The sequence below is a fragment of the Carassius auratus genome, unplaced genomic scaffold (assembly GCF_003368295.1).
Source record: "Carassius auratus strain Wakin unplaced genomic scaffold, ASM336829v1 scaf_tig00214573, whole genome shotgun sequence".
NCBI lineage: Eukaryota > Metazoa > Chordata > Actinopteri > Cypriniformes > Cyprinidae > Carassius > Carassius auratus.
In genome coordinates this window covers 6,301-238,688 of record NW_020527717.1, presented here as the reverse complement: position 1 = coordinate 238,688, position 232,388 = coordinate 6,301, and the positions used below count along the sequence as shown (strand labels likewise).

At 36.6% G+C, this 232,388-nt stretch overlaps 3 protein-coding genes and 1 long non-coding RNA gene across 5 annotated transcripts; 1 reads left to right on the top strand and 3 right to left on the bottom strand.

The window, feature by feature from the left end:
• Positions 1-16,402: 16,402 nt before the first annotated feature.
• cdh23 (cadherin-related 23) lies at positions 16,403-217,096 on the top strand. The gene is made up of 68 exons (XM_026257924.1): positions 16,403-16,546; positions 21,394-21,468; positions 53,571-53,713; positions 53,809-53,856; positions 54,615-54,707; positions 76,762-76,956; positions 77,053-77,181; positions 82,729-82,807; positions 117,691-117,803; positions 123,660-123,848; positions 135,625-135,774; positions 136,990-137,148; positions 150,483-150,547; positions 151,196-151,433; positions 152,626-152,731; positions 153,001-153,128; positions 154,641-154,713; positions 155,943-156,059; positions 156,801-156,913; positions 157,133-157,240; positions 163,562-163,751; positions 164,778-164,923; positions 165,412-165,631; positions 165,712-165,864; positions 167,011-167,124; positions 168,234-168,382; positions 175,569-175,629; positions 176,474-176,619; positions 176,997-177,132; positions 179,385-179,773; positions 180,630-180,731; positions 181,699-181,701; positions 181,804-181,953; positions 182,040-182,168; positions 182,908-183,036; positions 183,887-184,114; positions 196,219-196,440; positions 197,835-197,954; positions 198,036-198,216; positions 198,338-198,471; positions 199,954-200,163; positions 200,264-200,371; positions 200,449-200,551; positions 201,486-201,611; positions 202,279-202,482; positions 202,881-203,339; positions 203,513-203,629; positions 204,357-204,581; positions 204,724-204,893; positions 205,537-205,674; positions 205,749-205,868; positions 206,747-206,924; positions 207,278-207,489; positions 208,178-208,372; positions 208,473-208,586; positions 209,663-209,792; positions 210,226-210,489; positions 212,136-212,297; positions 212,399-212,655; positions 212,768-212,865; positions 213,056-213,176; positions 213,265-213,344; positions 213,471-213,511; positions 213,649-213,709; positions 213,930-214,059; positions 214,653-214,775; positions 215,129-215,239; positions 216,155-217,096. The coding sequence occupies exons 1-68, from the start codon at positions 16,405-16,407 to the stop codon at positions 216,491-216,493; spliced, it is 10,161 nt and encodes a 3,386-aa protein (XP_026113709.1). The 5' UTR covers positions 16,403-16,404; the 3' UTR covers positions 216,494-217,096.
• On the bottom strand, positions 170,808-174,697 carry LOC113092346 (uncharacterized). The gene is made up of 2 exons (XR_003287548.1): positions 174,412-174,697; positions 170,808-171,478 (listed from the first exon to the last, which is right to left on the bottom strand). It is a non-coding gene; the product is annotated as an uncharacterized LOC113092346 (long non-coding RNA).
• vsir (V-set immunoregulatory receptor) lies at positions 184,775-194,783 on the bottom strand. Of its 2 annotated transcripts, none has more exons than XM_026257927.1 (7): positions 194,510-194,775; positions 189,343-189,717; positions 189,194-189,256; positions 188,317-188,427; positions 188,081-188,108; positions 187,404-187,579; positions 184,775-186,220 (listed from the first exon to the last, which is right to left on the bottom strand). In XM_026257927.1, exons 1-7 carry the CDS (start codon positions 194,562-194,564, stop codon positions 186,186-186,188), a joined length of 843 nt encoding a protein of 280 aa, XP_026113712.1. In that variant the 5' UTR covers positions 194,565-194,775; the 3' UTR covers positions 184,775-186,185. The 2 variants fall into 2 exon arrangements, with proteins under 2 accessions (XP_026113712.1, XP_026113711.1); XM_026257926.1 differs by lacking the exon at positions 184,775-186,220 and adding an exon at positions 186,444-187,334 and having other exon boundaries at positions 187,369-187,579; positions 194,510-194,783.
• A 2,882-nt stretch (positions 217,097-219,978) lies between the features above and the next one.
• Positions 219,979-225,829, bottom strand: eif3s6ip (eukaryotic translation initiation factor 3, subunit 6 interacting protein). The gene is made up of 15 exons (XM_026257911.1): positions 225,670-225,829; positions 225,438-225,480; positions 225,056-225,269; positions 224,900-224,979; positions 224,759-224,820; positions 224,569-224,638; positions 223,644-223,717; positions 223,363-223,534; positions 223,123-223,277; positions 222,856-223,026; positions 222,228-222,361; positions 220,985-221,158; positions 220,667-220,856; positions 220,452-220,532; positions 219,979-220,291 (listed from the first exon to the last, which is right to left on the bottom strand). Exons 1-15 carry the CDS (start codon positions 225,682-225,684, stop codon positions 220,214-220,216), a joined length of 1,713 nt encoding a protein of 570 aa, XP_026113696.1. The 5' UTR covers positions 225,685-225,829; the 3' UTR covers positions 219,979-220,213.
• Between the last annotated feature and the right edge of the window lie 6,559 nt (positions 225,830-232,388).

The window sequence follows — 232,388 nt, the reverse complement described above, 5'->3', positions numbered from 1 at the left end:
CGTTAATGCGCGTGAGCGCTTTTGTGGACCTAACTTAACTTCCGGTAGACTCCAAATAGAATCAATAACAACAGCCAAGTCCCTCTAGAGTAGATATTTTTTGATAACAAACAAAATGTATTTTCTGTGTGGATCAGGCGGACTTAATGAAAATGCTAATTCATTATTTGCCAGCAGGAGATGTTTTAAAGCATAGACATAAAGCGCGAGAAATAGAGGTTTCCCCAGTAACAGCTGTAAACAAAGCAGAGCTGGTACGCTCATACGCTGCTTTATCAGGCATATAACATGCAAGTCTTCTTTCAGAAATACAGCAATATAAAAACACCCATGCCTCGTTTTGATAATTAAACATAAATGTAAGGAATTATTATTATTAAACGTGCAGTACGTTACGTTACTCATGTTTATTTAACGAAGCCTTTTTGAAAATCGATCAGTTTTAAAATTGTGGCGAGTCTCCAAAAATAAATAAATGTATGGGAAACACATCCCGCAGCACAGCCACCTGAGCCCAACTTCAGTCTACTCATCAGTTTGGCTTTAACTGCGTTAAACCGCAGCCAGACCGATATACACAACACAGACCGGAAGTTAACTTAGGTCCAGGCGCGTGCGCCCGATGAAACCGTCTATATATATCACAGAAGGGTGCAGAAGTGTGCCAGCTTGCATTACAATCATGGTGCGAATTATTCGAGAACTTCCAAGTCAAAAATATAAGTATTTACGTTTTTACAGTTTACTAACACCATTTCAGTCACCTTTAAAACTAGATTAACAAATTAATCAATGGTTATAATGTCAATATATTAACATGAATGAAATAAGGTGTAGCCTCCACAGACTTGGCAAAAATCTAACCAATAATGGCGATTAATCGAATGCAAATTAAAAGTTTTTTTTTACATAATATATGTAGGCTACTGTGTATTTATTATGTATGTATACAAAACAATTGCATGTATATATTTAAGAAAATAAGTTGTTTATATAGGCCTATTAAATATATATAGGCTACACATAATATGAAATATAAATATATTTATGTAAATACATGTAAGTATTTTCAAAATATATGATGAACGTGTGTGTTCTTTTTTATTACAAAGCACCATCGGAATGTTTTATATTATTGCTAATTAATCTAAAAAGAAAAAGAAAAATCTATAATGTGCTAAAAGATGAATGATCGTTTCATGTGCATACTGTTTAAATGAAGTGAGATGCAAAATAAAGCAAGCTTCATTTGCAGACAATATATGACACCCGACAATGCTGCTCAGTCATGCAGCATTCAACTTGTTTTAAACTTGAAACCGCAACACGATGATGATGATGAGGGAGGGAGAGAGAGAGAGAGAGAGAGAGAGAGAGGCTGAGCGCGGAGCACCAGTCCTCTCTCAGCATCTGATCAGCGGTCGCTCGGTAGGTCGCTGTCGGTCGGTTGTAAAGAACGCTCGTGCCGGACTCATCAAGAGGAGGCAGCAGCAGGTAAGATTTCTAACTTACTACGATAAACTGCTGGCAAGTCTACGCAACCTCTACTTTTATTGATAACGTTACTTCAGTATCACCTAGACATGCGAGAAAATTAAACAGTGATGCAACTAATCTAAATACATGCTTTTAGTTGCCAGTTCCGTTTCTGTGTCGTGTGTCTGAAATGTTTCAATGTTTTATTAGCTTTTGATGGGTAGTTTATTTTCTTAACCTTTGAATGTTTGTAGTTTTGCTCGAGTGTTGCGCGTATCGGATAGCGCTGTGAGCGCCTGCTGCGCGTGTCTTTTATTTATTCATGTGTCATGCGAGCTCATGAGCGTGAACCAGCGGGTTGCCATGAAGCGCGTGAGGGGTTTCACCCCCGGAAACTTATTGAAGAACCAAATAAAACAGCGTGTCAGCTGATAACCACATTTAATGCGTTATTATGACTGATGGCGACACTGATGTTAGAGGAATGGCTGGCATGTCATTAGTGACATTAATAGTTTATAATGTGATGGCAGGAGGTAATGGTGATGCATGCATGCTAGTGCACTTCCAGCTGGAAAGCAGATTTGATCACATGTGCATGCATAAGTGCGAGGGATCCACTCCAGTTTGCTTATTTGTTTGTCCTTCATCCTCTAAAGTGGGCATAGTTGTCATATTTTACCTTAATTGACATACAGAGTTAGAAGTTGCTTGGAGCTAAAGCTAAGATTGATTGAAAACTCTGCCTCTGTACATTTAAGCTTGTTCGTTTTTTGGTCTTTGGCCCCAAGTTCTGGTGAACTCACTGAACTTATTGATTACAAAGAAAGTTCTCCAGTTTTTGGAGTTGTCTCTCAACTGTTGATCGGGTTGGGAACATTGAAACAACTTTAAAATTGAAGGCTCGAGCTCTGTTCCCATACTTGTGAGCTGAATTTTTACAGCATAGCTCAAAATGCAAGGGATAAGATTCCTTTTTATGGGCTTTTTAGGGCAAAAAAATCTATCTATCTATCTATCTATCTATCTATCTATCTATCTATCTATCTATCTATCTATCTATCTATCTATCTATCTATCTATCTATCTATCTATATTAGAATTTACACACAAACTGTATACATGCACTTGAAGAAGTGTTATGAAGCTATTATGGCTGCTCTGAATGTGGTGTGAGGACTGAATGTCAGTTTATACATCAGAGTGACATCATCAGGACTTTGGTTACATTAGCTTTGTTGAAATAACAAAAAATGATGAATGCTTGGCGGAGGTGATGTGTTTGTGTGCATGCACAAGTGTTTCTGTTTGATATAGAATCTGCTGGCTCCTCTGCCACGCTTTCTCACTCGGCATGCCTGTCACTCCTTTCAAATCCACTCTGAAAACGAGCACAGGAAAAGAGAGAGAGAGAGAGAGAGAGAGAGAGAGAGGAATGATCATTTGAAATGAAGGCTGAGGATGGGACAGGTATTTTGAGTGGCAGGCTGAAATGAATGGCTGTATCAGAGAAGGAGAGAGGAATGAATTGCAGATACAGTGACACTAAAGCTGCAGGAGAGAGGACGGACAGATGATAAAAATAAAAGATGAATCTGAGGGATAAAATGGGAGAATTCTGATCTGTACGCAGCAATGAATCCCACTCCGCTTGTTTTAGTTTTTGGCTCCCATTCGCTCTCCCTCGCTCTTTCTCACCCATTCTATCTGAGTGTCCCGTCTGTGCGAGGTCATTAAATCAGGAGGGTCAGTCAGGCAGAACGCAGAGAGGTCAGAGGGACAGAATTAAAGAGATGAGGGGTGCAGAAGGAGAGGAGAGTGGATTTTGGACAGGACCCTCCCATCGATCCAAATGCATATAGTCTTTATTCAGAATGGGATAGTTGTGAAATGCTTTCTGCACAGTGGGGATAGACTGGTATTTGGGCTGATAAATGTGTGCGGTATATACTGCAGAGTCATATAGCAGTAATACACTATAGTCTTAGACTGCTTCCTTCTTGATATTTTTGACCTCACTGATCTCCGTATTCTGTTTTTGGAGCTGAACGCCTCTCACCATTACGAGTGATTGAGATTTTAATTGAGCACAGATGTGAATGTGACATGATGCTCTTAAGAACAAGCTGTTTATTCGGTCAAAGAGGGTAAACGAATGGCTGCATGTGTGCTTTATGACGGTAACAGACTTCAGATCGGGTTAGAGCTGAAAGCTAAAAGGTTTAGTTCAGCTAGCAATAAAAAAACCTGTCATTATTAATTGCACTGTTTCAAACCTGTTCTGTGCAACACAAAACAAGGGAAATTTATGAATGATATTTTGGGCACATTTTCAATACAACTGTGAATAAGGACAGGAGCTGTAAAGCTCCAAAATGCATGTTGTGTGTTTAAAAGAAAAAACCCATCTGAATGATTCATTCAGATCATACTAATCGTTCTTGAGTTTATCTCACTTTAAGTTTGATTCAGTGTTCATTGATCCATAAGCTCATTGGACAGAAGACCAGTGAACAACAACTTGTGGTCTGTTTGTACACAAGGACTAGTTTAAGGATATTTCTAGGTTTCTTTTGTGTTTTTGGAACCATCCAGTCCTCATTCACTAGTCATTCTTTAATATTTTCCCCATTGTGTTTCATGGATAAAAGAATGTTATGAGTATATGATGACAACAATTTCATTTTTGGATGAATGAAACCTGATGGGTCCCAGCCATGAAAACATACCTTTAAGTCTCGTTGAGCATAGTGATATTCAGGAATATATTCATTTCACTTAAACATATAGACTAAAGACTATATATATAAATGTATTCAGCAGACGCAATTTCATGCAAATGTCTGACACACTGTGAATGCAGTTTGAACTGATAAACATTTAACATCTCATACTGCTCCTGCTTAACGTGAGTCCCAGAAGTGCTTTAGAGTTTGTGTAGTTCATTACAGCAAAATGAAATGAGCGTCACTCCTTCACTTTGACAGAATTGTTGAATGCAAACTAGATTTTAAATTGCAACCTCAAGGCCATAAAGCGATTTGAGTTAATTCGATCAGTTGTGCGTGCTTAATGGATATCTCATGATGTCTCAGTAAGTTTGGTAGTTTCATAGGATTTTAATTGTTTCCTATAGCAATGCACACTATCGTTCAAATATTTGGGGGTTGGTAAGATTTTTAAAGAATGTATCTGAAAAAGTATTGTGTGCTCACCAAGGCAGGATTTATTAAAAAACAAAAAACAAAACCTTTTTTCTATTTTTATATATTTTATGAAAACAGTTGTGCTACATAATATTTTTTTTTGTGAAACCTGTTACACATTTTACTTCCGGATTTCTTGACGATTAAGTAAAAAAAAAAAAAAAAGTTAAGAAAAAAAAGAGTTAACTTCCAAAAAGGTTTATTTTTTTTACATTCATTGCACAAGTTATTCTAATTGAACAAAACTATAAAGATTTTCTAATGGGCTTTTGGAAGATGAATAAATCAGGGCTGGATATGGGCCAGGCCAGTGCCCTTCCATAAAGCATCATAGTCTGTCAGGGAGCCTCCAAAGCCTCAGGTCGTTCAGCTCAGCAATTGAGATGACCATCCACACCAAAACATGCATTACCGAATTTATCTTCAGTATTGTATAATGGCAATTGATCTTTTCTGTGAGATGTTACATTTCCCATTTTGGCTACAGATGTCACATCCGTAACTCTGGAATTCCCTGCTTATTTAGTTTGACTGTGTAAATAAGCTGGTGTGAATCTGTAAAGTTTGTAAAGTGAGAGAGATAGGAGCATATGGAGAACACTTGCAAACGCCCTCTCCTGTTCATCCATAACTCAAAGCTGTAGGATTTGCAGTGTTCAATTACAGTCCCACTCATAAATAATCTGACGGAGGCCGGTCATAATACCCCATTCAGTGTTAGCTTTACAGCGTGACAAATCCTTGTTGTTGGTATTTATGTACAGAATGCAGCCTTGGGAACGTTTGTCTGTGTGTGTGTGTTAAATAACAGCAAAATCCATTTTTAAGCCTTTTTAATCATATGTGTCACTGTTTATATTTCTCTAATGAAGAAAAAGGAAATACAGTAACAAGAATTTAATGATAATCACCAATGAGAATAATGAGAGCACAAAATGAAAAATAAAACATGCTTACAGGGAAATGTCATGAAAATAAAGTCATGAAAATCATCTTAATGTTCCATAAAATATTTCATCTTATTATGCAAAACATATATATTTTATTTAGTTGTCTCCTTAATGTTTTTTTTTTAATCAAAGGCAATACAAAATTATGTTTAAGTACTTTGTAGTTAGTTTATATATATTACATTTTTGTTGTCCAGTAACCAATATGCAACACTGTTTTTTTTAAATTATTGATTTATTTCTGCTGTTTGACCAACCCAGTCTCATTGGAAATATGTGACACTGCCTACATATTATTTGTGTGAATAAGAACTGCCTCTTGTGTATCTCCTGGACACTGCGGTGTAGGCTACTGTATAGGTACGTTTTTTTTTTTCTTGCAGAAATTAATTCAGATTTCCAATGAGCCTGGTTTGTTTTGGATACAATAAGAAGTATAAGAATCAAACCTGTAAACCTGTTTGAAAACAGTCATTTTGCTTTGCAATTTATTTGAATTTGAAATCATAAACTATATACTTCACTTACATATTTAGATTTTAATGAAAAGAGCATGGGTTGCTGAAAGTAAAGATGAGTTTTATTTAGGGCTGCACATTTAATCGCATGTGATTGTCATGCGTGTCTCATCAGTAAAGCCGGTTCTGTGATTAGCAGTAAATGTCCATCACCTGCTTTCAAATGGAGTGGCACTTAATATACAGAGTCGTAGTTCGCTGACAAGCTACACAATATCGCGTTCATAACCGCATGTGATTCGTCTGCGATTATGACGCGGTATTGCGTAGCTTGTCAGCACAAATGACAAGCGATTCATTCACAATCACATGCGATTAATCATGCAGCCCTAGTTTTATTCTACACCCTTGCTTTAGAAATAATTCTAATATAATAATACAATTGTCATTTGTATATTGTTATTCACTCTCTACTTATTTGTATTTTTTATTCTTTTATTATGTGTTTTATGTTCTGTCGCTGTCATTCTGTTGTACTGCGGAGCTTCTGTCATGAAAACAAATTCCTCGTATGTGTACATACCTGGCAATAAAGCTCATTCTGATTCTGATTCTGATTCTTCTGATTCTTTGTTTTACCTGTGTACTGTCAGATAGCTGCATGTTTCTCCATCTGATGTGTTAAATTGAAGAGGTGGACCTCTCCACAATACAACAGCTGCCCTCTCTTTCTCTATTTCTCTGACTCTCTGTTTCTTTCTAAGAATTCTGACAGTTTGTTTTGCAATGCAATAATAGAGGAAACCTATAACAAACTCTCTGGAGAGAGGGATGAGGCAGAAAGGAGAAGATAGAGGCGAGATAGAGAGAGTGAGAGAAAGAATATCAGTCCTTCTCCAGCTCTTCTCTCCTCTGACAGGTTATTGATTTAAGTATTTTGTCGGCGCAGTGAGCTTGTCTTGCCTGCCTCTAAGTTTTGCTGCACATAAAGTTAAAGTCGGCACATAGCAGTGAAACATGTTGAACATATTAGCTTGCACAAACCATTTAATACTCATAAAAGGTTGACCCCACAAGTTTCAGTTTTCTCTCTCTTCTGTGAGTGTTTGATCTGCTGCGGAAGAATTTCTCGTATCATTCACAAGTCAGTTTTTTTTTTACACATGAAACCATTATGTACAAAGTTCTAGCATGAAACACTAGATGGCGCAGTCTAATAGATCTAACTCAATATGAGATAATGACATCATCACATGGCACTGCTGATTGGTTCTCTCCTGTATCGGTAGCCAATGAGCTTGCTGCTTAAGATTCAAATATTTGGCAGTGTTTGCTGCAGCAGTAGCAGCGCATTTCAGAAACCCTCCACCTTCCCCAGCTCCACCTTTAAAGATCTGCTACAGGGTGACCATGTATGCTGTTGGGGTTATTCATGTTATATGTGCAGCAGCAATATTTCTTACATGCTCACAGCAGCATGTTGTGGATGTATTGGCAGAAACAAATCTCGATTAGCAGCTCTATTCTACTAAGACCAAATACATTAACTCTGTCATGTATATTACCATGCAAATCATCCGAGAGTTGTTATTACAGAAAAAACAGTTATAATGAGACATTTTTATTGCAGCGTTTGTAAGGCTGCATGTATTTGGCCATAAATACAGTAAAACCAATGACATTGTTAAATATTATATAAAATGTAAAATAATTTTTCATTTGACTATATTGTAAAATGTAATTTATTCCTGTGATGCAAATCTGAATTTTCAACATCATTACTCCAGTCTTCAGTGTCACATGATCCTTTAGAAATAATTCTAATATAATAATTCTATAAATAAAATGGCAGTGTCCCTTAGTTTGTAAAAAGAGCAGAAAAAATGTTTTACAAAAGGCTGGTGGGCAATCACATCTGAAAGATTTAAAATCAACATGAAAAAAAAATGGTCTTGGTAATTTTAATCAAAATCCAAAAAAATGACATCCAAGCCCTTACCTCCAACCACTTTTCAAGTCAAGTCAAGTAACACACTAGAAGTTCCTTTTCTCGTTAAATATCTCAGGATGTCTGTGAAAGTTACTGAAATACATTTGACATAAACAAACAAACAAAAGGAATGTTGATGAGTCAAACTTGTTAAAAAACGTTGAACTTCAAATTTAAAAGTGGCCATGAAGTTCCTGTCAGATTTTCCTGGTATTTTTCGAAGGTGGATTGCTGTGAAGTGATGCCATTCACACTTAGCGTATCAGCGTTGGATTTCAGCCTGCTAGCTCCACTCTCTCGCTCTACAGGAGACTGATTCATTTAGTTCTGCAGTTAGAGAAAGAAATAAAAAAAATAATAAAAAAAAATCAAAACATGTAAGAACAACAAGAAAAAAATGGAGAGTGCGTAGATGGCGGAGGAGAGACCTCACGCGGTTGTGGCTAGAGGAGAAGACGTGCTTGAGCGATAGTGACAGGATGAACTGCAGCACGCCGTCTCGCTGGGGCCCCGTACTGTCGCAGTAATTACCGTCTCTACAGGTCGCCAAACACACACAGACACACACACACAAACACATTATTCACCCTCATAAATGTGAAAAACACTAACACACACACGCAGCCGTGTCTCAGACTTTGTTTCAAGGCTGCAGCTGAGAAAGGTGTGTGTCTCCTGCTGCTTCTATTGCAAGCTGGCAGTTTGCCTGTTTAATCGAACACCTTCATGTAGCACACATGCATTCACACACTTACTGACTGCGTTTATATATAATGAGATTAAGTTGGAGCTCATGTACACTGAATACTGTGATTATGTTAATGTGATTATGCTCATAATTGCAGAAACCGTAATCACAGTCAAATATGTGGAGTTTAATCGCATGTGTATACTTTAATGGCATTTCTTCCAGGTGTGTGTGTGCTGCAGATGAGGGAGGTCTTGCGCAAATGATTAGGTTTAAAAGCATGCTGGAACAAAAGTGTTTCTGACCGCCACACGATGTCCGTAAACTTTTTCCGTTTCCTAAATACGATGGAAGGGTTGCTTGCTTCTACAAAATTCAAGAGGTTTGCCTTATAAAGTTTGTCATATAATTTCCAATGATGTAAAATTTTCAATCTCATTTGCATGTTACTTGATCTCATTATGATTATTCACTAAGAAATGTGATGGTTTTAATAACATTTGGTACCATAACATGCAATAGAAAATGTTTAGTTGCAAACGCAACAGGTCTTTTTGCTGTTACAGTGTTTGTTTGCCTGTTTAAAGTGTAAAATGCTTGCTGGTTTCAACAGCCTCTCTTATTTTTGTCATAAATTTGATATGTAATGCCATTTGAAAGTTTGGGGTTGGAAGAAGAAGTCTCTTCTTTTAGTCTCTCTAAGGCTGCATTTATTTAACCAAAATACAGTAATATTTTGAAATATTATTACAATTTAAAATGACTTTTCTATTTTTAAGGTGTTCTCAAATGTAATTTTTTTCTGTGATGCAAAGCTAAATTTTCAGCATCAGTACTCCAGTCTTCAGTGTCAAATGATCCTTCAAAAATTCAGAAGTTATTTAAGACATATTTTCAAATGAGTCTGATGTCATCCGTCTGCACACTAGCATATGCAAACTGAAAGTTAAAGAAGTGTGAGCCTACCTACATGACCATATTGTATGGTTAAACCCGCAGAACTCCACATAATTTTACTACTATTTTAATTATGAGCACAATCACATTAACATAATAACAGCATTTTGTATGACCTCTAACTTAATCACAGTTCTGGCTTAATGGCATTACAAAAGTGCATCTTAACATAGCCAATATGTTTAAAAGAGACTGATTTTCACCTAAGTGGACAGCATATTGTTTCTAAAATGTAAGTTACTCTATATTAACTTCTTGTTTATAGAACTGTTGTATAAAAGCAATATCACATTTGCAGTCAAACTCTACTGAATTACCTACAGCGCTCTGCCTGCGGCTGCAGCTGCTGAATTCAACCCCTCTGCTACTGATTATTAGAAGTGAAAGAGAAGAAATATCCCATTATATCGTGGGAAAAGGACGCACAAAATAATTAGCCTGTGCAGACAGCAGGATAATAAGATCATGAGAGGTTGGTCACTTACGTGGAACCAGCGACTCTGAAAAGCTCACAATGATCTTAGTGATGGGGCAGAGGAGAACAAACTGAAGTGGTGTACTCTGTGAGGTTAAATCCTGTCACACACAATCACACTGGAATCCATTGTAAAGAACAGATACGCAGGATATGATTGATCTCACCCACTCTTCCAGCTTTAAAAGAACATTTACCACAAATAGCCACCAAGCATTTCCATCAGAATTTGTACCCAGTGTTTACAGTGTTAATTGATGTAGTGGTTGTATTACAGTCAGCAGATGGCTTTGTTGGGTTATCAAGGTTTTTATTGTACTTTTAACTGTGAATGATGAGCGATTAAACTCCTAATTATGTGCCAATAATCCAAATGGTGTTGTGGAAAGTCAAATGTCCTGCATAGATACAGGTCGTGATAATTCATGCTCTCACTTTTTAAATTGTTATGGGTGTTGCGCGGCACGACGGGAATTTGTAATGAATGTCACTCTCAAGTCGGCATTGTTTGTGTTATAGTGCAATGCTGAAGCAAGTTAATAAATATGTTAGTGGCTGCTTTTGGAGTTCTGGCGTTTTTTAAAAGGTAAAATGTAAGCTTGTGTTGTTGTTAAAGCACTTACATTGATATTTCAGAACAATCCTGTTTATTATTCAAGCTATGAATTATGTCTAAAAATCCTTTTTGAGGTTCATTTAGGAATAAAAACACAGGAATTCACAGGATTAAATTGCATTGTATATATATATATATATATATATATATATATATATATATATATATATATATATATATATATATATATTAAAATGAGAAAACAGTCATTTTAAATTGAAATAATATTTTGCATTATTAATGCTTTTTTTTATTAAATTGAGACTTTTTAAAAACCAAAAAAATCTCACTACCCCAAACTTTTGACCAGTGTTGTATGTAATGCTTAAGCCTTTTAAAACCATGCAAAGTCAAGTATTGAGATTTCCACTGTAAGCGATATTCTAAAATGCAAAGGCGAATTTACTTAACAGCTACACCATACATAATTTATTATCATAAATGCCTCTAATTGATGCTCATTATAGAATGTGCTTTCTTCCCAAACACTTGGTTCTATTGTAAAGTAGGCATTAAAAAGGATGTTTGAGTGTATTTTTTTGCAATCATGCCAGCAGTAATTATAGCCGGATTGATTGTGTGTGTGGCTTGAGACAGGTAACAACAAAATACTGACACTGTGGGGGAAAAAAGTCAATTGACCTGTGCAAATTATGTTCAGACTGCACAAACAGCCCCAGATTTGTGGCAGTGTTTGCCCCATTATCTGATTTGCATAATTCATTTGGAACTGGCCACTAAAACAACTGCAAGCACATGCAAATAAATTACACTTTCAGAAGGAACAATTAATTCTTAGTGAACCTCCCCTGGCATGCATAACTCCAGTGGCATGCAACCCATTTTGAGTCCATAGAGATCAGCGTCAAAGGCACACCGATGACACTCACATGACATTACAGGGCTGATGCGGCAAACTCCCATAATTCCATCAGCACATTTGGGCTCATTTGCTCTGTTTGTTTACTGAAGTGTAAGTTGTGTTTCATGTCACAGTACCTGCAGCACAATGTGCACAGCATCACAACTACTTGGCAGAGTGACAACTAGATTGCCGAATCATATAGTTGTCTCTGCATATTAAGCTTAGATAGGAGAAAGTGTTTTAACATCAAAGAAATCACACAAGCTGCGCTCCTTTAGTGTTTATAAGGGTGTGTAGTGAGTAAATGAAGAAAAGCAGTGGGCGTTGTATATAATATATAAAATAAGTATCAAAGTGTCTGACTCTTCTCTGTGTTAGAGCAGTTTAGTTTAAGATGAGGGAGTTGCTCCGTCAAGAGTGCCACAGTCTGTGAACTATAGACCCCAGGGCCCAGTGGGTTTCTCATTAGTAAAATTAAGTTTGAATACTAATACAAACATTTTTGCTGAGCTGGATCATACGCGCCATCCCTGTGGGCAAGTAACCTTTTTATTGATTGGTAGTTCTTTTCAATTTTTGCTTGATACTTTAAAAACATGGCTCTCAAACTGTAATCAACCAATTTACTGCTTGAAAGCATCTTGAAAATGAATTGCATTCCTTTTTTCAATTTCCTTCGCCAGACATGAGTGCTTTTACACCAAAAAAGAAGAGAATCAGTGTACTATTTTTGGCCTAGAGGTTGTTGGTTTTGTAAGGTTTCTCTAATCTTTTTGTCTTATATTGGAACAGTGTGATTAGGGTCTTCTTAGTGTCTGCTCGAATACATCACTTTTTTTTTTATTCATAAAGTTCAGGGTTTGTGGGATAGATGGTATGTTTGTAAGAGATTAGAGAGAGTTTTTTTGGTCTCCTTGGTCTCCTTGTGTGACAAATGATTAATTTTGTTGAAAATATTTTTTTTTAATTCAATTCAATTCAATTCAAGTTTGTATATTTGTATAGCGCTTTTTACAATACAAATCGTTACAAAGCAACTTTACAGAAAATTACGTTTCTACAATATTTAGTAATAGCTTATAAGTGGTGACTGTCAGTTGCGTGTATGACAGGATTTTTCAGAAAATATTAATAGAAGACGTAGTGAGCCAGACGATGAACACTATTAACAGCAATTATTATATGATGCAGTCATACTTGTAGCAATATTTGTTAGTTCTGTTGTTGATTCAGGGTTAGCATCATCTGAGGTCCTCTGAGGGTCAGCATCATCTCTTCTCAGGTGTTTTAGCTCATTATTTGATTGAACTACCAGTCTTTACACACATTTGCATACAAATGCAAAGTATTTGTAAGATGATTACATGATGCCTTTAAAAAATGATAAAAATTACAAAGAGGAATATAGTAATTTAGTATGTTTTTATATTAAGCGTTCAGATCAGCTATAGTATTTCATATCAAACATATCTTTGTCTCAGTGCTCCCATATGCATCCTCCTCGCCTGTTTTTACTGAATATTACAGTATGTTTAAGATGTATTGCATTCATTAAACATTCATCAGTTACTTTACATTGTTGCAAAACTGAATGTCTATTCAAAAAGTAGCATAAGCCTAGCATTCTATGTTGAATGTGTGGATTTCCCTGCAGCTGAAGCAAGTGCCCATTGGGCCCATGTGACAGCACTTTTCTAGTGGCAGAATGTTCAGCTAACATGACGGACCGAGAGAAGGTTTGTGCTGCTATAGACGCCAGGGAACTCTTTTATTATATAACCCAGGAAACTGCAAGACACCAAATGAAAACAAATGTGACTATTTTTCCTTCCCTCGCTCTCTCGTTCTCTTCCTCTATTTTTGTGTCTCTTCTGTTTCTCTCGAAATGCAATTCACTGCCAAGGTTGTTGCTCAAATTCTACACCAGGGATTGCAATGCTAACCAAAACATTATAATATGCAGCTTGCTCATTTCATTTAGTTGTAATGTTCATGTATTTTTGTTGAGCGTGTGCCCTGCTACCGAGTCTACAGGGACGAACAGCAGACGTGGGCTTTTTCCAGTTTGACTGTAATTTGCTTAGCTGAGAACAAAAACTTTTTTTTATTTTTTTTTTATTTTGGACTCAAACCATTCATGTAAAGACTGAGGTTTTACAAACACTTTGGAAGATAGATAGAGAGACAGACAGACAGTGTTGATTTAGAATTGCAATTCAGATTTAAATGTATGACATTTGTTAATTTGTCCAACAGACAAATCAGACAAGAGAGTAGAGTAATGTAGGTGGACTTAGGCCCTGTTTACACTATTGTGCCGTTTTAAAAATGAAAATGTTTCACCTCTACACTGGCATTTTTACTGCATTTCAGAAACGATCACACAGAGTGAATGTGGGCAGCTTTTGGTCCGTTTACACTGAAACACAACCCCAGAGTTTTCTAAATAAATGGAGTCTGCAGCATTTTTAAAAGTCTCAGTTTTTGAGGGGCGAAAACGTCAGAGTAGTGTAAACAAAAGCAAAAGTTATGCTTTTTAAAACGAAAATGACCTAGTGTAAACGTAGCCTTAAACTTGAAAAGTGGTGTGTATTAACATCTTTCTGTGATTAAAATAAAATACCTTTTGATGTTCATTCATGTTTATTTTGTGCTTTAGTAAGTATGAAATGACGATCAGTTCACTTGTCGCTTGAGTAGAAGTGCCACAGCGATCTTTTAAAGAGCCACAAAATAGTATTTATTGTTTGAATGACAAATGACAACATTTTGAAGCTGAGATTTTGTTTCACACCAAAGTTAAGCACCTCTGTCTTGTCTGTTGGCGTGTTTTCAGTTTCCTCTTTGCTTCACAATTTTTCACTGCATGAGAACATGATGTGTGTCGTGAGAGCAGCATATCTTGTTGGACGTAGCAACAAAAACTAAGGGGGTGGGTCTTTACAAAAGGTCAATTAAAATAATTGAAAATCAAATAAAGCAATGTTTGCAAAGAGAAACTTGGCTTATGTAGTCTACATATATTTTATTTAAAGAAATATAAAATTAGATTATTAAAGTAACTAAAAATGTTCAAATCACTCCATCAGGAGAACCAGTGCTGTGTTTTTCCTCATTATAGAATGTAATCCTAAGATGCTGGGGTAAACTTCCATTTGATCGTTTTCTAGAATGGAAAGAGAATTAGATTGTATCTTATCTCCATCCCCGCGGACACCTTTAACGCCGCAGCTTTAAGAGTAAATACCAGCAAAACAAACAAGCTCAGCCAATCCCAGCTTGGTAATTAGCCTAATTAAACTGAGGTTGTACGCGGCGTGATTATACATCATTAATTTCGACCTTACAGTTGCTGTAATTAAGTCGCTCATCACAGCAGCTCCCTTGTAAATATAATTTTCACTCTTCTCACTCAGACACTTGTTTATTTCATTTATTTATTTTTACTCGGAGGTGGAAGGGAGGGCGAGCGAGCGAGTGAGATGCTAGCTGATCAGCAGCACACGTCTCTCCATTAACTCGAGTGTGTGTGAGTACTTCACTCTATGGGGATTCCTTGTTGAATAAACCCTCCTTCTCACTTGAGCAAGTGTAAAACTATTCTTCATTTTAATGCATAAATTATATGCCTATTAATCATTAATACTGTCAATATAACACCCCTCTCCTCAAGCAATATCATTTATTGGGTGACTTCACGTAAGTCGGAAAGTGCTTTTAGCATGCAAAATATTTGTGATAAAGTCTTCTTCTCCGAGGAAATGCAGCATATGGTGTTTCGATGTGTGGATTTTAATGTAGGTATGCACAGTTTGGCCCAAAAATCATGTTGGCATTATGCTGACAGATTGCAAATGCAGAACAAATACTTAAACATGTCATACAGCTCCTGCTTGTATATCAAGGCTAAAAGAACAAAAGGCATAAAATCATTTTGAAGCAGCTCTCATGTTCAACTGGGTGTGAAACACTACAAGCTGGCAAATGATGCCTTTTGTCTTCAAATTAAGTTATTTTTCTCACGCTCTACTGCTGGCAAAAGAGTTAGTCTTAAGGGTGTTCACCCGGGTACGAAATTAAATTTTAGCCCACTAGCTATAGTGAGCTTATATATATATATATATAATTTCATTTTATATGTGTATTATGTATGATGTATAACATTCATTGATGCAAAGAACATTCTTCACATGCGTTTGTTGCTGAAATGTGGAGTTCATATTTGCATAATGAAAACTGGTCTGAGATCAAGAACATGAGATAACCGTCTCACCCCCTAAATCTGATAGAAACTGAACAACCACTGGATTTTCATTTCATCATCACAGAAAGCATTTCGATTTTTATTTGGACACATAGTATTTGACTTGCGCTTAAAGCCATTTCTGGAGCCACCGATGTAAAACCTTTGAGATTTTTCTCACTGAGATTCATGCAGTGTGTTACAGTTTATCAGGAACTCAGCAATGATTGTATTTGCATATCACATGTTGACATCAGGAGCATTAAACTTGTGATGAGGCTCACCCGGAGACATCACAACTTACAACATGAACCGTACATGATTTATTTATAAGAGCTGGATATCTGGAGCTAATGTCATAGAATTTTTGATGATAAGTTACAATCACAAAGACTTGACCAGATGATGCCAGTACACAAATGTGCAGTGTGTAATATCTGCAATGCTGGAAGTACCAAGCAGTTGTGGTGGTGTTTCACGATGCCAATCTTAACACAGTGGTTGATTGTGTGTGTGTTTGTGTGTTGCAGGTTGGAGATGTCGTGGTGTGAAGGCTCTGGAGGCAAGATGACTGTAGTCAAGTTGCTTCTCTCCTTATTGCTGCTACAAACACTTTCTGAAGGTAACTGGTTTCCTTTTTTTGTGGGGATGTTCCATAGACGTAATGTTTTTTATACTGTTAAAACTATATTTTCTATCCCCTTACCCTAACCCTAAACCAAGCAACACCTAAACTTATTCCTCAAAGAAAACTTTCTGCTATTTTATATTTTCAAAACACTTAATTCTATATGATTTAGAAGTTTGTTTCCTCATTGGCACCAAAAATGTCCCCACGAGGTCAACATATACGGTTATTAATAAACCTGTGGTGACATTTGGTCCCGATAATGTAGGGAATATAGATGCACACACACACATACACACAGTTTCTCACTTTGTTTCTCCATGAGGTGCTACATTTTTGTGTTGTTATACCAAAACAAACTTTACATTTGAGGATGAGGATGTATAAATCAACTTCTCTAATAAATCGTCAAGCTTGATTTGACAATCAAATGGACAAGTTTGTGAAGTGACAGAATCTATAGATTAATGAGGAGAAACAGCTAACCAGTGCTTTATTAGAAAATTTAATTGTTTAATAGATTTTATACATTTTGAGTCTTTGAGATATTTATATCTAAACTGTTCTTTTAAATTACAATAACATTTAAAAATATTTTCTAATATTAAAGGACAAAAAAGTGGCTTTAGATGGCAATGCATCATGTTTTATTGAAGTCAGCTTATCATTGCAATTCAGTTCACAAAGGAAGTGTCCTAGCATTCTGTCTCTTTTTGAATTATTTGTCTACATGCACATCTTTACCTGGGTTTTTTTCAGCATCTCTCAACATAAGCACTGGATTTTAAAGACACAGTGGCAAGAAAACCGTATGTCTAGAACGCTGGGTTCTGTTCCATACTTTGCGCTCCATCTAGCTTTCTTTGAATGCTGGAAGATCCATGTCCTGGCTAAATTGCTAATTTAGCATTATTCTTTCAATAAGAATTAGAGTGAAATTGACCATCATTAAAAGTGAATGATATTATTTTTCGTTGTCAAATCAGTTTGAGACATCTAGAAGAACAGGACATGTTTTATATGAACCTGAGGTAACGGCTTGCCTCATGAATATTGATGATCTAACAACATCAGCATGAACTACTTAATATTCATGAGCCCAGTGACATCACCCCCCCCCCCCACTGACTTAGTGCTCACAGGTCAAATGTGTCTCTCAGACTTTGAGATTAAAAGTCTGATTGTGGTCTCTCTCTTGTGTCACTCTCTTCGTTTCTCTCATTTTCAGCGTACTCTCATTATGTTCCTGTTGTCTTTCTATCAGTGCGAGAGTCCTGTCTTTTCTCAGACATCTCACTCCATCACTGCTCTCCAGCGCCTGTCTATCATTCCTCACTGTTCGCATGTGTGTGTGTGTGTGTGTGTGTGTGGGACACCTGTGATCTGTGGTGGCACGTTTAACAACACAGTGTCTCTGACACTTAACATCAGACCACAGGAGTTTATAATTCGCTGCCCTCTCTTTCCTCTTCCTGTCTGTGTCCTTTTCTTTCGCCGAACCTCTCTCAATCATTTACACACTCCATCTTTCTTCATGAATCGGCCTCGCTCACTCTGTCTCTCATAGGTCCTGTGGGAGCTGTTCTCTCATGGTTATTAGCTCTCTGGGATTGGTTCAGGGTTTTGAGGGTTAAATGAAATGGAGGTAAATTAGGGAGGGAGTTTGAGCCCTGAACCCCTGAACAACTCGAGACTGAATGTTAAACACTTCTAGTCTCAAAAGAGAGAGAGAGAGAATTTAAAGGAGTAGTTCACAAAAAGAATAAAATCATTATCCAAACTTTTTCTTAGTGACCATGACTGTCAAACTTCCACAAGGACAAAAACACATCATGAAAGTATCATGAAAAGTAACTTCTGCACTATATTTCTAGTCTTTTGATGGCATGTGTTAGCTTTGTGTGATGAACAGGCTAAAATTTGATGTTATCATTTGCATCATTTGAGCTCTTCAAATACTCTCAAGGGATGTTTTTGCTCATTGGTTGCTATTAATTTGTATATTCATTTTAAAATCTGTTTATGCACCATGGAGTTAAAAAGATGGGACTTAACTCAAAAATGATGACTAAAAACTATTTAAACCAATCTTTACGTCCATAATGTGATGTACCTGTATATTCATGTTAAACGGATTATCAAAAAAGAAGAAAATACAGGGCAGGATTTTATTCTATCCATTGGTTGTTGATTGGATGGAGGCAGAGACAAGTGACTGGAAGTCAAAATTTGTTATTTTGTTTTCAGAATTGTAATTTGCTTTGCACTTCTCGGCCGCCATAGATTTTAATCAAAAAAGAAAACATATGCATGAATTAATTGTTCACAATAAGATCAATAGCATGCATTTAGAAATTAGATGGGGTGAATTTTTACACCGACTTCAAATCTCCTTTGTGCTTATATATATATATATATATATATATATATATATATAAATATAAATGTGAACATATCAATGCATGATTTCCAGTGAATAACAACTTATAATTCAGCAGTTGTATGGCTTCAGAAGACTTTCATTGTAGTTCACAATTATTGATTGCTGTATGGGTTCTTTTGTGGTCTTTTTTAGTTTTAGTCAAGACCAATCAAGTGCCAAAAAAAGACCACAACAATACCATATAGGTAGTCCATAGGACTTGTATGCCATATTTCAAGTCTTTTGAATAATTTGATAGATTTTAAGCTTTTTGTGAAAAACAGACCAACAGAAATTCAAGTGGTTATTCACTGAAAATCTTTCTTTTTGCCCTAAAACAATACAACAGTTGTTTTTTGCCCTATTGGTGCTTATATGCACAAAATAAACTGGAAGAACTGGAAGAATAAGATTTTCCTTTTTCCTTTTTTTGTGGTGAACTTTTTAAGGTAAATAGTGGAAGAGAGGTGAGGTGTCTTCATAAAAATGATGGTGTCTGCGAAGAGATCTGATATGATGGAGGTTCTGTCTGACCTGTTCACTCAAAAGACTCTCAGTCAATGTCACAATGGGAAAACATCAGCTATCCTGGCTCTGCAGCGGTGGAAGCAGCGTAACAGCAGCCGCAGGCATCTGTAGAGCTTTCATTACGACACAGTTTTTCTTTGATAATGGCTATAAATTATCAAATTGTCAAGAGCAGGCCATTGAGAACTATTACAAACCCCAAAGTGCTGCCTGCAAAAACAGCATCTTTTATTGTTTGCACACAGCTTTATGCGCTGAAATAAATTACACGTCAGTTATAGGTTGCCGACATTGGATGTGTGAAACAGGCCTTAGTCTTAAGTGTGAAAATTCAATTAAATCATATTAATTTCAGTATTCATTACAATTTAATTTCAATGCATGGGGCTCAAAGGAAATTTCATTAAGCAACAATAATGATATGATTATTAATTTTATAATGACAGTGTAAAGATCTGGAGCTGAAGCCGGGACAGATGCGACAGGCTTCGCTTTTGGCTGAAAGGAACTCTCATTAAATCTGTGATCCAGTTTGTCACACACCTAAAACTCGTTTTAATCTCCGCTGCCATTCTGTAATGGTTCAGTAATTAACACGGGCTGACGTGTTACTCTAGATTGATTCTAGTTACTGCGTATTGGCGGATACACAGTCAATAGCTTTCGTTTCTTGCTCTACATCTCCCTCTCTCTCTCTCTCTCTCTCCCTGGTTTGTTCTTGCCGCGTTCAAAGCGTAGTCAAAAAGTGATTCACCCTATCAGACACCAGCACTTCAAACACACACATGCACAAGCCCTTTTCTGGAGTGTGTGTTGTCTCTGTGGCCCACTACCCATGCACACGATCAAAGCTCCCCTGATCTTCCTGACAAATCTGCTTGTCTCCTGCTACCCCTGGAAAGAGAACACACACACGCATATATAGACTGGGGAAACATGTCTCGCACACAACAAGCACGGATGGGGAAGTTTACACATGTCAGAGCAAAGTGTGTAGTAGTGAAATATTGATTGCTAGTGTTGGGGAATTCAAGTAAGAAATGTTACGCTGTAAAAACTGTTGTACATTTAAAAGTATATTGTATATTTAAAAGGGCATTTATATATTTAAAATATGCTTACTTATTTTTTTTTATAAACACACACACACACACACACACACACACACATACACAAACACACACACACACACACACACACTAATGTGTGTGTATATATATTTTCAGCATCATTACTCCAGTCTTCAGTGTCACATGATCCTTCAGAAATCATTCTAATGCTGATTTTTTCCTCAAGAAACATTTAAGAATGCTGAATACAGTTTTTTGCTGCTTAATATTTTTGTGTAAACTGATTCTTTGTTGAATAGAAAGTTAAAAAGAACAGCATTTAATTATTAGAAAAAATAAACCTTTTGTAAGATTATACATATCCTTACTTTCACTTTTGATCAAGTTAATGCATTGTTTCTGAATAAAGCAATGCATTAACTTGATCAAAAGTGACAGTAAGGCTATTTATTGCTTAAAAATTGCTTGTTACTGGGAAAAATCTGAGCTATTGCAAAATTTAGTCTAGTTAATAACATTGTGTTTTTTTAGTACTGCAAAGAACCAGCAAACTCAAGAACCTTGTACACAATTGTATCTTTCCCTGAAGAAACAGCAGAACAAGGAACCTTTGCAGAACATTTTATTTTAATATTCTGTATACACATACTGTATATACCAAGCCCTCACACAACCCTCATCCTGACTGGAAACGGCTCAACATTGAGATTGTTCATTTGATTTGTTCATCAGTGTCATTTTCTGTTTGCAGTCTCATGTAACAGCTGTAACTGTGTGTTTTCTCTTATTAAGACCCATGTCTCGCTCTCTCTCCCCTCCAGCCTCTAATCAGCCGCCTCGTTTCCAGAATTACTTCTTCCAGTCGTTCCTGCTCATCTATGAGAACACACCAGTGGGTGAGTGACTCACACACACACACACACACACACACACACACACACACACACACACACACACACACACTCTGCTCTATCTGTGCACACACGGATGGATATTTCTACACATTCTCACAAATGAACTTATTTTTCAGTTTTTGTGATTGTACTACCATTTGCTGAATGGACCATGTTTGGCTTGACTTTTAGATTACTCAGTTGTTTAAACTAAGCAAAAGACACATATTAGAAAAATGGGCATTATGATGGCAAAGAGTATGCAGTATGAATAGTTATGTTTGCTACAAGTATCTGCAGAAATGGTTTATACATGAAATCATGTGGTAATTGCATTTTTTAAGATAATACAGTGAACTAAATAGTTGAGAGGTACATTTTTTTGTGTGTGTGTGTGTAACGTTTAAGGTTGCATGCTAAAACACTCATTTAAAATGTTAATATTCTGTAAAGCACTGGATCTACAGCCATGCATATTTTGACATATATGTTAATGGAAAGCATTTTCATTTTATAAAGGACGTTAATTCCTCCTTGCTGTCTACTGTATACTTCCAATTTCTCCTCTTTCTACACTTCTTCTTCCCTTATTCATTGTGTTCCTGTCTTTAGGTTGAAGAGCATGCATGTTTATTTAACCTTTTGATCTCTTGTTAGCATAAGCTGCTTTTGTGCTCTTATCTGACCCTCAGTCTGCAGTTTTTCTCACTGTTCCTTATTTTCGTCTGTTTTTTAACCTATTGCTTGTTATGGACAGCATGATAAACGCTTATTTAGAACAGAACTATATTTGGAATAAAGCACTTGTGCTGTTTTAGGCCTAAAAGTGCTTTGTCTTCATAAAAATCTCATAAGGAGTAACAAGAGCGAAAACACTTAAATACTTTGACTTTATACGTCTTCTCCTGCCATAGGTTTGAAAAACTTTTTTTGTGCATTTGGTGTATTATACAGAAATGCAGCATTGAATGTTAGCCATTTTTTTTATAGATTGAAGCATTAATTGCAACATTTTATCATAAAAAATTACATTAAACTGCAACTACTTTCCTGAGCGCCTTAAAAAGACAGTGTCTTTGTGATACTGCATCATTGACAGAGAAGAGAAGTACATGACTGCAGCAAAATTAGGAACACTCTTTTCTGGTGTGTTGAATAGTTGGTTTAGATTTAACTCTGTGTGTTTGGTCTCAAGCGGTGTTTTACTCTAACAGTCTCTGTCTTTACGTTTCTGTCTGTGCCTGAATGTATTTCAGCATTTTTTAGAGACCCTGATGATTGACAGGGCAATTTGAGAGTGTCAGGGTTTTCATCACCTTGCTGCGTGTTGTCGTGAGTTGGTTTTAAAATAGATCTATCGGGCCCCTTCGCTGATAGGAGGCTCTCTGAACCGCAAATACACTTATACCTCACTTATCCATAAAATCTCAGAATTCTGCCATCCAGCCCATTTTACCTGAACCATCTCAAACAAGCAGTTAGTGTTTAAATGTGTGTTTTAGAAGGGCTCACTACTGCGCCTCTAATACATTATAACTCGTTACAGGGCGTTACTTCACTTTACACCTTTTTTTTTTTTTTTGCAGTTGAAAAAAAGATACCTTCTGATGTTCATTTATGTTTATTTTGTGCTATTTCTAGTAAAGAGGAAGAGATGATCAGTTCACATGCTGCTACAGCGATCTGTCATGACACATTAAAGAGCCACTCACACTCTCCATCAACGCAGCGTTGAACAGCAAAGACGCTGATGCTGCATGTTGTTTGATGAGACATTTACATGAGGTTAACAATGAACTCACAACTAGTTGACTATTTTTTATGTGACCAGTAAAAAAATTGTAGTTGTTCAGACCCTACTATGTTAATTTCTGTATATTAAGATTGATTAGGATGTGACAAGCTGTTCCCAGACCAGCGTCGGTTCAGTCAGGGTTCATTTCCACCCACAGCAGTGTCAGCGTGCCCTGTGTGTCCTCTCTGCCCTGCCTGACTCTGATTGGTGGCTGGAGCCGTCAGCCATGTCTGATTGGATGACTCTGATGGCTTATTCATGGAGAGGGCGGATGATTGGACAGTGCCAATTTGTCAGAGTTATAGTTTATTAGTAGCGCAGATGTCCTCGTACTGGAGGACTTCCAAAAGACACACACGCACTGGCAAACCCCAACACAAACACACACACTTACACTAATAAATGCTTGCAAACCAACACGTTCGCACTCATGACTCGATGGAGACACAGACTTTTCACTGGAGTGTGTGTATATGCATAATTCAAAGTTTTCAATTTTTTTTTATCTTTGCTAATCTCTACATTCCCGCTTTGCCTAGGGCATATCCAAATGCACTTTATTTTATTTTATTTTAAGGCATATAATTATTATGACTATGATTGTTATTATTATTATTATTTTAGGTATCATGCAATGGTCTTATGTTTAATATGACCACTTTGCAGAGATTTGACAGTGCACCAGTCCTTTAGGGAGTTGCAAACACTGCTTACCTGTGTTCAATTTCTGGAACACACCTTTTGTGTCCTATTATTAATTTATGACTTTCTGAATGTACATATTGGTACTGTTGCTGTTGGCACATGGTCTGTGGTAAATGTTACCGTTGCCTTCAGTATCCATACTGCTTGTATGTGCTTAAAGCTGGTGTCTCACTGCAGTAGTTTATCAGCCAGCCAATTTACGACCCTCTCCTTTCTGCTATCTGGAAAATTCCGCTGAGACGCCTCTGTTTGCTCACTCCCAAATTGGCAAGTGGCTTAATTAGACTAATTAGTCAATTAGCTAACTGTAGCACATGCATTCATCTGTTTAAATGACAGAATACTTCAGGCCTGTTTGGCTTTGGATAAAGGGCATACTGCAGATAATTATAATGTTAGTTTAACAGCAGTCTGCTGCTACCACTGAGAGGAGTTGGAAGACTTCATTAAGAGCACACAAATGCACCACTTAGGTGAACCAGAGTTTGAAGACATATAAGGGGGCTTTCACACTGGGCTGTGGTCCGAGCCCGAGCGTGATTGTTCCCTGTGCCATCTGCAACATTGGTCCGCTTTCACACTCAATAGTTGTATAGTACCTAGGTGCGTTTGCAGCCACCTTACTTCATCGCAAACGCACACGGAAAAAGCATGGAAACACCACGCGATTGCATGATCTACACCTTCAGACCAGTACACCCATGGGTGAACAGATGTGCGCAAGTGCATTCACTATTTAAACAACATGGTACTGGACGTGAAAATCAAACCACGCCAGGCTGAAACTAGCTAATTTCTTGCCAGGCATCACATTGTGTTGGGTATATGATAGGGCCCTTAGTCTGGATATTCGTCTTGGTCTTTGGTTTCAGACAATCTGATTCATGATGGCAATTACTTGACTTGACATTGTATCTTCACCATTGCAGAAAATGTGCAAGACATCCAATGTTAGTTAGCAAAAATAAAGTAGCTCAGAGCATTAAGTTGATAGAAATGGACAACCTTGTTCTTATATTTTGGTTTGGATCTGGACTTTTAGGGGTCTAGTTTGTTCTGGGATATAGAGGGTCTTTTCTTGATTTCAGCTCTGGGGTTACATCAGGCTGTTATAGAATCAGATAAATGTGATGTCCTGACCTGACCTTTACAGTTACTGCTGTTTATACATGCTTAAAAAGAAATGATTTCCAGTGATTCTTTGTAGCATAGTTTGGTTAGTTGTACAATGTGTGGGATCATTGAGTTGGATTTTGATGTTAATTTATAGATTTTTCTATTGGTTTCTGGACTCTTTAAACCACACGTTGAAGGTTTTCTAAAGAACTATAAACTTTTTTGTTTTTTTTGTTAGAACAGAATAATTTTCTAGAATAATAATATAATATAATAAAACATATTTTGTTTCTGAATGTGTGAGGCTATGTGTGAGAGGTATGTGCCAAGTATTACAATGAGTCCAAAAAGGAGTTGGATACTCAATCCTCACTGGTCAGATTTCTGTGACCTTTGATTGGTGGGATTAGGTTCCTTGTCTGTCCAGCTGAGTCACTGTGATCTGATAGGTTACTCTGTGACTATAGAAGCACACTTAGATTGTGTTGCTGGTGTTAGACTGTTTTGGGTGTTTTTCTGTCCATAGAAGTATGCTGGAATACTGGGTAAAGCTTGGTCATGTTTATTTATTGTGGATGAGTAATGTGGAACTGCATGTAAATGTTTTTTGTGCACACTCCCACATATTTACTAGACCGCTATAACAGCCTTTCAATTATACACTCATTTAAAAATCACACTCAAAAATGAAAGAAAACAGATTTGGCTTGTTTTCAAGTCATATGCATAAAACATTCAGATTCAAAAGAAAGAGATTGAATTTTCACATAAAAAAAAAAAGAATGTTGTTTTCAGAGTCTCTGAACAGACGGCCTCTGTTGCTTCCCTTAACACACAAGTACAGACTTGAAACCTAGCACTTTTTGCAAGGATACCTGAGATCCCATATGGAGAAATTTCTCAAATCAGTTAGTGTACATGAAATGTTTCTCCCATAATGTCACATTAACCCTCTGGAGTCGATTAACGCATATACGCGTTATGAGTCATTTTCTCCTGATAACCCCGAAAAGAACTTAAATTACACTTTCAGTTTTAATCGTACAGATAAGAGCAACACATCAACCGAATCTGTAAAGGGTCTACTTTTTTGGGATACAACCATAATAACAACAAAACTTTGTGCACTTATAAAAAAAAGATAACAAACATGATGATAAACACCTGCTGAATAATGAACATTTAACAGATCACGTACCTTTCTTCTTGATTTGCGCTGTGTGTATGTGGTAATTTAACAGTGTGTGAATCCAGAGGAAGTTTAGGATGTATTTAACTTAAGATGTGCATGTGGCAAAACCCTTTAATCTGATAATCCACTTTATTTTGATCCACTTGTTCTGTCAGACTTAGTTTCAACATGGCAATTAAGCCTCACACATTCGGTCTCTCTCGCTCCCACGTGCACGTTCTCCCTTTTCTGAGATGAAAATAATCATATGCAATTGCATTAATGCATGTATGAGTGTGTCTGTGAGGGCCACATTTTGCATGTTAAAGTCTTCTCTGTAATGAGCTCCTTGGCTTTTCTAATTGAAAAATAAAGGGGCAGGAATTGACCTCAGGGTGAATACTATCAAAGTTATTAATCTCAAGCATAATGATAATGTCTAACAGTTCACTACCAGTGTTTGGATTGACAAAGTTATGTCTTTATACTTCAGCCACTCGTGTTGATTTTAAAAGATTTGGTTAGTTAGATTTAAAAAAAAACTTTTTTATTCAGTAATCAGTGAATATAAACACAGTTCGTATGTCTATTTGTATTTGAATTTGTATGTCAAATTAATGTTATCCTTTTCACAAGAAGATTAAGCAGCAAAACAGTTTTCAACATTTATAATAATCAGAAAAAAAAAAAAAAAAAAAAAGCAAATCGCCATATTAAAATGATTTCAGCATTGACTGCTAAAATTTAGTTTTGCTATCACAGGAGTCTTTTTTTTCTATTCAGTTGAAAATGTTATGTATTTTTTGCAATATTATGGTTTTTTAACTGTACCAAATTGTTTGACCAAATAAAGCAGCCTTGGTGACCATAAGATATTTTCTTTAAAAAAATAAAAATAAAACTTACTAACCAAAACATTTTGAGCCAATTTTGAACTAATTCTGAGTCCTTGGTCTGTCTGTGAGACATTGTGTGGCTTCAGAAGACTACAGAAGTAATAAAGTGCACTGGTCATATGGACTATTTTTATGGTGCCTTTTGTATTTTTTGGCAATATAATTTAACATCCATTCATGCATACCCTACTGGTGTCATTTGTAGTTCTAAAGCTTGAGAAGAAAAAATCACCAACCACTTTCCAAAGGTTTTGCCCTTTTGCACTTCATGGAAGAATGTAATGAAAATAATTTGGGTTGGAATGACATGATGTTAAGTTAAAGATGACTTTTTACTTTTGGGTGAACTGTAATATAGAATTAGCAGCTGCATTAGCTGTTTTTAATCTGTATTTGAATTCAATTCATCCACTCAATTATTTAATCACTTAGAAGGTCTCTATAGAAATAAATGGAGGTTCTGGCTACATATAATGGTTCTCAATGCTTCATGGAATATAGTTTTTCTCAAATATTAAATTTTAAAAGAGAAAATTCATACCTGTTGGAAAGACAATCACTCCAAAGCTTTGTTGAGTTGATTTGTATGAAGAAAATTTCCTCAGGAAAAAGCTTTCCTTTGAGCGGTCCTGCTTTCTCAAATGTAAATGACTCTCTGTGATTGACAGCTAAATGAGTGGCCTTGTTAAACAGTTTATTTCTTAGAGCTTGGAGCAATTATTTCAGTAGTTACGGCCTCAGGTTCTGTTTGGCAGTAAGTTCTCGTCTCATTTAGAAGCTAGTTTAAAACAGTGCCATGTGTTATGGAGACTCACCTTAGAGGAACTGATGATGAAGGAAGTGATTTATTTGGCTGCTGACTGATATGATAGTATGGGTCACACTGATTGCCTCAAGGGTTTTAATGACACCGTTTTACCTGAAAATGAAATTATTCTATATATTAATGTTGTTCCATGCAAATTGAGATTTATACAACATCCGAAATACATTCCATCGATGTATGGCTTATTAGGATCTGACCATATTTGGTCAAGAGACAACTATTTGAAAATTGGAATCTGAGGGTGCAAAAAAAAAAAAAATCTAAATACTGAGAAAATCACCTTTAAAGTTGTTCAAATTAAGTTCTTAGCAATGCGGTAGGAAATTTACAAAATATTTTCATGGAACGTGATCTTTCCTTAATATCCTAATGATTTTTGGCATAAAAGAAAAATCAATAATTTTGACCCATACAATGTTTTTTGGCTATTATATACCCCAGCGACTTAAGACATATATGCATGCATATTTTTTTATTCATTGTTTAATCTTTTATTCCGCACCAATTGTCTAATTGATCTATCTATACACACTGAAAAAAAATTCCCTCAGATATGTAGTAAATTGCTAGTCAGTCATATCTTTGGCTGGATGTTGATAGTTGGCCAAGTTCAGGTGGCTGCTTCAACTCTGGCTTTAAGGAGGCAGACTTTCAATAAATACAGATCCTGTTTAAAAATAAAGCAAGAAAAGGCAGTGCTGCCTGGTGGCTAAAGATCTGGACTGCTAAAAAAGGGTTGTACTTTAAGAATCGACCCATGCACTATCAGCATTGTGGCCTTGAACCTCAGGTCACTCTTGTTTCCAGTAACTTAAAATGATGACAACATATATGCTCCTTCGCTCTCACTCAAGGAGATAATGCTGTACGCTTGAATGCTGTCTGTAAACACACTCTCCATCAGGCCTTTGGTGTATAGTGTGTGTTCCTGTTCATGTGTGCAGAACACATGGGGGCTTTTCACACGAGATAGAGAACTCTGGGTCATTGTAAACCTGGGAAAATGGTTTGGGTGATCCTGTGTGATGTTTCACACTTAATTTACCTGGTGTTAACAATTAAAGAGGATAGTTCAACCAGAAATGTTATTCCAAATCTGCAAGACACAGATTGAGATCATTTTGATGAAATCCGTGGGCTTTCTGACCCTGCATAGACAGCAACCCAACTGATTATGTTCAAAGCCCAGAAAGGTAGGACATCGGTAAAATAGTCCATGTGACATCATTGGTTCAACCTTAATTTTATGAATTATTAGAATAGTATTACCAACTGGGTAACACTTTACAATTGATTTGTTAATATTAGTTCATTTGTGAACATTAGTTAACTACATGAGTAAACACAAACTAACAATTAAGTTATTTTCTCTTATTAAATGTTAATTAAATTTTTTTTTCATCAAAACAATATATTAAATTAAGAAGTTGTGTCTGTAAACATTATTTAAATGTTGCTTATTCTAAGAAATTGTTTATGCATTAACTAATTTTAACTAATAGGAATTTATTGGAAAGTGTAATAATTAACTGCAATTGTTGTAGTCTTGTTTATTCAACATGGTAATTTCACAGTGCCCCCAAAATTTTACAGTACAGAATATTGTTGTTCCAATGTATTTGTATTTTCTAGGAGAGAATTTGCTTGAATTGAGGATGGTCTACCTTTTCAAGTGTCTATAAATCCCTAATGCAAAGAGTACTCTTTATTTTCTTAGTCGTTACTCATTAATTAAACAGAAAGCAAGTGAGACTTGTGCTTAATTCTTTAAGTTAAATTTTTAATACTGAGGAAGAAGTGTCGAAACTCACACGTGTCTTCTCTAGAGGTTTAGAACAGATCTCAAGTTCTCAAATTTTTCTCAAGCCGAAATCTGCAGTCAAATACCAGATATGGTCTCGTCAGATTCTTACGTGAGTTGGTTATCTGTGCTGTGATATTAATCTTAGTTCTGTTGTCTTGCTACATATCAACAGCTGTCTCATTTGTGTCTTTGTTCTCTAGTTGAGTGGAACATCCAGGATTGAGCTGAAGCATCACTGAGAATTCCATTATGTTTCTTGAGTTCTATAACATAGCAACCTCTTAATAGATTAATGAATAAACCACAAAATCATCCAGCTATCAGCTTTATACAGTATATATTGACATAAGTTAATGACAATCTATTTAGATCATCAACTAGTGTACATTAGTTGTCTATCCCATAAAATTAAGTAAATATTACTGCTTTATTTGCATTAAATCTGAGATTAAAGACAGTGTGTCCTTCGGCACTTCTATCCCCCACCCCCCTCTCTCGGTGACCCCATCATTGTCTTATGATTTATAAGGGCTTGCATATTTCTGATGCTGACTCTAATGTGTAATTGATTGGGGTCATTTGGAAGTGTTCATAGACGCTCTTGCAGTAGTAAGCTCACTTTACCAAACACTTTCCCGGCTCTGACCTGATATGATTCTTAAAACAGATTACATCAGAAATATGCAGTTGCTTTATTAAACTGGCGCAGGAAAAAGGATTTTAAATATTCAAAAAATTCAGCTTTAATTTAAGCAGTAATATTCAGACAGGCCATTATGAAAAATGAAAGTGAGTGTGTGTCTCCAGACTCCAGATACTGTATTGTATCTGTCTGTCCAGGCTGATGATTATATGATCTCACTGACTGACCTTTACCCAGGCTGCAGGTGTGTAAGGTTACGTCTCTGGGGAAACAGAAGACCGAAGCCATTTGAGACTGTATCTTGATGCTCTGTTACATCACACACGAGTATCATAAGGCTTGATGGGAATAGTAAGGACTCGTAAGTGCGACTTTGTGTTTCAGACCAGAGAGAACAGCTAATATAATGTTTTTATATGCAGAGTATGTGATCAGATGTACAGTAAATGTTATAAAATGTTTTAACATTTTATATACTTATTGAAATGTTATATTCTCATTCTTTATATTTAGATTCTCATCAAGGCTGCCTTTATTTCAAAATATCAAATAATGATTAATGACCTATTAAAAATGATTTACAAATTATTTTTAGAACTAAGAGTACACTACCTAAGCCTTCTGTTCAGTATTTTTGAAAGTAATCTCTTCTGCTCACTAAGGTTGCAGTAAAAAAGTATTATTGTGAAATATTATGGTTTCTCAATTGTAATACATTTCAAATTGTCATTTATTCCTGTGATACAAAGCTGAGTTTTCAGCATCATTACTACAGTCTTCAGTGTCACATGATCTTTCAGAAATCATACTAAAAGAGTAATTTTAATATTCCACAGGAGAGAATGGGCACAACCAAAACACAAATCCAAATAGTAGCAGACAAAACACCACTGGAAAAGACACAGAACTTAAGTACTAGAAACTTAATTGGGAGAACTGAAACAGGTGTGGAGCTAATGAATCAAAAACCTTGGAAACAAACTAGGCAGGAGAAAAGAAACACAGAAAACTAAACTAAAACAGATCATACATGTGACAGTTTTCCCCCTCCCGGAACCCCCTCCAAACAAAAATAGTCGAACAGAGGAGGGATGCTGGGGGTTCAGGAGGCGGGTGTGGAGCAGGCAATGGGAAATGGGCATAGTTCATAGGGCCAGGGCAGAGTAGATGGAGGGAGAAGCCCGGAGCCAGATGGAGATCCAGAGGCCAGCCAGGATAGCGGCCCATGCTTGAGTCGACGGTGGGAGGAGCCGTGGTAGAGATTGGGCTGAAAAAACCAGGGGGCCGACTGACAGAGATGACACCGGTGGAGTAGGAGCCCAGGATAGAGCAGAGCAGCTTCAGAACTAGAGTGACTCAGAGGATCCGGAGTGCCAAGGTGGAGCAGAAGGCTCAGGCAACCAAGGCGGTGGTGGGGCTCCAGAAGATTGAGGATGGATGTGGAGCTGGAGGGCAAGGAGGAGCCTGACAAAGCCAGAGGGACGGAGTGATGAGGCGAAGCCAGAGGATTGGAGTCCCGAGGTGACAGATGGTCAACAACTGACCAAGGCGGAGCCGGAGGGACGAGGAAGCCAGTGGAGCTGGTGAAATGATGGGCCACGGTGGAGATAAGGGAGCTAGGAGCCAAGGTGGAGCCGATGGGTCGAAGGACTGAGGTGGAGTCCAGAACTCGAAGGCTGAAAGCGGAGACAGGGGATCCTCATGCCAAGGCAGAGCTGGAGACTGGTAGTCCCGAGGCAGATCAGAGCATGCAGGTGATGCTGACTGAGGGTGAGCTGAGGGACTGGCTTGTTTAAGAGGAGGTGGGAGAGGGAGGCTGAGAAGGAATACTGGAGGACTTGAGCTGGATGGAACCAGCGTAGACACAGGAGATTCAGGGCTGGACAGAGCCAGCGGAGACACAGGAGAACTAGGAATTACCTCCCCGAACCAGTCTGTTAAGTCCATTGGAAAAATTTCCATTAATTCCTCCATATGATACCAAAAAAACAGGTGCAGCTCACCCTCAGTCCCAGAAGTGTGGGTGGGGCTTTCCTCCAAGACCTCGATCTCCACCAGTAAACTAGGCAGGGGAAAGGAAACACAGAAAACTAAACTAAAACAGATCATGCATGTGACACCTATAGCAATTTTCAAACATGAGTTTATTATGTTTTAAAAATATAAAATAAAGTTACTTATGCTATCTGAAATGTAATTTGCTCAGAATTAACCTTATGCAACTGTTGTGAATTTGATAAAAAAAAAATATATATATATTATTATGAGAAAAAGCACTGCTTACTAATTCAGTACAGCTTGTAGTAGTACCAATTTTTTCTTGAAAGATCTTAGAGAAATTCTAATCCTTGGTTAGTGATTTTATTTACGGTCATTTATAGTTTTTACAATTTTATTTGATTAATTAGTATGCAAAATCAAGGAAAAGCGTATGTCTGAAAGAATAGCATGACTCATCCAATTTCTGTGTGCCATTTAGGTGTGCATGGATGTACTGGTCTGTGTGTGTGTGAATAATGCATGTTGTGCGCGCTTGTGTGTGTGTGGTTGAGATCATTTTGCGGCAGCTGCTTATCAGAGGCAGGTGTGTGTTGGCTGATACCTGCTGGAGCCGCTGAGAGCAGCCTACCTGGAAATTGATGTCTCACATCAGTGACCCGCTCTTTGCCCAGCCGACGACAACAAGCACCCGCGCGGGCTTTACTTGTGTGTGCTCCGCCACTTTGTGCCTCTCATGTCACTTTCTGTGAATATTTGCGTCCATCAGATAATGAGAGTGTTAAAGTGTGTGGGAATTTAGGAGAGGGGTTTGCATGTGTGCTGAAAGGTTATCATGTCTTTCACCGCTCCGATGACATTTGGAGCAGCGTTGTCTGATGGGGTTAATCCACTGGTCCCGTGTGTCCACAGAGAGTCACCTCCTCAAACACGCGGCTCAAATCTCCAGCTTCACTCTTGGATTTTTCTTTGTTTTCCAACTGTTTATCTCCGCTTCATTCTCTCAGTCCACTCCTCTCTCGCTTCTGCTCTATTGATTCTTATTGTCATTCAGGTTAAGCTCGCAAAGACCAAGCAATTATGTCTTCAATCTGACAGTATCTAGCAGTGCAGCGCTTCTCCACATTTAATTTCGACCTGGATAGGGTTGTGTTCGTGTGTTGCAGAGGTGCGGGAGCGTTTGCTGGTAGTTGGGAGGGATGTGTCTATAATTGAGGCTCTCCCTCTTATCTCTTGCAGGAGAGAGTGTTTGACATTTAACAGGTTTCTGTTTCTCGTTGTCTCTGTGGTACTCTGAGGTGACTGCAGGGGCATGTCTGGACTGGTGGTTGTAGAAAAACCTAAAGTTGGCAACCCCAAAATTTGGAATTACAGCTGGCCATCTCCCGAGCTGATTGACAGCTCAAGAGCTCTAAACCTTCTTTATCAGTGGTCTTGCTGAGCATGTGTTGTGACGTGAAAGGCAGGAGATAGGGAAAAATAGATGTCCATGCTTTTTGGAGCCCTGACAACTTGGTTCAGAGCACTAATTTCGCATTGGAAATTTTATTTCATTTTTATTTTTTTATTTATTTATTTTTGCTTTAGCTTGCTTTTATTTTAAATATATGCACTACCATTCAAAAGTTTGAAGTCAGTAAGATTTCTTTTAAAACTGTTATTTTTTGAACTGTTACTTTATTTCATTTATTACCAAGGATGCACTAAATTGATCAAAAGTGACAGTAAGGACTTTTACATTGTTTAAGAAGAAAGTTTAATTTAAAAGCTGCTCTTTTGAATTTTTTTTTAATCAAATTAATTAGATTAATTAGAAATAGGCTGTCACTTTAAGTTCGAAAATCGATTGCACAATTCGATTGGACCAACCCAAAAAAGTTTTGAAAATGAAAATAGGGAATCGATTTTAACCAAATATGTTACACTATTATTACTAAAATACAATATTAATTTTAAAATAATTAAACAATTAAAAAATATACATGTAACAAAATTAACAAACAAGCGGAAAAAAAATAAAGAATTCCGAAAGTGCAGTATGCCTTGCGAAAGCTAGACAGAAAATACGCGCCTATAAGACCTAGTGACGTCGAAAGCGACCTCTTATGCTGCATTCACACCAAAAGCGAATAGAGCGTCTGGCGCGAATGATTTTAATGTTAAGTCAATGTAAAGACACGTTTACGCGCGTCACGAGGTCTCGTGGCGCGGTAGACGCGAATTCGCCTCATTCGTGCATCTAGTTACAGGAGATTCTGAGTTATGAAAAGGACCATTGCAAGCTGACAGCGACCGGCTTTTGTGGTGGAAAATTGGCAGTAATACCCCCACCTTGCGCAGCTGTATGTCCCTGGGACATCAGTTGGAGCGTGTCTTCTCAACAGCTGGACATATAGATATTTTTATATGAATAAAAAACGCTCTGCTCTGGACCCCAAAAATTTTGATTTACTTGATTTTACTTGTTTTTCGCCTAGCCTAAGTGTCGGTTACATTCAATAAAAAAAAAAACACACATGGCCTGTTCTCAAGTCCATTTAAAGTTTCATTTTTTTGAACAGTTGTTTGAAATGGATTGATCATTATTTAAAATAATCTTGGAGATTTTTTAATTGCCTAAATCATAAATGTAGCCGGGTTGAAGCCTGCAGTGATGTTTTTCTTTTGTTATGGAAAAACATCCACTCTGCATATATATTTTTTCGAGAATGTTGCAATCCTGTTGCTGTTTGTTATTCTGCACGAAACTTTATGCCAATAAATAAGAAATATTGCTGACGCTCTCTTTACATTCGTCGGTTATTTCACGTTGAAAAAGGAAACGTCTTTTTTTAGACATGGAAAATCGATTTTACAATCGATTCAATGAACACTTATGTCTTAAAAATCGAAAATGATTTTTTCACAAAAGTGACAGCCCTAATTAGAAACTGCATAACTGTTTCCTCAAACATATTAAGCAGCACAACTGTAAATAGAAAAGTTATTTTAAACATTTTGCAATATTACATTTTTTTAACTGCGTTTTAATTAAATAAATGCAGTATTGGTAAGCATAAGAAACTTTCAAAATCATTACAAAGTCAGTTTGGCATAGGAACTGTGGTCAATGATCAGTTAGTGTCGCATAGCCAGACATTTAGACTGACAGCTGAATTCATGGAATTCGTGGAAATGTCCAGTGTTTGGTTGATCGCGATAAGCGCTCGTCATCACAGTTGTAAACACTACGGCTTTCTTCTTTCTTGAGGGGGTTTGGCATCATGTCATCTTTGTTTCTGGACAGAACGTTAAAGAACGCAACACACACGTCTCCCAGAAATCCTGTAAGATTCAACAAATCCGACGATGACTTTGACACTCTTGAAGTGTTTCCACTTTTGAGACCCATTATGGAATCATCTTCTCTGTGCATTTGCAAGAAGAAGGTATATGAGCGCTACCCTTTGCCTTGAAATGTCTAAAAATTGTGCCTTCAAAGGCATTTCGCTAGGTTTTGGAACAGAGCCAATGTATGCATTTTATTCAACTGTCATGCTGAAAGTTTGTGATTTTATACACACTTTCTTCATTCACCTATGGTCTCTCTCTCTTCTGTTTCTCTCCAGATTAACAGAGAAGGTCAATTGCCAATTTTCCTTCGCCATTGTCTTTATCAAAACCAATATTAATTTAGGCTAATTAGGACCTGGAGCTAATGAGCATTACAAATAATTAGTTCATTTATAATCCATAACATCGGTGGTTTGTTAGGAGCTCTGAAAGGAGCAGTTCAAACTTCAAAGCAGATGCGGTAGAATTTCTTGAGGTGTGTGGAAAGATGCCGAAACACACAAACTCACACGTCTGTCTGTTTGTCTGTGACCTGGAGACCGAAGCTGAAATCCTCCAACCTTCATCCTCCTTTTCCTGTGACCACCTCTATGACCTCACTGTCAGCAGTTCAGCCACGGGTAACGAGAGAGAGTTAGCGGGTCAACAGATAGATGAAGACCCCAATTCCCAGTGAGCTGCCCGCATAGGCAGTGTTTTAAATGCATGATATATGCACTTCAAGTGTAAAGTCTGAAAGGTAGCTGTGTCACATGCATCTTTCCTAGAGAAGGTAATCTCATAATGTATTGCAGTAAGCTCAGCAAAACAGAAAATAAGTCCAAGAAAACGGATGAAGCAATAATTTCAGTTTTGAAAAATATCAATACAAAATAGGAAAACGAATTATAAATTGTACCACAATTACTACTACATTTTTTCAACTTTTATTATTATTTTTTATTAAAAGCTGCCTATTTATTATTATTGTTACTATTATTATTGTAATATTTTACAAAGTAATATAATACAAAATAATATACGTTTATTTTTTGCATTTTTGTTTTTATTATTATGGGACAGCATGTTGATGGGAAGTGAAGTGGGACAGATTCAGGAATTTTATTTTATTTTATTTTTTTATTTTATTATATTGCTTATATATTTATATATTACTATATTATTAATTATTTTATGCTGCCTATTTGAAGACTAAATCATTCTGTTATGTGCTAATGGCAAATTCTGTTGAAATATATATGAAAAAAATATATATTTACAGCACGTTGACAGGAAGTGAAGTTGGACAGAGAGGGAAAGGATTGGAAATTTAATTTAAAGGATTGGATTTTTTTTTAAATCCACTTCATTGTCATTACTGCTGCATAAAAACAGGAAGAATAAATCATTTAATCTGTAAAATCATTGCACTGCCTTTAATTTATGCTGATTTTGGACATATATGTCACATTGGCACACATCAGAGCCAAATGCTCTCTGGGACAGACCTGCTTCTACAGCAGCCCTGAGTGACGGACAGCTCCGCGGTCGACAGCAGTGATGGCAAACACTCTCTCCAAGTGTTTGGCGTTTAAGTGAAAAGGTGTGAAAAGAAAGGATGGGGTAAGAGAAGCGAGGAAGGATTGCAGAGGTGATTGAGAGGCATGAAATGGCTGAACCTGTGAGTGAAAACACACACATTAGAGTTCCCTTAGTTTTGATTGAACTCCACTCCAGATGAAGCACAGGTTCAAGAGGTCAACAAAAGAGTTATCAAGTGAGAGAAATGTATATGTGTGTGTGTAAAGAAATATAGACACTGTGTATTGAAGCGCTCCTTCAGATTTGTAAACATTCTTACTTGTGAATTGAGAAGAAAGATTTGCTGATCATGGTACATGTGTTAAGAAAAAAAAAAATCAAAATTCAAAAGGTATGTTTCATCTTATTTTAAGAGTTCAGAAATTGCAAACTGAAACGGTCTTCTACAATAATAATTTTTATCAGGCTTGTATATTTATCTTAAGTTATTTAACTTTGCATTTGCACAGAAAATGACTTGTACATTGCCATTAGAGTAAAATAACTGAACCCAAACATAGGAGTGTAATAAAAATGCTCATTTTAGATGAAAATTTCAGATGGCACTTAGAGGACACTTTTGCGTCTGAATTCTTCATCTATTTATTTAGAATTTTATTTGATTAAATGTAGCCTGTTTGATGAAAATTAAGCATTTGACAATTTTTTATGAAAGTTATACTATACATATTATACTAATTTAACATATGCATTGTACTGTATGAATGTGAATAGCAATTGAGAAAAATGATTATCATATTAGGAGTCATGCTAAGTCATACATATAGTCATATTATAGTCTTCTCCATAGACTTCTATTCAAACAGAAAGGCTTTTCTTCTTCCTGTCGGGATCCTGCTGCTTTGCTCATTTTTTTAGGTATCCTTGAAGGCTCCCCCTGAGGCTCTGCCCAAACATTTCTAAAACGTCCCTAACCATCGCTCTCTGTCGCTTGCCAAACTAAAAGAGGAGGAAAGACAGATGGAGAAGGATGAGAGAAAAGTAATGTGAGTGGCGTTAGTGAGGTGTGTGATAGCTTTGGAGTTCTTTGATGGGTTTTTAAATTCTCCAGACTTCTGACAGCTAAATGGGACTTGAGTAAAGGGTGTGTGTGTGCGTGATTTTTCACGATGCACAGTTTGTGTCAGGTGGAACCTTTTGTGTGTGTGTCCTTGCCATGGTGTTTATTTTATTAATTATTTATCCATTATCTTCGGCACACACATTGTGTCACAAACTCATTCCTGGAATGGACAGATTAGACTCTAGAACACTATCCGGTCATGACCAGTCATTGTCTACCGTAGTCTTACCTCATCCTGATGGCAAGAGGCCACAACACCCTGCTGGATCATCCAGGGAAAGCATGAAGAGGCCTGATTTTATGGTTTCAAGTTCAGTCGTTGACGGGGTCAAGCACCTGATTGTGCATCTTGTGTTTTTCACTACAGCTATGTTTCCAGCTAGGTCTGGATCTAGGTCTAATTCCCACCATTTTGTAATTTATTTTATTTAAAATATTTATTTATTCATCTATTTAAGTATTTATGGATTTATTTAAAAGACATCCACCATACGGAGAAAATATGATTTTTCCTTCCTCTACATTCCTTATCTTTCAATAGTGCAACTGTGGAAATAAATTATACAAAACAAATTGTATGTATATATATATATATATATATATATAAATAAAATTCAATTGTAAAAAAAATAAAAAACATATATATATATATATATATAATTATAATTTATTCAAAAGATATCACAAAAAGGAAATAAAACACATTTATTTATTTGAAACAGCAAGTTACAGTATAGAGAGAAAAAGAAAGGAATATATAGGAAGCTAAAAAAATTTATCTTTATATTGTATATGTACTGTGTATGTAAATAAATAAATAAATAAAATTATACAGAAGTTATCACAAAAAGGAAAATAAACAGATATTTATTTATTTACTAAATGAATAAATAAATATATAAATGCATAAACAATATTTCATCTAAAATTAAATTGCGCAAATAGAAAAACATTTATTTATGAAAAATACAAACTAATTATACAGTTACAGAGATTATTATTATTATCTTAAAGAGAGAGTATTATTATTATTTTATATTGCATGTAATGCTCATAAGGGAAGCAAATTCATCATCATTGTGGTATGGCTTGGTTTTATCATGAAGCATTATCAATCATCAGGTGTGATCATGTTTGAAATGCACAGGATATTATTAATAATTAATGACATAGAACAATGAAGGAGGTTCAACCACAATATGCAAAGATATGTCTAGTTTTTGTGCAGTATGAATTACACAAGTTAGTTTTTACGATAGAATAATAACAAACATAATGCAGCATGAATGTACATTTATTTTAGCAATAGTAAGCCAAAGGTGTTGTCTAATATGGGAATAAATGCATCATGTATGTTACTGGATATATCATGTGATGCTTGAGCAGCGTGAGAGAGCATGTGCGGCATGAGTGTGCTTGTGCATGCTTGTGTATTGTTGAACCTTAAGGTGATGGAGGTAAAGGGTACACTCTCCTGAAGCGTGACAGATTTAACCATAAATCAGCTGGATTAATACACACTGGCCCAAGGTCTGTGTGTGTATGTGTGTGTGTTAAAACACACGAGTCACTTAGAGCTGGACTCAGACCTCCATCAGTCTGTTGTTGTGCCATCAACCCTGATATTAATGCTCAATACTCAAACCAGACAGAGAGAGAAAGTGTAGGAGAGAAACTTTTATGACGTGTATTAATTCAATAAAGCTAATATCTTGTGCATATTTGTGTAACATTAACTACATTTACATGCAATTATAATGGGATTTAGGCAGTATTGCAATTAAACTGTCCCTCATTTAAACACAACACTTCAAATTGATGCAATTAAACTCATAATAATGGCAACCATAACTGTAGTAAAATACAGTATGTTGCATATACAGATTTTAGTGCCAGTAATAATGTAGGATGTAGGCGTAGGGTGAGCGAAAAGCTTGACATAGTGGTTTATAAAGTTTTAAATATCCCCAGGAGATGTGTGGATTACTTTTCATTATGGATGGATGCACTTTTATGGGCTTAAAAATCTCGACTCCCATTAACTGCCATTATAAAGCTTGAAAGAGCCAGGACATTTTTTGATATGGCTGGAGATGATATTGATATTGGATGGCTGGAGAGTGAGTAAATCATGGGGTATGTTTCAATTTTGAGTGAACTGTCACTTTAAGTGAACTCTGGTTATTGTAAATAATCACATTATTGGTGCACGTCAACGGAGTCACTGACTGGTTTCATGCATTGTTTGATACCAAGTAAACATTTAATATGTTATTTTTAAAATTTGTTCTAGCTAATAACTTATAATTTAATATAAATATGTCAATATTTATATTAATATTTACTATGTGTGTAACAAAAAATATATTTTTGCAGAATTTATTAATTCATGTGTTTATTCATTTATTTTTACAGCAAGGTTTACTTTTAATTTTCTTGCCAGTTCTTTTGTTCAGGTTTGTGAACTTTTAAGAGACTGGTGGAAATGTGTGTTGCACTTGAATAATTTTGGGACAAATTTTCAGTAGCAGTTTGCTTTGTCATGTTGCTATTCGTGTGAATAGATTTCCAAATGAATATTTGCCAAAATCCCTTCACCACTTCATTTACTTCCTAAAATTAATTGGATCCGGAAGGCAAAATTTAGAGCTCAAGCAGAGTCCCCACTTCTGTTGCTGACAGCAAGCGAAAGCTGTTTTAAAATTTTTCATTGTGGAGCTTTTGTTTTAGCATTGTTTCTGGATGATTATAATTAGCACTTTACCCTGTGCTGTCATGAATACAGTGTTCTGGTTTTGTACTGGTGTGATTTGACACAGTCTTTATCAGTAGTGTTTGATAGCTCTCCTGAGGGACTGACCCAGTGTGCTCTCTGGAGCTTTATCCATGGAAATGAGCTGTCTGGATGTGCCCGAATGTGCCTTTTGGAACACACACACACACACACACACACACACACACACACACACACACACACACACACACACACACACACACACACACACACACACACACACACAGGCTCTCTGTATGTAAATGTGCTGACTAGGGCTGGAAGGTATGTCCGTATAGAAATGTTTCTGCCAATAATGATTCTGCTTTACCATTTATACCATGATGTACAGACAGCAGGGTCTGGCAAAGTTCTGAACTGAAGAATTAGCTTTTAATTCATTAATGTGTGGATTTGAATTGAATTGGCCATGCCTCACAGGAAGTGAAATTGGAATTTGAATAGAAATTCAAGGTAGAAGAATTACATACAATTCAGATCAATTTAGCAAGTGGTGGCATTCAGGAAAATTGAGTGTTCTTGTGAGCTGAGCTGAAATGAATTAAATATAGTAAGTTCTATATAATTTAAGTGCAGATTTCTAGCTGTATTTATCTGTAAGTCCGATAAACCCTTCAGTCTTTTTTCCATCATTCACTAAGTAAAAAAACTACCTAGTATTGTTTGAAATGACATGTATTGCCATTATGTGAATTTATAAAGTTCAATTCATTGATATTTAATTCATTTATATTTTATTTTATTTATATTCATTTATATTTATTTTTGATAGGTAAAAATTGATAGCCTGAAGTCGCTTTGGATAAAAGCGTCTGCTAAATGCATTAATTTAATTTAATTTAATTTAATTTAATTTAATTTAATTTAATTAAATATTTACCTTTTGATATATATTTAGACTATATTGTTGTTATGTTTAATCGTTAAAATTTTTGGGGTCACAAAAAAAAAAGATTTACTAAGAAAGAATGCATTGAATTGATTAATAAACTGAGAATGCTACACAAGATTTATATTTTAAAAAATTGTTCAATCAATGAAACAATATCACAGCTTCCACAAAATTATTAAGCACATATGAATTATTAATAAATGTTTATTGAGCACCAAATAAGCATATCAGAATAACTGGAGTAATGGCTGCTGAAAATTCAGCATCACTAATAATAATAATAATTTGTAATGATATTTCACAATATTATTTTGAGGATCAGAGACTTAAACTCTTGAAACCTTCCCCAAAATTTTTTAACTTTGTGTATATGTATACATACAGATTATTTTATTAAAATAATAGTTTTACCCAATTTTTGGGGTTGTTATATGACTAATAGTGTTAGTTTAGCAACACACTGATGTCAGATCAGTTTTAAATAGGATCTCCTGTACACTTTGTGTTAGTATTAGTGTTCCCTGTGCAGTTGCTGCCTTTGTAGAGGGTGTGGACAAAGGCAGCTCACTAAGTTGAGGAACAGAACAGTTGAGTGTGTGTGTGTGTGTGTGTGTGTGTGTGTGTGTGTGTGTGTGTGTGTGTGTGAAACTCCTGATGTGAATGGACCCTCACAGGGATCAGACTCACTCTGACATTTAAAGTCATTTATGGTTGGGGCACAGCGAGTCACTGAAGGGGGTTTGGTCCGATTAGATTATGTTGACTCCTCAGGGGTCTATCTAACGGGATAAACTCGGGATTGCAGGTCAAATTATGCATGGAAATACACTCACATAAAACATGAGCAGAAACAGATTTGCACGGATCACCCCGAGAGAGACCTAACATCGCCTGCATTCAACACTGAAACCAGCTCCATTCAAATTAATCATTTATGCTACTTACATCTTTTCTCCCCTGCAAATGTGGCTCATGGTATTTACCTCCTCCCTGAACACATTAGGGAGGGTACCATAACTCATGCTCTGGGGGGGGACTAACCTTTTTCAATAGCCCATAAACAAATTAGGGCTCCTGTGCTTCAGTGCCTATGCTCATTAGTGGAGAGGAAACTCAGGCGTTAAGACATTACGGGCACATGGATGAAGAACAGCTTTAGACGGAGATTATGACACAAAGCCAATTAACAGCCTCTTTGATTTACAGTTCAGCCCTATTAATGAAACACCCGCCATTAACACAATGGGTAATGAATTCGAGGCTGTGAATCATGTATCAGAGTTGCAGTCGTGGAACATGTGCGGTTTATCGCCAGCGTGCAAGACGATGCTTTCGACGGGGCAAAGACTGATGATATCTGCGTGATTGTACGTGGGACTAAGTGACAATGAGATAACGTAATAGAGCGCTTTCCGCTTTAACTGTGCTCTTCATGTCTCTGTCTTACTGGGCAATAATATAATAGATTAACAATGAGGGTTTCTTTCCTTGGTTGAGTTTTTTTTTTTTTTTTTTTTTTCAGTGCTCTGTCGACATTTTCACTGGCCCTGAGTTTTTTTTTTATCAGTTGTCAGAAGCAAAGCAATATTTATATTTCTTTATTATTATTATTATTCTTTATTTATATTATTTTTATTATCTATAGTTTTCTATTTAAATCTATTTTGCAATGTAGTTTATTCCTGTGATGCAAAGCTGAATTTTCAGCATCATTACTCCAGTCTTCAGTGTCACATGATCCTTCAGAAATCATTCTAATATATATTATAAAAAAAAAAAAGTGGATTCATTGATGAATATAAAGTTCAAAGATTCATTTTAATTTTGTTACTTTAAACATGTCTTTATTGTCACTAGAGTTGTTCCGGTATTCAGTAATGCGATATATCACGGTAATGAATATGGACGATATTTGTTATCGTGGGCACTTCTAAATACCGCAAATAATTATGCTAAAAATTATTCTGAATTTGTAATGCATTTTACACTATTAACATCAACTGGTCAAAATGCACAACACCGCTGCATGCTGTTTGAAAGACTCTGTGTACTCTGATGTAAACAAGCATGTAACAGAAGCACATGGAGGAGCACATGAGGGAGGAGCTGAATGAAAGCACATTCAGTCTCTGACAGCAGATGGCGCTAAACTGCAGAAAATGCAGTCCTTGCCCTTGAAACACCGCAAATAAACCAGCTGTACTACTTTCTGGAACATATTTAAATAATTTTAAATTTGTGTATTTGCTATGATGTTCATCACAGTGCCAAATACTTAAGTATTAATCTGGACTACAACGTGCCATAGATATAGTTTAAAAAAGGTTTAGATTTTTTTTTTTTTTTATCACACTTTACATCAGGGCTTCATTTTTAACATTAGTTAATTCATTGGTTAACATAAACTGCCAATGACAAATTCTTCTGAAATTTAAATTAACCTTAGGTATTCCAATATTTAATATCACGTTGTTAAAATGTAAAGTTTTAACTGTATTCTTTAATGAGCTAAGTGTTGGAAGATGTTAAAGGTTTAGTTCACCCAAAAATGAAAATTAGCCCATGTTTTATTCACCCTCAAAGCAAAGTATATGACTTTCTTCTTTCAGACCAATCCAATCAGAGTTAAATTAAAATGATCCTGGCTCTTGCTAGCATTAGAACATGAGTAGGTGGGTGTTTTTGTTCAACAGTCCAAAAGTAGTCAAATAAAGCACGCACATCTGTAATAAAATGTGCCTCACATGGCTGCTGGGGGTAAATAAAGGCCTACTGTAGTAAATCCATTCGTTTTTGTGAGACAAATATCCATATTTAAAACATTATATACACCATTTTCTCACTTCCGCTGACTGTTATATGAGCAAGCCGTTCTGGGCGGACCGTGTAGGATGTATGCGCAGTGCGCGCCTCTGAGATATGCTAGTCTCGCGAGTTTGTTTTCAGGAGCAAAGGAAGCAAAGTTTCCTTCCTGGCTTATGTCGAAATCCTCCAACATTTTCATTACAAATACTCATTTTGTTCTTTTAAATCATGACTGGCGTTTAGTTTCGTTGTCTCTCCTCCGCGCTTCCTGTGTTCGTCACAGATCAATGGTGCGTGCGCGACTTGTATTTCCTACATCATCCGTTGGAACGGCTTACATGTATGACAGTCAGAGGTAGTGAGAAAAAGGTGTTTATAATGTTTTAAATATTTGTTTTACAAAATCGCATGTTTTGCTACAGGAGGCCTTTATTCACCAACCGGAAGGCACGTTTTATTATGGACATGTTCGCTTTATTTTTGGATTGTTGAACAAAAACACCCACATACTCCCATTCGTACTCTTGCAAGTGCCGAGATAATTTTTATTATATAACTCTGATTGGATTCATCTGAAAGAAGAAAGTCATATACAATTAGGATGCTTTGTGGGTGAGTAAAATAAGGATACATTTAGATTTTTTGGGTGAACTAACCCTTTCAATATAAATGGGTCAAATGGATATCCTTGCATCATAAACTGTAGTTTTTCAATGTATCACACCAAGTGTTACATTTTAAGATTGGATGTCAAGCTAAAAATAGTTTTCGTTTTTAAAAATGTGTGTTTTTTTTTAAACAGTGACGTGTCCTGGTGGTGTTGAATGTAACACTGCTCAACTGGATGCGTAACACAATGTCAACTGACCTAAACCTTTCTCACATTGCCTCTGAATAATTAACCAATTGTTTATGTTAATTAATTATTGATGTTATTGCTTGTATACATTTTGTCTCAGATGTTTCTTCTAAAATTACTTCTTGGAATAATAAGTGTAAATAAGTTATTTATAAGTTGAAATAAATTAAAAATGTATTGAGATACTTTGTTATCTCCATTTGCTCTCCTATTATTGTCATCACCGTCTTGGAAAAATGACTGAGATTTTAGCGAGATCTCTTGTATAAGTCATTGCTGGTCTGGTTTAGGATGCTGCTTTTCATTGTTCTCAAATGTTTCTCTGAAGTGTGTGTTAGTGTTTGTTTGTTTGTGCGTATGTCTCTGTATTGCAGTACAACATTACAGTTGAGATGATAGTAATAAAGTTGGTGTTGTGCTGGTGGAGTGGTGACCCCAGGCCCCTGTGGGCCCCCAGAGGAGCTTTTGTGTAGTCACAGGGGCTGAAAGTATATTGATCTACTCAGGGATGGATGCCCTCTCTGAGCTGATTTACTGGCCCCAGCGGCCTCCTCTCCAACAGACCAGGAGCTACATAAAACACTTGACTGCCAGCATCTCTACACAATCACATCTCATACTCGCCCTCTCTCTATCTTTCATTCTCCTTCTGTTTATTTCTTTCTTTCGTGCTCACATGCTAGCCACCTATACGTCTTCCATTGGAATCTGGAAGTTTCCATTAATGTGTATTTCATTCATGTGCTGTATGCACTCACTATTAAATGTTTTAGAGAGGCATTATTGTACAGTAATACTGCAGTGGAGAACCAGATAAAACACCTTGATATACAGTATGAATCTGGTAATCATTCAGTGCATAGAATAGGCACTACCATTCAAAAATTTAGATTTTCTTTTGAAAAAGATTCTTTTTATATTTTTGTCTCATTGTAATATGCTGATTTTTTGCTTATTATTATCAGTGTGAAAACGTTTTTGCTACTTAACATTTTTGCGGAAACCATAATACATACATTATTTAAAAGTTTGAGGTTAGTGCGATAACCTCAAAAAACTAAATCATTTAAATGTGTTATTTATTAAGCAAAGATGCATCAAAAGTAAAAATGAAACATTTACAATGTTACAAAAGACTTATATTTCAAATAAATCTTGCTCTTGTAACTTTTCCATATGATTTTTTTTAGGATTCTAAAATATGTGTCATGTTTCAGCAAAATATTATGTTTTTATATTTAAAATTTTAGACTAGTAAGATCCATATTAATAATTGAGCAACGATAATTATTGAGCAGCAAATCAACATATTAGAATGATTTCTGGAGGACCATGTGACACTGAAGACTGGAGTAATGATGTTGAAAATTCAGCTTTGCATCACAGGAATAAATTATATTTTAAAATATATTAAAATAGAAAGCATTTTTATTTAATTTTTTAAAATTGTAATACTGTTTCACAAATTTAGTGCATTTACTGAAATCTTTATATATATATATATATATATATATATATATATATATATATATATATATATATATATATATATATATATATATAGGCTTTAGATTATAAATAGTTATTCAGTATCACAAGTAGCCCATATATGACTCATGCACTCTGTTCCAAGTCTTCTGAAAACCACAAAGATTATCACTCAATGACGTATCTCATGTCACTGCTATCGTGTGGCATCAGAAGTTTCAAAATATAGCTAATGAGTCATATTTGCTATTTTCATGGTTTTTTTTGTCCGTTTTGGAGCTTGCCAGGCATTGGCAGTATTTGTTTTGTGTTAAGGAGAAGTGCAGCTTGCACATTCTGCTTTAAATCTTGCATTTTGTGTTCAGAATACGGGGTTTGGATGTCTATGATAGAAATCCGGCGATCCATAGCTTTAGGCTGTTCACAAATGTTCATGTTTCTGTTTGTGTGTCATTCTAATCACCTGTGGCAGTCAGATTTAATATTTTTTTGTCCGGGATTTTCTGTTTGTGTTGTCTGGTCAGTGTTGTGCCATCGAGATGAGTTACATTCTCTGAAATAAAACATTTTACACACTTGCTGAGACGGGCCTGTGACTGCAACAGAGAGAGAGAGAGATAGATGATCCCGCAGGCACATTGCTCTTGTCAGTTCTTCCCGGCTGGGTGGTGTGTTAATGTGCAGTGTATCAGTCATGAGCATAATACTGAGCTCACTGTGGCCTAAATAGTGTCATCTATCAGCCCGAGCCAGAGAGAAACAGATAGAACGTGAGTGTCACTGCTTTACACATACTTGCATATAAACGTACACACATACTCGTTACATACAGTATCAACACACATCAGTGTTGTTCTGACGGGACAGCTGTTCCAAATGCTCTGACGTGGGATTATATTACCTTCTGAGGAATTTTATTCAACACATAATTTGCAGATAACGCAATATCATAATGCATTTTGACAACACAATTCCTTAATACATTGCAGTGAATAAATCCATTAAACATGGAAGACGAATTGAGAAATGTTAAAAAATAGATTTATTAATTTTCTTTTTTTACAAATATAAATAACAATACATTTATTGTAAATTGTTCAAAAATTCGAAAAATGTTTTTTATATATGTAACCATGTACAGTTTAATCATTTTATTGAATATAATTTAAAAAAAAAATGTTTTATTTACTATAATTCACATAAAACCAAAAAGTTATTAAAGCAGTTTAAAATAACTATTTATTTGTATTATATATTTTGTGCCTACAATGGGTTTGTTGCATATAACACAATCCCATCATGCACTGCGACAACTTGTTTTTGTGCACATTAGATTATCATGGTGTTAGCTTAGAAATATGCCAGTATTTGGCAAGGCAGCTCATTAGGTTTTGAAACAGAGCCACAGTTTGTATTGCAGATTGACATTTACACTGTTTTTAGTTTCTTCTGAACATATCCCACAATCCCTTGGTGCACAGACACACATCACTAACCCAGAAGAGCCATTTGTTACCCAGCATTCCCTCTCCTGTCCACACACGATGGATTCTTCCATCTCTTAAAACAGTAGAAAAGAGAGGGGGAAGTCTTTATTATTTATGAGTGCAATGTAAAACGCTTAATTTGCACCGTCTTCAACCAAATTATAACACACTGAAAGCAGCAGAATTTGCATAAATCTCATTATAAACCGAGAGCGCAGTTCATAAATCCTCCCATTAATTAGAGGTGTTTCACCTCCCTTTCACACAGCATTGTGTATTAATAAACGTGTATGCGCATGTGGTTTAACTTATTGACCTTTGTAGTTGCTGGATGTGTCTGGATATGAATGAGCTGTTTGTATAGTTTTATTTGATACATCATATGTGTGAATGGATTGCTATTGAATTTTCTTTATTTTATGCATCAATTTATGCACTTGGCAGACATTTTTATCCAAAGTGGCTTTTAAAGCATGCACCTGTGCATGCCCCTGTGAACTGAACCCAAGACCTTAGTGTTGCTAGCACCATATGTATGCGAGGGCTTTTGTATGCACAAGTCTGAATCTTGAGTCTGTGTGTGTGTGTTTATGGCTGTGGAAGGGATTGGGCCTGATCTGTTTGTTGGTCTTTCTCATTAATGTAGGATTTGCAGCATTAGGCGTCTGGCGTCCGTCAGCAGAACTAAAGCTGGAATGAGTCAGGGACCCCCTCGCCAGGTGTCTTCATAAACACACACCTGTTACTAGACACACACAGACTCCATGTGTGTGATCTATAATGAGCTCAGAGGATGTCTTTGTTACTTTGGCTGTATGGTAGCAGGTTTTTTGGGATATTGAGACTGTTTGAGAGGAGGAATGAGAGAACAAAGAGGTGAAACCCCTCATTTATAGAGGTATTTTGTTTCGATTTTGATTAATGAGACGAAGAAGGAATTAAATATTAAAATGAATACATCTCAAGGTAATAATTTTGCATCAGATTAAAATATCTAGAGGAAGTATTTCTTAAAGGAGCAGTTATTTTCTGTCATTATTTAATCATCCTCCATTGTTTCAATCTTTTAAGAATTTATTTTCTTTTGAGATATTTTGTCCAAGTTTATGTACAAGTTAATTTTACAATTTAAATCCTGAAGTGAAGTATATAGTATTTTTTTTTTACATGTTTATTATACTTGCCTATTGTTATGCCCTGATTTGCACAAAGTTTGCTGTTTAGTTTACTTTATATACATAAATATATCTCATAATTATTAAGGGGGTCATATGATGTTGCTAAAAAGAACATTATTTTGTGTATTTGGTGAAATGAAATGTGTTTATGTGGTTTAAAGGTGGGGGAGGGGGGTGAAATGCTATTTCATGCATACTGAGTTTTTTACACTGTTAAAGAGTTGGATTCCCATGCTAAACATGGACAAAGTTTCAAAAATTAAGTTGTACGTTTGAAGGAGTATTTTTGTTCCCAAAATACTCCTTCCGGTTTGTCACAAGTTTCGGAAAGTTTTTTTCGAGTCTGGCTCTGTGTGACGTTAGATGGAGCGGAATTTCCTTATATGGGTCCTGAGGCACTTCTGCTGGAAGAGCGCGCTCCCGTATAGCAGAGCACTGAGAGCACAACAGGCATTCACTGATCAGAGCGAGAGCATCGCAAAATGTCACAAAAGGAGTGTGTTTTTGGTTGCCAGGGCAAGACAGCCCTGCACAGATTACAAAAAAAAAAAAACAGCATTAAGGGACCAGTGGATGGAGTTTATTTTTACAGAGCATCAACAGAGTTGTGCAAGTGTTTGTGTTTGTTCCCTGCATTTCGAAGATGCTTGTTTTACAAACAAGGCCCAGTTTGACGCCGGATTTGCACATCGTTTATTTCTTAAGGATGATGCAATCCCAACGAAAAAGGGTCACGATCGTGTGTTGGAGCCGCAGGCGGTGAGCAAAACTGCTTAAAATATCTCTGCCTCCTTGTTAGTGCGTCCGCCTCCCATGCCGAGACCCGGGTTCGAGCCCCGCTCGGAGCAAGTCGTTGCTGCTGTTGCTCTCGTTCAGTTTCAGCCTCGGGATCTGATTCTGGATCATAAATAAATGGCTGAATCTGACTGTTAGCCATGGTTTGTTTTGGATGATGTTTTTTTTCCTCACGGTAATGTCACTTCCAAACACTCTCAACGCAAAAGCCTACTGGCGCTCGTGATTCTTTAGCTCCGCCCACACGTCACGCCTCCAGCCGGTCGTGTTTTTCCGGGAAAAATCGGTACACACTATCTTTCTCTTATGAATATAATAAAACTAAAGACTTTTTGGAGTTATGAAGGATGCAGTACTACTCTACAGGTACTCAAGATTAACAGGATATTGAGTGAAAACGAGCATTTCACCCCCCTTTAAGGTTAAAAAAAACACATTATTTTCCACATACTGTCCATTTATTGTTTCTTCTCTATACCCCGCCTTCTGAAACACGTAAGTTTTTACAAAGCTCCGTTCTGAAAAGGCGAGGTTTGCTCTGATTGGCCAGCTATTCAGTGCGTTGTAATTTGCCAAAGTGTGAGACAGCAATATTACGCCTCTTGCCATAATTTGATGCCATGTCCCGGTCAGAATACCAGCGTGATGAGATAAAAACAAGAAAACCCATTACAAACAAAGCAATTGTTGCATCTAGTGGGGACATAATTATAATGACTTATACTGTCTTTTTACCTGCTGAGTTGCATCGTGCCGTGTAAACATAAAACCACGTCTCCATTTGTGATTGGAGAAACAACAAACAACAAGCGCTACTCTACACTGCTCAGAGCTGGTATTTGAATCATCAGTAGCAAATCCTTTAAATATGAAATCATACTTACAGACTGTGAGTCAGAACAGCTGGCATTGTAGTCTTCTCTCCCAGGATCAGGGAACGGTTCTCCATAAAATGCGCTGCACACATCTTAATATTTGGGTTGAACTGTTTTGGAACAGTGCTGTAAATACAACTTATCCACTGATTTCTAGTGGTTTCCTCTTTTGGAAGACCAAACAAAGCAGTTTCATTTTCACAACGAAACAGTGTCTCCACGACATGCTGCTGGTAGCAACAGCGAGAATAAAAGTTACACCTTCTTTCTTGGTGTGAACATTTGGGTGGTGTTATGCAAATCTTCCCACACAGTGATGTCGACATGTGGGGGTGAGTTTAAATGAGCCGTTTTAGGAGGGTGTGGACAAGTATTAACTTTTATAAAGAATATCTATTTGGGTTTTAAACTTTAGTCTCTGCAACTTTAGGGATCTTATCTATTCACTAACAGCTTGTAACACTCCAACTTTCAATGAAAACTTGAAATGGCATCATATGACCCCTTTAATGCTGTTATCACGATTAATCGCACCCAAAATAAAATTGTACTGTGAATATTTTTTAAGTATATATAGAAACACACACATCTAGTATATATTTTAAAAACTATTTATATGTATATATTTATATTATTTTTATATATTATACGATTTTTCTCTGAAAAGTTTCTAAAGTTCGTAATGATCTTAGGAATTAATGCTAGTTACTGAAAGTCAGATTTTGTGCAGTCACCATTGACAGATTTCAAAGAAAACCGTAATGTATTACAGGCACAGATTATTATTATTATTATTTTTTAGCTACAGACTATAATTCCATTTAGCCTAAGGAAATCATGTTTAATTTTTTGAGCCAATTCTAGATTGCATATTGTTTTCATTTTTCATGCATCTGGTGTGGGTTTTTTTGTGTTTGGAATGACTTGGCTTCTACTTAACATACACTCACATATACACACATGTACACACTCTCATTAACACACAGTCTATGTTTTAGCTGCCTACATAGTGTGCTTCTAATGCTAATGACTCTTCCGAATGCTAAGTAGGGTGATTATTTTGCCTTCTGTTGCCTTCCAAACAAATTACTTGCAGATAATGCATGTTTATAAGTATACTATATGATAAATATAAGTGCAATAAAAATAAAGTAACATTTAAAATATATGTATTTATATATAATTTATTTAATATCAGAAAGTATGGTTAAAGTTTGTTTCTTGTGATCCAGAGATATTTAGTGAATGCCAAATCTAATCAGATTTTAAACGCTGTATAATCCAGCCCTAATTTTACTTCACTGGTGCCGGCAGAAATCAAAAAACAAAAAAAACAAAAACAAAACAACAAAAGTTCACACTCTTGCTAACCTGCGAATAGCTTATAGTTGTCTCTGCATTTTAAACTGGGACATTTTAAAAGTATCAGACAAATTACACACTTCACCTTTAAATGTGCCTCATCCTTTGTGGCTTCCTGTGCTGCTGGATATATTTACACCTAAGCTAGGCTGTTAATCTTACTTTATGTGTGTAAATCTGTTTCATATTTACCAGCATATTTACCCTTAATGATGTCATATCCACCTGTAATATTTGTATCCAGCTGTACAACTATATCTTATATTACCTAGTTAGCAAATATTGTTGCTTCTCAAGTTTAAAGGGTGTTTTTCTTATTTTAAAACAAGACAAAAGTACATATATACATATATAAAAAGTCTGTTTTGTCTGGAATGTTGCAAAAGTTTGTGATGAGCTGTTTTGTTTTATAGTAGCATACAGTAGTTGCAATAAATGTTTTTTTTATTTATTTATTTATTTATTTTTTTTTAGCTCCGAAAGACTTATATACAATAAAGTTCTTTCAAAGAGCAACAAGTCTTTTGTGTCAAAAGATCAAGGAAAATTAATCTTTTCATGACCCATTTAAGGTGTAATGTTGTCTGAAATATTGTTCATTGTGTGTGTGTGTGTGTGTGTTTGTTTGTGTGTGTTCAGGTACATCCATTACCCAGCTGCAGGCGATCGACCCGGACGGCGAGCCGTTGATTTTCGGTGTGGTCGGGGAAGAGGCCATGCGGTACTTCGCTGTGCAGGAGACCACTGGGGTTGTGTGGCTGAGACAGCCGCTCGACAGGGAGGTGCGGAAAACCATGAGCAACTGGCAAAAGAATTGAATGACTGTCCAGCCGACGCTAGTGATTTAATGCTGCTGTTTGTGTTTTTGTGTCTTCAGACCAAGTCAGAGATGGAGGTGGAGTTCTCAGTCAGTGACAGTCAAGGGGTGAGTTACAGATCATCAATCTATCCACTTCTCTCATCCATCTGTCTCCAAGGTCTGTGTTTTTTAACTTTCCGTTACCGTTCAAAAGTTTGAGGCCTGTACTATTTTTCTTTATAAAGAAATTAATACTTGTATTCAGCAAGGCATTGGATTTTTCAGAAGTGAGATATTTAAAATGTTAAAAAAGATTAACATAAAAAACATGCTGTTCATATCAATTTTATATTTTTTAAAAAAATTGTTACAAAAATGTTTTAAAATAAATGCAGCTCTTTTGAACCCCCCCCAAATCAAATAAATTAAGAATATCAAAACATTCCAGAAAGCTAAAATAATAATAAGAAATGTTCCTTCTGCACCATATCAGCATATTAGAATGATTAATTATGTCTCGTTGCGTAATAGCTAAATTTAGCTTTGCATTATAGGAATAATAATTTAAAAATATCTATTTTTATAGAATTCATAGAATTATTATTTTTTATATAGTATTTCAGAATATTACTGTTTTTACTATATTTTTGATCAAATAAATGCAGCCTTGTTCAGCAGGACCGGACTTTCACTGACTCAAAATGTTTTAATGGTTGTGTAATACCTTATTTTAAAGTTTGGCTCGATTAAGTTTTCTTTTATAGGTTTAATGACTTTAAACTAACTCAGTTTTTTAATCTATGAAATGCAATGTAAAATTTGTAGAATTCTATTTGTTATTTGATTTAATTTGATGCATTTTTTTTTATTTAATTGGTTTTTAGGTCGTCAAGAATAAAGTGAGCATTCAGATCGGAGATGTAAATGACAATGCACCATCATTTCTCAACCAGCCGTATTCTGTTCAGATCCCAGAGGTAATGTGTTACACTTCACTTCTCAAAATCCTATTTTGCTTCTATAATGTGGTTGATCTTCTCATTTACTGCAATGTTTGATGTGAAAATGTGTTGGGGGAGGCATTTTATTTTATTTTGATATGTTATTTAATTTATATATATAAAAAAATAATGAATTTGTTGTAAATATTTATTATTTTTTACTTTAAAACATTTGATATATTTCACAATGCATATTTTATTTTGTTGTATTAATTTATTAATTTTCGTGAAACAATGTACTGTACACCAATGATTTGAATGATTTGATGATGTCTTATGATAGGATTTATTCAAAGTTTGAATTCCAAGAATTATATTTTAATATTATAAAATATTTTTGAACTCTCATTTCTACATATCTTTTTCTTTTTTTTGTCATATTCATCACCCCCATCTGAAATCAACAGACTCCCCCCTTCTCTCACTCTCCTGCTCTTCTCTGTCTATCAGCACTCTTCCAACTTCAACTTATCCGTTTCTCCTTTTCCCATCATCCGCCTGGCCCATCATCTTCTAATCCCTGACATGAGGTAATTTGGTAGAGTAAAGTAGACATCTCTCTCTCTTTCCGCAGCACACACACACACACACACACACCTCAGCTGATGTTTATATTGTGTGTCTATATACATCCCACATTCCTCCTCAAAGCAAATCTTCAAAGCCCCAGTTCTTTTTTCCTCTTTTCAATCTGTCATTCTGAGTAAATAAAAGTAGGGTGAGAGTGAGCGAGTGTGAGCGAGAGAGCTGTATTTAGCTGATGTTGTTTACTGAGGCTTGATGATTAAGCTGTCTGCAGTTAGGAGGACAGAAGAGGACCTGCATGTTTGGCCACTTACCCATAATTTTCACTCTTCATCAGTCCTGTGGAAAACTCAAAGAGATTTGGATTGTTCAGTGTAGAGTCTCTCTTTTAGGGACACTGAATCATCTTGTTCGTTGAAGCTTGTATCATTTCTTTTGAAATGATTTTATGTATAAAACAAGTCCAGAAAATAAAGAGTTCAAAAATATTCTTCACAATCCAAACATATTTGAAATTCAAACTTTGAATAAGTCCTATCATAAGACATCATGAAATCATTCAAATCATTGGTGTACAGTACATTGTTTCAGTAATGAATGAATGAAGATTATTTTAGGTAAAAATAAATAAATAAAATAAATAATATATATATCTAAATAATATAATCTAAATGGTGATTTTCATTTATATATTTACAGATCTTTTTATTTAATTAGTGTAAATACACACTGTACAACATGATTTATACATATTTTACAATGCATTTAATTAATATGTAATGTCCATTATTCTACATGGTGATTTTCATTAGTGTCTTACAGAAAAAGTAGCATAACTTCGGCATAAATGAACACCACGCAGCAAATTTTACCATAATCATTATGGTCCAACAGAGAAACAGAATATCCAAATAATGCAGTCTCTGGATCAGATTTAAACAAGTCATGTCCCAAAAGAGTTGAGTCAGACAGGTCAGTCATTTTCTCTCAGGTGAATAATAACCAGGAAATGTTTTTGAGCAGCTTGGTGAAATTTGTCTGTATGTTCATAGAACACTTGCATTTAGCTAGTAGAACAGCAAAGCACCATAAAAAAGATACATAGAGTATATGTACTGTATACTTCCAGTGGCATCATTAAACATCATTGGTTCTCACATGCTTCATGACTACACGTCATTGATGCCCGGCCTAATTTAATCTGAGAAGTATCAGCAGATTTTAATTTTGGGGCAAACTGTCTTTTCTCCTGGTTTTGAAAGCCAAACCTGCCCCAGTTTCACCCCATCCACCTTTTCCTATTTATCTGACCTGACCTCTCTGGCATGTGGAAACACACTGTCACTCAAACTGTATTCCACCAATCAGGGATTGTCCTGACATCTCTGCTCAGAGTCAGAGGATGAGGAACAGTGTAGGGTGGTAGGAAGACCTGTAAGCACTTGGATGAAAAAGAGGATTTTATTCGGGAAAGGTTAAATATGATAACAGCTTTTATTTCTGTAACTTTAAGGTGCTTTCAAGAACATCAATGAAATTCAAATATTTATTCATGTAGAACATTTATAGAATGGTTTTCGAATAGGTTGAGCATCATAGCGGGCTGCAGGAAAGGACTGTGTGTGAATGGGCTTGTAATTGGCAGTGTAAATTGTTGGGCAGTAACTGTGGGAGGTTTCTTATGGAAGGAAAGCAGGTGAACAGCGTTGCATCTGACAGTTATGAAGCTGCTTAAATTTACAGTTGTGTGTTTGTGTGTGTGTGTGTGTGTGTGTGCGTAAGCATGCAGTTGTGTGTGTCAGTGTTTACTGCACTGTTATTCTGTGATGACACTCCACAGCTGCTGAATCTACAGCACTACAGCAAGAGAATTATATTGTGTGAGAGGAAAAACACTGGTTGTCTTCTTGAATCTGAGTTGAGAATGGCTTGCAATCCTATTCAGTTTGTTGAATTAAATGTATTCAGCAAAAATGCATTACATTGATCAGAAGTGAACAGTAAAGATATCAATTACTATTTCCAAATAAATACTGCTAATTTAAACTGAAAAAATGTATTAGTTTCCACAAAAATAATACACATGCAGCTGTTTTCAACAGGCAATAAATGTTTCTTGAGCATCAAAGGAACGTATTAGAATGATTTCTAAAGAATAATGTGACACTGAAGACTGATTCAGTTTTGTTATTTACAATATTTCTGTTTAACTGTATTTTTGATCAAATAAATTCAGCCTTTGAAAGCATAAAATAATAATAAAAAAACACTAAAATATGGACTAAAATATATAATCAGCAAGCATTTATTTTTATCAAATCAAAATATTTTTTTCAAAATAAAAACCCCTTCTGTTGTTGTTAGGATGGACACCTTGTTTTGTGTAAGACACAGAATGATTTCTCTTTGCAATTACCATAAACTGCAAATAGTGAGTTTTTGGTTTGGCCTACATTTTATACATCTAGCAGAGCTTTTATGCAGAGTGCCATGCATGACACTGAAAGATTTGTATGTGTTGTTGTTCTGTGTGTTTGTAGTGGAATCACTGATATTAGATTGACTGGATGATTTTTGGCTTTAGTTCACACAAATGTCAACTTGTTTCATGTGCAGAAACAGGCAAACACACTTTGCATTTGCAGTTAGACATCAGAGAGACTTGAGATCCTCTGTGGCGGTGAGCCGCATGTCGGTAAATATATATATATATATATATATGTGTGTGTGTATATATAGATCGTGTGGTTAAACACATGACAACACAGGAATGATAAAATACACAGATAAAGCATCACATTTAATTGTGACAAAATCATTTTCTCTATTTTCTCATTTTCTCCCGATTTTTCACATCACGTTACGACTTCCAAGCTCGTTCACAGAAACTTCCCAGAAAGACTTGAAGGCGATGCATTCTGTTATTAATCTGCAGTTAATCTGTGAATTACATGAATTGTACTGTACAATGCAGCTTTCAGTGAGAGAACAGTGTGAAGAATTTTTTTAATAATCTAAAGATTTTTGGTTGTAAATTGGCCTTTGTACAATGTTAAAAAATAAAGGTTCTTTATTGGCATCTTTGGTTCTATGAAGACCTTTATATCTATATACCTTTATATTTAACATTGTACAAAGGCCAATTTTTTGTGTCAGGAGCATATAATGTCCAAAACCGCTGTATTGCTTGGCCCACTCACTAGCGTTATCACTGAATAAGAGAAATAGAGAAAATTTGTGAACATTACAAATTTGTAATTTTAACAAGATGTAATCAAAGGTCTTTAGTAATGATAGAGGCCAGTGCTGCATGTCACACAGTGGCAAGCTTAATAACTGTTTTGGGAGACAGCGTATGGCATTAATAAACACTTTGAAGGGTGAGCTCAGACCTGTCAGAACAAAAAATAGGATATTTTCAAACTGACTATTTTCACCCCCAAACCTGCCAAAAATCCAGAAGACAAAGAGCGAGTGTGCCGGCTTTCAATTTACGTTCAAAGAAAAATGGAGCTGTGGGAAATGGAGATTTGTGGTGGACAGTGATGATATGGCCTCTTGATCTGTTTGAAAACTGCCTGCCAAATGTAAAGCAGCGGATGTTTAGGGAAGGGAATTGCTCTCCCCGGCCAGTCATTACGGAATTCACTGCTAGAGCGGTAAACTGGAGGCTTTATCCCCGTCAGTCTCACTGAAATCTATTACGAACACTACCACACACACACATGGAAGAGAGAGCACTTTCCCTGCATCTCTAGTGAATTAGAGAGAGAAAAGAAGGCAGAAAGACATGCACTCAACTATTTAGCATTTGTATTTATACAATAGATCAGGTTTGGCAACCCTGGGGCAATAATTGGCATTCAAGAGAGATCGATATTACTTAGTTTAGATCTTTGTTTATTGTAGAAATGTCGAGAAATCAATATTATTTTATTGTAGAAATGTCAAATATCCTCATACTGTATCTGGATGTCAAATGTCCTCTCGGAATGATGCACTATTGTTGGAAAGTTTGAGATTGTTAATATTTTCTAGTGTTTTGAAGTCACTTGTGCTCCCCAAGGCTGCATTAAATGGAAAATGCGGAAAAACTGTAATATTGGGAACTATTCTTATGATGTTAAAGAACTGTTTTCTATTTGAATATATTTTAAAATGTAAAAAATGTTGTGACACAAAGCTGAATTTTCATCATCATTACTCCAATCTTCAGTATCACATGATTCTTCAGAAATCATTCGAAAGATTTTCTGCTCAGTAAACATTTCTTATTACTATACATTTGTGGTCAAATGAATTCATTATGTAAACCATAAAACATGTCAACGTTTGCTAAAATTCAGATTTTTTCAAACCTCTTTGAATTTCTTTCTTCCTCTTAACACAAAATAATATTTTTTGAAGAATGTGTGTAATCAGATATTCGATGCTCTTCAGTGGCTTCCATAATATTGTTCTGTACGGTGGACGTCTGTTGGGACCATTGACCCAAACTTTTGAAAATACTGTATAATGGATAGTGGAAATCAAATTGAGCGAGAAACATGGCAAGTGCTACAGTATTTAGTAAAAACAGTCACATCACCAGTGGGCTCTTTGGTCTTTGTGGCCTTAAACTGCCATCTCTCATTGAAAATGAATGTTTTTTGATTGCATTGTCGTTGCAAATTGCTGTATATGTGAATATATGTTCTGAGTTTGGCCAAGATGATCTCAGAAGACAGCATAATTGAGCTCAACAATAATGCTGGAATGCATCTAAATGCCACTAACATCGAGAACAGGTTTTTTGTGAAGGTTATTTGTGAGGTTTGTGTGCATTTATGATGCTGTATGTGAGTTTTTGTCTATGTTTGTGTGTCCATGTGTGTTCTGATGGTTATTTAGTGAGATATCACAGATGCAGACTCATCTTGTTGCAGTTTAGCACACATCATTTACACTTCAGTGGTTAATACTAACAACGCCTGTGTCCTGTCCGTCAAACTCTCTCTCTCCTCCTCTCTATGTCCTGTATCTGCTTGAGCATGAAGAGCACCTTTGATTTGTGTTTGCAGGTTTTGGAGTCTAATCTCACCAGTCATACCAGAGAGAGCTAGAAAGAGTCTTCCATGCCTGTACTGCTTGAATCAACCGAACCACAGAATCACACATTCACATTCATTCCTGTAGCACACGTCGAATGTAGATTAGTCAGAGCAGATTTGTGCCGTAATCACAGGCCGCTTATTTATGTGGGAAGCAGTTTGCTTTCAAGAGTCTGATTCATTGTGCAGGAAAAGACTTTAAAGCGAAATCCCAAAAATAGTATGTTGTAGTGTTTAATATATTAGAAGTATTCATGCTGTTTTGAACAGATACACTACTGTATGAAAGTTTGAGGTTTTAAGGTTTTTAAAAGAAGTCTCTGATGCACCAAGGCTGCATTTCTTTGATCCGAAGTACAGTAAAAAAATAATATATATATACATATTTTAACAAAAAATTCATTCCTCCAGTCTTCAGTGTCAAAACGTCCTTCATAAATCATTCTAATATGCTGATTTGATTCTTATGTATTGTTTTAATTATTATTATTAGTAGTGTTGAAAACCATTGTGCTACTTAATAGATTTGTAGTAACCATGACACATTTATTAGAGTTATTATTATTGTTATTTAGGAAAGTTCAAAAGAGCAGCATTTAAATTTAAATTGTGATCAATATACTGTATCCTTGCTAAATAAAGGAATTAATCAAGAAAACAAAACAAAATCAAACTTTTGAACGACAGCATATTATGGACTACGGTGGGATTTTAAAGCTCATTACTGATGCTGAGGTTTGGTTCAGATTAATGCTCTGGAATTATACAGCGTTTGCACAAAATATAATTTGACATTTTAATCAATTCAATGTTTTCTCACTCTCTGTAAAATCAATACACTTTTACTCACAGATGACAAACTTCATTTTTAGATGCTCTTTTACTTCTGGAAATGATTGTGGATTGCATAATTCGTTCAGATTTTTGACTATGATATATGTTCGCTGTGTGGTTTGTGATTTATTAGTGGATATTAGTTTCAGTGTTTGTAAATGCTTACATTTTCTAGTTTAATCACACAGAATTGACGATTCTGTCATCGTTTACTCATCCTCATGTCAATCAAAATGTGTATTGTTCTTTCTTGCAAAGAACACAAAAGGAGACATTTTTTCACAACAAAAGCAAACTGCAACCAAGAACTGTCACACTTTGAGGAAGTACTGTACAAAAAGTGTTAAAAAGTTTTACAATTCGTATCATAGTATGGATTAAATTTATGTCATTGACTAAAACTGAGTAAATGATGCTTATCTAATCCTTCAGTTAATGTTAATCAATTAATGAACATGTTTTTTATTGTCTAACCTGCTTCTGTTTCATTCTTCCTGTCTGTGTCTGTATTTCAGTCTGTCTCTCTTTCTTTTTCCTCATATTCCCAGCACAACTGCTTTGATGTATAATTGAGTCCTGCACCCCATCCCTCTTTTCCTTTTTCACTGTCTTTCCTCTCTTTCCCTGGAGATTGAGAGAGACATAGCAGGACTGTGACTTGAGCACATGACTTACACCGATAGTCACTGTGAGAAAGTATGCACTACATCCATATGATATGTGAGGAGTTTCCACGAGTAGAATGATAATCAGTGATTACTCATTTATGCATCTAAGCATCCATCCATCCATATTTTAGTTTAGAGTAAATTTACTTGATCACTTAATGATTTATGCAGAAACAACAGAATCAAATGGAGAAGTTGTTGCGGGACAACAGCCTGGTTTTATTCTCATTCCCAGTCATAAGACCCCATCATCACTTCTCACACAAGTTCTCTCCTCTCTTGCTTCATCTCTTTTATCTCTCTCTCATGCTTTGAATTGTCTTTTAAATGAGGGAAGGTTGCATTTAGTTTAGCTTGAATATTAAATGAGTCTTTGTTGGCTTTTGTTTCACTCGTAAATCTTGTTTGTTAAATATTCACAGAGTGCCTCTATCTGCTGTAAAGCTACATGGAGTGATTGCAAACGACCCCCCCCCCACACACACAAACCTGTCCTAAGCTCTATATAATCATAATGTCAGATAATATGAGAGCATTAGTATCTATCTGTTCTCACCGCAGCTATAATCAACTGTTTGATGTGTCAAACTGGGTGTGTGTGTCAGTGTTTGGTGTGTGTGTGTGTGTGTGTGTGTGTGTGTATGTGTATGTGCGTGAGCTTGCATGTAAGATGTTTGGTTGTGCATTTGAAGTGGGAATATCGATGTGTGAGTATATGTATTTGACAAATATGTTTATATACTGTGAAATGTATTTGATGTACCATATTGTGTGATCATGGTGTATACTTGCACTTGATTATTTGTGGTGATCATTTCTCACACCCTGTTTCATCTTTATATCAATCAATTTCTCCTTTTACCCTGTTTTCATCTCCTATTCTCTTTTTATTTCTCTTTAGGTTGTTCTTTCATATTACATCTGTCTATCTATCCATCTGTCTGTCTGTTGGTCTGCTGTCTGTCTGTCTGCTGTCAGCGGTCTGTCTGTCTGCTGTCTGTCTGTCTGCTTCAGCTGTCAGCTGTCTGTTTGCTGTCTGTCTGTCTGCTTCAGCTGTCAGCTGTCTGTCTGCTGTCTGTCTGTCTGCTTCAGCTGTCAGCTGTCTGTCTGCTGTCTGTCTGTCTGCTGTCTGTCTGCTTTTTGCTGTCTGACGTCTATCTGCTGTCTGACGTCTGTCAGCTGTCTGTTTGTCTGCTGTCTGTCTGTCTGTCTGTCGTCTGTCTGTCTGCTTCAGCTGTCAGCTGTCAGCTGTCTGTCTGCTTCAGCTGTCAGCTGTCTGTCAGCTGTCTGTATGCTGTCTGTCTGTCTGTCTGTCTGCTGTCTGTCTGCTTTCTGCTGTCTGACGTCTATCTGCTCTCTGCTGTCTGTCTGTGCTGTCTGACGTCTGTATGTCTGTCTGATGTCTGACGTCTGTCTGTCTGCTGTCTGTCTGTCTGCTGTCTATCTGCTGTCTATCTGCTGTCTGATGTCTGTCTGTCTGTCTGCTGTCTGACGTCTGTCTGTCTGATGTCTGACGTCTGTCTGTCTGTCTGCTGTCTGTCTGTCTGTCTGTCTGCTGTCTGTCTGCTTTCTGTTGTCTGACGTCTGTATGTCTGTCTGTCTGTTGTCTGTCTGTCTGTCTGTCTATCTGACTGTCTGCTGTCTGACGTCTGTCTGTCTGCTGTCTGACGTCTGTCTTTCTGTCTGCTGTCTGACGTCTGTCTGTCTGTCTGTCTGTCTGTCTGTCTGTCTTTCTGCTGTCTGATGTCTGTCTGTCTGTCTGTCTGTCTTTCTGCTGTCTGATGTCTGTCTGTCTGTCTGGTTCAGATTTGAGCACAATCTGAGACTCTGACATGGTTTTTTTTTTACTTTCAATTTTCTCTCCATTTTATGTCATTGTTATTTAGAAACCCTACATGATTTTTCCCCCTTATAAGCTTTTTGCTCAAACATTCTCTCTTGAGGCGCAAATGAATGTGCCTTTTGTTTGGGTAAATATGGATTTTTCACCCCTGACTGAAAATGACATATTGAAAGCTTTAGTCTGCCGTCAAATCATAAATATGAGGTCACAAAAACAAGGAAAACTCCACTGTGCCGATAACTTTGCAACAGTGAAGAGTAAACATTACGATGATACCATTTTTTTTATTGTTCACAGCAATAAAATCAAAAGTGGATTATTATCAAGGGTAAAAGCAGCAGTGAAAAGTGAAGACCTGCCCTATAATTAGTGATTTTCTCCATGGCCACACTGGGTCTCCACCACAGTGAGTTTAATCAGCCGCTGATAATACAGCTCCTCCGACAGGACCCTTGTCTAATAGAAAGGAAATAGACATCACCCCAAAGAGCAGCCATAACAGATAAACACTCCTCTTCCTCTGCTGTCCCCCGCAGAGTGTTTGAGGCAGTAAACAAATGTCTTCTCACACACACAGCAGTCTCTCACCAATCATGCATGTACACGCTGATCAAATTAGCAATTATAGAAAGAAAAAAACAAAACAAAAAACATGCATGCACAGTTTACACATACACACACACACACACACACACACACGCACACACACACACACACACACACACACACACACACACACACACACACACACACATTGATAATTGCAGTGTTTTATTTTGGACAAATGCAACAATATCAAATAAATATATGAAGCTGGAATGCATAGTCTCTTTGAGCAATGCACCTTTTGTATGATAATCAGCTCTCTGCCCATTTGCATTTAATTCTATTAAAAACACAATTCACCTGAACGAAATGGATAGAGGCTGAAAAATAAGAGCAAGAGATATGAGACACACCAAATGGGAAAACAGTGTTTGTGGTAATTTTGTATTTCTGAAGGCTGATGCTTTCAAAGCTGTTTTATCACACTGTTTGACTTTTTTATTTTAGCCCAAAATAAAAATTGTCACTGTTTATTCTTCCTTCCAAATCCAGATTATATCCTTTTTGAATTATGTTGCATGCTTTCTTCATGAATTTTCATTCTACTTTGCATATTTTCCTCATGCACAAAATACAGTTGTCAAGCTCCAAAAAAAGTCTCATGAAGGTACTGTCATATAGACTACTTATAACTTGACACGTAAAGACACATTGCACCAGTTGAAGACAATTTAAAAATGCTGAAACAAGAATGAAATTTAAAAAGCTACAGTGTAAAAATCTTGCCAGTTCCACAAACAAACCTATTAAACGATTTGGGATATATGTCACAAATCATATTAATCATTTTACCGTTGCTTTATAGTGCTCTTGTTTCGTTGAATGGAAAAGAGCTGAGACATTCTGCTAAAAAGTCTGTTTTTTTTTTTCTTGGAAGAAAGAAAAAAAAGGGTGAGGGAGAGTAAATCATGACAAAATTTTCATTATCATCCTTTCCCTGTCTTTTCCGTAGCATTTCTGCACTGTGTTCATCCCATGTGTGCATCTGACCCTGGCTCGCTCCCGCCGAGACACAAAAAATAGGATGAATGAGAGAATGAAAGAGTTTGAATGATTGAGGCAGAGGAGTGGGAGATGGGGGGTTTTTCTTTGTGGTGTCCTTGTGCTCTCGCCATGAGGTACCCAAATACCATCAGTTTTTCTCTTTGTGCATTTTGTTCTCTCTCTCTCTCTCTCTCTCTCTCACTCTTGCTCTCTCTCTCTCTCTTTCTCTCTCTGAGTGACTCTCGGCCTTCCAGGCTCTTTCTTGATTATCTTTCTTCTTAAATACACAGCAAAGACCTTTGGTGACCAGTCAGCCGTGAGCTGTATGTGTGTGTGTGTGTGTGTGTGTGGAGTGTGAGATGATTAGATAGTGTATTTTTCTCCATACCTCTACAGATTGAGAAATACTCTATTTACATGTGTTGCTCTTTAAGATGGCATATGCTACTGCAGATGTGTGTTACAAGCTCAGTGTTCATTCACACAAATACATGGTCTTTGGCTGTCAGTGTACAAGGTTAAAAGTATAAGATCAGTTTGTATGACTGAGTGACTAAAAACCATCCATTATTTTTACATCACGTACCTAAACATCAGACTGTGTGTTGGTTGTTGGCTATGTATGCATAATAAGTTAGTTATTACATTTATTAAATTAATATATCATTGATTTATTTTAAATAATTATTACATTTAAATCATTTGAAAGAAATAAATACAAATAAATAAAATAAAACAATTATATTTATTTTAAATTATTTATTTAATGTATTTAAAATAATTTGTATTATATTATATTATATTATATTATATTTAATAAATTATAATAAATACATTTAACTGGTAAGATTTGCTTACCTAAAGCAGTTTTTCAACCTGTCCTCCAACCAATATGCCCGTATAGGTCGTTTGTCCAAATCCCTGAAATACGGCCCATCAGAGCATATACTACAATTTCGCCCCCATCGGAAACAGGACGTTTTCATATTAATGTTTTGTACTCTTTTATTTGCGTTATAATTCAGGTTTCGTGTAGCTCAGTTGGTATAGTATTGTGTTTTACGACGATATGTAGTCATGCTATCATGGGTTCAATCCCAGAGAACGCACATGCTCATAAAATGTATATGCTCTATAAATCATAATTTTGCATAATTTATGTTAGGGGTATGGTTTAGCGATGGGTTTAGTAATATTTGAATGAACAAGCCACTTAGTACAAACAAATGTACAAATTACTGTGAGAACAGTGGGTTGCACTTTATTTTACAGTACGTGTACTAACATGTACTTATAGTGTACTTACAGTGTATTTATCTAAGAAAGTTCTGGTAACACTAGGTAACTACATGGGGTAGGGTTAGGTTTAGGGGTAGGTTCAGGGATTGTACCTAGTTATTACATAGTTATTGTAATTACTTACATAGTATGTACATGAGGAACAGGACTGTAAAATAAAGTGCTACCGAACAGTGTAAAAAGTCCACACGTTGCATTTAAAGAAACTCACATTTTGATTGGTAATGATGTTATACATCATTTCATGACGACGCCCGTTTTTACGCCCGCTAGAGGGTGCTTCACTTTAAAACGTAAAAATAGGTTGTAATAAGGTGCTTGCACAAACAACCTATATGGTCGTTTTTTTTGACAGGCTCAAAAATGATCTTATTTGTATTTGTATAATTTCAGAAGACTTACATGTTAATCATATAGATAATTTTTTTTATAATAATTAATTGTTTACTTATCCTGCTTTAATAAATTTGTGCCTGCAATAATTTTTATATGTAAACCCTTGTTTTAAATCCTTGTGTACGACATCACTAATCGTGGGTGGAGTTTCGCCGAGGTGCCTATGGATTGTGGCGTGACCATTGCATGCCTTTCAGTGTAAATTTTGATTCAGGACAGAGGGATAAGAGAGATGTGCAAACAACCCCCCCCCAACCCCCCTTCAGAGCCATTTCCGTCTGGAAGAAGATGAGGAGAGCTGTTCTTCTGCTTCATTACTCTTCTTTCACTCTCTCACTTTCTCTTTCTGCTCAATTCTCATCATGGTCAGGAAAGTGAATGAGGACAAAAAAATGCACTAGGAAATGAAATATAAGAATACGAACAAGAAAATTGAAAATCAGATCTTGGGCAATTTGGATGCAATGTGAATGAGGATGTGAATACCACTCTAATACTTGTTTCCTGTCTTCTTTCTTACACCCTCTGTATACAGTAGGTTTTACTGACAATTTAGATTACATTTTCCCCACAGACTCTTGCCGTTTTTGTTGATGTGCCTTCCTTTTCAAGAAGAAGAGGTGTTTGAGCTCCGTGTGATTCTGAGTGATGTTTCTAGTCTAAGTGCTGATGCGCAGGAGGCCGAGCTGCTTTGTGTCGTCTGTAGTCGACAATCAGCTCCCTTGTTTTGCTGATGTTAAGGGATTGTTGTCCACTGACTGGGTTGATGAGTCCCAGAACTGTAGTGTCGTCAGTGAATCTTAATGATATGATTGTTCCTGTGTTTGCCAACGCAGTCGTAGGTCAGCAGGATCCACATCAGTGCTACTTATGGTGGGATGAAAAATTCTGGTCTGGATTTTTGATAGCCTGAGACCTGTTGTTGAAAGACTCTTTATTTTCCTGATGCCTGAAAAAAAAAGGCAGATGTTATGACATCTCTGTCGGGAATTTCAAATTAATGTCTGATGAACTACACTACAGTGCCACAAAATAATTTAAACACACACAAACACACACACATAGTAATAACAACACATAGATTTAGATTAGGTTATACATAACTTAGCTTAATAAATATAATAATAACTATATTAATTTGAAAAGTTAAAGTATTTAGATATGGAAATAATTTACAATTCTAACATTAACTTAAAGAAAATGCTGTAAGAGTATTGTTCATTGTTAGTTCATAATACCCAATGAATAACCTAAAATTAATTCATTTAACCTTATTGTAAAGTGTTACCACTGTAGTAAGGATAATGTTTTAATTTATCAGTAAGTTTTTGGCTCATTGGCCATTGAAAACACACACACACACACACACACACACGTCTGTGCGACTGTACTGTTGGTGTGAAGGGCGTTGTGCTTGTGTTCAGGTTGGATAAGGTGTTAAATAATTGATTAGCTCATTTCAGCACTGATATATGAGGTATCTCTCTCTGATGGATGACGGTGGAGCGCAGGACGTAAGAAAGATACTGATGAGAAATACAAGTATAGAGTTTGGTAAATGATTCCATTTTTCAGGGTGGAATAGAAGGGGATGAATCTGTGTGAGTTTGCTGTGGGAAAAAAAGAGCCACTTGGATGCATTAAAATGGTCTCATATCATCACCATTTACCAGCTTATAGTTGTTGCTGTCAGGATGAAATTCCACAGATGTTTATTTCATTGTGTTATTTTCATAATACCAAACGAACAGATTGTGAACAAAGGGAATATAATCACTTGCATAATTTCCCTGGCTGATGTAGGCGTCAAATTAAAACATATATGGTTGCATTATAATTTGCATAATTTGGTAGAAAGTATCTTCCCATGCCTCGTCAGAGCCTTTGAAGGGCAAACTACTGTCTGTCCTTTTTTGTCAATTCTCTTTAAACTCTGACAGTTTGCAGTGGAACCTGATCAGCGTTAGCTAAAGAGTGCGAGTGATGAGTGATGCGACGGATGAGTGTAAAGACTAGTTGTTAATTTTTCCCAATCATTTTTTTGCACTGGGGTCAGTGAGAAATACACTTCTGTAAGATCAGTAAGGGATCAGTAAGATTTAATTTTTATTAAAGAAGTTTCTTAGGCTCCTCAAAGCTGCATTTAATTATTGTAAATTAATATTGTGAAATAGTATTGCAGTTTAAATAAACATGTTTGTATTTTTAAATAATTTAAAATATGATTTACTCCTGTGATGCTGAATTTTCAGCATCATTACGGTTTTCAGTGTCACATGATCCAACAGAAATCATTATAATATGCGTTGTGTTGGAAACAGATTTGCTGCTTACTACTTATTGGAACTTGTGAAACTTTTTTCAGGATTTTCTGATAGATATAAAGTTAAAGAGATGAACATTCATTCAAAATGGAAATCTTTTGTCACAGCATTTGTGTAACAAGAGCTTTTAGTGAATTTTCCAAAAGCTCCACTTTTTAAACGTCAGACATTTAGAAATAGCAATAAAATGCAAATATATTCCCTAAAATACTTGATGGCTTTGTATTATGCAGGACAGTTGGCAGCCCAAGTGAAGGAGAAAAAGAGAATTAGTTATAGTGTGAAAGTCAATGAGGAAAGTGACATTACCAAGCTGAAAAAGAGGAAAGGAAAAAAGCGGAGGGAAAGAGAGGTATAATCATGAGACCTGTATCTGGCGTAGAGTGGGCGTTGGAGTCCGGTCTTTTAGCGGGCGTAGCTGTAATCAGTAGTATTGTTGGCAGCGGTCGGACGGCTCTGCTTGTACCCTGCAGGGGTTTTACGGCTTTAGGCTAGCGCACTGCATGATCCTGCCACCGCGCCGCGTCAGCCCTGTAAATTAGCCTTTTACGGCTGGAGCCAGCCATACTCACTGTGGACCCCTTCCTCACCTCTTCTATCACACAATGTCTCTATTAACCCCCCCAATCAATGAAAACCTTCAGTGCGCCAGCTGCTCTCAGCCATCTAGTCCTGCTCAACCTGGTTAAACTTTAACTTTCTTCCAAACCGGTATTCACTCCCCCGCTCGCCCTCAACTCTGAAAAGGCCAGCTTTCATATGCATTTCACAGTGTATCTTTAATCAGCCCTCTTCACTTGCCAAAGCTAGGCAGGAACGAGCTAACGACAGGACACGCTGAGAGCCACGTTAAGCGGCTAAAATACTTGTTATGTTGTATTAAATGTAAGACAATAGCTGGCTAAGCACAAAGGTCTTTACTGTGTTTAACAGAATGACGGCGAACAAGAGAGTATGATTAACTTGTTCGAGTGGATTGTTAAGAAATACATGGCATAAAATGATTTGCAGCACCAATGTCTGATAAAGTCTGTTATTTTCAGTGAGGGTTGGTGATTTTCTGTAGCATGAGCGACTACCTAATGCAGACGATGAAGGTCATGTAAGCACATTTAAGCATGAAAAATATAATTGTTTCTGTTAATTACAGTTTTTTTTTTATATACCTAATTGGCCTTTCAAAATTTAAATATCTCAAAGAGAGGAATTTTGAAAAGAACATTGGACTAGGGCTGGACGATAAACCACATTCGATATTTAATGTGCATCTTGCTAGTAAAGCCGGTGTTCTGTTGATTTGTCCTACACTGTCAGATTTTCCTACCTCCAACTAAAACAGTGGCTAGTACAATTCGACAACAAGAAATGCTACTGTAAATGTATGGTTTATTAAAGTCTGCACCTACCCCAACCCTAAACCTACCCTTGCAGTAATGCAGATACATTAAATATTGTTGTTTAGCATGATAAAAAGGATGCAATATTGATGTGAGTATGTGCAGTAAACCCTGGTAGGAAAATCTGAAAGTAGGATAAAATGTCAGGACACCGGTTCTGTAATCAGAGGTAAATTTCCATCACCTGCGTGCTTTCACATGGAGCAGCATTAACTACACAGAACTGTTGTTCACTGACAAGCTGCGTGAAACATGCGCAAAATATGAACGTGGTTTTGCGCAGCTTGTCAGTGAAAAACGTTTCTGTGTAGTTAATGTTGCTCCATCTGAAAGCCCACAGGTGATGGAGATTTACAGCCCTACATTGGACATTTACATTACTTAAATATTTACAATATTTTTTATTTAATTTAATTTTATCAATGATCTTTACATACAAATTGGTCTTTTAACATTAAAAGCTTATTTTAATAATTTTTAAATAAAGTATTTTAAAATACTTTATTTGTTCTTTAAGATTAAAATATCTCTAAGAGCCATGGACTTTTTTTTATTACTTATACATTTCTAATTATTTTATTTTATTTTATTTTATTTAGACTATGGAAAGCATCGATAGATAGACTAACACTGAAGTCCAGGCACTTAAAGTTCCTGCTTCTGGTGCGAATGTAGCCATTATAATGGCCCTAGGGTCAAATATAGTTCTCGAGGGATCACCTTGTTGGCTATTTCCCGTAACGGAGCTCCTATTACTGCTCGGTGCAAAAGTCCCTATACAGCACACATTACAGCTGTTCTGGTCAGTCTTTATAGACCTCCTTGACAGAGACTGGTCAACCTCCAGTGATTTAATGCTGTCAGTAAAGTAGAGATGTAGCACAGTGGGAGCTCAATGACTTCATTTGCTTATGTCTTTCTGTTGCATCAGAGTAATTATCTCAATGGAGAGTGTTTAATGCACAGGCTAATGGTCAGTGAGGCGCAGTGCAGACCTCGGAGGGCTACTGGATTTAGACCATAAACTGGACTAAATGGTCTGTTGTGTGGATTTAGTAAATTTAACTGACATCTGCATTATGTTGTGAGCAATATTTGTCCCCTTGCAGAGTGCAGAGTTTCACTTTTGTGCTTGCCAGGCAAAAATTGTAGACAAGGAAGCTATGGAAAGTGGCATTTTGTAATATTTACAGTACTTTACTGTAAGTGTTTACGCAGACATTTTACTGCACATTAAATAGAATTGTAGGAAAAACTGTATGAACACTGATGTGAGAAGGTTTAAGATTAGATTGAAGATTAATTGGATTACTTCACAAAATGTGTGTGAATTCATTAAGTCAAATTTGCCTCTTAATAATTATGAAGCAAAACACCAGGATATGCAATACTGTCATCACTGATTGGTTCAGAGCGACAGGACATCTGCTGCATATTCAAACTCCAAACTGCATGCATTCTATTTAGCAGCAGATGTTGAAAGCTTAACTGTGAAAACACAGTTTACCACAAAATGAGTGATGAATTTGCCTTCATTTTACTGTCTCATTGTGATCCTATAACAATTACTGAGAGAGCGGGGTCCTTGATGTTACAGATGTTAAACTGAATTTGTTTTCTTAAATATTTACATCTAAGTAAGCGTAGTTAAAAAAAAAAGTTATGTTGCATGATGTTTTTTTTTCATTTACATAGAAAGTTCAAAAGAACCATATTTATTTAAATAGAAATCTTTTTTATCATTAAAATTTTTTGCAATCACTTTTGATCAATTTCATACACAAGTATTATTTTCTGTAAATGGAAACCCTGCGATAAAAAGACAAAGTCTTATTGACAGATATTATCTTCTAGAGTTGTACTTGAGATCTTAGCTTATAGACTGCCATAATTTTAACATTTTCAGAAAAGCACTGAAAATAATTTTCCTCTCTCTGTAGAGGATATAATTTATGCTGATTTGCTACTGAACTCTTGATGATAAGGACAGAATTGAATATGACAGAAAAAAGAACAGACTGAAGATGATGGAGGAATCCCTGTGATCCTAAACATTTCTAGTTAATTTGTCTCCTCAGAGAGTCTCTGGGAAGACGTCAGATTGGTTAATGAGCTGATAAGGGGCTTGTGATCATTTAGAAATATGATAATAGTAATTATAGAGCTTAAGAACATGTTGAACAGAGTGTGTAGTTAAACTGTGGATGTGTGTCTGCACAGTGATCTTCAGAGAAATGTACTGTTGCTTACTTTAGTGTTTGTTGTTCAAGTCTCAGTGTGAATTTTACTCCACATCTCACTCTGAATCTCATGTTGAATGAATAGTTTGCTCAAAAATGAAAATGTGCTGAAAGTGCCCATCCAAGATGCAGATGAATTTGTTTGTTCATGGGAACGGATTTGCTCACAGATCGCTTGCTTACAGTACCAATGGATCCTGTGCAATGAATGGGTGCCGTCAGAATGAGAGAACAAACATCTGATTAAAACATGACAATAATCTACAAGTAATCCACACAACTCCAGCCCATCAGTTAATGACTTGTGAGGAGGAAAGCAGTGTGAAAAACTTGAAATCATTGCTTCAGACCAAAATACAAATCCGTAAACCATAAAAATCTGGAAAGAAAAATGCATCCTGTGGTGTCCTCTAACATCAAAATCCAGCCACATATTCAGTTAGAAATGTTTGAGACTGTAACAATGCTTGAGACAAATTATGCTTGATCTGTGCATATTTCTCTCCTGATTCGGATGAGTTGACTTTTTTCACTGGTGAAAGCAATATTATGAATTATGGACATCATAATCAAGGATTTGTTGTTAGAAACATGCCGCTTTTAGCTTCACAAATTGAAGGACTGGAGTGGTTTGAGTTATTTGTGAATTATTGTTATGTTTTTATCAGCTGTTTGGAATCTCATTCTGATGGCACCCATTCACTTCAGAGGATGCATTTGTGAGAAAGTGATGTAATGATTGATTTCTCCAAACCTGCTCTGATAATGAAACTAAATCATCTGCATCTTGGATGGCCAGAGGCTGATTAAATTTTCAGCAAATTTTCAAAGCTGTTCATTTAAATGTATACATTTGGCAGATTTTTTTATCAAAAGGATCTTTCAAGATTCGCATTTGATCACTTCATGCATTCTCTCTGAATCAAACCCATGTCCTTGGTGTTGCAAGTTCCATGTTTTTTCTGTCTGAGTTACAGGATTGGTTTGATCTTAATGTAGGTTTTATCTTAATGTAAGCTTCACTCTTTTGACCTTTTACCCTGTATCTCTCTTATTCCTGTGGTGTTTTTGTGTAAACTGATTTTTCATTTGCTGCAATGTATATGAGGCAGAAAGCTAATAATAAGTAGCCTCTTTCTCTCCTCCCATTTCCCTCTTTCTGTCTTCCTGGTTTGGGAATAATCTTCTCTAACATACTGCAGTTGAAAGAGGCTGGGGAGTCCCTGCTGTATTTGAGGTTTTTAATACTATTAGATATGCCTCTCTCCCACTCATGCATTCTTTTTCTTCCTTCATTCTTCTTATTTTATATTCTTGTTAGGCTTTTTCCTAACCTCAAATGTTATATCTGAATACAAAATTCTTACTCAGATCAACACTTTCTTTTGCATAGGGGGCTGCTAAATATTCAGATATGTTTTGTCATCAGCATTCTGTACACTTAAATTAAAAACAATTTACAACTTAGATACTGTATTACTAGTAAATTTCACAATGAATTACACAATATGCAGTATATGTAATTTTTTTTTATGTATACATGATGTAAAATGCAACAGACTCACAGTAAAAATCTGAATGCAGTTATTAAATAGAAAAATAAAATAAGTGTTCCAGTTTCCTCAGCTGACCTAAAGCGGTTTGTCTTAAGGTGCGTGAACTTTAGCGTGGAGGAGCTGAGGGCAGACGAGCTGTGAGAGTGTGAGAGGACGTTATCAGGTCGAGGCACGACAGCAAGTTAGAACTCACTGTCCATATCTATCTTCATTCCTTCCTATGATTCCTCTTTTTTCTAATCCTCTTTTCTCTCTCTCTTTTATCTTTGTCCTTTATACCTCTCATGCTTTCTTTCTCTCCAATAGTTTATCTGAATCTTTTCTAATCCTTTCTTTTCAAAGGATGGATATCTCCTGTTTTATTGAAAGAGATAAAGTGGGAGTGCTTGGTGAAGTACAACTTCTTTCTCTCTGGAAGGATCTGGTTTACTGTTTGGGAATAGGAAATGTTGATTTTTTCACACTTTTGTTCTCTTTTTTTGTGGCCTTGGGATTCTGGGAGTATTGCAGTGACTTTCAGCTTTATGTAAATGCCATATATAAGTAAATATATGTAAATATAATACCGTATATAGGCATAAATAATGCTGCTGGCTGTTTAATGTCAGCTATTACTCTCCGCAAGAGTTTATGAAGTTGCCTTTCCTGTTTCATGTACTGTAGACTTTTGTCTAGTGTAGGCATGTGTAGATATATTGTATTTAAGGAGTGTGCATCTGAGTTTCAGTTATATGCATGGGTGAATTTCATTAAATGTCAAGAATGTGTCTAGGTCATATTTTACCCCCAAATCAAAACATAGTTTCCTTATGCAAGTACCTTTATGCAAAAATTGTATTGTAAATGACATGTCTTTGTGAGATAAATGTTTACATGTTTAAAATGCTTTCTAAGTCATAAACATTTTAAAGATATCTTAAATACATTTAATAAATGTCCATTTGTTATCTGTACTGCATATGAGGAAACAATAAAAAAAATCTGTTTTGCAGTTGCAGATGTAACTGCAGTCATCAAATAGACGGATTGTAATGTCAGTGTTTGAAAGTCTTCGGTTTTCTATTGTATTTACTTTAACTTCTCAGGTAACTTCTCAGTGGAATTATATTTTAGATGTGGCCGAAATTTCAATAACAAAAGATTTGATTGTTTGATCAGAATTATTGCTCCTATTACCCATTTGTGACATACAATTTGTTTCAGGTAAATCTGATGGGCAGTCATCGGTCTCATTAATTTAATATTTGTTCCAGAGCAAATACTGTACCTGTTTTCATGAGTAAGTCAAGACTTTAATATTGAAAGAGACTGGAACAGTGTTGTAAACAAGGAAGTAATTTTTACTTTCAAAAACACATTGTAAAATGCAGCCAACTGCAACTGAGCAGTGCTGGCATAAGAAATTACCCTTAACAGATGAAAGGATAGTGCGACAAAGATATCGCTTTCCTCAGCGGACATTCAAACTAATGTTTTATTGTAAATATATTTTCAATGAAGCAACTTGATATTTGTTACTAATTCTCGAGTGACATTTTAGAATTAGTTACAGAGGCTTGGGCTCAGTTGTTAAACTGTCAACTTCAGATTTGAATCCGTGGTGGAAGGCAGTAGTTCTGCACAAAAGAGGGCTTTTAAAGACTCAGTTGTTGTTTCTTGTATATTTACACACTCATGCCATCAAACTGTTTTATTAACACAATATCACAGTCATAGCACTGCTATATAGCTGTATTTTGGCACGGCTGCCTTTCGGCCGTAGACACGAGGCTGCACAACTGTTAAAATATATAAATAAATAAATATATATGTATATGTGTGTGTTTGTATATATATATATATATATATATATATATATATATATATATATATATTTTTTTTTTTTTGTCATATTATCTATGGCTTTGTTTTGGAGTCAAAATGTTGTATTTTCACCTATTTGATTTTTCACCCCTATAGACCTCGTCCATTAAGATATTGTATGAATAATGACTTAAAACTTTGAGAGAGTCTGAAAATGCTCCTCCAGCATTTTAGTCTGTGTGTTCTCTCTGATGCTGACTGACTGCATCATCTCAGAGACAGCAGTCTGTCACTTACTGACAGGTGAAATGACCGAGACAGGAGCTGTCACTCATCATATGAATCTACATAACCACAGCATTAAATAGTGCTCATTATGCAAGTTCTTTCTTTCTCATGTTAACAGCACAACTTTATATATACTTAATAACATGTTCTGTATCATTACTGTCTCTGTGTGTGTAGAACACTCCAGTGGGAACGTCTGTGTTCATGGTGAATGCGACAGACCCGGATCAGGGTGCGGGCGGCAGTGTGCTCTTCTCCTTCCAGCCTCTCTCTCCGTTCTTCTCCATTGACGGGGCCAGAGGAATCGTTACTGTGGCGAGAGCGCTGGACTATGAGACGACAACTGCCTATCAGCTCACTGTTAATGCCACGGTTAGAAAACACACACTGAAGAGCTCTACACTGTGGAATTATTGAGTCAATTCCAAAGAAAAATAAAACATGTCTACTTGTTTTTCTCTGTAACAGGACCAGGATAAACGCCGTCCTCTCTCGAGTCTGGCAAATTTGGCAATTACCATCACTGATATTCAAGACATGGACCCCATCTTCACCAACCTCCCCTACAGCACTAATATAATGGAGGACGCACCACCAGTCAGTACACATACATATACATTTATTCTTGCTTTGTAATGTGCAGCAGTATTTAGATGAGTGAATCTTATAAAAGACCACCATTTTTAGACTGCATTTTCTATTTAATTGAATTTGTAATTTAACACATAATTTTTTAATAGATTTATTTATTTAGACCTTTTTGTCATGATAACTAAGGATGGTTGTCTATGTCTATGTAATTTAATTGATTTATTCAGAAATACTATTTAATTTTATTATTATAATTTTTTTTATTTGTTTGTTTGTTTATACATACTTAAATACACTTACTTTTGTCATTATAGTATTATTTTCATGACAATTAAGGAAAGGCCCCTCTCAAATTCTCTAATAACTTTAATGTGTTTGTAATTTGGATTATTCTCGAATGCAAACATAGAAATGTCCTGGACTTCCAAATTATCCAAATTATTTCATGAATTATTTCAAATTATTTTAGCTTCCTGCATAGACTGCATATTTGGGCCTCTTAAGCATAGGTTGTAATTTTACAAGGTTTTAAGATAAAGCTAGATAATTCTTAGATAGAAAACATAAAACAGAAATATATATATGTATGTAAAGACAAAAATGTAGAAGTAAAGTAAAGATTTTTATAAACAGAAAATGTTCCAGGGAATGAGAGAGAGAGACAGAGATAGTTTGGCTGACAATGAATGATATAATGTGTGTTGAGTAATTAGACAATAATTATGAGAGAAGCAGCCATTACACCTGTGAACTCTCGCTGGAATACTCGTGTAATTACAGTGATAGATACATACTGTGACCTGCTCAGTGTGAGAGCCTATGAAAGGTCATTCAGCCTGAGATTCACTACTGGCCATTTGGTCCCTTGTTGGTTTACTGTGTTAAACACACCGCCACAGGCTCTGAGGATGTGTGTGTTGGATTTGTGTTTGTGTGTGTTTCTGTCTGTGTGAAATCAAGTGGAAGTAAGTACATTAAAGCTGCCTTTACAATAGAAGTTGAAGTTTTATCTTAGACACAAAATAGTAAATTTTCTTCTCCACTAAAACAATTCTGCCAAAATAAACCTAAGCAGTTTTACATAGACCAAAACCAGAAATCTCTCCTATGAATAAAATATGTATTTCAAGCTGAATAAAATGCAGAAATGTGTGAAGAACAATAAAGTATAAAGTAAAGAATTACATTTTTGTTGCTTATAAGGCAGCAGTGTACTGATTTTCCTTAAAAGAAATTGAGCATCGCGTTAGTTCAGTCAGGCCACGTTAGTCACGCTTGCATCAGCTGACAGTCAGCTGTTCCTGACGAGTACCAATCTAGTCTTGACACCTTAACATTTAAATGCGGTCTATTTAAATTCCCATTCTTCAGTGTCTCTTCCATCGCATTGCTGCTTGCAACCATCCTCCAACCCCAACTCCACCAACTGAACCTGTAATTTGTTCTAACTTGGAAGCAGTCTCTCATATTTTGTTTACAACTCACGTAATCGTGAATTGTAATTTTATATATATGCTTATAATGTTTCTGTTCTGTACCCCAGGGGGGTTTGTCTTGCTACTCTCCCTGCTCTGTCCAAGCATAGCTGCATGGACAGGCGTGTGGAGTGTTGCCCAGAACATAACCATACCACCAACACTAACCGTATGCATTTATAATTGTCATTAAATATACAGTACTTGACGGAAGTGGTTCTGATTAAAAAAAAAAAAATAAATAAATATATATATATATATATATATATATATATATATATATATATATATATATATATATATATATATATATATATATATATATATCGGTACAGTGCTGCCTTATAAGCAAAATGAATAAATAAATGTCATTATGTTAAACTTTATTTTACATTTCTGCATTTTATTCAGCTTGAAATGCAAGTTTTCAGATAAGGAAAATCAATACAGTGCTCCCTTATAAGCAAAAATAAATATATTTTGATATATCAATTTATAGGAAAATAACTCTATTTTGATATATCTTTAATTTGTGTAAAATATCAGTATTGTACATATTTAATACACATACTAAAAGTAATTTTTTTATTAATTATGATTTATTTATTTATTTATTTAATTAGTCTTTTATACTCTCCAAAACTGCATTTATTTGATCAAAAATACAGCTGAACAGTAATGTAGTGAAATTTAAAAGCACTGTTTTCTATTTTAATATATTTTAATTAGTGCTGTCAAAGATAAATCGTGATTAACTGCATCCAAAATAAAAGTTTTTGTTTACAAAATATACGTGTGTCTACTGTGTATATTTATTATGTATATATAAATATACACATACAATATATATTTTGAAAACATTTACATTTCTATATTTATATTAATATAATTTTTATTATATATAAATCAATTTAATATATAAACAATTTTTTTTAAATATATACAGTCCATGCATGTGTGTGTGTGTATTTATATATATATACATAATAAATATACACAGCACACACATATATTTTGTAAATTAAACATTTATTTTGAATGCGATTTATCGCAATTGTTTGACAGCGCTAATTTTAATTCATTACAAAAGGGAAATATCAGTATTTCACCATTTGCATCACTCCACTTCTCAACCAACTCTTGAGCCTCCGAGTTGCTGTCTTTTTTTCTTTTCTTTTTTTTACCCCTTTCTCTTTCTTTCATGCCCCATATTTTCTCTCTCCCTCCTTTTATCTCTGTCTCTGGTGTCTATTTGCATGCATATGAACTCGTGAGCGTGTCAGAAGTGAAGTGTGGCGACACGGATCTATCAGTCATCTTGGGAAGGTCATGAATAAGAAGACAGTGATGACTTTAGACCAGTTGTCCTGTTTCAATGTGGCGGTCAGCGTCAAGTTCCTATTGGATGCGATTGATTTTGGCATTTCATTTCTTATTTCCTAAAGTTGCGGAAACACTATAAAAAAAGACGAGACGCTTTTGTGATGAGAATTAGACAGTCTAAACACGTACGCCCTCAATAAGGGCACACGTCACACTAGCATGTTCATATAAAACGATGTTGACACATACACTTAGCCACACGCAGAGAGCTTAAAGCTTATCTTCCCTCACACTCACACACGCGTGTACGGAGTGTGTGCCGGCTCAGTCGACGGGCCTCGGGCTAAGTGACTGAGTGGGTGTGGAGAGTTCTCAAGGCTACTGACATTTACACACAAACATATATCAAACACGAGGAGCTGTTGCGGGTCATCTGTCAAAACACAACTCTTAACCCCCGCTCCATCTCAGGTGCATCGCTCGTGCTCACACACCTAGAGAGAGAGAGAGAGAGAGAGAGAGAGAGAGATATCCCTTATATCCCGTATTTTGTACATTGGAGAAGCACAAAACAATTGTTATAGTTAAAGCAATAGTTAAATCAATAGTTCACCCAAGATTCTCAATCCTATCACTATGCTCTCACCCTCACAATGGCTCAATCTAGTAGGATCTATTATATATTTTTTCTCCTCCTAGATTTTTTTCTCTTTATATGCGAAGATGGTTCATGTGTCTTTCAAGGTCACATTTAGTGCATGTTCACATCCAAAAATGTGTATCATTGTATAGAAAGATCAGTTTGAAGATTCATCAAAATATATTTAATAAATTTTTTTATTAAATAAGTTAAAATAAATAAAAAAAATTTTTGTATGAATTAAATCATTCCTGTCTGCCGTGCTGCTGAGTGGTTTGCATTTGTAGCTCCGTGTAGCTTTGTTTTTCTGTTGGAACCATATTTTTGAGAATATCTATATTTTGGGTGAGATGTACGGTACATTTAAGATTCACCATAATATAGTGATATACGTATGCTAGTTCATGACTTTAGCAAATAACAATTGTGTCTAAATTGGAATGTTATTTCCTATAATTGTGTGAATCTCAAAACTGTGGCTTTGTTTCTCATAACTGACTTTATACTGTATATTACAGTGTGATTTTTACATTTCAAATGCGAGTTTATCTCACAATTGTTAGTGTATTTGATATTTTAAACTCTACACTATCACTCAAAATGTGATTTATACTTTTTTTTCTTTAAGTTCAACAAGACTGAATTTATTTGATAAAAAATACAGTACAAAAAAAATGATGATGTGAAATATTACAATTTAAAACAACAGTTTTCTCTATGAATGCATTTTAAAATGTAATTTATTTCTATGAAGCAATTTCAACATCATTTCTCCAGTCTTCAATCTCACATGATCATTTAGAAATCATTAAAATATGCTGTTTTGTGACTTAAGAAACATTTCTTGCTATTGTTTTCTCTTTATTTGATAACGGTTAATATTTTTGTGCAAAAAAAAAAGGAGGAGAAAGACTGTCACTTTTGATCATGTTTTTATGCATCCTTCCTGAATACAAGTATTGATTTTCCTTAAAAAAATGATTAAACGGTAGTATAAATCTGTCAATTATTTTATTATAATCAGTTATATATTTGTATATATCTTGCTTTTTTTGTACTCTTAAACATTTTTGCCTTTGTAGCTATATTTAAATGAATATATATATATATATATATATATATATATATATATATATATATATAAATTATTATTATTATTATTATTATTATTATTATTATTAATACACAGCTGGCACAAACACAGCTCTGCGGTTCATGCTCGTACTGTAGAAAAGCGAATCCAGCTGCCAAATGGAGCAAAGTTTGACAACAGCTAAAACGGAGGGAAAAACTATATTTTGCGGGAAAAGTGGGGAGTTGTTGCACCGCTGTTTGGTGTTTTCTTTTTGTCAGGGTGACATTTAAAGGCTTTTTAGGGGCAAACACAATTTGGCTGTCAAGCGCTTGATCTGAAATGGTGCAAGAGAAGAGACGCGGATGGAGGAGTGGACAAGAAGGTGCAGGGAGAATGTTTAAGGATGAGAGGAGAAAGATGTGTTGCATGATTGAACATTCAACTTGTGCGGACGGCAAGAGAATGGCCCGCAAATTACTTCAGCCACACTTCATCCCCTGTTCAGACACTTTTGTCTTCCATTTCTCCCTCGCCTCTCCTCACATTCTTGCGCTAAACGTGCTGTAATTGATTGTGTGCTGTAATAGCAGTGGAGTGTTGGCAGAAATGAAGCATAAACAGCTCTCAGACACTATTAGCTGGATCAATGGCAGACGCTCTCTCACTTTTCTCCTTAAGCATCTGTACTGTTTCTCATTCAGGATCAAAGAGTCCTCAAACTCAGAATATTTCTCTGTTTGTTGTTTTTCATGTCTCATTTGATGCATTCTTTTTTGAAGCTGATGCCCGTTTCCTCAACAGCTGCACACAAAAGCATTTGAGCACTTAAAATGTCTGATTGTCATTGCTTTAGACAAAATAAAACTAAGTGGCATTTATTTTAAAACAGCGCAATCACGCAAGCAAAGCGTTTTAAAAACAAATGATAAAACAATAGATATTCTGTCCAAACTAAAGACTATTTATGCACTTGTATACATACTTTTCAAATGTTTCTTGTTTTACCTCTCAGTACATGTCTGTTGTCTGTGTTTCTGTAGGGTTATGAAGTCCGTAGGATCAGGGCGATCGATCAAGACTTAGGTCGACCGCGTGGAATCGGATATACAATCATATCAGGTCAGTCACACCCATCATGATAATCACATCTGTCAGGTGTTTAAGTGTGCAAACTTAAGAACATTTCATTTGTTCCCTGTGAACTTTGTTGAGATTATTAGTTTATCAATGTTTGTGTTCCTTTAAGGCTTTGTAAACAAATAGAAACAATTCACAGGGTAGAATAACATTATATTAGATAGTAGCAATAATAACAACAAATTTATATTTTATAAATACTTTAGGTTTTCTTTATTGAAAACATAAAATAAAACAAATATATAAAATATCATTTATTTTTTTCTGTCTTCAATCCTTAGCGTTATAGGATTATAAATATTTTTTATTTTATTTATTTATTTTATTTCTTTTTATATCTTCTTGATTCCAAATCTGAAAATGTACTGTCGTCTCCTCTTCTTTATTATTACATAATATTTCCTTGAATTATAACCTTAAATTACCATAAACATGTTTAAAGTGAATTAGACTGTGAATGTGAAGCCGACTGCTGTCGGTGCAGCGGACACATACATGAATATGTACATTTCATGGCATTTCTAATACTGTGCTGTTCCTCATCTTCAGAATCTCTTATTTGGATGACAGTGTGTAAATGGTGTTTAAAATGTGCAGTTATCATCCCAAAATAATCCAAATAGAGCAATCAGACAATTATATAATGACTAATGTCATGATTTGATATATTGTGATTTGAGTGTTGAGCGTAGTATGATTTTTCATGCTCCAGTGTGAAGGACAGTGGCATATATATGTTACATTAGTGCTGCTGTGGTGTAAGTCTCTTAGGATGCGGGATAATATGTGTGTGTGACTGAAAGCCTTTGTCAATTTAGTCCATACATGAGCTTAACACAGCAGGACAAACCTTCTCACAGTGCAAAAAACACACACACACTCACTGTATTTGTGTTCTTGTGTGTGCACGGCCACCCCCATAGATCACTTCCATTGCTATCAGCATGAGACAGACGTATCGAAGGGAGGAAGAGAATGAAGGGCGAGAGACAGAGAGAGTCAGAGTAAGAGAGAGAGAGAGAGAGGGTTACACCATGTGTTTCTGTGATATAGTTCAGATGTACATTGAGAACCTTCAGTGGCTCAGTTTTGCGTAAGTGTGTGTTGAATGGGTTTTTTAGGCTGTATATGAGTGTATATATAGATTTGACACTTAAATGACAATGAGTCGCACTTCATTATGTGCAAAATACCAAACCACTCACAGTGAGAGAGAGAGACTATGAATATGCATAGTAAAAGTGGGCCGCTTATGTTTTTTGAATAGTGTTAAGAGATGTGTTTCATTCTAATATTTTGTTTTGAAGTTTTAATTCAAAAAATATTTTTTTAAAGCAGGTTAGGTGATTTGTTTCAGGTCATTTTGCATTATGCTTGTTGACAGGATCACCAAAATCACCTACCCTGTCTTTTTAGTCGTGTTCACATTTAATATGCTTTGAATTAATTTTAATCAATTTTAAAACATGTTTTCATATGCAAATGTTGTTGAAGTTTTATTAAATGAAAAACATATTTCCTGAATGTCCACCATTGGTCACCCTGAGAGGTAATACTTCTCCAAACTCATGCTATTAGTTGAGCATATCATGCTTATTGGATTTCGTTAGATCATAAGACTATTGGAGCAATGCTGTACTGGGTACAAACGTGTTACGGAAGCGTCATTCAAGATGGAAAGAAAAGCGTCAATAAGTAACTGACTAATAAATTACTTGGTTAAACACTTGGTTCAAACACTTGATCACTCAAAATGTATTTCACATAAATAATACTTACTAAATTTGTTTGTAAAACAACTGGTAATGATCACATAATAACATCTTAAAGTAACTCTTGATTGAAGAGACTTGAGGATATTATTTCTGAGTATTGATACAAGAGCAGTGCAGCCCTCCAAATCACACTCAAAATGACATATTATTCAGTTTTTAGAGGAAAGCTGGAAAGTGAACGTATAAATATTCTGAAGAAATCTGATAGCTTTGCTGTTAAATTGTGGAGCATTAATGCAAAGATTTAATATGGAAAGAGGATTGTGTCAATTTCCTCTGATCGGTTCAAGTCTAATGGTCTAATCAATAGGACAGGGATCCGCGATGTAGGTTAAACATTCCCGCTGGCTAACGGAGCACTGCTATTTCCTGAACCTGATGCCATACTCCGTAATCATAAGAGCTATTGCACAGGCCCTGACCCTAGATCAGCGGAATATCCCTAGTTATCATTCATAATGGTAATTGCTCTATTAGAATTCATATTGCAGGCTCTCTCAAAGCCGTTGTGTGTGAATCTAAAGGGGACAATCAAAGAAGCAGGAGAAAACGGGTAGAGGTAGAGGAAAAGATGTCGCTCTCTTTCAGAGACTCAGGTTGAGTTCAAAATCATGTGAAATAGTTCGATGAGCACAGTTTCTTTCCTGTGTTAACATAGGGGTTACACTTCATTCAGAATTTAATTAAAAATGGCTTTTAAATTTCAGTGCAATACTTGAATTTGAATTTCATTTGAATTAAAGTAAGAAAAGGGGGCAGAAATTCTATTTAAATTTGAATATTACGAAGTATGAACATTTATTTACATTTAAATAATTGTTTTTTAGATTATTTGGAAGCTTTCAAAATAGTTTTATAGTTATACAGAGAGACAAAATGAACAATAGACAGACAGAGAGACAAACAGACAACTATACAATGCTAGACAGAATAAACAATAGATAGATAGATGGATGGATGGATGGATGGCTGGATGGATAGATGATTACATGGACGGATGAATGGATGACAGGTAGACAAATGATCGGATGGACAGGTAGAATGACTTGGACAGATAGAACAACACAGATAAATGGATGGACGGATGGGTTGTTTAAGTGTACATTATAGAAACAGACTTTACACACAAAGAATCTCATCAGTGCAGATTCCCTGTTAAATTCATTAGCACATAATGAATGAATATCTCAGAAAGCAGTAATGGCATGTCACATCAGAACTGAAGACAGACAGGCTGATGCGTTGATTGTGGATTTGTAGTTTGTGTGTGGCTTTAGGCTTCTCTTTGTGTATATGTCATTGTAGCTGTCCTTCGAGGGTATGTGTGTGTTTTTCCTGCGGGGACTCGTTCCATTAGTTGAGTAATTAAGATAAATGAGTTTTTAATTGCAGGGTGATGTGTGTTAATGATCTAGAGACTATAGATCATGCTCTCCTGTAGTCTCTCTCTCTCTCTCTCCCCCAGAGGTGTGATGACAGTGCTGCTGATGTTATTATTTACTGCCAAATTACTGTGCTGTTCCTCAGGCCTCGAACTTCCTCTCTAATCCTGCAATTTGACCTGGAATGTCATCATATAATCTCATCAAGTAAAAACAGTACCTGAATGTGAAAAAAGAGTGTAAACTAATCAAATTTACATTTCTGACAGTATTATTCATTTGCGTCAATAACGCAAAGCAACTATGGTAAAATAACTGCCTTGAGTAGTTTAGCCACTTATAAAACAGCAGCAATAGCAATATGAGAAAAGTTGAATATTTTCTAAAGAGAAATATAAGCTGTTCTTGACCATGGTGTTGCTATGCAGTCAGCTAAATTGTGTTGACCTTTTTGACAGAATTGTCTTGACAATTATTTCTTTAAAAAAATTGTGAGAATGCTTGAACATTGGAATGCAGTTGGCACGTTATTCGAAATTATTTTAAGAACACTAGTAGGTGGTTGCCAGGGTGTTGCTATGCAGTTGCTAAGTCGAAGGGATATATGGTTACTATAAATAATAGGGCAAAAAAGTCAAATAGGTTTGAAAGGGTGCCAGGGTGTTGCTATGCAGTTGCCAGGTTATTTTGAATAGTTTTGAAAACTTATCTTGTTATTAGGGTGATTATGGGTGGTTGTTTCATGGACTGGTCCCAGTGACCCTGAGAGCTAAGCTGGCGGGGACCTTTTACCCCTGGTAGCTTCAAGCAAGCCAGACAGGTCAAAGGCGAGAGACCAGACAAAACCCAGTCCACCCTGCTAGGCCGGCAGCAGGGGCTAGTGTGCTGTGTATCAGAGCGTGTTTGCTGTCACAGCACCTGAGTCGGTCTGCTCAGCCACCCGGTGAGCAAAAGGGGCCAATGGTCACGGGGCAATAGACCTAGTCAGTTGGTCACTGCGGGGCAACTCATAACTACACCCCTGTGTTCCGTTGGAATCTGTAGCGTTGAGTCCAGAGGTGGATGTTTGACTGGGCACACATGCTTTCACTTATTCTGCCCGGGCGCTCTCTACTATGAGCATTTCATCTCTCCATTATGATGTCTAACTTTCAGCCTCCATGGCTGGCAACTCTGGAACACCCAGTCCTTAAGAGTGCTGTTGTTGCTCGGCAAGGTTCGCGTGTATGACAGGTGTGACCTGGTCGTCAAGAGGTCAAGAGGTCAAGAGGCATTTATTTGTCATTTGCATAGTTAACACTGGGGAAACTGGGCATTGAAATGCTTGTGACGAGGCTCAGACATACAGTGACAATAACAAGATATAAAACATAAACGTACATGGAGATCTCTGAGATTGAGTGACTACAGTGCCCTTAGACAGAAATACATAGACAGAATAAAATATCTTTGTAGAGTGACGTAGAGCTACATGTAGGAAAATTAAAGTGGCAGTGCAGATGCAATAAATAAACTTAAGAGCAGCACACATTCAGATGTATTCTTGAGTAGAGCAATGTCCAAAAGTCATTGTAGAGTGTCACAGAGTAACATGAACGAATATTAAAAAAAGTGGCAGTGCAAGTACAATGAAGTAAACATAAGAGCAGCATGTATTCCATTTTTAGATGGAGGACAACTGATTGTTAAGTAGTCTTATGGCTTGAAGATAGAAGCTGTTCTTCAGTCTGGTTGTCCATGAACGAATGGATCGGAAACGTCTGCCAGATGGCAGTGTGGCAAACAGGTGATGAGCAGGATGAGTGTGGTCCTTGATGATGCTGTGAGCCTTTCTCAAGCAGCGAGTCTGATAGATGTCCTGTAAGGCTGGGAGTTTATGTCCAATGATGAGCTCTGCTGTTCTCACCACTCGCTGAAGAGCTTTGCGGTACAAGGAAGAGCAGTTGCCGTACCATACAGTGATGCAGCTGGTCAGAATGCTCTCTATAGTGCAGCGGTAGAAGTTTGACATGATGTTAGAGGAGATACCAAACCTCTTCATTCTCCGCAGGAAGTAAAAACGCTGACGGGCTGTTCTCACTGTGGTCTCTGAGGAAAGATCCTCAGAGATGTGAATGCCAAGGAACTTGTAGCTCTTAACTGTCTCTACTATCTCTCGGTTGATGTGAATGGGAATGTGACCCTCTCTCTGTGACTTCCTGTAGTCCACAATCATCTACTTGGTCTTGCTGACATTTAGAGAGAGATTGTTATCAGCACACCATGTTGTGAGTGCATTAACCTCATCTCTGTAGGATGTCTCATCGGCATTAGTTTATTTGTTTATTTGTTTATTTATTTGGGTCCCCATTAGCTTCCACAATGTGGTTGATGCAATAAACATGCAATAAACGGCATTAATTCTGACATGGACTGCGTCTCACCTCGTAAATGAGTCCTGATTGATGCAGAACTACTCCGACTTAACATCTCCTTCGCTGCCCTGAGTGAAACTTGGCTGACCAATGTTTTCTCTGTCCAGGAAGAAAACTATTCTTTATTCTGGAACGTATAAACGGTTTCAACGGCATCAACATAAACAAACGTTACTGCGCGTGTGCACTTTTGTGGACCTAACTTAACTTTTCCGGTAGACTCTAAATAGAATCAATAACAACAGCCAAGTCCCTCTAGAGTAGATATTTTTTTGATAACAAACAAAATATGTTTGCTGCGTGGATCAGGCGGACTTAATGAAAATGCAAATTCATTCTTTACCAGCAGGAGATGTTTTAAAGCATAGACATAAATCGCGAGAAATAGAGGTTTCCCCAGTAACAGCTGTAAACAAAGCAGAGCTGGTACGCTCACACGCTGCATTATCAGGCATATAACATGCAAGTCCTCCTTCAGAAATACAGCAATATACCGTAAAAACACATGTGCCTCGTTTTGATATTTAAACATATAAATGTAAGGAATTATTATTATTAAACGTGCAGTACGTAACGTTACGTTACTCATGTTTATTTAACGAAACCTTTTTGAAAATCGATCAGTTTTAAAATTGTGGCGAGTCTCCAAAAATAAATAAATGTATGGGAAACACATCCCGCAGCACAACCACCTGAGCCCAACCTCAGTCTACTCATCACATTGACTTTAACTGCGTTTGTAGAAGGCACCGCAGCCAGACCGATATACACAACACAGACCGGAAGTTAACTTAGGTCCAGGCGCGTGCGCCCGATGAAACCGTCCATACCCAAATGGTGACAGACCAATGCACGGTGTTGGATTTGCAATCCAAAACAAGCTACTGTCCTCAGTGGAAAAACCTGTGCCCATCTCCTCACGTCTCTCCTCACTGCACCTGCACACATACTGTGGACCAGTTACAATCATAGCCACTTACGCCACTACACTTACTTCCGATTTAAAGGAATCATTTTACAATCAACTTAGTGCCATTGTTTAGAAGACGCCCTCGACAGAACGTTTGATGATCCTTGGTGACTTTAATGCCTGAGTGGGTGTTAACTCTAGTGCATTCTGGGAAACCATGGATATGGCAACATGAATGATAATGGTCAGTGCTAACTGGAACTTTGTAGCACCCACAAACTTTGTGTTCCCTCTTCATTCTTTCAGGGCTCAAGCTAGGTGGTTTGCAGGGTGTTGCTATGCATTTCTGAGTAGTTTAAAAAACATTTCTAGTTACTAGGGTGTTTGTGAGTGGTTACCAAGGTGTTGTTATGCACTTGCCAAGTTATTCTGAGTGGTTTTAAGAATGTTGCTAGGTGGTTGCCAGGGTGGACTTGAAAAATTACTAGTGTAATAAATTAATAAATTACTTGTTAGTGAGTGGTTGCCAAGGTGTTACTATGCACTTGCCCATTTTTTCTGAGTGCTTTTAAAAATATTTCTAGTTATTAGGGTGTTTTTGGGTGGTTGCCAAGGTGTTGCTATGCACTTGCTAAGTTTTTCTGTGTGGTAATAAGAACATTGATAGGTGGTTGCCAAGGTGTTGCTATGCTGAATAGGTTGCTTATGGTTGCTGAGGTAATATAGAATTGAACATGTGTGATTAAATGAGGTCAGATTTCAGAGCCGGAGCTCTCAGTTTCATAAATCAGAAGAATTGATGCTGAATTGAAGTTTTAAGTGTATGTTTTTGAACTCCAGCACAACTCCAGGACAAGTTGGTACAACTGTGAATACTGAAGCGAGAGGGTGTGTGTGTGTGTGTGAGAGAGAGACAGAGGAACTTGTGAAGGTCTTCAGCATGCTCTCATGCCTGTAGAATCCATTATAACGTGCCCTGGGAGAACACTGTCCTGAGCTTTAGCCCAGCAGGGTTCATGAACCACAGCTCTCACAGATATGGCTAACAGCCCCTGCAGCTATGGTGGCTTTAAAGGGCCAAAGTTAAAGCCTCATTAAATCACCCTGCTCTTTCAGAAGCAGACGTGAGCTGGAATTCCCAAAAGGTACAGATCTACATAGTGACGCTGAAGCTGAATGTTACCATGGAAACCTCATGGAAAGTTTCAGTTCCCTTTGATTTACACTTTTCTTACGTAGGGAACTGGACTCTCACCAATGCTGAGATTCCACCTGGAGAGATTCCGTTGATGTGTGCAGATGCCAGTTTAGGAGCATCTCATAAACTTCAAGAAATATAAACACACACACACACACACACACACACACACACACTGGACTACTGTGAGCAATGGACAGCTTGCAGACTAATCTGGTCCTTTTCACCAAGTTGACTAAGCAAGATGAGATATTTAGGGTACAATATCTAGATATATATTGTATCCACATGTGTATAGAGTAGATGTGACTAGATCATGCATGCACACACAAAAAGTTAACAATGTTATTTTTAACAGCATCACAAATATAAATATATTTATTTGTCATTCTGACCGTTTCAGAACAAAATTAATTAGAACCTTTGGAACTAATTGGAATTTGTTATTTAAGTGTCTTTAAATAACAAATTCCTGTTATTGGGTTATTTATTGATATTATATTTCTTTTAATGTATATTATATTTTCTTTTTATGTAATTTATTCCTGTGATGCAAAGCTGAAATTTTAGCAGCCATTTCTCCAGCCCAGGCTCTGCTGGTGTCCTAGACGAGATTTTAGATGGAGGATCGCGCAGAACCTCTGCAAGCATGGCTTTTACTTGTATAATTATAAGAACTATTTGCACTGTATTTATCCGTGGGACAATATTTATACAATACTACAACCTAGAAATAATTTGCAGGTCTCATGAATTATGTGCCCAGCTACATCTGATTAACAGTGAGTGGTAGTTTCAGACATTACACTGCTTCACTCGCACTGACTCTTATTCTGTCTGAAAGAATGAAAAGACCGCGCTGAAGGTGGAGCGATTCGACCAATCAGATGAAAGCAGCGTTTCAGCTTCGCCCACATGTGCGAATGAAATATTGAAACCATAAACCGAAATTATCAAAACGTACACGGACCATCTGTCTTGTCCATGTTCTCTCACTTGAATCCTCTTCTTGAGTATTGAGTCTCTCGACCTTCTGCAAGCCCCCTGTTCACACAGTGATTGACATTGCGAGAGGGGGCGGAGACGTGATCGGCTTGGACTGCATTTTCAATGTGCACATTACATTGAATTTTGCTAAATTCATTGCGGGCTAATAACACTGTTGTAGTTTCATTAAGATTCAAGATTCAAGATTTGAATCTTACAGTTGTAAGATTGCACTTTTTTGTTACAGAACAGTACCAAAAAGTTACAGTTGTAATTATATTAGTAGTATGTAAAATAATTTTCGTTGCAGTAAGAGATGTTTACGCAATTTCATCGCATTTTTTAAGAAAACGTGCCGCAAAATCAAGGATATTTGCCCGCAACAATCGCAAAAAAAATCCGCGTTTTTCTGGAGGGACTGGTTATTGTCCCTGGTGTGAATGGGCCTGAACACATGTGCTGGCTACATATAATGTATATCCTTTGAATTAAAGATGCTTATCACTGGAACAATAACACTCTCTTCAGCTTTCCAATTATAAACTTGTTCTTCTGATAATCTCCGTCTCTCTCTCTCTCTCTCATTCTCTCTCTCTCTCTCTTTCACACATGTGCACCGAAAGGTTTCTACAATACTCACTCACTGTCTGTGTAGAGTACTTAAAAATCCATTGCCTGTTCACGCACAAGTCTGCTCACAACAGCGTGTCACCTGCAGAGACGTGATATGTGATGAAGACATACAGATCAGCTTACATTCTTTTATTTTGCCATCTAAGTCTGATCTTTAATAGGATCTTATCATGTCACAGTTTCCTTTCAGATGAATGGCTTAATGTCGTCTACAGAAGTTTGTAGTACTTAAACAGTGCAATGAGATTTTCACAACAGAACCGGATCCACAAGCATTATTTCATGTGTGTACAAAGCTGCTCTTCTTAAGTACTGAAATTCCACATTTCAAATGCTTAACAATATTCAAGCTTTCCATTGCAGGGGATTTTCCCTCTAAAATTCTGATTTTTTGTCTTAAAGGGATACTTTACCCAAAAATAAAAATTATGTCACTAATTACTCACTCTCATGTTGTTCCAAACCCATTAGACCTCCATTCAAAAAGTATTCTTATAGCTCCATAACATTACGGTTGAACCACTGATGTCACATGGACTATTTTGCGGATGTCCTTGTATGTGGTATTTGCATTGCTGGGTCAGAAAGCTCATGGATTTCATCAAAAATATCTTAATTCACGTTCAGAATATGAACGAATGTCTTATAAGTTTGGAATGAGATTAGGGTGAGTAGTTTATAACAGAATTTTTGGGTGAACTATCCCCTTATATTGTGCTGTTTTCGGCTGTTGTTTTGTAAACATATTTGTATACTGTACAAAATGAACTTGACCTACATTGATAGAGGCTACATTTACACTAGTGTGTTGACATTACTCTGAGACTTTTAAAAACACTGCAGACCCCATTTTAGTTTGAAAACTCTTGGTTGTGTTTCAGTGTAAACAGACCAAACAGTTTTTTTACCGGGGGACCCCCTCTAAATGCCATTTGGCTAGTTTTGGGCACTTTTTGATTACCAATGGGGGAGGTATTGTTGTGAAAACCTGGCAACCCTGATGCTTATTGTTGTATCTGCATGAATGGTCATGTGACATGCATTTTTGGTTGCAAATGTGGACATAGATTGGTGTTCTTTCTATAGATATTTGCATATTGCATTTTGATTGGTCTTTGCATTCTTGCATCTTTTTACTGTATATATGATTTAAAATTTTTGTTGTGCATTGATTCTCATGCACAGTGACTGAATCAAAACAGCAAAGCAGGTCACGCAAATCTAGTTGACCTTGAAATCATAATCATTTGTTGAACACATATTTTCAATCTTTTATATTCCAGAAGACATCAGCTAGTACTTATATCCTCACATTCAATTGCACACGCGACCAAACCAAAAAGTTCAATAAGCTCAATCATCTGTGGATCTTTTTTAAAGAATGCACTTGACACTTTGAGCAGAGAGATCAAAGTTTCCAATCTATCTCTCTGGGTTTGATTATTCCCCTTGAGGCCTGAGCTCTCTGATCGATAGTCAACCCTGTGACCTGGGTTACAATAAGCTCTAGTTAATAATGAAATATCTGTGTGTGTGTGTGTGTGTGTGTGTGTGTGTAAGAGATGGGTCTTTAATTTCAGATGAGGCTGGTGGTGTGTATATTGAATGAGTGTGTATATGTGAGGGTTGACAGGTTGTCAGATGGGTCACTCCTCTGGCCTGAAGTACAGACAATGAACACCTTTTATTCTTTATTCATTTACTGCCAAGATGTCCTGACAGCTGGACCCTTTGCCCTTTAGAGCCTGTTCGTTTTTTGAGAATGGATGCTTTAAAAAAAAAAAAAAAACATTTAATCCAAATGATTTCCACAATGTTCTGTTCAATTGATGGTTTTGGAAAATCTGCATTCTTCCAGTGATGTAGACTGAACGCTGTAAGATATGCATAAATATGCATAAAATATGCAATATACGCATGAGAGTCACCTTAAACTTTACTGATATCGTGATCAGCATCTTCTTCTCTGTCCACTGTGCGCAAGAATGAACGATCACCTTCCAAGCAGCTGTGTTTGCAGTGCAAAGATGCCTTTTGACTTTTTGTCACAGATGAAATGCCTCAAGCATGCTAAATCCTAGGTATTGGATTAGAAAAGATAATGAGAAGTGAAAGGTTGCTAGATGCAATAACTGTGGAATATGAACCACATTTCGTGTTTATTTCCCATTTGTTTTTTTCTGTTCTGTTGAATTCTGAAATGGTCCTATCATTTTACAATATGCAATTTCCAAATATCATCCATTTGTTCATCCAAAAAATTACTAAAAGAATTGTTCATGGAATCATTAGAGAACAAGAATTGCTGAGTGGAATCAGAATCATTAAATTCTCTTCCTATTACTCTAAAAAGCTTCATTTGCTATCGACATGACACTCAATACTTTCAAAACGTTCATGGTTCCCTCATGGCTCAGGTGGATGAAATCATTAAAATTGATTAGAGTAAAATGGATAGTTAGATTATTGATAGGATTGTATTTTTCTGCTTATTAATATCTGTTAAGATTTGCTTTAGTGCCAGTTGGTAAAGTGTTTGGTTAAAATAGACTTCAAATGTCACTCTTGTCCGAGTCAGAGTTAGCGGTTAATTTCACTGTCACACTCTGATCAGTGTGTTTGTCACTAATCTGGATTCTGCATTTGTTATGTGAGTGTATTGATTGGATTATGTCATATAATCCATAAAACAGCTTTTCATGTCAGATAAAATCAGATGGTTTCTGTCCGCCTATATAAAACGGGGAAAGATTTGTATTATTTTGTTTGCTGTAAATGCTGTGTAGAGTAGATGGTTTGGTGATTGTGTGGTAAATCTATCTGACCTTTGTTTAGGACTGTTTGTTCATTATAGAAGGTTATGATTTGGTTATCATTTGACTTTTAAAGATATTACTCTGGCGATTCATAACACGTAAAAACTTCACAATTTGCACCTGTTTTATATAATCGTCTATTATGACTTAGTCTCATTGACTTCATTTTTAAACCATAAATCCAGAGTGTTTGGAGTATTATATACAGATATAAAATATTTGTTTTTTAATTTAATATTACACAAAGACATCTACTATAATATAATGCAATTATAGAAATTTAGAAGTTGACTCCAAAAAATGTAAATTCTCCAGAATGCTTAGCTTTTTATTTTATTTTATTTTTTACCTGCCAAGATTTTCAGTTTTCTAGAATACACAGCTTTTTATTTTATTTTATTTTATTTTATTTTATTTTATTTTTTACCTGCCAAGATTTTCAGTTTTCTAGAATACACAGCTTTTTATTTTATTTTATTTTATTTTGATAGGTGAGGTTTTGTTATACTGTTGGCCGTTTTCTGATTTAAAAGATAATTCATATCATTTGATTATTTTCTCTTCTCATTTTAAGCTAGATGGGTACAAATCAAAAAGTAATATATATGTTCTTAACTGAATTCTTTATTCATTCATATAGTAAATAACTTTTGCTTTGACTTGTTTTGGACACTTATGTTCCTTAAGGTTCATGCTTTCAGTAAAATACTATTAAGTTCCCTTAAAACCTGTGAAAGCTGGTCATGTCCTTTTCAAGGGGTTTGATTAAATCGGTAATAGAATAGGTAATAGAAGTCATTCAGGTCAACTATAGACTTGAATAAATCCTCTGTAGAGACAGACAAACTGCCATTTGACAGCACAGAGTCATCTATTCAGTGTGTTATCATTCTTTTGAAGTAGATGTTTGTTCAAATTGAAAGTATTACCTTCTATATTCATTGTATTGTAATGCAGGTTGTTGTTAACATCTATTTGTTAGTTCAGAAGAAAACGTGTCGATTAAACAACGTTGCCAGGGTCTCTGGCTGCTATATCGCTCCGTAACAAAAGAACGTATGCAAAGGACTATCAACTGCACATCACTACGTGTGTGTGTTCGCCTGTATGAAAGCATAATTATAATGAGGGCATAAATATCAGCTCTTTTTGCCCATGTTCCCATGTGAGTGTGCTTGTTTATATGCATTTACGTGTGGCTCGAATTTGTCTGGAAATCGCTCGAGACTCTGTGATGTCTTTCCTAATGCTCTGAAATTATTCTCATTACATAGACGCTCTCATAACGCAGTGCATTAGCCTGGAGAAAACACAATCTTTTAATCACCAAAGCCCGGAACATATCCCAAACCCTCGAACCACGTCCCAACATTAGTGCTTTCCTGTTGCTATTGTGTGAGCGGTTGCGAAAGCGGTGCACGTAGGTTCACGGTGATTAAACATTGACGGAGTGTGTGTGTCTGTCTGCGTGTGTGTGTGTGAGAGAGAGAGAGAGAGAGAATCGTTTGTCTCATCACACACTCGATCGCACACATCAGATTATGCACTCGTCTTTCTCTTATAATAGCTACACGTGTTTGAGCCCCTCTCTCTTTTCATCCGGGTGTGTTTTTCTGAGAACGAGGCGGGCAGAATTTCGATAAGTGTTGGCTGGTGGTCCGGAGAGACTGCTGCACAAACACAATGTGAATATTTTATAACATTTTAATTTCAGAGCTTTCAGCAGCGTGTGGTGGGTTTCCACTTGTAGGTTTTGCATAGCCAGGCTTTTGACTAAAGTTTGTGAACTGTTTTGCAAAGAACCGCCCACTGACTAGAAAAGAATGTCTTGCTTAGAAAGTATACTACAAATAAATCTACATATTTATGTGTTTTATAAAAAGTAGTCTGCAATTGTACTTTTAACGTGCTAAACTGGTATACTTAAAGTCTGTTAAATTGGAACCACTAGGGAAATTTTGTGCTTAATGCACTTTAATTGTGTGGAAGTAGTGCTAAAGATACAGAAGTATATTAAATTGTGCTAAAGTTAAACTATTTGGAGTATACACTACTGGCCGATATTATTCAAAGACCATACAATCCTCATCAATAGAACATGTTAAAACACATTTTAGGCTTAATATTAAGAAATGTGCGTTGTGCACAGATGATTAAAACATTTTTGCATTATGTCAGTAAACATGAGATTTGAACTATACTTAGTATGAAATAAATGCATTTTAAATACATATACCAGGGTGCGTGTGTGTGTGTATATATATATATATATATATATATATATATATACACACACACACATTTATTTTCAAAACAAGAAAACTTAACATTTAATGCAAATATAAAAAAATGCATAGATAAAAATAAAATGTATTTTTGATGATATTTATTTTATAATGCTCTTAAAAATATTAAAATAAAGAAATGTACATTTTTATTTTTTCTTTGTATTTTTATATTTACTAAAACTGTATTTGTCATTACATTTTAAGTTTTCTTTGCTGTATTTTGTAAAAAGGTTACATTGTTTATTTGACCTACTAAATTTTTTTTGGACTGACAACAAAAACATTTATGGATGTGGGGCCAAAATATATAAAAATAATAAAAAAGTAAATAAAACTATACACACACACACACCCATACACATGCGCACACACACACACACACACACACATGCACGCACGCACACACACACACACACATTTGTAGCTTGATGCTTGATATTATATTTTCTTATGTATTTTAAAATATTAAATCAAATAAATGTTTTTTTTTGCTATTGTACTTTTTATATTTGATTAAAAATATATTGTTCATTTAATTCTTTCAACAACAACAAAAAAAATGTCAACAAGCTTGAAATTATAATGTGACTCTATACAACTCTAGACTGTTTTTGCTAGACAGTGATGGCAGCTGTTCAGAACATGACTGATTTGTCTGCATTTTTCAACACAGTCATTTTTGTAAATACGACACAACCTCAGAAGGCTTCACCATGAATGAAAAACCAAATGTGTTTGTATATGTATACAGTGTGTTTGCATGTGTGTGAGTTGTGGTTGCTTTAGCTTCTCATTTTCCAGCTCACTACTAGCGGTAATGTGAAAACCCCAGCAAAACACACACACACACAAACACACACACACACACACACACACTCAGTCCATTGAATGAAAAAGTTAATTCAAGCATCTTGAAATAGTGATGACTACAATACTTCAAAGACTCCTGCTCTAGTATTTTCACTCGACACATTCATGCATACATACAAACATTTGTTTTTGTGTGATCCAGTTTGTGGATGTTAGTTGTGCCTATACCAAAAGGAAAAGATAAAGATGGAAAAAATAAATTATTATTATCATACTTTACCTTGAAAAGTTTGGAGTCAGTAAGATTTATTTATCATGTATAAAATAGTATTTTTATTCAGCAAGGATGCAATAAATTGATCAAAAGTGACATTGAAGACAGGTATAATGTTAGAATCCTGAAATATATAGAAAATATATTGAAAATATTTCAACATTGATAATAATAAGAAAAGTTTCTTGAGCAGCAAATCAGCATATTTCTGAAAGATCATGCGACACTGAAGACTGGAGTAATGATGCTAAAAATTCAGCTTTGTCATCAAAGGAATACATTTAATTTTCAATTATTTTCAAATAGTAAACTGTTAATTTAAATTGCAAAAATATTTTACAATATTACCGTTTTTATCAAATAAATGCAGCCCGGGAGACATAAAAAATCTTATCATAATAATGATGTGATGTTTCATATCAGTTGCTTGGTAAATTAGTTTCCAAACAGATTTAGTACATGACTCCCTTGCTGTCAAACACTCCATTGTTAAGCTTTATGTGTTCATGCATTTGTATGTGCATTTCCTCTAGGTGTTGAACTGTTTGTGTATGTCCTGACAAAGGTCTGTGTCTTAGGTTTAGAAAAATGGCTGTGTGAATTGTGTGTTTGGGTGTATTGTGGAGTCTCGTCCTACACAGGTGTGGGTGACAGGTGAGGGCGCAGTGGTCCATATAGCCAACGGCTGTCACAGTATATTGGCAGTTTGGTCAAGCCACTGAAGCACACAAAGCAATTTAGAGCCATCATGGCTGCTTTGAACCCTCATGGATGACCAATCGCTGAGCAGCTGTCACTCAGCACTCTCTGTCTCACTGATTGGATGGTGATCAGTGAAGGGGCGGGTCACAATGAGAACGACCTCTGTTCCACCTGCTATAGATATGCAGCTTTAGTTTGGTGGCTTTTAGTCCCTGACTTTGTTCAAAACTTGAATAGACCTTAGTCAGGGTAGCACTATATTTAATTTTTGGAGAAGAATGAAAATGAGGGGTGGAAGTACATAGCATTCAGCTGACAAAACATCTTTCTGAAAAAAACTTTTCGTAGACAAAAAACTCTGTAAAAGAGATTTGAAAGTTTTGGGTTGGTGAAAACTACGTTTATACGGTGTGTGTCTATCCCTCACAGCCTTGTTTTCATTTCTGTTAAATTCATGGCACTTAACCTTTCTAAGATTTCATATGCAAAATAGTATATACTACCAGTCAAAAGTTTTTAAACCGTAAGATTTGTAATGTTTTTTTAAAGAATTCTCTATTGCTCACCAAGCCTGCATTTATTTGATTATTAGAAGTACTTTTTTACTATATTTATTATATTTATATAAAGGGATGTAACGATTAACCGCAAGCCGGTTGAAAATTGATTAAAATATGTGATGATCCAAATCAGTTGATTTGCTAAACAAATCACGATTCAGTTAGGGGTAGGAGTTAATATGAATGTATGTCTGAGAGGAACTTTAGATGGCATTTATTTATTTTTATCTTGCCTCTGTATAATGCATATTAAAGTTCATAAGTGCAGCGCTGCATTGTTTACAGCAAAAAAAAAACAACAGCAAGGAAATGCTTTAAGCGCTACCTGATGGCAGAGAGTGAATCTGTCACATTCAGCTTGTCTACTGTTTCAGTTTCATGCTGATTTTTTTATGCATAGTTTGACAAAACTGAAGTTCAACCAAAAATGAAAATTATGTCATTAATCATTCACCCTTATGTCGTTCCAAACCCGTAAGACCTCTGTTCATCTACGGAACACAGTTTATATTTTAGATTTAGTCCGAGAGCTCTCTGTCCCTCCATTGAAGCTGTGTGTACGGTATACTGTCCATGTCCAGAAGGTTAGAAAAACATCTTCAAAGTAGTCCAGAAGAGTCTGGAAGAGAAGACAATGCTGAATAAAATTTTATTTTTATTTTTTTTTTGGATCAAAATATATTTTCAATGCTTAAACAAATTCTAACTGACCCTCTGATGTCACATGGACTACTTTGATGATGTTTTTATTACCTTTCTGGACATGGACAGCATACCGTATACATACATTTTCAATGGAGGATATCAAATCGAAATCCTGAGTTTGAGTGAATTGTTGGATGAATTGAGTTGTGTGAATTGGGAAGTCATGGCCTAATGGTTAGAGAGTCAGAATCATAACCCTAAGGTTGTGGGTTCGAGTCTCATACCAGTAGGGATCGTCGGTGGGGGGAGTGAATGTACAGCGCTCTCTTCCACCTTCAATACCACGACTGAGGTGCCCTTGAGCAAGGCACCCAACCCCCAAATGTTCACCAGGTGCTGCAGCAAAAAACGGCTGCCCATTGCTCTGAGTTTGTGTTCACTGTTGTGTGTGTGTGTGCACTTTGAATGGGATAAATGCAGAGCACTAATTCTGAGTATAGCTCACCATATTTGGCCTCACGTCACTTTCACATCTTTTTTTTTTTTCATTTTCATATATTATTTTATAGAATTTTTTTTTTATTTAGCAAGGATGCTTAACATTAATCTGTTCAAAAGTTATGATAAAGGCATTTCAAATGTTACAAAATAATTCTAATTCAGATGTATTTTTTTTTTGTATTTTTTTTTTTTTTTACTAAATGCGCAATATGTATAATACTAATTGAAATGCCCATTAGTTTCATGTAAAATAATGTGCTTTTTGTCCTTTTTTTTAAATAGGTAAAACATAAAAATAGATGTGCAATCTAAAGATTTGTATGTGTGTTTGCGCCTATGCAAGAGTGTCACACATGTAGCTACACAAACATACCTGTACCCCGTCACGTTTGTCAGGACTCAATTTTATCCCCTCAACAGCTTTATTCTGCCCCCTCTTCTCTACACCTTTTGCCCTCAATCCTCCATAATTACCAAGAAGGCTGTGCTCCCTTCTCCGCCTGCAGTGGCCCCACCGTCACCCTATTCTCTGGCCAACAATGGACTGGCATAGGCCCAGTACTCAGTGACTACAGACAGGCCTTGCCCGGGGTTAATCTCCTGTGCCCCAGCCTCTGTCAACATGCCCACCCTCTGCCCTCGTTTATTGCACAAACGCGTTACGCTCAGACACTATTACAGCAGACGTGCGCACATGAAGCCGTAACTGTTTGTGCCAGGGGAGATGGGAACTCTGGCACTAGTTAGCAGGTGTTTGTTTCAAATGTTCCAGGAGGAAACAATGATAGGTACGTGGAACTGTTCTTTTGTCAAGCATTGGAGCTGTTGCGGTGAATAGCAAAATGCAGAACCCTTACATTGAGAGGGTAGGGCTGGGTTAGTCCCAGACCCCCTTAAGAACAAAAAACATTCCCATTGTTTCATTTTCAATTATTCCCCTGACATAGCATGTTTGTTTTTCATTCATCCAACTTATTATCAGTGATGTGAAATAGATTTTCTGTCAGACCATTTGAAAGCATGCTTAGGTGCGCCACACACAGCATTGTGGATCATGGGTCACCGTGAATCCTCATCTGAACATGATTGTTAATATACTTCTTATTATCTCAGTTTACCTTTGACTGCACAGTCATGTTGATAATGATATCTTGCACACCTAGATGTTAAGATACCACTTTAATGAGGCACACAAACATGGTCAACACGTTCTTACTCCCAACTCTTCACATATTGATGCTTGCTCAGGATAACTTGGTGTCAATTTTTGATGCACAGGGTACCCCTTTAGCATAATTTTTTGATGTGCAGGGTCCTCTATTGCTTTAAATAAGAAACCTTTTGGCATCAATATTCCGACACGAAAGATAGGCCTACTGCGAATTTGGAAAATTGGGAAATTGCCCACAGAAGAAGCCTTACCTTAGGTAAGTCAAACACTACGTAGATGCTCAAATGAAAGTATAATTTATATCAAATTATTTCTGTTTTTTACAAATGCATACGAACTGTTAAAATAAGAAAAACAACTGAAAACAATGGAGGACATTGCACGTCGAAATGTGATGCTAAAGAGGTACCTTGAGCTTCGAAATGCGACACTAAAGGTGTCCTGACCAAGCTTCAGAATGTGACGAGATGGGAGTGAGAACGTGTTGACATAGTAAGATATTTAAGTAAGAAATTGTCATTTTACAATTTTATGTGTAAACTGAAAATGTGTGTTTTTGCTCCGCAGTCAAAATAGTTCCAAACAATTAACTTGTTGTGTGTCTTCTGGCAACGAATAGCAGTAGAGTTACTGAATAAAATAATGCTTTTGAACAAATCGATTGAATAAATGATTAATTGATTGACATATAGAACAGTCACTTATTTCATTCCTAAATTAATTGTTGTGTTTAATAAACAAATTGGTTCAACAACTGGAACACAATTAACACATTTGTGCAGATTCATATACCTCTTTTACTCTTTCCACACAAAAGACCGTTTTTCTGAAAAAATTCTTCCCTGTCAAATACCAAATTTTTCGGACTCTCCGTTTTTTCAATGTTATACACCCGGGGGCGCTCTTATGCATTTTCTGAATGAGACCACAATCTCCCGATCAAAAACACAGGCGAGGAAGAAGAAGAAAAAAGAAAATGATTTAAAAACACTTCAAACGAAACTTCACAGTTTTCATAGAAACATCTGTGAAATATCTATGTATAAAAATTCATATGATAAGGCCACACAGTATGTGTGTGTGTGTGTTTTTTTTTTTTTTTTGTATAATTGTGGTTGCAGTTCCTAAATTTTTTTTGTAGTTTTTGAATTAATAGGTGAATCTTGATTTGGTTGTAAAGATGTTTAGACTCAGATTTTTCACCCAAATTCTTGCTGTATTTTGTCTTTTAAACCCGCTGTTTTTATTTTGAAATCCCCTTTGAGCATATTTCCACTGACACTGAAACCCACCCCTCACTTCAACTTCTCTCCTGCTCGCTGACAGCCTAATGAAATTATTCACTAATTCACGGCATGTCCACTAATTTGTTGCCTGACTGACTTGATAGATGCGACAAAGCGTGGCTATCTGCTGCGCAGGTTCGCTAACCCATAACTGTGAGCTAATTTGCGTCGCTCTGTTAGCATGGCTAAGATCAAGGCTGGCGACGCAGCTCTTGTAGTAAATCAGTCTGAAACAGAGAGATAGCAGGTGCCGCGGTAACAGAGGCTGAGGGCAGTGGAGTCTCATTCCTCTCCTTTAATGTGAGGTTCAGCTAAGCTCAGACGTGCAGATGATGGACTGTGACTTTAATTGATTTTACAGCGCCTTCACAAACAGAAGGTAAACAAGCGCTGTCTGGGAGGAAGAGTGTCAGCACACATAGGAGTGCGACATTAGATGAGGAATATTTCTGGAAACTGCTGCTTCATAAGACATATACTACATGGATGGAAATGTAGTTCTCATCTGGATCTGTATTTGACATTGGATCAAGTGGGGGATGTTTTTTTAAATCATACATTTATTGTGTGTTTATCGTATGCCAAATTATTTACATGACATAGGCTAAATAGAATAACTGACTATTGGTCTCTGGAATATTGATAGTTTCATGAATTAAACAATGTTTTTTATCCTTGCTGCAGGTGAAATCATATTTAATGTTGTATAGTTTTTATTAAAAACAGAGCTAATATTGATTTCATGTTGACTTGATAATTTAGCCTTGAGTTATATACAGTGCTTGTTTGATTTACTTTCAACACCAACAAAAACAACAATAATTAAAGTTGTTTTTCACTATTTATTATAATTGTGATTAGATAATATTTTTGGGGTCAGTAAGATTTAGTGTTTTTTTTGGGGGGGGGGGGTTGTAGTCCCTTTAAAGTCCCTTGTGCTTACCAAGGCTGCATTTATTTGCTAAAAAAAAAAAAAAAAAAATGGTTAAAACTGAAATTGTGAAATATTTTTATTTTAATATTTAACTTTTTTCACCGTGGTGGCAAAGTTGAATGTTTAGGAAATATACTGAGTTGGTGCTTCCGAAACATTTCTCAATAATATACATTTTTAAAATAGAATGCACCTTATGTTATGTGGTAGGGGAAGGGATGAACTCAGTTGCAGACGGGAAGTACAACACAAGATTTATTTACACGAAAAAGGGGAAAACAAAACCCACGAGGGGGAAAACAAGGACTAGGGCAGATACAAAATAACTTAACAGGACTGAGTTGACAAGATAAACAAAGACTCAAAACACGAGAACACTAACTACAAATAAACACTCACGGTTATACAAAGACTTCTTAAAGGGGTTACAAGGATACAATATCTCACGAGGCTGACATGTAGAAACACATATGAGGGACAATGAACCGACAAAAGACAGAGCACACTAGGAGATCTAAATAGGATAACTAATTAAGACACAACAGGTGGCACAGATAAGGCAATCACGACAAGACTAGGATAACAAGGGGGCGGGGCAAGGGGCCGAGACAACACAAGCACATGGCCCAAAGACAAGGCCATGAGCTAGTACACAAAACACGGGTCTGTCATGATCCTGCCTCAAGACTAGAGAAAAGTCAGGACATGAAGGCAGAATCATGACACCTTATTATTTAGCTTGAAAACAGAAGTGCTGCTTAATGTTGTCTGTTGTAACATTATAAATGCTTTTCTGTCACTTTTGATCATACTTGCTAAATAAAATTATTAATAAAAATGATCAAAAACTTTTAAACAGTCTATAATATTATTATTTTAGAAGTGTTAATACTACTACTACTACTAATAATAATACATATTGCTCTTGTTCGTCAAAAAGTTAACAAATCATATTTAGTTAATCTAATAGACAGAAATTGAACTCCATTAAAGGGCCTAATGAAAGGGTTCCCCCAGTGCTGTAATTTAGCAGCAGCTCTCTGTGTTTGCTGTGGTGTGTTGGTGTGCTTGTCTTAAGCTCTCAGCAGGATTAGAGCGAGTGAGCTATCTGCTCTCCTGCACAGCTCCACTCACTCACACTCACCTCTTTATTCTCTCCATCAACTTCAGCTGAGCTTGATTTCTCCAACAGTGAATTCTCTCTGCTGTCACTCTGTGTGTTGATGAGATGTCAATCTCTGTGGGGGAGAGTTTTTGTTCTGTCAGGTTGAGCGCAGCATCTTTCTGGTCTTCTGAAGAGTCTGCTTATATCACGTTAATGTAGTCGTCTCTCAATCACAGCTCTCTTCTGCTGACTCTGTGTACAGTTACTAAATTATTAACCTGCGTTTTGTTTCCTCTAGTTGATAGGAATAGTTTATACAAGAAATATTCTGATATTATTTACTCACCCTTATGTCATTTCAGATTTTTTATTATTATTATTCATCATGTCTATCAAGCTCCAAACAAGACATAAGTCAGTAATTAAATAAATAAATAAATAAAATCCCTCTTAGATTTTATTAACATATTTAACATTAAAATGTAGCATTTCTTATGTCTTTGTTATCTAATGCTGTTAGTTTTTGCATTACAAAAAGTCATTTATTTATGTATTTAATTAATGAAATTTTCTCAAAACATCTCATAAAAAGTGTTTGGAACGGTCTTATATTAATTTTGTTGACATAGTTTTTTGTAAAAGTTTTACTTTTATGTTCTATATTAATTTAACAGCGCAAAAGGTTGTGGGTTCAATTCCCAGGGAACACACACACTGGTAAAAAATATATATACAGCATCAATGCCCTGTATGTCACTTTGCATAAAAGTGTTTGCTAAATACATAAATGTAAATAGACATAAGGTTTCATAGTTAAATCTTATTTGTGTTCTTTTTAATTATTTAGTTAAATCTTATACTTGTTCTTTTAAATATTTGTTTTAGAAATATTGCTATATTATTTATTACATGTTAGTTTAACTTTATTTAATATTAGTTATTTAGTTGATTTAGTTATTTTATTATATTTTAATATATTTTATTTTATTGCAATACTTTTACTATGATAATAATATTTCAAATTTATTTTAATAATGAAAAGATTTTTTATTGTTATATTTAATGATAAACTGATTTTAAATAATTATATTATGAAAAAAAAATTGAATTCCTACAATTTTAATTTCATGCAACTTTTATTTAATTCACAGATACATAATGAGAATATATTTCAAAAATCTTTCATCATGCTAAGTTTATAATTACCGTTTCACGACCTCTGAATGAAATGAATCAGCGTCTGCACCTCACCTTCAGAAATGTATTTGCATTACCAGATAAGGTTGATTATCTTTTCAAATCAGTATGGTCTTACTCCAGTGAACGGCCGAACATGCTAATTTGAAATAATCCATCAGGTCAGCGGGGCTCTCAGCTGGACATTTGATTTCACACTGGGCAATTGGGAAAGTGAATTAAAGTGAGTTAGGCTAGTGACAAATGGTCAAAAAGTGCTTTAGTTTTCGAGATACCCCTACCGGAGGTAGAACTAAACCCAACAATGTTTTTCTTAATCTCTAAGGTCTCCCATATATGAAATGGATTCTTGGCTAAAAATATTTTACTGCTAAGATTGTTAAATTAACAGATATTGTTATACACCACAAAACCAATAAAGTACTAAAATTTAGCCTGTCCGTATGGGAGTTAAGGTATATAAACTAATGCAGATCAATCACACAAGCTCTGAGAGCTTTGAAACTTGACATGTTTGTAGTCAGGAAGTTGATTTAACTACTAGAAAAGACTGGATGTGAATATCTTGATGTATGGAATAAATAGACACATGTAAACACATATCTAAAATAGGCGGACATGCACAAATTTAATATCTATGCAGAATGTTTTCATTTACTTTGTGTTTGCTTTGCCTGGCATTATCATAGAAACACATATGATGGCTTGTTGGAAAGGTGGGGTTGTGCTGAATCCAGCAATACCAAATATGTAAATATATGATAAAAGAGAAGTGTTCTGTCACTCAATGTATGAGGTGTCCAAAATGAATGAAAATGGAACACTGACATAATTGAGTCCAAACCCATTCATTATCAGTGGTGAGGAGAATGTTGAGAAATTCAAATATAAGAGACATCAAAAAATATTAAATATGGCACCTTGTACTATATGGAAACAAAGATTGAAATCGAAAGATAACACCTTACCATAGCACAAACAGGAGACCAGGAGTTTTAACTTAATGAACTTTTTAATAAAACTATAACTTAACTTCACACAATACAACCTAAATTATTAATATGTAAATATATAATAAAAGAGAAGTGTTCTGTCACTCAATGTATGAGGTGTCCAAAATGAAAGAACGATGGACAAAATAGCCTCAAGTCCAAATCACATTAACAGTGGTGAGAGAAATGTTGACAAATTCATGGTTACTGCAAAGTAACTTACATTAGGTAAGTGCTGATCTATATTTATGATACATTTAATAAAGATACATTTCATAAGGCACAGTATACTATACAATTCATATGAACCACAGATCCAATTGAATCAGGTTAACACTGGAATGGAACACCTTTATTAAAATATCGTCACTGACGGGCAGAATCCTCGCATGTCCAAATTTTGTCTATTTCATATTATTTCACAATTCAATGCTATTGGTCAAACCCCACGTGGTAAACAATCTAAAGTGTTGAAAATAGATTGAGAGCAAATCTCTTAACTCCATTGGGCACTTCAACTGTCTGAGAATCCTCGTAACGCCACCTCTTCTTCACTCCACGGCAGGAGCTTCCACAGCATTTTGTGTCCTCAGGATTTTGTCACAACGATAGAGAAATCCTCGTCGAGCAACACATAAAGCAAGCCTTAACTCTGATTTTATCTATTTTAAACTATGATATCAGTTATTGATGTATTTTAAATGTCTACTTATTACTAGGCAAGGCAAGGCAAGTTTATTTATATAGCACATTTCATACACAATGGTAATTCAAAGTGCTTTACATAAAATAAAGTAAAATAATCATGAAGAAAAAATAATAAAAATAAAGACAAGCAATTTTAAAACTTTTAAAATTATGAAAAACACTACTTAACTAAAATGAATTTAAAAACAGTTAGAAAATGATTTTACATAAAAAAAGTGAAAATATAGTGCAATCAGTTAGGACATAGCACAGTGCTCATTTAATAAATGCACAGCTAAACAATGAGTTTTGAGTCTAGATTTAAATGTTACTAGTGTTTTAGCACATCTGATCTCTTTTGGAAGCTGATTTCAACTGCGGGCAGCATAGTAACTGAAGGAGGACTCCCCTTGTTTTGTGTGAACCTTTGGTATTTCTAACTGACTTGATCCTAGTGATCTGAGTGCTTTGTTAGGTTTATATTCAGTGAACATATCTGCAATATATTTCGGTCCTAGGTCATTTAGTGACTTATATACGAGTAAAAGTACTTTAAAATCAATCCTATATTTAACTGGAAGCCAGTGTAAGGACCTGAGGACTGGTGTGATATGCTCAGATTTTCTGGTTCTTGTCAGAATCCTGGCAGCAGTGTTCTGGATGAGCTGCAGCTGTCTAATGGTCTTTTTGGGAAGGCCGGTGAGGAGCCCATTACAATTGTCCACCCTGCTGGTGATAAAGGCATGAACAAGTTTCTCCATGTCTTGGCTGGAAACAAAACCTCTAATTCTTGCAATGTTTTTGAGATGATAGTATGCTGATTTAGCTACTGCTTTGACATGACTACTGAAACTCAGACCGGTCTCCAGAATCACACCAAGATTCCTGACATGATTTTTCACCTTGAACACTTCATGTTTGTTTCCAAATGCAATGACTTCAGTTTTTTCCTTGTTTAGCTGAAGAAAGCTCTGGCACATCCAACTATTAATTTTATCAATGCATTGGCAAAGGGAGTCAATAGGCGGATCTTTTGTGACGTCATTGTTTATGTTTGTCGCGTTGCATCATGGGAATCGTGTGGCAGGAAACACCGCTAGATACCTGTTATTTGATTGTTTTGCACGTTTGGAGGAGGATTTAGAGAAGAGGATGGTTCACTCTTGCTGTGTGGTCGATTGTACGGTTAGTTGGGGGCCTGATAAAAAGTTTTTTCGAATTCCCTCCGAAAAGGATAGCGAAAAATGAAAGAAATTGTTGCGTGCAATTAGGCGATTGAACCTGGACGTTCCGAAGAAAGCCTGCAGCTTCTGATCGAGTTTGTGAGGCACATTTTGTTCATGATAAGTCTTAGTGACTATGTATTTATAGAAGATTGAATAAAAATAAATAAAACTGAGTCAAATCAACCGAGTCATATGTTTTCGCTTTCTGATTCAGGTGTCCCAAACCGCAATCCACAGCACCCAGACTATGTTCCTCACATCATTCTGTAGCTGTGCTTTGCTGCAAGCCTCACTAGTACATGCAGCATTTGTAAGTCCTATCCTGACAGCTGCTTCTACTTTAAACATTAAATTCTCCAAGACTGGATTTGAAAGAAGGAGAAATTTGTAAGCTGTGATATACAATTTTTCACCATTAGTACAGACGCCATTGAAAGTCTCACACTGAAAACAATTGAATTGGTACAACAGTCACTACATTTTCAGTAAATAAATAAGTAAATAAGAACACTGATCAATGAAGACTTACCCGGATTTGCAGTCACAGTGAGCAGTGATTATTTTGCCGTTCTCTTTGGCGATCACCCACGGGAGATGCGAATCATGCTGTGACTCTGCTTGGCCAGGTCTAACCTCTGCTTTTAGCACGATCACTGCTTTTTGTTTGGCAGAAAAGATTGGCCCAACTTTTCGAGAAACAAAATAATCATAGGCCTTCAGACTTTTGAAAGCCTTTAATCTGTCATGAGTGAAGGGTGCAGGGGTTTCTATTAAATAAGAATAAATGTCTCCCCAGCAGATTGGTGGCCAAGACACGGGCGAGTCGGACCAACGTTTTTTGTCATCCCAGATTTCATATGGGCTTTGAATAGCTTCGATTTTGTCACCAATACAAATTTTGAGCTTCTCTCCAAACCTCCTCCGGTCTTCAGATGTTAAAGTGCTTATTTATTGAGGATTTTGCCCGCTAAAGGCCGTTCACACCAAGCACGATAACTATAAAGATAACGATAAAGATATAGTTCTAAAAATCGTTCTCAATATTAAAGAATTGCAGAGTCCACACCATAACTATAACAATAAAGAAACGATATCGTTGGAATCACTTTCAGAATGATTTTCCCCCCTGATGAACGATAAAACATTGCCAACCAATCAGAATCAATCCTGCTGTAATGAGCTCGAGAATTTAAAGCAGCAGACGTGCCGGTAAATCTGGGTATCATCAGCATAGCTGTGATAGGCAATTTGGTTCTTTCTCATTATTTGACTTAGTGGAAGCATATACAGGCTAACCAAGAGCGGTGCAAGAATTGACCCTTGTGGCACTCCACATCTCATGGACGTCCACTTAGACTTATGCTCTCCTAGACTCACATAATAGCCTCTCCCTTCTAAGTATGACCTGAACCATTTGAGTACCATCCCAGAAAGCCCAACCCAGTTTTCCAGTCTCTGTAGAAGTATGTTATGATCGATAGTACTAGGGTTATTATTACTAGGCTTATTATACATGTGCATTGAAGTTTTAAAATGTATCTAATTTCTAATTCTACTTGTATTGAATTAAATGTTTTGGATACCAGCATTAAATTATTGTTTTTATTATTATTTTACTGACTCAAAGTTGGCACTGTACATGTAAAATGCCCCAAGTAGGCTAACAGGTTTTATTTATGGGAGAAAAAAGGTCTGTCTACTGGCGCCAAGTAAGCCTATCTTTGCATAACTCTTTTTCATTTCTTACAATAACGAATGAAAATCGTTAGGTTAGATACATTTGAGTAGGCTTGTTTTGTTAAAAATCCATAGCTGTAATGCTTCGGTAATGGTCCACACAGCTGTAAGGCTCCACACAGCTCACGCTGAAAAGCGACGCAGTGCCTTACTCGGAGACTGGCCCATTCTCTCTTGCACGGCTGCTTCGCTAGCATCATCGGATGCCTATCAGAATCCGGGAGTTAAGACCGCAGTTTGAGCCAGTGGCTTGAATTGATATAGCTCAGGCCCTGGCCCTGTGTCCTCAGACACCTCGGCATCCTCCACTTCAGGTGAAGGTGGGGGAGAAAAGTCCTCTACTTGAAATGAACGCTCTGTTGCAAAACTACTTGCGTCACTAGAGTCACTCTCCATTTTAGCGACTCTAACAGCAGCTGTCAATTAATCTGTCACTGAGGGTCTCAGGTTCACGCCCCACCGGCTCAGCCCTGCCCTTGGTTTGTCCCCTCTATCTCCGCTGTGCTCTGCCCACTTTTCAGCATTTTTCAAATATTGCCAGTGGGTGGAGTCAGGCTCTGACCAGGGGTTTAGTTACCCCTTAAAGCCTTATCTCTTGTCAAAAGGCTCGACACGACCGCAGACTTTGATGAACACTGCTGGCAGCAGCGACGTCTGTGTCTGTATCATTCTTATCAATGAGTGCATAACCTCGTATCTCCCCACTCCCAAGTCATAAAAATCTCGTATCTCAGATTAAACATGATTTTGTCCCACCCTCTTTGTTTTTTGATGATGGAAGCATAAAGAAGACAACAGCAGCTGCCAAGTGTAAAAGAACCATCAGCATATATCATTGATGGCATGGATCTTCTTCAAATGCTCAATGATTCAGCCTTTCAAACGTACAATGACCTGGGTGAGTGTGTCTGGAAAAAGATCGCAACTTTAATGGGAAAGGAAGGTAACAGCTGTGTCGTTATAGTTTTTGATAGATATGACCACCAACACTCAATCAAAGATCTTGAAAGACAAAGAAGAGGCACCAAGATGGGCTGCCTAGCACCAACCTGGATGAGCTGAGGTGTCAGCAGCAAAACTACCCCCAACAGAAGATGGCTTCCAGCAACATGTGCTGAGAGCCATGTACCAAACAGCAGTGTGGCATCACAGCCACCTGGCCAAACCTCTTCTCTGGAACCCAGTTGGTAGAGGATGGAGGCTCAGAGAAGGTGGCTGCATTTAATCTGTGATGTTCCAGAAGGCACCAGCACCTAAAGGAGTTAGAGACCTCACCCACCTCTACTGTAAAAACGAAAACTGCACCGATGCCACCAAATGCCAGTGTCTTTCTGTGGGCTTGACCTGCACAGGGTTTTGCTCTTGCCCTGACTGTCCAAATATGACCCACTTTGTCACTGATGACAATGTGGATGAGTGGTGTGTTGCAGTTGTAACATCATGGGGAGTTGACCCCATAATGTTTCAAGAGGGTCTGGCTGTAGGCTTGTACTTGCACTCTCAGACTTGCACACTCAGACATTTGCACTTCCGCTAGTGACATCACTTGCAGTCTTTATTTTTATTTTATTTTTTTTATTACTTTTCGTTTGAATTTCCCAACATTTTATAAAGCCAGGTTGTGAAGACAAGAAAAAGAAACTAAATTACAATGTCACTTGCAATCGCTACTTGAACTCTCCGCTACCTGTGACGTCACTTGCAATCAACACAAATCGTGCATGTTGCCAATGGAGACAAGACGCTGTGGTGGTGATTAAATTATTAAAACTAATTTAGTACTATAACGTACAGGGTCCTGCAAGAAAAAGACAAAATCGGCAAATCCATGGCCAGAACACCAGAATATGAACATTTGCACAAAGTCTCTAGCTAAGCGTAGAAAAAAAACACTTAACATGGCTTAATATATTAAGATGCTATTAAAATATCAAATTAAATGTACAGTTCATTAATATAAGGAATATGTATATAGTATTTTCCTCACATACCGCAAAATGTGGCATAATGGACATAGATGAGAAAGGCCAAACTCATGCTTCTCTACTTTATTAAAATACATAACTAATATGTACAGGCAAGCAGGTGAGCCCAGAATAAACGCAACACGCAAAGTTTCACATTAAGCATTTTTCCATATAGAATAAACTGTCTGCAACTTGTTTATATCACTGTCTTTGTCCATTAACCTACATTATGTGTTTTATTTATAATGATTTTCTATAGGAGGAAAATGTTTAATGTACAATTTAACGCACTGCGTTCTGTACTCGTCTTCTTGCCTGTACGGAGTTGATCCTTTTAAAATCACTTAATGCATAATGCCCGTTCATATTTGCTGGTCTGTATGTACTTAGAGTCAACAACAAGACATATAGGCTAGGCTAGGCCTACTAAATTGTCTTTATCATCTTAGTCTGTTATTAGGCCACATTAAGCGTTATGTTGTATGGGAGGACAAAGTTTGCACATTGTGTTCATAGCCATCTGCTTGACTTGCAGTACATTGAATAATAACTATATATCGAATTTGATCTTTTAATTGAACTTAATGTGTCTGAATACATTATGCCATATTAAGTGTTAGGTTTTTTCTACAGGAGGAAAACGCTTAACAAAAGACTTTGTGCATTGCGTTCATATTCTGCTGTTCTGTGGCCAAGGTCTGTGCTTGTCTTTTTCTTGCAGGACCCTGTACGTTATAGTACTAAATTAGTTTTAATCGTTTAATCACCACCACAGCGTCTTGTCTCCAGTGGAAACATGCACGATTTGTGTTGATTGCAAGTGAAGTCACAGGTAGCAGAGAGTGCAAGTAGCGATTGCAATTGACATTGTAATTTAGTTTATTTTTTCTTGTCTTCGCCACATGGCAACTGTTATAAAATGTTGGGAAATTCAAACAAAAAGTTATCAATAAATAGAACAAAATAAAAAATAAAGACTGCAAGTGACGTCGCTAGCAGAAGCAGTGTCTGAGAGTGCAAGTCTGCAGCCAGACCCTTCTCCAATGGTTACCAAAAGCAGTTGATGTTCCAAATGGTTGCTGCTAGAAAATAAACTAAACAGCCTGAGAAGACAGGGCTCATTTCCCTGAAGAGTGTTTGTTTCTTTAGTTAGATTGCCATTTGTTTTATTTAAGACAGTAATTTAGGTTGTATTGTGTGAAGTTAAGTTATAGTTTTATTAAAAAGTTCATTAAGTTAAAACTCCTGGTCTCCTGTTTGTGCTATCTTTCGATTTCAATCTTTGTTTCCATATAGTACAAGGTGCCATATTTAATATTTTTTGATGTCTCTTATATTTGAATTTCTCAACATTCTCCTCACCACTGATAATGAATGGGTTTGGACTCAATTATGTCAGTGTTCCATTTTCATTCATTTTGGACACCTCATACATTGAGTGACAGAACACTTCTCTTTTATCATATATTTATTTGGTATTGCTGGATTCAGCACAACCCCACCTTTCCAACAAGCCATCATATGTGTTTCTATGATAATGCCAGGCAAAGCAAACACAAAGTAAATGAAAACATTCTGCATAGATATTAAATTTGTGCATGTCCGCCTATTTTAGATATGTGTTTACATGTGTCTATTTATTCCATACATCAAGATATTTACATCCAGTCTTTTCTAGTAGTTAAATCAACTTCCTGACTACAAACATGTCAAGTTTCAAAGCTCTCAGAGCTTGTGTGATTGATCTGCATTAGTTTATATACCTTAACTCCCATACGGACAGGCTATATTTTAGTCCTTTATTGATTTTGGGGTGTATAACAATATCTGTTAATTTAACAATCTTAGCAGTAAAATATTTTTAGCCAAGAATCCATTTCATATATGGGAGACCTTAGAGATGAGGAAAAACATTGTTGGGTTTAGTTCTACCTCCGGTAGGGGTATCTCGAAAATTCAGGGGCATTGTCACTAGCCTAAGTGTTCTAATTGGCCGCCGATGCCCAAAGGAGCCAATATATCGACGCTAACAGACGCGCATGCATTCACTTGGTTCAAGCACTCTCAGTCAATCTGGGTATACTCCCATTGTTTGATTTCCATTACGAAGATGGTTCAGATTGCTATTTGAATGTATAAATCACAGCTATCTCTGCAGGGCAGCTCTGAGTTGCTCATGCATGCTCAACAAGCTCTGTCTCAATCTACTGCCAGTGCTGCAGCGGTGTGGCTGTGTCCAATATAGCATAACTGAACACCCGAGAGGAGAAGAACGAGGAAGAATAAAAGTATGTCTGTATAACTATCTGGCATTGTAGACTTTCTTGACAAACCTTGTTTTTTTTTATTAATAACAGTTGTATGATTTTTCTTAATGAAACTAGATTTCTACTTTCTTACATCGAATTCCAGTTGCAGTTCTGCTTCTGGTTTGGGACTTCAAATTCAAATTTAATTTGAGTTTAAATGCATGGCTTGAATTGGAAATTAAAAGGCATTTCCATTTAATTCAGTTCTGAATGGCAAACAGCTGTGATGGATGAGTAGGGAGCATAGGCGAAGTTGGGCTGGGGGGGGGGGGGACTACAGTGGCACCTGCAGGTTGGAAGGTTTTACCAACGCTATCTCACGGCCAATTCGTACGTATTTTACGAGGTGTCTTATTCGTATGTATTTGTACGACCTCACTCGTACGATTTTATACGATTTGTCTAAACCCCAGTGACGGTTAGGTTTAGGGACGGGGTTCGGTGTAGGTCATTCGTACAAATTCGTACGAATTTTGCAACTCGTAAAATACGTACGATTTTGCAACAATCATATGAATTTGTATGAGTGTGGTCGTACGAATTCGTACGAATAAGCCACCTTGCGAAAAATGTACAAATTGCCGTGAGATCGGGTTGGGTTTTACATGTGAATGGGGACGTGGAGGAATGTAGGAGTGAGTAGGTAGCGAACGGAACGATGGGGGGGCTGATGATCTTTAGGAGTACATGATTGTACGTGATGAGAGCTGTACAGAGGTGAGATCTATCATAAAGTACAAAAGAAGACTGTTAGAGAAGACAGATTGTGTGTCACTCTGTGCACCATCTGCATCTGCTGGACTTAATTAGTGTGCAGTGAATATACACTGCAGCTGTGAGAGATGGACAGAGGGATGTGAAAATATAATGAAAATAATTACTGGAATATCATATAATTAAGCAAAGTATGGTGTTAATGAGATGAACAGTTTATTGAGGGAGTATGAAATGTTTTGAGTGGAAGATGAATAATAAAAGAATTGTGGATTGGATGGCGAGCTGGTCTGGTGCTCTATTATAACCCTAAAGTTTGGGCCACTTCTGCCAAGCGCTGAACTAATTACCCAAAACCAGCATGATATCTCAGGAGTAACGGATTAATTAACGGGGCCGCTCTTCCCATAGTCGGAAGATATTATTTTCCTCTATCCCTGACCAGGGAGAGGTCTAGTCCCAAACCGCACTCCTGCTCTCTGTCACACAGTACAGAAGAGGAAGGATTTTGTTTCTGTTTCTTACTCTTTGTCTGTATCTGGTGTTTAAACAAGTATTTTGTTGAGCTAAGCATTGAAGTATAATTTAGTAACACCTAGTATAATTAAAAGTGTCTTTATGACCATAACGTTCCAGTTATATTCATCATTGTGTTGGAGCTTGCAGAAAATCTACGATTCTCCCAAAATCCTGAAGTTATAGGCAGTATGAGTGATATTTTATATCACAGCTGGAGTAATATAAATACACTAATATAAATACACACATAGTCACTCCTTTTTATTTTGTAAATGCATGTTATAAGTCTTATTCTGAACAGTTCATTATTCATGTATTTAATTGTATTATTTTTTCATATATATGAATTGTTGATCTCATAATGTTCAATTAAAATGTCATAACTCAGCCTTCTCTCTGTCTTCTCTAAGCCTTTGGTAGCATACGTCTGACTTACATTATATAACCAGGGTTGTGTGTGTGTTATTCAGAATTAAATTAAGAATGCCTTTAAATTACAGTTTAGATTATGAGCAAAAGTGTGCATGATTGCGCTTCAAATTGGAATGCAATGAAGTAGAATAGAATTACATGGAAATGAATAGTGTTTAAAGAGTTTCATGCAACAAATTCTCTTAAAAAGCAAAGTCAGAAAAGCAAAGCCTTTGAAGGGGAACAAGCCTTACAGACTGAGAGATAGATTTACAATGATTCTATTAGAATTATTCCCTCTGCAAATTTGTACAATTTTTGGCATAAACTCTCATACCGTTCAGCCTTTATTTCTAGGATAGAGATAATCAGATGAATTCTTTTAAATCCTTAGCTGACGATAGGGATGTTCCCCCTGGAGCGGAGGTTAAGTGCCCTGCTCTAGGGCAGAATGGTGATTAGGGAACTCAACAACCCTCTGCTTCACCCACGCCTCTGAGGATATTGACCTAGAACCTTTGAGTTTGGATCACAGATATTTAACCACTTTACAATCAAGACCGTCCAATTATTAAAATATCTAAATTCTAAAAAGTCAAAGTGTAATGAGTGTACAGACTCTTCGGTTTAATGTGACAGTGTTCAGTGCAAACAGAACCATCTCTCAACCCTATTGACACAAAATTCAGCTTCCTTTTATTATTCTGTTCATCAGGTAACACCAACAGCATGTTTGCTCTCGACTACATCAGCGGATCCCTGACAGTGAGTGGACAGTTGGACCGGGAAAACCCCTTGTACTCTTCCGGATTCACAATCACAGTAAAGGTGAGACTCAAACCTAGATGTAGTTCTCCTGAGAATTCAATAAAAAAAGTGTTTTTGAGTTTTAAAAAACAGTTTCTCAAAAGCATTTGTTCAATTTAATATTTTAGCTTTTATAACAAGATTATTTGTAAAAGGGTTTTATTTTAGAATACAGTAGAATAGAATATAGTAGTTCGCCTTCAGGAACTCAAGCTGCATCGTAACGCTGCATATGTAATCAATCTAATGTATGGGTGAGATGTGATGTCGAGACCAGGAGGCTTAAAAGCAGGTGCAGTGGATACAGTGGTGGCTTCTGTCATTCAGTGAAGCTCTCTGTGTGTGTCAGTTCAATATTTATTGTTGTCTGTCCCAGTAAAATGTTTATATTATTTGATAGGGACTGGAGTGGGCTTCACCCTTTTTTCTCCCTCAGTCTCTAAAAGCACTTGGGGGAAAAATTATTTTCAAGTGAGAGCACACCTATCTTCCTCCATTGAGGGTGATGAGGTCAGCAGGGGGATCTACTGGTTGGGAGCAGCCCCAGCCGTGGTCCTGCTCCTCATTTGGGGAGCGTCATTTCTCGTACTTCCCCAGTATATCAGGAGTCAGAGTGCCACTGCCAAGCTGAAGGCTTCTAAACCGCCATTCTCGCTGGATAGTCTTTGACTAAAACATCCTGACGCCTATCCCACTCCACCCTGAAGTTTTCCGTGGTGGCCCTAGCTGCTTACCCACGCCCCTCTCAGTGGTCAGTCTTTTTCGGGAGAGAATCACTAGTTACATGTTTCCTCCGTGGTTCCTCTGGCCTGGTGAAGCTTATGCTAATTGGTGGGTTAGGATGCTATTCCATAGCCTTGAGTCCTCTGATCTCCCCTTTCCTTTGGGGGTCAAGGCTCACTCCTCCAGAAGTTGGCCTTCAGGACATTGCGGGATGTCAACTCTGTTTACTTTGTCAGGTACTATACCTTCATTTTGCGCCCTTCCTGGCTCCCTTTCCCTCAACTTTGCTGTGCTCTTCCACACTAGGCAGGGATTTTCAATTCTCGCGGCATGGGCATACTCGTTCCCATAGTGTTTAGACACAAGTCCCTGAAGGGGAACGTCTTTATGTTATGCATGTAACCATCTTTCCCCAAGGGATCGAGACTCTGTGTCTCATTGCTATACTTACAGCATCCCTGCGAGTTCTTCCTTCATTCTACCAGGTGCTGCCGCTGTATCCACCCATCTTGCCCATCCATTGGACAGATTACACATGTGATTCAGATCATGGTCACACTGAAGGCTTTCCCACAGCGTTCCGATGCAGTGTCTCGTTCCCTCGGGGAACCATGGTTACATGCGTAACCTGGAGACATCAGTTTTTAATATATCATTTGGACAGATACTTTTGAGTGCTTCCTCAGTTTTTCCGAAAGAGCTGTTCATAGATTTGTTGGGAAACTGGAAACATTTTGTGTAAATGGAATCAGAATAGTTAAGTTCCTTAAGCTCTTAAAACCATTTATCATAAGTCTTTCAACCCTGCGTGAGATTCAAATCCACTAATGCATTATTAAAATCTATTCTGTATTGTGTCAAGGTCAAGACTGATTTTAAATGAGGAATGAAATCACATATAAGTAGATTTGTTCTGTTTCTAGAAATTCTTGTGTAGTAGCTCTGGTTAGTCTCTCGTCCCCTGCGCTGAACTCATTGGGATCTCTGCCAGATGCTCTATTGATTCTACAGTAAATATTTGCAGAGTGTGACTGTAATTTATCGAGCCATTTACCCACATTGAGCATATCAGGATCAGTGTGTGAAAAGGTCTCACTGACCCTGGAGCTCTCTGTAATAGCTATGCATAAGAGTAAAAATGTACTAAGTAAATGTGCAAAACTCTTCTAATTACACTAAACTTGACTGGATTTTCCAGGCTTACTGTGCATGTAAAACTATAATTTGGAGTACATTAAAATACTTTCATATGCATTATACTTCAAATTTTGATATTCAATTACAAATAAATATTTTTGTGACATATATCATATCAACTCTTTTTAAACATGGTCAGATGCTCTTGTCCCAAATTGAGCCATTCCAACAATGTCATTGTTATGTTAGTGCCCTGCTGACAGTTCCAGGGCCAAAAACTGGAGTGTGTGTGTGTGTGTGTGTGTGTGTGTGTGTCAGGGATCCTGAAATAGTCACACACACACACACACACACACACCTTTGCCTCCTCCTGGGTTGTATGGCGAGAGGAGAGAAGAAAAAGAACAAAAGAGAAGAAACAGAGCACTTTAGAGCAAATTATTCCAGTGAAACACCACATGTATAATACTGAAAATCTTAAATGACTGTTATTAATATGGTACATACTACCATTCATATTTTTGGGGTTTAGGTTATCATAGTTTCAACTATTTTCAACATTGATATTAAAATAAATATTTATTTAGCAGCAAATCAGCATATTAGAATGATTTCTGAACGATCACGTGATACTGAAGACTGGAGTAATGATGCTGCAAATTCACTTTTGCCATCACACAAATAAATTACATTTGAAAATATTCAAAAAGAAAAAGTAATTGTATTAATATTTCACATTATTGCATTTTTTTTTTTATATAAATGCATTGTTAGAATATATATTTTTTCAACATTATAAAATTAAAATCGCAAAAATAGCATTGTGTGCATATGGTGACAAGAAAAAGTGTGTGGACCCATTAGAATTGGTTGTTTTTCAGAAAACGCTTGTGTGTTTTTATCTTAAGCACATTATGTTTGTTGATACTTGTGATACTTGACAATTTATGACCAGTTAATCTATAAAACCAACCAATTTCAAAGCTTTCACATAGTTTCTCTCGACACTGTTTATAATGTGCTGTAATGTGTGTGTGTCTATATGTAAATAATGTTTACCAACAAATATTTGGTCGCGACATGTCTGGGTTCTTCAGACACCCCAGAAAAGAGCTGTTTTAGGTTAGCACTTTATTCAAATTGAGCTGAAAATGACCGGAAACTGCTCTGTGTGAGATTCTCATTTCAAAAGATTGGTGGCGATTTGGGTCTCTGTAGATTTCTGTCATTATTTCTCTGGGTCGGGATTTGACACACACTTGTCATCATTATCGCCTCTGGTCTGATAAGAAGTCATTGAACTGCTGCTGGTGTCTGTAAATTTGCACAAGTTGCCTATGCTTTATTTTAACTTCCAAAGTACGACCACAATGACAAATAAATGACCATATAACACCATCAGTTATGTAACAGTGCCCAGTCTCACCAGCACATAAGTACCGTATTTTCCGGACTATAACTCACACTTTTTTTTCATAGTTTTGGCTGGTCCTTCGACTAATAGTCAGGTGCGACTTATTTATCAAAATTAATTTGACATGAACCGAGAGAAATTAACCAAGAGAAATGAACCAATAGAAAACATTACCGTCTACAGCCGCGAGAGGGCACTCTATGCTGCTCAGTTCTCCTGTAGTCTACACTGAAGACAAGTGCCCTCTCGCGGCTGTAGATGGTAATGTTTTCTCTTGGTTCTAAATAAATGCAACATATAGTCCAGTGCGACTTACTGTTTATACGTTTTTTTCCTCATCATCACGTATTTTTGGACCGATGCGACATATACTCAGGTGCGACTTATAGTCCGAAAAATACGGTATATATATAAAAAGCCTACTTTTTGTATTCTTTTTTTTTTTTTTTTGTGTGTGTACTCAAAACTTAATATAATCTTCTGATAATTCTAGGTCATAATCAAAATTTTCCAAGGAATTCAAAGTGATTCATGTAGTTAGATATCAGAGCCAGTCTTGTTGACTGTTAAGTTTGAATGTTCACTTATTATTATTGCCTCTTTCTGTGCCCGTAATATTATGTATATACCCGTCCGGACAGTTATATAAATGTGTTTTGGATTCTTCTGCTAAATTTGCAGTCATAAACTGCATAGCTGTAGTCCTCTAAATTGAAATCAATGATTGCCACGAAAAGTGAAACTCAAAACAAAGCAAAGCAAGAAAAACCTCCCAAAATATTCATAAGTTATAGATTTTCATTATCTATCTCGCTCTCCTGAGCCTCTGCTCCTACAGTATATATGTATTTTTTATTTTACCATTTTATCTTATTATTCTCTCTCTCTCCGTCTCCCTCTCTCTTATTGGTGGCATTATTGATTTTGAGTGAAAAGTAATAAAACTAATTTCTCAACTTCACAACGCTTGGATAGGCTAGAGTGCATTGGGCTGGAGGTCAGTGCATTTATTATATGGAGGGATAGAGAGGAGATGTGCAAGGGGGTGTTAAACGACACAATTCATGATTAACCTGGACCCGCAGCGTCACCGCACCTCCATCCTCCTCTCACTCCACATCCCTCCGTCACAAAACACCATTATTCCTTGTGATTTCTCTGTGAGTCCTGCTCCATTGCTCAAAAAGGAGGAGGAGAGAGACCGAGAGGGAGGGAAGAAAGAAAGTGATTGTGAGCAATTGTTTCCTGTCAATAAGACTTGTTCATCCTAAATCTTATTGGCTGTGTCTGTCTTCTCGTGCTGGCCCCGGTGTGCTCCCACTTACGGCAGACCTGTGGGATTTCTGCCAGAATCCTCCCCTCTGATTTAATAAAGAGGCAGAGCTGAACAAATTGAGGAGATTGAAGACTAAACGTTAATGCTGCTTACTGCCAGATTCCCTCTATTATCACATCCGTTCCTCTCTGGTTTCGTCTCTCTCTGTCACTTGTATATCTCCTGTCTTTCTTTTGCTTCTCCTTTCCTTTTCTAGAGCTCCTTTTAATGTTTTCCTTACATTAGAGACATGGATGACAGTGTTGTGTGTCTGCATTTTTTTTTTGGTCCTTTTGCATGTACACTATAAAATATTTTTTGAAGCAAAAAACAAATATGGAATATGTTTTTCAAGAAAATAATGTCAGTTCATCGGCTTCAAAAGTTCATGTTTAATTCAATGTGTTCCATATTTGTTCATTTGTTCATATTCATATTTGTTTGAGAAATTTTCTAGCAGTTTTCTAGCAATTTTCTAACAGTTTTTTTTTTGTGTGTGTATGTCATTTGATTATTTTACTCAGTTGTCACCAAAACAACTCAGGAGTGGTAAACCATTCCAAAGATTTATGCAGAATATTGCATCTTCTTCTGTTCATTATTAAATATTTTGATATTATATGATGCTGCATTTGTATTTTATTCTTTCTGACTGACTCACAGTTTTTCAATATATACAGTACATACATGCATACATAAATACACACACACACACACACACACACATATATATAAAATGGAAAAATTGTGAGTGAGTCAGAAAGTCTTTGCAATGATAAAAAGTGTCTGTTAGTTTCATGACGAGAATAGGTCAATAATTTGATTAAATAATAAGTTGGATGAGTAATGAAGCTAAGAGTGTTTTGATGGCTGTTAATCAGTTAAGAAATGTATAACAGTTAGAGAATAAAAAAAGAAAAACTCATAGTCATAATAAAAGGATTTAATTAAATTTTATAACATAAATAGTGTTGAACAAATGACATTTTGGGAAAAATGCACTGCACTGTTGAAAGTTCTTATTGAAAGTATATGTATATATATTATATATATTGTTTTTAAATGAAAATCTGGATCATATATAATGTAATCATATAATCAATGTCACAGTTTCTCTGAAAATCTTCAATAGTCTTTACTCATTGTACAGGATGTCTTTGTTTCGAAATGGTTTAAAAATCAAAAATATTGTCTTTATTTCCAGGTTTACAGATTCTCCTTCCAAATGTCCTTTGCAGTCTCATTTTGCAGTCTCCTAACCGCTGTATGTCTTTGTGTCTCTCCGCAGGCCACAGAGCTGAATGACGATCGCACACCATCATCTGCCACCGTCATGACCACCTTCACCATCCTGCTGATCGATAAAAATGATAATCCGCCCAGGTTTAACAGCTCTGAATATCGCGTCCTGATTCCAGAGCTGGCACAGGTCGGCTTTGCTTTGCCTCTGTACATACAGGTCGAAGACAAAGACGAGGTGAGACATGCACACACACCAACAGTGAGCTTTTAAAAGAGAATTTTTTTCCCTCACATGATTTCCCTGACACATATTAATTATTCAGATGGGCAAGTATGCCTATAGCCTGTGAGTATGTAGACTGTTTCTTCATGAGTAAAGCTGTTTGTGGTTTCCATGAACATGACATCTTCTCCAGCAAAGACTCTTCTGATGTCAGAAACCCCTGACCGCTCTCACTGCTCTCCTTCATGGCAGTAGCTTCAGAAGGAGCTGGAATGACTCAAGCTTCAAACTGGTCACTCTTCTGACTCTGCTCTCCTGGCTGTAAAGTGCTCAAGTCAGCAGCAACACGCTCGCATAATTCCATGCTCATTCTTTCCGATCCGTAAGCAGTTTTTGACACTGCCATCCACACGTTTTGCTGGCAGAGATGGGCATTTCAGAGTCAGCACTTCGCTATTCGTCATATGTGAATAACAGGACCAGGTCAGTTGGATTGACTGGCTTCTTCACCTTGATCCTTCACCACTGGATTTTCCTAGGGCTAGGAAATTTTCAAAATGAGTTTGCTGGCGATAAATGTTGTTTTTGCTTCAGTAGTGCATAAGCAGGGCAATGGTTTGTGGGTCAATTACATGATGCTCAGGTCTGTTCATTTGTTCAAAAATACATTAACATTCAGGTTATACACACACAATTGAATGATGTGCATGATTTATTTTTATTTTTTATTAAAATTAATTGTAAATATTTTGGGAGAACATGAAGTAAAAAATGTCCTGACACAACTGTCTTGATATCATAATGAAGAATAAGCCTTATTATTTAAATTAATTGTGAGAATTAAAAAACAATAAGTAGTAGAATAGCATGATCTCACTTATTTCAGTTACAGTTGTTATAATTTTATTTTGAAAATAAGCTCAGACACATATAGTACAAATGATTTGTGGGTCATAAATCACATTAAAATTCAGGTATAGCCACTTAAAAAGATCTTCTTATGATGAGGATAGTGATATATACAGTACTTGGGGTCGTAAAGTAAAACATATTACAGTTATACAACTGTACTGATACAATAAAGAAAAGAAATAATTGTTATAATAAATTCACTTAAAGAATGAAAATGATACAAAGTTGTTTGGCATTTGTTTTAGGAGTTATTTTATTACTAATATGATTTTATTTTGAAAAATAATGTATTATGTTGTTGTTTTTAATCATAATAAGTAATAATAAATTTTTACTTATATAATATGCTTGGTAAACGCAATTTTAAAATATCAACTAATTGTTGCAGTCAAGTGTGTTTGTCAAAATCTGTTGTACAACAAGAATTATCAGCATTTTTAACTGGTTTTAAAGTGGTTGATTTGTGAGCAGGTATAAAAGCTGAGTTATGAGGCAGAAATATTTACTTGGGCCGTTTATTCAGTGGAAACCTATAAATGTTATTGCTTGTGAATATCAATGTCAGGATCTGAGTTTGAGTGACACATTTTGAAACCATTCTTGTGCAAATAGGGTAATACATTTTTATAGCTTTTATACTTGAAAATACACTCTAAATTCTAATTTGGATGAAACATGTTCAAATCTGCTATAAAATGTTGCTTATAAACCCAGCTTACGAACAAACACGTTCTAACATACGTCCATGGTCTCTTACATGGTGTCATACAAAGTTTAATGTTTTTTTTTGAGTAGGTGAGGTACAGCAGCAAATTATCACTAACCAGCAGAGTCAATCAGAGATAAGAGCAGCACAAGTCAACTTAAGATTGATTCCTGCTTCAGATTATTGGAACAGAGAGTGACAGATAAATAAAGAGGGAGATAGCGCGGCAAACCAAATCTACTTAATGTATACTGCATACTTTTTTATTATTTGATTTTTTTATAAAGTAAGGCATAAAGCAACATTGAAAAATTTTCTTATGCTTCCCAAGGCTGCATTCATTTGATCAAAAATAAAGTAAAAAGATTAATATTGCATCTATCAAATGCACTTTATCCAATCAGAATTTCGGTTTAAAGAACTATCCATATTATTATTCGGACAATTATCAGAAATGTATTCAATGCATGCTGAAAATGTGTGTACTGTGCACAGTTTACATACATTATACTGCAGAAATATTAAGAGTATTCTATTAGTATGCTCTTCTGAACATAACCAGGTGATTAAACAGAGTCTGAAAATCACCTCCAGTCAGTAACTCAAATATTTTAATTTCTTGTCATTTTTGATTGGTAAATTAAAATTCTATTTGTCTCCAATTACTTAACTCCTTCTTTCTTGTCTTTGAGGGCATGCAGCTCTTTTTCTCCTTTGAGCAGTCAGTGGTTCATCTTACGCTGGAAATACAGCAGCAGCTACATATTATAGGCATTTTCAGCTCTCTCAGTGCAAAATTTCGTGAACACGCAGGTGAGTAGAGAGAGAAAGAGAGAGAGAGAGAGAGAGAGAGAGAGAGTGCAGTGAGGCTCGACTCTGATCCTAATGCAAGATGAACAACAGTTCTTCAGAGGATCCGAGAGTTCAGTAACCACCTAAGCCTGCATGTGCATCATTAGCTAACTCATTAGCACAATATCAAATTAATTACATGATGTTCTGAATTTATGTATATGGGCTTTTGGCATTAAATGGACTTGAACACAAATGTGGGTGTATTTCAGTAGTGGCCTGTAACACGGTCACTCCCACTAGCCACTAGAGCTGCAACTAACGATTATTTTTTCTGTCGACTAATCTAACAATTATTTTTTCGATTATTCGACTAATCTAATGATTATTTTTATTACAATAAATAATTAATCTTATGTCCTTTGGATAACTTTACAAAAAAATATAAGTACAACTTCTTATATAATATTTCAACCTTTATTCATTAATGTGGTTGAAGTTTTTACATTATAAAAAAATAAAGAGGCAAAGAAAATTACTTTACTATGGTAAATATGAGTTTATGATAGCGTTTATAATTAACCCACAATAGCCATAAATTTACAGTTGTCTAAGACGTCATGAAATGTTCTTTAGCATCACAAACCATAAAATGTAGTCAGGGTTCTGCTATGGTTTAGCATGGTTTCCAGAGATCTGGAGCTGATCCGGGTAGCTCGGTGGTTTGTGACTGTTGTCCCATGGTGCGCTGTCTTTTAAGGGGCCGTTCACATATGTCTTTTGCGCGCTCAAGTTACTTATATCCAATGTAGGTGCGTGGTAAGTGCGCTCATAATGGAAGCGACGCGGTCGTGGCGTGCATGCGGTGCGACGCCCTCGTTTTTCCCAGGGCGCGTCCGCACCGCATCGAGTTAAAAACATTTCAACTTTTCAGAATGCCGCAAGTGCAAGGAAATCAGACCTGAACCAGGAAGTTGGTCACCAGATCACACGGTAACCAGTTAAACCGTAACACCGGAGAGCGCCAGGATGTTTTCCTCTGAGGTGCGCACGCATCGCAGTTGTGCTGCCGTGGTACACCATATCGGTTTTGCAAAGGGAACAAAGGGCCATTTTATTTGTCCTCCGTTTAAAGTATTCCCATACTTTTGATAACAGTGGTCTCTGTTTTTTATAGAATTCAACTTTCTCCATTCCCAGTATGCCATTACGCGAGATGTAAACAAACAGTGTGACGCGTCGACGCCTTTCACGCACGTCAACGTATTTTTGTAGTCGACGTAATCGATGACGTCGACGCGTCGTTGCAGCACTACTAGCCACTTTTGGCATGTTGAATTTATGTACAATAAAAGAGCTCGAAATGAATGCTTGACCAGGACAAGGGGAATTTTTTAAATAGCAAGTGAAAAGGAGGATCTCCTCAACCCCACCGACATGCCTTCTCTAGAGGAAGCAGAGGCTAAGGGCTCAGAGATGGACTTGTCCATCACCCAAGCTGAAGTCACCAAGGTAGTTAAGAAGCTTTTTGGTGGCAAGGCACCAGGGGTGGATGAGATCCGCCCTGAGTACCTCAAGTCCCTGGATGTTGTGGGGCTGTCTTGGGTGACACATCTCTGCAGCATCGTGTGGCGGTTGGGGACAGTGCCTCTGGAATTGCAGACCGGGCTGGTGGTCCCTCTTTTCAAGAAAGGGGACCGGAGGGTGTGTTCCAACTACAGAGGAATCACACCCCGGGCCTTCCTGGGAAAGTCTATGCCAGGGTACTGGAGAGGAGAATTCGGCCTATAGTCGAACCTTGGATTCAGGAGATACAATGCGGTTTTCTTCCTGGTCGTGGAATGCTGGACCAGCTTGGACTCCGGCAGGGCTGCCCTTTATCACCAGTCCTGTTCATTATTTTTATGGACAGGATTTCTAGGTGAAGTCAGCGGCCGGAGGGTGTCTGGTTTGGTGACCACGTGATTTTGTCTCTGCTTTGTGCAGATGATGTTGTCATGTTGGCTTCATCGGGCCAGAACCTTCAGCATGCACTGGGATGGTTTGCAGCCGAGTGTGAAATGGCTGGGATGAGACTCAGCACCTCCAAGTCTGAGGCCATGGTTCTCAGCAGGAAAAGGGTGGTATGTCCCCTTCAGGTTTATGAAGAGCTTCTGCCTCAAGTGGAGGAGTTCAAGTATCTTGGGGTCTTGTTCACGAGTGAGGGAAGGATGGAGCGGGAGATTGACAGGCGGATAGGTGCAGCTTCTGCAGGGATGCGGTCGATGTACCTGTCTGTCATGGTGAAAAAGGAGCTGAGCTGCAAGGTGAAGCTCTCGAATTACTGGTCAATCTACGTTCCTAATCTCACCTATGGTCATGAGCTGTGGGTTATGACCAAAAGGACAAGATCCCCGATACAGGCAGGCGAAATGAGCTTTCTCCGCAGGGTGATTGGGCGCTCCCTTAGAGATAGGGTGAGGAGCTCTGCCACTCGGGAGGAGCTCAGAGTAGAGCCGCAGCTCCTACACATCGAGAGGAGTCAGCTGAGGTGGCTTGGGCATCTGGACGGCTCGGGCATCCTGGACGGCTTCCTGGGAAGGTGCTTTGGGCTCGTCCCACCGGGAGAAGCCCCTGGGGAAGACCGGGGACACGTTGGAGGGACTATATCTCTCGGCTGGCCTGGAAACGCCTCGGTATCCCCCCGGAAGAGCTGGAGGAAGTGTCTAGGGAGAGGGAAGTCTGGGCATCTCTGCTTAAACTGCTGCCCCCGTGACCCGGCCCCGGATAAGCGGAAGAAGATGGATGGATGGAACATTAACAATAATAAGGGATAATGTTTTGACAGTAGCAAGGTCACGCAAACTGGCAGCACTGTAAACTGTATTATATTTTTTATATTTATATTTTTTATAACATATGATACAGCCTAGTTAAGCAACTTAAGACAACCAAAAGAATGCAGTTTTCCATGAAAACCTGAACCACTGCAAATTCAAACGAGTAGTTAAAAATTACCTGGAATTTTATTTTGTAAATTATACAGTAATAAGCAGTTGTCAGCTTTAATCATAAAATTTAATTTACCCAAAACAAAATATTTGCCAGTGAGCATGCTGAGTGGCTAGTAATTTCGGAAAACCACTAACCACAGTGGCTGGTGAGCAAAAAGTTAATGTCAAGCTAGACATTTGCTGGTATTCGGTAATGTGATAAATCATGATAATGCATATGCATATTATTGTTATGTGGGCACTTCAAAATACAGAAAATAATTATTTATGTTAAATTATTCCGAATTTGAATGCACTTCAAGAATACTTTTCTCATCAACTGGTCACAATTCACAACACGCTGTATGCTGCATTAAGATGTGTGTGCACTCAAGCACAGATGAGAAGCACATGGCAGAACAGGTGAGAGATCCTCTGGATGTAAGCACATTCACTCTCTGACAGCAGATGGTGCTAAACATAATGCAGCGGTTACCCCGGAAACCCCAGAAAAAACTGCTTTCTGTTTGCGGAAAGTGTTTAAATTATTTAAATAGGCATTACGATTTTTGTTTTCGCTATGGTGTTCATCACAGCGCCAAATAATTCAATATTTAGACTTAATATGTTATTTATTTTTACACATGCCCTAGATATTGTTTGAAAGTGATTTGATTCTTTATTGTTTGTTCAAACTTTACATTACGGCTTCATTAGTTAACATTAGTTAATTAATTACTTTTTCAAATTTTTCTAAACATTAATTAATCTTAGGTTAAATCGCAATTGAATGCATTCAAAAATAAAAAAATGTATAATGCGTATATTTATTATGTATGTATAAATACAAACACATGCATGTATGTATTTAAGAAAAATATGTTGATTATATATACAAATATTTTTAAAGCCTATAAAATATAAGAATATACAAATATAAATGTATATACATGCAAATATTTTCTAAATATATACTGCATGTGTGTGTATTTATATATATACATAATAAATATACAAAGTACACAAACATAATTATATTATGTGAACAAAAACTTTTAGTTTTAATGCGATAAATCGTTTGTCAGCACTAATAAAAATATCTCAGTATTTATTTTTATTTATTAATTTATTGAACTATTCCTTAAATTGCACTAAATGAACATTGTAAATCGACACTAGTATGATCTAGTACGACATGCATCTATTAACCCAGTGCTTTATAGTAAGATTTCTCACCGTGTTTCTAAACTTTCTCTGTATGGTTCATCTTTAAACTTTCCTGTTGATGTGTGTGTGACAGGCAGCTTTTATCTTCTCTGTAGTGGTTCAGGCAAATGGACGGGCAATTACGCTTATGGCCAGTGAGTTTTGACATCCCTGCATATTGGATGGCTCTTTAAATAGCTCCCATCAGCTACAATGGCTCTCTAAACGCTCCAAACAAAAACAAGGGGTTATTTTAACCGCCGATGTAATTCCGTCATCGATCTTGAGCGTCGTCCTCCGTGTCGCCTGCGTTCCGAGGCTTTTAAGAGCACAAACGTGACGACAGGTTTCTTAGCTCCTGGGATCTTGACAGTTAGTGGTTTTGATTATGGATAGAGATGTGTGCTGGATGGTTTGCCTTTACTGTGGGTTGTTATCCCGCTAGAAGCTGACAGGTGTATCTTTATAGTGCACGGTGTTGGGGCGATGAACAGCTGGGCTTCTGTGTAGTCAGAACACAACAGGTTTAGATTTGGATTTGGTGTAATCAGTGTGCACATCATACTGCAACACTCAAGGAGTTCAGCTGTTGTAAAAGTATTTAATTTTTTAAAGGAATATTTAATATTATATTGAATATTTAATGAATATTGTGTTCCTGTGGCTCAGTGGTAGAGCATTGCATTTGCAGCGCATAAGGTTGTGGGTTCAATTCCTGGGGGAACACACATACTGATAAAAAAAATAAAAATAAAATAAATTATAGCCTGAATTCACTGTAAGCCGGTTGTATAAAAGCATTTGCCAAATGCATAAATGTAAATTTAATATCTGCTAAATTATAACATGCAAATATAAAGGTTTGTCTTGTGCAACACTAGCTATAATTTGGCACCGCTACACTCTCCGTAGCCAGGGTTTGAAAATTAGTGAGGTCTGGGGTGGGGTTAAGACTTATAATAACCAATACAAATACAACTTAATATAAACACTTACACTTGAAAGAGACAGAGAAGTACCTAAATTGTACAAACTGTATTAGTACCTTTTGAAAACAGAGTGTAGAGTAGTTGTTACTGCATTAGTATGTTTTTTTGTTTTTTGTCAGTATTAAGAGTGTTCTAGTTGTTGTTGTTTTTTGGTGGTGGTTGCTAGCATTGAAAATGTGATGAGAAATGAATCTTTGTGTTAATATTCCTCTGTGTTTTCAATGTTTAGAAAGTGCCACAGAGTCATATTGTTTACTTCTGCTGCCGGAATGAACCAATGAATCATTTGCTTGTAGTTGTCTGTGCATATTAAGCCAAGATAGGAGATAGCGTTTTAACAGAAAAGAAATTACACACATCACCTTAAAAGCTATAAAAGCACTCCAGTAGTCCATTACAGCATCTCAGGCATCGTGTTGTCAAACGGATGATCCTTCAGAGATAATGAGGTGTTATGTCAGCAACTGCAGTCTGCGTCTCTTCATTAGCATTAAGGTTAATGTAGATCAGAATGAAACTCAGGATTAATGATTGTGTCAATTCGCCAGGCAAACAGCCGGCAGCTAACCAGTTAGTTTGTGCAACAACAAACTTTAAGTCTTAAGAAAAATAGTGTTTGTTGGCTCACATTTGCATTTGTAGCTTTGTGTTTACAATCGTTTGCAGATCATAAAACAAGATGATTCGGAGAAGAATAACTGAACAAATGAATCTCTTGATTATGCTTTTATGTGAGAGAGAGTGACACAATCTATCTTTCTCTCTCCTCATCTGTATAGTGGCCGTTGATTCGGTCGGATTTCCTTCAGCAAGGCCTCCAGCTCTTCATTCGCCTCCTCAATTACAGTGTGTGGCCCAAGGAGCAGCGTGATGGAGGGATTTTCATAACTGAGAGATATAAAAGAAGTGAATATCTCTGATTAACCGGGAGTGCTGCTTTCTTTAGCGAGGGCTGGTCTTCGGTTATCATCCTTTATTTCATGCGCTCAATCTCTTTCTATTATTTTCTTTGTTGGTTCTGTGTGTGTTTTGCTCTGTAAGGAAACACCTCGGGTTAAATGTTTATTGAACTCTGAAACTATTTTCTCTGTCTGGATCAATTCACCACGTTATGGTCACAAACGGCTTCACCTGCAAATGGAATCTTTTGGGGATGTGTGTGTGTGTGTGTGTGTTCGCGTATAAGCAGTGTTCTTCATTAAGCATAGTATTTTTTTTTCTATGTACAAATATAAGCACTGAGTGGTAGGTTAGTTGTCGCAGAGGAGTTGTTTTGAATTAAGATTTTTGAGTAAATATAACACACAGGTCTTCTTTTGTATAAAAGTGTTTTTATTTATTTATTTTTTATTAAATATTTCCCTTTAAATTCCTGTATCGTCATATTTTTATAATAGCTCTTGGATTAAAATACATTTAAGTATTATTTACAATTATAGCATTTATTAATATTTTTTTATTTTATCATGTTTGTTTTGATTGCTTTCATTTAGTAATATGATTTTATTGTTATTATACGGGTGGGTTTTTATATTTATATATTTTTAAGTAATTTTAATATTTACACTTCTAATTGCATCTACATGATTATTTATAGTAACTTTTTTTTTAGTTCATTTTTGAATTTCTTTAGTTTATTAAGATTATTACGTTTTTCATTTTCATCAGCGCAAGTGTGTTTGCTAGTTTCAGTCCGGTGCCATTTGCATTTTCCCATCCAGTGCCACGTTGTTTAATTAGCAAATGCATTTTTGCCCATTTGTGGGCGGGTCCACAGTGTGTGTTGACTGCTTATTACACACACACATCACACAAACATGCCAAATATTAAAAATCAAAGGATTACAGTGTAAAATAATATTATTGTGTAGGTTACATAAATATAAAAATGTAACGATGGATAGTCATTGCGTGTATTAGAATTAGGCTACCTAATTGCAATTCAGCTTATTACTACTTATAATGATGAATGAAATTGGTGAATTAATTGAACAATCGTGCCAATACATACACATATATATTAACTGACTCATCGCGCTGAGCTTTGGTCGATTCCTGCTTGTCCCGTAGATGATCTGCTTGAGCGCTTTAACTTCGCACATGAGCAGATCATGAAGCGTTCAGCTTTTCCGCCAACAAATTCCACCACGTAAATAGCAATCCGCCATGGCACGAGCGCATCTCGCTCTTAAAGGGAATGGGAAATCACACTCTGGTTGGTGTATTGAACGTTAGGCCCATTACTTATTAAGAAAATAGGGACAACCCATTCCAAAATGCGCCTCGATGCACGGACCATTTTTCCGTCGTTATAATAGAAAAACTGGATTTGGGCATGCCCTGCGCCGTGTGCTTTACACTTTGCGTTTAGATCGATAAAATAGGCCCAAATATTTTATTTTATTTTATTAATCTTATTTCAGTTAACAACAATATTTTAATAGTTTTAGTGTAAGTTACCAATTTTAACACTTATAAACAAGTGAACAAAATTAAGGCAAAAATCTAATTCCAAATTGTGTTCAAATTTAGCTGGAAGCCTGTGAACTTTTGTGATAACTTACCCCATTTACTTCATCAAACTGGGGTCTCTTGGTAACGACGGAACTTATGACCATAGTTGCTTTTGGGAAACGCACCCATGTTTTGATCAAAAAAATAGTATAAATGTTTATAGAGTAAAAAGTCTGAGAATGAATTATTGTCTCCCATATTGTTAAGAAACACGTAGACTAGTACACAGGGTTTGTAGGGCTACCATGTTGGTTTGTCAATACCTGTGTGTGCATGTGAGATCTGATAAGAGAAAAACCCTCAACCCATCTTCTCCTTTTTGTGTGAGAGAGAGAGAGATTACGACAAAAAAAGAAAGAGAGAAGGAGACTCGAAGAGATGGAGGGATTGTAGAGACAGATAAGTGTGGACTTAGTAGAGATAAGCAGCAAGTAAACACACACAATAATCAATCACAGATTCTTCTCACCATGCTCTACATTATTGCTTTTTGAGAGTGTTTGTGTTCGTGCTTAGGTGTGTGTCTGCGTCGGTACGTTTTCTTCGTTTTCCATCCAAACTATATTCCAGATATTTCTTCTCATCGTAAGTTGTTGTGACAGCTCACGCAACTGTGTGTTTTTCAGACAGCGAATCTCTCTGTCAGTGTAAGTGCCAGCTGCCTCACTCACACTTTAGCATTGTGTTTAATCAGAGTGTGTGATGCAGTGTGTGTACGATATGAAAATTGCGCTTTCTAAGATAGTGATGAGTCATCATTGAATTTACTGCCTGCCATATGTCCTGTCTTCCCCTCGCTGCAGAGAGAATGACACTAATGAGAGACTTCCTGTCATCTCTTCATTTGCCCGGGGTCTCTCTGTACCTGATACAATGACGAGAGGCAGAAATTATTATTGCAGAACATTTTATTACTATTTTATGTGAAGTATGAAGTTTTATTTTGAGTCTGTCCAATAAAATCCCTGTCAAAACACACTCTCACAATTGAGGAAAGGATGAGAGAGGAACTTTTTGCCGGTGTGATGTACTGTACGCTGGATGCTAAATTTAGATTTTTTTTTTTTTTTTTATGAGGCCAAATGAAGTTCTCTTGGTTTGTTGGTGTCAAAGTTGTCTCAGATTTCCTCATCAAATCCCTTTGGAGAAAGGGAAGTAGACTCAATTCTGGAGGCCTTATAAAGGTCTTTAAAAGTCTAAATTAAGGTCTTAAATGTCAGCATAAAGATTTAAATTCATTAAGATATTGCATTAGCTGCTAAAAAATGGTCAAATTAATAAAAAAAGTAAAAGAGATCTGTTGGAAGTTGTATTTTTGAACTTTTAAGCATTGCTAATACAATACATTTACGTATAGAGATCCTGTTGATGTATTATGTTCCAATCATTTTCTTTACTTGGTCTTAAAAAATCTTACATTTACCTTCATAAAACCTGCAGAAACCCTGAAAATGAGAGCTTGAATGAAAACGAATGTGCAAAATAGCTCAGTACATTAGGATAATAAATATTTGAGTCAGTTTTGATTGCTGACTTTGATACAGTCTGAGATGAGATTTCTGACGCTTATAAGGTTTTTTTTTTTTTTTTTGAGAAACACCTGAGAAGGAGAAATGTTTGCTGATTAGCTGTGGACAATGAAATATCAAATCAAGTCAAATAATAATGGTGCAAAATGACTCGGTCTGTCTCTACAGGGGGTGAACAGCATGTTTCAGGTGGTCCTGACGGGGAATAACTCCGAGCACTTCAGCATCTCTCCCACCTCAGTGCAGGGCAGAGCGGATCTCCGTGTGCGTGTGGCCGTCCCGCTGGACTACGAAACCATCAGGAGCTACAGCTTTTCTGTGAGTGCACAAAACACATTTTCATCCATCCATTTGTGTCCGATAAACAAACCAGACGGGAGAGTAGGTTAACCTCGGTGGGCTTGAACTTGAAAAATGGTGTGCATTGATGATGTTCATTCATGTTTATCTCCTGCTCTGCCTAGCAAAGACGAAGAGATGATCGGTTCACATGCCATTCTAATTTAAAATCATTCACAATAAGAACAGGACTTACTGTACATACAGTAGAGTCGATTTTAATTTGAAGTTGGTTTTATAGGACATGTGTTTAAATCAGTTCTCGGATTTAGGGAGCTGCTTTATATTTATAATGAGTCACACTGAACTGAACGACAGTAATGCTCTTTAATATCTCATGCCCAATAGATCTGTGCGCATTTTAATATTTAGAATACACAGAGAATAGATGATCATGCCGGGGTTGTGGTTTTAGAAAATTAAACTGAGATTTAGAATGGGGAAATGAGATACAAATAAATGACTGGCACTTATATCGAGAGCAGTGCTGTCATGCTGCTGGAGTTCAGCTGTGTTTCTGCAGTTCATTTAGTTCAACCGGCAGAAGCTGCTCCCTGCAGCAATGGGATAAAGCTGCACTGACAAATGACTGCAATCTGCACCAGTACAAAACACAATCATAAACTGTTGTAGACCAGTACAGCAGATTCCCTCAAACAGGTTGTAGCCTTGTTTCTTGCAAACATCTGTTCCAGTTCATCGAAATGGTATAACTTCAGTGAACTGATACACTAAGAGATTTAGAAAATGGACTTTCAATAAACTGTAGTAAGTTCCTCTGTAATATATCCTCATGTCATGTAACAGATTGTATTGATTATGTACTGTATGTAGCTTGCATGTGGTTTTCAAATGCACTGCAAAACAACAGCACATTTTTTGTATTTTGTTCAGTTTCCCAGTTTTTTTTTTTTATCTCAGTAATTGTCAACAGTGAAATACTGCACCGTTGAAATATAAAGGTCTCATAAAAGTATAATTTAAGACAGACACTTTAGATTTAATATTTTGGCTCTCTTCCAAAACCTAGTGAGCTCCTTTGCTGTCTAGTGCCTTCATAGTTAGCTGCCTACTAAGGGAACATTCTATACAGCACACAAAACACATTCAGTATTTAATGAAATAAAACTAGTAGTATTATTTTTTTTTTAATGCTGATGGTAGCTGTGGTCACATCGCTGCTCTTCTCTCCAGCTGTATGCCAACGAGTCTCTGTCGGAGCATGTGGGCTTTGCTCGGGTCTTCATCGACCTCATCAACGAGAACGACAACAGGCCGATCTTCAGCCAGGCGCTTTATAACATCAGTTTACTCGAGAGCACCGCTGTTGGAACATCTCTACTGCAGATCAAGGTGAGCACACACCGATCGCTTCCTCCAGGTGTAATACACGATCTTGCTCACAACATTAGTAATATACAGGGCCCTATGATTCCCACAATAGGGAAAATGTGGACGTAATTGCAGAATCCAGTGATAAAAATGAAATGTACATTATGTAGTGGAGTGACACTGAGTTAAGCAGATTTTGGAATTGCGATTTAGACTCATGTCTGAATACTGCTATTTAAATGTCTGTATGTCTCTGTGAATGAGTGATGCAGTTTCATCTACAATACAGAAGTATGCTTGACAGTTCTGGTGTTTTCAGCATTTGCTGTCTCACTATATGAGGAGATGAACACATGTAGAGTTAACTCCAGTATTATTTGACATAATCGTTTGATAAAAACATTGTTCACAGAAAAGCAAACGTCTAAACTGCAATCTGTCAATATTCAAGTTTGATTAGGCTTGACAAAAATTTTGGCCGATATAAATTACTATTGTACAGTAGAGAATGTACTTCTCAATGTTTTTTTATATATATATATATATATATATATATATATATATATATATATATATATATATATATATATATATATAAATATATATATATATATATATATATATATATAAATATATAAATGTTTTGCTTTTTTTTTAAATGATGAGTTAAAAAATAAACAGGCAATATAGAATTCATTAAGATATTTTTTAGTATGACAAATCAATAAAATGAATACAAAAATGTTTTGTTTGTTAAGTGTTTAATACATTTTGTTTAACTATATAAGTTCCTTGATTACTACAAATTAATTTATGCATTAAAAAGACAGAATTTGGGACAAAATAGAAATTGATTTCTTAGAGCCCTGAAATATATATATATTTTTTTTTGTTAGGTTTCTAATAAATTGTTGTTACATTTTAGAAGTTTCATAACTTTAAATAATTGGAAATACTTTTTGATTAATATAATTTAACCATTAAAACGGAATCCAGAACAGAAAAATCCAGAAAAAAATTTGATTCGCGGAAAAAGAACTGGAATTTAGGAAAAAATTAAAATTGTTTTCATAGGGCCCTGGTGAAGTTTTCCCTTTGCGTCTCTGGTGGGAAAGATGTGATGATACATTAGGATGTTAGGATCCTCATCTACAACTCTCTGACATTCATAAGTTTCCCCATCTTTTTACGGTGTCACCGTCATTTATTTGATTTCAGCACACAGACTCTTCCCAGAGTGCTGAAGGTCATCCCACTCTAGGAGTATAAATCACTGTGAACAACCACATGAAGCTCATAAATTCAGCCTATTATCACTCTCCCTCTGTCACTCTCACTCCTGTACGCCATAGAGATCAATACTGATCGATACACAGCCCGGGCTCTGGATCCAGGTGCTCGACTGGTGTCTGTGCAAGCTAATCCTGATCATAAAAACTAATTCTAGTTCAGAGCTTCTGTATTGTGACAAGCAGTGCAAGATTATTGTGTGGTAGCTCAAATTTACAGAACAAATCCAAAGTGATGGTGCCATTTGTTGGGAACAGCTGCTTGCAGAACTTTTAAACAAAACTTTCCTGTTTGATATTAAAGGGGTCATATCATGAGGAGTCAGGTTTTCCTTGATCTTTCGAGATCAAAGAGCGTGATGTACTATAAAAACACTCTGGAACTTTAAGTTCCTCTGCAGTCCAAAAAGAGAATTTATTGAAAACGATCTAAAATGGATTGTTTGTTAAGACATGACGGTTATTTCGAGGTTTGGCTGGTTCTTGCTAAGGTAATATACTGTAATTTGGCTGAATTTGCAAGTTAGCGTATATCCATGTGATAATTTTTTTTTTTTTGTGAGACGTTTTTGTTGGACTTGCTAAATGTTAAAAAAAGGATGGTATGACCAGAATGAAAAGGTTCAGAATGGAAAACATGACTTTCTTTGCTTATAACTCTATAGATTAGCCAATCAAAAGCAAGACAGATGCAATTTACATATGTACAAACAGCTTAAAGGTAGCTACAGTAGTTTCATAGAAAGGTCAGAAAGAGGGTGAAAAAGTGGTTTCAGGGGAAAGAAATTAAATGCACACTGTTTTACACTTTTTTTTTCATGATGATTAGTTGCACTTTGCTCGAAACCTTTCATGCAAGTAAATAAATAACTATAATTGTAAAATAATTTTCACCATATTATCAATATTGTAATGCAATATTTTTTAGGACATTTAAATATTAGCATAACTTGTAAATATTTTACAATTTAAATAATATATAATTATTTTTTTTCATGTTTTAAATTACATTGTTGACGGAAATGTAATAAAAAATTAAAAAAAAGATTGATTGATTGATTTGATTTTGGGGTGAACCCTTTACAGTCTTTACAGTCACTTTAAATCAAGTTAATTCATCATTGCTGAAATTAAATATTTTTTCTTTTTCTTTTAATTTTTTTTTTTTTACTTTTATGAATCCCAGACCTTTATGGGATTTTGGTAGATGTTGTCTGCTCCGTGTCACTGGCTCACTCATGACATGTAACGACCTGTAAAGTCAATAGAGTGGTAACTTTACCCACAATGCCCTGAGGAGAAACTGAAACACAGTTATGTGGCAGCAACCTTTATGATTACTCACTGTTCTTTCTTTTTTCTCTCTAAACTTCTATAAGAGCTTTTAACAGTTGGTTGATTCTTGTGCTCTCAGATTCGTTACCTAAACCTTTAACACTTTGTTTACAGCATTGCAGTCACGGTTTCTTCAGGAAATGCAGATGTAGTTTTGTCTGTACCTCTTATTTTGTCTCTGAGGCAATTTGAGGGGCTCTCTGTGTGTGTTAAACAGATGTTTGGACTGCTGCTAATGTGCTGCTTGTAACTCACTAAAGCATTTTATGCAAGGAAAACACACACACACACACACACACACACAAACATCCATATGTTCCAAAATAAATATTACTTCTCCGTCAGATACCTGACAGCTCTGACTCATTATGATGGATGCGCTTTCTTCTTTTTCACCCTTCATTTCTATTGATGTTTCCCTCAGTAATTTGTTATACTGACCAGACAAGAACTATAAATGAGTGTGTGTTAGGTACACCTCGCTAGTACCGCGTTGGACCCCTTTTTGCCTTCAGAACTGCCTTAATTCTTTGTGGCATAGATTCAACAAGGTGTTGGAAACATTCCTCCGAGATTTTGGTCCATATTGACATGCTAGCATCACGCAGTTGCTGCAGATTTGTCGACTGCACATCCATGATGCGAATCTCCCGTTCCTCCACATCCCAAAGCTGCTCTGTTGGATTGAGATCTGGTGACTGTGGAGGCCATTTGAGTACAGTGAACTCACTGTCATGTTTAAGAAACCAGTCTGAGATGATTTGAGCTTTGTGACATGGTGCATTATCATAAAAGGATGGACATGGTCAACAACAATACTTAAGTAGGCTGTAGTGTGCACTGTAGTGTACCAAGAAAATATTCCCCACACCATTACACCATCACCACCAGCCTGAAACAAGCCAGGATGGATCCATGGTTTCATGTTCTTTACGCCTAATTCTGACTCTACCATCTGAATGTCGCAGCAGAAATCGAGACTCACCAGACCAGGCAACGTTTTTCCAATCTTCTATTGTTCAATTTTGGTGAGCCTGTGTGAATTGTAGCTTCTGTTTCCTGTTCCTAGCTGACAGGAGCGGCACCCGGTGTGATCTTCTGCTGCTCTAGCTCATCTGCTTCAGGGTTCGACATGTTGTGTGTTCAGAGATGGTATCCTGCATACCTTGGTTGTAACGAGTGGTTATTTGAGTTACTGTTTCCTTTCTATCATCTCTAACCAGTCTGCCCATTCTGCTCCGACCTCTGACATCAATGAGGCATTTTCATCCACACAGATTCTGCTCACTGGATAGTTTCTCTTTGTCTGACCATTCTCTGTAAACCCTAGAGATGTTTGTGCGTAAAAAAAAAAAATCCCAGTAGATCAGCGGTTTTTGAAATACTCAGACCAGCCCATCTGGCACCAACAACCATTCCACGTTCAAAGTCACTTAAATCCCCTTTCTTCCCCATTCTGATGCTCGGTTTGAACTTCAGCGAGTCGTCTTCACAACATTTGCTGCCATGTGATTAGCAATTTGTGTCATCAAGCAATTGAACAGGTGTACCTAATAAAGTGGCTGGTGAGTGCATATATATATACAAAAAATTAAAAAAAAAAAAAAAAAAGAATATATATATATATATATATATCTTTTTTTTTTTTTTTTTTTTTCTCAGACAGACATTAAGCCGAGTTCTGGAGCAGATCACTCTGTCAGAGCTGATTGTTCTTTAAATGCTGTTTTTAGTCTTTCTTTCAACTTAATCTGTGCCCGGGAACCAGCCCAAAGAGCTTATAGAGTCTGAGTAGCTGGATTGTGGGCTATGAGTGTGTGATAGTGTTTGTAAGACTGCTGGAGACACTTTCTTCCATAACAGTAGAGCTTATACTCCCAAAGATCATGTCACTCCACAAATCACTCTCTTTTGCATTGTGAAAGAGAAATACATGCTTTATAAAGATGAAGTATGCCATTTTTTATGCTACTAGCACCACAAGTTTATTAAAAATCAGCTCCACCTTTAGATTTAAAGAAGTGAGTTTGATGCCAGACTACCTGTTAATCTGAACCAAAGAGTTAAGGTTTGGCTAGTTAGCCTAGTTAGTTACTGGTAGATAGCATAACTATACTCTCTGGCTGTAAAATTAATAGCTATTTGAAAGTAGCCATGTTTTGGTAGAATACTTTATTTGCAAACAATTTCAGTATGTTTTAGAAAGTATTTTTTTAACAGAGCCTCATTTACTTATTTAGATTAAACAGCTTTTACCAATATTAAATGATACATAGTATATTATTATTTTCCTGTCTTCTCCGTTTGATTTCACAGCTCATAAAAGTCATTAGAAAAGTGTTTGTGCACATTCAAGTTGTTTGTGTTGATATATTTTTTTGTGCTCTTATAGTAGCATTTTACAGGGACATATCATACATACATATTTATTCTTTATTTTTTCCCCTGAGTACCCTAAAAATACAGTTTATTCAGTTTTTCATGTTCACTTTCCAGCCTCTACCCAACCTTTAGAATTACTTGTACCCTTTAGACCCTGCATGTAAATGACCTCTGTTATGCTAAACTTTTCACATTTTAAAATTTGTTACTACACAGAGTTAGCTGTTTTCAAATGCTGGAATTCTTTGGAAAGATATGCAGGGCCATAGCTAATACATTGAGCACTGTTTAGCCACTTAGGTTATATGTCAAAAGTGCAAGAAAAGACTTTTTCCTTCAAATTTCAATGACATGGTCCCTTTAACACTATTCCAGGCTATATCACCCCATAAATTTAGCCTCATTAACCCTTAACGATCACTTATTACCCGCTCATATTATCTGGATTGTGAATCCATGCTGTCTGTCTTTTTAACATCGTCATAAAAGCTCTTTTATTTCATTAAGTGAGTTTAGTGCTGTGATCCTGCACCACGGGCCTGTAAAATCAGCTGCAGACTCGCGGCTCAATGGTGTGCCATTATTCAGCTAGCTGTTAAAGCAGGTGGGTTCTAATGCATTCACCGTGATGCAGTTAGGGTTAATTAGTGAGTAAGCAGTCATTTAGCATGGTGTTTCCCAGCTGTTGTAATTTAACTCATGTACCCCAAAGCTTTGAGGAAATTGTTTTACTTGTGTGGATTTCAAATAGGTCACCTGTGAGGTTTTTATGCATTTTGTAGCAACATTACTCCAGTCTTCAGTGTCACATGATCCTTTAGAAAAATCATTCCAGTATGATGCAATCATTTTTAGCAATGTTGAAAAATGTTATGTTGCTTAATATTTTTTGTGTAAACCCTAACACCTTTTTTTTTTTTTTGGGATACTGATGCCGAAACTTTTGAACAGTAAATGTAATTTTGAGGTTTAAGAACAGGGTATTCACACCTGGAATAGCTAGTGTATATATGTTTTTCAAACAGCCATTTTTTTGCATTGTAGCTCACAAAAGTTGTGCTTCACAAAACTTCATATACACAACCTATTGTGCATTTGATAAGGCATACACACACACACACACACACACACACACACACATACACAGAGAGAAAGAGAGAGAGAGAGAGAGAGAGAGAGAGAGAGAGAGAGAGAGAGAGAGACGTTGTTTAATATTGATAGTGACAGCAGTGGTTATCATTATAAATATTCATAGTGATTTAGTTTGTATGTGTCTCATGAGATGAGGGCAGCTCATATCTGTTAAATTGCTTCTTTGTTTTCAGTCTCTCTTTAGGCTGCGGTTTGTTTGCATCTCTCCATGTCCTATTTATTATTTTCACTTGCATTTATACAAACGCTTTTCCTTCAGCCATTATAGAACTAATGGATTTCTGTGCATTTGAGTGTGTATGTGTTTCGTGGTTCATGGTTTGAATCTGTGTATGTGTGTGTGTTTTAATGGGTCTATGTTTGCGTTTGTTCACTCACATCATTTCTCCTGAGGAGTTTTGTCAGTGTGTGTTTATGTGTGTTTGTGTGTGTTTGTGTGTGTTTGTGTGTGTGTGTGTGTGTGTGTGTGTGTGTGTGTGTGTGTGTGTGTGTGTGTGTGTGTGTGTGTGTGTGTGTGTGTGTGTACATACTCATCTTGACATTTGACTTAGAGACAGTTCACCCAAAAAATAGTTACTTGGGTTATAAAAGTATTATTTTTGCATTAATTATTCCGTGAAGTCTCATTTATTGAGTGTGCTAAGTTGCTAAGCTAGTCATACTAATAAGCACACAAAAAAACAGAGCACACACACATTTGATAATTAATTAGAGTGTGCTGTTTTAATTAATGCTTTCCAGTATTTGCAGTTCATTTATAATCAACATTTCTCTCAACTGATTTTGGCTTAGATACTGACCAAAATATTATCTTATTATCTTATAAGCTTTGGAAAAGAGCCACTGGTTCAGCCCTGCCTGCTCAGTGCTGATCTTTAGTTATGGCACCATAGTTTACTGTTATCTTTCACTTACTTGTAGTCTCACATAACCACACTGTTGTCTTGCTGGATTAAATCTGGCCCAGTTTGCAGTTTATTATCAACCCACTTAGAAACTGGAAAGGTCTGAATCACACACAGCACTAATAGACTTACATTACAGTTAATGAAGAAGAGAAGAGGCTCTGTACTTTTGACATAAGTGGTCATATTTCTTTATCTAGGTTTCTGTTCTCAATTTTCTCTAATTATTCTTTGCTTTGAGTCTTTTTTTTTTCTTTAATCATAAAAAAGAGGACAGTCACTGATGATGGTCTGTCTATAAAGTATATCCGCTGGCTTAATACAGGCCTCATATTCTTGTTGGCAAATCTTCCTCTCTCTCTCTCTCTCTCTCTCTCTCTCTCTCTTTATTCTGATGTAGTTTGGTTGTGTTGTTCCTGTCATACTCATTTTAATGCCTCTTTTTTGTTGTTGTTGTTATGGCCAAATGTGAACGGAAAGCTGATCTATCTCTCTCTCTCTGTCCACACCACTTCTCTTCATTCTCCTCCCCTTCTTCTCTCTTGAAATCACTCTTTTACTTATTTTCTTATCATGGCCCTCCAGTTTGTTAAGACGTTCATCTTGCGTGTGTGTGTGTGTGTGCGTGTTTATCTAATTGCTGTAATATGTTTATTTAGTGAACAGTTGATAAGTCTCAGACATTGCCCTGAGGCAGCACTTGTCTTCCTTGTTGTGTGATGATTTTATTTTTACATTTAAATTCATTTCATTCTGTTAACCTGAAAAATTATACATTTCTATCTAATCACTTTATTTAAACCTCTAGCCTGTTATAGAAAGTGTATACACAGAATCATGATATACAAACTTTATGTTTATAGGTTTTATTGACACGGTTATTAGAATTAAAATGACTTGGCAAGTTTTGATTTGTTGAAATGTCTGTATGCATGTTTGGCATGTTTTGATATGTTTGTAATGTATTTATGTCTCGTGGTCTTAAATAGTTTTCATAGTTGCATATAGTTTACCATATACTAAATTATTTAAAATAAATCTAATTACTAAAGGCCAATCTTGCCCCCCCAAAATATTTTTTGTTGCTTAAAATTATGGTAAAGCAGCATTTTATGAATGATTTATGAATCACCTTTCTTTTTGGACATGCCTATAAGAATTTTGAGTCCGATTGTAACTTGTGGAGACATTTTTCAGCTAATCTCAGTAGATTAGTGAGGCCCTAAGGGTCTCAGAGGAGTGTAGGCCTCGATGTGTGTGTGTTTTGGCAGATCGCTCTGTTGGATTAATGTGTCACTAACAGCTTAGTCACAGATCCACTTTGACCACCGAGACTAATACTCTCACACACACTCATTTGAGTGTCCTAATAAGTCGAATTTACTCAAAACATTCGAGGAAACTTGTTCCATCAAGTAGCTAATGGTGTCTCTCAAAACTCGTCATTAAGTTCACCTAATGTGCTTTTTGGAAAGAGTGAACTTTATGATTAAACTAATTGCAAGTAGATTCAGCTCCGTGTTTCTGCTCAGTAATTTCTGTTGATTGTTTCTAACTCATTGATTCTAAATTAACTTAATATGAACTAAATTAAAATCATCATATTAATTATATTGTGAAATATTATTGTAATTTAAAATATCTGTTTTCTATTTTAGTACTGTACATTTTAAAATGTAGTTTACTTGGATGATGGCTAGGCTGAATTTTCAGCATCATTATTCCAGTCTTCAGTGTCACATGATCCTTCAGAAATCATTCTAATAGGCTGATTGGTGTTTAAGAAATTATTATCAGTGTTGAAAAGGCAGTTGCATTGCTTTATGTGTTGAGTTTTTTAAATCTGAGATTTCAAGTTAAAAAGAACATTTATTTGAAATTGAAAAACACAACAAATGTCTTTACTGTAACTTTTGGTCAGTTTAATGCATCTGTCTCCAATAAAAGTATTTATGTATTAAAAACTAAGTACTTACTGATCCCATTTTTTTAAACGGCAATGTGTGTGTACACACACACAGTAAAGGCCCTTCTACACCAATGATGATAGCTATGATAATAACACAGAGGAACAATATAGTTGAATCACTTTGAAAAAGTTTTATTTATTTATTTATTTTTTATTACTGTAAGCCAATCAGAATCCATCCTTTAAGGAGCTTCACCATTCAAAGCAGCAGGTGAAGCACATACTTATAATAAACAGAACAGTGTGGATACTGATATAGTTATTTTAATTTTATTTGTAGCTGTGGTGTGGAGGGCCTTAAGACTTGCAATACATATCCAGATAATTAAAGCTAGAAGACTTTAAGGAAATTAAGTAAATATTACAGTTATTCCAAAATGAGACATTGTAGTTACTTTTGTTTTTATTTGTTTCTGTATTATGGTCATGGCACTAACTGTTGTTGGCTGTTTGGATTTGAGTGAATGAAAAGAGGCTTTTTTTTTGTTTGTTTGTTTGTTCTGTGGATGGTCTCTTGTCTCATCTGTCACAGCAGGATCTCTGTTGAGGGTCTCTTCTCACCCAGGTGTCACTTTCGCTTTCATTTACGCTGAGATGTCTGACATGTGTCAGTCAGAGTCTTTTTTCAGGGTTTGGTCTAAACTATCAGTTCAGTCTTCAGGCCGTTCCTCTGCTCTTTTTATGAAGTTTGGTGTCTTTGTGTTTCTGTTGGGCTGGTGTCTGGAGATCCAGGTGTGTGTCTTTGGCAGGCTGAGCAGAAAAGATGAGCAGGGAAAAGGGATGGAGTAGTGAGAGAGAGAGAGAGATACGATCACCTCTGCCGTCCTCTCTCCGTTCTGATCCCTGTCCGTCTCACCTGACCTGCATTAAGTCTCCTGTCATCGTAGCAACGGTTGTCACACTAACACCCGGAGCCCCGGCACTGTCATCACTGCACTTATGGGCCTGTCAATCACACTGAGAGAGAGAGAGAGAGAGAGAGAGAGAGAGAGGGGTAAACAGAGAGAATTGTGAGGACAGTGCCTGAAGAAAAGGGGAGGATTTTGTTTTTGCAAAAGGGCATGAAGGAGCGATAGAAAGGACAATGGACCTAGAAAATCACATTCTTTCATTTATTTTTTGCTTGCTGGTTTGATCTTTTGTTTATTTGCTAGGTTATTTATTTTTTTATTTTTTTATCCTGATGTTTGTTATTTCATTTGTTGTTTTAATTGTTTATAAAGTCCATAAATGAGAGTCTTTTGTTTGTTTTTCTTTTTATAAATTTGGTTTAATTTATTTTCTTTTTCTGTTTTGTCTGTTAATCTTTTGAGTTTTTCTTTGTCTTTTTTCTTATCAATTTTTTTTATATTTTTTGTTCTTACCTTGCTTCTTCTGTCCGTTTGTTTATTAATTTGCTTATTATTTCAGTTATTTTATTTTGCTTTCTTTTTTGTTTGATTTTTGTTTGCTTATTCTGTTATTGTTTGTGAAAAAAATTATTGAGGAAGGCTAAAGAGAAGAAAAAGGCAAAAAGACTGAATCATTGAATTGTTTTTGCCATTTTTGTATATTTGTTTAATTATTTATTGTTTTTTGTACATTTGTTCTTTGTTTTTTGTTTGTTTCTTACTTTTTTCCTTCCTTCCTTCCTTCCTTCCTTTCTTTTATTCGGTCTGTGTGTTTCTTTTCTTCACAGATCACACTGATTGGCTGAATGCGTTCAGAAGTGTAAGCTCATTGGCTGTTTAATTCAGTTATTGAGACGAAGGAAGTGAGCATTGCTGTCCCTTGGTGTTCCACCCGTGTCACAGTAAAACTCTGGCAGCATTTCGTCTAACAAACTGTTTTGGCCGGTTGGCTGAATACACTATAGATTGACATCAGGCGAGCACTGGTCATGATCCACACTCACAAACACACACAGAGGGTGAGGTCATCATCAGGGCAGGGTTGAATCATGGATTGTAATAGTGGCACTGACAGCAGCACAACTCAATGACCCTGTACACCAGCAGCACCACCAGTCAACTGAAACCCCATTACCAGCACCCAGCCGTGATTCATCACAGAACGCTCGCCAGAGAGAGAAATTAGACAACAAGCTCTTACATCATACGCTTACCTTGACATTAACATCAGCACCACTAAAAATTAAGTAAAACTGTAAAAGAACATCAAATTTGACATCCCGTTTCAATGCGAATCAGTCTAAAATAATTGAATCAGAAGCACAGTCCATCACACTCTACAGGCACGAGCTCTGGGATTCACACACATCAAAAGGGATTTTGTCAAATGTGACAAACACCCAATATAGACTCCGCAGACAGACTCCTGCAAAAATATCCCATCAGTGTAGCATGAGACACTATATTAGCTGAAGATCAGACTTAAGACTGTACATTTTTGGCAGAGGCTTGGATAAAAATTCAGCTTTATCAGATCATTATTGAAATGCATATAGAAAATGAAAACAACATACAGAATTTACTAAATGAAAGAGCAAATTGGAATGAAGTCGCACCTTATCATCGATAATGAAACAAGCAGTGCCAGTTCTGGATGCTAATTGGTCATTTTCATCCATTCTAAATCTGATTAACAGTCCAATGTTTTTGTTTATTTATTTATTTGTGAAACATTTGGATTTAGTTGTAATTTTGTAAAAATTATATATATAATTAAATATTGTATTCTTATTTCAGCAAGCAGCTTCTTGTTATTTTAATAGAAAAAGGTGTATTATTATTAATCTATACTTAAATTGTGTGTGTGTGTGTGTGTGTGTGTATATATATAAACTGTTTATACACGCTTATATTCCTATGTTTGATTTTGGTCATATCCATTAAATAGCCTATAATATTTTTATATTTGGATGGCTTGGTATTACTCTTGTTTTCCACTAATGTTTCTGATGGTTCTGGTATAACCTGTCTCACTTATTATGGCCTCATTATTTTTGGCCTTAAATGTCACATAAAGAAAACAAACTATGGTTGGTCACTTTAAATGTCATCAGATGGTCTCTTCCTGTCCAAGCGGCCAGTTCTTGGCTCGATTAAGCTACAAATTGGACCAGACGTTGTCTATTTGCAAAGTCTGTCTACATAAGTCTATTGAGAATGAGACTGTGTATGTATATAATTACAGCAAATAGCTGTGGAAAACTCTACAGATCAGTTTCAGTCGACCAAATAAAGCCCCAATAACAACTGTCTGATAACAGACACCTGCACATCTGCTTTGATAGATTATCATTTCCAAAAAAGAAAACTAATTCTCTCTATATCAGGATCTAACAGATGTTACACTTGCCGTTTGTGTGTGTGTTAGAAGAGAAGTGTCACTTGTCATATTCTGTTTTTCTTTCACACACATCCGCAGCTGCGCTGTTGTTTCTGTGGTGACTTGTTTTTTCACCCTTTTGTAATAATTTGCATAAAGATACAAGTCAGGTTTGAATCTGTTTCCCTTCAGCACTGAAGAACTTTATTTCCACATGCACAACCTGACACACACAGTTTATGCTGTCTATGTGCTATTTACTTTACTGGGATCTCTCTTCATGTTCCTGTTCTGTATTTATTGTCAAATGCAATGTCATTTCGGGCAGTTTTTATGATGTTGATGAGTGCCAAATTCAGCATCTGTCACTGTGGTTTCTGGAAACACTTAATTTTCCCACTTTCATTTATGCTCATTAGATTATAACATTGTTATCTTAGCAATGAGTTAAGTCAAACTTTTTTGTAATGAATTGTGAGTCAAGTCTCCAGTGCATGCACTTCTGTATAATATTTCTGAGTTTCCGTCTTTATAGAGCACTCCAAATTGTATAGACATCAATGTGGCTCACTGGGGTTTAAACAGCAGCAGAAATAAGGCTGAGCGAGTGTGGAGGTGTGGGTGAACATGTCAGTGAGACCACTTATATGTTGTCACTCATCTTTACTTTTTTTCCCCCCTTTACTTTTATAAAGGCAGTTCTGACAATTTAAGAGGTGAAGCAAAAGCTTGTGTTGTTTTGGGACAGAGGACAGGGCGCCCAGTTCTTGCCAGCCCATCTGGTGGATGGAGGAGAGTTCTTCTCCTTATGGTCCTTCCTGAAGAGCGTCTGTGTGTGTGTGTGTGTATGTGTGTGTGTGTGTGTTCAGCGTTAATCGTGCAGAACAGAGTACTTTGTAGGGTAGGACAGGGGATGCTGACACCATCATCTCAATATTAAAACACTGAAACACACTCAAGGATACACAAACACACACATTCACATACACAATGACCAAGAGTATGTGTCTTGATGATGCCCATTGCTCCCTGTTTGTGTGTTTCTCTCTGCAGGCCACGGATAATGACATTGGCACGTTTGGAGTGGTTCGTTATTACTTCAGCGATGAGCCAGACCAGTGAGATTATCATTCATTAACATACTGTGACCTTTCACACTGATACAGCATCCTGTTTAATTCATTCATTTCCTCTGATTAATTTAATCCACATCTCTGTAGATTTGCATGCCTTTCTCTTCTGTTTCCATAGACTGATTTCTTCTGTGGCTGTGTTTCAAATTAAATACTACCACACTGTTTACTTCATGCTATCTATCTCTCTGTTTATCTGTCTGTCTGTCTGTCTGTCCGTCCATCCATTTTATAGTGTTTTCACTATTAAATTAAACCAGTTACCTCTATGTTTGTAGATTTGTGTTGGATTTTGTCTTGGGAATGGAAATATGAATATTTTATTTGTAAACCTTATAGTTTTTTGCTAAACCAGTAGTAGTACTGACAATGTAATGTAAACATGGCTGAAGACACGAAAAGTGGAGGAACAGAAAAACGAATTCAATTGAGTCATTTACGCTGGAACCGCTCCGATTGATTCTTACTCATGACTTAAATCATCCAGTTCAAGCAATTCACTAACAAAAGAAAAGATCAAAAGCACATTTAATTTTAGAATCGCTTGTAATGGTTTTAAAAGCAATGTATATCTCTTGCGAACAATTAATTGGTTAACAGTTACTCATTTCCATATATTAACTCCTCCCCCAGGTTCTCATTGGATGTTGAGACGGGTTGGGTGACTCTTCGAGACCGGTTGGACTATGAGCTCATGAGACGCTTTACTCTAACAATACTGGCCCGTGATGGAGGAGGGGAGGAGACTACAGGACGCCTTCGCATTAACGTGTTGGATGTTAACGACAATGCGCCAGTCTTCCAGAAGGAGGCGTATACGGGTTCTCTCTTGGAGAATGAACAGGCTCCACAACAAATAGTCCGAGCCCGGGTAAGAAATATACAGTTTAGAAAAACAAGCAAGAATCAGGAAACACTGTTAACAACACATTTTAATTTTGTAGCTGATGTTTGTGGTGAAAAAAAAAATATTATTCATGGGAAATGTAGGGCAGAGTCTAATTTTGTCTTTCAGGTAGAGATTGGATGGTAAAAAGTGGATGCTTTGAATCAGAATGGATGGGAAGGGTTGAACATTTTTCGTTATTTGTGATGTCAGCTGAGTTGGAAAGTTTTTTTCAGAGAAAAACACATGCACTGATGAATCGAGCACAATCAGAACGAGAATGTGAAATGAGGACAGAGCCCTTGAGTTGAATGTGAATGTTCTGATGTGTAATCGTGGGTCATTCACTCTGCTAGTGTTCAGTATGTCTCAGTTAGTGTTTAATTCTCTCTGTCTGCTCTAATCTGTGCTGTGATTGACAGTTTGACAGCAGTTATCTGACCAGCAGGTGGCGATGTGTGTTGTTGTAGAGTTCTGTCAGTTTTTGTAATCCTTCTGTAGCGTCTGGACTTTAGATTTAATGAATCAGTTATTCATTAGTTTAACAAATAATCACAGATCCCTCATCTAATAAACATACTGGGCACCAGCATGTCTGGGAATGACACCAGGACCCTTCAGACAGACTAGATAAACCTTTACGACCCAATGGCATGTTGAGAGTTCTCCCTCTCACTACATTTTCCAAAGGAAAGACACATTCCCCTGTATGAGGGATTGTATGTTTATTACTTTGTTTGTTAGACTAGTTTGTGTTAGTGTTTAGTTAATAAAACCATTATGCACAAATTACGTACGTTTCTGATTCTGCCTTGCAGAATGTCAGTTGTTTTTCATGGCAACATTTCTAATTTTCTATTATGTCTAATTTAAAGGTTTTTTAAAATCTAATATTAAATTGTATTTTATTTTATTTCAGCCTTTGATTAATGAAAACATTTTAGTAGTTATAATATAGTTAACAGTAACAAGGTATAATGCTATAAAAACATTGCTCTGTTTGTCTAAATGCTAAATGTTAGCTTCAACCAAGCATGAGTCTGAATGGCTTTCCCTGCTTTTGTCTACAATAACAGATGAAGAAAGGGACGTATGAGTGTTCGGGAAACGTGTTTGGAAACAGTCATTACGATAATGATATAATGACCTTCTGTGTCTCTCTGTGTGTGTTTCTCAGGCGACGGATGAGGACTCTCCTCCCAATAACATCCTGACCTACTCCATCATCTACGCCTCTCTGTTCAGGTCATATTTCAGCATCAGTGTGGTGGAGGGCTACGCAGGTCTGTGTTCAAATCAAAGTCACCTAATAATATGATTTCACTGCTTGTTCGTTTTGGTGATGGGTTACATTATTCGTTCTCCATCGCTCAGGAATCGGATTTGGGTTTAACACCTTAAAGTGTGAAAATGCCTTTAGAGAAGCCTTTGTGACCTCTGGTGTTTCATAAATGGATTATAGATGGCTGTCTAGTATGCATGTTGTGATTTATTTGTTTTTCAGTTTTTATACTTATTCAATTTGCGTGTCAACTGTTTGTTTGTTTATTAGTCATCACGGTGAATCGTCCTCTGGATTATGAGCAGGTTCCAGGTGGACTGATCTTTCTGACTCTGATGGCCAGAGACGGAGGGAACCCATCCCTCAACAGCACTGTTCCAGTCACCATAGAGCTGTTTGTGAGTCACACTTAACACTTAACCCTTCGGGGGCAATGTTGTTCAGTATACTGCACCATGAAAGAGTGCCATCCTGTGGGACGATGATTCGAGGAAAACTTTATGCAGATGTTTGTAATATCATGTCAGCTGCACTACCGTTCAAATGTTTGCGGTCAGTAATTATTTTTTATTTTGGAAAGAAATAATACTTTTATTGATCATAGATGCTTTAAATTGCTCAAAAATAACAGTAAAGACTTTTATAATATTGCAAAAGATTTGTATTCAAATAAGTTCTGTAAATATTTAGAACTTTTTAAAGATAAAAGAATCCTGAAACTAATGTATAATTGTTTCAAAAAAAAAAAAAAAAAAAAAAATATATATATATATATATATATATATATATATATATATATATATATATATATATATATATATATATATATATATATATATATATATATATATATATATATGGATTAAATTAATTCACAGTTTAACTTATAATTATAATTATATATAATATATAAAATTATTATTCATTATTATTATTAATTAATAATTATAATATGTTTATTAAATTTGATTGGATTTTCTTAAAATATTAAGATATATTAATACTGATCCCAAACTTTGGCACTTACAATGAAAGTGAATGAGGATTTAATAGCAGAAATTAGAAATGTGATGCTTTTATATTTTATAAAATTACAGATGTACTGTTTAAATATTATTTGAGCTGTAAAGTTGTTTTTGTCAGTTTCACTGTTTTAAGGTTAGCGTTACATTGTCTTTGGCAACAAAGTTAAAAAAATAGATGTAGATTTTACCCTAATTTCATATTAACAGGCATGCTGTTTATGTGGTTGTCTTATTGTAACAGTGAGTATTTTAATGTTTACAGACTTGCATGTGAATTTAGCTTTTTTTGTATATAAAGAAAAATTAAAGACAAGTATTAATGTTACGTCACAAGTGTTTGAGCTTTTTACTTTTCATTTTAGAATCAGGTGAAAACAAAGATTACCCAAAACCGTTGCTCACACACAAACAAACCCAGTTTGGCGTTGTGTGATCTGTGTGTTAATTCTGAATTCATGGGTTTTCTCTGAGGTCCGTTGACTGGAACGGTTAATCCATGGATAATTTCACTCTGACATTTCTCTGCTCTTTTATTATGATTCCGATTAGACACATTTCATCTGAAAAACAGCAGGGGTTTGACACATCCACATCCGTGTGTGTGTGTGTGTGTGTGTGTGTGTGTGTGAGAGAGAGTGTGTGTGTGTGTGTTATTACTGAATGTTGAACTGAATTAAAGTGTTAAAACAGTGTATGTGTCTGATATTGAATAATTTCCCATCGCCACAGCTTGTGAGTTTCTATTAAACCCCCAAAGCACTCCATCAATACATTTAATTATAACCAAAAGCAGTTTTTTTTTCTCCTGTGGAAAATTAATGAGTTAATATTTAAAGATTTTTTTTGATACCTAATACACTGATCTCTTCTCTTCTTCCTCTGCAGGATGAGAATGACAACCCACCTGAGTTCAGCCTCCCGTCTTACATCGTCAACATAGCCGAGAATATCGTTGCAGGTACATTTACAATTATATTATCAAAAAATGGAAGAATATATCAACATTTAGCACATGTAGAGTGCTCAAACCTGATGACAGCATAACTAGATTCCTGTCAGTGATGATTTACAATGCTCAGCCAGCTGTGCACTAGTTCTGTTCAACACTAATAAAATGGTTTGTGTGAATAAGTGCTGTTTTCCCAGAGCTAGGACAGTTTTATACACACACACATACACACACACACACACACACACACACATATATATATATATATATATATATATATATATATATATATAAAAACTAAATTAAAATTAATTTATATAAATCAGCACAAAAACATGTGTGAATTGATATATATATGTATATACATTATTTTATTTTTCTCCCACTATTTGTTTTTGATGTTGTCCTTGTAATGTTTTGTTTTTGTGCTAATCATTTATTTTATTTTATTTTATTTTATTAAATCTTCCACTATTTGCCAGTGATGATATAATTTTTGATAATAATGTTTTGTTTTTGTGGTAATATTTTATTGTATTTTATTGAAAATCTCCCACTATTTATAAGTGAGTATTATGCGAATAATAATGCTCATTAGTAGTATTTGCTTACTGAATTTAATCTTTTTATGTCTGTTTGTAGAAGGATTTGTTATTGGACTTGTTTTTCTTGCATTTATTGAATCTATTATTTATTGAATTAATTATTTATTTTATCTATTGAGTGCAAACACTAATTTCACACCACATGACAAGAACTGTGTTTCTTTCAGGGAATGCAATCCTAGTCTTTTTTTCTGTGTGCTGCATAGTTCTGGACACACTACAAAACTCCTTCAATATATTTGCCTTCAGTCTTGGTTTATTTGATTTATTTTCCCCTTTATATGTTTTAATTGAACAAGAAGGTTGTGCGCAGAGGAAAAAGGTGTGATTCTCATGCATTTATTCACTCAATGCTTTTACTCCACACAATAGACTCGTCTTCAATCATCAAATGGAAATTACATTTACTCTGTTGTGTGCTTGTGTGTGTCATGGGTACTGAACGCATTCTGATGATCCTGAAATCCCTGTCTTCATCAATGCACAGCACTGCACACTAACTAACCACGTCCTGTCTGAAGACCATCCCTCAAGCTTTGCCTGTCTGTTTTTTCTCTTCATACCACTGTCTGTCTCCCACATTTATTATCTGATGGCTTGTTTACATCCTCTTACCCTTCTCTTTTGTGTCAGGAGCGACGGTGTTGTTTGTGAACGCTACAGACCTGGACGCGTCTCGGGAGTTTGGTCAGCCCTCTCTCATCTATTCCCTGCAGGGCAGCACACAGTTCAGACTCAACACTCGCTCAGGTGGACAACAGCACACACACTCACACCTGCCCTTTAACCCTAATGCCCTCCTTGGGGTCTCACAGACCAAAGGTCTTTTCAAATAACTCGGATACAGTCAGTAATCATGTCTGCTTGGCCCATTTACAAGTGCTGGTTGCCATTTTCATTGTATTTATTTATGTATTCAAATTTGTTTTTATTTTATTTTCTCAGAAATAGTACATTTTAAACTAAATATATTTATATAATTATATTATTTTCATTCATTCATTTATTTATTTTTCCAATTAATTTTCTGATAAAGGCAAAAACCCTTCCAAAAGAAGTCAGAATGAAAAGGTTGAGAGTTTTGAAAAGACATGAATACTCCTAAACAGAATTCCCATTTGCATGAAGAAGTTACGCAAAAAATAAGTGCTGTCATTCACAACTCACTTAGTATACCGGTAGTTATAGTAATAGTTACAGATTTTCATATCACAATTTTTATTTATTTATTTGTATATGTTTTGAAAACGTCATGCAAAATAATGTTTTGGAACAAGTTTCAATTAATCCAGGTAGCCCCGCCCCAAACTGATCGCATTGGTTGATGTCACTCAGAATGCTAAATTGCAATTCTAAACAGATTGAAATAACTATATTACTTTGTAAATTATCACCACATCTTGAGTTTTGTCCAGCTGCCTGAAACAGGTTCATGTGTGTCTGAGCTGAATATGACTGTGTGTGTGTGTGTGTGTGTGTGTGTGTGTGTAGGAGAGATCACTACCACAGCTCTTCTGGATCGAGAGCTGAAGTCTGAGTATATTTTGATCGTAAGAGCTGTGGATGGAGGGGTGGGACCACAGCAGAAAACCGGCATCGCTACGGTAACGGCTGACCCTTTGCTCCACATTAGACAGACACTTAGACAACTATAAGTGAGCTTACTGTATTATGTATTGTGATGATTATTATTAGTATATTTAATTACTTATTGAAATTAGGTGTCAATTAGGGTTGTCTGTTTTCACCAAATTTGAAATCACCTGAAGCAATGCATTATGTGAAAGATGACAAGCATGTGTCTGTGGATCTGTCCACTGCAGGTGAACATCACTGTTCTGGACATAAATGATAACGCCCCCATGTGGCGAGATGAACCGTATCAAGCAAATGTGGTGGAGATGAGTCCCATCGATACTGACGTCATTACTGTGAGTGCAGTGATCTGACCATTAACCTTTTCAACAGCCTTTTTTTGTTTTTATCTCAAACTGGCTTATAAACTTCTGAATCCTCTTGTGACCTTTGACCTGTATGTGAAGGTTGCTAATGATACATTTGCTTTTCAGTTCCTCTCAACTTAAAGTCCCCATGAATACAAAATGTCAGTTTTTTGGGTGTTAGTATCAATATGTTGGTCTTAAAGTTATCTATAAGCCAGTGTGCTCCAATACAGAGACAAAATTTGCATTCTAACTAAGAACAATGCTGCGTGTTTCAAAACACTTCTGACTAACTAAATAGTTTTTAAAGGAATAATGTCCTCAATTTTATGTGTGTGTATGTGTGTGTAAAGAAAATCCTGAAATGTATTTATTTATTTAATTATTTAGTATTATTATTCTTTTTTCTCTGATAGATTTCTCTCTCTGGTGCAGCTCTCAGATCTCATTCTCTATTAAAGTGTATTCTTAATTTATCCATTTTAAAATGCGGTCTGGCATTGTTTGGCCATGATTTTTCAATTGTGCACAAGTGTGAATTAATTTTGTCTGAAGAACATAAGTGAATCATGGCTTACATTTGTCAGGATCTTGGCAGGGAGGAACTCAGGTGCAAGACAGGGATTCCAAGCAAGGGTTATACAAAAGGGGAAAAACAAACCCACACGAGGGGGAAAACACGGAGCAAGGTACAGACTAAATAACTAAAACGGGAAACTGGACGACAAGATAAACAGGACTTGCTAAATACTAACTAAAAACATCTCACGGTAATACAAGGACTTCAGCGGGTACAGCACAATCTCAACAACAATCACAAAATGTAGGACCAGTTGAGGTACAATCACATGACATGAACCGACGCAAGTACAGAGCCACTAAGGAGATCTAATAGGGGTACTAATCAAGAACGACCAGGTGTACAGATAGGACCAATCAGACACGACTGGGTTAACAACGGGGGGGCGGGGCATAGGGAAGAGATCACAAAGCACAGGTCTCCAAAGACAAGGCCATGCGCTTGTACAAAAACATGGTCTGTCATGATCCTGCCTCAGACTAGGAAAAATCAGGACACGAGGGCAGAATCAATGACAATTTTGTCTTTTCAGACAAAATAATATATCATATGGCTTTTATTCTTATTTTTTTAATGCTGCAGTAAGTTCCCCTTCTTAGGAGTGAGTGTCATGGTGTGATTAGACACCAAAAAAAAAAAAAAACCCATAATATTAGATGTGTATCGAATCCTGTTAGATGAATAAGATACAGAAATGCTTTTACAGTTTTGAAGCAGCGGTTTGATTCTAGTGTCAGCAGGTAAACATAGTTAGTGCTATTGATTTTATGAGTGATAATGTCTTACAGTTTCTCTCAGAGTCAAATCCCCACCATACCCAGAGGAGCAAGTTTCCATCTCCTCTCCATCTGGAGAAAACCCCCGTCCCTCTCTTTGATCGGCTACAGTTTTGCAGCTGAATTCAAAATGGGCTTTCACCTCAGTGTCCTTGGAACGTTTTACAGAGATTACTATATTCTTATATTATTCTACTGCTTGAAGTATGTGAAAAATCCCTTCTTGAGGGTTTTCCTCCTTTGGTGAATGAATAAATTATTTAATATGTTAATGTCAGGCACACCATCTCTACTTTCAGTCTCGTACGGCCAGGGACCATTTGGAAGAGGCTTAGAGTTTCTAAAATCTTAAAGGTGACCTGTTATGCCCCATGTTACAAGATGTAAAAAAAGACACTGATGTCCCCAGGGTGTGTATGTTAAGTTTTAGCTCAAGATACCCCACAGATAATTTTTTTGTAGCTTGTTAAAGTTGCCACTTAGGGTTGCCACTTAAGGTATGAACCAAAATGCACAGTTTTTGTGGTTTGTGTTTGTTTAAATGCAAATGAGCTGGTGCCCCCAGCCCCCTTTTCAGAAGAGGGCGGAGCTTCAAGAGTTTATGCTCCAGCTTACCAGCACAGACATACAATCTCAAGCAATGAAAATTTCAGAAACCTTCGAGCGGTCTTTACATAACTTTCATATGCAATTTTTAATGTGCCCCTATCATGGGTAATGAATTGTTCATATTTTTGTTTTGGGAGTCTACAATAACAGGTTGACATGCATGCAAGGCTTATAACATGTATTTATTTTTACCTTAATTGCTCAATGACTCCAAAACGATTTGCTCAACGATTAATTTTTCCAAACCTCTCCTTTGTGTGACACTCATCTGCGGTGATTGGTCTGATTGTTCTCATTTTCATTTCATCATGTCTGTAATGCCTGATAAAGCAGTGTTTGTGAGCGCAGTGCTGCTTTGTGTACAGCGTTACTGGGGATACAGCTATTTTACCGCTCCAAAAGTGGCACCTAGTGGCAAAGAATGAATTTGCATTTTCATTCAGACCAACCCGAAAAGACCAACAAGTGGGCAGGCAATATACTAATGTTTCCTGTTGATGATAACATGAAATGGCTTGGGATTCATTTTAAAAATGACTGTTTCAGTGATTCAGAGTCGACTCTTTCTTTTGAGAGACCATAACTTTATACACAGGGCACTTTCAGAAGACTTTTCAGGATGTTTTCATTCACTTACAGCTGTGTTACACACTGCATGAATGGTAATTTTCAAAAATCAGTAATGGGGCACTTTAACTACCACATTCCAATTTACAATCATTTTGGTAGGACGTGAAGGCATTAGTAAAAACAAGCAGAGAAATGGTAGCTTTAGCAACAGTTCCAAGAAGGTCCAAGAAGCTCTTTCAGAAAGGCTTTGGAAAACAGAATATGACTGCTATTTGTCTGGAGCTGACATTTGCACACTTGGCATTGGTATTAATTAGGGATGCACAATATTAGATTTTCCCTATATCTTATAAGCCGATATTTTTCAAATCATTTTGGCCTACTGTATAGTCGATGCCGATACTGATATATATTTTTCTTTGTTTTGAAACAACACCAAGTCTCTCCTGTGCCAAAATTATAAACAAATTATTTTGAGTTATTATGAAGCAAAAATGTATTTGTTAGAAGTAATAAACGTATAGTTATTTTCTTAAGTCGCTTTTTAGTTTCAAATCGGCCAATGCCGACATTTACATTTTAAGCCTTTATTCCATTTCTGATAACGTTACGATAATATCGTGCACCCCTAGTATTAATACCGCTTTCAGAATCAACTTTTTCAAAAATCCAGCATTGAAATTACTCTTGTTTGTGTGGAAGTCCGGCTTCAAATAATTGGCACAATCATAGGACATTACAGATTTTTTCTGGAGCATTTCCTTTGAAAATGAAACTTAACCACAGTGTTCTCAGCAGCTCAGATGGAGGGAATCTATGGAGACTTCTATTAGTTCATGCCAAAACACAACACTTATAATGCCTCTTTGGCACTTACAAGCAGCTACAGCAAGAAAACAGTAATGGTGTACTGCTGCTTTCTACTCAGGCATGTGTCTATGCTAATATGTCAGAGAGTGTCACAAATGTTCAAGATTTCTCCCTATGATGACGTGTACGGTGGGTGTATCTGGAATTGCTTGGGTTTACAGGGTAATTAGTCCACTAGGAAGCAACATCGTGTTTATCAGGTTCCCATGCAGGCTGCTAAAAAAAACGGATTTTCAAGGTGAAGTGTGTGATTTGTACAACAGTTGGTGCTCAATAGCGGTAAAAGTGGTTCATTGGCTTGTAATCATAGGGGGGCTGCCACTTTGTTGCCCTTACAGTTGTATAATTGATTTCAAATTTACCTTCCACTAATCATCACACAGTCTCAATGAGCCAGACTGTTGGCTATTGGCATATAGGCGTCACCCTTGGCAACTTTAAAGGGACATTTAAGACATGAAGGCATGCTTTTCTATAAAGCTGTTTTAAAATAACATGGATTCTAAAAAGCTCTATACAAATATTATCACTTGACTTGAAAAAGATGATCCAGACTATAATTTATTCTGGCCAAAGACCACCCAATTAGACGAGAGACCATTTGACCTGCCTTTTTTTTTCAAATCAATTTTACCACAGTAATAGACTACAAATATTAAAGACATTTGTCATTACATGGTAACCAACTTTGTATCTGACTGGTGCACGTAGTTGGTGGTTTCCGCCAGATCTTGGCATTTTTGCATTCGATATAAATCATATGATCTGAACTGTGATAAATATCCTTGTCCATGGGATCTGAGGAAAAGGTAAACTAAATGCAAACTGATGGCTTTACAATAATTGGGAAAACTGCTGAATTTGAGATGTGGCTTTGTGTTGTTGAAGTTAAATGTGGTTAGGCCTCTAGAAATCTTGGGCTTCTACCCTCTGCTCGTCGATATTTAGGGTGTTTTTTTTACTGGCTCTGACTTTGGCTAAATATGCCCCTGATTGTCCGTTAATAAACAATCCAGACCTGAACTTCATTAGGAGGTTTCCGATGACTAATTAAAATGTAGCCCAGAGTCAAGTGCATACTTCATTACCCTGCTGGACACCGTGCAGGAGAGAGAGAGAGACAGATAAAACAGAACAAAGGAATAAATGGATGGATAATTTAAATCACAGGACAGTGAACGTAAAAACCAAATGTCTCCAGAATAATTTTTTTTTCTGCTTTACACAGAAGTCTCTGTAAATTATATTTTTTAAGGCAAGAAAAAACTATTTGCCAGTGTTTTTTTTTTTTTTCAAAATAATGTTTTACACTCGGCTAGGGGTTATAAAACTCCATTATATAGTCCATTATAGTCCATGAGTCCATAACTCCATTGACCACTCACCATAGTGGTATAGTGTGGTTTAATCAAGTAATAACTCACCAAACATATATATAGTAATACAGTAATTTACTCTCTTTCATCAAAGAGCCTCTAACACTTCTCTTTTCTTTTTCTATCTTATCTACTTGTTTTCTTTTTATTTATTATAAAAATGACCCTCTAACACTAGCGTTCCCCATCTTTTTCTATGTTTACATTTATATTAAATCATTTAACAGACGCTTTAATCCAAAGCAACTTGCAAATGAGTGGAACAATAGAAGCAATCAGACCAACGAGAGAGCAACAGTATACAAGTGCTGTGACAAGTCTCAGTTAGTTTAGCACAGTACACATAGCTAGGATTTTTTGACACTTTGAATAGGATGGGATGGGATGGGATAGGATAAGACAGGATGGGATAGATAGAATAGAATAGAATAGAATAGAATAGAATAGAATAGAATAGAATGGGGGATGGGGGACCCTACTGCTCAAAAAACCTACATTAAACACTTCTCTTAGACAGCTACATGCCTCTCTCTCTCTCCTTCCATTCATAGCAAAAACCCTCGAGCAAGTGGTTTACAACCAGGTATCATTGTTTCTTTCACAGAACAACAAACTGGACACTAACCAGTCATGTTTCAGGAGAGGCCATTTAACTGAGACTGCACTATTGTCAGTCACGGAAGCCTTGTGGATTGCAAAAGCTGATTCCAAATCAATCTGCTGGATCTATCTGCTGCTTTTGGCATGGTGAAATATCAGATCCTCCTGTCTGTCCTCTCATCACTGGGCAGGTTTGAATCCTATCTCACTGGTAGAGGAGATGTATCTGAAGTACATCCACTGCTCACCGGCGTTCCTCAGGAAATGCACTCATATGGATTACTTTTATTCTTTGGTGCTTTTTTATAATTTATGAAGCTTGACAGCCCCTTGTCACTGGATGTTTCCTTAAAAAGCAAAGTGGACTTTCTGCAATGCATCTCCTTGTTGCAGTGTTTTGAAAACGCTGCAGTGTTTCAGACACTTCAGGGGGATCGACCTGCAAACGGCTGCACATTAAGCTGGGACAGGAGAACATATTTTAACATCACAGAATCACACATATCAGCTTTAAAATTGTCTATAAACATGCCTGAGTAAATGTTTGTGTGAAATATCCCCCTCAGAGTTCAAATCAATTAGATAAACTTTACATTATACCTGTGCTCTACATCATCTGTTTAAACTCCTTCTATTCGATGGAGAACACAGTTGTCCGGTCCTTCCTGTTTTAATAATTAAAGACCTACAGAACCTTTGTTCTCTAATGACCAATTAAGTGATTTCAGTGCTTCTCCACCAGCACTGTGAATAATTGATTGGCTCTTTAAAAAAAAATTATAGCCAGGGTTTTAGGACAGTTATGTCCCATGCATAAATCTCCCATCATGCTCTTCTTTAGGGAGAGGGCTGGTGTGATTTAATTTCTGTGCCTTAGGACTCTGTTTTGTCCTGTAAGATGAATTGTTTCTTCTGCTTCTCTGTGCAGGTATTAGCGGTGGACCCTGATTATGGTGATAATGGGACGGTGGTCTACTCTATAAGTCCAGAGAACCCCTTCTACACCATCAACCGCAACACCGGGAAGATCCGCACCAGTGGGGCGGTGCTGGACAGAGAGAGTCAGAACGCCCGGTCCGCACAGCTTATGAGGACCATCATTGTCTCTGCTACTGACCGTAAGCAGCTCTCACCCGTCACATAATGCCTCACTCTGTCTCTGAGGTCACAATAAAAATAGTTTTACAGTTGCCAACTTTCAGTCTCTTTATTTCTGGACTGTCTAGCCTGTCTTGGTGTCTTCCTTTCTAGTCTGTGTGTTCAGAAAAGCATGTTAACATAATGGTCTTACCAAATGCAATATGCAAACATTACATTATAAGTCAGTGAGACTTTAAAAAATAGTACTTTGATTCAGCAAGCATGTGTTAAATTGATCAAAAGTGAAATGAAATAAATTTATAATGATGCAAAAAATATTTATTTGTTTATTTTTAATTTTTTTGCTGAAAATTCAGCTTTTCCTTGCAAGATTAAAATATTTTTTAAAATATGTAAGAATACGAAACAGTTAAAAATTTAAATTGTATTTTTTTGTGTACATTTTTTGTTTGTTTGTTTTTACTGTATTTTATTCAAATAAATGCATAAGAGATTTATTTTAGTAAAAAATAGTGTATATAGTGTAAGAGAACCAGTGTGGTTGGCCTGACTTTTCACAAACCTTTAATTAACCAGAATTATTTAAAAAATATATATATATATTTTGTGCTCATTATTTGATCAAACTTCCATTTGAAATATATTGAGACATATTAAGGCAAAATCATATAAAAAAGCATTTTTATTTTTACAAAATGTATTATATGCCAGGTATCCAGGTGCAAGCATTTAAAAAAATTATAATATCCACAATAATATATAGCAAAATATGTATTGTTTAAAATGTTTTATCATTGTTTAATGTGTTCTGTTTCACTTATAAGAAAATGTATGCAGTGTATACTGTACAGTATTCACCACATAATAAGCTAATACTCCATTCCAAACGCATTAGACTGTTTTGGCATTATATTTGACAGTTCTGTTTGACAATATAAACTGATATTTCAGTTTTAAGAATTTCTTCCCCCTCAGTGGATCTAATAACTAGAGAAAACTCAGTAAAGTTATGCAGAAACTTTTTGTTGTGCTGCCCTCTTCAGGTGGGACGCCGCCACTGCGCTCTTCAGCCAGCGCTACGGTGTTTGTGAACCTCCTGGACCTCAACGATAACGATCCTGCCTTTTTAAACCTCCCCTTTGTCGCTGAAGTACCAGAGGGGCTTCCTATTGGATCATCTGTTTTCAGGGTTAGCATTTGATTGGTTGAAGTCTCAAAAGGGACTTGGAATCTCTGATTAAGTATTCAACAAGCAAAGATTCAGCAAGAAAATTCAGCTTTGTTCACAGGAATACATAACATTTTAATATATATTCAGATACGAAACGGTCAATTTAAATTGCACAATATTACCTTTTATAATTATAATACTTTTAATACATTAGAACAAATAAATGGCATTTCAAATTACATTCAAATAGAAAAGAGTAATAATAATAATAAAAAAATTAAAAAATCACAATGTTTTTGACAATTTTTTGACCAAATAAATGTAACTTTGATGAACATAAGGGATTTCTTTCAAAAACAGTAAAACTAAAAAAAAAAAAAAAAAACTTTTTGCACTCAAAAATCAAGTCCACTTTTGGGCTCATCTTTGATTTAATGTCAACTCCTGAAGTTCTTGTAATTACACTGTCCTGCGCTCTGACGCCCCCTGCTGGTTTCCTTCTTCAGGTGCAGGTGCAGGACCCCGATGAAGGTGATAATGGTGCTGTAACCATGGCCCTCCAAATGGGGATGCCGCGGCTGGACTTCAGGCTCAACACCACCACAGGATTCCTGGTTTCCACTGCAGTGCTGGACCGTGAGCAGATTGGCCAGTATTATCTGAGGATCATTGCATATGACTCTGGCCAGTTTCCACGAACATCCACGAGTACTCTCACTATCACAGGTACAGAGCAGGATCACTGTCCGGCTGTGTTCAGATGCAAATGCTAAGTCGTCTTAATGTCTGTCACTCTTTCTGTGCAGTTTTGGACGTGAATGATGAGACGCCAACCTTCTTTCCCAGCATTTATAACGTATCACTGAATGAAAACGTGCCCCGTGATTACGTGGTGGTCAGACTGAACTGCATGGATAATGACACGGGTCTTAACGCAGAGCTCAGCTATTTTATCACAGGTCAGAGTGCAGAAGGTCACAGATCATGCGACTGAGTTTGTGCTGACATATCAACACATATGAAGCTGAGGCTCTGTTTCGAAATGTAGTGCTGCAGCCTACATAGGCAGCATTTTAAGGCTGTTTCTAAAATAATCTGATGCATTGCAAAATTCATATGCGGTGGGGGAAAATGCATTTAAGATGACATATGAAGTTCTTTCAGCCAAATATTTGTGTGTGATATGTTTTTATGCTTATTAGAAGAGCACCGCATCATTATCTTTATTAAAGTTATTTAAATATAGTTTAATTGGTGAAAAATACTACCTAATCAGCTATTTGTGTGTATTTTTTTATTATATGGTTAGAAAATGACCACATTATTTTTGGTTTATTATTTTTGATTACATTGGTAAAACAATAATAATAATAAAATCACCAGTTTAGGAAAAAGTTGTTTTTGCAGCATATTTTATGCTTACAGTGCCACTCATTATCTTTGTGAAAAGTAATAATATAACTTAATTGCTTTAAAAAATAATTAAATACAGGTAAATTAGGTCAAGTTAAGTTAAATTTGTCTTTAAAAAGTATTTTGTTTGTTAGCAAATTACCGAACATTATTTCTGTAAAAAAGTGTTTAAATAGTTAAATTATTTATAAATTCACAAATTGAGGAAATAATTGTGTGCCATTTATTTTTTGCTTATTTAAAAAGTGCCACACTATTATCTTGGTGAAAAGTATTTTAATATAGTTAAATTGATTTTTCACAATGTTTACCAGATATTTGTGCATGCTATGTCTTTTCTGCTTATTTGAAAATTATCACATCATTATCTTCTTGAAAGTTATTTTGATATAGTTAACTTTATTTGTTTTGATTATTTTTTTTTTTACCAAACCAAATATTTGTGCATGCTATGTATTTTATGCTTATAAGAAGAGTATATGACAACATCATCATCTTAGCAATATGGTAATGCAAAAATCAACTGTGAGGAATGCTGTTTGTGTGTCGGCGCATAGCTAGCACATTCAAAATCAGTCAATAATGAGGTTCCATTATAGTTAGTATGGTGTGCTTTAGGGCAGTACACTAGGTTTCGGACCAATGGCTGGATGTGTGATTTCTTTGTACTGTATGTGTTCGTGTCCCTATAGGAGGAAACCAGGATGGAAAGTTTAGCGTGGGTTTCCGGACCGGAGTAGTACGAACCGTGGTTGGTCTGGACCGCGAGACTCAGGCCTCTTATAGCCTAGTGATTGAAGCAATTGGTGAGTTTTATCTAGGTTTTAAAACAATTGGTTATGCATGTGTGTGTGCACATGTGGTATGATCTGCTGCAGCTTCCTGTCTGAATGACTTTGAGTTTAAAGCAACTTTTGTGGTTTCCTGTGTGAATTGAGTGCAGCGTTCAGAAAGACTGCAGCTGTTACCTGTGTAATGAACTTGTGCGGAAATATGCTGCCCACTTTCTTCAATACTAAGAATGTCGTGTCAAGTCAAATCATTATTCTTGTCTGATTCTAAAAGTTAATTGTGATGGAATGAAATGCATGTTTTGGACTCTTCCAAGGCATTTTCATGCAAGATTTGTTTGTTTAATAATAAGAATATTTCATTTATTTATTTTAGCTAAGATATGTATATTTTTTATCTTATTATTATTCTTTTTTTTTCTGTCTTAACACATTTTACACCAATAGCAGTACCAAAACCGTGAAAATGTGTCTTCTGTGGGTCATTTGTATGTGTCTCAAGCCAGTTTTAACACGGTCATGTGGTATTCTGTTGCTTGGCACAACTATGGTTTATTTAAAGATGACTCGTACTAACCAGTAAGTCAAAAAAAGGCTGTATTATGGCAGTGTTTCTATGTTGCTACAGTATAAGGGTTCCCACGATCATAGAAAACCTGTGTATATCAGGAATAATAAAACTTAGAATGCATATAATATGAATTAGAAAAACAAAATATAGCTAGAATTCCAACTTTTCTTGAGTTTAATCTTTTTAAAATAATCCAGTCACACTTTAGATTAGGGAACATTACTCGTTGCATATTACTAGCATATTGACTGTACTTCTAAGCACATATTAATATCTTATCCTGCATGACCATATTCTAGATCTCTTAACCTTACGCACTACTTAAACATAACTACCACAACAACTACTTACTATCAATAGGCAGCAAATTATGATTCATTTGAAAGATAACTCTTAAGTCAATAGTGAATATGTGTTCCCTAATTTAAAGTGTTACAAAAATGCTTATCCAATAATCCTGAACTACTGGAAACATTATAGAAGTGCATTGGTCAACCTTGATTTTTGTACTCTATATTATTTGTACTGAGAGTAGCTTTTCCTTGTCCCATAGACAATGGTCCAGCGGGAGGTCGGAGGACAGGAACAGCTACAGTATTTGTGGAGGTGCTGGACGTCAATGACAACAGGCCTATATTCCTCCAGAACAGCTACGAGACCAGTGTCCTGGAAAACATACCCAGAGGAACTAGTATATTACAGGTACACGCTCATATTCAAAATTCACTCTGATATAGATAAAACTGTGCTCACTGACAATGAAAAGAATCATTTTTATTCCGGTAAACAACGGTAGAACTATTTCAATGCTGCTACTGTATTGTGACACATCACGTGAAGCCGTATTTTTGTTGCGTCTGTAACAATAGCAGCATTGACATTTCAGTGGTTTTCTGTGATGTCATGTTCCACTGCGGTGGAAACTGTGACGCTCTCCAGGCTGGCAACAGTGCCATAATAGGGTAACCATGACGACGCTTTCAAAATTCTACAAAGTCAGCAGAATCATTTCTGCAGAATTCTCCAACTCGTGACTAAATAAAGCGTGTTCTCATTTTCAAAGGGTTTTTTCCTCTTTCCATCTGTTGAAGTTGGTATTGAACTGTTATTGGAGTTAGTTTGGGGAATATTCCATCTTTTGTTTTAGTTTGCACAAATTTGCTGTTATGGAACAAACCAGGGTCACAGCAGCACAACAACACTTATTTACATTTGGACACTTGACGCACACTTAATGTCAGAAGTGCATTATTCAAAGATAGTTTCCGGCAAAAAATTATACATTTTAATGACAAAATAATAAATATATGGACTGTTTAACCTCTTAAGACCCCAAAAAAAAGTTTTAGGAAAAAGTATTTTTTTCCCACCATGTCTTTAAAATTGTTTAGAGCATTTAAACAATGATTTTATGGCTGTTAAATGCAGTGTGGTGTACTGCATTGCAAAGTAATTAATTACTGTAATTTAATTACTTTTCCCTTGAAAGGGTAAAGGAAATTACTGTAATTTAATTACTGATATACTTGCATTAAATACTGTATAGACTATAGAACAATTCCATATAAAACAATAGTGAATTTAACATAAAAATGTTACAATGTTAGTATATATGTTTTAATGTCACCTTCTCCCTTAAAATACTCTGGTCAGCTCAAGAATAATTTATGCAGTTATGCATTAAATAATGTGTAAGAGTTAAAGGAGCAGTTTCATACCTGTCCTTGTATTGTTCCACTGGTCGGGGCTGATATGAGATTTAGAAAGAAATACATACTGCAATACTTTTTACAGAGAGTAATTAGTACAGCAATCTAATTACAATGTCGAAAATGTCATTTGTAGCTAGTAATTCATTATATTTTAGGGGTAACCTACCCAACACTGCTGTCAGTAGAACAAGTCAGTGGTTAAACAAATGTGAGTGAATGCAAATTGGTTTGCTGTTTTATTTTCTAATGCTATATGATTCAGACATGTTGAAGTGTGATTTAAGTGTACAGATCCTCTTGTGGCTACATTCATGCAAATGAATCAATTTCCCCTAAATAAATAGTAATGTTGTTAATGCCCAGTCAAGATGGCCACCATTGCTCAGACAGCACCTGGTCTTTGCTCATCCAGGTCATGTGTGTTAGTCTCCTCAGCAGCAGAGAATGTGATTTAGGCAGCGTCCAGCTGTTTATAGAGTTGTGGCTGCCATATGGTCGGATTGTTGAGTCACTTCTTGTTTCGATTGAGCGAATGGTTAATGAAATGAGTTGGCTGTCTCTGTCAGGGCTGTTAGCCGAGGTTGCAGTTTCTGCTCTTGTGTTTGCTATGATTGCATATGTTTGTGCACTTACAGTATAGGTACATATCTATAGCTATTTAACCTAGTAAACTTATGGCCTAGAAATCATTTTTAAGGGATTCATAGGCAAACTCCATATGACTGAATACTGTTAACATAAAAGCTGATTTAAGCTGTAGCACCCATTTGAGTTATTGTGTGTGTGTGTGTGTGTATGTATGTGTGTGTATATATATATATATATATATATATGTGTGTGTGTGTGTGTGTGTGTGTGTGTATGTATGTATATATATATATATATATGTATGTATATATATATATATATATATATATATATATATATATGTATATATATATATATATATATATATATATATATATGTCATTTTAATTTGTGTTTTTATAAATTTATAATAAGATTGTGTATGTGATTAAATATATATAATTTATTTTGTGGTTTTAATTAGAGTTTTACTCTTACTGTTTAGGTTTATTTTTATTTTAGTTTTAATTTGTATTTATTTCCATTTACACATTTTAAACTTATTTTCGTTAGTTGCCAAAGCAAAATTGCTAATTTTAGTTTAGTTATCATATGTTCTAATATTTAAATGTATTTTATTACATTTCATTTGATTAGCAAACGTATTAAATTCTATATTTATATATATATATATATATAATAATAACCATGGCAGCATCACGTGCATCCTTCATGGAAAATATCCATTAACCTCAGAATGCAATGCACTAAGCTCAGTGAAAATGACAGACAAGTTCATATTAAATGCATTTCATTCAATACATGAAATTATAGATAAAGTGGTCAGCTTAAATGAAATGTAAATGTTTTTATTTCAGATTTGCTTGTCATGCATTTTTGTGCTTATTAGAGAATCACATCACTAGATTAGCAACAAGCTTACAACTCCGGTGAAATCATTTTGAGTCAAGTTTCCTGTGGCGCACATAGTAGTTGCCTATGAAATGCACTCTAAATCAGTCACTTAGAAGCCTGTTGCTTATGTAGGTACTAAATAGCAAGACAGCTCACTAGGTGATGCAATAGAGCTTATATCTCAGTGGAAAACTGCAGCAGAGCCGGTATAGTAATATATGTGTGGGAGTCGTTTGTCTTTGACTCTGCTGGTGACATTGACCCTGAGTGCTTCCTGCTCTGGGCTATGTATGGCTGAAGGGGTCTTCTGAAGGTCGGCGCAGAGGAAAACGACTGCCTCATCGAGCCCAAACGCTTCCAGAGCTTCAGCTGAGGCTCGCTGGACAGAGTCTGTCCGCAGTCTCCATCCACACCCCAGGACCCTCCCGACGGGCAGCCCACCGCCAGAAAGGTCACGAAGCCCCCGAACAGAACAAACAGACACACGATGATGATGATGGTCGTGAGGGGATGGTGAAGATCCAGAGGTAGAGATGTTGGGGAAACCGGGAGTGAGAGATTAGAGAGGGACCGATTGAAGGAAATATCCATGTCGTTCCTGGATCTGTAGAGATGCAAAACAGGAAGAGTTAAATCTGGGTTGAGAGGAGTGTGTTTATAGTAGAGAGGTGTTTTTGACACTATGGGTTCAGGCTTGTGTGAATGTGTGCTTGAGCGAGCCGCATGCAAGATGCCAGGATGTGGTTAACAGGTGTTTGTGTATGCTTAAAAAAAAATCTCTTTAATATCTCGGTTGATTCTCTTAGGCAGCAAAGAGATGGAGAGCAAACACTTGTTTTTCAAACGAAAGGCCTAAAACATCTTCGCAAGATTGTGAACGCAAGCGCTAAGTGTTTGCATATGTCAAAGTGATCATAAATATGCGTTTCATTCTCAAAAAGGGGATCTTGTGCTGTGGTGTTTTTTCTTTTTTCTTTTAGCAATCTCACATGTGAGTTTAATATACTTTCTCGGACTAGATTTGTCGAGATAATCTGCGATCAAAAGTGTTTTGAAGCCTGTGATCTCATTTCAGGAGCTCACCAGTAGTCTGATTTGAAATTTTTTTTTTTTTTCAAGCATTGTTGTTTTTAACTAAAAGTATTCAAATTCTTTTTGTTAACTGAAATAAAGCTGAAATCACAAAATATTAATATTAAACTTAAACCTAAAAACTAAGCTGAACTGACTAAAACTAAAATAAAACTTAATTAAATCTGAATGTAATTTTTTTAAACAAAAACTATTAAAATGACAAAAACACAAATTTAAACAAAACAATACAATAAAAGCATATTCTAATGAATAATAAATACTATGAAATAATACTAAGATAACAGTGCTTGTCAGGATTTGTAGGAGAAACATCTGAGGCAGTGTTAACAGGTCACAAAGTCTCCTGAGCAGAGACAGAGCAGCGTCTGAGCACATTCTCCTCTGGGTACAGAGCGTGGTTTGTGGTGGTGGGACTGCACACCTACAAACACCTTATCGTCATCACCATCTAGCAGCTCTACACATGCTGCTCAGAGCTCTCCTCTGCAACTCTCAATCACAATCAGAATGACTGAGTGATTTCTCTAAAGAAATGTCAAGACAGGTCAAAGTATAGGAGATTTATATTGCACTGTACTGATTACAGATTAGCAAGAGTCTGTTCCTCTCACTCACTCTGTCTCTCTCTAATACACACACACACACACACACACTGAAGATCAGGAAAATCTAAACAAGTAAATAAACACAAACACTTCTAGCTGCACCTGCAATTTTATGCATTGTGTTCAGAAATGTGTCGTATGGCCTATTACCATCACTTTCTCCTGTAGATCAACAAAAGTCATGGCCCAGCTACAGCTGGAGCAGAATCTGGCTGCTCTGCACCAGTCCTTAACAAGTTTTGATAATTAAAAAAAAAAAAATTGTTTTAAAAAATCCTTAAAACAAGATGCATTTACTTGAATTAATGCTTGTTTTCAGTAAAACCTTTGAGTGTTTTTTTGTATTGCACTGGCATTTTCCCCCAATTATTCAAAATACACTTTTTAAAATACCCTAAGATATATTGTCTTTAAACACACTCACACTCTTAATTTTATAAATAGCATTGCTGGAAACAGTCTAATTAAACACTAAGAAGTATTTTTTTTTACAGTGTATGCAAATTACAGTTAATACAGATATATTTCCATCACCATCACAGTAAGACAGAGGTGTCCTGTCTTGCAGTCCGGCAGAGTTTAGTTCCAGCCCCATTCAAACCAGCTCATCAGGGCCTTCAGGATCACTAGAGTCTTCCAGTAGAGTATGTTTAGGTGGGTTGGAGCATGACATTGGCCTTCCAGGAGCAGGTAGCATTGTGAAATTACATTTTAATTACATACAAAGAGGTAAATGCAGTAGCTAAGCATTCACATTTGTGTGTCTGCATCAAGTACAGTATGTTTCTTGCCTACATCGCCCCCATAAACACACACTTGAAATGGCATTTGACATTAAAAATGTTGGTGCCCCACTAAGTGAGCAGTCAGGTGAGAAATGTGGGTGGTTGATTTTATTTATTTATTTATTTATTTTTGCAAGCTAAATTGCATCTGAAACACACATGCACCATCTAGCACCCAAGTCGCCAATTACTCTGCCTCTCTGCTCCTAAATGTCAGCATGTTAAATTCTGAGCACACAGAGTGTGACTTATCGCTTTGGTGAAAACACATTGAGACATGAAATTATTCCTCATCTTAAATGCCACAAACAGGCTGAAAAGGCCACTCAGATGAGAGCTATTGTTAGTGAAACACTTTGTTTTTCTAATTTAAAGTGATTTTTTTTTGTCAATGAATTTCAATGCAAACAGTCACATTAAAAATTGCTTTTGTCTCAAATTTAGTAAAGAAAAAACTGTTTAATATTTGATATATATTCAAGCTGAATTTTCAGCATCATTACTCCAGTCTTCAGTGTCACATGATCCTTTGGAAATCATTCTAATATGCTGATTTGCTACTTTGCTACATTATTATCAAAGTTGAAAACAGTTGTGATGATTCATATTTTGTACATTGTTTAAATAGAATTTTGTAACAATCTAAAATGACTTTCACTTTTGATAAATTTATTGCATCCTTTTTCAACTTTTGAACAATAGTGTAAACAATGTGTTACACAATGTCACTATTCCGCCATATAGTAATCTCTGTGGCAATTACTGTATTATGTTGTGATTTTAGACACTGCATATTCATGAATTAGTGAAATACAGTAATGTGAACATATCTTCTTGTCCCATGTAATGTATGACTGGCATCATGGCAAAATAAAATGCCTTTGTCACTGCTAAATGTTTGTCCATGCTGGTTCATGCTGGTTTGTGCGGGTTTGGACCAGCAAATGAAAAAGCCTGATAGGGACACCAGCAATCTAAACACAATTTGTTTTCAACAGGGCTTCACTCAATAACATTTATTTTTGAGATTATCGTTTGTGGTTCGGCTTTACCTTTAGTTTTAGATGTGGTTGACTCTTCCAAAGCTCCCCTTGATTCAAATCACGTTGTCACAAAGAGTGTTGGAGATGAGACGCCTGGAAAATGGGGATGAGGATATGTGAACTGATATCCGTTCAGAGAGACTCGAAAATCAGTCTTTCTGTGTTTTGCGATCAGCAGACCATAGCAGTGTGTTTCTTTGAACTAAACACTCATTCTGAGCCAAACTTTCAGTCTCAATTTATAACCCCCCATGTGTTGGTATGGTCCGGTCTGCCTGTTCTATTCATCTCTCTCCAAGAGACCCCCCTAGACCCCTGCTTTCTTTCTCTCCCCCTCCTCCCCCTCCTCCTCTACTCCTTTCTTCTCCTCTCCACATCTTTTTCTAAAGCTAATGAGTCTGAAGGAGGGGCCGTCCTCCTCACTGTCAGTAGGATTTGACTAATATGCGAATGTCTTTAGTGTGGTCTTTACTGCTCTACATGATGAATTTATGTGTGTAAATATATTCAGGAACAACATCTGATCATTGTTTCTGGGATTTATGAGGTCATTGAAGTTGTATGTGTTTTCAAGCCAGTGTGAGTTTATAGTCATGCCATGATGACCATTTAAAGGTGAAGTGAAGTGGCACCAAACACAACTGCGTTAATAAAACAGTTAGCCCTGACTCTGAATTCTGATTGGACAAGCCATATTTGAACCTGTGATTAAACATTCTAAATGTAACTAATTGCTATTGCTTAGAAACCATAACTAGTCAGCAGTTGGACTAATGAACTATATTACTCACTGGAATAATTTAGTCCAGTAACTGTTAGTAATAAATATAACTATGCATTAGGGTATTTGAAATCTAGCCATTTCATATTGTGTGTTTTACTGCTATTTTATGTTTAATGGTTCTAACTCATGTTATTGGTTGAGACAAAAAACATTTCATTTTGTGTTGTGAGTTATGACGAAATGACACATTTCACTTGTGGCAGTGAAAATATGAGTCCAATAGTAACTGTGTGTTTAAGAGTTTGACTGTGTGTTAATAAAGTATCATATGTGTTGTGGTTATAATGTTTAGGCTTGTGTAGGTGTGCAGTGAGTTGAGCATTACTTCCACTTTCTTTATTTAGTAGTACATGTGATTCCGTGTGTTTATGTCTATCTGCAGGTTCAGGCCACAGATGCAGATCAGGGGGAGAATGGAAGAGTTCTGTACCGGATTCTTTCTGGTAACTAGGCCTATTCATTCTTCCTGTTTCCCTGATGTCACATCTTAGTGCTTTGATCAGATGCAGTCTAACAATCCACTACACTAACTAACCAACATTGTTGCATTATATAATGTACAAAAAAAGTAAAAAATCTTTATATAGGAATATTTTCAGTATTTCCAGTCATTTGTGGCACACTGTAAGCACTGGGGAAAAATGTGTGAAAACTAAATAAATAAAATAATTTGTGACTTTTTGTCTTGCAATTCTCAGTTTATGTACAGTTTTTAGCAGAATTGCTAAATATCATTCAGAAATGGGAGATAGAGAATCCTAACGTTGAAATATAATCTCAAAATTAAGAAAAAAAAGTATGAATTTTAAGATTCAAATTTGAAATTGTGAGAAGAAGAACTGTGAGATAAAATTTAATTACTGTTAATTACTAATTAAAAACGATTGCGAAATGTGCAATGTCTCAACTTGGAATTCAGAGAAAAAAGTCAGATTTGCAATATTTATGCACAAAATGATGAAGAAAAGAAAACAGAATTTTAATATTTGTTTTTATAATTGTGAGGTTATATCTTGCTATTCTTTGTTTATATTTCACAATTCAGAAATGTGAGAAAATAAGGTTGAATTAAAAGATTAAAGGCCTTTTTAACCTTTTATTCTGTATTCAGCAGAAAATACCTGTAGCATTCATAATACAGACAATATTAAAAATTTTCTTTTCTTTTAAAATGTTTAGAGACTAATTCTGTAAGAAACATAAATTATCACTATTGTTTTCAACCTCAGCCTTTGATGTACTGTTGGCTGTGTGTGTGTGTGTGTGTGTCTGATTTGCTATCTGCAGGCAACAATGGTCAGTTTACTGTGGACAGTCTGTCTGGACTCATCAGCAGAGGAACTGTGGCTCTGGACCGGGAGACGCGCAGCTCTCATGTGCTGGAGGTGGAGGCCTACAACAGTGACCTGGGCAGCATGCGCAGCTCTGTCAGGGTGCGTCTGAAAAATAATATAGCACACCCTAGAAAATCCCTTATTGGACAGGTTTATGTTTTCATGTAAAATACTGTTTGCAACCCATTTTGCTTCATAATGTGACACATTTCCAAGTTAAAAGGGATGTTCAGTGATAAAAAAGAACTTGATTTAATCCATTGGGAACTGATTAAAAGATGAAGTGTGCTTTGCATAGCAGAACAGATTCAAATTTGAAAGCAAGGTTGCTAAAACAATGCTTACTTTAAATAGTTAACACTGCCTGCATATTGTATTAAATCTAGCTATAAACGTTTTTTTTTTTATTATTATTATCATTAAAACAAGTACTGAATATAATGTGTGTATCAAATTGATTGTGAGTTTGTCTGTAGGTGATTGTGTACGTGGAGGACGTGAATGACGAGTTTCCAGTCTTCACTCAGACACAGTACAATCGTCTGGGGCTCAGAGAGACTGCTGGCATTGGTACATCTGTGGTAGTGGTCCGAGCTACAGACCCCGACACAGGTACACAACACAATCAACCCACAATCGACCTTTGAATGTGTTTGTGAACCAGAATAGATCACTGAGGAAGTAAATTTGTCTGATAGGAACTTCTGTGAGTGCTATTGTTGTGTATTCATAACACCTCTCGGTTATTTTGACCTTTTGTAAGTGGGTTTGTGTCATGCACCTAACATAGCTCAAGCTCTGTTGTATTTTTCCATTGGTTCTTAATGCCAAATGATTTTGAAGCTGCTGGCAATGATCTGGACGAGCTCACAGAGACTGTAACATCGTATATCAGTTTCTGTGAAGACATGTGCATCCCTACCAGGACTCAACAATGATAAGCCAAGGTTTACAGCAAAACTCAAACACATCCGTCATGCCAAAGAGGACGCCTACTGAAAGGGGAACAGAGTCTTGTACAATCAGGCCAGAAACACACTGAATAAGGAGATTAGAGTGGCTAAAAGGACCTACACTAAAAAGCTAGAACATCAGTTTTTTGCCAACAACCCTGTATCCACATGGAAAGGCCTGAAAGACATCACAAGCTACAAGAGACCATATACCAGCACTGAGGTGCATCAACGACTTGAGACGTGAATCAGTTTTACTGTAGATTTGAAACTCCCAGTCTAACACCCTACAACCATTCTGACCATCTCTCCACACACCTCCTGCAGCCCCCCTCTCCCCTACTACTGCACTTCAGATCAGTGAAGATGATGTGCGCCAGGAAAGGCACCAGGCCCAGACGGTGTGACACCAGCATGTCTGAAAACATGTGCTGACCAGCTGGCCCCCATCTTCAATCAAATCTTCAACAGATCACTGGAGCTCTGCGAAGTCCTTATCTACTTCAAACGCTCCACCATCATCCCCGTTCCAAAGAAACCCAAGATAACAGTACTTAATGACTACAGACCTGTTGCTTTAACATCTGTGGTCATGAAGGCATTTGAGAGGTTGATGTTGAAAGACAACACTGGACCCTTACTGGACCCCTTGCAGTTTGCTTACTGAGCAAACAGATCTGTGGAAGATGCAGTCAACATGGGACTGTACTACATCCTCCAACATCTGGACCAAACAGGGACTTATGTGGGGATCCTGTTTGTGGACTTGAGCTTCATTTTCAACACCATCATCCCAAAACTCCTCCAAACCATACTAACCCAGCTCTCTGTTCCTAGCTCTTTCTGTCAGTGGACCACTAGCTTTCTGACAGACAAGCAGCAGCTAGTGAGAATTTGGTTAATTCACATCCAACAACTGGCCCACCAACACTGGTGCCCCCCAGGGTTGTGTTCTCTCCCCGCTGCTCTTCTTCCAGTACACCAATGACTTCTCCTCTACTAACCCCTCTGGCAAGCTCCTGCAGTTTACAGACGACACTACAATCGGAAGCTTGTGACACAAAAACTAATTCCTTGTATGTCGAACATACTTGGCAATAAAGCTCGTTCTGACTTCTGACTTCTGACTTCTGATATCACAACATTTCTGTTGCACTTCTGCTTCCCTGTTTCACTACCTCATAGAGGATGTCCAGCTCGTCATAAACTGGACGGACGTGCAACTATCTGTGTCTTCACAGGCCTTAGGTTTAATAAAAAGTGCTGTATGCTAGAGTTCAGTCATGTAGATACTGTATATAGTTAAAGATCACCATTGAAATTTTTTAAATTAATAAATAATCATTTTAATGTTAATTTCAAACATGAAAAAATTTGGTTAAATTTAGCCGTAATACAGTGGTGACCAAAATGATTAGAACACTAGTATTTTCACCAGCTAAAAAATGGTTTTAAGTCAGATATTTATCGCATGAAGAAACAGAACAAACTGAGACAGACTCAATCCAGAAGAACTGTGGAAACGTCTCCAAGATGCTTCAAGCAACCTTCCTGCAAAGTTTCCTGAGAAACTATGCTCAAGTGCACAGAGGGCAAAAGTTGCTTTAAATCTAAGGATTGTCACACCAAATGTTGATTTAATTTAGTTAATAGAAGTTAATTGATGAAGAAAATATATTCATTACAGAATTTTTGACAGCAGCCTCATTTTACAGCAGTTTTACACAAGTGCCTTCAACTTTTAACAGTAGGTTTCTTGAACCATCTTGGAGACGTTGCCACATCTCTTCTGGATTTTGCCTGTTGTGTACAGAATGTGCTTCCGGATTTAGTCTGTATGAAAAAATTATAATTTACTGCACAAAGAATAATCTTACTAATGCCATCCTTCTGCTTTTTCTCATATTTTAGGTGACGGGGGCGCTGTAGCGTATGCTCTGGTCTCTGGTTCTGACCGTAAGTTTGAGGTGGATGTGAGTACGGGTCTGGTAACCACTGTGGATTATTTGGACTACGAGACCAAGACCAGCTATTTAATGAACATCTCAGCCACAGATCAGTCTCCACCGTTCCACCGTGTCTACTGTACCGTCTATGTTACTTTACTCAATGAACTGGACGAAGCTGTGGCCTTTCTATCGGCCGGTTACGAAGTATCTCTGAGAGAGAACATTGCCACAGGAACAGAGGTGGTTCAGGTGAAGGCCCAGTCGGCTGATAACCTGAACCAGCTGACATACCGCTTCGACCCCAACACCTCACCTGCTGCTCTGGCGCTCTTTAAGATTGACAGTGTTACGGTGAGATAACTTGATATTTAACCTGATAGACGGGTTATATTTTAAGAGAATCAGAAATGAGTGTGGTGGTTTTAAAAGCAGGGTAGTTAATCACTTAGTTAAGCAGTCTTAATGTATTTATATGCATTTATATTGTCTGTGAAAGGCATAAGACAGCGTTGACCCTCCACCAACATTGTCTCTCATTGTGTCACTGGTTAGTCTCTGTTCTGCCTGTGCGCGTTTAGGTGTTTTAGGGGAGGCGTGGCTTTTGAGAGTGATTTGCAGGGTGGGATATTATGCTTTCAAATAGCTTGCTATTGCTAGCCGCTCCAAAATCGCCTGTTCTACCTTTAAGACGTGAATTTTTGATATCTTTCTAAATGCATGTTTACACCAAGAGTGATGCAGCGAAGTGATGCAAGGAAGTGAAAACGCAACCCAAAAAGAAAATACTGTATGTGATAGGGCACAGACGATGACTCATTTTAACTAATCTGCTAGTCAGCAGGTCAGTGTTTGACTAAAGCTCTCACGTCTGTTTAACACATCTGCTGTGCTTAAATCCATCTGGTTTTATTTTATTTCCTCCTCAAAAATCTGTGTAGAATATTTGAAAAAAAAAAAAATCTCTTCTAGGTCTGCCCTACAATATAAAGAAAGGACACATGAACCTAAAAGTTAATATCCAATGAGTTTTCTTGCAAGGTAAAAAAAAATAAAATAAAATGAAGCCAGATAGTAGGGGAAAATGACACAGCATGGGTTTAGAATCGGTTTCTTTTACCAGCTTGACATGGTGAAAAATCCTGCTTGGTGTGAATAAATCAAGTGGCCAAAATTAGAATTAATTTTTAGTATTTTGTGTCCTCTACAGGGCCGTATTACTGTGACGGGACTGTTGGACAGAGAGCAGGCTGATTCATTCACTCTCACTGTTGTGGCCGATGATGGAGGACCCAAGAGAGACTCTACTGTGGTAATGAGTTTCTCTACGATCTGTTTAGTCTGTAGGCCAAACTCACTAAAGACCTACTGTAGAGAAGCACAAACAGTTGCTTCTTATTCTGAATTGTTTACAACATGATCATGTTAATTAAAGTAAGTTTTAAAGGAATAGTTGATCCAAAAATGCAGATTTGCTGAAAATGTACCCCCAGGCCATCCATGATGTAGATGAGGTTGTTTACTCAGAACAGATTTTTTGAGAAATGTAGCATCCCATCACTTGCTCACGAATGGGTCCTCTGCAGTGAATGGGTGCCATCAGAATGTGAGTCCAAACAGCTGATAAAAACATCACAATAATCCACATAACTCCAGTTCATCAATTAACATCTTGTGAATGCATGTTTGTAATAACCAAATCTATCATTAAAAGGTTTTCAAACTATTCCTTTCAGGCAAAATATAAGTCCTATATCCGTAACATTGCCTTTTCCTGTCAAAAAAGTCATCTCGTCTGAATCACGAGAGAAATATGCATCAAGTACTGTTTACAAGAGAAAACTGTTTTAAACAAATATGTTGGAGGATTTTGATGTGAGTGGACAACAGGGGATGGGCTTTTTTCACTGGATGAAGCATTATTATGGACTCTTACTGCTCTTAATACTTTAGACACAAGCGACGGTTTAAAGTTTAAACACTGGAATAGTTTTTGTGGATTATTATGATGTTTTTATCAGCTGTTTGGACTCTCATTCTGACGGCACCCATTCATTTCAGAGGATCCACTGATGAACAAGTGATGCAATGCTAAATTGCTCTAAATCTTTTCTACAGAAGAAACAAACTTTCATTTCATTTTCCTTTAAAACTTCATGTCTGTGATAGTGATGTGAAATGTATATAATAATATGATTTTGATGTACTGTATAAATAGGTAATTTAACCAATTTTATTATTTTTTTTCTTCTAATTTACTTCCTGATGCACATTTGTAGAAGGTGAGTGATTCTTATTCATCAGATCCTTTTAATGCAACGGATGTAAATATTCTACCAGAAAATTAGTTTTTAACATATCATTTGTCTTTATTCTTTTGACAGGTGTCAATAACCATTCTTGATGAGAATGACAACAGCCCAGAGTTTGACATCACTTCGGATTTGTCTGTGAATATTCCCGAAGACACACCAATTGGCCAGAGAGTTGCAGTCGTGTTGGCACGGGACAAAGATGCTGGAAGAAATGGACTGGTGAGGGAGAGAAATATTCAAAACAAAGTCAAATGAGTTGTCAATCATTTATAACCCCGCCTCCATCACACTCTTGTCTCCTTCAGGTGAATTTCACCTTGATCGCGGGGAACATGCAGGACGTGTTTAAGATCGACACAGCCAATAATACATATGGAGTAGTTTACTTGAATGCGCGTCTGGATCGTGAAGCCGTGGACCGTTACCTGCTTAAAGTGAGAGAAAAAGACTACAGACATTATGGCTCTGTAACAAACTCTAGGGACATCCTAGACAACATTATTTATCGTACGCATGCTCCCTAGTTTGTAAAAGCCATGTAATATTAGACACATACATTGCTGTTCAAATGTGTCAGCAGGAGTCAGTAGTATTTTTTTTTTCCAAGAAATTAAGAATTTATTTTGTATGGATGCATTAAATTGATCAAAGGTGGTGGTAAAGACATATATACATTATAAGAAAAAAAAAAAAAAAAATTAAAAAAAAAAAAAAAAAAAAAAAATATATATATATATATATATATATATATATACATACATATATATATATATATATACATACATATATATATATATATATATACATATATATACATATATATATATATATATATATACACATCAAATAAATGGAGAGTTGGTGAGCATAATAGAAAACTTAATACGTAACAAGCTCAAACTTGAACGGTAATGAAATTTGTTAATCAAAGTATAAAAAAATAAAAAAAAATAGGAAGCAGACATGTAGGCATCTCACTTTGAATAAGAAAATGTTGTTTGTCTAATCACTTCAGACAGAGCCATACATGGTCACAGTGTGTTGCGTGATTTTGAACATGTTTCCTTGTAAAGTTAAATATAGTACGCTTTGCATAATTAGTTCTGAGGTATATGTCTGTAGGTTTACTGATGTCCAGGTGGATTCCTGTGTTTGTTAATGTGTTTGGATCAGGTGCGGGCGATGGATAACGGTTCCCCTCCGAGGTTCACAGATGTGTCGCTCACGGTGAATATTCTGGATGTGAACGATAACCCTCCCGTGCTGCAGAGCCCTCGTGGGTACAACGTCAGCGTCAATGAGGTCAGAAGCACAGCACCTCCAACCAGTGACATCACAGATTCTGGGTGTTAATCCTTTAGATGTTTGCATGCAATACATCAAAAGTCAGAAGAAGTAGTCATAATTCAGAAAGAGCTTTATTGCCAAGTATGTTTACACATACAAGGAATTTGTTTTAGTGTCACAACCTTCCAGTACACAGAGACAACAACGCACAGATAATAAAACTTAGAATAAAATACACATATGTCTCAAGTGTCAGTTTTTCTAAATTGAGATGTATACATAATCTGAAAGCTGAATAAATAAGCTGTCCAATGATGTATGGTTTGTTAGGATTAGAAAATATTTGAAATTCTGGAAAAAAAAAAAAATCTAAATACTGAGAACATTGCCTTTAAAGTTGTCCAAATAAAGTCCTTGTATTGTATATTACTTATCAAAAATGAAATTTTGGTATATTTACGGTAAGGAAATTTACAAAATATCTTAATGGAACATGATCTTTACTTAATGTCCTAAAGATTTTTGGCATAAAAGTCAAATCAATCATTCTGACCCATACAATGTATTTTTGGCTATTGCTACATATATACTTTAGAGACTTAAGACTGGTTTTGTGGTATAGGGTCACATATGTACCATATATATATATACTGTAAATAAAAAATAAATATTGAAAAATAAAATAATATATAATATTATTATATATAATAATATAACCTAGTAATTCCCCATCTCCCACTTAGTTTCCTGTCACTTGTACACTGTCCTATGATAGTAAAGTCAAAAAATCTTTTTAAAAAAGTGAGGAAATCTAATACATGAGATATGGCTGAATTAAGACTGGGTATATCTATGTGTGTTTTAGAATGTGGGTGGTGGTACGTCAGTCCTGCGTGTCATAGCGACGGACCGGGACATCGGAACCAACGCTATGCTGTCGTACTACATCACCGGTGGGAACCAGGACCTGACCTTCAGAATGGACCGTATGACGGGAGAGATAGTGACCCGACCGTCACCTCCTGACAGAGAAAAACAGCAGCAGTACACACTCACTGTGACTGTGGAAGATGATGGAATGCCGCCTTTATCAGTAAGTGTTTGTGTTGGCAGTCTGGTTTTTTCTTTGTAATCTATCATCAAAATAATCTCCACCTCAAATTTATTCACCATGGCCACATGGGTGAAGAAAAGTAATATATTACCAACATTTCAAGATCTAGTCAGATCCCAGTGGATTCAATAAAATCACACACTTACAGTAATACATCATACGTTTTTTCCTTTATCTTCTTACTCTAAATATAAGATACTACATTTACTCTTTAAAAAGCCTGCCTGAACAACTAAACAGCAAAAACAGGAAGCCACAACCTGCCTTGTTTCTGAAAAAGGAAGTTGCACTCGTAAGAGCTCGTTGATTCCTGTTGTGAACTTCACAGCAGTCTGGGTTTCATCAAGTGTGACTTTTCTAGTATCTGTATCCACTTTCTGCTCAAAAAGCTACTTATTTTAACCATATTTTAGGGATATGTTGACTTTTAAATAACTCCACTTAAACAGAGATGATACACTAACTTGAACAACAGCTTCATCCTAGTTAAAGTTTAACTTTTTTAATTGAAGTTGGGTAAGTTTCTGATAAAGGTTTATTGGCCCCGTCACCCATCAGTTGACTGACTGCTGTCTCATACGCTTCCGTGTGATTGAAGAGGAATATTTGTTGCATAAACACTGCACAAGGACTCAAGGCTCTCTCCAGAACTTTTTATTAGTTTGTATTTGTATAAAACAAGATATAAGCAATTGGTTTTTGATTGTACAAGCAGGTGTGCAATCAACAGCATTGCCACTGGAGCTACATATACGGTATTAACTTTGTACAGGCACATGTACAATTTCAAATGTACAAAATGGTTCAATTTATCAGCATATTTACCATATTAACAATCATTCACCTACAAACCATCCATTCATACACACACAAACCAAGTTTTGGCACTCTTTATGGCAGTGGATTTAAATTTGTAAGCCTCCTGAAAACGTTTACCAGCTCTTTGCTTTCTTTTTTCTTTTTTTGATTTCTCAAGGGAAAATAATATAAACACACACACACACACACATAAGATAAAAATTCTATACAAAATAGATTGAAAAACTTCTTTTATGAACCCTCATGCCCCTTAAAGCCACATGTGACATTGGAGATGTAAGAGAGAGTGGCATTGTGTTTAATTGTCACCGATGTAACATTTACCACAAAACAATTTGCACCCATTCTGACAGAATGCATCATAAAGCTACATACATCATAAAAGCACCACACTCCCCGCAAGAGGGTTTTAAATAGCCCATTGTTTCTCAGCAGGTCTGATGGTGAGTGTACTGAGAACATCCTTTTTCCACCGTAACCTGCCGGTGCTGGTCTCAGTCTGGGCCCGTTTCATAAAGAAACTGTGTTGTCGATTATTTAACATTTTAAAACAAATACAGTCATTTGTGTATTCATTCGGCTCTCAAGTGGTTCTGAGATCTGCAGATTTTCCAGCCAAGCACCTCATCTGGGACCAGCACTGGCACCATTTCAGTGAGAAAGTGATAACTGAGTACTTTGGCACTGACAAGCAGAGTATGGAGGAAATATCTTTTGAGAAACTCAGTATTGAGATGGGTAAAACAGGAGTGAAGAATGAGGTATTAATACATCCTGACCCCTAGAAGCAAGCAGATGAACTGATTTTCATTGGGAAAGGAAGTGAGGATGGGGATAGACAGATTACAGAAGAAAGAAAGGGAATAAAACGGTCTTTTAAGTGCAACCACAGTGTAACTGACACACAAAGCACGTGATGAACACAAATGTGTGCAAACAGCTTAGCTGAAATCAAACTTTCAACTCAAAGCCACCAAAGAAAATTGTTGTGGATCCTCTTCACGAAATCGTGCTCTCCCTAGTGCCCTAACTTGTGCGGTTTTCCTTCTTGGGAAACCCATGTAAGGACAGTCAGTAGATAAGAGGTCCCACCGTAATAGCAGAGAGCTCAGTTCTCATTTTTTGGGGTGGGTCTCTCATCACCTTTGCAGAAGACAGGAAGAACAGAGGCATGATGATGTGGAGGAGATGGAAGAAGCACTCGATGTTCCTGGGGTGAGCGTGACACGTTTTAGTCCATTAAGTTGGGAGACTCAGGGATGGGTCCTGGAAAAATAATAGTACAATTATTAGCTTAAATTAATGTATGCATTTAGCAGACGCTTAAGCGACTTACAGCGCATTCAAGCTAACAGTTTTTACCTAACGTGTGTTCCCTGGGAATCGAACCCACAACCTTGTGCTGCTAATGCACTGCTCTACCACTTGAGCCACAGGAACACGTTGCTTAAATAAGCCATAATTTAGTTTAGTTACCATTTTTTCCCACCCTTTCTCTGATCTATATAATTAACAAGTCTGGTTTTGCTGCTGCACCTTTAAGACTCAGAAGTGAATTAAATGCCCTCTGTTTTGATTGTGTAAACTGAAATGTGTGCTGTTGCCAGGCTGTGTGGGTGGACCATATGTAAATGTAACATTTTGAATCTTTTTGTAGTGTCTGTGGTATGAATGGGATGGTGTGGGAGCTTTGCATTATGAATAATAGTGTACTGGTGTGTTTACATATTAGTTTTAGATCGTCCATAAGTATTTTACATTTATGGATTCAATTTGCATTGCATTCAAGGTATACATTAAATCAAGTTTTTTCATTCTTTAGGAACTGAATGAATGATTTCAACATTGCTAGTGTCATGTTTTTCAAAGGAGAAATGATGGGTTTTTTATGCAGTTTATCTCAAAATCTAAAGGAAAACTGTTTCCTATGATATTTTAATGTCTTTAAGTCCTCACGAGATGAGAATTTACCCCATTTACTCTCCTTATACATATTTCTGGGCTTATTAAGAATATTTTACCCCAAATTCTCATTATCAAAATCATATATATTTATTTCGGTTTCTCAGAATCCAGTTTGCCGTCAGAGAAGCTGAAATGAGCGTTGTGAAATAAGGGAGAAAAGGGGAAATTGCCATTCTGCACATGACTGTGTATGTGTGGAGACAGAGCTGGACCTCATAGCGTTCACCTACACATACTGTAAGACTCATTTTCAATTGAAACTGTGGGTACATCCTGCGCCTACTATGAGGAAGAAAAAAGATCTGTCTGATGCATTTGTTTAAAATTGTGTATGTACCATTATTGTGTGTGTATCTGTTTGTATGTAGAGCTTCCCCAGATGCATAACAGTGACAAGCTTTAGCAATCTAGCTGTCTGTGTGTGTGTGTGTGTGTGTGTGTGTGTGTGTGTGTGTGTGTGTGTGTGTGTGAGAGAGAGTCATACCCTGTGAAGGAAAGAACAATTCTCCTTGTATGTTTGGAGAGAATGGAGTGCCGGGATCTGACAGGAGGTGGCGTCCTGTTTCAGATGACTGCCTCGTCATTATTTGGGATACAGTCCGGGGTTTAGGTTGTGGAGAATCGCCCAAAAACACTGGGTTCTCATGGGCCTGTGCTTCACTAGAGAGAGAGTGAGATTATACATTTATAAATATCATCCCAAAATCAAAAGCTGCTAATAATAAATAATATTGTGCATAAAATAAAACATAATGTGTGTATATATATATATAATATTTAGCCTAATTTTAGGACTAATACTGTTTTTGCATTGTGAAATTTATGAACATTTAGTACATTTTAATAATTTTTCCTGTAAAAATCTTTAAAATCGTAAATAATTAAAAATCTTAATTATTTAATGTGTAAATTAAATTAGTTGTTGTACTATCCCCAAGTCACAGTAATTATTTACTTTATTCTAGAACAAAAATTGGATTACAGTAATGAGAATCAACATAGAGAATAATTAAAATTCAAAAAATAATTTGGATGCATTTCAATAATGGGAATTTAGAAGGAAGATGTAGTTTATTTTCATAAAAAAATCATGTCACCATACAAAAAAAAAAATACACTCCCTTGTTTAGTCTGAGTATTTTGGTCACTGTGGAAACTCACCTGTCCATACGCACCAGCTCGTGTGCACCTGATAAAAACAGGAACAGGAAATGGTTCAAGGTTGAGAAAGGAAACACAGTCTCTTTAAAACAATAAGTGCAGCTGCTGTACTCCCATCAGCTGTCTCTGCAGTGCAGGACATGTGCAGTGTTCTCTCGCATTCAATATAGGTCAGAGTAAGTGTGTGAGCAGTGCATGATTAAGTGTGCGTGTTGGGTGTGTGTGTGTGTACTCACGTCTGTGTCGCTCTACTGTTTGTCTCTGTCTGTAAACCAGCATCAGTATGAGCGGGAGGCACAGAATGAAAGCGACACAGGCTGCGATAGCCAGACCTTCAGCCACCGAGTCTGAAAAAGAAAAAAAAGAGACGTTACTGGTGGAAAGGAGAAAAGAATCAGTAGTGAAGTCACACTTAAGTGAAGCAAGACTAAAAAAATGCTTGATTGCTGTTGCACAAGATGCCAGTTTACATATATTACTGTATATAGAAAAACTAGCACAAGCACATCTACCAACCAAAACATTTAATAAATGTTATCTATTGAAACAATAGATTTTACTTCACTAAATACTCAGTATTGAAATTGCATTTGGGAATTTTAATTAAAGGGATATTTCACCCAAACATTACTTATTGTCAACATTACTCACACTCAAGTCGTTCCAAACCTCTATGTGTTTCTGCTGCTGAACACAAAAGAAGATATTTTGAAGAATGTGGGTAACCAAACACTTTCTGGTCCTCATTGACTTCCATAGTATTTTATTTTTATTTTTTTTCATACTAAGAAAGTCAATGGAGTCCAACAACTTTTTGATTACTTGCGTTCCTCAAAATATCTTCTTTTGTTTTCAGCAGAAGAAAGAAGCTCTGATGAGTAAATGATGACAGAATTTTTATTTTTGGGTGAACTATCCCTTTAAGTTATTATTGGGTCATTACATATGTCTTATTCCCACAACTCCAAAACAAAAATGGAAGCTAGTTCTCAGAAAAACCGTAGCATCATTCAATTACAGATGCTACTTTGACAGATTTTCTAAAGTATGATTTACATACGTTTTATTACTTATTGGAGCTGTTGTATTATATGTGTGTGGCGTTAAACATACCATCTGAAGGAGTGTGAGACCACTCCGAACACTTCAGACTGCCATTGTGAGCCTGTCCCGTCGCTGTGGAAATGTGACATGTTAAGATCACACAAGAAGAGAGGGGATAACATAGACATCACACCTGACCTCTATCCTCGCTCACTTACATGGCACCACATTCAGGTAGATGAAGTCACGGGCCCCCTGCTCCACCTTTTGCTTGTTAAATTCCATAAGCAGACAGCAGTATTTGCCCTGGTCACTGTGCTTGATTTTCTGCAAGGTGATGGAGAAAGACTTGTTGCCTATGCCTGTGTATTCCACTCCCAGTGTGCGGTTGGAGTGACCGGACCCGCGAGGATGTTTGCCCTTGGGGCAGTGCTCCTGCGAGCGCGCTGTGAAGAGCCAGGTGTTCCACATCTTGTCTGTCGAATGAGCCTTGGCTCCAGACTGAAGACACGTCATAGTGACATCAGTCCCTTCAAGACACTCGTAGACCCGATGGGGCACAGAGATACTGAATGAGTGATGCTCACAGCTCACTGGAGAGACAGAGAGAGAGAGAGAAAAAAAATTAATATATATATATATATATATATACTTTTTATATTAGATGTGTATGATGTTTTGGATCTTCGTGCCCAGCTTAATTAGTACAGACAACTGTAAAGATGCTGTAACTTGATTTCCCCCAAAATGCAAAACACATGGAAAATATTTAAATGAGAAATTTAGAATTTGAAGGCAACCTCTCTTTCTTATTTTACTCTGTTTGTTTGTTTTATGTCAGAACAGGCAGAGACAGACAGCAATATCTGTGGATTTCTTGAGCTTAACTGCTTAGTTCCTCACAGAAAGTGTGTATTTGGTTCTTGTGATGTGTGAAGCTCAGCACTGTAGAGTCAGCTGACCACACATGCATCCCTGCAAGTCTATCAGAGTTTGTTTACTGCAGTATCTGTAGCTAGTCTTTAGCGGTTGATTTTATTTTAAAAATGTCCAATCAGTGAGAACATTTGAGTCACCCATTTAAAAAGTAATTTATTATATATATATATATATATATATATATATATATATATATATATATATATATATATATATATATATAGACATATAAAATCAATTATTTTACCATTTATTTGAAATCAACGAAGGTCTTATGAAATGCTTGCTTGAAATCGGTGCTTTTTAACTCCATTCACATCAGTACCTGTTTAAGACTTGCTCACATGCATACTAAAATTGTATACTAGACTAGTATAACAGTAATAATTTTTTTTTTTTTAAACAAGCTTTGTGAAACTTGGATGTGCTCTGTGGATGAAAAGCATTTCCACCACATTACTGAACAAACAGACTTCAGTCCTCTGCTGTTATTGTTTCTTATTTCCATAACAGTTTTTGTTTAACTTTTATTGTGTGTGTGTGTGTGTGTGTGTGTGTGTGTGTGCGTACACGTATTTAGAGGGGTGGCACATTGAGTTTCCTATCCTGTTTTAGACAAAACAGACCTACAACCTAATCACACATACAGACCCTGTGAACCAGAACTGAATGTTTACTAACCAGACTGATGAAATGGGAAAGACCCAGATTTCTCATGAATGGATAAATATTTCCTATATTTATGAATGACTGACCTAGATATTGACTGCTTGAATGCATGGTCGCCTGTCTTTCTGTGCCACCCTCTACTATCACGTAAAGAAATATGTGTAGTTGGCCTAAATGTGTGTAAACAGTTCTTTATTTAAGATGCCCCGGGTGACTGAAATGTACATTGCTTAAATCTATGGGCATGCATGTGTGTCAGGAAGAGTAATAGGAAATGGCGTCTTTGTGATAAAGTACACTCAGGGCGGTGTTTCCTTTCCTGTCTCTCTTTCATAGACACAATACAGTTCTAACCCCATCCGCCCTCATATTCCCAATCAGCATTCATAATTATCCGGTCCAGGGCTCAATTTTCCACCCCTTGAGATCCTGTGCTGGGAATCCGCTCTGACACCTGCCAGGGGTGTCTGGATGAAATACTACCCTGCACTCTGGACATAAACGTGCTGCCGCTGAGTTTGGGGTCGGGACTGGATCAAAGGCATGTTAGAAAGTGTTTTGAAGACAGAGCCAATCCAAACTGTTGCTAAAAGAATAAAAGAAAGGTTCAAAACGATGTAAACACAATTCAGATTTAATGTTGACTGATAGGCTACATAGCTTGAATTGAGCCCAGAACATTCTCAGACTCATCTGACAGAGATAAATAATAATAAAACGTTCCCTGCTTGAGGGCATCTGTCTGCAAATGTGTTTATCTGTGAAGTCAGCACAAAAGCATCTGTGTTACAGAATTTACATGGACATCAGAATCCACCCTGCACTTTGTTATTGATATTTGAAGAATAACTTCTAGATACATATTACTGATATTAGAAGAATCACATTTACATGCCACTGTGTCTTGAATGTGCTTTAATTTTTAGAAAGGATGTGTGTGAACCGTTGCACAACCACTGAAACCCCTTAAAAGATATTTTGCCACATTACAAAGAAACTTAATGTTGATTTATGCTGCTAAGATCCAAAAGGGAACCAATAAAATATAGTCATTTTATGCAATAGTTTTAAGTTGTACACTGATCAGGGTTTCTCTAAAATTGTTCACCTGATAAATGCCAAACCTGCTGTGATGCATCTAAAGACACTCGATTGAAAATGAACTTAAAGGACATTTGAGAGTTTTTTTTAGGGGAGATTATCAGTCAATTTCACATTATTCCTCACACCGTCGAGCTTCAAGAAGCAACCTAAAGCATCATAAAAGAAGTCCAGGTTCTCTGAAGATATATGATATATTGTGAACTACTTTTACAATATGTTATGCTGCTTTTTGTCCTTTTTGAAGCTTGACAGTATGTAAAGTGACAAAATGTGAAGTGACATTCAGCCAAGTATGGTGACCCATACTCAGAATTCGTGCTCTGCATTTAATCTATCCAAAGTGCATACACACAGAGCAGTGAAAACACACACTGTGAACACACACCCGGAGCAGTGTATGCATGTATATATAAAAAAGAGCAACTCAGACACTGGGCTTCATGGAAAACAATAATACACAAGGTCACGAGAAGTGCATTTTTGTTTGTGTCAACTGTTACCTGAAGAAAGAACCCTGTTTCTATCCCCCCTCCTACATGCTATTCTCATTTTTCACTATCACTGTTTGTGTAAGAGCCTCATTAAAAGGTGTTAATGAAAGCCATAGGGGTCTAAGAACCTCCCTCCCATCTGCAGACAAAGCATGACTCTAGGTACCGTCCAGTTTCAACTGAAACCTGCAGATCAGGATCTGCCCTCCCTCAACTTCACATATTGTTTTAGTGATAGATGATTTTACATTTCCAGAAGCCAAAATCATTTATATCCCTGTGGATTTTCTGTGCTGATTTGTGTTTGAAATTATGAGCATTTTTAGTAAGCAATAGTAATGTTTCCTTTAGCTAGCAACATTAATGCTCATCGTTGAATCATCCATACTCCCATATGTTATTTTTATCTTAGTTCTTAATTAATAATTTTCTCCTCTTCATATTTGTGGACTGTGGATGTAGACTCTCAGGGGGGATTACAAACCCAGGGGGTCAGGGATGTAACCCTGGTGTAATATTAATGGTCTCATTCCATCTGGGATCCTTTCCTTTCTGTGTGTCTCCCTGTCTCTCTCCAATAAATATATGCTCTCTATCTCTGTTTAAAACACATCTTGTCTTCTCAGGCCTGGTTAGGATGAAACCACCAGGTTTCCTCACTCATGGAATCGATACCCCCTGGTTTGGAGAACTGACCTGACAGCTTCTCTCTTGAAACAAGCCACACACACTGCCACTCACTGAAGATCCACATCTCACACTGTTTAGCTTTAGACCAACCACAGTAAAATTGGCAAACATCAATAGGCTTATTAACTAAATAATAAACCAGCCAATGTCTGTGAATTAATGGCTTCATCTGCAAACTGACGCTGGGTAAATTGAGCTGAAACATTTTTATATACAGCCTCATATACCATTAGTTTTGGCAACAGACACTTTCATGTGATTTTACTCTTCTTTTATTTTATTTTTTTGTTTGTTTTGTTTTTTGGTCTAGGCTTCTCTGATTGGCTGAGAGGGAGGTTGTTTAAATAAGGAAGTATCAAATTATAGCTGAGTATAAACAAGATAGAAATGCTACATTAATAACACAAATTGTTCAGTCTTTTCACCATCATCGACTATTTTGTAATAACTCACGAGTTTTGACGGAACCACGTCACATATTATTTAAATATGATGTGGAGTGTGTACTTTGTTTTTCTTTTCAACTTTTTTAACGTCTGTTAAATTCGGGGCAAGGCGGCACATCGTGATTATAGCGTTTAATAATACTAAAATAAGTATAGGAGACGTTAACTCATTTTGCGTAACTGAATTTAGAATAGGCTACTGCTGTTGACCAACTTAGCTAATGAATATTAATTAGACACGCCGACTCTATTAATATTCACAAGCTAAGTCTTCAGCATTGTAGGATTCGCTAGCTGTGTAATGTTCGCTAACGCTGAAGCCAATCAGCTAGGCTTATTAGATAACCTAATTGAATTAATTAATATTCATGAAGAACTGAGGCTGTCGTCACAACAGCATTATAATGATTTCCTCTACGCTCGAGAAAAGCTTAGCGACTGGATACACCAAAACATTAATGTTCTTGTCAGTATGATTTCTCCAAATATGTACATAACGTTACTTGACCTAAATTTGCACGGCTTTCAACCACAAAAGTAAATTAAAAGGAGCAGATGAACTTAATTGTGAGGAAAGCAGTAAAAGTAATATAAGTAGCGTTAGAGTTGTAATATACGCAATAGATCACGAACTATGACAGATACGGTCTTTTTGTAGAGTTGAGTGTTGGTTTCAGGCGAGAACTTGAGAGGACGACAAGGTTTTTTTATTTTTAGTTTTAAAACAAGATGACACACGCCCGTGCAGCCTTGAGGACGTTCTACAAGTTAACGTTAAGTAAAACAAATGTCAGAATCAGGGTCGTTTACGCAGAACACGCTCGAAACGCAACGGCGTTTTAAAAAACGCAGGGTTTGGAAACGCGTTTGTAAAACGTGGACCACGATATTAAAACGCTTGCAAAAGGTGCAAAACGCGACTGACAGCCAAACACGTCAGTATGACGCATTTGTACACAGAACAGTTATTAAAAAAACAGCGCAATGCAAGAGCGCGTTCTGTATGACTAACGTTAGTCCAGAAATAAAGTCCAGAGTAGATTTACCTTGAACCGCAGATAAGAGATGAACGAAGAGCAACACAGCGCAAAATACATCCATCAGTCCTGATCTCCTGTAAGCGTACACGAAGCTGTTGAAATGTCTTCACTTTATGTCCAAAGTCCTCTACAGTTTCTCCAGCTGGGGTGACAGAAATCTTATGTAGCTAGTCTTCCTCTTATTCCCGTGTATTGTGAACTGCTTCTCTTTGGGCTCTTACAGTTAGTAACTTCTCAGTATCATACCAGAAGTAAAGCAGTGAGACGAGAAGCCCTACTATACTAACTAGTCATTTTCCCTCCTCCTTCCAAAGCTCTCACTCCTCCCACATACAGTAGCTACAACTTCAACTTGCTTTTTTGTTGATGCAAATAATAGGTCATCTACTTCTATAATGACTTATCTGAAATAATAAACAAATTATATTGGTTTTGAAGTGTGAAGTTTGAAACTGTTTATTTTATTTTATTTTAAATAATATTTTATCTAATGGTTATGTAAACTGATCGAATTGTATTTTTTTTAAACATAATTCATTTTCATCGTTTTTTTTTGTGTAATATTTAGTAATATAATTAAAGAAAAAAAGGTCCATCTACTAATATACTGACATGTAAAATAATGAAATATAACTGATGATTTGGTTTCTAACGTGATTTAAAAATAAATAAATAATGTTAATCTTAATGTTAATATAAATTATCTACTTACATTGAATTATAATAATTATTGTAAAAAATATATCATTTTCATTTATTTATTTGTGTATTTTTAGTAATATGTGGGCTAGTTAGTCCCATATAATTAATTCATTAATACATGTTATTGTAATTATTGTTAATAATAATTATATTTAACTCCACATTTACACATTTTTGAATTTTTAAGGGTTTCTTGACATTTATTTTTCTGCATTAAAAATGTATATACGTATTAACATATATAATCTGAATGAAAAAATTTTTTTTTTTTTAATCATGCAGATACAATTTTCTAATTTTATTTGACTTTAGTACATATATAAATTAATATTTGAAACGTGTTTATAATATCACACACATAATTTTTTATCTAATAATATAAATAAAAATGTAAAATTTCCTTTATGTTTTAGGGTGGCTGTCCTGTCCCCCTCAGGGGTTTAATCAGCAGACAAAGATCAGTTTTATACAGACTTTGGATGTCTCAGAATTTTATAATATGTTCCTCTTGAGACCATATTTAGAATTTTTGTCATACTGTAGCTGGCCAAATGTGGGTTCCAGTTTTCATGAGAACTCCTTGAGTGGGGATCTGATACCTGTCGATAGTTTTCGATGCCAGAGAAAATGCACACATCAGTAAACTCCTGCCACAACACACGCAGGTCATCACGTTATGTAAATAACATTCAAACTTGCTACACTAGTTCACCATGATACCACGAGATAAAGCTTACTCCACATGTACAGTATAGTCTGTTCAGAAGAAAACATGCAAATACTAATCCAAAGGCCATAATCTTTGCTCTAATAACAGATACTGTATGTGGCATGTTTACAGACGAGTAACAGATTCTGTAACATATGATTGATTGATTGACTGATTGAAATGGGCCATATTTTGATTAGTTTTTTTTTTACATATATCTGTCCCGCTGGATTCCCGTAGTTATTACTGTAAAATATTACAAGTATTTCATGTTTTATTGTCTGTCTGTCATCCGTTTCCACAGGCGTCCACCACCGTTTGGGTCCGTATAATTGATGAAAACGACAACGCGCCTGAGTTTCCGGAGGAAGAGTATGTGACGGAGCTCAGAGAGGGGCCAAACACAGTTGGAGCCATTATCGCAAAGGTTACAGCCATCGACCCTGATGAAGATCTCAACGGAACCATCCGTTATGCCATCTCCAATGGCAACCTGGCCCAGACGTTCCAGATCAATAGCATAACGGTGAGGGGGTCCGAGAGTAACAGACACGAACCCAGGATTGGTTTAGAGACACTGACGTCTTTATTGTCATTATATAGATATTACATTTTTTCTCAATTGTATCTGTGCAATTTTAACTTTTATTTGAATTGTTCCCTAATATTCAGATCAGTGGGTATTTATCAACTGCTTTTAAACTGTTTCCTCAAATCCTAAATATGGTGCTAAAACCTTGATGCACATACATGTACTGTATAAGTTGTTATTTATTTATTATTACTTACCATATGTGACCCTGGACAACAAAACCAGTCATAAGGGTCAGTTCCATCTGAATAAATCAGGGTTTACATTTATTGTTAGGAGAGGACAATATTTGGCCCAGATACAACTGTTTGAAAATCTGCCAAAAAAAAAAAAAATCGAAATATTGAGAAAATCGCCTTTGAAGTTGTCCAAATTAAATTCTTAGCAATGCATATTACTAATCAATAAATACATTTTGATATATTTACATCTGGAAATGTACAAAATATCTTCATGCAAGATGATCTTTACTTAATATCCCAATGATTTTTGGAATAAAAGAAAAATCTGTTATTTTGACCCATACAATGTATTGCTGGCTATTGCTACAAATATACCTGTGCTACTTTTGACTGGTTTTGTGGTCCAGGGTCTGCATTATTATTTTAACCCAACCAGTAATTTTAAAATTTAAATACTTAGAGTTTGCATAGATTACATTGATAACACATTTGCATAATGACCTGAGTAAACACAGTAGATTATATTGAGTTTTCCTGTAAATGAGCCTGAAAAGGCCAATATAAGTGTAAACAATGAAATAGTGACAAATACTGAATGCAAAACCTTTGTGGTCAAAAATAGTATATTTCATGCAGTCAGTAAGATTTTTTAAATGTATGCTTACCAAGGCTGCATTAATTAGATAAAAAAAATACATTAAAAAAAGTAATATTGTCAAACATTATTGCAATTGAAAATAACGCTTTCCTGTTTGAATGTTTAATTTTCGGCATCAGTCTTCAGTCTCACATGATCCTTCAGAAATCATTCTAATATGCTGATTTGCATTACTTAATATTATCAGTGTTGAAAACATTTTTAATGCATATATTATATATAATATATTTATTTTGCGCAAACGCAAACTGTGATATAAAATCCTTTGATGAAATGGAAGGTTAAATGCACAGCATTTATTTGAAATAGAAATCTTTTGTAGCATTATAAATGTCGATTTTGATCTATTTAATGCATCCTTGCTGAATAAAAGTATATTTAAAATGTTCAAAAGAGCCTTGATAGTTTACAAAAGATTCCAAAGAATGATTTATATATTCCACTGCAGTGCGTGTTCAAATTGTGTTTTTGTTTGTGTGTGTTCACAGGGTCAGATTGTAGTCATTAAGGAGCTGGATTATGAGATCAGTAATGGTCATTATGTGCTGACGGTCACAGCCACAGATCAATGTCCTTTACCTCAGCTCAGACGGACCTCCAGCACCACAGTGAGTTCATATCTGCTACACACACGTGTGCAGTCCTCACCATTCCTTTATATCACACTCTCACACTGTCCTCTACCGCAGGTCCTGGTGAATGTGGTAGATGTGAACGATAACGCACCCATCTTCCCAAGACCATTCGAAGGTCCGTTTGATATCACAGAGGGGCAGCCGGGTCCACGTGTGTTGACCGTTAAAGCCACGGACGCCGACTCGGGATCCAATGGAAAAGTGGAGTATAGCATCACCGCAGGAGACCTGAAAAGTGTGTGTGATAGACAGCGGATTCAGATTCAATCAGAAAAATCATTAGTGTTGATATTTACTGTGTTTTTGGTCTGCCTTTAAACATGTGTTGTGCCTTTCTTTCTGTCTCTCTTTCCCAGATGAGTTTGTAATTTCATCTGTTGAGGGAGAGTTAAGAGTGAGGAGAGATGTAGAGCTGGACAGAGAAACTATTTCCTATTACAACATCACCATTACTGCCAAAGATCTGGGAACGCCAGCGCTCAGCTCTACGGTAAACACCCCCACACACATTCAGTTCATATTCTTCTACTTTGCAAAAAAATTATGAACTGATGGGAAAGTACATGCTTTTGAGGAGGTGGAAACACAATGTGCCTTTAATTGGGACATACTAAATTGCACTGTGACACCACAGACCTCTTTGCATTGTAGGTAAGCATCAAGCTAAATGAATTGGTATTTGTAATTACTAAAATTCATTGTTATTATTTTAGTTTGATGTTAATCTATTTACAAACCACATCTTTTGTCACTAGAGCTTCACGGTTGATCTAATTAGAACTGAAAATTGAAGTTGAAACTGAAAAGTCAGCAATTTAATTAGATATGTGGCTTGTGTGTTTCAAAATGAGGTGGCATTGGGTTCTTTTGCGAAAGAGCTACTTTTGCAAAAATAATTTGTTTAATGCTGCTCTCCACAGACTCATCTTTGCATCTGCTCTGAGTTTGGGTCACTTAAAACATGCATTTGGGAATGCAACATATGCCAGCCGTCTTCATTTGAAATGAGAAGTGCTTATAATCCATCTGTTGGGCCTCCCTGTAGTACACCAAAATAAAAGTTAGATGGTTTTAACATTTGAAAATTAAAATAAAAAAAAGTGTTAAAAAGTTGTTATTATTATTATTATTATTATTATTATTATATTGTTTTTCCTAAATAATCAGTGTTATTTTACAGTGCAGTAGCAATATTTCCTTTCTCTATTTTAAAACAAATGAACACAGCAAATGTCTTCTCAGTGATGATTCTAATTCCCGTATAAGCTCATTAAAGAAGTGAAGGCTGTTTGCTTGTTTTTATTGGGTTTTCTTTTCTTTTTCTCTTTCAGATTGTGAATTATTAATAATTGCTGTTGATCTAAAAACAATAAAGTTGATAAAAAAATAAAAATAAAAAGCTTACAATTTTTAATTAAATCAACAAATAACTTTTAAACACACACACACACACACACACACACACACACACACACACATATATATATATATATATATATATATATATATATATATATATATATATAGTAAAATATTACCATAGCAATATATTTCTTTCATATTTTATTATATATTATTATTATTATTATTTTCTACTGATATATAATCACAAAACATTTTGGCCAAATTGTGAAACCATACAAACAAACACTGCAAACATGGAACTTTAAAACAAAGAATAAGTGCAATTTCAATTTGTATCAGAAAGAACACAATTACATTTTTCCTTAAATCCCCATTTTCCCATTCCTTTTCTGTTCTTCGCCACAGTAGAAAACATAAAAAGGAAATGCTTCAAATCTATAAATCATGCATGATCATACACACTTTTAAGTAAGGAAATGGCATGTTTCAAGCCACATTAATTCATTTATTTGATACTATTTAGTATAGTTTAAATGCAAATTCGTATTCACTGAATCATTTAAAAATTTCCCATAATTAATTTGGTGGTTTTGTATTTCCCTGTCAGGTGGTAGTGGGCATTCAGGTGTTGGACATTAATGATAACGACCCCATCCTGCTCAACTTACCCTATAACACCAGTGTAAACGAGGGAGCACCGGTCCAGACCTCCATCACTCAAGTGCGGGCACAAGACTTGGACAGCGGCCGCAACGCTCTCCTCACATACAGCATCACAGCCGGCAACAGTGATGGATCATTCTACATTAATGAGACCGTAAGAAACAGAGGGATGTTGGAAAGAAGAGAATAAGATGTAATGTAAAGATGTAAATAATAATGTACGAGTGAACAAACCAATGTTCTCTTCACATCAGTCAGGTGTGGTTCAGGTGAACAGGCCGCTGGACAGAGAGAGAGTGGCCGAATACAGCCTCACAATCACCGTCAAAGACAACCCAGACAACCCTCGCATCGCACGCAGGGTAAATAACACAGCATTTCCAGCTTTCACAGCACCATGAGCTGAACACTGTCATGAGACTCTTTTCTCTCTGCTCAGGACTCAGAGTTGTTGGTGGTGACAGTGCTGGATGTGAATGACAACAGGCCCATCTTCACCCAATCCAGCTACAGGGGCGAGATCAGTGAAAACTCACCCACAGGTTCTCGTTAACCACATCCTGATTCTCAGAAATGAAGATCGTGTAGAGATCCTCTATTCAAAGACAGGGCAGAGAAGAAAAGCTTTTTTCTTCTGCGTTGATTGCTTTTGTCATACCAAATCTTTTAAAACACAAGCTTGTTGCACTGTTAAAACACTGTACAACTTTCAGAACTCAGAACAAAAATGCCATTAATTAACCAAATTGGCAAAAGTGGCTTGTTCTGAATCTTCAGATTTCTGACATTTGATGTTAACACTTGATTATCACTCGCATAATGCAAATCTAGAACCCATAAATAGGCACAAGTCTTAAAGGATAACAATTGACAAGTCAGATTACATTTTTATAAACAGTGCAAATTGTCATTATTCAGCTTAATGTTGATTCAGTTCAGTAACAGGGATAATGTTGCAAAGTGCAGCACTTATAAAACAAGTTCAATTCAGCAATAAGCAGGCCTACAGAAGATAATCATTATTCAGCTCAATTCAGTTCAATATTGATTCATTTCTGATTAATAGGATATGAATCTGATCAATTAATTTAATTCAGGAATAAGACAGTAATGAATGTATAGTGTCATTCAAGTTTTGTTCTCATCTGAGTGCAGTCAAATCAGTAACATTTTCTTAATATTAGTTGTCTTTTAAACCCCAACTGAGCAAGATTTTGGTAAACGGTGTGATTCGAGATTTCAGGTGGCATCACAAGTATGACATTATTAATTAATCATGAAAGTAAGCATGAAAAACTAGATTATGACTCTCTTGGTCAGCCGAAGTGGACCAACATAACATACTCTGAAGGGAAATAAATACGGGATGTACAGTGATGGTCATGACTCTTTAAAACATGAGATCAGAGCTGAACCTCTGTAGCCAAATCTCTGAACCTCTCTCTCTCTCTCTCTCTCTGTCCGTCCGTCCACCAGGAACCACTGTGTTGATTCTAAACGGCCCAGTCCTAGCAGAGGACAAAGACATTGGGGAGAATGCAGTGGTGAGGTATCGTCTTCTGGGAACCAGAGTGGACCTCTTCACCATAGACTCCCGCACAGGTCTGACGTTCAGCACAGATGCTATGCGTTATGTCTGTTTTGTTTTCATGTTTTCCAAAATTGAAGGCCTCATTACTTTTTAAAGAAGATATGTTGATATTTTCAAGAGATGATATCAAGAGGCCAATATTCAGTTTTAATGCTCACCTTGATGTAGGTTTTTTTTTTTCTGTAAGTGCAGTGCATTACTTTACTTTACTTTAACTTTACTGTACTTTACTTTAGACATCAAATGGAACTGGAAAAATAAAAACAGATTTCCTAAACGTTCCCCATCTGCTATTGGTAGAAAAACAGATAAACTCAAGCCATTTGTAAAGCTAGTTTTGCTATGTCAGGTTGGTTGGGATAGAGTTTGCACTATTTAGTTTGCTTATAGTTGTCTTTTTGAAGAGTATATTAAATTGAGAAAGTATTTTAACATGAAATGATTTGAACCTTTCATACAATCTCTTTTCAAAGTTGGTTATAAATTGGTCTTTTTACCTATAATTAAATGGTCTAAAATTGAATTCCTTTAAACATGCAGATATTTCATATCTGTGGTATCAGTTATACAAGATAACAGTCCTCCCACCGTTCATACACCCACAGAGTTTCTGGTAATCAAGCACTACTCCCGCTCATGACACGTCCTCTTCCCCACCCCCTCTCTCTGTGTCTCTAGGGGTGGTATCAGTGCGTGGGGGTGCTGTGCTGGACCGGGAGGCCTTCTCTGTGCCGCGGGTGGAGCTGTTTCTGCTTGGGGAGGATGTGGGAGGTTTAAACAGCACCGTTCCGCTTACTATCACCATCCTTGACGTAAACGACAACCCACCTGTCTTCAATCCATCCAGTTTCACTGTACGCCTGCCAGAAAACAGCCCCACAGGTGAGAAGCTAGTTTACTCTGGTTTGTTGGGCCCTATTGTGGTGTTATTGGAAGTGTGTTGTTGTTGTTATAAATTAATAAAAATTAATACAAATAATGGTATTTGCGAGTTAGTTTTTTTTTTAAGTATTTTTTTATAATTTTATAAGATTATTTATTTACAAATGTATTACTTTTAATGTATATATGTTTCAAAATTTAAATAACGCTGAAAAAAATAAATAAATAAGAGAAATATAAATGCAAATATTGCATGAAAAACAGAAATTATAAATACCTGAGAAAACTAAATGAGAAAACAAACCAGAATCATTGGATTCATTTAAATGCTAAAATTGCTTAAGCTAAAAAGGTATACGTAGAGAGTGTGTTTTATTTATTATTGTGTGTATTTTCAGGTGTGGTAGTAACGCAGCTCTCGGCGACTGATGCTGATGCGGGCTCTAACGGTTGGCTGCAGTATCGCTTAGACAGCGGCGCTCAGGACCGTTTCATCGTTGATGCTCTGTCAGGTGCCGTTGTGGTCGGCAATGCTACGCTGGATCGAGAGGAGCGTAGCTCGTACCGTCTAGTTGTCATAGCAGCTGACCGAGGCACACCCTCTCTCTCGGGAACGGCGACATTAACTGTCGTTCTAGACGATGTCAACGACTCCCGTCCTCGTTTCATAAGGCCTGTGCAGACCATCAGCGTTAACGAGTCAACACCGCCAGGAGAGGTCGTAGCTACGCTCACAGCTGAGGACCCTGATCTACGACCTCGCCTGGAGTATTACATCATCTCTGTGGAAGCAAAGGATGATGGGAATAATCCAGTGGATGGGCTGCAGCAGTCATTTGGAATTGACTTTTACACTGGTGAGCGATTGTGTCGTAAAAGACATCATATGTAGATCTTAATTTGGAATTCAGCAGCTAAACATTTTCATTAAAAAAAATAATTTTCTATGGAGAAAATTAATGTGATTTTTACTTCCGAGAACCATTTTGTGCTGTGTTGTGTTGATATTTGTGTCCATCTTTATTCTCAGGTGCTGTTTTCGTACGAAACCCCTTGAACCGAGAGCTGGTTGCCACTTTTGAGATCATTGTATCAGTCCATGACAACGCCAGTGATATTATTGACATGTCCGTCAGTGTACCCAACGGTAAGAAAGATCTTTACTTTCCATCTTTCTCTCCAACAAATTTGGACATTTTTTCATCTATTTAATTTGCCCACCCTCAGGTCACCCAAGATGTAGAAGAGTTTGTTCAATGGAGCAGATTTGGAGAATTTAAATTTGAATTTAAATAAACAAAGGATCCTCTGCAGTGAATGGGTGCCGTCAGGATGAGTCCAAACAGCTGATAAAAACATCACAGTAATCCACACCACTCCAGTCCATCAATTAATGTCTCATGAAGTGAAAAGCTGGTTTATTGCAAATATGCTTGTTGCTTATTAACATTACTTGTGGATTATTGTGATGTTTTGAGCAGCTTTTCGAACTCTCGTTCTGACTTGACCCATTCATTACAGAAAATCCATTGGTGAGCAAGTGATATCATGTTAAATTTCTCCAAATATGTTCAGATAGAGAAACAAAAACTAATTTACATCTACAACTATTACTTTAAGATTGCTCATGTTGCATTCTATTGAAAAGACCAGTATGTGCTCTGGGACACCATGTCCACACCAGGTTTACTAACGAGCTTGACCAGCAATGTTAAGCAGGTTTGCCAGAAATCATGCTGGTAACCAACTTCCAGTCTGTCAGGTTTTCCTTGATTCCATGATTGCCAATCTTGACCAGCACTAAACCAGCATGAGAGGGGATGCTATCCTATTTCCAGGAAGTTAACTAATCTAAATGTTATTTCTGTCCACAGCTAAATTGACCATCAACGTGCTGGATGTGAATGACAATGCTCCTCGTTTTCGTCCTTTCGGGGTATCGAACTTCTCCGAGAGTATTCTGGAGGGTGCCGTGCCTGGTACCACACTGCTGTCGGTGACGGCTGTGGATCCCGATAAAGGGCCCAACGGTCAGATCATCTATCAGCTCCTACACCTGCCCCGTGGAGACTACATAAGACTTGAAGACCCATCTACAGGTTACACACATAAACACTTTCACATTTCTTCAACATTCTGTTGACATTAACCTTAAACACTAAGAAACTGAAGCTTGAAAAATGGGTTTTGCCGATTAAGTTTTATCTCTAATCTGCATGATGCATGCATCACTATACACAGGTAAAATTGTGGCCAATCGGACGGTGGATTATGAACAAGTGCAGTGGTTAAACTTCACAGTGCGTGCTCAGGATCACGGCACGCCTCCTCGCTTTGCTGAACTTCCTGTCTATCTGCGGATTGTTGATGTCAATGACAACAACCCAGTCTTTCGACAACCTTTATATCAGGTAAATCAGTTCAGACCAGAGAAACAGGGTACTGTGCAGATTGAATGTGCTTCTTTTCTGCTCAATTCAGGAAGTGTTTTAATTCTGATATTACAGATGTGAAGCTCATGCAGTGGGTTCAAAGTTTGACACTTTAGTGAAAATTCTTCTGGGTTGCTTTTTGCAAAATCTTAAAGACTAATTATTATAGTAACTACTCATTTTAAATATGGTCAGTAATTATTTATTGCTGTTATTTAGTTAGAAGTCTTTATGCATTTTCTAATACCTGTTACTTTTCAAAATCAGTTTATTTCAGGATGTAAATGGGATTTTGCTTATAGGGCTTTCACAGTTTCCACAAAAAAAAAAAACATTAAGCAGCACAACATTGATAATAATAAGAAATGTTTCTTGAGAACCAATTCAGCATATTTTAAAGATTTCTGAACGATCATGTGACACTAAAGACTTGAGTATTGATACTGGAAATTCAGCTTGGCATCACAAGAATAAATAAAATATTTAAAAAAATTGTTTAAATTGTAATAATATTTCACACAGTATTAGAGTTTTTTTCTATATCTTTCGTCAAATCTAGCTTTGATGTACGTAAAGTAGGAAGCCTTTAAACCAAAGATTTTGTGTATGCTTGTGTGTGCAGAAGTCTGTTTTCGAGGATGTTGCACTCGGCACTATTATTGTAAGTGTGAGTGCGACAGATGCAGACTCTGGCCTGTTCTCTGTCATTGAATACGGCCTAGTGGATGGAGAGGGCAGGTTCGGCATCACACCCACTACGGTGAGTGTGTTTGGTGTGAAAACAAGACAAATACAATAACAAATGCCATCTATAATATCACTTCTGTCATTCAGGGGGACATCTACGTCCTGTCTGCCCTGGACAGAGAGACCAAGGACCGTTACACACTCACAGCCTACGCCAGAGACAACCCTGGAGGCAGCCCCAACAACCGCAGAGAAAACTCTGTGCAGGTACGTGCAATGTGTGGATGAGCTGAAAAATATGCTATTACCTTAGAAATCATATGATCCACATCACTTCATAGTTATTACTTTTCTAAACTCAAATGTAGGAACTTGGAGGCACCATATGTTGCCCTTTATAAATTTTTTTAGATCCTGCTCATTTCAGACACAAAAAGATGAACTTGTGTCGTCATTTTATCTCAATGTGAAATCAGGATTGTAACAACCTGTTCTGCAAACTTTAAAGTCCAGTTGACCACAGGATTAAAGACCAAACATGGATAAAATGAGTTGAGCAAGAGACATTGACACAGTCAAGGCGGAGTCTCCTTCACTTCCAGTTCCTGTTTAATAAGGATATGAAAAGAGCATAAGCTGTGCTTAATGAGGTTTAACAAGATGTGAAGTGTTTGTGAGGTGGCCAAGTGTTCAGCTTGCACTTCCTCTATTCACACTCTGCTGTTATGAGGAAATAGGAAGTATAGAAGCAAGACAAGCAGAAATTTATACCATCAGCGGATGCAATTTTCAGTGCAAACTTTGCATAATATTGACTTACTAAAACTCCAGATGTGAGTAAAATACAATTACAAATCAGCTTTGGTGAGTCCAGATGGCCAGTAACTGTTTCAGGATCTCTATCATCATTATATGTTTTATTTGGAATTGTTGGTTTGCTGTATTCCCAACCAGTGTTCATATATCCAACTCTCTTGTACACGTTTGCATTTTTTGCACAGAGAGTTTCAGTTTCATGTGAACAGTTTTGCATGAGCTGACCTCAAAAACTTTGAAAAACAACCAAAACAGCTTTTGTTACTCCTCCTTAACACCTCTGTATCAGCTCTGCGAGCTCCATCTTTCTCTCTCCCTGTGTCTGTCAGGTGCAGTTAACAGTGATGGATGTAAATGACTTCCGTCCACGCTTCTCAGAGCGAGTTTTCACCACTAGTGTGTTTGAGAATGAGCCGGTTGGTACGTCAGTGATCACAATGAAGGCCATTGACCTCGATGAGGGGGAGAATGCATTACTTACCTATAGCCTACAGGGCCCTGGAGCAGGTAAATTACATACACACAGAAATACAGAAATATAGATTCATGGGTTGCAAATTTAAGATTAAAGAATTGGCTCTTGGAATTTTAACTGAATTGGATTTCTGTTACTTTTTTATAGTAAACACGCATATACACACACGCACACGTGCATAACTGTAACTTTAATTTAAACTTACATTATTTTATTTTAACTTACTATTCACCATAGTGTTTTCTACCTTGATTCAAAATCATGTGATTAATTGTTAATTCAAGACATTGTCAATTTACTTTCCATGTACAATTTGATAAACGCACTTGAGTAAGGCTACATAGTTTGATGATGTTTCTCATGTCTCTTCCTCTCTCCATCACAGATGCATTCTCTCTGGATCCTGGCACAGGGCTGATTCGCTCCCTGCGGTTACTGCAGAGTTTCGAGAGGTTTAATCTGACAGTGGTGGCGACCGATCATGGCCGAACGCCCCTCTGGGGAACCGCCAGTCTTCAGATCACCGTCATAGATGTCAATAATAACAGGCCGGTCTTTGTGCGGCCCGCCAATGGCACTATCATGCACATACTAGAGGTGTGTAACAGTGACCAAACCAATTGCTCGTTTTTATTACTAAAACATATTTTCTTTGTTTAAATGTGATGTCTGCTGAATGCAGGCTTTCTCACTCATCCTACTAATTACAGCTTAACCACTTTTGATGTATTCTCAGTTATTCCACAGCACTCTTATTTGTCTTCCTTGTTGTTGTCTTCATGTAGCTGTCTAGTTGCATGCTGAAACATGCAGTAGAGATCTCGTGCTTGCTTATGTGGTCAAGCCTCCTGTGTACATCTGACAGCCAGAGTGAAAAGATCATGTTGGATCTTTGTGATCATTTTGAAGCCCTTTATTTCTGAGCCCAAGCGATGAAACCCACCCCAGTGACTCAGAGAGATGTCAACAACAGTGTCATTATAACCAGATAGTATTTTGGAAACTTTATAAGTTCCTCTTGCAGTAAGGACAAGTCTTAAAAACCTTTGAAATGCCTTTGATTAGAGTCAGAAGCACTAAACGGCACATCAAAATATAAATTAAGAGATTCCCTGCTTTTAATTCTGACGAATGTTCAATACTTTGTTCAATACCACTCAACACTTTGACCCAGATCTGTCACATGGAGGTTTGGATTGTGAGAGATTGGATGACCTGTTTTTGTTCAGGGTCAGACATCATGTATGAGTGAGCATTCGGTCATGTTTTGTGCGTGTTGTTGCAGGAACAGCCTCCCGGGCTGGTGGTGTATGAAGTGTTTGCTACAGACGAGGATGAGGGGGTGAACGGAGAAGTCCGGTACAGCTTTCTGCAGACTGGAGCAGGAAATAGGGACTGGGAGAACTTCCGTATTGATGCAGTGAACGGAGTGATCACAACTGCAGTTAAACTGGACAGAGAGAAACAAGCCCTTTACAGTGTGAGTCGCTCTTTCTAACCAGACACATTTCAAAATAAACAACCATTGAAAACAGCAGAAAACCCTCAAAAACACTTTCAATCTCTGTATTGGTGTGCAGCTGGTTGTGGTGGCCTATGACCTCGGGCAGCCCGTCCCGTATGAGACCATGCAGCCGCTGCAGGTGGCTCTGTCTGACATCGACGACAATGAACCTGTTTTTCTTAAACCTCCGGTAATGTTCTGATCATTTGTTTTTGATTATCAGATATATCACCATTTTTTAAGTACATACTATAGACAAATTGGCCATTTTAATTGCAGCCCTGTAAAACCAGACTCTCATTATTTATGAAATAATAATCATAAAAACCTATGTTATTTAATTAAACATTTAAATTAACCTTTAGAAAAGTATTTGTTTGCATTTGATTTTATCACATTTGATACATCAGGCTTTTATGCAATATAATATAATATAATATAATATAATATAATATAATACAATACAATACAATACAATACAATATAATATAATATAATATAATATAATACAATACAATACAATACAATACAATACAATACAATACAATACAATACAATACAATACAATACAATACAATATAATATAATACTCATACTCAAGGAGGTAAAGAAAACACTTCAATTTTATAAAGAGGGCAAAAAAGAGCAAAAATATGCCTGTATAAAAAAATATATCCTGTTGCTGGTAAATATTTGGCTGATCTGAAATTTTGATAGCTTGTGATGCAAATCAATAATATGTTTATATTAGTATATTAGACTGTGATATATAAATGCTTGGCTTTATGATCAAAACTTTGATAATTAAACAAAATATATAATGCAATGTGCTGCAGTGATGACTGAGAGATGTTAATCACATTCCTGTATTGTATTTAATGTTCACATCTTAACATGATTTATTTATTTATTTTTCTAAAAATGATGAACGGATAATCAAGTAACCCTACGTTGCCTCAGTCTAGTAAATGTTTGTCTGGAATGTTACGATCATTATAAAAGTTAATTCTTTTGTAAGATTTTGGTAGAAGTTTACCAAAAACATTTGCTTAAAAAAAAGTAAAAACTATTCATCAAATGACAGAAGATATGTACTAAACAGGTTTTTCAGCAATGTTTGTTATTTTTAAGGCCTTAGAAATTTGCATATCAAATATAATGCAGTAGGCTTTAAAGGGACTTTCACATCATGAAATGTGATTGTTGAAAATTTTTCCCATCACTTATTGCTTAAGTCCTGAATTCTGTGTGTTGCGTGCATTTCAGAGAGGAAGTTTGCCGTATCAGTCTCTGTCGGTACCCGAGCACTCGTCTCCTGGGACTGTTGTGGGGAATGTGACTGGTGCAGTGGATGCAGACGAAGGCTCTAATGCTATCGTCTACTATTTCATTGCAGGTGTGGACACAACATCAAACAACAAAAATAAACCCTATAGAAGCAGTTACATCATTAAACCATGCTTATCCAGTGTTTGGCTCTGTTCAGCTGTTCGAGACTGTTAATGCAAATCTTACTTGGATTTTACTGAATTAAAATGAATCTGACAAGTAATCTCTCTTTGCTGAACACATTCATGAAAGAATATACAGTATTTGAAGGCTAGTGAACCAAGAATCTTTGATCAGCTGCTGTAGGTCAGGACCGTTTCTTCATAGAACATTTCCGCCTGCAGTTACAAATGTACTACTCAGTTCACGCAATATTGTTGCATCAGGGATGAATTTCAGATTTCTGTGAAATTTAGAATTTTCCTTAGCAGGACCTTGGTAGTATTTCATACATGGTTATTGTAAACATCTTATTAACTGCATCACTGATGCTCTTCTAGGAGGTGATTCTGAGGGAAACTTTGGGATGAGTGTTGCTGGAGTTCTACGGGTCAAAAAAGACCTGGATCGGGAAGAAATCCCAGTGTATTCCATCATCGTTAAAGCTTCCAGTAACCGAAGCTGGTCTCCTCCGAGAAGTCAAAGGTCACAGCGGGCCCAAGTGCTTGACCCAAGCCGTGACCCTACATTACAGGAAGTAAGAATCTTCCTTGAGGACATCAACGACCAGTCTCCAAGATTCACAAAGATGGAGTACACTGCAGGTAACGGATTTGTTGAATTTTGAAACTATTTTCAATGTTTTTATTTTACGGTGGTGTGAAGAGTACCTGAACACCATACTTTAGTAAAAGTACAGATACCTTACAGTGAAAATTACTCCACTACAAGGTAAAAGTCACCAATTCCAAAACAACTTGATATTTAACAGTACTTAAGTATTTTTACTTATATGAAATATAGGCTCAAAAAAGGCACTATAAAAGAGACTCGCCAGTGAAAAACTTTAACGTTGTGGAGAAACAGGAGAAAACAGGTAGAGGCAAGGATCTGTGTGCAGGTATTTAATGACAACCTAGAACAAACAATAAATCAAAAACCACAGGGAACAAAGAACAGATTGACGGACAAACAGACTACAATTACACTCAACAACTCACAAGGAACTAAAGAAACACTAGGGGTATATAAACATAGGGCTAACAAGCATAACAAGACACACCTGGGTAGACTAAGTAAGAGGAACCAATGAACAAACAGACTACAAACAACACAGGAGACAGGAAGGACACAGGTAGAAGATCCTTCAAAAAGGTCTATTCAGTATAATGGGTGAATAAAATAATCCATCCAAATAAAAAAAAATCATAGTCTTTTTGCTCTGAATGTGCTGTTTCAGCGTCATTGCCGCTGCAGTCACGTCCTCATCTCAAATAGAAAACACCTGTGATTCACAACTACTTGCTTAGGAACTTACATTCATGTAATGTAGCCTTGTTGACAAGTTTGGGTGAGTAGTGGCAAGATAATAGTGCTTTCAGTGTAGTTGGTGCAATGCAAAATGTAATGTGTAATTGCAACACTCATTTCACATGTAGTGGAGTAAAGAGTACATATGCTTATTCAAAAATATAGTGAAGTAGAGTTAAAGTTGCTAATATCTTTGATGCTCAGTAAAACTACAGAAAAATTAAAATTTAATTAAATTTATGTATTTAGCAGAAGCCATTTCCCAAAGCGATTTACAGTGCATCCAGGCTAACAATTTTTACTTATCATGTGTTCCTGGGGAATCAAACCCTCAACCTCGTGCAACCTCGTCCAATCAGAGCTGCGGTCCGTAACTTTGTTCGTGTTCAAAATGTAGAAAAATGTATATAATAAGCGAGTACACCATGAATCCATTTTCCAAACCGTGTTTTTGGCTTGTCCTGAATCACTAGGGTGCACCTATAATAAGTGTTTATATTCGGACTATTTTAGATTGCTTCAGGGATATAGTTCTGTTTATTAATCGCTAGAGCGTCAAAAGTTCCCCTACCGCAGCTTTAATTTACTTTGTATTTATTTATTTCGTCTAAAACCCTCTAGCATCACTAACCGATCAAAATTGACCCTTTCTACTGCTTGCAACTTCTACTTATGCTTTTGCTGATCATCTTCATATATTTTGTCAAAGAAACTTCTGTAATCTAGTTATAATCTAAGCTGCACAAATAAATTATACAAATATTGAGAAAAAATGCCAATACGGTTGAATGCGACCTTCATGTAACATAAATAAAAATAAATGTTGTTTATATATTATGTAAGTATTTTAACTGCTTTTATGTTTTATTTTAATTCAATCCCTATGACATCCTGTTTAGATAAGTAAACGCAAGCTTACCTGTCTCTCTTTCTCTGTCAGGTGTGGCTGCAGATGCTAAAGTGGACTCAGATCTGATCCGGGTTCAAGCGATTGATAATGACATTGGCAACAACAGTCTTGTTCTTTATCACATTCTGTCTATCCACTACATCAAACTACATTCCAATGACTCTGAAGAAATGCCCAGCGTTTTCATCATCGGTGTGTGTGCTTTACACACTTGCTTAACTTTCTGTTGAAATGTCAGGTAATTTAGATTAGTGTTGTTTTTTTATTGACTCTTCTTTTTTTTTTTTTTTCAGGTGACACTAATGGAGTCATCCGGACGCATGACCTGTTTATGGCTTATGATCCGGGTTATTTTATGGTGGAGGTTTTGGCGAGCGATCTGGCAGGACACAGTGATGTGACACTGGTGGGCATTTACATTCTCAGAGACGACCAGCGGGTGAAGATCGTCATTAATGAGATTCCAGAGCGTGTGCGACTGTTTCAAGAGGAGTTTATAAACCTGCTCTCAAACATCACTGGAGCCATAGTCAACACTGATGACGTACAGGTACACGCATGCTTGTGCTGTCATTATTACTATCGTGAGAAGTTAAACTACAATCCTTGTCTCTACAGTTATATCCAGTATTTCTCCTGTCATGACCATTTCTTTCCCATAGTTTCATGTGGATAAAAAGGGCAGAGTGAACTTCGCTCAAACCGATGTTCTGATTCATGTGGTCAACAAGCAGACCAACCGTATTCTAGATGTGGAGAGGTAAGAGTTATATACCAAACATGATCGATACATATCAAATGCAGACGTTTCTTGAACTATACAGCTTGATTGATTTTTTTACACTGATTATGATTGCATTTGATTAATGCAGTAGTATAATCTGCAGTTGCTTTGATTCTTTCAGGATGATTGATTGATTGATTGATTGATTCACTGAATTGGTTTTCAGGGTGATTCAGATGATTGATGAGAACAAGGAGCAGTTGAGGAATCTGTTTAGAAACTACAACGTTCTGGATGTTCAGCCAGCTGTGACTGCTCGTGCACCTGATGACCTCACCAACTTACAGGTGTGTGTGTGTGTTTGTTTGTATACGATGTATTTGCTGTATTAAGAAAACATTATACACACCATGAATGCCTGTTCATTTCTTTCAGATGGCCATTATCATCTTGGCAGTTTTACTCTTCCTTGCAGCTATGTTGTTTATCCTGATGAACTGGTATTACCGCACAGTGTGAGTACTTTCTGCATTATATTTCCACAGAAAGAAGCACCACTTCAAATCCTTTTCTATAACTGGCCATATTCACTCACTTCCTGTTCAACGCATAACCAGATTTTTGTTTCTTGTTTTCAACAGGCACAAAAGGAAGCTGAAGGCGATTGTTGCTGGCTCCACAGGTAAGTTGCTGGGAATGTCCCATCCCTCTGTCAGGAGGAAGTGAAAACTAATCCTCACATGGGTTCAAGTTTAACAAACATTGCTTTGTGTTTGTTGTCAAGGTAAAGCATATTTGGTTTTCTCTCTCTATTTTCAGGAAATCAGGGGTTGATGGATATTCTGGATATGCCCAACACAAACAAGTACACGTTTGAAGGGTGAGTGAGTGATACAATGGTGTAGTTGATATGATCCTGTCCGTATATGTCTTAACAGAGCTCTCAACTGCTAAAATAATCACAGGTGTGGCAAACCTTAACATACTCTTAATATTTGAGATGTGTTCCAAATACAATGCTGATCATTATCTAACGGACTAAATTGCAAGGTTTAATTGATTGCATCACAATGCATCTCTTTCTCTGTGTGTGCTTGTAGAGCAAATCCAGTGTGGCTAGATCCTTTCTGCAGGAATCTGGAATTAGCGGCACAGGCAGAGCATGAGGACGACCTTCCTGAAGACTTAAGTGACATTGCTGACCTCTGGAACAGCCCGGCTCGCACACATGTAATAAACTAAAAAAAAATTGTCAAAATCATGCCATGGTGCATGTATTGTCATCACACGAACCTAGACCTTCTCTTTGTCTTCTCTTGCCTTTGTGGGTTAAAATTAAATTTTTATCTGCTTACCCCCATGACATCCAAGAAGTGACGGTTTCTTCAGTGGAACACAAACTGAGATTTTTATCTGAAACCGTTGCAGTCTATCAGTCTTATAATGTAATTTGACGGGAATCACGGCTAAAACATACAATAAAACGTAAATAAAAACATAGCAAGCAGACACATGCTTCTTCTTCTTCTTGCTTTACAGCGGATCGCTTGGTTTTGTTGGTGTATGTTTTTTGTTTTGTTTTATTGTATGTTTCTGAATATAATATAATATTCCCATACGCTTACATTATAAAGCTGTCAGACTGCAACGGTTTCAGTAAAAAAAATCTCAGTTTGTGTTCTACTGAAGAAACAGTGTCACCTACAATCTTGAATGTCCTGGGGGTAAGCAGATAAACATCAAATGTTCATTTTTGTGTGACTATCCCTTTCAGTGTCATATTCAAGTTATAGGGAACTAAATAAATATCTTGTCTTCTATAGGGTACATTTGGACGTGAGCCTCAGGCCTCTAAACCAGAGGATGACCGATATCTACGAGCTGCTATTCAGGAGTATGACAACATCGCCAAACTAGGACAAATCATGAGAGAGGGGCCTATCAAGGTGAGAACATTCACTCCAAATCTGATATCAGAGCTACTAATAAACCTGTCAAAGCTTGGAGGACATAAACAGGCAAACCAATAAAGATCGCTGATAGCAATAATAGAAGATGGGATCATCATAGTGCTTCAGTACTTTTTGAGGCCTGATTCCTAGACACAAATCTAAACTAGAACATATTTCAAATGTATTTTCAGTTTAGAATCAACATTTATGGTGTCTTAAACTCAGTTTGGGACCCAATATAATAAAATGTGGAGTGAGATCATGTTGTTAATGAAGTGAATTGTCAGAATCGTGCTAAAGGATTCAGTTCAAAAGACACTACATGACAAGTGCTGCCATCCAATCAGGGCTCGCTGCTCAAGGTGGTTCTGGATGACTACCTGAGACTCAAAAAGCTGGTTGCCGCCCGCATGGTCACCAAGTCAACCAGCAACGGTGACCAGTCTTCAGTCACAGAGGTGGGCGATGTGACAGGGTGCTGTGTTTGCTCTTCCTCTGCATCCTCTTCCTCACTGCTGGCTGACTACATCTCAACCCTGTCCTTTCAGTAGAAACCCTGGGTTCTCCTTCTGTCCAGAGTCATGTGACCCTGCTGACGTTTCCCAGGCTGTTTCACAGTCTGCTCACTGCTCTCCACTGCTTCACAGATCTCTGTTTCTCTAAAACTGCTGTCAAATTGTAAGTTTATTTGTTGTTAATGGTTATTTTTCTCCTTCCTTACATTGTCTTGAATCCATCCATGCATCCATCTATCAATGTTATTCCATACATGTATTGTTGAATCCATCAATCTACCCAACCTTCATGCATCCATTTATTCATCAATGCATCTACCAAACCAAAATTCCACATTTCCATTTATAATGGCAACCATCAACAATGCCAATGCCATCACTGCATCCATTATTCCTTTTATTCACCCACATGCATCCATCTATTCATCTACCAATCCATAATTCCATGCATCCATCTCATTGACAACTCCATCCCACCGTCCACACATTTATCACTCCATCATCTACAATCCATCAATATATTCAACCATCCATAATTACATTAAACTAAAAAAAAAAAAAAAATTAATTCCTCCATTTACTCACTCGTCCATGCATCTGTCCATCCATGCATTAATCTACTATTGCATCTATCCATAATTGCATCCCCATATGTCCATTCATGACTCCATCATTCCGTTCATTGTTTTATCATTGTATCCTGCTTTCCTTGTATCCATTCACCAATCCATAAATGAATCATCAAACCACCCAAAAAAATTACCATAAACCCACCCAACCATCCATCCATGCATTCATTCATGCATTCATCACTCCATCATTGCATCAATTTCATTCATTCATCCATCCATCTCTCAGCTGATCCAAAGTGACCTGGATGAAGATGACGAGGAGCGTGTTGGTGTCGGAGGTCGAGGAACCCTTCGCTTCAAGCACAAACTCCCAATCGAGCTCAGGGGTCCTGATGGGGTGCATGCGGTTCACGGCAGCACAGGCACGCTGTTGACCTCTGACCTCAACAGCCTGCCTGAAGATGATCAGCGGGCGCTGGCACGCTCCCTTGAAGCCTTGCACGCAGATGGTGGACTGTATGCTGAACGCAATGCCCGTACAGAATCTGCAAAATCCACACCTTTGCACAGAAACAAGGGCAATGACACTCTGTCTGGGAGTCCGTTAGAGATCACAGAATTATGACTAGCCGAGGCCTCGCTGGTCTGAGAAAATGTACAATGTGCATGGCATGCCTGGCTTCTTGTTTTTAATGGAAACTCTTTCCTGCGATGTGGAGAAGAGTTCAGGTTTGTAAGGGCCAGGTGTGAGGAGGGTGTGTAGATGTGTAGTATGTGTGTGGACCTGGAACACGCAAAACAAGGGCAGCTCATCTTGTCAGAGATACTTCAAGAGTAATGAGACTTTAACCGCACACACTCACTCAAACTGCACAAGGGGATGAATGCACTCTCAGACCAGTGGAAGGCCGAATACAGACACTAGTTTTTATTTAGTTACTTTTTTATATTTTAGTGGGACACCACTGCTTATGAGAGTATGTCTCTGGGGCTTTTCACACTGTGATTAACCCTGGGTTAAACATTATTTCACACTTGGAAATAGTGCATAGTGTTTAAATTCACAAAGCACAAACAGTTCCTCTTGTCTGCCATTGCATTAACATTGTCATTTTGCAGGTGCTTTTGTCCAAAGTGACTTACATTTGGGCAGAGTACAAAAAGCGATTCTTCTTAAAGAGACACAGGAAGTGCTCATCATACCAAGTTTCAGGCCTTTGTTAAAGTTTTTTTTTTTGAGCTTAATTTATTGGTTGATTTATTTTAATTTATTTATTGGTATTGGGGAAGTTGTGGCCTAATGGTTAGAGGGTTGGACTCCCAATTGAAGGGTTGTGGGTTCTAGTCTCGGGCCGGACGGAATTGTGGGTGGGGGTAGTGCATGAACAGCTCTCTCTCTCCACCTTAAATACCACGACTTAGGTGCCCTTGAACAAGGCATCGAACCCCCAACTGCTCCCTGGGCGCCGCAGCATTAATGGCTGCCCACTGCTCCGGGTGTGTGCTCACAGTGTGTGTGTGTTCACTGCTGTGTGTGTGCATTTCGGATGGGTTAAATGCAGAGCACAAATTCTGAGTATGGGTCACCATACTTGGCTGAATGTCACTTCACTCTCACTTTCACTTTCACTGGTTGAAAAATGGATATTCCCCCCTAAACACACGCCATTAAATGAGCTCATGTTGCTGCGTCTTTTCACCCAATCTAACTTACAAATGTCTGACTTTTAGCTGTCATCACTGCTAGTATTATTGCGGTACCCATATTGCAAATTACTGTCAGTGTCGCAGTATTTTCCAGATAGTTCCATAATGCGTTATGTTAGTAAATATTATCACATTCTGTACCAAAACTCGTGTTTGGCATTTAGTTTGACAAGGAGCACAAGAGATGGAGAGCAATGCATTATAACGGAACCCGTGGATCTCGAGATTCATTTCTACTGATTGAACAAGATGTGACACAGTTGAGTTCAGTGGACACTCGAGGTTTGTTGTGGTGTTTGGTTACCACGATTCAAATGAAATATTGAAACAAAAGCCCCATTCACAAATACAGATTTTACTAGTAAACTACCGGTAAGTTACCATTAGGAGATAATGTGTGAACAGGACCTTTTCAAAAATACTTTTCCTACAATTTACCAGTACGAGAAGTTGTAACATTACCAGTTAATTACTGGTAATGTGCAGTGTGTGAATTCGGAGACATAAGACGTCTACTTTAGGACAATCCAGAGCCACTGAAATTCAAAATTCAAGGTAATCATAACCAGTCATAACATTCTGACACAGATGTGCGCTGTGCAGTTCAGTTTGAAGACATTTAATGCAATCTCTCTGGGACAAAAGAAGCTGCAGGAATGTGAACATTTGGTTAGTGATTTCACAGAATTGATCTGTAATTTGGAACCGATGTTTGAATGGTGCTTTACCAGTAAAAAGATGGAATCAATCCTTGCCTGTGTAAACAGCACATTTTTGTATTTACCGGTAAAGTTGTCCAGTAATTTACAGCAATTTACTGTTTTTTCTTAAAAATTGTCAAGGTTTTACCAGAACATGAATGGTTTTAATTCTGAATACTTAATAGAGCTAAATGTCATATCTAAATAATTTAAGTGGTACTACACTGCTACGGTTTAGTGAAAAATATGAGATGCTATACTTTTAAGGCAAGATGGCCACATTTACACGTTTGTAAAAGCAGGTCGTGTGCTTTAAAATTGTAACATTTGTGATCATTGAATGTGACGAACCAGGGTTCAACTATTAACCATGTAAAAACATGCTTTATTGATTTATTTATAAACCATGGGTTAACAAGTGTGAAAAGCCCATTTGATATAAAGAATAAACAAACACAAGAACACAGACTGTACTGCAAGCTGCTCTGTGTCCATGTCTTTATAGTGACTTTTAAGACATTACACAAATGACTTCATGAACTCTTTAAAAAATTGTGGACTATCTGAAAAAAGTGGATGACTACATTCAAGAAAATGGACAAAAAGCTGTTCCATGGACTAATGAGGAAAGCCAGTCAGCAGACCACACACTGTTTCCACTGAACACTGAGGCCAGAGGTTTGTCTGGTCAGCTACAAAACATTTCATTTTTGCTCGAACTGAAAGACTTGTGTGTGTTGTGTTTGAATAAAAACGGCAGTGAAACTATACACAGTGAAACTGCTTGAAAGGTTCATGTCATGCCATAACTCGATTTTACCTTTAAAAAAAAAAAAGGCGGAAAAGTCTAATATAAAAGTCAAGCTATTATGGTTCATTTACACAACACTGAGAAGAACCTAAGAAGAGCAAATACCATGTCTTTATTTTCCTTTACTTTTTTGATATAGAAAAATAAAGATTACAAAAGATATTTTTGGAAAAGAAAAATGTTGACCTACTAGAGTTGAGTATTAAATGGTTGTATTTAATTGTATTTATTTTTCAACATTTTATACCAGATTATTTGAATTTTGTGTGTTTTAAGGCATTCTTTTTGTATATCCCCTTTTTTTCTGGTAAGGTTTTGTTCCCTCTCATTATTGTCTAGTCACCAGCATTGAGGCTGTATATGGAAAGTCTTTGTGGATCCTGTTTCAATAAACAAAATATGCAATGGTTTTGCCTTAAGGTCCTGAAGATGATAAAATATTGACTAAAGCAGCATTCATCATGAGGACGGCATTCCTCTGTGTATTAAAGCCCAGAAGCAGGATATTAAAGAGAGTAACATGGCCCATGATACAGGATATACACTGCACTGACAGAAAATTGTATATCTTAAAAGTCCTGTAACTGGAAAAGTTAAACGATTACACAATCCTGACACCCATAAAAATGCTGCTGTCAAAGTGGAAGGTATTTTTTGTTGGAATATGTTGTGAACCCCAAAGTTGTCCAAAATAAATGGAAAGAAAAAAAATGTGATTTTGCATTGTTTTTGATCCTCTTGCTAAGATTCTTCCGCCACCTAGGGGCATTCATACTAGAATTGCAGGCCTTCATGTTTGTAAAGTGCAAGTGTAAACAGATACTAAGAGCCTCATTTATGAAACATGAACCTATGTAAATTGTCACTGTTAACTCAAAGACGACTTTAAACTACAGTTCAGCCACATCATAAATTTTTATTGATTTAGAAAAACAGACTCCTATCAGTTTTACTTATGTCCAGAACAAGTCAGTGAAATGAACTGAAAGGGCTTAAGGTTCAGAAATGGACTCCAACTGGTTTAAGGAGTAGCTGATTGGTTGAGAAGTCTGGGTTAGCCTGTGATTGGTGGATATCACAGTCAGATCAAATTAGGGTTTGATTAGTTAATCTGGTGGGATCTGCATTATGTGGCACGTGATGTGGAGGTACTCGAACTAGAGGAGGCACCAGTCAGAGGCATTTTCTTCAGCGTTCGGTTAAGCTACAGAAGATAAATGAGGTACAATCAAAACATGACGACATAGAGGATCCATTCAAAAACAGATACATAAACTGGAATTTAACAAAGGAAATAAATGTACAGAAATTTAGAGAAAATTGACAAAAATGTAAATGTTTAAAAATTATTCAAGAGCACGAACCTCCTCAAACTTGTGGATCTGTCGGATGAAGAAATCTCCATATCGACGGGCAACCTTGGTGTCTGCAATATGGATCATATCCTGGTGGAAGACCAAGTACATTCACTTTTAGAGTGACTTTACCAGTAAAAAACCTCCAGCTTACTAAATATTATTTTCAAAATATAAAATTCTATTTGGCAGTTTAAAGACAGAAACTCAACACACACACAAACCTTGTCAATGTAGAAGTCGACCTCAGAGGCAGACTGAAATTCTCCATCCAGAGCAGAGACGCCGCTGGTCCACACCAGGTTCTTCATCTTGTGTTTGAAGACCAGAAGCTGGATGCGAAACTCCTGCTCGGACATGTCCAGGAATCCAGCCAGTTTGGCCACAGGCATGGTGGTGTAGAGCTTCAGGAAACTGAGAGAGACGCATGGAGTCAGCAGAGGACATTTCACAGCTTTTCTAATAGCCAATCGCCAAAGTGAAGGAGATCTCATTACACATCATCACAGAATTCATCAGAAGAGACAGAACTGCTGTTGTACCTGCGGATGGTGGAGAGCTGCGCCTGCTGCTGAACCTCCTCTGCAAACACCTTCAGCTGCTGCTGGAATGGTTCTTTGTGGTAATTAGGATGAACATTATCATAGTTTGGAACTACGGGTGACAGAAACTTGGGGCAGGCAAAGCTGAACAACTCCTCGAACACCTGAAGATCTCTGAAAAAGGCGAGAAACAAAAAAACTCAGTTGCTCCTTTTATTTTAGATGTATGTCTATATAAATTATACATGATATTATCTTTTTTTTCCCTTTCTTTTTTCAAAAATCAAAATATATGCTCTAATCAAAATTTTGGGGACAGTAATTAAAAAAAAAAATTAACATTAAAATTGAGCAAGGATATTTTAAATTAATCAAGTGACAGTAAAGACATTTATAACAAATGATTTTCATTTCAAATAAATGTTGTTTGTCTGAACTTTTTATTTATCAAAGAATCCTGAATATGTATCTTATTTCATCACAGAAATCAAAAACATTGAAATGGTAAAGTTATTTTAAAGGGATACTCCACCCCAAAAATATTTTTTGTCATTAATCACTTACCCCCATGTCGTTCCAAACCCCTAAAAGCTTTGTTCATCTTTAGAACACAATTGAATATATTTTGGATGAAAACTGTGAGGCTTGTGACTGTCCCATAGACTGCCAAGTAAGAATAGTCAGAATAGTCTATCTGCCATCAGTGGTTTAACCGTAATGTTATGAAGCGACGAGAATACTGTTTGTACAAGCAGAACACAAAAATAACAACTTGATTCAACAATTTGTCTCCTCTGTGTCTCTCCACATCTCCGTAATGACATTGTGGAAAACACCTGCTGAACACAAACTGCGTACGCTCTTCTGTGACCACTGTGGCAGATGCACTATTCTGATGATGCTTTTCATCCATTTCTGGACCTTGATGGTGTAATTTACTTGACAGTAAATGGGACAGTCACAAATCTTCCAGTTTTAATCCAAAATATCTTCAATTGTGTTCTGATGACGAACAAAGCTTTTACGGGTTTGAAGTGATTAATGACAGTTTTCTTTTTGGGGTGGAATATCCTTTTAAATTTCAATAATATTTCACATTATTACCGTTTTACTGTATTTTTGTTCAAATAAATGCGGTAAATCTAAGATCCTTTCACAAACATTGATAATACATTTTGTTCCCATCCCCTAAGTTTGGTATGTTAACTTAGCATAATCAAACATAATGTGTGTGTGTTCTCACCCTTTCTGCATGCGGAGCATCTTGTCTCCGTATTTCTCGCGCAGCTGTGTGTGGATGCTCTCGTCGATGCGCATGGGGTACATAGTGAGAGCGATGGCCAGCAGCCCGTGCATCTGCTCGTTCTGTTTATTAATCTGTGAAGAAAACAATACACAATTTAGATTGAAATCAATCTTCAATTAAAACACCTGGAATATCAATGCACAAAATTACAGCAGCACCTTCTTCAGGATTTGCATAATTTAATAATTACATCAGCATTACGGTATTTTCTGGACTATAAGTCACACTTTTTTTTCATAGTTTGGCTGGTCCTGCGACTTATAGTCAGGTGCGACTTATTTATCAAAATGAATTTGACATGAACCATGAGAAATGAACCGAGAAAACATTACCGTCTACAGCCGCCAGAGGGCGCTCTATGCTGCTCCTGTAGCCTGCCAAAGAAAGCAGAGCGCCTCCTCTCGCGGTTGTAGACGGTAATGTTTTCTCTTGGTTCTTGGTTCTAAATAAATGCGACTTATACTCAGGTGCGACTTATAGTCCGAAAAATACGGTATTCTTTTTACAGTAACAGAGTCATTTAAGCATTTTAACAACCAATACCACAAAGACAGAAAGCACTGACCATCTCATACTTGTAGGTGGTTCTCTGGAACATGTTTCTGGTCCTCTGGATGTACAGCAGGATGTTAGCGAAGACACGAATGGCGTCCTGATAGCGTCTCATCATCAGATACGCGAAACCCACATAATAATATGTGGTGATCTGACACTCGGGCACACGTGAATACATGCTCTGAAAAACACAAACAACCAGATTTAGTTTTTTTTTTTTTTTATTGTCTTGAGACAACACTACTTTCCCAGTGACAATATAGGGATATTTTCTTACCTTCTTGTTGAGCTCGATGTTCTCCAGGACTTTGATGGCCTGATAGTAATCGCCCAGCAGAGAGTGAAGCCTCAGCAATCCCACCAGACTGAAATAACCCAACATCTTATAGAGAGAGTGACGGCCGTATTCTCCAGCCACGGACTCTGGGTCACCTGTGACACAAACACAAGCGTCACACTGACATCTGGATCAGACGAACAAGAAACCAAGGCATGAGAGCTGGTTGGCGTCTTTCACCTCCGCTGGTGTACACCTCCAGCTGACCGTTGATGTTGCTCTTGTCCACCAGAGAGTGAAGGACATTCAGCACGCTGTGAACGTTCCAGATCTTGGGATTGTTCCTCAGGAACTCGATCTCCTCCTCTGACTTCTGGGCCGTCTTACAGCGATACTGACTGAACGACTGGAACTGCAGAATGAAGAGAGAGAATTTCACTTCTACACGAACACATCAGTAACACAGGAGCCAGCAGTATAAGAGGACTTATGAGGACCAAGGGTCTTCTCAACAAACTTACCTGGTAAATGAACTCATCAATTATGTCCCATAACCACTGGTTAGGAAGCTCCAGAGGTGCTGGTCCATCAGCATCTGACAACATTAAATGCATTAAATCCATCAAACCCATTTCAATTGACTACTTCAACAGACTGGCTGACCTGAACATAAACCCTTTGACAATATTCAAAAAGCACAAACATTCAACATTTTGGGGTCAGTAAATTTTTATGATTTTGAATTATGTTTTTTTTTTTTAATGACAGAAACTGCCTTTACTTAATCAAATATACAATAAAAGCAGTATTATTGTAAAATGCTATTACAATTCAAAATAAATGTTTTCTACTTTAATAAATTTGAAATTGTCATTTATTCCTTTGATAAAGCAGAATTTTATTACGTATTATACATTTTAGCATCATTACTCTAGTGTTCAGTATCACACGATCCTTCAGAAATCATGCTGATTTGCTGCTCAAAAAATATTTATCATCAATGTTGTGCTGCTTAATATTTTTGTGGAATCTGTGATACATTTCTTTAAGGATTCTAAAATGAATATAAGATCAAAAGAGCAGCATAATTCTTAAAAAAAAAAAGTTGTTACATAAATGTAATCACTATTAATCAATTTAATGCATCATTGCTGAAAAAAAAGTGCATTAATGCCTTTCAAAAAAAATTAAAATAATAAAAGATCCCAAACATTTGAACAGTAGTGTATAGGGAACATAGAATAACTTTGACAACAATTTTACCAACTACAACATAAGGAATGAATTCCTTAAAATTTTGCTCAAATAAGAAGATACATTGTCTACATATTTCACTATTTAAGTTTTTACACTAAAGTGGCTCAAATTGTTTATTACACAACAAAAACATTAGAAATAGTGCCCAAATTTAATTCCATCACAAGTAAATGATGTGTTTGCACTCACTGAGGATGTAGTTGAAGAGGTTGCAGTAATTGTAGTAGGACTCAAACCTCTGGTCAAGAGTTGGACCTCCCTGCAAAAGAGAAAAAGCCTCATTATTGACAGCCCTTCACATCAGACAAGAGCTGAGAAAGACCAGATTCACAAAGACTCTTGTTGTCATTTCACGAGACAGGTGAGCGCAAACACTCACGCTGACTTTGGCGTAGATGTGCCTGTAATAAAGCTCCTTGTAGAGGATCAAGAAAACCGCATCTGTAACAGACAAAACAACACGCACATGTCAGTAAAGAAACATTCAATTCAGAGCTTCTGATGAGCAAAGATCACTCACCGTTGCCAACCAGGGAAGCGATGGCCTCTGCCTCCGGCCATGGTGAAGTCTTAAAGAAGCGCTCGGTCAGCTTGTTCCAGCTAAAGTGAGATAAAAGCTAAATCAACATTTCCAGACATCAGTATAAGCCGGTCTTATAACCGTACGGCTGCGCACCTGTTCTCATACACTTCCTGGATCTCGTAGATCTTCTGCTCAATGCTCTCGCTGGACACGCGGTTGGCCTGCAGCTCGTAAACCTTCTCATCGATCAGGTTTGAGACGGTCTTATGAAAATACTGCAGGAAGTTCTTGATGACCTCAGGGATCACATGATACGTCTGCTGGTGCTCGTACTGACGTTCATACGCCAGATCAGCTTTAGGGTCACCTGCAAAACACACAGACTTTTATAACAGCACACGTCTACTCACTTATCTATCTAGAAGCTATGCAATCTATTCAAAAGCTTTATTAGGATGGCATAAAGCTTAATATTACCAAAAATAGACACCCATATAAAATGGCCATACAGATGATAATCAATAACGTTCCTTACCGGTGTGATGGTCATAATCACTGGGAGTGTTATAAGGGTCATACTGCAAACAAAAAGAGAGAGTTTACATTATAAAGTCTGACATTTAAACACGAACATGCAGGTTGGCATATGTAACGTTAACTGAAAAGAGTGACAGTCTTATCGTGACGCGCCATTGATGAACTTCAACACACGTTTAATCTCTCACGCACGCGCTCGTGAAGCTAGCTACACAGTCACGCGCACTCACCTCTTCATCGTCCATCGGGTAATTAGAGATGAGGAAGGTTTATTCCTCTAGTTGGTGTTTAATCCGTTACGAAACCTTTAATAAATCCTACGACTGCCGCAATGCACGCGCGGAGAAGAAAGAGGAAGTCCACTGCACATGTTTCCGGTGACGCAGTCGAAGCGCACAATGCATTTTGGGCCATTGGCGGAATCCTTTGGCTGAATTGGACATAAGACTTCGTTCTTTTACTGTCTATGCTTAATTCAGACGCGAAACAAGCTATTTTAAAACACTCAAAGTAATGGTGCATGCCAACGATTTTTTTTGTGTGTGTGTCTTTTTTTTTTAACCAGCAGCTTTATTGAATAAAATAGAGTTAACATAGGCTTAGTCTTAGAAAGGATTAGAAAAATAAAATATGGTTACTAGCTACTCTTTTACAAAAGTAAAACCATTTTTCAATACATTTTTCATAAATATTTATGGGGACCTGTGTTTCTATAATTTACATTTAATAATAACACAGTTCCTTGTGAAATATGTAGAAATTTGATAAAGTTTTACAGGATCTATTCTTACATAAAACAACGTTCGAATGTAATTATGGTAATTACTAAATCATGTTTGTTTGTTTTTTGCTTTTTTCCCATAAATATACAAAATATCACATTTTCATTTTTTCTCTTTTATTTCAGTCAAATTTAGGAAATCCTCCCAAAAAAGCAAATTCACAATCATCATCATCATCATCATCACATTCAAAATAAACTATGTGACACAATAATTCCTTACTAATAACAAAGACTGTAAAATAACACCAAAATACTGAGGAAATTCAATACCCATAAAATGGAAAAACGAATAAATTATTAAAGTTTTGGTAGTATATTTAATTTACTGTAGTAGTATATTAACTTAAAGTTATATATAAAAGATATATATATAAAAGATAATAATAATAATAATTATTATTATTATTATTATTATTATTATTTGCCGCATATTGGCATTTTCCGTTATTTTTATGGTGAATGTTTTCTGAAATCGAGCTGCATTTCCACACGTGTCCTGTAGATGTCGCAGATGTTCCTATAATCAAGGATTCACATCTGCCCATCAGATTCATTCTAACACTCTGCAGCTATTTCATCAGTTTTTATAGGCTTTTATAATGAGGAATTTCGTCAACTCACAAGACAAGTAATGAAACACCATGGATTATTGCGATTTTGTCAGCAACAAGACACCCAATTAATATTTAGTGTAGAGCTAATGAATCCAGTGAGTGAATTAATGTCTCACAGAGAACTACTAAACACGAGAGGCAAAAATAGAAAGTGTGTCCTTTGAATGAACAATACTCTGAATTCCCACATGTGTAGTTTTGTCTCTGCACTCGTGGGAATCGAGGCTGTTATGAGTTTGAATAACTGCTGCCACATGTCTACTTATTTGGCTTGAAGAGAATTGGAGAAATGCTGTTCAAAGTGTTTGTTTTAAATTACTTTAAGCTACTCTGGCATGTTAGTGCAAACTAGAAAAAGTGTTAATATATATATAAATAAATAAAAACGCACAATGAGATACAGAAGAGATTTTATTGATGATGATGACATGGTGCTTCTTATGCTGAGGATGATGGATTTCTGTGGATAAAAACTGTAAATGAAGATGAAAAGTGTTAAACATCATCATTTTACATTGATCATGTGTGTACACGTATTCCCAAACGGTCAGAATTAGGCTACGTCATAATTATTTATCTCATGATTATATTATATTATATTATATTATATTATATTATATTATATTATATTATATTATATTATATTATAAACCAGTACAGCTTATCATCTAAACAAAGAGTGGTTCACGTGTGTTGTTGAGAAGAAAGAAGAACAGAGGGAGGGAGAAGACAGAAGTTTTTCCCCTCAGCTACCAGCATCTGTAAGAGATTCCACCCAAACTTACCTCCCGACTACAGCACGGGCATCCGATAAACACACACACACACACACACCGAGGGAGAGAGAGAGAGAGAGTCACACACTTGAGCAGAGGAGAGAGTAAAGACAGTCCAAACTGAGCGCTTCACTTCATTACGCACAGGGAAATCACGCAGAACACAGTCCACGCCCGCGATACCGAGCACACACCGAGAGCTGTGAAGGGACGCGATTTAAGGAATTACGCGTCACGTTGGAGAGTCGATCGGGTCTAAAGTGAGTTTCTGAGGATTTGGTGCGTCTGGAGAGCTGTGAGGATGCGCGTCTCGGTCCTGCTGCTGCTCTGCGCTCTTTACGCAGGACACGCGCACAAACTCTCCGCGCTCACGGTGGGTCACCACACTTCACTATCACTATATGATCGTGCACATTAACAGAACGATTGATTATGCAAACATATTAATAGTCAGTATGTTTAAAAAATATATGTTTTATAGCATTTCTGACTCTTTCAATGTCTTTTAACCAATGTCCAAAAAATGTATAACATTATCTGCCGTCTGACATTTTCATCTAAAATGAACATTTTTATCAGGCTTTTATGTTTATGTTCAGTTATTTAACTTTAATTGTATAGAAAATGACCTATACACTGCCATTAAAGTAAAATTACTGAACCTAAACATAAGAGCCTGATAAAAATGCAGATTTTAGAAGAAAATTTCAGATAGCACTTAGATGCTTTTGCATTATATATATACATATATGGTTTTCTGTTTAATACATTTTAGAATTTTTATTATTTTATTTTTTATTTTTTGTAATTTTATTTTTAATTTCCCAAAATTATTTACATTTATACTCTAAATGTTTTAACTGGTAGTCTTTTTGTGGTGCCCTTAAAATGTAAAAATCCCCCCCCCTCCCCCCATCACCAAGACTATTATTTACACCAATTAAAAATCACTGGTATGGGTCAGATCAGGCTGAAATAATTCCTAATGTAATTTTATCAGTGTAGCAAAATATCACTGGTTTTGTCATCAGAATCAGAATTCTTTGTTACTTGACAAGTGTGTTTGGTGTTTTTCACTCAGGGACAGTAAATATGGCAGTTTGATATGTTTTTTTGTGATGCAGACTCAGCGCATCTTTGTGGTTGTGCTTGTGTGTTTGCTTAGTAAAACAAGAAGCTGAGACACAGCGTAAGGTGAGATGAGTAATCACAAGAATCCTATTTGGGATTAAGACGAGTGATGTTTGTGCACTCACAATTCAGGAGGGTAACCAGAGATCCACAAGCTTTCTTTAAAACAATCACACACACACACACACAGACATAGTGGGAGCTACAGGTGCACACCCACCTTATGCTTTCCTTAATATGTGACAGGCTCTTGGTTTTGGCCGCTAAGTGCTGGGAACAGGAGATTTTCTCCCCTTCCTGCGGCCGCTGGCCTCTACATGGACGTCTGCCTGTGTACACAGGGTTAGGACTGCTGATTGCGGGAAGCCGCTCCCCATTAACTGAGTGAGAGAGTGAGTGTAGCTCATCCCAGTGGGACATGAACGCTAGAGAGAGAGAGAGAGAGAGAGAGAGAGAGAGAGAGAGAGAGAGAGATACAGGCACTCTGGTCCACCCAGATCCTGGACACAGAGCAGCTTTGACGCACCTCGAAACCCAGGCATTTATGTTCAACCAAACTGGCCCCTGCTGAAATCCAGAGAGGGTTTGCACTTTCAAAAGTGAGACAGGAAACGGCCCACTTTCTTATCCATAAATGTTGGTAAATAGTCAATATTTGTGTACCTGTCAAGAATTGCAACAAATGTTGTATATAATCAAGTGTGCTTTGCAGTTGTTTGGGACTGGGATTTTTGCATTTGTGCTCACATAGTTTGTTCTATCAAATGTTCTACCAAATGCACCAACAAAATGCAAAGAATATATGTAATATTAAATGTTATACAGAAGCATTTGTTAAACGCATATGCGAGAATCTCAGTAATAGAGCAAAAGTCACTCTCTTTCTGATTTGCTTTATTTAGGGCAGTTATTGTAGTATCATTGATACAGTTTTTATTAATAATTTTATTTAGTTTTTATTTTTATATTTACTATTTTCATATGTAATATCCACATTCTCATTTTATTAAAAAAAAATATTTAACTTTTGTTCATAAATGTAGTTTATTGTTTTTAGTTTCAGTTATTTTAGTCAACAAAATGTTTACTTAGCAGCTAAAAAAATAAAATTATTGAATTTTATTCCAGTTACTATTTATTTTATTAATTTAGCGCAATATTCTAGGTTCAGTTTTTATTTTTACATTTTAAATTTTATTTTAAGTAAAATTTTTAGCAATTGTATGTTTTATCAATTTATTCGTTTTATATATTGTTTATCATGTTTATTATTTTGTCTATATAGTTTTTAGTAATTTTTAAGTTTTAGTTTTAGTTATTTTATGAAAACCTTGGCAACTAGGTAAAATAAAATACATTTACACTTTTTTATAATTTATTTGGTTCATTTCACAGAAAGCTTCTATGTACTGAATTAGTTTTCGTTTTTATATTTTCCTCTTGTATTTACAGTTCAGTTAAATTTTTAGTAATTTTGTTGTGTTTTTGTAATTTTTCTTAGTTTTTTTAAAAATATGTCTAGTTTTTTATTTTAGTTTCAGTTTTCACATCAAATTGACTAAAATACCTAGTGTACTAAGAAAAGTACTGAATATACTAAATTAAATACATTTTAGTACACCAAATTATTTTTTGTAAAAAAAAAAATTGAATTTCAGTTAATATGTATTTCAAGAAACCAATTTTATTTTATTTTGTTGTATGGTTTTAGTTCACTATAATAACTCTGATTTAAAATCCCAAGAGTGTTATTTTCTCACTGTGTTGACTGGCCAGCGCACTGCTGTGATTTCACTCTGGGCCGTAGACCGCTGAGTTTTTACCTGGCATAGTGTTCTCGGTGCTGATGGAGGCTGTTAGCACCGAGGCCAGACATACAGTTGCTGTCAGTGTTTCTCTGCTGGCATCTGCTGCTGCTCGGCCTTCTGGGATGGCAGCTATGTGGAACGGGCATGAATCAGGGCCTGTGATGACGAGGTCTCATGGGCACCTGCTGCAGCCCGTGCCGGATTGAGAAGATATGCTGTTATTTGAGAGAGAGTAAACAGCGGAATTAATTTCACACAAGTCTCTGGGTACGAACCTCTCGCTACAGAGCAGCAGGGCTCTATTTAAATAAACTAGCCATCCTGAGGTGTCAAATTCACCTGTACTAGTCCATCGTCAGGTTTGGTTGATCAGAAAGAGCTGCCAGCTGAAAAACATAACAAAAAGTGGTAGAAGCCAATATGTGAAAACTAATACAATCGCATTAGTAAAATTTTGTGTGCACAAAAAAGTCAGATGTGGATAGTGTAGCAATTAATGAAGTACAAATCAGAGAAAAGTCATTTTCAAACCAAGCAGATTTCTATTTAGCCTGGTAATACCAGACTCTGCTACTTCACTTTGCTTCGTAGACAGAGTCTGGAATGGCATAATAGAGAAGTGTTTTCTCTCTCGCTAGGGGGCGCTTGTCTGAAGTTTAAAATCATTGGTTACCCGCAAGCCAATCAGATACGTTTAGTTATGTTATTCGCCTGTACAGCCGCATCGAAGCACAGACATCATGCGTCGAACTCAAATCTATGATTGAACTTCCACTGTAAACCTGTTGTTAAACACTCTTCTTGTTCTGGCTTCAGTTTGAAAAAGAGTTGAATGTTCTCCATAACAGAGCGAATTGCATCCCGTGTCTCGTTTCCCATTTCCGCGGTCGTTTCGGTTTTTGATTTCTCTAACCTACAATTTAAAACTCGATGCTTAGCATCTACGTCACGGCTCTCAGCCCGCCCTCTGTTCGTTGATTGGCCCGGCTGTTTTCAGACCGGTGGCAAACAGAAAGCTCTGACGCTGTATCAGACTGAGTACAGAAGCGAAATGAAATTGAGCGGAAGTAGGAAGTCTGACGTAGTCAGGCTAATTTCTATTGGCCAGGGCAGCAAATTTACTAGACCAATGTGAACCCAGCGCGAAATCCACATATCTACATATCACATATCGGATTTCACATGTGAAAAGATTGTCAAATTTGAACAGTAAATGTAACCAAACCTTAAATCAATCCATGAAGGAATGCACTTTTGTCCGAATCAGAGTGCTGTGATTTACAGAGAAACGCTCTGGTCGATGCCCCACTGCTCATTATTTAGAAGTCGAGGAGGGATGCCTCTACATTTAAACATTAACAAATGGCTGTGGGTAGTTAACCTGGAGGTCAGAGGTCATCTCATCTCACTCCTCTTACTCAGCCTGGCAGAGCGGAATGTGGGAGACAGATCAGTGCAGTGCAAACCCTCATCTACTTTCACACACACACACACACACACACACACACACATTACTTGCTGTAAGCAGACTGATCTCAGAGCTGTTGTCTTGACTTCGGGTTGCAATGCAGCATTTGTGAAGAGGTTGTAACTGAAGGACGGGACAGCATTTATTAAACACACAGTAACTGATACAACATCATTATATTAAATAATACTCACAAAAATACTTTATTTTTATTGAATCCTAAACACACAACATAAAAACTTTACAGATATAACGATACTTCCAAACAGACAATAACCTTCTAATACAGGGCTTTTGCCAAAAAAAAAAAATAAATAAATAAAAAAAAAAATTGTATAAGTAAATAAAAATCTAAATAAAAAATAAAA

Coding starts and splice junctions, on each gene's coding strand:
- eif3s6ip (XM_026257911.1), bottom strand. Junction 224,821..224,899: donor CGCTTCCCTGGTTGGCAACG/GTGAGTGATCTT, acceptor TGTCTGTTACAG/ATGCGGTTTTCTTGATCCTC. Junction 223,718..224,568: donor CCTCTTCAACTACATCCTCA/GTGAGTGCAAAC, acceptor TAATGTTGTCAG/ATGCTGATGGACCAGCACCT.
- cdh23 (XM_026257924.1), top strand. CDS start 16,405: ATGCCAATCTTAACACAGTGGTTGATTGTGTGTGTGTTTGTGTGTTGC. Junction 200,164..200,263: donor CATTCTACATTAATGAGACC/GTAAGAAACAGA, acceptor TCTTCACATCAG/TCAGGTGTGGTTCAGGTGAA. Junction 214,060..214,652: donor ACAGCCCGGCTCGCACACAT/GTAATAAACTAA, acceptor TGTCTTCTATAG/GGTACATTTGGACGTGAGCC.
- vsir (XM_026257926.1), bottom strand. CDS start 194,564: ATGGATGTATTTTGCGCTGTGTTGCTCTTCGTTCATCTCTTATCTGCG. Junction 189,718..194,509: donor TCTCTTATCTGCGGTTCAAG/GTAAATCTACTC, acceptor CTGTCTCTCCAG/TGAGCTGTGAGCATCACTCA. Junction 188,428..189,193: donor GTCTCACACTCCTTCAGATG/GTATGTTTAACG, acceptor TTTCTTTTTCAG/ACTCGGTGGCTGAAGGTCTG.